This window comes from Ailuropoda melanoleuca, chromosome 4, assembly GCF_002007445.2.
Source record: "Ailuropoda melanoleuca isolate Jingjing chromosome 4, ASM200744v2, whole genome shotgun sequence".
NCBI classification, from domain to species: Eukaryota; Metazoa; Chordata; class Mammalia; order Carnivora; family Ursidae; genus Ailuropoda; species Ailuropoda melanoleuca.
Window position 1 is genome coordinate 119,022,876 of NC_048221.1, and position 246,837 is coordinate 119,269,712.

The 246,837-nt window shown below is 37.9% G+C and overlaps 7 protein-coding genes and 1 long non-coding RNA gene across 25 annotated transcripts in view; 4 read left to right on the plus strand and 4 right to left on the minus strand.

The window, feature by feature from the left end:
* The window catches only part of BIRC6 (baculoviral IAP repeat containing 6), a 235,638-nt gene extending 226,855 nt beyond the window's left edge, over positions 1-8,783 (minus strand). For 13 of the 15 annotated variants that reach the window (XM_034659673.1, XM_019803711.2, XM_019803710.2 and 10 more), the window contains exon 1: positions 8,411-8,776. In XM_034659673.1, coding sequence (XP_034515564.1) covers positions 8,411-8,735 — 325 coding nt within the window. In that variant the 5' untranslated portion in view covers positions 8,736-8,776. Of the gene's footprint in view, positions 1-8,410 lie in introns of all 15 variants that reach the window. The other 2 variants (XR_004625038.1, XM_034659676.1) reach the window with 2 other exon arrangements.
* An 86-nt stretch (positions 8,784-8,869) lies between these two features.
* On the plus strand, positions 8,870-52,148 carry LOC117802031. The gene is made up of 3 exons (XR_004625041.1): positions 8,870-9,235; positions 50,461-50,635; positions 52,094-52,148. It is a non-coding gene; the product is annotated as an uncharacterized LOC117802031 (long non-coding RNA).
* On the minus strand, positions 44,491-75,332 carry YIPF4 (Yip1 domain family member 4). Its single transcript, XM_002929109.4, has 6 exons — positions 75,024-75,332; positions 57,370-57,523; positions 55,960-56,131; positions 53,086-53,163; positions 48,512-48,625; positions 44,491-45,560 (listed from the first exon to the last, which is right to left on the minus strand). Exons 1-6 carry the CDS (start codon positions 75,100-75,102, stop codon positions 45,423-45,425), a joined length of 735 nt encoding a protein of 244 aa, XP_002929155.1. The 5' UTR covers positions 75,103-75,332; the 3' UTR covers positions 44,491-45,422.
* Positions 75,333-86,285: 10,953 nt separating this feature from the next.
* Positions 86,286-100,048, plus strand: NLRC4 (NLR family CARD domain containing 4). The gene is given in 13 exon segments (XM_034657294.1): positions 86,286-86,574; positions 93,383-93,450; positions 93,684-93,900; positions 94,574-94,841; positions 94,843-94,935; positions 94,937-95,260; positions 95,262-95,380; positions 95,383-96,036; positions 96,039-96,208; positions 96,210-96,395; positions 96,397-96,469; positions 96,472-96,528; positions 100,008-100,048. Coding segments are annotated over 13 exon segments (2,559 nt in total).
* A 17,376-nt stretch (positions 100,049-117,424) lies between these two features.
* On the minus strand, positions 117,425-151,588 carry SLC30A6 (solute carrier family 30 member 6). Of its 2 annotated transcripts, XM_011237111.3 has the most exons (14): positions 151,502-151,588; positions 146,877-146,963; positions 141,487-141,571; positions 139,332-139,374; positions 138,263-138,328; positions 133,220-133,300; positions 132,593-132,628; positions 131,775-131,869; positions 129,825-129,873; positions 129,390-129,509; positions 126,144-126,246; positions 125,398-125,445; positions 124,340-124,408; positions 117,425-118,991 (listed from the first exon to the last, which is right to left on the minus strand). In XM_011237111.3, the coding sequence occupies exons 1-14, from the start codon at positions 151,502-151,504 to the stop codon at positions 118,491-118,493; spliced, it is 1,386 nt and encodes a 461-aa protein (XP_011235413.1). In that variant the 5' UTR covers positions 151,505-151,588; the 3' UTR covers positions 117,425-118,490. The 2 variants fall into 2 exon arrangements, with proteins under 2 accessions (XP_011235413.1, XP_034515572.1); XM_034659681.1 differs by lacking the exons at positions 141,487-141,571; positions 151,502-151,588 and having other exon boundaries at positions 118,491-118,991.
* Positions 151,589-159,698: 8,110 nt separating this feature from the next.
* SPAST (spastin) lies at positions 159,699-213,846 on the minus strand. Its single transcript, XM_034659679.1, is given in 18 exon segments — positions 159,699-161,116; positions 169,202-169,242; positions 170,828-170,898; positions 172,459-172,538; positions 173,896-173,938; positions 176,606-176,685; positions 176,836-176,927; positions 177,168-177,243; positions 178,595-178,666; positions 179,688-179,762; positions 183,109-183,202; positions 183,479-183,612; positions 184,223-184,410; positions 188,766-188,864; positions 195,567-195,650; positions 197,749-197,835; positions 213,411-213,726; positions 213,728-213,846. Coding segments are annotated over 18 exon segments (1,854 nt in total). The 5' UTR covers positions 213,827-213,846; the 3' UTR covers positions 159,699-160,993.
* Positions 213,847-227,845: 13,999 nt separating this feature from the next.
* DPY30 (dpy-30 histone methyltransferase complex regulatory subunit) lies at positions 227,846-238,751 on the plus strand. 3 transcript variants are annotated; one of them, XM_034659682.1, is made up of 6 exons: positions 227,846-227,963; positions 228,167-228,266; positions 228,367-228,438; positions 228,524-228,571; positions 235,021-235,163; positions 238,403-238,751. In XM_034659682.1, exons 3-6 carry the CDS (start codon positions 228,403-228,405, stop codon positions 238,473-238,475), a joined length of 300 nt encoding a protein of 99 aa, XP_034515573.1. In that variant the 5' UTR covers positions 227,846-227,963; positions 228,167-228,266; positions 228,367-228,402; the 3' UTR covers positions 238,476-238,751. The 3 variants fall into 3 exon arrangements, with proteins under 3 accessions (XP_034515573.1, XP_002929156.1, XP_002929157.1); XM_002929110.4 differs by lacking the exons at positions 227,846-227,963; positions 228,167-228,266 and adding an exon at positions 228,035-228,128; XM_002929111.4 differs by lacking the exon at positions 227,846-227,963 and having other exon boundaries at positions 228,063-228,266.
* A 7,831-nt stretch (positions 238,752-246,582) lies between these two features.
* Positions 246,583-246,837, plus strand: part of MEMO1 (mediator of cell motility 1) — a 111,630-nt gene continuing 111,375 nt past the window's right edge. Inside the window, exon 1 of the mRNA XM_011237112.3 lies at positions 246,583-246,605. The gene's annotated coding sequence lies outside the window, so the exon portion shown is untranslated. The remainder of the gene's footprint in view (positions 246,606-246,837) is intronic.

Consider the following 246,837-nt stretch of genomic DNA (forward strand, 5'->3'; position numbering starts at 1 on the left):
CATCCCCTCACACATTCTAAACTCCAACTGGTTTCCTTCATAAACTTCTTGAATTCACCATGTTCTGAAAGACCAAAATGTCTCCATATAAGCAAGTACCCTAGCTTAAGATGATGATCCCTATAACATTCCCTCTCACTATCTCATCTTCCAAAATGAATCATAAAAGCAACCTCCTTTGAGAATCTTTTGTTTCCTCAGGTTGAAGAAACTACCTCCTCTGTACTCACACAGCATTCTGCATGTCTATATTATAGTACTTATAATAACATTACACTAAAACGATTTACCTAAACACACCAGCAAACTTCCATTCAAAGGCCAAAATGTTGCCTTAATTATTTTGTGCCCCCAGGTCATCTAGCATGTGTTCAACAAATGTATAAATAAATATGAATCAACTAGCTCTTCATACTACCTTCCTCTTTTAACAATTTCAAGTCCAAAATCAATTAACTTACATAGTTTATATTTCTCCTATAATACAAAAGTTATTATGATTATGTCCATTAGATTTCACCCAGTCACATTACCACATACATGGAAAACTGGAAGAATACTGCCATTTCAACAAAATGTCTATGGCAAAAATGTTTACTATATTTAAATAGCCACTGCTACCAAAAGAATAAAAACGCAATAAAAAACACTTATAGAGTACATATATATACAACCACCTTATGGGGTAGACACTACTTTTATCCTCTTTTTATGAAATGAACTTTGAGATCAAATAGAACCAAGATTTAAGCCCAAACTGGCTCCAGAAGCTGATCTCTTATAGTGACTCTCAGTAAGTTTAAAACTACTACGGGGCGCCTGGGTGGCACAGCGGTTAAGTGTCTGCCTTCGACTCAGGGCATGATCCCGGCGTTATGGGATCGAGCCCCAACATCAGGTTCTTCCACTATGAGCCTGCTTCTCCCTCTCCCACTCCCCCTGCTTGTGTTCCCTCTCTCGCTGGCTGTCTCTATGTCTGTCGAATAAATAAATAAAATCTTTAAAAAAAAAAAAAGCTACTAAAAGACTATGACAAATTCTTGCTAGAGCAAAAACATCTTTGAACACGTAATAAGTAGGAAAACTTCGAACGTAAATGTAAATAAAGTTGGATAAATTTGGAGGCTCTTAAAAACGGAGCAAAATATTTTTTTAAATTTTAATATAAATTCACTCTAATTGTGGGAAAATGTTTTGCTAATAGAACAGCAAATTGGGGCACCTGGCTGGCTCGGTTGGTACAGCATGCGCTCTTGATCTGAGGTTTGTGAGTTCAAGCCCCAAGCTGGGTAGAGATTACTTAAAAATAAAATCTTATGGGCACCTGGGTTTTTAAGCATTCGACTCTTGATTTCAGCTCAGGTCGTGATCTCAGGGTCATGAGACTGAGCCAGGTTCCATGCTCCGTGCACAGTCTGTTTAAGACTCTCTCTCCCTTTCCCTCTGCCCCTTCGCACCCACTTCAAGTAAATAAATAAATCTTAAAATATAATTAAAAAAATAAAATCTTAAAAAATAAATAAAACAGCAAATCTTTGACATAAGGCAGGTCATCACATAGCATTACTAAAGTGAGTCAACTGCAACATAAAGTTTGTACTCAGCCCACAAAGAGATCTGCCCAATTAAGTTTTTTATAAAGAACTCATATGCAGGGGCGCCTGGGTGGCTCAGCTGGTTAAACATCTGCCTTTGGCTCAGGTCATAATCCCAGAGTCCTGGGATGGAGCCCCACATCCGGCTCCCCAGCAGGGAGCCTGCTTCTACCTCTCCCTCTGCCTGCCATTCCCCCCACTTGTGCACGTGCCCTCTCCCTCTCTGTCAAATAAGTAAATAAAATCTTATTAAAAAAAAAAAGAACTCAGATGCATTCAGAAGACAACTATCTTCTAGGGCTACTGAAATCTCCACTGTGTTTATTATCTTCATAAAAGAATAACTTAGACTAGGAAGGGTGCCTGAACCAAGGTAAGTCAGGAAATAGGAAGTGGTCTGAATCATTTACAATTTCCAAAACTGAGACCTACAGGAAGATCTTACATTTTATCCAAATTAATGCAAGCCTAATTCGGAAGTAGTAAAAAAAATATCTTCCACCTTTAACAAAGTGATAATAACTATGAGTTTTATCCCAAAAATATATTTCTTGAGAAACACACAGGCTAACCTAACTAGTTTCCTATGCTCCAAGACTTCTTGGAGAAGGTAGCTCTGGGCTTTAAGTCTGAACAATAAGCTCATATCAAACAAAAAATAAAGAAGTGAAAATTCACTCAATCTGAACTCCATTGCAACTGGAGTAGAGCACAGCGATCTTTTTCTCACTTACGACCACCGTCCAAATTTCTCAAATCAAATCAAAGTCAAAGGGAAATATTCACAAAGAAATGTGAAATTAGGGGGGCGCCTGGGTGGCACAGCGGTTAAGCGTCTGCCTTCGGCTCAGGGCGTGATCCCGGTGTTACGGGATCGAGCCCCACATCAGGCTCCTCCACTATGAGCCTGCTTCTTCCTCTCCCACTCCCCCTGCTTGTGTTCCCTCTCTCGCTGGCTGTCTCTATCTCTGTNTCTCTATCTCTGTCAAATAAATAAATAAAATCTTTAAAAAAAAAAAAAAAGAAAAGAAATGTGAAATTAGGGGCACCTGGGTGGCACAGCGGTTAAGCGTCTGCCTTCGGCTCAGGGCATGATCCCGGCGATATGGGATCGAGCCCCACATCAGGCTCCTCTGCTATGAGCCTGCTTCTTCCTCTCCCACTCCCCCTGCTTGTGTTCCCTCTCGCTGGCTGTCTCTATCTCTGTCAAATAAATAAATAAAATCTTTAAAAAAAAAAAAAAAGAAATGTGAAATTAGATTATTTGTCTAAAAACACTGAGCAGCTTTGCCGTTTCCTCAAGGTGACAGAAATCTGCAACCCACTTCAAAACTGAAGAGACATGATTTCCTTTTACACATATGCTACAACATTAATGATTAATACCCACACACATACATCTTCAGTTACTTATGTACATATACTACATGAACAATCTGTGTGTACACAGAACTAGTAATACAAGTCTTAACTTCATTCTGACATTCAGCCACACCAATACACTGAAAGACATTTATCCAAACAGATAATATTTGTCACCAACATTCACATTTCCACGTACATTTCAATGATATCTATCTGTCCTCTGTATATAAACACTAAATCAGTGAATATTTAAAGTAATAGTGAGGAGCATGGCAATAGCAAGCACCCCTGAGGCTTAAGAGAATTAACATTCACTGTGTACATATGCTGACCAGTGTTAGGCACTTTAAACATGCTTACCACTTAATCTACACAACCATCCTATTAAATGTTAATCTTAATTTCCTGAAGCTGAAGTTCAAGAACTTTAGAGACTGAGTTAGTGAGATAAAATTCAATATTCAGGAATACCTAAAATATAAACACCCATTCTCTTTCCACATGCCCTCAAAAAAGTTTCTTAAAAAAGCAAACAATATAAAATGTACTCATTTAAGGGAGGAGGGCACTATTTCAGAAATCAAGAGAAAACACCACCAGTAGTTAAATAAGAAAATACTGAATAGGTGCACATGGCTGGCTCAGTCAATAGAGCATCCTGGGATCGAGCCCCGAATCGGGCTCCCTGCTCTGCTGGGAGCCTGCCTCTTCCTCTCCCACTCCCCCTGCTTGTGTTCCCTCTTTCGCTGGCTGTCTCTCTGTCAAATAAATAAATAAATAAATAATCTTAAAAAAAAAATGTTGAGTAATGTAGTCAAGGTTAGTTAAATTGGGAGGTGAGGGAATGCAGAAATTGGAATCTTAACCTAAGCCAACTGTCTCCAAAACCGGGCTCCTTCCTATTATGCTAAATTGCAGGAACAAACTATAGCTAACGAAAGGAACATTCTCAGTAATATAAACAATATGGTCAAGTGGTATATGTACAGCTTTTTTGGTTTTTAAAATCCAAACTGCACAAATTATGCTATGAAAAGATGTTCAGTATCATAGGTCATTGGGGAATTGCAAATTAAAACAATGAGATACCACTACACACCTATTAGAATGGCCACAATCCAAAACCAAAAAACATCAAATGCTGAGAAGGATGTGGAGCAACAGGAACTCTCAATCACTACCACTGGGAAAACAAGATAGCACAGCTGCTTTGGAAAATAGCTTGGCAGTTTTGTACAAAACTAAACATAACCCTAACACACAATCTGACGTTTGTGCTCCTTGCTACTTATCCAAATGATCTAAAAACTTAAGTCCACACAAAAACCTGCACACAAATATTTATAGCAGCTTTATTCCCAACTGCTGAAACCTGGAGGCAACCAAGATGTCCTTCAGTAGGTGAATGGGTAAATGAACTGTGGTCCATCCAGACAATGGAATATTATTCAGTGCTAAAAAGCAAATGAGCTACCAAGCCATGAAAAGACATGGAAAACTTAAATGCATATTTCTTTTTTTTTTTTTTCAAGGAGGAGCCTAATGTGGGGCCCACCCCAGAACGCTGGGATCACGCCCTGAGCCGAAGGCAGACGCTTAAGGACTGTGCCACCCAGGCACCCCTAAATGCATATTTCTAACTGAAAGAAGCCAAACTGAAAAGACTGTGTAATTCCAACTGTATGACATTCCAGAAAAGGCAAAACTATAGAGACAGTCAAAAGATCAGGGAGTGGCAGGGGATAGGAGAGAGGGACAGGTGAACAGGCAGAACAGAGAGGATTTTTATGAAAGTGAAACTATTCTGTATGATATACCCATTTTTCAGAACCCACAGAAGATACAACACCAAAAGTGAACACTAATGTCCACTATGGACTTGGGTGATGATGATGTGTTAATGCAGGACCGTTGATTGTAACAAACACATTGATAGTGAAGAGAGGTTTTGTGTGCACAGGAGTAGAAGGTATCTAGGAACTCTGGACTTTCTGCTCAATTTTACTATGAACCTGAAACTACTCTAAAAAATAAAATTTTAGAAAAGAAAGGAGAAAAAAATGGTGTTTATTACCAGTTAACATGTAAGGAAGCATCCATTTAATATACTCATTAACCTACACACACAATTCAAAAATATTTATTAATATTTTGTACTGGGCATCCTAAGGAGGAGATAAAAACAAGAGAACAGGTTCCTTCCCACAAGGAGTTTTAATATAATTAAATAGACATCATATATTCACAAAAAGCTAAATAAAATGGAATTTAAATAGTTCAAAACAGAAAACATACCGCAAACAGTAAGTTGCCAAATTACTAAAATAGACATTAAGAGGACAACATGTGCATAAGGGTTCAGTGAATCACTTCAGATTAAAAGTATCAGGAAGTTAAGATCTGCTCTAGGTCCTGAAAAATGGCTAAGATATGTCTGGAGGGAACTGGTGTGTTCCAAGAAAAAGCAAAACTACCGAGTTAGGAAAGGAAATCAAATGAACCAGTTCACAAAACTAAATAGGGAGATAAGACTACAGAGACTGGTAGAAACCAAATCACAGAAGTCAAAGAATGCCAGGCCAAGGAATCAGCCTAGATACTCCGAATTCTTAACTCTTAAACGCTAAAAGGGAGCAAATACTTGCCTAACCTATGTTATTCTAATAGCTCTTAACCTGGTGAAAGTTTATTTATAAACATTTTATGTCAGATACAGATATATACTAGCAGACATAGTCAAAAATTCACCACCTTTGCTACCCAACTGAATATATATACACCCAAGTCCTGCTCCCACCCTTCAATTTCCAATCTACTCTAATAACCTTATAACCTGAACCTATTCAGAATACACACAACTCTACCACCCAATAAAACTGTATATGGTTACACCACTCTTTCCCTTCACACAAAAATGTCTTTCCTCTGGGATATAAAAGAAAGTGCTCCTTGCCCCTTAACTGCAAAGAGGGGTCATCTTAGGACCATGGTCACTACTGGCACCTTCTCCTCGTTCTATTTATAGGACTGTCACCCTCTATTAATCATTAAAAGCAAACCTCCTAAATAAATATGTAAAACACATACATATTCCAGGCAAGACAAAAAATGCAGCATTCCCTCCTCAATCACCTGAAAAGATGACACACATAAGACTCTATACAACCTCTGGTAATTATCATCAATAACTGCAATTCTCATTAAATGAAAACATTTCAGATTTTGCCCATTGCTACTTTCAAACCTTTTCTGTAATCCTTCTGTTTACCATAAACTTTTCCACAGATTTTAAATCATATACTCAAACTTCAATGCATGGGCATCTGCAACTGTATCCAATCCCACACTTTCCTAATTAACAAATTTCCCAACACATCCCAGCTAAGTTATCCCACATCAGTGATGTTATAGGCATGTACCCTTAATCTTCTGTTAAAATCCTAAAACCCTCCCCTTTAAAAATCTACCACTATAGTGACTAGTTTCTTCCCTTTCATAACAGACACATTCATACACGTCCAATTTCCTCAACCATTTATAACAAACTCTAATACACATTTTTTCAAACATAGGCTCCAAGCATAAAAACACCCCAGTAGACTCCTTTCTATCAAAACCATTTTAAAACTTCCATTAATATGGCTTTTTATAAAAAATTCAAATACATATACTATGATACCAATTGGTCAAAGTTTAAAATCACGAAAGACAGTATTAGATATTGTTTAAAGATACAAGCATATACTGAAAAACACAAAAATGTGCGAAAACAATAAAACCAAATTAAAGAGAATGTTCATGGGGGGAGGACTGGAGGAACACAATCCAAGAGACAGGAGGCTTCAACTTTCCAATGTTTTATTTCATGAACAGAATCAGACATACGTGGTTGTTCATCTTATTCTTTATACCTTTCTGTATTTGAAATATTTTAAGTGAGTTTAAGAGGAAAGATATCCAATTACTAATTAGTATCTCCCTCTCATACATAGTGACAAGTTGATACGGCAAAATCGCAGTTCCTACTCATTGTTACATCTGGGACACCCCTCCTGTCCTTTACCTAAACCAAGAAAAGAAAAATTACAAGCCTACAGTCCAAAACTTACTCTTAGACATACCTTAGATATAATCCAGGTTTATATTCCATAGCTATATACAATCCATTTCTTTCACAGCTCTCACATCGATAAAAGTTAAATCTCTCATCCTTCTATCCATACATTGCTATTAACTCTTACTGCCTTGTTACACAGTAAACTAAAATAACGACCTTTCCTTATTTGTTTGTTAAAATATAAGTGAATTGTTAAGCCACATAACTAATTTACTTGGCTGAATGCAGTCATATACACCTCTGAGCACGAATCTAACTCACTCATATACTAACTTTTCAATCTCAATTTATAACATCTATATTAAACCACACATCATTTAACCCCAAATGAAATGTCATCTCAGCCAAACACAACTTAGCCAGGGCAATTCCAAAACACTCCACTCCAGTACACAGAGAGTTCACCTAATGCATAAAGTCCCGTCCCTGGAACAACGTTTACACCACCCAGAAGTGTTCTCCTCCACTGGCGAGACTCAGACATACCTCTGAATGCTAACTTTCGGCCCGTTGTGGTAAAACAAGGAGAGAGGGCCTGAAGTTTCACCTCATCACGAACCCAAAGGAATCTGTATTTCATACACCGCAGGTCCTGAGTTTCTCATCACTAGGGGGTAGAAGTTGGAAGCCCCGAGCTAGGGGACAAGGTCTAGTCTTCCATGGCGTCCGCCAGAGTCCTAAAGTCGTCGACGGAACAGTTCAGGCAGCCGGCCCGCCTACTTCCCTCCCCACCCCCACTCCAGGCGCACCCCCCCCCACCCCCGGCGCGAAGCCCGCTGTACATCCCCGCACCTGCGGGTCCTACGAACAGCCGAGTATCCGCTTCTCTCCACCAGAGGGAAGGGCTTAGATGCCGGCTCCGACACTCGCCTCCGGCCACCAGGCTCTCACGTCGGGACCAACCGGGCGACCCGTTCGCTCTCTGATCTAGCAGAAGGCAGCAGCGACACCTTCTCCAGAACCGACCCGGGGGCCTGGCCTTCTCAGGTACCGAGCTCCGAGGCCTCCTCACCTCTCCCAGAGGACCACCTACACCGGACGCTCAAGGCCCAAAAGGCAACTCCCACCACTCCCCGACCCGGCAGTCTTTTCTTTCCAGCTGCCGCCGCTGAAAAAGCGAAGCCCCACGGTCCTCCTCCACCAGCTTCCGGGCCTCGGTTCACAGTCAGGCCTGAGCCCCCAGCCCTGCCCTCGGCCACCCCATTCCCGTCACGCCGCTTCCCCTCCGCCGAAGACCGAGCCCCGGGGCTGGGCGGCTTCCTTCCCCGGCATCCAGCGGGCCCTGCTCCTCCCGCGGCGGGCCCGGCCCCCGCCCGGCGTGCCGCACACTCACCGCTGAGCGCTGAGGCCTGCAGGGTGGCCCCCGAGGTGCCGTCGATGACTTTGATGGTCCCGCGACTGGTGACGGCTAGGATGGCGTTGAGCGCCGGGTGGTAGGAGAGGCTGTGCAGCCCGTCGGCGTCGCAGCGCATGCAGCCGTCTCGCAGCACCAGCCACTCCGAGACCCCGGCCGCTCCCGCCCCCGCCGCCGAGGAGCAGCCCGGGCCCGAGGCCGCCGCAGCCGCAGCCGCCATCTTCCGGCCTGCGCTCAGCACAATCACACTGGGAAGCGGCTCAGTGACAGTCCCGGGAGGTGCAGCACCACCGCCAGTCACCATCCGGGGCCAGGGGGCAAGCGGAGCGCGTTAGCCGGAAGTGAAGTCAGGCGCCGGCACGCACGCGGGACGTCGGCCGCGCGCCCGGAGGGGCCAAGCTCGAAGGGAGGTTGGCGGGGGAGGGGGAGAGGGAGCGAAAGAGGCGGGACCCAGGGAGGGGGCGGGCAGCGGGCGGCTGGAGCATGCGCGGAAGGGCTCGTGCGTGCCACGCGCCCCTTGTCTGGCCAGCACCGCGTCCGCACCGTCCCGGTTTTTTTTTTTTTCTCCCGAGCCTGGGGAGTGGCCGCTGCCTGGGCCCCGCCCCGCTCCCTAGCTCGGGCCGTGGGGGTTTGGTTCCGTGTGTTTCCGCTAGGCGGGGACCCTGGCCGGCGAGACCTGAGTCGCGCTGAGGCCCTTTGCGGCGGTTCCATCTTCGCCTGGACGGTTCCTTGCAGGCGGTGCGCAGCTGTTGGGTTGTGGCCGGAAGAAGACCCCAGGATTTGGGCCGTGGCTCTAGTCTACAAGTAAGCAGTCTGAAAAATCTCTGGTCTGGATTGGGAGAAACCAAACGACCTCAGTACCCCGTGCCTGCTGCACGCCACCATTCCCAGATCTTTTTGTTGAACAGAAGTGCCAGATAGGTGCTGGAAGTATATTATTTAGTTTGGTGTCTTTAACCACATCCCAGACAACTCAAGTTATGTGAATTGTTAATAGATGTGTGGGGGTGTTGTGGGGCCAGAAAGAACTGTAGTCGAGTAAACTTCCTAATCATATTTTTAAAAATAATTATTAGGGGCGCCTGGGTGGCTCAGTCCGTTAAGCGTCTGCCTTCCACTCAGGTCATGCTCCCAGGATGGGGATCACCCACATGGGGCACCTTGCTCAGTTGGGAGCTTCTTCTTTACCCTCTGCCTGCCACTCCCGCTATTTGTGCTCTCTCCCTGTCAAGAGAATAAAATCTTTAAAAATAGTTTTTAAAAATTAAAAATAAAAATAATTATTAGATTCACACTTGCAAATACAGTACAGACCTCTGTGGTCTGCCTCCCCAAAAACCATAATCCCTATCTAACTCTCAAACACAGGACTGGGACACCTGTGGGGCACAGGGGGTTAAGCCTCTGCCTTCAGCTCAGGTCATTATCCCGAGGTCCTGGAATCAAGTCCCCCATGGGGAAATCCTTGCTCAGCGGGGAGCCTGCTCCTCCCTCTGCCTGCCACTCCCCCTGCTTGTGCTCTCTCTCTCTGACAAATAAATAAATAAAATATTATTTAAAAAATTAATTCTCTTAAAAAAAAACAATAAAATACTGGACTTGGGGCACCTGGGTGGCTCAGGTCATGATACCCGGGTCCTGGGATGGAGTCCCACATCAGGCTCCCTGCTCCGTGGGGAGCCTAATTCTCCCTCTCCCTCTGCCTGCCACACACCCTGCTTGTGCTCTCTCTGTCAAATAAATAAATAAAATCTTAAAAAAAAAAAAAAAAACCACTGGACAAACTCAAATTTAGGGAATTCTATAAAATACCTGACCAGTACTCCTCAAGGTAGAACAGAGGGGTCCAATTTACCCAGTTTCCCCAACAGTTATGTTACGTAAGTTTAGTACAATATCAAAAGCAGGGATTTGACATTTAAATGTTGTGTGTATAATTCTGTCATTTTATCATGTGTAGATTGCCACACCACAATCAGCATACAGAACTGTATGTTCTTGGGATCATTCCATTATCTTGGAAAGCCTAAATTCTTCCTTAAAACCTAAAGTGCTATTGAGAGGATTAAGAGTCATGTAAAATGTGTAGAATAGCATCTGACATGAAGTAGGTGCTCAAGAAAAGTTATGAAAGTTAATTGTCTTCCCACCTTCCTGCATACTTCCTTTAGGAATCCTCATAGATTATCCCAACTACATCTTAAGCCTGTTTATTTGTATGCAAAGTTGTATTTATATAATCTATCCATTCCATTTTGGAATGGCAAATACGCCATTTTTATCAGATGTTGGGCAGCAACATATAATAAAGTGGAAAAATACCCAAGTATTAAAGTCTAAATGAATATCTGATTTTGAGTCACTGCAGCTTCCTTTACCAGCTCTATCTGTGAACCTGGACAAGTCACTTAAACATTCTGTCAATTGGAAATGATAAAATTATTTGCCCTATTTAGGTTTGTTACAAGACGTGTAAATTGTAAAACTTACCAAAGTACTCATCAACTGTACAAATGGAAACATAGAGGTTAAGTCTTGTCCAGGGTCTCCCAGCTTATGAGGAGGGATGAACAGCAAGCTAGAGTTTGAGCTCAGGCAGCTTGACTCCAGAACCCAGACTCCTAACTTAACCTCCTGTTCAAAACTTCAATGCCTTGAGGGGCGTCTGGGTGGTTTAGTCGTTAAGCGTCTGCCTTCGGCTCAGGGGGCTCAGGGGGCTCAGGGCGTGATCCTGGCGTTCTGGGATCGAGCCCCACTGGGAGCCTGCTTCTCTTCCTCTCCCACTCCCCCCTGCTTGTGTTCCTCTCTCTCTGGCTGTCTCTCTCTGTGAAATAAATAAATGAAATCCTAAAAAAAAAAAAAAAAAAAAAAACTTCAGTGCCTTGAGGTAAGTAAAGTATGCAAATAATCAAATCTAAATGTAACTGGGGGTGTCATTTGCAAAGTGTTTTATATCTCAGGAGACAAGCAGAAACTAAAAACTGCCATTTCAAAGTTGTTTTCTGTCAAGACTCATTTGAGCCAAATTTTTTCATTCATCTGAAAGGGTAGCTGAATAGGCCTTGAATGCAAATCGAGCCCCCCATCTTATTGATAGGGAAAACGAACTAATAACCTGAACACTAAATTTAAACTTAGTGTACTTCAATGTTATACTGTATCGAAAAGAATTGAGGCAGAGTTTTATCTGCTAGCCTGTGTTACATTTTTTTGATTAGGAAAAAAATACTTCTTTTCTATGAATTTAGACTGCTTTCACCTGTAAACCAGCATTTTCCAAAGCTACCCAGAAGATGTTCCGAAATAAAACACTACCATAATCAAAGAAATTTAGGAAACAACTCCCCCTGTATTTCTCCTCTTGGGAGATTTGTAATACACATTAGCATACCAAAAGCGCCGAGACCTCCTATGATAAAGACTCCTATTTAACCAACATTTCACGAACTCTTATGACCACAGATTCCTGCAAAACAAGGGTTTCAAAGAGCACTCTGTAGTTTAACTTTTTGCTTATTTTTGTGAATATGTATTTTTGTTTGAGCACTTACTGAGACCTCAAATACTGCAGTTAAGTGCTTCAGGACCCAGGTTAAGATTCCTTAAATTGAAGTTATCATTAAAATGAAATTGGAATTGGACAAGGCTTAGTGATGTTCAGTATCAACTGCATTGATTTCTTTCTGCATGTGGAATTGAGAACAAATACTTCTAACTTTGAAAATACCCTGATTTTCATGTCTAGTCTATTTTGAAGTGATGGACTTTTGAGGGTCTCCACCCAGACCATTTTGGGCATAGGCAGTGATTGCCTAAAGAAAGTAGAAATTCCCAATGACAATCATTTTGAAAGAGGAATTTGTTGGAATCAGAAATGTGGACTTAGAAAGGGGGCCAGACACAGAAAAAGCATTTGACAAAACCCCACATCTATTCAAAGGAAAAAACAAAACAAAACTCTCAGCCACCTAAAAATAAAGGGAAGTTTCCTCAACTTGGTAAAATGCAGCTACCAAAACAAAGCAAAACAAAAACAAAAACCTACAGGTAACAGCATACTTAACAGTGAATGCTTTCCCTCTAAAATCAGGGACAAGTCAAGGACATCTACTCTCACTACTCCTTTTCAAAGCAATGCTAGAAGTTCCGGAACTTAATGGAAGTCACTGCAACAAGGCAAGAAAAAGAAATAAGCACAGAGAGAGAGCAGTTTCTCAGACCCAGCCCTCTTTCCCTTACACAGCCATTGGTGGTTGGGGCCAGTCTTAAGCAAGAAGAGTAGAAGCTGAGGCCTGGAAGGGGCCGCCTAGCCCACAACTGCAGGTGGTGACGGGCTGAGCAGAAGCCTGAGTCTGCAGCTGCACAGGAGCAGAGGGAGAGGCAAAACGAGTCTAGAGCTTACAGAATAAACACTCCCTTAAAGATTCCCTGCTAAATATTAAGGGACCTCTGGGTGGCTGAGGTCATGCCATGCGAGCTAGAATTTAGGCACATTTATAACACATTCCAGTAAAACAACACACACACACACACACACACACACACAACTGAACCATATACAAATGCATAAAACAAATGCCTGGGGCACCTGGGTGGCTCAGTCGATGAAGCATCTGCCTTTGGCCCAGGATCCTAGGATGAGCCCCACATCAGGCTCCCTGCTCAGTGGGGAATCTGCTTCTCCCTCTCCCTCTCCCTCTACCTGCTGCTCCCCCTGCTTGTGCTATCTCTATCATGCTTTCTCTCTCTGTCTCTGTCACATAGATCAATAAAAATCTTAAAAAAAAAAAACAGAAATGCCTAATGTAATAAAGGGATCTAAATTTAGAGGAAAAAAAAGTTTGATGACAATAAAGGAATCTCTAAGCTAAAAAAAAAACAAAAAACAAAAAATAGGAATTATCACCCTAATGCCCAGAAGTTTATATGCAGATTTGCTTTATCCCAGTGCAGGAAATGATGAAGTTCTAATGATTTCTAATGGAAAGGCTGATCTCCTATAAATTACTTCTATCTGGCCTGATATTGACAGCTAGTATGTGTATCATTAGAATTCACTCTTGGGGAGGGGTCCCTAGGTGGCTCAGTAGGTTAAGCATCTGCCTTCAGCTCAGGTCATAATCCCTGAGTCTCCTCCTCCTTCCTCTGCCCTTCCCCCCAACTCGTGCTTACTCTCTCTCAAATAAATAAATAAAATCTTTAAAAAAAAAAAAAAAGGAGATCATAGTGCCTTTTTGGTGTGAGCAGCCATTATTTATGGAGAAAAGCTCAATACAGCATTAATTGAAAGAATACCTGATCTGCTTACCTTTGACACTTACAGGCAATCATAAAAAAATTCACCAGGCTGTTCAAGAGTAAGGATAGACACCTTGGAAGCTATAGATATGAAAAGAGTAAGCGTAGGATTGCAGCCTCAGATCAAAAAAGTCAGACTGAAAAAAAATTTTTTTAATTAAAAAAAAAACAGCGGGAACGAATTGGAAGTTCATTAAAGTGCCTAGAAAGTTCACTTGCTTTCCTTCTTGCTTTCATACACTATCTGAGTTACCTTTCTAATAATAATTTTGAAACATTGATTAGGAATTTGTTATGGCCCAGTCACTGAGTTAGGTGTTTATTAAGCACATACTACCGATGAGGCATGTAATAAAAACAGCAGAACAAAGAGACAGTCATTATCTCTGCTCCTTGGGATTTGCAATGGAGTGAGCAGACAGATATTAATCAAATCATCATCAAACTAAACACATGATTGCAAATGTGATATGTGTATGAAGGAGAAACCCTAGTGCTATGAAAAAGTAACAGGGGAAGCTGCTTTGGACTGGCGTCGAGCCAGGCTTTTCCACGGAGGTAAAAATCCAGCTGGCACCTGAAACCTGGAAAGGAAATACCAGTATTTGGGAGTATCTTGGAAAAAAATATTCTGGGCAGAGAATATTCTGTATGAAGGTGGTGGGACATTTGGCTTGTTCCAGCAAGTACCCCTGGAGTTTGGTAGGCAATGGGACTGAGGTTCAAGAGCAAGGCAGGGGCCAGCATGTGTAGGGACAGGTAGGTGTAGGCCACACTAAGAATTTTGGACTTTTTATTAAGTGCAAAGGAAAGCCATTAGCAATGGAGTGATATGATCTGATTTGCCTGCGAAGAGACCACTCTGGCTGTTGTGTGAAGAGAAAATTTAAAAGCCACAAGCAGGGTCCAACTAGGGAGAAACAGTAAGGCGCTCACCTAGGATGCAAAATATAAAGAGCTGCCAAAACACTCAGCCAGATAAATCATATTTTAAAGCAAGACTTGAAAAAAAGCAAAACTACAAACAATGGCCTATATACCCCCTCCTTGTTTTTATAAACAAAATTTTATTGGAACCAGGACAGGGATTAGCTTGAGAAAAATACAACAGGACTGTGGGAGTGCAGATGCTGTCCTTAGTTAAAATGTTGTTTTTTCACCATTTTTTGCATTTATTCTGATTGTTAAAAATTATTTCATTAAATTGTGATTTATCCTGAATACTAAGGTTTTGGGCACCCTCTTAAAATTTTTCACCCAAGGCAAGTGCCTCACTTTCCCCACCCTACAAGGGCAGAAATAGGAAGACCAATTAGGAGATTATTCATCTATTTATTCATTCACCAATGCCAGACACTATTCTACACTGTAGGGGTGCAGAGTGAAAAAGACAATTATAGTCTCTATACTCTCATGGAATTATACTCTAGTGTAATATAAACAACCAAAAAACCAAGATGATTTTAGATTTTGTCAAGTAGAATTAAGGAAGTAAAAGAGAGAACCTGATCTTGTGACCAGGAGGGGGCTACTTAAGAGAAGGTGGCCAATGAGGGCCAGTAGGATGAAAATCTGAATGGTGAGAACCAAAGGAAGAGGGTCCCAGGAAGAGAAAATGTGGGAGTTGGATTCAGGAGAGTGAATAGTGACCTGAACTGGCATGGTGGCAAAGAAACGGATACCATGGCTGATGTGAGATGTTTTAAAAGTATAATCAGTAATTGGTTCAACAATGCTGGAGTGAGAAAGAGATGTCAAAAGACTCCCCATTTCCTGACCTCACAGTTGGCTGAATGAAGGAAAACTGTAACAGTAAAGGCTTTGACGGTCATGATGTTTTAGTCCAGCAATATTTATGGGTCAGAGGAATGAGTACATCTACATAGCTACTGACCACTTCCCTCGGAATTAATCCTTTGACCCCGCACAAGCCCTAGCCCAAATGCCCACAGCCTCGCTGGTTTAAAACAGATCCATGTCTCTAAGAGAGCAACACCAGTTTTCCTGAATAAAAGATAATATGGGGAGAGTCTAGCCATCTGACATGTAAGGAAGAGATTTGTGGTTCACCTCAGGATCCTTCTCTAGGCTAGCATGCTCTGTCCTGGATGCCTAACATTTTTCTGTGGCTGTGATCTCCTCTGAGTGGAGGGTCCCCTTTACATCACACTCACCCCTTATCTCTTTGGATATCTCTCCTCTCATTTCTAACCTGCCCCACTGTGTCAGAATAGTCAATATTCTGGTTGTTCCTTGATCTTGATAATGAACCACCCTTCTGAAGAGCAGTCTTTCCCATAAGGTAGCAACTGCGGTAAACTTCAATACATAAGTCAACATTTGGGCAGTATACAGTTTGAGAAGACTAAGGGAGGAACATTAGTTTAACTATACCTTACAACAATCCTAAGGTGCAAAATGTTGTCACTACTGTTTTATGGATGATACCACTGAAGTCCTAAGGAAGATCATATGCAAGTTAAGAAGGGGAGTCAGGGTTTGAACTTTGAACAGTAACTGGACTTCATAACCTGTATTTTCAGCCACTATTCATACTAAACTTCCCCCAAGAGGGTGTAACTTTTTACATTTGATATTAGTGCTCAGAGGGAATGTGGTGTAGTGAGAGGAATGCTCAGGTCAGTGGACCTGGGTTGTAATCCTGCCTTTTCCTGGTGTCCCTCACTCTGACCCCAAGCACTCTTTCTCAATTGCAGGAGTCCCTAACATCCTCTAAGGAAACCTCTTTGTCCCACAACAGACTTATGAGTTGGAACTGTTGCCATATGGGAAGGCAGAATCAGTGTAGATAGATCTGATTCTTTTAAACAAAGCTGTCAGTTTGGACTTTTTATGTGAAGTTTCCAACTTTTCAATGGTGGCAAGGAATTCACGATTGTTAAAACAAAACAACAACAACAACAAAAAACCCTCTGTGTGGACAGGTTACATCCTTGGACCTAACCTGGCTTGGTCTCTGCTGTAAGAGAGCTGTCTATAGAATCTTTCTCCTGAAGAGAATATACTTCATTTAAAACACATCTTAATGTAAATTTTTAAAAAATTTCAACCAGACTGTGAAGGAAACCCAAAATGGAATATAAATTATAAAAAATGAACCTAAGTGTATTATGAATCAATAAATTAAGCAGGCTGCAAGGAGTGCAGCAGGAAAGAACTAACCCAGGTAACTTTGGAAACCAGAATTTTGACTGTACACTGTAAAGTTAGAGAAAAAAAGAACTGCACTAGGTACTATATATCCTGGTTAGTTAGTAAACTTGTTTCTCACAAGTGTATGGGTTAGTAATTCTGAAAACACTTTGTACATTGACATTATGTACCCTCCAAAGGAAGTACATCACTTGAACTTTTTTGCTAAAAATGCATAGCCTCAATCTGATCATGAAAAAAATTTCAGATCTGAACTAAAGGCCATGCTACAAAAGGACTATACACTTCACAAGTTTCAGTACTCTTCAAAGGTTTCCAGCTCTTTTTTTTTTAAGGTTGTATTCATTTATTTGATAGAGAGAGAGAAAGCACAAAGAGGGGGGAGTGGCAGGCAGAGGAAGAAGCAGGCTCCCTGCCAAGCAAGGAGGCAGAGCTCAATCCCAGGACCCTGGAATCATGACCTGAGCTGAAGGCAGACACTTAATGGACTGAGCCATCCAGGCGCACCAAAAATTTTAAGGTCTTGAGGACAAGGAAAGACTGAGAAAGTGCCAGAGAGACTTAAGGAGACATGATACCTAAATGTAACGTAGGATCTGGGATTGGATTCTGGAACAGAAAAAGGACGTCAATAGAAAATCTGATGAAATCCAAATAAACTCTCATTATAGTGTTATACTCATGTTAATTCCTGTTTTTGATAAATGTACTATAGTTATTCAAGATATTAACACTAGGGAAAACTGGGTGATAGGTATTCAGGAACTTTCTGTATTATTTTTGTAACGTCGGTGTTAAGTCTAAAGTTATTTCAAAATGATAATCTCTCTCTCACACACATACACGCCCCACACACACACCACCTACGCTACACACCAACATGCTTTTGGTTGGCTGGTAGAGAGGCCTTCTAGTTTGGATGAGAGGCAAAGAGAGAGCCAAATTTCTTTGCCTTAAGAAATTCACAGAAATTTTTGAAAGGACACTAGGGAACAGGGAAGATCAGAGAGGAGACAAGTACCCAGCTACAGGGCTCTGTGGAGAGGCAGTCATGCAGAGGGAGTGACTGAGGGAGTTTTAAGAACAAGATCCAAGTTGAGGTTGTTTGTGGACCATAATGTGCTACAAGCAGCCTTGTGTGGTGTTTTGGAGATTGAATGAATCAGGATGACAGCACAGCTGTGACACAGGATGGCAAAGGGACAACACTGCATGGGAGGTAAAATAGACAAAAAAGAGAAGTCAGCAGAACTTGAAGACAAAGGCAACTAGAAAATATGTGGGTACCATAGGAATTTCCAGAGTTTTCAAAGGAACATGGGATTTCCCAGTATATTATGCTTCTGGACTATATTACTTAAAGTTTATTTTATTTTATACTTTGTCTTTTAAAAAAATTGTTCCTTCTTCTCCCCTTCTCACCACCCCCATCCCCATTCCCCTATCCTTTTGTCTTCCATTTGCCTGGCTTTTCCTTCCTTCCCACTAACAGGTAATCACCATTGTTAGTTTTGTAAGTATCATTCTAGAAATTGTAAATATTCATTTACAATCAAATATGAGTATATATATTGTCCTGATTTTTATTATTACACAATTAGCATATTCTACATAGTTATCTGCACCTTGCTTCTTTTGCTTAATGATGGCTCTAGATTTTTCCATATCAGTTTATGAACAGCTTCCTTGTTTTTTTATATAACTAAGAGTATGCCATTGACTCTATGTACCATAATGTTTTTGTTTTTTAAACAGACCCTATTGCTAGATATTATGGTGATTACAGTGGAATTGCTGGGTGAAGTGTACGTGCATTATTTTTTTTTAAAGATTTTATTTATTTATTTATTTGATGGGGGGAGGGACAGAGGGGGAGGGAGAAGGAGAAGGAAAGAATCTCAAGCAGACTCCACACTGAGCATGGAGCCTGACGTGTGGTTCAATGTCACGACCCCAAGATTATGACCTGAGCTGAAACCAAGAGTCAGATGCACAACCGACTGAGCCACCCAGACACCCCAAGGTATTATTTATTTTTATAAATATTGGTAAATTGTCCTGCGAAGGGGAATTTTATTAAGTTTACTTAATTTTATTTTACTTTTATTTTAATTTTAGTTAGTGAACATACAATGCAATAATGGTTTCTGGAGTTGAATTCAGTGACTCATCACATACGTACAACACCCAGAGCTCATCACAACAAGTGCCCTCTTTAATACCCATCACCCATGTAGCCCATCCCCCACCCACATCCCCCCATCAACCCTCAGTTTGTTCTCCATCATTAAGAGTCTCTTATGGCTTGTTTCCCTCTCTCCTTTTCTTTTCTCTGTTCCCATATGTTCATCTGTTTTCTTTCTTAAATTCCACATATGAGTGAGATCATATGGTATTTGTCTTTCTCTGACTGACTTATTTCACTTAGCAGAATACACTGTAGCTCCATCCATGTCATTGCAAATGGCAAGATTTCATTTTTTGATGGCTAATATTCCATGGTATATATACCACATCTTCTTTATCCATTCATCAGTCAATGGATATTTGGGCTTTCTCCATAGTTTGGGTATTGTTGATAACACTGCTATAAACATCAGGGTGCATGTACCCCTTTGAATTGCATTTTTTAAGGATTTTTTATTTCTTTCTTTGAGAGAGAGTGAGAAAGAGCGAGGCCATGAGTGAGGAGAGGGGCAGAGGGACAAGCAGACTCCCCACTGAGCACAGAGCCTAATGGGGGTCTTGATCCCAGGACCCTGAGATCATGACCCAAGCCGAAGTCATATGCTTAACCCACCGAGCCAGCCACCCAGGTGCCCTTCAAATTGGTGTATTTGTATCCTTTGGGTAAATACCTAGTAGTGCAATTGCTGCATCATAGGGTATATCTATTTTTAAATTTTTGAGGAACCTCCAAACTGTTCTCCAGAGTGGCTGCAGCAGTTTGCATTCCCACCAACAGTGCAAGAGGGTTCCCCTATCTGCACATCCTCACCAACACCTGTTGTTTCCTGTGTTGTTAATTTTAGCCATTCTGACAGGTGTGAGGTGGTACCTCATCATGGTTTTGATTTGTATTTCCCTCTTAATAAGTGAGGTTGAGCATCATTTCATGTGTCTGTAAGCCACCTGAGGTCTTTGGAAAATTGTCTATTCATGTCTTCTGCCCATTTCTTAACTGGATTATTTATTTTTGGGTGTTGCGTTTGATAAGTTCTTTATAGATTTGGATACTAACCCTTGTCAGATATGTCATTTGCAAATGTCTTCTCCCATTCTGTAATCTGGCTTTTAGTTTTATGGTTTCCTTTGCTGTGCAGAACCTTTTTATCTTGATGAAGTACCAATAGTTAAGTTTACTTAATTTTTAAAAAATATTTATTTGACAGAGAGAGAGAGAGCATAAGCACAAGCAGGAGTGGCAGGCAAAGGGAGAGGGAGAAGTAGGCTCCCCACTGAGGAAGGAGCCTGATGGGGGCCCAATCCCAGGACCCTGGTATCATGACCTGAGCCAATGACAGATGCTTAACCAACTGAGTCACCCAGGCCCCAAGTTTACTTAATTTTAAAGGACAAGTTGATCATAGTAAATTGGAGGATTAAGGGGAAAGCATCAAGTGAAATCACAAGGTCCTAAATAAAGTCCTAGAGGGGGCAGCTGGGTGGCTCATTTGGTTAAGCATGTGCCTTTGGCTCAGGTCATGATCCTGGGGTCCTGGGATTGGGCCCATCATCAGATCCCTGCCTGGGGGGAGCCTGCTTCTCTCTCCCCCCCACTTGTGCTCTCTCTCTCTCAAATAAATAAATACAATCTTTAAAGTCCTAGAGGATTCAGCACCTAACGAATAAGAGGACTCATTAGGGTGACCCCAATCTAAGCACATTAGAATACCTTCCTCTGAAGAACTACCTTAATTCCTCCGGTCTTCCTCATCATTTCTAGTCCATATTCTTTTTTTAAATACTGAAAATTCCAGCAGTTCTACATCTAGGAATACCCCATGACTATGCCAGCAGGCTTACGAAATGGCATGTGTACAAGATTATTTCTCACAGCGCTATTTGTAATAGCAAAAGAAGCAATCTAAGCATCTACCAATAGGGGGCTGGTTAAATAAATTATGGTATTTAATCATACAGTGGAAGACTAGGCATCTATAAATAAGAATGGAGAGGTTCTTTTTGTGGTGATATGGCATAATGTCCAAGGTCTACTGAGAAATGATTTTAAAAATACAGGGGATAGCAATGCACATAAAGGTCGTCATTGTATAAAAGGGGAAGGGAGACTATGACACACACACATATGTATATATGAATAAAATAGCTCTGGAAAAATACACACAAAAATGATATGATTGTTGGGGGTTGCCTAGCTGGCTCAGTCAGTAGAGTATGTGACTCTTGATCCCAGATTTGTGAGTTTAAGTCCCACATTGGGCATGGAGCCTACTTAAAAAAATTAAAATAAAAAATATAAAAAATGAATTTTAAAAATCCAGAGCAGATTGTACTAGAATAAAAACAAAAAGATATGGTTGTTTACTTCTAAGGAGAATAACTGAGTAGCTGAGGGGCAGTGACTACAAAGCTTTGTGAAACTTTCAAATTTTGAAGCATATGCATGCATTACCCATATGCAAAATAAAATTGTCAAGTAAGTTTCCTGAAAGGAGAAGATTGACCAATTAGGTACTAACCGTTAAAAGCAAATCAAGGCCATAGTGATTGTAAACACCCCAGAAAAATGTTTGATCTTGAATTTGGTGCCCCTGCACAGCATCTTGTCTTTAGCTGATACCTTGAGCTGATACCTTTAGCTGTTCCCACTCAGCATATTTCTTTGTACTTTAAAATGGGTGTGTCGCGTTAGTGGCTAATGGGCACTGGCTCACTCAGCCTGTATTCTACCCTTCTCTAGGGTGCCTTCCTGTACAGGAGAGGCTAGAACAGTAAAATCTGCAATCCTGGCTCCTTCGCAGGTACAACTCTGGATGTGAGTTGGCTTCTGTCATTTAGACACATTCAAATGAGATTTGGAAGGGCAGAAATCAGGTGAGAGCTCTTGTTCCTCTTGCCTACTTTTCTGTGCAGGTGAGGTCATGGAAATGTGAGATTTTATTGTTTTATAGCAGCACCTTCAGTGTTCCTTCTACAGCTTTCTGGGGGTTGGAGTGCAGTCACTGTGGCAACAGGAGCCATGTTGGATTCCTGAACCCTAAATCCACGAATCCTGCTTCCATGGTATTGTGGTCTTGAACTCCGTCATTCCAAGCAGTGGCCTCAGAAGGCAGTCCCCCGGTGAGTCCATTCTATATTGCTCTAGAAGTCATTCCTGACGTCTCAGCCTCGAACCTGCTCCTTCAGCCCTTTCGAAGATATTTTCTTTTAAGATTTTATTTATTCATTTGAGACAGATAGAGAGAAAGAGAGAGCACAAGCAGAGGGAGAGGAAGAAGGAGAGGGAGAAGCAGACTCTCTGCGGAGCAGGGACCCCCGACACAGGACTCGACCCCAGGACCCTGAGATCATGACCTGCACCGAAGGCAGATGCCCAACCATCTGAGCCACCCGGGCGCCCCTTTCAAAGATTTCCTAAGCACATAAATCTGTATGATATATCCCTTCATGCTTAAGATACCTCCAATGGTTTCTGTTTCGTGCACTAAACCCTAGCTGGTAATCAGTAAGATTTTCGAATACATGGAAATGTTGTGTCTGGGCCCTCACGTTCTAATCCAGGTTATTCTCATTACGAGCTCCCTCCCCATCCATGATCCTGGCCTGCCCTTCACTGTGATTCCAACCTGACCCCAGCCTAATAAGATATGCAAAGCCCAAATTCAGTAGCCCTCTGGCTTTGCTGCTTATTCTAACCTAAGTTTTGTTCCAAGTGTTTCAGCTTCGGGCATAAGCTCCCCTCTAGAGCTGAGTTTCTACAGTTGTCACTCAGTTTCTGAAGAACTGGATTTTTGCTTAATACCTTGGAAGCTGAGTTCCTGCATAGATGATTAGAAAATTATCTGGATTTCTGCTCACTGCTAGTACTCCAGACTGGAAACCACCTTAGGGAGCCAGGACTACCAGCATGGCTATACTGGTGGTTAAAATACTGAAAGGGCTACTATCCGGGACACGCCAGTGTTTCCTCACACTTCCGCTCCCACCTGGAGACCACCTGGGCCCTCCCTCCAATGTATCTACTCAAGAGTTAATGCTTTGTCCAGCAGGGTCCTCTGGGCACTGGTTCCATAGCCATGGTCAGCCTCAATTCTGATTAGTCTTTGTCCCCAGTTGGTTGTCAAATATTTTGAAGAGCATCTCTGTATACAAGCCTGTAGTGTCTTTGCTGATTGGGTAATCCTTTTTACCTCTATTATTTCTTTGCAGCTGGGATACTTGCCTTCCATTTATTCCATGAATCTTGACTGTTCAGCTCTGGGGACTATATAATCTAGCTCTTGGTTTTAGATTCCAGTTTCTATTGCTGTCCAGGATTTTTATATTATCTATCCTTCTGACAGATCTCTTAACTTTGATCAACCTCACTAACTCATTATTGCAGAAAAGACACTGGGATTATGGACACCTTTTAAAAGCCTCAATTTTTACCTGCCTTTAGTCCCAGGCTTCTGAATCAATCCTATTCTAAGCTATATTTATAAGAAATAATTAATATTTAAAAACATCTCTGGTTATAATTTAGCTCTTCTCTTTAAATAGGTACCATAAACTGTACACCCTTAAATTGAGTTAATCTTTGTTATTGGGAAATACTATTAAAGACAATTTGACAAAATTGGTCAAATTCGCACTCAACCTTTATAAAAGCTGTCAACTTTTCTGCTGCAAAACATGTAGTAGGTTTTTCCTTATTATCTGGATCATTATTCCACCATATAGAGAACCAACGGTTGCTCAAAGTTACAGAATTCATAATACACCTACCTTTTAAAGAATACTGGTGCTTTTCTTGTAAGGAATCTAGGAAGGGGGTTGCAAGATAAGTTCACAAGGGGAGAACACTTAAAGTAGAAGAAATTCAAATGGGTGCATATTAAGTTTTTTTGGAAAGGAAAATCAAAGACATGTTCTAAATTAGAAGACAAGAAATCCTGGTGAAAATGTATTAATCTGTGCCAGCAAAACAAGGGCAAAAATCAAAAAAGAAGACATGGGATACAAGAACACAGTAACTAACCAAGAGTCCAGTGAAGAAGAATGCCAAGAAGTGGCCGATCTGGAAGCCATCTATCTCCCAAGGACATAAGTCAGCGGGCTCCATGTATTCAAAGAATGGGAGTATTTCATGCTATGGATGGATAAAAGAGGCACATATGTCTTCTCTTCAACAGGCAAAAAGAAAGGCAATTGGGATTTGTAGGAAAAACAAATAAACAAAATCTCAAGAAAGCCACAGTCCAGATAGGAAGCAAACTAAACTGTGGCTTGATTTTGAACATGATGGAATTTAAGGAAAGGGGCATTTTCTCTTAAGTGGCAGTGGGAGGGGTCGAAAAGTGGACTCATGAAAGAGGAAATGTTGTCCTGGTGTAGCACCTGTTTTTGCACTGAGTAATGTTTACATTGTGATAACAGAGCAAATGTGGCTTACTGCCAAAGTTTAGAATTGGTTATGGACAAAACACTGAATATTTGTTTATAGCTACAGAACAGAATGTGGCTGTCATTAACCTTGATGTCATAAAACTAAAAGATAGAAAGCAAAAGTGAAGCTGACAGAGTTTGGTTGGAAGGAGAGAAGGAAAGGAGGGTGTGGTAACGGCTTCATCTTACCTACAGGGGAGACAAGAGCTATTGTAAAAAAAAAAAAAAAAAAAGCTGATGAACCAGTAACAGCACCTTATCTTAAGTTAAAAAGACTTTCAATATAATAACAAAGATAATATACTAAAACTGAAGAGGAGAGAGAATAGCTTAAGTAGTTAAATTTTTACCCTTTTCAAAGGTAGGAGTAGATGTCTACAATTGATACATCAAGAAATATTAACATAGGAGGGGCGCCTGGGTGGCTCAGTTGGTTAAGCATCTACTTTCAGCTCAGGTCATGATCCTGGGGTCTTGGGTGCAGCCCCATGTGTTGGGCTCCCTGCTAAGTGGGGAGCCTGCTTCTCTCTCCCCTCCCAGCATGTGCTCTCTCTCGCTATCTCTCTCTTCTCTCAAATAAGTTATTTTTTAAAAAAGAATATTAATATTTGTATTCCTTGAGTAATTATCACTTATTTCTTACTTCAAAGATTTCTAGACATGTGGTCATTGAATACAAGACATTAAACACAATTTTTTCAAAAATATCAGATGACCTGAGGTATTGCTACAGATTGATGGTTTTGTGGACATTTCCTTTCCTAGTGAGAAATAAAACCGAATGATGGTGTAAAGGAACTCTCAGCACTTTGTAGCTTCTCCATTTAAATGGGGGCACCTTCAAGCTTACACTCCTAAGGAGTAGAGCAGTGATAAGTAACTTCCTCCTACATCATTTCGCCCAAGCACAAAATAAGCAAAAGAGGATGGGGAGAGATTTATCCTCTCCCGTTTGTTGGGACAAGTAGTTGTGGCCTGAACAGCTTTAAAAATTTGCACAGGGGCGCCTGGGTGGCACAGCGGTTAAGCGTCTGCCTTCGGCTCAGGGCGTGATCCCGGCGTTATGGGATCCAGCACCACATCAGGCTCCTCCGCTATGAGCCTGCTTCTTCCTCTCCCACTCCCCTGCTTGTGTTCCCTCTCTCGCTGGCTGTCTCTATCTCTGTCGAATAAATAAATTTAAAAAATCTTTAAAAAAAAATCTGCACAGCATGTGAACAGTTACAGGGCTGGATTCTTATCCACGTATTGAATATTGTTTGAACTTTTTGTTTTTAATGAGATTTCCTAAAAAACATCTAAAATGTCATTGAAAATCCTTTCATTATACTAGAAGCCACACAAATTTTCTTTCATACTCAATCTCCAATGGATATTGGCTGTTCTCCACTTTCCTGTAACCTAGTTTATCTATAACCTTGTATAAAAATCTCTCCCTTGGGGCGCCTGGGTGGCACAGCAGTTAAGCGTCTGCCTTCAGCTCAGGGTGTGATGTCGGTGTTATGGGATCGAGCTCCACATCAGGCTCCTCCGCTATGAGCCTGCTTCTTCCTCTCCCACTCCCCCTGCTTGTGTTCCGTCTCTCGCTGGCTGTCTCTATCTCTGTGGAATAAATAAAATCTTAAAAAAAAAAAATCTCTCCCTTGCTATATTTTGAGATAAGGGTGGGATACTTACAAGGCAGCTAGTAATGAAGTTCTGGTCCAGTTTTAGTGCACACATAAATGAGGGGAAAAACATAAGAAGTACTGCTAGAATAAGAGCAGCACAAATTTTTGATTGATTAAACAAATATATATTGAATATTTATTATGTACTAAGCACAAACTAGCTGATAAAATTCTATATCAAGATAGGACTAGAAGCACTATTCTATCCCTGGTAACACTTTAACTGTTTGAAATTTTAGAAAATGTATTCGTTGTGTAGGACTTCTCATCTTTGGCACTACTGACATTTTGGACTAGGTAAGTCTTTGTTGTAGGAGGCTGTCCTGTGCATTGTAGGATATTTGATAGCATCCCTGATTTCTCACACTAGATGCCAGTAATGTTCCTTCTGCTCCTCACCCTCCTTCCACCCAGTAGTGACAACCAAAAATGTCTCCAGACTTTGCAAAATATCCGCTGAAGGCAAAAATGTACCTGGTTGAGGATCATTGAGTGTGATTGCATTTAAAAACTAAAATTTATTTAACTTTAGACACTACTGTGCCTACTTTGCCTGCTTCTTACATGATGAATTTGTCTTGCACAGAGTTGAACATCTTGAGAAATACAAACCTTGATGGACTCTGATTCTTAGGATCAATGAAATCATTAGTACTGCAATTGATGGCATTTTCAGTTAATTTATGAATAGCAAGACAAATATGACTAGATATTTTTAGGTTACAGAGGTCTATCTTAAACCATACACGGCTGATAAAAAATGCGGAATCTAAGTTCTAGGATTTCTCTTGAGTTAACCAGATGGTGTGCTTATGATCTGCCTACAAAATCTTTCCATTCTTTTCAAATAAAAAGCTATTTTTTACTTTCTACTTTAAGATCGTATGCTTTTCAATTCTTTCCAAGTGAAAAAAAATACAGGCTATGTTAGACACTAAAATAAACTATCACAAGTCCTGGGATTCCTGGGACTTGTGATAATCTAAGGAAAATGTCACCTACGTTCATGATCTTTACCCTCACATTCTTGATGATGGCAAACACACATATACTTATTATGTGCCAGACACCATTCTAAGCTCTTTTACATACATTTACATTTTTCCACTTTATTGATATAGAATTGATACACAAAAACTGCACATATTTAATGTATACAGTTTGATGAGTTTGCGCATATGCATATGCCCATGAAACATTTACCATAATCAAGGCAATCAGAATTTCAGACAGAAAAGTTGCAAAAGTAAGACAAAGAGCTCTTTAATACCTTTCACCCAGATTCACCAATTGTTAACATTTTACATTTGCTTCTCCCTATCCCCTTCACATATGTCTATCATATGTAATTTTTTTCTTGAGCCATTTAAAAGTAAGTTGCATTATGTCATTTTATCTCTAAATACCTCAGTAGTTTTTCCTAAAATCATGGAAACTGTAATTAATGCAATACTATCACCTAATCTACATTCAGGTTTCACCATTTGTCCTAAAAATATCTTCTAAATCAGAAGAAAATCCAAGACTATGTGTGCATTCACTTGTCATACCTACTGAGCATCTTTTAACCTGGCGCAGTTTCTCGGTCTTTGTAGTAAATGACATTATTTTTGAAGAGCACAGGTCAGTTGTGCTGTAGACAGTCCCTCGGTTTGGATTTGTCTAAAAGCTCCTCATGATTAGATTCAGACTCAGTGATTTGGCTAGAATACCACAGAAGTGATGCTGAGTTGTTTTTTGTTGCTGTTGTTTTTTTCCTATGCTGAGTTCTCGTCAGTGCTTCAGAAGGCATATAATATTGGTTTGTCCCACTATTAGTGATACTGTCTTTAGTATTGGTTGAGGTGGTATCAACCAGATTTCTCCACTGTCAAGTTATTAGTTTACTCTTTGTACTTAATAGGTATCTTGTGGAAAGATATTCTGAGATGATGTAAATATTCTGTTATTCCTCAAACTTTCATTTACTAGTTTTACCATCCATAATTATTACTATTATGATTGTCAAAAGATGCTTTTCTAATTCCCTCATTTCTTCCACATGACTTTCTACTTTAAGAATAAACTTTCTCCTTATCTATCTTTACCATTGTGGCCCTTTTTCTTTCTTTTTTTTTTTAAGAGAGCGAGCGAGAATGGGGGGGGGCAAAGGGAGAATATTTTTTTTAAATTTATTTACCTATTTTAGAGGGAGAAAGAGAGAGCAGGAACAAGTGGGGAGAGGGGCAGAGGGAAAAAGGGAGAAGCAGACTTCCACTGAGTATGGAGCCCAACACGATGGGACTCGCTCAATCTCACAACCCTGAGATCATGACCTGAGCTGAAATCAAGAGTAGGATGCTTAACCAACTAAGCCACCCAGGTGCCCCATGGCCCTGTTCTTTACTCAATAGGTTATATACCTTTCCTTTTTTTTTTTTATGTTCAAATTGTTACAGATTTTGTCCATGAGAGGTCCTTCAAACAGGTTCCTGTGACTTTGACATACCACAAAAGATGTTCCAAGTTCATCTTGTATTTTCCCTGCCTCAGACCTGGAATAAACCATTTCTTCAAGGAGTCTTGGTTCTTTTTAATGGAGAAAGAATTTAGATGCCGACATCCAGATACTTTATGTGCCCAATGCTACTGGGCTGTATGAGCAGACAAATGGGAAACAGGCATATTTATATACACACATGCATACATACACATACATTAACATTTAATCATCATTTTAATCCTATGAAGTAGCTACTACTTTTATTATTTTCATTTTACAGTTCAAGAAACTGAGGCACAGAAATTAAATAACTTGCTGAACATCTTCCAGATAAGTGATAAGGCTGAGATTGGAACCTGGGTGGTCTGGCAGTCAAATATTTTAGCATAAATATTTGAGGATAAAAGTATTCTCAGTTGAGAAGAAAGTTTATACTATATAATCTAAAATTCTTATTGAGTTGACTTTAATGTCATACCTGTTTTCCATCAGGGGAAGAAGGGAGTAGGGGACGTACTGTTGACCTGTGAATCAAATCTAAGTTTCAGACTTGATACAGAATTTCCTCTTCCCTCAGAAAAGTAAAGGCTTGCAACTGCACCAAATTTACTATGCCTGGTTTTCTCTTCCCCAAGAATGAGTTCAGTCCTTCAAGGATTTTCAGGCCTTTATGGAAATAGGCTTCTGGTGAGCCTGCCCGGCAATCCTGTAGATGTGCTCAGACTTCATTTCAGGCTAAGCTGAGGCTCCATCTCCTGCTGCTTATTCCCACTTCAAAGTACTCAGGAAAAGCAAGAAAATTAGTGTATTTTTTAAAGTGGAGGACAAAGAGGATCACAGATTTGTAGATAAGGTCGAAAGAAATTTATTACTTTAAAATTAAACAGGAAGTACTTCATGGTGGGATATGGGAAGGTTTTTAATACCTATCCAGAGAACATTTGCCTTCCTCATGATTACGTTGCTCTAAAGGGAGCAAAAATATTAAGAATCGGGGCAACCTGGGTGGCTCAGTGGGGCGCCTGCATGGCTCAGTCATTAAGCGTCTGCCTTCAGCTCAGGGCGTGATCCTGGCGTTCTGGGATCGAGCCCCACATCAGGCTCCTCCGCTGGGAGCCTGCTTCTTCCTCTCCCACTCCCCCTGCTTGTGTTCCCTCTCTCGCTGGCTGTCTCTCTCTGTCAAATAAATAAATAAAATCTTTAAAAAAAATATTAAGAATCACTTGTAAGCCAAGTTGAATTCTGACCAGAAAGATAGACTTATATCATGACACCAGTGTGAATTTATCCTTGGACGATACTGTAATAGCAAAAAGAAGAATGTTGAACATACATTAGACGTATACCCTTAACTTTGGGAGTGATATCATGAAAATTTTTATTTATTTTTTTAAGATTTTATTTACTTGACAGAGACAGAGAGAGAGCACAAGCAGGGAGGAGGGTCACTGAGAGAGGGAGAAGCCGACTCTATGCTGAACAGGGAGCCCGATGTGGGCCTTGATCCCAGGACCCTGAGATCATGACCCAAGCAGATGCCCAACCAACTGAGCCACCCAGGTGCCCCCAAAAGAGTTGTTTTTTAAAACAAAATTAAGGCACACATGAAAGAAAACTGCCATTTGACTATATTAAAGTTTTAAAATTCTGTACATCCAAAAATACCATAAACAAAATAAAGACAAGCTGCAGGCTGGAAGAATATATTTGCAAATGCAAATCAATGACAAGGAATTAGTTTCTTGAGCACATAAAGTACTCCTATAAATCAGTACAAAAAAGACAACCCAATATTGTAATAATGATGATGATGACAGAGGGTATGAACAAGCACAAGAGCCCTTTACAGAAAAGGAAAATGAATAGCTAACAAACATATGAATAATGCTCCACTTCACTGGTAATCAGGGACGTTAAAACCACGATGAAATACCATTACATTGGCAAAAGTTAAGAATTCTGAGCATGTTAAGCATTGGTAAAGATGTGAAGCAAAAGGTTACAAGGGTATGTTGGTGTCTCAACTTTGGAGACCAGCTGCTATTAAGTAGAAGATGTTCATGCCCTAGGACCCAGCAATTCTACTCCTAGGTGAAGTTTCCTTTAGAGAAATGATACTTGAGTCAACAAGGCACTATGAAAAAGAATGCTCATAGCTACATTGTATGTAATACTTGGTAATACATACTTAGTAACAACCCAACCCATCTACAGGAGAAAGGTAAGTAGGATGTGGTATATTCATTCAAGGAAATTCTCTACAGCAGTGAAAATGTAAATCTGCAGCTATCTCCCCACAGATGAAGCTGGATGCAGAGGAATACACACCGGAAGATAATATTGGAATACAAACTTAAAACATACAAAACAACCATACATATATTGCTTAAGGATATATACATATGTAGTAAAATTGTAACAAATTGATGCATGGAAATGAGAACCACAAAATTTAGAAGAGTCTTCATTTTTGTTGGGAGGAAAAATAAGGAAAATATGATTATGGAATACGAACTGATAGTAATGCTGTATTTCTTAAATTGTTTTTAAATTTTTTTTATTTATTAATTTAAAGAGCAGTGGGGAGAGTGAGAGAGCACAAGCAGGGGGAGCAGCAGAGGGAGAGGGAGAAGCAGGCTCCCCACAAAGCAGGGAGCCAGATGCAGGGCTCAATCCCAAGACCCCAGGATCATGACCTGAGCCGAAGGCAGATGCTTAACCATCTGAACCACCCAGGCACCCCTATTTTTTAACACAAGTGCTGATTACATTAATGTGCACATCTTTTTGTAAGTCTGAAATGTCTCATAGTATATTTAAAAGAAATATCACCTTTGTCTTATTTTCCTGACTATAGACTCATCATGATGGAAATGTATTTCCTCATTTTGATAGAGAGGAATCACCCATTTTCCAATCAAGACTTTATGTTCTAGAATTTGGGTTCATCTCCACTGATTGTGTGTAAGGAGGGTGAGGGGTGTGCTGCAGTTCCTTTGTATTTCAGGGGCTGTCATGGAAAAAAATTCTTCCAGTATTTCGTTGAAAAGGAATTAACCTGGTGTTGAGGATGGAACAGGGATGTGGAAGATACTGGTGCTTGGGATGGAAAAAGGAGAACGTAGCCTGGTTAGAGAAAAAGGAGTCCCAAGGACTGGGAAGGGGATTAGGTTTGGGGAAGTTTTCTTAAGAAGTCTGAATGTGTTGGAGCACTTGGGTGACTCAGTCTGTTAAGTATCTGACTCTTGATTTTGGCTCAGGTCATGATTTCAAGGTTGTGAGATCAAGCCTCACATAGAGCTTCACCCTGTGTGTGGAACCTGCTTAAGATTCTCTCTCCTTCGGGGCGCCTGGGTGGCACAGCGGTTAAGCTTCTGCCTTCGGCTCAGGGCGTGATCCCGGTGTTATGGGATTGAGCCCCACATCAGGCTCCTCTGTTATGAGCCTGCCTCTTCCTCTCCCACTCCCCCTGCTTGTGTTCCCTCTCTAGCTGGATGTCTCTATCTCTGTCGAATAAATAAATAAAAATAAAATCTTAAAAAAAAAAGATTCTCTCTCCTTCTCCCTCTGCCCCTTCCCACCTCAAAAAAAAGAAAGATGTGTGTGTGTCCAGAGTGGTCAACGCTGGCGTAAGTGCAGAGGCCTAAGAACAAAACAGATGTCTCTGTGCTCTGCCAGCCTGTGGTCAGTGGGGAGATGGCAGTGAGGGAATTTTGATGACATTTACAGAGCAACAGGGCCTGATGAAGGACCATCACCCAGCAATAGTATTCTCTAAAAGAAGCAATGGGAATAATGGAAAACTCAATGAACTACACCCGATCCTTGGCATCTCATAAGATCCAGTGAAGGGGTTAGAAAAATCCCATATTTCACCTATATTGAAAGTCCTTTAGTCAGTCCTGAGGAAGGTCAGGGTTAGATTTAAGTTAATTTAGAAAAACAGAGAAATACAACGTTTCTTACACCTGAATGATTAAACATTAAATTACTATCAGAAAGCTACCACACTGAATAAACAAAGGGCTAGAGACTATTAGGAAAAGGTCCAAATACAGAGAAGATGGTGCAGACTTAGTAGGTAACAGGAAGGAAACAGCTACGAGTCTCTTTTTCTTATCTTCTCGGGGAGTTGGGGGGAGAAATAACCTCCAAAGCACCAGTCCATACCAACAGTAAAACATGAAAACAGGTTCATAATAAGAGACCTCATATAACCGAGGTGTTAGATGAAACTATCAGCTAGGCATCGCTGTGATTCAGCTTCCAAGAAAATAAACCCTATAGCCAACTGCACTGCCAGACTTATAGGGTCAGATGACCAGAGAGAGAGAAATCCCACTGGGTGCCAGTTAGACCACATCCAGTTTGAGGAAGACTGACTAGCCAAAAAGTACTCAGGAATGAGTGGAGCTTTCAAGTAACCATGTTCTGTGACATGCTGTTCACAAGTATGACAACCCACATTCCTTATCCTTTCAAAAGGTAAATGTTATATAGAACTACTTTCTCAATGAACACTAAATAATACTTAGAATAAGATTGTACAAAAGTTACTTACATAAAACGTCCATGTTTTAAGACTATGCATAGGAAAAAGTGTATTATTAGGGTTCTCCAGGGAAACAGAACCAATCATAAATATATAAACATATAAATATATGTATATATAAATATATATGCAATGAGTTTTATTATAAGGAATTAGCTCACACAATTACAGAGGCTGACAAGTCCAAAGATATGCAGGGTAAGTAAGCAAGCTGGACACCCAGGAGAGCCAATGGTGTAGTTCCAGTCCAAAGGCTGGCAGGCTTGAAACCCAGGAAGAGTTGAGTCCGAAGGCAGGAAAAAAACAAGATTTCCCAACTTGAAGGCAGTCCACCAAGAGGAATTCTCTCTTGGGGGTGGGATTTGGGGGGGTGGGAAGGAAGGTCAGCCTTTTTGTTCTATTCAGGCCTTCAGGTTGACGTCCACCCCACTTATGGAGGGCAATCTGTTTTACTCAGTCTACTTATTTAAATATTAATCTCATCCAAAACACTCTCATAGAAAAACTCCAAATAATGTTTGATCAAATATCTTTTATAAGGCCAAATTTCTAAAAATATTTTCATATGCTAAATGTTTGCTCTGATTTCCAATTTTTTTTTCTTTTTTTAAAAAAGATTTTATTTATTTATTTGACACAGAGAGAGAGACAGCCAGTGAGAGAGGGAACACAAGAGGGGGGAGCGGGAGAGGAAGAAGCGGGCTCCCAGCGGAGAGGAGCCTGATGCTAGGCTGACCTGGGATCACGCCCTGAGCCGAAGGCAGATGCTGCCACCCAGGCACCCCTGATTTCCAAATTTCTAATGAAGAAACCAAGCAAGGCTTGATACGATTTTCAAATTACCTTTGTAGTTCTGAAACTATAGCCTGCCACTGAAGCCAAAATATAATTCCAATTACCATTCTTACCACAATTCTGAGCTCTTCAGATACTTTCTCAGAAAATTTTACCTTTGTGATCATAAATTTATGATAGTAAATATACAGTTTATTGGGAAAATACTTTAGTGATTCATTTATTTATATCTTTATTGCATCATTTAGAGATACTCAAGTGTAGTGACCTTGTGCCAAATAAAAACATCTGGAAATCTTTCTAAACTTTGGCTATAATTCCAGATTTCTTCCCTAGCATTTCATAGTACTGTCTGTTCAAAATGCAATAAAGTTTACATATAGTTCTTATTGGAATCCTTTTCCTTGGAACGCGTACAATTAAGTTTGATATTTTCCCCCAGATGTTACCTCCAGCTCCACAGCAACAATGAAAGCCATTAAACTATTTTAAAAATTGTGATTTTTCCCTTTAAGTAAATTATTAAGACACTTTTATGTGTAACAGTTGAAGCTTTGTGGTAATGATTGAAATTTACTTTCTTTTTTTTGTCAGGTATGTTTTATAAGTGAGACCATAAATCTAAATTGCAAAGTCTGTATTAATAAGTTCTACTAAACATTTCATGCCTAAAAATCCTTCTTTGTACTTAACATTAACACAACAGTAGTTGGTGTTAACAATGTGAATGATACTTTCAAAACATTTTTTTCTTTGATCAATTGAAACTCTCAGGTGAAACTTATAGAAGACACTTTTAAATTCTTTATTGTTGAAAATGATATATGATCCTTTTAATCTTCTCACTGATGACTGCATATATTGGAAGTATGAGTTTTAAGTGAACATGACTGCTTTTTGGATGAAATATGAGTTTAGCACTTCCAATCTTCAACACTACATTTTTGATCACTGTTTGCATTCATCATTCACATTACCTGCAATAAGTCATGTTTTCATTTCAGAAATGAAAATCGCTTGTTTTATTTTATAATAATTCTTACACAGTATCAAAAGACATTTCAGGATGTTTCAAGAAATGTTCCAAGCTAGAGTTCATTATCATATTTTCCCACGGTTTTAGAACATGAACATTTATGACATTTAAAAGGAACGTTAAGAAGCTAACCAACATTTTGCTGACCTTTCTGGGTGGTTTTTATTTTTTTTCCTCTCTAATTTACAAGGTTTAATTCAAACACAATATCCTTATAGAAAGTATACATGTTACAAGTGTACAGCCTGATAAATATTCACATACTGAACACACCTACATAATTAGCACCCAGATTGAGAAATAGAACATAACAGCATCCTAGACACCCCAATCCCGAAGCCTCTTTCAGTTACTTCCTTCACACTGAAAAGTAACCAACATCCTGTTTTTGTACTTTACATAAATAGAACCATAAAGTATGTATTATTTTGTGTCTGGCTTCTTTTGCTAAGCATTCGGTTTTTGAGATCATCCATAATTTTAAATGTATAGAACTTTCAATCTAATCTATTGTGTGAGAGTGCCATAACTTGTCTGTTTGGGTTGTTTCCAGTTTTGTGTATTATTAATGGTGCTGTTAAGAATCCTCACTGACCAACACGGTACCTAATAACTATAGGTGACTCCTTAAGTTTAAATAAAATTAAATGGAAAATCACGGCTTCTGGCTGGTTCAGTCGGTAGAGCATGGGACTCTTGATCTAAGGGTTGTGAGTTCAAGGCCCACATTGGGCACAGAGCTTACTTAAAAAAGAAAAATCACTGGGGCGCCTGGGTGGCGCAGTCGTTAAGCATCTGCCTTCGGCTCAGGGCACGATCCTGGCGTTCTGGGATCGAGCCCCATATCAGGCTCCTCCGCTAGGAGCCTGTTTCTTCCTCTCCCACTCCCCCTGCTTGTGTTCCCTCTCTCGCTGGCTGTCTCTGTCAAATAAATAAATAAAATCTTAAAAAAAAAAATCACTTTTTCAGTTGCATTAATCACATTCTAAGTACTCAAAAGCTACATAGCTGCTGTATAGACAACGCCGGATACAGACTACTTCCATCACTGCACAAAGTTCCATCGCACAGTGCTGAATTTATATGTTGGTGTGCGTATGGAATTGCTGGGTCACAGGGTATGCACATGTTCTGCACTGATAGTGTCAAACAGTTTTGGGATATCCATTATTAATATTTTGTTATAAATTCTCCTATTTAAAAATACTAAAATAATGTATCTACTTTTCACCTAAGAATTACAATGCTCTAAAAGTAAAACCAAATAAAAAGGAAACTATTTAGAAGTAGCAACTGTTAGGGCATGTTAACATTTCACAGGTAAAGCACAATGTAGCAACATTATTTACCATGACAAAGGACATGCTAACACATGTTGCAGATGTTTCTCCTATGCCATTACAACAAAAGGTCCATTACCAATGTCACAACAGAACTAACAAGTCTCTATCAGATTTTAACTTCAGTGCTCCGGCAGTAACATAATACTATTTACCAATGGTAGGATGCATTTCAATATTTTAACAATTGAGACAACCATGCTCATATTTATCAGTTAAGTCAGACCTGCTCATAATCTGAACTAACACTGGGTATTACCAATCTTTTTAAGGTTTGGCAATCTGAGGGGCCAATGTTGTTGCTGTTTAAATTGCATTTAATCACAAATGAATTTGTGCATCTGTACATACTCACTGATCTTTTTAAAAAATCATTTCTCGCCTCTTGATTGCTCATTTATATCCCTTGCCCATTTTAATTATATTCTTTTACTATTACATATTACATAATACATGATTGCCCATGTAAATCCTTTGACCATTTTAAATTACTAATTAATATTCTTTTTTATTAAGGAAATTAGTCATTTGTCTATGTAAGACTTACAAATATTTCTAAACTTGTAGTTTATCCTTTGTTTTTATTTTAAAGATTTTATTTATTTACTTGAGAGAGCCCACAAGCAGGGGGAGTGGCAGAGGGAGTGGGAGAAGCAGGCTTCCCACTGAGCAGGAAGCTTGATCCCAGGACCCCAGAATCATGACCTGAGCCGGGATCATGACCCGAGCCAAAGGCAGACGCTTAACTGACTGAGCCACCCAGGCGCCCCTCTCCTTTCTTATCATTTTAAATGACATGTAGTCAACTTTCTTAATCTCTTCCTTTTTGGTTTTTGTGTTTTATGACATATTTTGAAAGCCCTAATTTCTCAAGGAAGATATATAAGATTAGTTATTGTTTTTTTCTGGCTTTTGTTTTTAAAATATTTGATATATCTGTAATTTACTTTGGTATAAAAAGTGAGGAACAGATCCAGCTTTATATTTTTCCAAGTCGCCTTCCATGTCTAAGACACTGCTAGTTACCTACCTGGCATCCATTCTCCCTTACTAATGGAACTGTGACTTTGTGTAGGGCAGTAATGTGCCCAGCTTAAAATACTTTCCCAGGTTCTTGCAGCAAGGTGGCCAAGTGATGCAGTTCTATCCCAAGATACAGGGGGAAGTCACAGAGTGCAATTTCTAAATAAGGGCAACTTTGACTGACATGATCATTTTGGCCTCTTTCACCTTTCTTTCTGCTAATCTATATACTTAATACCTAGAGGTGAAGCAACTACTTTGATACAATGAAAATGAAAGCCACCCACCCAAAATAGCAGAGTAAAAAGATAAAACAAGGGGCGCCTGGGTAGCTCAGATGGTTAAGTGTCTGCCTTCGGCTCAGGTCATGATCCCAGGGACCTGAGATCGAGCCCGACATCAGGCTCCCTGCTCAGTGGGGAGCCTGCTTCTCCCTCTCCCTCTACTGTTCCCCCTACTGTGTTCTCTTGCTTTGTCAAATAAATAAATAAAATCTTAAGAAAAAATATATATAAAATGAGCCTGAGTCCTTGATGACATTAAATTGCCATATTATTCCTGGATTATATATCCTTGGATTTCTTATTATGTGAGAAATAGGAACTCCTATTTAGTGAAGCCATTGATCACAGGGTTGCTTCTTGTAACCATGTATGTTCTTATCTGATGCAATACTGCCACTTATTTAATAACTCATCTCTATTTTTTTTTTAAGTAATCTCTACACCCCACATGGGGCTCAAACTCAAAACCCCAAAGGTGCCTGGGTAGCTCGGTTGGTTAAGCATCTGACTCTTGGTTTTGGCTCAGGTCATGATCTCGAGGTCCTGGGATCAAGCTCCAAGTCAGGCTCTGTGCTCATCAGAGTCTGCTTGTCCCTCTCCCTCTGCTCCTCCCCCGGCTTGCATTCTCTCTCTCACTCTTTGTCTCTAAGTAAATAAATAAAAATCTTTAAAAAAAAATAAAAACAAAAACAAATGAAATCAAATTCACAACTCTGAGATCAAGAGTTGCATGCTCTTCTGACTGGGCCAGCAAGGTACCCTGATAATTCATCTTTTTTATTAATTTGACATGCTACCATTATCATGTACTAACTTCCCATATATAATTGGGTATATTTCTGGAAACTCTCCTGTTTCATTGATCTAAATGACTTCAGTATTATTAATAGCTAACATATTAGCTAATGTTTACTGAATACTAGGACAATTCAAAGGACGACAACCCCTTGAGTCTTAATTATTCAGTATTAATGTGTAGTACTTGAAAGCCTAAAACTAACAAGTGGAATAAGTGGAATAGAAAGGATTAAAAAGGAAAGCAAAGATGTTTCCATTATTTATATGATGGACTATGGTAAAAGGCAACTATACCTATGTTACTAAGTGGCAACACTGCTATTCCATGTTGTAATGAAAAGAACACTAGATTTGGGGTTTGGAGACAAACTCTTAACTGGTAGGTCAACAACGTTATTTTAGACAATCCTCTCTTAGGCCTACTTTTTTCATCTGTATAATGAGAAATGATTATACTTATTAGATGATCTTGAAGGCTTTGCCTAACTTTAACACTCTGAAAGACTAATGATTAAGGTTTTGAAATTCACTGGATATAGATCTGAATTCAGGATTCAATGATCAGGTTTATGTATTCATTCAAGAAGTACTAGGGATAAACTGATGAAAATGTCAGCAAATGTCTCTATCCCAGTGGAGCTTGCATTATAGTGGAGAATCATAATAATAAAAAAGATGGGAAGTGATAATTTACCTATGTTAAATGTGGAACCTGTCTAAAACAATTAAAAAAAATTTAAGACTGCATTATAACACACATATAGAAAAGGCAGAAAACATACAGCTTAATGATATTAAAAGCCAAACACCCATGAAAGAAGTCCTTCTCATCACTCTTTCCAAATACAAACCTTCTCCTTCCCCATTAAGGGTAACCACTAACCTTTTATGATGGTCACTTTCTTACTTTTTATAGAAATGACTTTGCCAATTGGATTGTGGTAGTGGTTGTACAACTATACAAACTTATTAAAAATTATCAAACTATATACTTATGATGGATGAACTTTGTGGTGTGCAATACACCTCACTAAAGCTGTTTTAAAAAGACTTTGCACCTAAATATGTATCTCTAAACACTGTCACTTAATTTTGCCTGTGTTTGAACTTCAGATAAATGGGATAATACAGTATAAGTTCTTTGGCTTCTGCTTTGTTCACTCATAATGCTTGTGAAATTCTCCATGTTCCTACATGTGGTTTTAGTCATTCATTTTCACTGCATTACATTCCACTGTGTTATCATACCTATTTATTCACTCTATGTTGACGGACATATGCTGTTTCCAATTTTTGGCTATTATGAATCATGTTACTATGCACATGTCTCTTGTGCCATATGTACATGCATTTCTGTTGGGTATATATCAAGAATAGAATTGTATATCTTAGCTTTTAATATTAAAAGCACGTTTCTGATACTGTACTTCTAAACAAAAGCCTTAACAAAGAAAACACGGCTTAAAATGTCAGGTATGGACTGCTGCCAATCTAACCTGTTCAATTTCATGAACTACTAAACTTCAGCCAAATGGGTTTTCATTTCCTTCTACATACCCCTATTCCCTCTGTCTAGATAGTCTTCCCTCCCATTTCTGCCTAGTTAACTTTTACTTATCTCTAAGATGTTCTTAAGCATCATTGCCGGGGAAGGCTTTTATTTATTTATTTATTTATTTATTTATTTATGATGTAAAGTTCGATGATTCATTAGTTGCGTATAACACGGAAGGCTTTTCTCATCTAATTCTTCAATTATACATTCTCTTGCTACCTCAAACCTATACTTATTTCTCCATTTGTTGCAATTGTTTTACAATTTGTGAAACTAACTGGCTATCTCTCCAACAATACTGGCCCATTAAAGTTAGCGTGTGCATGTGTGGTTTCTGCACATCACCGTATCTTTGCACCTAGCACAGTACCCAGCACATACAAAGAGGTCAATAAATACTTGATGAACATCTATCATCTCTTCACCTTCAGGGTACCCAATTCAAATGCTGTTTCTTCTGAATGTTTTTGTTCTTGGGGCCACCAACACAATTCTTTGAAAATAAATTTTTATTATGCAAAAGATTGCCCTAAGTCCCATGGGGCTAAGAAGAGTGAATATGAGGGACTTAGCACCTAGGCCCATCATCATAGAGAATAATTCTGCATTAGGACTAAAAAACATGCAGTGTTTCATTATCAAATGGTGCATACTATTTAAGTGATACTTCACATAGCAACTGATTAATTCCACAAAAGTGAGCAGGTCATTATAAAATCAAGCAAAAATATGGAATTTCAATCATTTACCTTCAACAATGACTGCTTATTAATGGGAACAGCAGCAATCCACTTTTATATTATCTTTTTTTTTCTTTATCACCAGATGACAAATTTCTCCCATAACCAGTCATTCTGTGTAATTGATCCTGTATAAATACTTTCCAGGAAGCTTTTTTTGCTTGCTCGTTTTTTTTGTTGTTGTTGTTGTTTTTTAAGATTTTATTTATTTATTTGATAGAGACAGCCAGCTAGAGAGGGAACACAAGCAGGGGGAGTGGGAGAGGAAGAAGCAGGCTCATAGCGGAGGAACCTGATGTGAGGCTCGATCCCACAACACCGGGATCACGCCCTGAGCCGAAGGCAGACGCTTAACCGCTGTGCCACCCAGGAGCCCCTGCTTGCTCAGTTTTTAATAAAAATTGCTCAGTGGCAACTATTGTAGAAAAACCAAGGTTTCTGTTCTCAAAACACTGAATTTACTTATATTCCAAGTGTTAGTTAAACAAAATGATTACAGGTAGCAAAGTTTACTTCCCCGCTATATTAATAACTTTCACATCCTCTAATTACAAGTTAAATGCAAAAATTTTATTTAAAAATTTTTCCTATTAATATCTAACTTAAAAAAAAAATCTCAGTGACAGCATTAGTATACCACTGAACTATCCAGAAGGGATGTTTAAGAAATTTTTTTCAAGGACACTTGCAAACAAACTATAAATATCTTCAAAGTAAAAACTTGTGGATATTCAAACTGAAAATAAGTTGAAAATAACTGAAACTGAAACTAAGAAAAGTTAAAACCAGGGTTACTACCAACACACAATGTAAAATTGGGAATTATTTTACTAATGCCATTTTTTTAAAAAAGATTTTATTTGGGAGAGAGAGTGTGCATGCGCATGGGGAAAAGAGGTAGAGGGAGAGAGAGAGAATCTCGAGCAGACTCACAGCTGAGCTTGGAGCCTGATACGGGCTCGAGATCATGACGTGAGCTGAAATTAAGAGTCAGACACTTAACCCACTGAACCACCCAGGCGCCCCTTACTAATGCCATTTTAATCATCCTGACACTCTTTCCTTTAATTAACCTTCAACTATGCTGCAACCTCAGCATATCAAAAGAATTTCAAATGAGAAACCCAACCTTAAATTTCATGTTTAATAATATACCTTGTACAGGAAATTTTTTCAGATCACTACACTCCATAGAGACACGATAGTGTCTAAAATTTATACCAGTTTGTTACAAAGAAAATATATTCATAAGTGGAACTTTCTTCAGAAAATATCATGATCTAAAGTTCAAAGATGTAAGAGTGCCTACCCTTTACTGATGTCAAAATCTTATTGTGGGATTTATTTAAAAAGTGGCAACAGATTCTCAAACATACAAACTACTTCCAGGAAATCATACAAATGAGAAATAAAACAGAAACTGTAATTCAGTTCCCCCTAAAGGGAAATTAAAAACTAGTATAAGGTAAGATGTAACACAAGGGTTCCATTAAAGAAACCATTTATGAAAGAGGATGATAAAACACTATTATTTTATGTTATCAGAGCAGAGAATTGCTAAGGGTGACTTTTAGCTCTATTAAGGCTTATTTCAGATTGCCATGCCATGCAACCAGAAAGAACTGTATTAACACAAGCCTCTGATGTGTGTTGTTCTCCTTTGGTGCAAAGAACAACACAACAAACCCAACTTGTTCAACTACAAAGAAAAATAAAAAAGAATTGTATGAAGGGAGCCTAGCTGGCTCAGTAGGTAGAGCATGCAACTCCTGATCTCGGGGTTGTGAGTTTGAACCCCATGTTGGGTACAGAGATTACTTAAAAATAAAAATCTTAAAAAAAAAAAAAAAAGAATTGTATGGAAGATATTATTACAAAACTTAAAATGTGTCACAATTCCCTAAAGCCTAAAACTGGCTAAGATATGCATAAAAATGTAAAAGATAAGTAAATAACAGTCGCCTTAAAATATTCAACTAGTTTTGCTGAATATGAAAAATATTGTTTTTATTCGTTTGTAGAAGCATTATTTTATTCAATGTTTAATTACAACGGAATTTTAAAAAATAAATTTGACTAAATTTTAAACAATAAAAATATCTACCTCATTATTTTAAGTCAATGCAAATTTTCACTAATTTAAAACTCTATATTAGCATTTTAATATTTGGGGAATTTTTGGAAACATACATTATTATATATAAAACTGTCTTATAATAGACCTTAGAAATAAGCAGGTTTAATAATGGTTCATAAAACTTTATAAATCTTCCTAACCTGTTAATTAATACAATGGAAATTATATAGCAATTTTGATTTTTAATCAAAATTTCAATTATTTTACAATCAATTTGAAACAGAAGTAAATATTTCTCATAATTCTCCTTTTGAGGATTAACATTCATCATGATTACTACAACTGATAACACTTAAAACACACACACAACTAGAAGAGACTGACTAGTTCTGTCTTAAAAATACTATTGAACTAATAATTAGGTTGGAATCATGATTTAAAATCAATATGACTTAGAAAATATTGTTATATAAAAATTCAAGGAAAGAACATTGTCACGGTCAGCTTATCACTGTTACTGTTAGCAGTACTGTATCTTGTACAAATTTACAAATTATTTCCAAACTGACAATCTGTTTTAAACTACTTTGCTCATTAGCACATGAAGATGTTGGCTGAGCTTGAAACATTATAAATTGTATCTATACAGACCCTAAATAAGGTAGTTCTCACGATTAAATGCTAATATTTTTAAATACCTTTTTAGAACACAAATACCTTATCTTACATCATTAGGGAATAAACATGATCCACATACGTAAACTTTTCACTCACATCTTAAAGAAATGATAGCTTATAAAAAATAAACCATTTTTTGATAGAATGGGTCCCAAAATGCCTTGACTTATTGCTTAGTAAAATACTACCCCCTGGTACCAAACCCCCAGCTTCTTAGGGAAGATTCCAGGGTCAAGACCATGAACATCAAATATAATAATCCACTGTAAAAAAGTACTGACCTCAGAAATTCCTTATCTGAGACAAATGTTTATTTTACAGTTGCTGCTTCTGTAGTTATTGATCCTCCCTCACAACTTCATATTTTAGGTTATAGAAATTCTATCCCTCTGGTGCTTCTATCTGTTGCCCTAAGCTTGTTTTTAAAAATTAGTATAGGTAATTTTCACATTATTCAGCCTCAAAGATAGTTTGATACTTTTCCTGCAGCTTAAAGTAAGATTTTTCTTTTTTTTAGTGGGATAGAGGGGGGAAAGGAGGAGAGATGGAATTGGTACCTTGCTGATTTGAAGACTTGGTTCAGAGTTGCTGGATACTTCCTGACACATGCTGCTAAAGGAATACCTACTAAGAGATGGCCATGGCCATGTTAGCACATTGAGGACAGCAATTAACTCTTCCAGCTAAGACCAGAAAGGATAATATAATAATTTGCTAATAGTTATCAGGGAATTTGCTATTTTATGGACATAAATAAAATATTTTATCTACTTTACAAAGTAATATTAACTAAAGCACACCTAGAGTCTATGAAATAATTTGCAATAAAAATATTACTAATTAAAATTTCTTAGGGCTTAGCAAATACTGCACATTTGTTAAAGAGTACCTGATACTTTTAATACAGGACAAGGTATTATAAAACAAAACACACAACTGGGAAGCATTTTATTTTTTTCTACTTCATTTAACATTGTTCAAGACCACAAGATTTTAAAGGTCTTTTCCAGGAACTTTTATGACTTAGGAGTACCACTTAAAAATATCTACTGATGCTATAAATATGACTATTTTTCTACATATTAACAATTATAATAACACCACATCCATTATACCTCTGTTCCTTTGGTCAGAAGGATAAACAGAAACTGAAATCAGATATTTAGGCATTCAAAAAAGGTTTTTCAAAGCACACCCAAGCAAACCTACATCAGCAACTGTTAAAATTAGTTTTAGTTGGACTACTTAATAAGGACATACTGAAGCACGTATGAGACTTTTTAAATTATATACAATTTAAAAAACAAATTTGAATTTATAAATAAAAAGATTAATGGCCAAATTAAAGAATGGTTAAGCATCAGATTTAAAATACCTTAACTTTTAGGCTATTCAGAAATATATTTTATGAATAATAAGAATTATTTCATAAATATATATGTATAAATATAAATATATATCTACAGGATCTATGATGCAGGAGAAAACCCTTTAAAGAAAAAAAATTGCACTTTTAGATTATCGGGATGCTGCCATATTTACCCTTTGAATGAAATATAATTACCACTCCAGGTGCTTTTGGCACAAGTTTATAGGTGGATATTGACACAATCTTAAAAACACAATGCTTTTATATTTTATTCACTGGAATATGAAGAATCAAACAGAATTTGGAATTCTGACCAAAAAAAAATCCAGATGACTGCAAATGCTTAATTAAATACAAAAAATATGGTTTTAAAAAGACCGCAAACCTGCCTTTACATGTAGAACATGTAAAATTTTACCAGCAACAGGTTTTCTTCAATCACCTCAGCAAGAATTCCCAGACTACACACAAACGTAACATTGTCTTTTTCTACTCATAAATGACTTAGATCACACCCCAGTATATAAGGACAAAAAATAAATGTATAGTAAAAAGATTGGATAAATCAGGAGAGGCTTTTTGGTCTTGAATTCTTCACCCACTAACAATGAAGCAGCACTGTAGGCAGCCCAAAACACACCAAACAGCTTTAAAAAAACAAACAAAAAAGACAAAAGGCAACATATTAGCAAGTCAATCAACATTCTGGGTATCAGAGAGTAAAATAACATTTACAGTATTTTCTTAAAACAATTCTGACAACCAACTGTGATAAACAGTAAAACTTATTAAGAATGTTTAAAATTATTAAGAATGTTTGTCCTTGCTCCGTTCCTTGTCTTATGCAAATGAAATCTTTTGTTATCAAACTTGTCTCATCATAGGAATCACTTGGGGTGCCTATTAAAAAGAGAATCCTAAGGGGCGCCTGGCTGGCTCAGTTGGTGGAGCATGAGATCTCGGGGTTGTGAGTTAGAGCCCCAACGTTGGGTTTGGAGATCACTTAAAATCTTAAAAAAAAAAAAAAAAAAGAATCCTGGGATTCACTCTAGCTCTGCTGAACCAAAATCACTAAGGGAAGGGTCTTGTTACTGGTCTTTTTACCAGTGTCCCTAGTGATTTAAAATAAGGCAACTTCTGGCCAACTGCTTCAACAAATTTGGTTGCTGAAAGAAAACGAACTAATCATTACAAAGTTAACATTTTCCTGTTTCTTCTTCTAAGAAGTAGGAAAACAGACTAAGTGAAAATTTTACAGTGTTTATTAAGTATAACAGCATTTTCCCAGGAATAGGTAAAAGTATAGGGTTAAATAAAAAGGAGGAAAAAAAATAACATTTTGGTCAAGAGTTTAACTAAATAAAATGTACCATGGTTTTCTGATTATACACATACCTAATCTTAAATTATTTCCACTAAAAATTTATATAGTACTTATTGAAGTAGTAAGGCATTTTATAGAGTAAAATGAAAGGAAGAACTTCAAGGGTAGAAATCAGGGAAACTATGACAGAAAAAGACTTGGCACAGGGCAGGATTTCTCAACCTCACACTACGGACATTTTGGGGCTGGATAATTGCTGTTGGAAGCTGTCCTGTGCACTGTAGGATTTTTGGCAGTATCCCTGGCCTCTAGCCACTACATATTACTAGTAAGATTCCAATCCTAACCCATTTGTGACACCCAAAAATGTCTCCAGATATGGCCAAATGTCTTTGGGAGGCAAAACTGCCCTTGAGAACCACTGGTAGAGAGGTCAAAAATAAATATTGGCAGACTGAAAATGTATTTGAGATGGTCCAATTTTCTATTGTGTTTTTTAAATTAAAACAAAAAAACTACAAAATATTTTAAACTTTCAGAAAAGTATAAGGAAATATATAAGATTATGATCAAATTGCCTTTGTATGTCAAGGTATGTTATAAATAAATGGTTAAAGATTGGTAAGAATTATAGAGGTTTAATGTTAAAAAATAGTGCTGGTAGATTAATCTGTATTCTGATGTTAGATTTAAATGACAAGAGTTTTGCAACATATTTCTCAACACATCTTGGACTGAAACAAACATATAATAGCTCACTATACAAAGAAGATTAAACAACTAGGAAAAAATTTTGGCAAAGAAAAATCTGAAGTCTAAAACAACTGTATCCTTAATTTTTAACGATATAAAAAACTTTTGTCTTTTATTAATAATACATTCATAAGTTGCATAAAGAATATTAAAGACTAACTTTCAGCTGAACTCTATTATTAAAAGTGACCAGAGGACACACAGTTTTATCAATTTTGGGAGTTGTCTCAGAAGTATTCAAACAGTCAAGTTTTTTAACCCAAGTTAAAACAACACATAAACAGGAAGGATCCTGAATGATTCAGTAAAGTGGTATGTTCGCTAAAGCTAGATAATTAAATGTCAGCAATGGGGCTAGCTTCTGCACTGCAAGACTTGTACTAAGCCAAGTGCTAATAATGCCAATTGGATTAGAATAGAGAGAAAAGAATGATATTCCACTTGGTCTCTAAAGTGTTCATGCAGTTCTAACACACAAAGATGTTCTCAAAATATCCTTTTATATTATTTGTAATCACAACAGCTACCACTTGAGTGCCTACTCTATATCAAGCATATATCCTTTATCATCTGGATAAATAGTTGTTAAGATTCCCAATCTGCAGAGGAGGATAAGAAAAGATATCCCTCCAAGGGAGGCAGCAAGTAAGTGGAAGAACCAGAATCTGAATTTAGAACTGACTGGTTTCAAAACCCACACTTTCTAATGCCCAATGCTTCTATGGCAGGATTAGCCTGTAGTTACTCAAATCTAAAAGGAATCATTTCTTTTACATTTGAATTAGTAATCAACTGTAAATAAAACCAAATGTCATAAAAATTAAGTGGCTCTAGTTAAAAACAAATACTTTAATGTGAAGGCTACATAATGGCAGTTCTGAAAGTGGTAGTCTTAAGAAGTTCTATGTTTTTTCATAAAGAAAAAAATTACATTCATTGTGTCATATACGTACACGTGCTAAAGCGGTCATTTATTTTCCAAAGTTGTTCAAAACTAATAAATACCAAATTTAAGTTATTTTACTACTTATTAATACTTAATATTATCATTAAATATTTAATATGGGTCTATATGTTAATGTAAATTTAATACAGCATAAAGAAACCCTGATCTCTGTAATACAGAAAAGCCAATTTATTAAAACCATGTCTATTATATTTGATTTATATTTAAATATTCCTATTATATTTAAATAGGAGTAACAGTTATTAAATAATGTCCAGTAAAATTTTAAATAAATATCTCCCACAAAATCTAAGTCATATGAAGTTCTCAGTGTAGTACCTTATAGCCTTATTTGCTCTTTGTTCTTTACTCCCCTCCAGACATACATTATAATTTCTGGTGATTAAAATGGGAAAATAAAAGAAACACAATCGGTAAAACCAGTGAGTGAGATCACTGTTCCAAAACACTTAAAAATGTTTGATAGTTACAGATTACAATCTTCGTGGCAGATAACTAGTATACTTTTGTTCCTGGAAAACAGTTAAGTACTTTTTATAATATACACTACTTACTTTTATAAGTGTAGATACCACTTCAAATGATCCAACCACCAAAAGTATAGGGGCTATTACAATGAGAGGAAGTAGTGAATATCCTATAACTCCAAGAACTTGGCCATATGCAACCTGTGAATTTTAAAGTTTTAAATAAATATCATAGAAATCAAGATAATTATTTTAATCACTACTGAACATCACATATTCATGGTTGTATTTACATAAATATGACAAGAAGAAATTATGAAATATCATATGCTTTATATTTCAAATTATCATATTATCAGCTATGTTCCTGGACAGTCTCATCAACCCACCATAGTTTCCATTATCATCAACTTTCTGATGATACCCAAATCCACATTTCCAGCCCTCTCTCCCTTTTGAAACTTATATATCTGATTACCTTCACTATATCTACTTACAGTTGTAGAAGGATTATTTAAAGGGACCACAACCATCTTATTCAAACAAAAATTCAAGGTCTAAAGAAGCTACGTGTGACAAACGCAGGCTAAAAGGGAAGGGAGGGCAGGCAGGAGAGACTGAAGGAAAAAATATTTAGTGGCTACTGTGTGCCAAGCTCTGTGACAGATCAAGACAGATCAAACGCAGCAACAATCCTATGAAGTAGGTATTACTGCCTCCATTATTAAGAAACTGAATTTTAGAGAGACAAAATGCTTTGTTCAGGAAAGCAAAATGGGTAAGAGAAAGAGTTCAAATTAAGATCTAGATCTCTCTCTCTTTCTTTAAAAGATTTTATTTATTTGAGAAAGAGAGTGTGTATGCATACACAATTGAGGGGAGGCAGGTGGAAGGTGAGTGGGGAGGAAGGGCAGAGGAAGGGGGAGAGGGAGAGGCAGACTCCATGCTGAGTGTGGAGCCTGCTAGGGGGCTCAATCCCTCCTGAGATCATGACCTGAGCCAAAGTCAGACGCTTTTAACTGACTGAGCCACCCAGGCGCCCCTAAGATCTAAGTCTCTTAACTCTTACATCAACAGTCCTAAATTACCAAAACATTTAGTGATACCTATTTTCATATAAATATTACATGTGGTTGTGTCAAAGATATAACAAATAATATGTGAACAAACGTAATTTGTACCAGGGGGGCAGTAGCGGGGCAGAGGGAGAGAGTCTCAAGCAGACTCCATGCTGAGCCGGGAGCCTGATGTGGGGCTCGATCTCAACTGGAGTGAAATCAAGAGTTGGACGCTCAAGAGGCTGCACCATTCAGGCGACTCCAAAAATCTTTTTTTTTTTTTTAAAGAGGCATAAACAATGGAAACTAAACCATAAAATAATCATGGGATTTGAAAACATCGTACACATCTGGGAGAAACTAAAAGAAAAATTCACACAGGCCATATAGGTTGGTAACTGTATAAAGAACTGGTTCCTAACTGATACATTAAAAATGTATAAACCTAAAGGCACACCCTAGCACTCACCACAAGAAGTAATAACTAAAGGCTCACCGGGCTGTGGATGAAACCCCCGAGCACTCTCAGAATACAGATAATGCAGATCAAGTTCATTCTCATTGCTCGTATACCTCAGACTATTCACAATAATGTAAGCCCCGAAGTATATACAAAATCATGAATAAAATGAAAAAAAAGTAACACCATCAAAAGCACCAGGAACAAAAGTCTAATCCTAAACTCTTAAGTTTAGATCAGATACATGAAATAAAGAGAATGAGTATAATGAAAGAAAAGCCATTCACAGGAATCAAAGCGTTATTCTGTATAAGATAACTGCATTACTTTGGAGAAAATAAAGTTTGAGGAAACCTATTTCCTCATCTCTATAGTAATTTCCATTTGTGACACTGTGAATGATCGTATTTTCATATCATTCCTTGAATTCTGCCCATTGTATAATTATATATTCTATATCACAAAATAATGTGTTGTTTTACTATATTAATAAATGACATAATTTTCTTTTAAAAAAGAGTTGCTTAAACAGAAGAACAGAAGATGGGACAACAGCAACATAATTTTGGACGCTGGAAAACAGATGAACAAGAGCTTAGTAACAGACCTGGCAAATCTTTCTACCAAACATGAAAAAAGGGCTCAAGGTCTCTGCATTTAGCAATCAATGTTCATAGACTCAGCACCCACAAGGTAACTCTGTCTGCAATTCTCTCTGCTCTACTCCCTCCACAGAATAAACTGAGAGGAGAAAAAAATTAAACTGCTAGAACTCCTAGGTTTATAGTAATTCACAAAGCCTTTTTAATGGGGCAGTTCTGAAGGTGTGGTTCATGGGCCACTGAGGGTCCCAGAGACTCTTCCAGAAGAATGGAAGGTCAAAACTATTTTCTATAAAAATAATAAAACATTATTTGCCTTTTCTCTTTGGGTTCATATTGGTACTAACAGAGAAAAACAACAGTGGATAAAATGTGCTGCTTCACTGTGCACAAACTACTAGTAGTCACTGTACTCTTCACTACTACACAATCACAAAGAAGAAGAGAAAAAGCTAGTTTTACTTAAGAATGTCCTTAATGAAGAAGTTAAAATGATTAATTTCATTAAATCTCAACTTTTGAGTATGTCTTTTTAATATTCTGTACAACAAATGGGAAGTACATAGAAAGCATTTCTTTTCTAAGATTTTATTTATTTGTCAGAGAGAGAGCACGAGAACAAGCAGGGAGAGCAGTAGACAGAGGGAGAAGTTCCTTCGCAAGCGACTTGAAGCCAGGACCCCAGGATCATGAACTAAGCTAAAGGCAGACACTCAACTGACTGAGCCACCCAGGTGTTCCCAGAGAAAGCATTTCTGTTGTATCCCGGTTCAACAGTTATCCCAATGAAAAGCACTTACAACTGTTTAAGAGCTGAATTAGATGTGTTTACCATGGGACACCATTTTTCCTTGAAAGAACAAATGAAAGACAAACTATGGTTATTCAGAGTTGGGTGTAAACATGTTCTTTTTTTTTTTTAAGATTTTATTTATCTGAGAGAGAGAGAGAGAGAGTGAAAGAGAGCACAAGTAGTGGAGAGAGAGAAGCAGGCTGCCCATTGAGCAGGGAGCTGATCTAACCTTTAGTCTGGGGACGCCTGGGTGGCTCAGTCGGTTGGGCTTCTCCCTTCGGCTCAGGTCATCATCCCAGGGTCCTGGGATCGAGTCCTGCATTGGGCTCCATGCTCTGCGGGGAGCCTGCTTCTCCCTCTGCCTCTGCCTGCTGCTACCCCCGCTCGTTCTCTCGCTCTCAAATAAATAAAATCTTTTAAAAAATAAATAAATAAACTTTAGTCTGATCTAAACTTAAAGATGGGTGGTGGTATTAATGAATGTGATTTTCTGATATTGTACAGTAAGATGTGTCAACATTTGGAAGATTTGCAAAACTCAGTGAACCAGTGTTTTCCAAATGACCATGAATGGGTAAAAAGATCCACCCAAAGTAAATTTCAATGAAACGGAATATCAAAAGTTCATTAAGATCATTTGAGATCCCTTACTGCAATAAACCTTTAAGAAACTATTACTTGTTGAATGTAGGTGTAGTTTCAGAGAAGAATATCCACAATCATCTGAAAAAGCTATTAAAATATTCTTCCTTCCAGGCGCCTGGGTGGCTCAGTCAGTTAAACATCTACCTTCGGCTTAGGTCATGATCCCAGGGTGCTGAGATCGAGCCCCACATGGGCTCCCTGCTCAATGGAGAGCCTGCTTCTTCCTCTATTCCTCCCCCCTGCTTGTATGCTCTCTCTCAAATAAATAAAATCTTTTAAAAAAATACTCTTCCTTTTCCAATTATATATGTTTAAGGCCTTCTTTTTGTCATATTCTTTAACCAAAACAATGTATCATAACAGATTGAATACAGAAAGCAGATATTAGAAACCAGCTTCCACTAAGCCGGACATGAAAGCTACTCGCAAAAATGTAAAACAATGCCACTCTTACCACTTTTTTGTTTAGAAAAAGTTGTTTTTCTTTAAAATGTATTATTTATGGGCACCTGGGTGGCACAGTTGGTTGAGCGGCTGACTCCTGGTTTTGGATCAGGTCGTAAGATCAAGCCCGTATCGGGCTCTGCACTGGGCACAGAGTCTGCTTAAGATTCTCGATTTCCCTCTCCCTCTGCCACTCCCCGATGCACTCTCTCTCTCTCAAATAAATAAGTAAATAAATCTTAAAAAAAGAAAAGTATTATTTATGTTAAAATGTATTTGGTTTTATATTTAAATGAGTAAATATATATTTAAAATTTTTAAGTATTGATAAATAAAACCCACACAAAGAGATCTCCTTGGGGACCTGAGATCAAAAGTTTGAGAACTCTTGTACTAGAAAATAAATTATATGCTTCCCTAAAAACCTGTAAATTACTTATGAGTGGTATGGGATCTTTTCTTTCTTCTTCCTTTCCTGTAACATTTATTGAGTATGCACAATACTAGTATGTTGATCATCTTAGGGGAAGCAGTATAACTTAAAAGCAATTCTGGGACAAGAAACAGTTATGATGAATATAGCTACTGATAATATCTACAATACCAAAAATAAAGTTTATGATAAGAAACAAAGGCTATTTTCAAAATTAACTACTTACTTCTCCACCAAGAACTCTGGCCAGTAAGAAAATTGTTAGGGAACCAAATATCCAAATGGTTATAATCCATGAGACCACCTTAAGGGAAAAAAAAAATTCATGCAATTAATGTCTTTGTACCAAATCAGATGATAATTTCTCTGGAAGTCAATTCTCTGCTAATATAAGATAGTTTCGTATATCCAATTTCAGGTCATAGAGAGTTTGAGTTCCCAGGTATCTTTTCAAAACCTAGTAAGAATGCAATGTGTTAATACAATTTTTTTTTAAGATTTTATTTATTTATGTGACAGAGAGATAGCCAGCGAGAGAGGGCACACAAGCAGGGGGTGTGGGAGAGGGAGAAGCAGGCTCCCAGCGGGGGAGCCCAATGTGGGACTCGATCCCGGAACGCCGGGATCACGCCCTGAGCCCAAGGCAGACGCTTAACAACTGCGCTACCCAGGCGCCCCGTGTTAATACAATTTTACATGCAAACTGAGAATTTAGCAATGATCAATTGCCTAAGGAAATCTCAGTATTTCAAGATCTATGATCAAATATTATTGTAAAAAAAGAACCAAGTATTTACTTCCAAACCTCTGGTTTACAACATCTCGCAAGGAAAATTCATCCCTGAAAGAAGTTATAGGTCTTCTCCCAAGGTCTTTAAAATTTATGTTAATTACATATGTATCTAAGTGATAGAATATGGGAGATGTTTCAGACAATTTTAACTCTTGAGACTTAGTATTATAACGATATACACCTCTATTTCCAAGTTTTGTCTGCTTGGAGGGTCTAGAAATAATGAAGCCCCAATAGCAAAATAAGCATACTTATTGCCCAGATCCTGGTTTCTAAATATCATTCCCTGATAAAAGGAACTAGGATTCTTTTGATAAATAATTGATTTCCGGGTTGGGGCAGGGAAGATAAAAGATGAGCCCAGAATACTCTGGAATTAGAAGGAAAGGAAATGCTCAAAAACCTAACGGGAAGATGTTGAAAGGACATAGAAGCTAACCTGAAGGAGTTCCCAGTGGCTAAAGCTGGAATAATCTTAGCCATAAAATAAATGATGATAGCATTGGGTTATAATCCATAAAATAAAATAAATATTCATGATTCCATACTGACATAAATAAATAAAACAATAAAACAATAATTGAGCAATGGCAAAGAATGGATAGCTGTTTCATAGAGGATACCAATCAATACCTGTGGAAGGAATCAGGAAAACAGAAAACTACCATTCAGTAAATACTACAGTAATAATTGCTGAACTCAAGATCCACCAATAGATGCTAAAATTACTGAGCTAAAGTTTGATGAGAAACACTGCATAGTCTCTGCATAGTCGTAAAGTATCTCTATAAGATATTTCTTTATTAATTAAAAAGGGAAAAATAGCAACTTTACAGTGGAGAAACTGGGCAGATACCACCCCATCACCTAATCAAGCAGCAATGTTAACAGCACCAGTAAAAGATATATCATATCACATACTCCCTGATAGTACACAGAGGTGTACACAAAGTAGTATCCTTGCCAAAAATTCATGACCCCAATCTAGTCATAGAAAACATCAAGTAAAACCAAACTGAGCGACGTTCTATAGAGGTAGTAATCTATTTTTAGCCTTACAACCCTTCGTTCAAATGAAAGATTATACAAAATAGGTAAAATCAGAGATGGTCTAGATGAAGGATTAGTGGTGAGTAGTAGAGCAGAATCCCCATTCAACTTCCTCAATTTATCTCATACTTCCAACTGAATACCTGATAAAAACTACTGATCTAAGGTAAGTATTAATAAGACTAGTGTTATATTACATTAAGGATCTTGCTATTGAGAGACTATTTTAGATCAACCAAATGAACACTAAATGTAATAACAACTGTCCTTAAAAAAAGGAGACAGAGGGAGTTTTGACTACAACAGAAAAGAAGAAGGTAATGTGACCATGGTAACAGAGGTTGTAGTCATGCTGCCAGAAACCAAGGAATCCTGACAGCCTCTAGATGTGGGAAGAGGCAATCAACAGAATCTGCCCTGGAGCCTACAGAGGAACCAGTCCTACTGACATTTTGATCTTAGCTCTTTGAAGCTCATTTGAATTTCTGACTTCCATAACTGTAAAATCCCTGTTTTAAGCCACAACGCTTGTGGAAATTTGTTACAGAAGCAACGAGAAATGAATTCATTTCCAAATCATTCAGTGATAAAGAGTTGTTTTTTATTTCCCTAAAACCTTAAACTTTAAGGCTTACTTTAAGGAGTAATGTGTGTATGTTGTGTTTTGATAATAAAGATAAAGCCCCTGAGAATAGAACAAAGTATTATATAAAACCAAATTCTGATGGAATCCTTGTCATTATTTATTAAAATTTTTATTTATTATTATTTTTTAAAGTAAGCTCTAGGCCCAATGTGGGGCTTGAACTCACAATGCTGAGATCAAGAGTCACATGCTCCATTGACCGAGCCAGCCAGGAGCCCCTAAAATATTTACTTTAAAAACGAATAAAAGAACATGTTATGAGTATTGTGTTTCAAACTGTTCATCCCTTGAGGGAAATCACAAAGGGCAAGGGCAGCCCTTCTGGTCACTTCCACTCAGCTTCTGGTCACTTCCACTCAGCTGATCTGTTTACCCCAGTTGCAATACAATTATTGATACTTTCTACGTAAATGATGATGTAAAAGTTTGGATAGCATTTAAGTACTCCCCACTTATTTAATTAAAAAGAGTTCTAGAGATGAACAAGTTAGAAATAATGAGTAAAAGTAAAGCATTTCTTAAACATAATGTAGCATTACAGTTAATGTTTGGCTATTTTTAATTTTAAAACTTAAAATATTTCAAATTTCTATAAAGTAACATATACTTACCCTAAATTGTCCATATAATGATATCATGGAAAAGAAAAGAACAACAGCCAGAGGACCCCAAAAGTCAGGATTGTCCCTCACCACTTGTCTATTAAAACCAAGTGATGGCATTGGCATCAAAACACACCGGATTTTGTAGTAAATATCCTTTAGATCGATATCCAATTCCTCCCTATAATATAAAATAAAAATTCTTAAAAAGCATATATTTCTGAGTACTGAGACAGCCACAATAAAATTTAAGAAAAGTTTAAATATGACAGTGTTATCTCCATTGGTCAACAAAGCATTGCATTTGAAGTACAGTATTTCACTGATTTCATGGTGTACATTTTCAACTTTTAACCTCTCTAAAATCAGGATGCTTGTCACAATTGTGTGGTGTCTTATCTTGTCAGCCTGGAGTAAAGCCAACTGCTTCCAAGATCTGCTTTTCCATTTTCCAGTCTTCTGGAGGCACTTTGGGACAACTTTAAATAAAATCTTCTGCTTGAGCCCTCCTTCTTGACCATACTGATAATTCAGACTGCAATCCTATATGAGAACTGGTGTGGGGTTTCCATTCTTGGGAAATTTTTCTTCCAACACCCCACCCACTGCCAAACTGAGACAAGAAAATGTCCTTGCTGTCTTTTTTTGTATGGTGGGTTATTTCTCATTTATCCTTACACTAAGGAGACAGCCCTTTGATGTCTTAGCTTTACACTGCCTTACATATTGTTTCCTCCTTATTGATAAACATAAAATAACTGCATCTTATACTTTACTATTTTAAATTTGATGAAATAAGTTATATTAAGAAACAGAACACTTTAGCACTTAATCTACCTATAATTACCACAGAAACTAACCTGATAATGCCTTGATTTTATAGAGTTATAGGTTCTTTCCCAAGTTGTTAAATTCTTTACTTTTTTCCCCCAAATGATAATGCTTAAAAAATTTCAAGTACTATGAAGACAGTGAAAGACTCCCTATAGTCCTGCCAGTGGTAGCTCTAGAATTTCTCTATGGGAGAGATTCTGGAGTGCTAATCTTTTTGGAAGTTAATTTGCCTTAATTTCCACAGCAAGCACCCTGCTTTTTCACTTAGACTGAATGCTTACTTGAGATAGTTATAGGCCCAAGTAAGCCTTACCAGTTTGGAATATCTGTAAGTGTGTAAGTGTGTTGTATGAGCGAGTGAGAGAGATATACAGAATCATAATTCTTTCAATTTTTACCATTCGACAGGCTAAAAATATTCTCTCATTATTTTTTCTAATTACTAGTAAAACTGAAAAACACCTAGAAGTTTAACCAAAAAGGTTAAGATCTGCCATACTTGTCTTTAAATAACATGAAAGAATATAATCATCCCATAGACTAGTTTGAAAAAAACAAAAAATACATATTACTATTTTTACATACAAGAGTGGCTTGTTATCTTCAGGATCATCATCTTCAACTTCCAAAAGCCAGCCATATCCTCTTTGTCTCAGAAATGTAGTAGCTGTAGATTCTTTAATAAAATCTCCACCAAGGTTTAATTTGACATCTGGGGATGCTATTGAACCACTGAGATCTTAGGAGAAGAGAGGACAAAACTATAAACCAAGGTAAAAATGTCTGAATCTTAATCAACATGAGCATAATATTCAAGTAATGAATCATCTGAAGATCTCTAACTATGAGTATTTGCTATTGCATACAATCCTCATATTTTATAGCTGATAAATACGTAAAAAACATTTTTTATTTTACAACAAGAAAATGAAAGATGAAGGAAGTGAAGACATTTAAAAGATTTCAGATAATTAACTAGACTGATAAAAGAATCTAGACTTATAACACAACTTTATATAGAAGATATATACAAAATATATTACATGATATCATTTTGGATTCCCTTCATTATATGTACACTATATGCTTCAGAACAAAGTGACTGTATAAATTCTTTCTAAAGGCATTATACATGTTTATATATAAACCCCTAGATAGAATTTGCTAAAGAAAAACTGCAGATGATTTTCCCCTACATTTTCATGTATTTATTTACACATTTTTTCATTTAAATCACCAAGTATCTATGCTAAGTGCTCTGTATATTAATGCTTGGTTCTGGATAAATTTGACTAGTAAGAGTTCCCCGCTAATTAAGCTCTGCTCTTTTATGTAATTACATCATTCATCTTTAGTTTGGACAAAAATAAAGGTGTTTTGGGGTTTTTGTTTTGTTTTGTTTTTAGAGCAGCTCTAAAAAGGAGTAAAGAGATTCAGTTATCCACATTATAAAGTAAATTTCATTCATAGTCTCAACAGTGCATTAGAGGTTACAGATAATTACAATAGTACCAATGCCACATTTTCTGGTTGAAAAAAAAAAGGGAATAGTAAGGGAACTGAGGTCATACAGGAATTGAGAAAAAAAAACATCTGTAGGACAGACAATGCGTACTATTAAAACAACCATCGTTGCTGTTAACTAGAAGCCATATGACTGGGGTGATAGTTTAGAAAATTATCTTGGCAAGGACAAACCACAACACTCTTAACACGGACTCTCCTTCCCTGGAAATCATATACAATATAAAGAAGAGCTTAATTTGCACATTACTCAAAAATCTGGGTGAGTTTTTGAGAATTGCTATTAAAATTTTGGCTTAGGGGCGCCTGGGTGGCACAGCGGTTAAGCGTCTGCCTTCGGCTCAGGGCGTGATCCCGGCGTTATGGAATCGAGCCCCACATCAGGCTCTTCTGCTATGAGCCTGCTTCTTCCTCTCCCGTCCCTGCTTGTGTTCCCTCTCTCGCTGGCTGTCTCTCTCTCTGTTGAATAAATAAATAAAATCTTTTAAAAAAAAATTTTGGCTTAAACTTCAATTAATGCATGGCTAAATTATGAATCACATCTTGTTCTGGTTGTTGACAACTCTTGCAATTAACTGTAATAAAGTTTGCATTCTGAGGAAAAGAACTAGTTTAGTTACTAAAACAGCAAATCATTAATGTCTTCTGTCTCCAGTTTCCTATTCAAAATTCTTTCCAGGTTTAACAGTGTATGATTCTAAAAAGTTTTTATAAGGGAGTTAACTCAGCTAGAAATAAAATATAAGTACTTTCGAATTCGCTGTCCTTCCCTATTTAGTTTAAAAATAGTCCTTGTAAATGCTATCATTGAATCTTGGGACTAAAATATTCTCCGAAATTACTTTCTGTTTTAATATAAGTTGAAAAATAAATAAAAGATGTGAAATGTAACTAAAATTCCATTTCCAATAGGTACAAAGAGTGCTTTTTTTGATTTAAGAAGAGGAAGATTTAGATCAGGAAGTCATTAGTATGGGAATAACATTAAAGGTTTTAGAATTATGAGGCAGGAAAGGACCTTAACGACTGTTTCCTGGCCTCTAGAAAGGACGGCCCTTAACTGTGCTTAATCTAAACCAAAAAAGGATATGTAAATTATAGTGCTAAGAAATGCTGTGATAAAGAATTATATGTTTAGCAGTTTGTCATAGCATGGATGCCAGAAACTCAAAAGGCACCTTTAGCTTGATTTTGTAGTTTTTTTCATTCCATTTACTATAAAGTAGGAAAATATCACGGACATATGCAGGAATGCCAGTAACAGCAGTTTGACACAACACTTAGTGTCCCCAAGATATAATTAGGTGTGGGTATGAAAAAGCAACAGAAAAGTCCAAAAAACTGGTAGTTAGCTTAACATGTTAACAAGAATGTCAGAAAACAAGAACATTCCAAACTACTCCAGGAGGACAGGTGTTTTAAGTTAAACCAGAGTTAAGAACCAGCTACCTTGGTTGTCAGCTCTAAGACAGGTACTATAAAACATTAATTTTAAATTAATTCTTTCTTGCTATACTATTTATAATATTCTTGTCATTTGCTAAGTAAAAACAATGTAAAGATAATAAACGTAAGTATTTATTTTTTAAATATATATTTGTGGGTGTTTTTTTTTAAAGATTTTATTGATTTATTTGAGAGAGTGAAAGCGAGAAATATCACAGAGGGAGAGGGAGAAGCGGACTTGCTGCTGAGCCGAGAGCCCAATGCGGGACTCAATCCCAGGACCCTGAGATCATGACCTGAGCTGAAGGCAGACACTTAACTGAATGAGCCACCCAGGTGCCCCAGTATAAGTGGATTTAAAAGAAAATAATCTTTGAAAAAATCTACTGCAAAAAGAAATCTTAAAAATGTTTTCACTTGTTTGCCTCAGAGCGAAAAAGAGTATCAGTAAAGTTTCAAGTTTTACTGAAAGCCACCTGGAAAAACTGCAGGATAAGATTTAATAGTAATTTTCCCTCCCTTTAAACTCAAGCGTATTACTAGATAAGGGATCTTTTCTGTGAATCTTCTCAGTCTGGAAACTTCACCTGGAAAGATGAGGAAGAACTCAGTCAGTGCTATAGGATACTATACTCAGGATGAGATTTACTGATCTGCTCCTAGACGAGTTCTAGATTTCTGAGAAAGAATAGTGTCCTGCAATGAACAATTAACATTTTGGTGATATTTGTTAACTTCTTATAAATGTGAAGAAGCTTTTTCTTATATAACAAGGGCAAGGATAAAAAAATTCTCATTTCATGTGAAAATGAAATCCATGTGTGCTTAAATCTAAAACAGAATTGAGTACTTATGCAGCAAAACAAAACAAGCACGTTTCACACTGAAAGGATAAATTCTATTGTTCCATTTTAGAGATAAAAACATTTTAATGCTTGCATAGGGCAGTGAAAAGAGATCAAGAAACTAATGGAAGTAAATAATGATCTTATAACTGCTAGACTTACATTAGAGTTTGATGTTATTCCATAAGAAAAAAAAATTTAAAGATTTTATTTATTTATTTGAGAGAGAGAGAGCATGAGCAGGAGAGAGCAGTAGCAGGCGGAGGGGGAGGGGCAGAGGGAGAAGGAGAAGCAGACCCAAGACCCTGGGATCATGACCCATGCTGAAAGCACACACTTCACTGACTGAGCCACCCAGGAAGAATAATTTTTATTATTCACCCCATAAGAAAAATTTTTAAAGCCTCATATAAAATTGTATCTTAGGTTATATTTTTATTCATACTACTTTGACTTATGGTTTTAGTACCTTTACTATTCAATATTGTCAGTAAATTTTTATATTGTATATAATACTAATTAAGATCAACTAAATCAGGGTGCCTGGCTGGCTCAGTTGGAGAGCATGTGACTCCTGATCTCAGGGTCATGAGTTCTAGCCCCACGTTGGGTGTAGAAATGACTTGGGGTGGGGGTAAGGAACTTAAAAAAAGTCAATTAAATCTCTGGAGCCTACTTTTGGAAAAATTAAATCTCATTTTGGCATAAATGTTATTTAACAGAAATTTCTTTTGTCTATGAATCTTTTTTTTTTTTTAAGATTTTTAAAATTTATTTATTCGACAGAGGTAGAGACAGCCAGCGAGAGAGGGAACACAAGCAGGGGAAGTGGGAGAGGAAGAAGCAGGCTCACAGCGGAGGAGACTGATGTGGGGCTCGATCCCATAACGCCGGGATCACGCCCTGAGCCGAAGGCAGACGCTTAACCACTGTGCCACCCAGGCGCCCCTGTCTTATGAATCTTTTAACTAAACTTTTAATTTTGAAATAATTATAGATTCACAGGAAGTTGCAAAATAGTACAGAAAGGTTACATGTACCCTTCACCCAGCTTCCTCCAATGATACCATGTTATATAACCACCCAAACCAGGACACTAACACTGATACAGTTCGCAGACCTTACCAGATTTTACCACTTTCACATGCACTTATTTGTGTGTGTATATGTATACAGTTCCGTGCAACTTTATCACTTTTATAGATTTATATAATGCCTTATGAATTTAAGATTTATGAAAATAAATAGCTTAACTTTTTAAAATAGTAAACCTTGCTTAACTGCCTTTCTTCTCTCCAAGAAAGGCTGCCTAAAAAGTCATTTTCAACTTTCAAACGGAAGAAAAGCTACTCTCACACCCATTATACACCACATATCATACTTCATTAGCCTATCGTATAGAAGATATTTGTGATAATATCTACATGGACACATATATTTTTTTAAAGTAGGCTCTATACCCAGCACAGAGCCCAGTGCAGAGCTTGAACTCACGACCCTGATATCAAGACCTGAGCTGAGATCAAGAGTCGAACACTTAACCGACTGAGCCACACAGGCACCCCTACCTGGATATAAGTTTTTAAAAATCAAGTAGGAAATTTTTATAAAAGAAAAACTAACAATTCCTTTGTCTACACTACTAACTTGTATTAGCAATAATATCCTTTCTGGGGAGAGGGAAATTCACACTAAGAGTAGGCTAAATGTTTGGCCACCTTAACAAAAAATTATCACTTACTCAAAAGAGCACTGATAATAACTATTGGATTATGATGTCTACAACTCAATAATGTACTATGAGATGTAGATACTATCACTTCTATATAGGAGTGTCTTGGTCTGTTCAGGCGTTCAGGCTGCTATAACAGAAGACCATGGATAGGGTGCCTTGTAATAACAGAAATTTATTTCTCACAGTTCTAGAGGCTGGAAATCTAAGATCAGGGTGCCAGTAGGGTCAGGTAAGGGCCCTCTTCTGGCTTATAGATTTTTCCTTATATCCTAACACAGGAATAGCAGATGGGAAGCTCTGTAGAGTCTTTCTTAAAAGAACATTATTCCCATTTATGAGGGCTCCACCCTTACAAGCGAAGTACCTCCCCAAAGCTCCAAAAAACGCTCCTAACACCATCACACTGGCCACTAGGACTTCAAAATAATGAATTTCAGAGGGGACCTGAACATTCAGACTGTAACAGGGGGTAAGAAGACTAAAGAACGCTTAGCTCAAAAAGCGATATACTGAGCCCAGTCCACTTTTATAGACTTATATAATCAATTATCAGCTTAACATTTCCTTTTAGCTATGTCAAGAGCACCTAAAATTCAATATTCCAAAACCGAATTCTTGATATCTAAGGTCTTCCTCCAGTTTCTTCTTTCAGTGAATGGTACCATTATTCATTCAGCATTACAGACTGGAAGCTTGATTATCCTTGATAATTTCCTTCATTCACATGCTCCCTGCTTCATCCAATCCACCACTAAATTCTGTCATTTTCACCTCTAAATATTTGTGAACTTGTCCACTTTTCTCCATTTTTACACCCAGCACAAGCTAGAGCAAACTATACCTCCTGCCTGCATGACTAGAATAGTATACTAATTATTTCTCCCAGATCATTCTTGTCTCCCTCCAATCCATTCTCTGATTTGTAGCCAGAAGAATCTTTCTAAAACGCAATTCCTTCACTCTCCTATTTAAAATCCTTCAGTGGCCTTCCACAGCTTTTTCAGCTCAGGTCCAATAATCTCTATGCACACTACCTACTTCTCCAGAACAATTTTCTGCATCCCCCTCCCATCTGTGCTCTAGCCACACTAGGCCTCTCAAGTTCTTTAAATGAACCAGGATCCCTTTACCTGATATGAATACCAGGCTGTTTTCTCCAACTTCAGATAATCAAAGGCCATCCATTCTTCAGTTCTTGTGTACTTGCTTAAGGAAATTTTCCTTGATCTCCCAGACTAGATTAGATTCCTTTCATAGTCCCCCTGAACTTTTCCTTCAGAGCATTTATCACTGTTTACAATAACATATTTGTGTGATTATTTGGTTAATGTCTGTAAGCTCTATGAGGGAAGAATAAGTGTTTTTGTTGTAGTTTTATTTTGAACACATCTCCTCACTACTTATAACAGTGCCTGGCCCATAGGAGGCAACCAACAAATGTGTACTGGTTGAATTAAAGAATGAATGGAAGGGCAAATAGATCCATATAGCTTAAATCAATAAGTGACATTAAAGGCTTTTAATAAATCAAATATACAAAATTACATTTGTATTTTGGAAACATAATCTTAGCTGCACGATGGAAGACTGATTTAAGAGGGGAGAGATCTGAACACGGAGTATGGTCAGATGGTTACAGTATACATGAGAAACGGTAAAGACTTAAGGCAGTGTCAGTAGAGAAGAGGAATAGATTCATCATACAGTTATTCTGGAGGTAGTATGAAATGATTTGATGACCAACTAAATATGAGAAAGTGAGAGAGGGACTAGAGACAAGTTTCTGGCCCTTGGCAAGAGGAACTATTACTACAAATATTAAGCCATGTTCACATTAGTACCTTCCTTGTTTTCAATATTGGCTCAATAATCTAACAGTTAGTATTTATGAATTACTTAGCTTATTTCTTTGATGCCCTGAGAGAGATATAAAGAAGTGAGACACTCTGAGGAGTTTAAAATCTAATTGTTAGTACTGTATATCCAAACAATGGAACATTGTTCAACCAGAAAAAGGAATAGTTACTAATCTAGGCTGCAATGGATGAAACTTGAAAACATGATGCTGAGTAAAAGACACCTAACACAAAAAGTCACATATTACCCCACTTACATGAAATGTCCAGAACAAGCAAACCTATAGAGACAGAAAGTAAATTAGTGGTTGCCAGTGGCTGGGAGGCAGTGAAGAACGACTAAAAATCGGTATAGGGTTGCTTTTTTTGGAGCGATGAAATGTTCTAGGGTTAGACAGTGGTGGTGGTTGTACAACACTGTGAACTAAAAACCACTGAATTGTATGCTTTCAAGGGGTGATGTTTAGGGTATGTAAATTATATCTTAATTTAAAAATCTAATTGAGGTAACACGTAACACAAAACCCTATTAACACGGTAAAATACACTCTTCTGTAGGTAAACGATAATGCAAATTGCCAAGTGATCATAGGTGCCAAGGGAGTAAATAAGCCTAAGCTACCAGAGAAGTGGGCAGGAAGGCTATGTGGAAATAGAACCTGAATTTGGCTATGTGAGATAACCGGATGAACAGTGAAGGAATGATAAGAGAAATCACTCCAAGGAAAAGAAATGGCAAGGACAAAGGCATAGAAGCTGAAGGCTTCTGACAGGCATAGTTCACCTCCAAAAGCTGCAGAAGATAGTGTGGGGACAAATCGTTAAGAGCATAAATATCAAGCAAGAAACAAATGAATTTGTCTTTTAGGTGTTTCTTTATACACATTCTGTGGAATCTGGATCCTATGACGTATCTTCACAGAAGGCTTCTGATGTTCACTAAGCTTGGAAAATCCTGCATACTACAACCGCACTTGGTGTTTCAGAACTAATACTGAATATTAAAGGCTCTGGGAATTCGAGGAGGAGTTAAGATGGCGGAGGAGTATGGGTCCCCTTTCTTAGCTGGTCCCCTGAGTCGAGCTGGATATCTACCAGACCATTCTGAAAACCCACAGAATCAGCCTGAGATGCAGGAAGATACATCTGGATTTCTACAAACGAACATCTCCAGCGCTGAGTATTGAGGTACGAAGCAGGGAGCTGTGAATCTGCGCACAGATATTGGAAGATAAACGGAAGGAGGAGGGAGCCTCCGCACTCGGGCGGCGGGAACCGGTAGCCACCTGCACTGGGGAGTGGGCGGACTCACGGACCAGCACCCGCAGAGAGCAGACTGAGACCGTGAGCCTGGGAACATGCACGACCAGACTGAAATCTGGAGCCCTGGTGTGCTCACTGGAACTAGACTGAAACCGGGAGCTCGGGAGTGCACATGCGACCAGACTGAAAACCGGCGCTCCGGAGTGCAACCGAAACACACTGAAACAGAGAGCTCGGGAGCGCTCGCAAGAACCAGGGCCGGCTGGTGGTGTGAGAAAAACAAAGGACAGAGACCAGCTGGCCCAGGAAGTGAGGCCTGGGACACCAGCTGTGGGGCACACAACCCGGGATGCTGCAGGGTTTTTAGCAGCGCCAACAGAAACAGAGTTAAAGACGCCAATCTCTGTTCTGAGACAGAGACTAGCATTCGGCCACTGCTGATCTGACTCTCAGAAGAGCCACAGAAAACCACCAGGGAAAGCCACCAGAGAACAAAAGCCTGGAAATACCAGCTCACATTGTGCCAATCCCCATCCCCCCTCGCAGGGGACAGGGCAACTCTACCCAAACAGGGTTGCCTGAGTATTGGCGCGGCAGGCCCCTCCCCCAGACGGCAGGCTGAAAAAGCAAGAAGCCCTCATCCCTAAGATCCCTATAAAACAAGTGCACACTGCCTGGGTCCTGGTTAATAATTTGGGCTCTGGGCAACCCCGCAACCTCTCCTCATCAGAATGACGAGAAGGAGAAATCCCTATAAAACAAGTGCACACTGCCTGGGTCCTGGTTAATAATTTGGGCTCTGGGCAACCCCGCAACCTCTCCTCATCAGAATGACGAGAAGGAGAAATCCCCCCCCAGCAAAAAAAAGATAATGAGTTTGTGGCCTCTGCCACAGAACTGATGGATATGGATATAACTAAGGGTGGAAATGAGAGCGAATCTGGCAGAAATTAAAAATGCTATGAATCAAATGCAGTCAAAACTAGATGCTCTGATGGCCAGGATGAATGAGGCAGAAGAACGAATTACTGAATTGGAGGATGGGATGGTAGAAGAGAAAGTTAAAACAGAAACTTGGCTCAAAAAAATCCACGCTCAAGAATGTAGGTTACAGGGGATTACTGACTCAATGAAATGTTCCACTGTCAGAATCATCGGCATCCCCAAGGGGGTGGAAAAAGAGAGAGGTCTAGAAGAAATATTTGAACAAATTGTAGCTGTAGCTTCTAGCAAAGGAAACAAGCATTCGTGTCCAAGAGGCAGAGAGGATCCCCCCAAGTTCAACCACGACAAACCTACGCCACGTCACGTCATAGTGCAATTCGCAAATATTAGATCCAAGGATACAGTATTGAAAGGCGGCCAGGGCGAAGAAATTTCTCACGTACAGAGGCAAAAATATCAGAATTACGTCAGACCTGTCTACACAGACCTGGAATGAGAGAAAGGGTTGACAGGGTATTTTTAAAGCTCTATCCAAGAAAAACATGCAGCCAAGGATCCTTTATCCAACAAGGCTGTCATTCAGAATTGATGGAGAGATAAGGACCTTCCAGGATCGCCAGACACTAATTTCGTGACCACGAAACCAGCCCTACAGGAGACATTAAGGGGGGTTTCTAGAAAAGTAAAGTCCCCAAGAGTGATACAGAACAGAAATTTACAATCTATAGAAACAAAGACTTCACAGGCAACATGACATCATTAAAATCATATCTCTAAATAATCACTCTCAATGTGAATGCCCTAAATGCTCCCATAAAATGCCACAGGGCTGCAGATTGGATAAAAAAAACGACCATCCATTTGCTGTCCACAAGAGACTCATCTTGAACCTAAAGATACATCCAGACTGAAAATGAAGGGATGGAAATCTGTTTTTCATGCCAATGGACCACAAAAGAAAGCTGGGGTAGCAATTCTCATATCAGACAGATTAGATTTTAAACTAAGGACTGTAGCCAGAGATACAGAAGGACACTATTATTCTTAAAGGATGTATACAACAAGTGGATATGACAATTATAAATACCTATGCCCCCAACAGGGGAGCAGTTAGATACACAAGCCAACTCCTAGCCAGAATAAAGAGACATATAAATACGTTAATAGTAGGGGACCTCAACATTCCACACTCAGCAAGAGACAGATCACGTAAGCAGAAATCAACAAAGAAACAAGAGCTTTGAATGACATACTAGACCAGATGGACCTCATAGATATATACAGAACACTACACGCCAGAACAACAGAATACACATTCTTTTCGAATGCACATGGAACTTTCTCCAGAACAGACCATATACTGGATCACAAAACAGGTCTCAACCGATACCAAAGGACTGAAATTATTCCCTGCATTTTCTAAGTCCACAGTGCTTTGCAATTGGAACTTAATCACAAGGAAAAATTTGGAAGAAACTCAAAACACTTGGAAACTTAGAACCATCCTGCTCAAGAATGATTGGGTAAACCAGGAAATTAAAAATCAAACTACTACAAGTTATAGAGGAATTCAGTAATGTGGCAGGATACAAAATCAATGCTCAGAAATCAGTTGCATTTCCATACACGAACAATGAGACTGAAGAAAGAGAAATTAGGGAATCCATTCCATTTACAATAGCACCAAAAATCATACGTTATCTCGGAATTAACTTAACCAGAGACATAAAGGATCTATATTCTAGAAACCACAAATCACTCTTGAAAGACATTGAAGAAGACACAAAAAGATGGAAAAATATTCCATGATCATGGATCAGAAGAATAAACATAGTTAAAAAGTCTATGCTACCCAGAGCAATCTACACATTCAATGCCATCCCGATCAAAATACCAATGACAATTTTCGAAGAACTGAAACAAACAGCCCTTAAATTTGTGTGGAACCAGAAAAGGCTCCGAATCGCCAAGGAAGTATTGAAAAGGAAAGACAAAGCTGGGGGCATCACAATGCCGGATTTCAAGTTGTACTACAAAGCTGTGATCACAAAGACAGCATGGTACTGGCACAAAAACAGACAGATAGACCAATGGAACAGAATAGAGAACCCAGAAATGGACCCTCGGCTCTTTGGGCAACTAATCTTTGACAAAACAGGAAAAAACATCCAGTGGAACAAAGACAGTCTCTTCAATAAATGATGCTGGGAAAACTGGAAAGCTACTTGCAAAAGAAAGAAACTTGACCACTGTCTCACATCATACACAAAGATAAACTCCAAATGGATGAAAGACCTCAATGTGAGACAGGAATCCATCAAAATCAGCAACCTCTCTGACAGTGGCCACATCAACTTTTTTCATGACACATCTCCGAAGGCAAGAGAAACAAAAGAAAATATGAACTTGTGGGACTTCATCAAGATAAAAAGCTTCTGCACAGCCAAGGAAACAGCCCAAAAAACTAAGAGGCAGCCCACAGAATGGGAGAAGATATTTGCAAATGATACTACAGATAAAAGACTCGTATCCAAGATCTACAAAGAACTTCTCAAACTCAATACACGAGAAACAAATAAATCATAAAATGGGCAGAAGATATGAACAGACACTTTTCTAATGAAGACATACAAATGGCTAACAGACACATGAAAAAATGTTCAAAATCATTAGCCATCAGGGAAATTCAAATTAAAACCACACTGAAATACCACCTTACGCCAGTTAGAATGGCAAAAATTGACAAGGAGGAAACAACAAATGTTGGAGACGATGTGGAGAAAGGGGATCCCTCCTACATCGTTGGTGGGAATGCAAGCTGGTACAGCCACTTTGGAAAACAGTGTGGAGGCCCCTTTAAAAGTTAAAAATTGAGCTCCCCTAGGATCCAGCAATTGCACTACTGGGTGTTTACCCCAAAGATACAGACGTAGTGAAGAGAAGGGCCATATGCACCCCAATGTTCATAGCAGCATTGTCCACAATAGCTAAATCATGGAAGGAGCCGAGATGCCCTTCAACAGATGACTGGATTAAGAAGATGTGGTTCATATATACAATGGAATATTATTCAGCCATCAGAAAGAACGATTACCCAACATTTGCAGCAACATGGACGGGACTAGAGGAGATAATGCTAAACGAAATAAGCAGGGAAAGACAATTATCATATGGTTTCACTCATTTATGGAACATAAGAAGTAGGAAGATCGGTAGGAGAAGAAAGGGAAGAAAGGGGGGCGGTAAACAGAAGGGGGAATGAACCATGAGAGACTATGGACTCTGGGAAACAAACTGAGGGCTTCAGAGGGGAGGGGAGTGGGGGAATGGGACAGGCTGGTGATGGGTATTAAGGAGGGCACAAATTGCATGGTGCACTGGGTGTTATACACAAGTAATGAATCATGGAACTTTACATCAAAAACTAGGGATGTACTATATGGTGACTAACATAATATAATAAAAAATATTATTGAAAAAAAAGAATACACACACACACACAAAGGCTCTGGGAATTCTGCATTAAGGAAACTGGGTGAATTTAGCTTAACACATTACTTGTCTTATGTCAAATTTATGTTGTCATAGAACCTTTCCCCGCTGGGAAACACTGCTGAAGATACTTCTGCAGATGAAAGGAAGCAAGTAAAGTGCCAACAGAGTGGTAGGGATTGATGGATGCTGATGTAACAGGAAAAAACAGACAGTCTGGCTATGAAAATAAGGAAAAAGGGAAGTAGCTTTAATTTACAATTCTGTCAATTAGGAGTGGACCTGTGAGTAATGTTAGAGATGGAAAAAACAGGAGAAATAGAAAATGCTAGAGAGAAAAACAATGAAGAGAAAGAAAGGTTCCACAAAAGGCAGGAAAATATGAGCATAAAAGCAGTAGTAGAGGCTCATCCCAGGAAAGAAACCCTTCCTTTAGGATCTGCAGGAAAGATGAATGTTTCAATATAGATACAAAGATATTTAGAGGTAGAAAAATATGAAAACAGGAAAATGGCTATCAGGTGGCTTAGATCATCTTTCTTGCTTCGTTGTTTCTGTTACCTTTCCAACTACTTGCTGAATTTCTCTTGAATTAGTATTATCTTCACTTCTAGAATCACAACACCTTTATCTTAATCAAAAAGTATCATGGAGTCATTCATTCATCACCAAGTTCCTGCTATGTGCTAGGCTCCGTGCTAGGCAGTGCGTATAAGCAAAGCACAGCTTCTAACGGTGAGGAGCTCATGGTCTAAATGAGCATTGTTTTAGGTCTGTGAAGATTAAAAAGTATAAGACCAAGGGACAGCTCCACCAAGTATTGTACTTGCACAGTTCTTAAGTGAATATTCTTCCCCCTTTTCAACTGGAAAAACTCCTACTTTTCCTTCACAATACACCTCATCTGTCCCTGAAGACTTCCTTCATCCTTCCTGCAGTTAACCACTTCCTCCTTTGAACCATACCTTTTATACCATTTATTATGTACAATGAAATGTATCTCTCTTATTAGACCATTTCTTGGTGTCAGTCTTGCACATGGGGTACTCAGCCCATCCTATATATAAAACATGATCTATCCTTCAAAGTTTGGCAAAATATCTCCATTAAACTGTCCCTGATCTTACAGCTACAAAAAATTTCCTCCTCTTCTAATCGTTCATAACATTCTAAATCAGTGCTTCTCAAGCTCAATATGCATGTGAACCACAGCGGGATCTTGTTAAAATACAAATTATGATTAAGGCGATTCTGTGTTACTGAGTGCCCAGACATAAACCAGGCAAAGAATTACTTATTTATCTGATACAAAATAAAGTCAAAGGATCCTTGAAGGTTTCTATACTACACTTCACATATATATGTCATTACATTCTTCCATTTACATACATGCATTTCATTACTGCTTTTGGATATAGTTTTATACTATCGACTTGAATATTCAGCCTGGATTTCATTATTCATCTATTTATTCATTTATTGGTTTATTCACACATAGCTCATGTTCTTTTAACTTGTACTTATGGAACTTGCTTTTATACATATTATCTTAAATACCTCACAGTATTATGTATGCTTTTCATTTAAAAAATTTTTTTTTCATTTTTGGGGCGCCTGGGTGGCTCAGGTGGTTGAACGTCTACCTTCAGCTCAGGTCATGATCTCAGGGTACTGGGATCAACCCCAACATCGGGCTCCCTGCTCAGCGGGGAGCCTGCTCTCCCTCTGCTGCTCCTCTTGCTTGTGCTTTGTCAAATAAATAAAGAAAATCTTTAATTTTTTTTTCATTTTTAAAAAGGATTTATTAATTTGAGAGCAAGTGAGCACATGACAGCATGTGCACGCAGGGGGAAGGGCAGAGGGAGAGGAATCTCAAGCACTCCAGACTAAGCACAGAGCCCAACAATCCCAGGACCCTGCGATTAAAATCTGAGCCGAAATCAAAAGTCAGACACAACCAAATGAGCCACCCAGGTGCCCCATTTAAAAACATTTTTTAAAAAATAATCTCTACACCCAACATGGAACTCAAACTCACAACCCCAAGATCAAGAGTTGCATGCTCTATGAACTAACCCAGCCAGGTGCCCCTGCTTTTCATTTATAGGCGACAAAATAGAAGCTACAGAAGTTATGTAACCTGCCTGATATCACATAACTACTCTAAGACTTAGGACTTTAACTGAAGTCTGCTGGCTCTGCATCCAGAAATTTTTTAGTGATACCATCCAAAATGTGCTGTTTTATAGTCTCAAATATCAATGTCATATGAGATAAAAACAGAAATATTCATTCTTTCAACAATTATTTTGTGATGTTTATATTCTGGGTACTGTGGTACAAGTGCTGGAGTTATAGAAAAGATTAGGGAATTCTCTAAGGGACAGTTAAGCAAGGTTTCACCAAGGAAGGAGCATTCCAGTCCAGTCTTAAGTCTCAACTCCAGGTAAGGAGAAGAAAGGCATTCTAAGCATGAGGACCAGGATATGCACAGGTGTGGAGACAAGACACCAAGGCACATTTTAGAACAAAGGATAAGTATGTACAAACAGTACAGACTGGTATCATTAAGAGAGACCTGGACAGAATCTAGAAGGAAAATATACACTGAAAACACTCATGGTTAGGGTAAAAGCAGCAAAAGGGAGAAGAAAGAATTTACATGACATGCTTAGGAACCAGAGAAAAGAGAGTTGCAGAGTCAAATTTTCATGTTAGAGAACAATAAAAAATAAGTGCAGAGCCAGTTAATAGTGAAAACTGAGCAGCATCATTGCTAACATGTACCAAGCTCTTAACTCTACCGGATATAGTACTAAGTACTCTGAGTTTGCAAAATATTTAAGCACTTGTGTATTAATTCCCATTTTGTATATGAGAAAACTGAAGCTGAGAGGCTAAGTAACTTGGGCAATATCACAGAGACAGTAACTGGCAAAGCCAGGATGCAAACCCAGGACTCTTAACACTATACTTCAGATACACTAGTCAATTTACAAAAATGTAAGAATCATCACAATTTCATGGAAAGGATTCTGATTAGTTCTTAATTCAGATCCTTCACGTGGAGGTTACTGAACTTCTCTAAGCCTCATGTGCATTATAAAATACAAGAAAAATGATGCTCAGCATTCTTATAAAGACCAAACAAGCCATTTGCTTAAAATACTCTGTAAATTTAAAATGTACAATGTCATACACTTAAGGGTATTATTATACATATATCTATCTTTGTGTATACATCTTCGGATATACAGGGAGTCTGTATCTTTAGAAGCTACATGGAGAAGTTCAAATAAACCTTATATCCATTAGGTTAGGTTTACTTAGTCCAGGTTTCTTGGTTTAGTATATAGAGTCGATGGGTTAGCTTGTTGTATCATTGTTAGTTTTTTTTTAGGTGTATTTAAGAAAAGTTATTTCAGGGGGTGAGGCGGTGGATAAGAAATTTATACACACAGTTACATGACTTTGAACAATGATAAGACAATTTTTTTTAAAGATTTTATTTATTTATTTGACAGAGATAGAGATAGCCAGCGAGAGAGGGAACACAGGGGGAGTGGGAGAGGAAGAAGCAGGCTCATAGCGGAGGAGCCTGATGTGGGGCGATCCCATAACGCCAGGATCACGCCCTGAGCCGAAGGCAGACGCTTAACCGCTGTGCCACCCAGGCGCCCCATGATAAGACAATTTTTTAAAAAGTCTGGTAAATTAAAGTTGATATTCCTCCAGAAGCACTAGGCTATCAAATTTAAACAAACTGAAATACTTTGGGTTGCTATATTTCACCAAATATTCATATTAAGTTTAAAATAAGCATATCAGAGGAGCCTGGGTGGCTCAGTGGGTTAAGCACCTGTCTACCACCCAGGTCATGATTCTGGGGTTCTGAGATCCAGTCCCACATTGGGGTCCCTGCTCAGGGGGAAGTCTGCTTCTCCCTCTTCCCCTGCTCACGCTTTCTCTCTCAAATAAATAAAATCTTTGTAAAAATTTTAGGAAAAAAGTAAAATAAAAGTATCAGCTATGTTCTCTATGATAAATAAAAACTTTTCCATTTTAAATTATAACCAAAACTACAATACTTTTCGTTTTTTTCTTTTTCTTTAATTTAAATTTTAGGTAGTTAAAAACAGTGCAATACTGGTTTTTTTAAACAATGCCACTCAGAAATCAAAACAAGGAAAACAAAACATTAAGAAAAGAAAAACAAGCTGTACTAACTGATGCATCCTGAAACCAGATTTCTGAGCAAACGCTACGTTCTTCTTCTCTAGATGGAAATTTCTACAGCTTTATGCATAATTTATTTTTTTATTATTGGGCAGTAAGTCCGGTGTACATAGCCTAATAAAAGTAAAATTTGAAACTGACTAGCAGAGAAAGATTCGGGTTACAAAGAGTCTGGTAAGGAACAGAGAAAAGGAGGAAAACAAACTTTCCTGTGATGTAAAAAAGGAAAAATCTCTCCGGCACAATTGCTTCCTCACGACAGGACAAGGACAAGAAAATAAGTAGAAGCCTTTGGGAACAACCCAATTGTATCACAAGAAGTTTCAAACATGCTTGGGCCCACTTCTCTGAATATTGAGGTCAAACACTATGAAACAGGAGGAAAACCGGGACGTCGGCAAGATACCACTGTCCATTAAAAAAAAAAAAAGAAGAAGAAGAAGAAGAAAAGAAAAACAAAAAAACCCACGAACTCCCGGAGGGAAGTTTGTATTCGCAGTATCGAGTCTAATTCCAGCATAAAGTTATCTATCCATAAATAATGGAGGAACACAGCTCCCCTACCTTGTTTTCATTCTCTGACACCTGGCCAATCTAACCACCCCTTTTTTGAGTAACATCAAATCACTGTGGACATAAAATCTTACTGTTGCGTGGGCCCAGCTGAGGTGCGGGGCGAGCCAGAAGCCCAACGAGTCATTCGGGACACCTCCCCCACAGCCCTCCGTCGGCCACTAAGGCCCTCTCGGAAGACCGGGCAGGCGCAGAGGGCTCCGGTCCCCAGTCAGCTTCCTGCCCGTCCCCACCCAGCCGCAACCGCCTCAGAACGAGAAAGAGCCCCCCGCGTCGGACCCCGAGTCCACCGGGGGGACGGGCCTTCCTGGGGCTCAGCCTCACCTTCCGCGTCTGCCGAAGAGACAAAGGTGAAGTCCCCGTTCGTGGGGGAATACGCCGGGGGCGGGCCCGGCGGCTGCATCTCGCGGCCCCTCTGCGGCTCGGCCCAGGCCCCAAGGCGGCCGCGGCACCGGCCCGCACGCACGCCCTACGGTGAGGCCCGTGAGCCGGAAGGAGCAGGCTGGGAGGGAGGCCGGAGACAAGCTACCCCGAGACTGCCCCACCGTAGTCCTTTAGGTGGAGGCCGCCCAAGCACCACGACGCCGGCGCCCTGACAGGACCATAACAGTGACAGCGGCCCTTGGATTGGCTCTTTGTAATGTGCTCTGCCATTGGCTCCCGGGAGAAAGGTTCTGACTGGGTCTCCCTGTTGTTGATTCCGGAAGTTGACCCAAGGACGGGAAGTTCACTTCCAATTCGTGGAACCTCCAAGCTTCCCTTGCCTTCTGGGCTGGTCTTGTTTACTTTACGTCTCTTCGCTTGTGGTTTTTCTTTACTTGTTTTCCAACGTTTTTGTTAACTGGATGGGCTTACAGAATTTTTGAACTAGGAACACTCCTAGAGGTCACTCCGGTCTAACATACCAAGATTGCTTTGCTTTTAGTCCTTGATTAATTGTAAGGAGATTTTAAGTAAATTATATAGCGGCTCCGAGAGTCACGTGTGAAAGGAAGAGTGCTGGATAAAAAAGCAGATAAGTTGTAAATTGCCACCCAGAAACTGGGGCTGTAGTCTAGCCACATTATGAGGGAGACAACTGAGGCCAGAAAAGGTGAGGAAGGAACAGAATTAGGATGGTACGCAAATCTTCTGTCTAGCCATATTATGAGGGAGACAACTCAGGCCAGAAAAGGTAAGGAAGGAACAGAATTAGGACGGTACTCAAATCTTCTGTCTTCTAGTCTAGTGCTCTTTTCACTAAAAGGTAAGGAAAGAACAGAATTAGGATGGTACTCAAATCTTCTGTCTTCTAGTCTAGAGCTCTTTTCACTGCAAGGCCCTATCTATTGATAAACTTAACCACGTTTACGGACCCATCTACGTTTTTAAATGTTTGAGTAAATATACTTAAATTTAATATCCAAGCCACATAACTGTGGCTTCCAATTTGGAGGGATAGGGTTTGAGGGTAAAACATGAGACAGACTTGCAGAGATGCATGGTGCATCAGCAGTAAAGCAATGGGAAAGCCCGGCATGGCCATCAATGAGTACAAGGAAATATTGAAATTTTTTGCATAGGAGTTAACAATTAAGTTGGTACCTAAAGGATGAGTAAAAACTTCTGGGCAAAGAGGTGGGGGGGGGTGTCAGCTTGGGTCATAACATTCCAGAGATCATGTAATGGACTTGGGATACTGAAAGTCACTTAGTTTTCTTGGAGCTTTAAGTCTCATGGGAGAAAATAGCTACAGACGAGATTGCATGAATAGGTAAAGAAGAGATCATTAGGGATACCAGGGTGGCTCAGTCGGTTAAGGGTCTGCCTTCTGCTCATGTCATGATCCCAGGGTCCTGGAATCAAGTTCGACATTGGGCTCTTTGCTCAGCAAGGAGCCTGCTTCTCCCTCTGACTGCCGCTCCCCCTGCTTGTGCTCTCTCTCTCTGGCAAATAAATAAAATCTTTTTTTAAAAAAAGAAGAGGTCATTAATAATTTTGCATGCTATTCAAAGGATTAGCTTTTTCCCCCCCGAAAGTGTTGAAGGAACCATTAAAGGAATTAGAGCAAAGGAAGGACATATCAGATATCCCTGTTAATTTTATTACTTAAAATATCCACAGTAGTGGGTATTTTGACTTGGCCAGCAGAGACTTGTATGAGACTTTTGCAGAAATATAAGTAATTCGTGGACTAGGGGTGCAGCATTGGAGATGGAAAAGAGGAAACATGTATGAGATATATTAAGTTTAAGAATCCACAGGACTTAGTGATCAATGGGAAGAGATTGGGAGTAAAGAAGAGGAAAGCCTAGTGTGACTTCATGTTTCTTGCTTAGGTGGTTGGAAGTGTTATCCGTCAAGTCGGGAAACAGAAGAAGAGGAAGAAGAGGACCTCGTGTGGGGAGAGGAAGTTTTGAACACCATGAGTTTAAGAATATGCAGGTTGAGCTGTCTAGTTATTCTTTGGTAATAAGGACCCAGTGCACAGAGTACTGAACTGGAGATAAAGGGTTGTAATTACCAGCGTATGGTTGGTAATTGCATCTATGAGTACAGATGAAATTTCCCAGGAAGAGTGTGGTGAGTGAAAGAAGAGTGTCAGGAATGATACTCTCTGGAACACCACCATTTAAAGGCAATCTAGGAACTCTTGGCCTGCAAAGGAAGTGAGATGAGTTGCAGTTTGAAATAGGATTGTCAAAATAGGCAAAATTGGGAAAGTGACAGTTGAGCAAAGATTTGAAGGATGTGATCATTTGTATTGGATCCACTTGGTTAAGTTGGAACTATGATTTGTAGAATTCATATTCCTATATGCCTTCAGGTTAGAGCTTCTCAAAAGAATAGTTTGCACGATATTTGTAAGGTAGAAGTGAAGCAGTAGCCATTGCACTGTGAGCCTCTTCTTAGATGTGGTGATGGACAAAAGCGGTGGGTTCCAGCTTCTCTTGATAGTCCTATGGTTTGCATTCAACTGTTCTTACTGTTTGCAAACCCTGTCAACCAACAGAGGCCACTAGACAATTAACTGTGACCCCACAGAGGTGGTAGCTACCCAGATCAACTGATTTTGTCAGGCCTACCTCAGGAGCTGGAACCTCTCTGGTTCTTCAACTCCGTCTTCTAAACCTGCACATTCCCAGCCCTTATATCTTCAGATAATTTCTCTATCCCTTTCTCTCTCTCTCCTCATTTTGGAATTTCCATAATATGTATTTCGGTCAGCTTGATGGTGTCCCACAAGTCCCTGATACTCTGATCACCTTTCTTCATTCTTTTTTCCTTTGTTTGGGAGAAGGACTCTCTCTCTCTCTCTCTCTCTCTCTCTCTCTCAAATAAATAAATCTTAAAAAATATTTTCAGCACATTGAAGACATTCCACCGTCTTGTTTTCTAGTTGCTGTTGAGAAATGAGCTTCATTTCATTGAAGATGATTTTTTTCTGGTGGTTTTTTTTTTTTGGTTGCTTTTAATATGTTTGCCTTTCTGTATGCAGAGAATGGAAACGGAAATGAGTAAGTGGTATGGATTTCTTGTTGGGTATACTGTTTGGAATTCATTGGATAACCTGAACCTCAAGGTTATTATCTTCAGTTACTGAAAATTTTAGTTATCTCTTCCAATATTGCCACTACTCTTCTCTCCTCTCCTTCTGAAACTCCAGTTAGATATATAACAGTAATATAACACCTCCAGGATACTTTTAGCTAACAGTTTCATGGCACTTACTATGTGCCAGGTACTACTCTGTGATTTTTTTAAGGTTTCTTTATTTATTCCAGAAAGAGAGAGCGGGTGGGGGAGGGGAGAGGGAGAGAGAATCTCAAGCAGACTCTGCACTGAGCGTGGAGCCCAATGCAGGGCTCAATCCCACAACCCCAAGACCACTACCTGAGCTGAAACCAAGAGTCAGATACCCAACCAACTGTGCCACCTCCACCCCACTACCGTAAATGTTTTACATTAAGTCATTTAATCCTCATTACAACCTAATGAAGTAGGTATTCTTACTTTCCCCATCTTACAAATAAGGAATATGAGGCATATAAAAGTTAATCACTTGCCAACGATCAGAGAAATACTAATTGGCAAAATCAGGATGTGGACCCTGGTAATCTGACTCCAGAGTTCTGACCACAATGCTCTGAAACCTCATTGTGTTTTGCTACTCTTCAGAGTTCATTATTTCCCCTTTGATGCTTTTTTTTGGTGGTGTTGTTTAGTTTTGTTTTCTTTTTGGCTCCCTTCAAGCTAATGGGTCACTTCACACAGCTCTGGTTGTTTATTGAATGTGACACCTTGCATTCAACTTGCAGCAGCCACAACAGAATTTAAAAGAGTAGTTTTGATGTCACTGCACAAGGGTTGCTATACTCTCAGTCACCGTGTTGTTATATAATCGTAGTAAATTGTAGACATCCGTTCCTCCCATCCAGACTTTGGGCAGCTGAGGTCAGGATATTTCCAGACTGTGATTCTTGTTTCTGGAATCTTGTTTCGGGAATTCATGTCCTGTTTTGGTTTTGTTGACCTTCTAGGAGTGGTACAAATGCTATGTTTAATTTGCTAACTTGACTTTCATGTTTTAAATATTGTTTAAGAGGGCTAGTTTACTCACACTAAGAAACTTTAACTATGATATTCATTGAGACTACCTCAAACTCAAGTGGGAACCCCATGGCTTGTCTTTTGATTGGTTTTATATTTATAACTTTTTTTCTTATCTTAAAATTAATGCATAATTATTAGAGAAAACAGAAAGGAAAAATCACCCTATTATATTACCTAGAGGTAAACACCATTAATATCTTGATGTAAATCTTTTAAATCCTTTTTCTAAGCATTTTGTATATAAAATATATTATTTCATACACAGTGTTTTATAACATTAACATTTTCAATGTCACCATATATTTTTCTACATTTTTGATGCTGCCTTTTATTTCATTTAATGAAGATGTTATAGTTATTAAAGCCAATTCTCTGTCTTTGGACATTGGATTTCTTTCCAAATCTTCATAATTATAAACAGTACCATGATAAACCTTTGTACATATTCATGAATGCTTCCTTAGGATAAGATTTTCAAAGAGAAATAACTGAGGTCAAAGAGGGTGCCAATGTCTAAAGTATTTAAATGCATATTGCTAACTTGTCCTGTTAGAGGTAGCAACAAGTTGTACCTCCATTGGCCAAGTGTAAGAGTTCTTTTTTCTCTGCTCCATCTCCATTATCAACACTGGCTATAGTCATTTTTTTAAACATGCTCATTGGATGAGTGATGCATATTTTGTTGTTTCAATTTTCATTTCATTGATTTCAATTAACTTATGATACTTCAAAGTACTTGAAAAGTGGAGAGAATCTAAATAGTGGGTGGAAGAGACATCTGAATGGGAATGAAAGGAAATGTTTTCAATTTTTAATTAATACTAGTGAGAGAAGAATATAATGTAAAAATTGTAGTGTAAAGGTAAATAAATCCCAGACCCCAGGCAACTGTCATTAAATATATAGCCAAGGAAATAGATGTGTACACTTAAAGGACTGGATCTATCAATGTTGCTTCTACTTATATACCTAAGGGAAATAAAGTATATGTCCACACAAAAGCTTCTACACTATTGTTCATAACAGCATTATTAATAATAGCTAAAAAAAGAAGAAATTCTAATCCATAGTAACAAGTAATATTTGGTACATCCATATAATGGAATATTATTTGTCAATAAAAAGTCATGAAGGGCAGATACATGCTACAACATGGACAAATCTTCAAAATATTAATGTAAGTGAAAGAAGCCAGTTACAAACAACCACATGTTATAATTCCATTTATACGAAAGATTCATAATAGGCAAGTCTGTGGAGACAGTAGATTAGTAGTTGCCTATGGGTGAGGGGCATTGGGGTTAGGGTTGATAGCTAAGGAGTACAGATTCTCTTTTGGGGGTAATGAAATGTTCTAAAATTGTAATGATGGATACACAACCCTGAGAATATACTAAAAGCTATTGAATTATACACTTTAGTGAATTGTAAGGTATGTGATTTATGTCTCAATAAAGTTGTTTAAAAAGATAAGTGAATGGGGCACCTGGATGGCTCAGTAGGTGAAGCGTCTGCCTTTGGCTCAAGTCATGATCCTGGAGTGTCAGATCAAGTCCAAGCATATCTCTCTCTCTCTCTCTGTCACATAGATAAATAAAATCTTAAAATAAAAATAAAATAATAAGTGGATGACCTAATGCAGAAAATGAAGAATATTCAAACTCAAGTTTATTTTGGTAGTTGCTGAAACATTGGGTTTTAGTTTTAACATATTTCTGTTCAAATTTTACTTCTGCCTGAAGTTAAACATATACTTACTGTATGGCCCATAAATTCTAATCGTAAGTATTAGTTATATTGCTCTGGGGAAGTTATTTAATTTTCTAAGCCTCAGTTACTCCTCTGTAAATTGAGGATGATAATCATGTCATAGGTAAGGGTTAAAAGACATTAAGTATAAAACACTTCACAGAGTGGATACCAAACAGTAAATAGCATGTGTCTTGATAAAATACACTGAGCAAATGGGTGAAGGGGAGGGGGAGATATAGTCTCTCCCAGTCGTGGAATAAATAAATCACGGGAATAAAAGGCACAGCATAGAGAATATAATCCATGATATTGTAATAGTGTTATATGGCAACAGATGGTAACCACACTTGTGGTGAGCACAGCATAACATATAGAGATCTTGAATCACTATGTTGTACACCTGAAACTAATGTAACATTGTGTGTCAACTATAATCAAGAAAAAAAAATTAATAAAATAAATAAAAATGTCTACAAAAAAAAAGAGCACTCAACAAAGTTGGAACAGAAGAGCAGTTCCTCATTCTGATAATGGACATATGCGGTAGGCAGAAGAATGGCCCCCCAAAGATGTCCACTCCTAATACCCAGAACCTCTGACTATATAATGTTCTGTGGCAAAGGAGGATTAAAATTGCAGATGGAATCTTTGCTATCTTGGGTTAACAAAGGTCTTAAATATGATACAAAATCACAACTCATAAAAGAAATAAATGGTGAATTGAGCTTCACAAAATTTTAAAACTACTGAAGACATTAAGTCAATGAAAAGACAAACCACAGACTGGGAGAAAATATTCACAGTCCATTTATCTGACAAATGATTTGTCTCTAGAGTACTTAGAGAATTTTTATAACTCATTGTCATTAAAACATGGACAAAAGATTCAGATAGATTTTCTGAAAGAAGATATTCATTTGGCCAATAAGCACATTAAGGGTGCCCAACATCATTAGTCATAATGGAAATGTAAATTTATAACCAGAAGATATTGCTGCAGATTCATTAGAATAATGACATTTAAGAGGACTGATAATACTAGCATTGGAGAGGATGTGGACCAACTTGAACTCTAACATGTAAAGACAACTGTTTGGTAGTTTTTTAGAAAGTTAAACATATATTTACCATGTGACCCATCAGTTCCAATCCTAACTATTTATCTAATGGAAACATATATCTACATAAAGACTTGTACAGAAATGTTCATAGTAGCTTTATTAATAACAGCCATTAAAAAAAAAATCTTGAGAGCCTAGGTAGCTCAGTCAGTTAAGCGTCCGACTCTGATTTTGGCTGAGGTCATGATCTCAGGGTCCTGGAATCAAGCCCTACGTGGGGCTCTGCAATCAGTGGGGAGTCCTTTCTCCCTCTCCCTCTGCCCCTCTGCCCTGCTCATGCTCTCTGTCTCTCTCAAATAAAATCTTTAAAAATTGATAAATAAAATCTTTTTAAAAAATTGAAAACGGGCACCTGGCTGTCAGTAAACATGCAACCCTTGATCTCAGGGTCATGAGTTCGAGCCCAATGTTGGGTATAGCGATTACTTATAAGCAAAATCCTAAAAACAAAGAACAAAAAACCCCCCCAAAATTAGAAACAATCCAAATGTCTACCAGGAGATGAATGAATAAATGGATAAGTAAACTGTGATATATCCATACAATGGAATAGTACTAGGAATAAAAAGGGATGATCTACTGATATGTGCAAGAGCAAGAATGAATATCAAAAACCTCAACCTGAGTGATAGAAGACAGACACCAAAGCATATATACTTTATGATTCCATTCATATGAAATCCTAAACAGAAGAAAATCAAATCTATAGTAACAAAGAGGAGATTAGCGGTTGGATGCACAAGAGCTGGTAGGCGGGGAACCTGCATACAAAAAGGCCCGAGGGAACTTTTTAGGGTGATGGAAATGCTCTGTATTATGTTTACGGTGGTCGTTATCAAAGCTCATCCAACTGTACTACTTTAGATGAGTACATTTTCATGTATGTAAACTATTATTCAATAAAGTTGATTTATAAAAAAAGAAGCAGCAAAGGACTTGAATAGGCAATTCATATAATAAAGACTGAGAATTGTCAGCAAAGATCAAAGGAGCTCAACTTGACTAATAATCCTTAAAAAACCATATTCAAGTAGCGGTGAGATACCATTTTATATTTATCAGAAGAGCAAATTTAAGAGAAGAACACAGTGCCCACCGTTGCAAAGGTACAAGTGGTTCTTTGCTTAGGACCCTGTGAATAGTTCACATAGATATATCCTTACTCAAAAACAACTGGACAACCTGGATAAAAAATCTTTAAAATGTGAATTTTCTTCGACACCGGACTTCCATTTTTTGGAATTTATTCTAAGGAACTATTCCGACAAGTGTGCACATATGTATGCATGAAGCTATTTATCAGAGTAAAAACTGGATACAACTTAAATGTCTAGCCACAGGGAAATGGGTAAACAAACTGTGTTACAGCCACGTAATGAAATGATTCACAACCGTTCATTAGGAATCATCTTTTAGCGGTGCCTGGCTGGTTCAGTGGGTAGAGCATGCTACTTACTCTTGATCTCAGGATTGTGAGTTCAAGCCCCATGTTCGGTATAGAGATTACTTAAAAAAAGAAAAGAATGTAAAAAAAAATCTCTTTGGGTATTTCATGACATGAAAAAAATCTCAAAATTCTTTATGAAGTGAAAAAACTCTGTTTACAAAATAATATATTATGATCCCATTTGCATATGATTCCAATACACGATATATATTATATATAATATATAAATGAAAGGGTAACATCTCACAGTATCAATAAAGATTATTTTTAGGTGGTAGGATCATGGGTGAAATTTGTGTCTTTTATATTAAGCTTTTCTATATTTTCCAAATTTTCTGAAATTAATATGGATTACTTTTTTGAAATTAAAAATATTTTTAAAAGATAAGTGCAATTTAATTAGCTTCAAATGGCATAGAAGTACATTCCTTCCAGAGCTTGCTCTCATTCATTGAGCAAGAAGGTAACTACCTCATTAGTTGCGTACAAAAGTGCCTTTGCAGAATCGGCTTTCTAAAAACTAGAAAAACAGAATGCTCTCATTTCAAACATATGTAGGCAAATCCAGATCCATCCTCAATCATGTGGTGGATGAATTATTTTAGATACCAATTAGCAAGTCCTGTTCAGTTTTCCATTCTCAATAGTCCTGAGTTCAATGACCCAGAAATCTAGGGCCTTCCACCGTTGGGAGGTGGAAGACCCAACTCCCTAGCTTCCAAAAGCCTCCCTGTAGCGTGGAGGAAGTCTGAAATTCCCAGCCCTCTGTGTGGAGATGGGAGGAGCAGAGAGAGCGTCAGTGTGTCATCCAGGGGTGGAAAATCCACCTCTGAAGTCTGACATGTAGACTGCTGACTTTGAACAGGAGGAAAGAGTGACATCTTAGCAGGCTGGGAGCATCAGGCAGCCAGATGGGATCTACAGCAGGAAAAGGAACTTACACATCACCTGGGCCCAGAGAACACTCTAGAGGGGGACGTACAATAGCAACAGATTCCATACAAGAACTGAGCTGAGAAGAGTATCCTGAGCTTCCTCATTGCTGATAGAGGCAGCCCCCACAAATTCAGGGTACATCCTATCCAAGGAAGGAAAGAAGAAAGAAAAATGATCACAGGAGTTTTAGGTTGGAATGTGACTAAATTATAGACCTGGCTAGACTGAGGGCTCACTGAACTGGACAAGGTGACCTCAAAATATGGAGATGAGTTTTCCACCATCCACTGAAAGGGAGGTTGTATCAGAGAGGAATGTACAGAGAAATGAAGAAAGTTTGCATTTTTCCACCTTTTTGTTACTGTCAAACTCATACACCTAATCAAACTCTAGCCTACTACAGGTAAGTTACTCTTTCCAAAATATTTGCACTGTGATACAAGAACTGAGTTCTGGGTGTCTGAGTGGCTCAGTCGGTTATGTGGCTACCTTTGACTTGGATCGTGATCTCAGGGTCCTGGGATCGAGGCCCACATTGGGCTCCCTGCTCAGTGGGGAGTCTGCTTCTCCCTTTCCCCCCATCCCGCTCATGCTGTCTCTCCCTCAAATACATAAACCTTAAAAGAAAAAAAAAACTGAGTGGGTAGGTCTGTGATTTACCTATAGGATTTATTATATAACTAATAATGGAATATTATTAACCCTTGGCCTCACCATCTCCCCTACACTCTTCCTTAAACTTTTATTTATTTTTATTAAACTTTTTTTTTTCTTTAGGATGCTGGGTGGCTCAGTTGGTTAAGCATCTGACCTCAGCCCAGGTCATGATCCTAGGATTCTGGGATCTAGTCCTGCCCTGGGCTTCTTGCTCAGCAGGGAGCCTGTTTCTCCTTCTGCCTGCTGCTCCCCCCGCTTGTGCTCTCTCTCTCTCTCTCTGACAAATAAATAAGTAAAATCTTTTAAAATTTTTATTATTTATTCATTTATTTTTTAATTAGGCTCCACATCTAGTGTGGTGCCCAATGCAGGGCTTGAACTCATAACCCTGAAATCAAGACCAGAGATCAAGATTGGAGGCTTAACCAACTGAACCACCCAGGCACCCCTTAAAGGCTACAAACTCACAACTCCGAGATCGAGAGTTGCATGGCTCTACCAACTGAGCCAGCCAGGAACTCCTCTCTCCTCTAAGCTTTTATTTTTTTATTTTTTTTAAAGATTTTATTTATTTATGTGACAGAGAGACAGCCAGCGAGAGAGGGAACAGAGCAGGGGAGTGGGAGAAGAAGAAGCAGGCCCCCAGCGGAGGAGCCCGATGTGGGACTCCATCCCTGAACGCCGGGATCACGCCCGGAGCCGAAGGCAGACGCTTAACGTCTGCGCTACCCAGGCGTCCCATCCTCTAAGCTTTTAAATTACCTATAGTGGAAAATTAATTGCACGTTGTTTGTAGGACACCAGTCAAATTTACTCATCCAGTTTCCTACATTCCATCCCTTTACCCCTCTTATTCACAGAATCATAAATTTGAGAAAGACATCAGAGCTAATTCAATTTTCCACATAAAGCAAACATTAACTTCCTGGAGAATCCATGCCAATTAGCTGCTAAGGCAGTACTTAATGTGGCAACGTACAGCAACATATTCCAGAGGGTTTGAGCAGAAAAGAAATTTAGCAAGTGTATCAACAACTCACTGAATCTTCAGGAAGGTCCAGGGAGCCTGAAAGGGAGGCTATGCAAGGAAGCACAGTAATTTTAGCGCTGGATTGCTCACTTGGAAACCCTACTGTTGCTGCCATTGGACACAGGTTCCTCAGGACACTGAAGCAGGAGCAGATGTGCTGCTGCTTCCCAAAGCTGACTGCTTCTTTGGAGTTTCTCCGGGATGACTTTCTTGTTGGCACCATCTTGGCTCCAAATTGCAGTCTCGTGTTGGCTTCCAATCGGCAGGACCCAAGGGATACATGGACACTAACTTCAAGGGAAGCTGTGAAAAAGGGTTTCTGGCTTCTACTTTGGGGATGTAAGTTTCACAATTTAGGAAACCCCCCGAATGTTGGAAGGTGTTCAAGAATTCAAGGAGAGCCAAAGCATGACTATTTTATCCTAAAGAAGTGTTTTATCATTAAGCTTCTTTAGCATTTTGAATAAACTATTGACTCCTTGTAAATAACATTTTTCATAAACATCAGAGATGTTTATGCTCCCTCTTCCCTATGCCGAGCCTCTGCAATATCTGAACACAGCTATCAAATGTTCTTGAATTTTTTTCTTCTTGCCAAATATCTCCAGTTCTTTCAAATGTTCATTCTAGGACAGGATTTCAGTCCCCTTGAAATAAAAAATCTTTTCCCCAGCATTTAGTCTCTTCTGCCGAAGCCTCTTATGTATAGTGTATCTGAATTGACAGTGAGGAGTAAGGGTGGGGAATTATAGATATATTTATGTATATAACATATATATAAAACTGTGGATAATATGTACAATGTACCACGACTTCCTAAAGGAATTCAAGAAGGTTTGACCTTCCTTTAGTAAGGCATATTAGGAAGTTGCCAAACATGACTTGGCCCAATAACTTCCCGTCTCGGACTGCATTGGCAGCAGACTAGCAAAATTCTAGAATGATTGTTAGAGTTATAAGTTACAGGCCACCAGGGAGAAAAGAATTGTGACATTTTCCCCCTCTTCTCTATTAAACTGGGAGTGAAAAGGATGAGTATCTATAAATGCTTAACGTCACAGAATATTTGCCCTGGTATGGCACTTTCTGATACAGTATCTTAGCTGATGTTTATGAACAGTCCCAGGGCAAGCTAAGAAGCTTGTGACTTGTTTTAGTCACAAGATGGAACCCACACTTGAACTCACGTCTTTTGGCTTCAGAGTCCTGGGCATTTCCACTATTTTACATGCCCGGGACAATCAGGGTGGGAGAGACTGGGAGGAAGAGAAAAAGGGCAAGGGATATAGCTCTTGGAACTTACTCAGCGTGCTGACATTTCTAGTAAATTATCTATTCTAAATGCATTGAAAACACCTGACTGCAAATCCATTTGCAATGGGAACTTGTGAAGCCACATGGAGGATTTGCTTGAATCAAAGTGGATATAATTGTGTTTATGTTACCATAATATAATATGGCATTAGTTTCTTGAGCTGTAACAAAATACCACAAACTGAATAGCCTAAAATAAGAGAAATTTATTTTCTCACATTCTGGAGGCCAGAAGTCCAAAGTAGGTATCACTGGGCTGAAATCAAGGTATCAGCAGGACCGCACTCCCTCTTGAGGCTCCAGAGGAGAATCCCCCTAGCTCCAGGCGGTTGCTGGCCTAGCCTGACTCATGGCCAAATGACTCCAGTCTCTGCCTCCATGGTCACACTGCCGCCTCCTCTTCAATCTCCTGCCTCTCTTTCATTAGGACACTTGTGATCCCATTTAGAACTCAACCAGATAATCCAGGATTATCTCCCCATCTCAAGATCCTTAATTTAACCACAGCTACAAAAATACAACATTTGCAAGCTCCAGGTGTTAAGACCTGATATATTCGCGTGGCCCACTACAACCACATTTCTACATCTCCCCTTTTTATCCTGTATTATGAATTTGTTATTATAAAAGCAATGGGTGTTCACTATAGAAAATTAGACTGTACAGATAAACAAAGAAAAATTAAAATTACCATAATCCTACCCCCCCTACCCTGGACTTAACACTGTTAATATTTTGGTATCTATCTTTACAGTTCTATGAACATATATTTACATGTAGGTTTCATTACAATTTTTAAAACCCAGCTGATAGCACAGACCTTGATCTCACTTCAGAGAAGCCCACCTCACAAGTTGGAGAAGACTATTGTTACTCCCATAGAAAACCCAGAATGCAGAAATTTATTTAGGGGACAACTTAGATATCCCCATATGTCAGACAGGTTAATGTCAGAGTGCTTTTTTTGAAATAGGTAGTTAAATAACATAGAAAGTTCATGGTAGTTTGTGCAACAATAGAGGAAAGAATAGGCAAGACTATCATCCTCAAGAGAACTGTCAGGAGGTTTCTCATTTCCAGAGCTGAATGTCAACTGGCTTCCTGGAGCCTGTGACCACAAGCTTCAAATGTGGGGGTGTCCATGGAGCCTGACACCAGAACAGGCCTTGCTTACGGTCACATGTTGTCCCCATTCTTGTTCCCAGGCTGTTTCCCCCATGGCTCCTTCTGTATGCTGCTCCTCGGCCTAGAAATACCCTTTTGCCTTTACTGCCTCGTGAAGTTTGGTATCCTTCAAGAACAACTCAAAAGTCACCTCTTCCAGGCAGAGTTGAATATCCCTCTGCAGGGCTTCTCCAAGAATACGGACCTTCAAAATTGCATTGACCTCAACTCACAATTAGAAATACATGTTGGGATGCCTGGGAGGCTCAGTCGGTTAAGCATCTGCCTTTGGCTCAGGTCATGATCTCAGGGTCCTGGGATTGAGCTCCACGTGGGCTCCCTGCTCAGTGGGGAGCCTGCTTCTCCCTCGGCCTGCTGCTCCCCCTGCTTGTGCTCTCTAACAAATAAATAAAATCTTAAAAAAAAGAAAGAAATACATCTTATATCACTACCCAGTGCTAGGATACACAAATAATTGAAATAAAACTTCCATGAAAAAATACAGCGCAGTCTGATAGTTTTAATCCTATTTCATCAAAAATATATAAACTGGGGCAGATGGTTGACTCAGCCAGAAGAACATGCAACTCTTGATCTCTGAGTCATGAGTTTGAGCCCCACATTGGGTGTAGAGATTACTTAAAATAAATAAATAAATAAACTTTAAATATATAAATATATATATATTATACACACACACATATACTGTATATATGTATATGTATATATACACACACAAATATATACTAATTATAACCCACTTAAGTTGCAATCATGACCTGCTAATGAGTTGGCCAATTTGAAACACTGCCCTAGAAGATACTCTTTCTAGTTTGGACTGCTTTTCTTGCTTCTCTCATCTCTGGAAACCTCAGACCCTCTGGCTCCTCAAATAAATGCGCTGAGGGCCAGTTATTTTCTGATACTGGTTCCTTAGAGGTTTCTGCTCATGAGTTGCTGCTCCTTGTGGGTTTCTGCTTCAGTAAGTGTGATTCTCTCTATCTGCCTGTCTCCAGTTTGGGGGCACCTGTTTGCTCCAATTCTCTGACAGATCTAAAAAGAGTTGTAGATTTTCAGTTTATTCAGTTTACTTTTTATCTGATGTTAGGATAGAGTAACAATTTCTTTACATGCCAGACAAGAAAGTAGAAGTCAAAAAGGCTTCTTTTAAAAATATCGATCAATAAACTAATTTTTAAATTTATATGGACATGCAAATAATTCTTGAAAAAAAAAAACCAAAATGGAAGGATTTATACTACCTGATTTCAAGACTTATTATAAGGATGCAATAATGCAGACAGTGTGATATTGGCATAAGAACAGACATATAAATCAATGGAACAGAATAGAATCCAGAAGCAGAATCATAAATTCAATGGGTAATGGATATTCTTTTCAACCAATCATGCTGGAAAAATTGGATATCTCTATAGGGGAAAAAAATGAACTTCAACTCCTCGTCACACTTCATGAACAAAAACTATCCCCCAAAGGACCAATGACCTAAAAGTAAAAGCTAAAATTATAAAACTTCTAGTAGAAAACTTAGGAGAAAATCTTTGTGGCTTGAGATAACAATGATTTTGTGGATAGGACACAAATAGTGAATCAAAGAAGAAAAATTAATAAGGTGGAATTCATAAAAAAGAAAATGTTTTGTTTTTCAAAAGATGTAAGAGAATAAAAGGCAAACCATTGTATTAATCATGTTTTCAATTTTTTATATTTTATGGTGCTTTGCTTTCTTGGAGGTTTTGCTAGGTGGGAGAGGCTGTCCCTATAAGGGCCAGCTAATTTCTAGGAATAGCAAAGAACTTGTCTGTGAGTGTGCCTTTCTTATGCAAAACAACCAATTGAAAAACAGTAACCCCAACCACCAACTTTACTAACTCATGCACCAAGCCAGTATTTCCCTTGCCTTGAATCACTGAGTCACCCTTATGGCCCAGAGTCTGCCAAAATTATTCCAACTATCCAATCCTAAACTTGCTCAAACTTACCTACCCTGCCTCACTCATTTCTTCCTGTGAAAACTATAATGCAGGCTCTGGGCTAAGCTTTCTCCTTTTCTCCTTTTCTCCTCTGCCTTCTGATCCAGCCCTGTATGATGTGGCGTACACTCCTACTGGGGATTTTGAGTAATAAAATTTCTTTTATTGGCATTGACCTCTCCATGTTGTAACTCGGTTATCCTTATAAATTAACTCCTGGATACAACCAAAACAACCACAGGTTAGGAGAAAACACTCATAGTATGTATACCTGGCAAACAACTTACATCCAGAATCTATGAAGAACTTTTTTTTTTAAAGATTTTATTTATTCATTTGACAGAGAGAGAGAGAACACTAGCAAGGGGAGTGGCATACAGAAGGAGAGGGAGAAGCAAGCTTCCCGCTGAGCAGGGAGCCTGACACAGGGCTCAATCCTAGGACCCTGGGATCATGACCCAAGCCAAAGGCAGATGCCCAACAGACTGAGCCACCCAGGAGCCCCTTTGAAGAACTCTTGAAAGTCAGTAATAAGAAGACAACCCAATTTATAAAATGGGCAAAAGATCTGTACAGATACTTCACAGAAGGTTTATGAATGAACAATAAAATACATGAAAAGATACTCAACATCATTAAATAAAAATTAAGACTGCATAATGAGAGGGTGTCTGGGTGACTCAGTTGGCTAAGTGTCTAACTCAGTTTTGGCTCAGATTGGGATCTTGAGGTCATGGGATCAAGCCCAGCATTGGGTTCCTTGTTGAGCATGGTGCCCACTTCAGATTCTCTCTCCCTCTGCCCCTCCCCTGTGCTTTCTCTCTCTAATAAATAAATAAAATACTTAAAAAAACAAAACAAACATGCTACATAATGAGATAGCACTACCCATTCATAGGACGGCTAAAATTAAAAAGATGAGTAATGCCAAGTGGTGAGAATTTGGAACCATTGGAACTGTTGGTTTTACATGTTCGTAGGCATGTAAAATGGTACAACCGCTTTGAAAAATAGTTTGGCACCTTCTATAAAATTAACATACACTTAGCATATATATGACCCAGAAATACTACTTCTAGGTATTTACCCAAGAGAAATGAAAACATATGTCCACAAAGATACTTGTACATGAATGTTCATAGCAGCTTCATTCATTATAGCCACAAACTGGAAACAAACCAAATTTCAGTCAATAGAAGTGATAGTCAACTGATTTGCTCATACAATGGAATATTGCTTAGTCAAAAAAGGACTTAACTACCAATACCGGGAAACAACAAGGCAAATCTAAAAAACATGATGGCAAGTGGAAGGAGCCAGATACAAGAGTACATACTACCTTTTCCAATCATATGACTCTAATATAATATAATAATACATAAACACAAATATACCACATATATGCATGTATTGTATGTAATTATATCTTAATGAGGTTGATTTTTAAAATGAAGTCGTTTAAGGGGTGTCTGTCTGGCTCAGTTAGACGAGCATACAACCCTTGAGCTCAGGGTTGTGAGTCAGAGCCCCACGTTGGGTGTAGAGATTACTAAAATAAATAAGTAAACAAAAATACATTTTAAAAAATGAACTAGTTGACTGCCAGATGGTGCATTTCAAAAGAGGTCATGGGGCTGTCAGGAGGAGCACATCCATTTGCATGAGTCAGGCTTGAGATTTGAAAACCAAGAGCAGCCTAGCCCAGCAAGAAAAGCAGTACAGATGAATGTCCAAGAGTGAAAAACCAGGGAGATATTTCTCCAAGTGAGGAAGGGCTGCCTAGGTACGGTGTGGTCTGTGTTTGCAAGTTAGATCTTGGAGAGCCTGAAACAGAAGTGACAGCTTCTCCAGGGATGTGGCGCGGTGCCAGAGCTTACCCCTGGTACACATAACTGTTTTGAGGTGATACTCTACAGAAAAGACCAAATTCTATGGGAGGTGAAATGCGCTACTGCTTTGAGTGGTGACAACAGAATAACGGCTAAAAATAGTAGCTAACATGTATGGAGCTATTACTTTGTCTGAGATGTTATACAGGAATTCTCATAACTTCATAAGTTAAATACTATTCTCAACCCGATGGTACAGATGAGCAACCAGTAGGGTACTGATGCTGGTTCTTACTGTTCAGTCATACCTGATTGTTGAAGTCTCATGATTTTTGTTAGCCAGTTGGCAAATGTTGTTAGCTTGAGACCAGCCATGGTGAAAATATTTCTAACGTGGAGATTGGCAAATGCTACAAATTAGGGCCTTTATCCCCAGAGAACAAGTGCATTCAATACTTAGCAGCACAGCACTGAAATAGGCTCAGAGAGGTTTAGCAGCTTGCCAAGGTTACACAGATGGTAGCAACTGGCAGATCCTAGGCCAGTTTCATTACCCTAAAGCCCACAGTCTTATCACTAGAGACCCTTTTATACTGGGGGTGCTAGATGCTCCCTTGACTTCATTACCAAAGAAAAACCATGTGGCTCAACAAAGACTCTTGGATTAAGGATGTGGGGCTTTGCAGAGCTTTTCTTGAGGGCCTGGAATTCAAGGATTTGGCATTTCCATAACTCAAGATGGGTTGGGGATAGGGAAAACATGACCCTACTGCTCTGGCAACAGGATGCTGAGATGCACATTTTATATAAATAAATAAATGTGTATATTTTCCCCCATCTCCTCAGTGAATTTCATAAAAGAAAATAGTCAAGTCCTCACTCAAAGGCTGGGAATGACTGTTATAAAGCAAATTGTGGGGGCGCCTGTGTGACTCAGTCGTTAAGCATCTGCCTTCAGCTCAGGTCATGATCCCAGAGTTCTGGGATCGAGCCCCACATTGGGCTCCCTGCTCAGCAGGAAGCCTTCTTCTCCCTCTCCCACTCCCTCTGCTTGTGTTCCCTCTCTCGCTGTCTCTCTCTGTCAAATAAATAAATAAAATCTTTAAAGAAAGAAAGAAGAAAGAAAGAAAGAAAGCAAGCAAGCAAGCAAATTGTAGATGAGCTGTTTGTGTGGAATGTTCTGAATCACAAAGAAGTAAACATCATTTGCTGCAAGGAGGTCAAGCAGGAGTCTTTGAGAGGGATCATTCACCTGACTTTGAAGAAGGGTTCCGAATCCTATAACCTCTTTCCCAAATCCCTTTAAAAGTGCAACTATTCTCTGTTTCAGGATTTGAAGGGACGAAGCAAGTATCAATTTTCTTGTAATCTGTTCTACAAATAGAATAAGCCATGAAGAAGAGCCACACTCCCCATGAGACAGCCTCTGCTCTCCTCCTCTTTATATCACTGGGTACTGTGTTCTGGTTCTGCAGAGGAAAAGTGCAGGCACTCTGAAAAACTCCCATTTGATTACTGTCATTGAAGCCAAATAAGTCACTCCAGGGTCAGGGATTAATGATTTAGTATAGTCTCACTTCAAAATCAAACTGGGTAATGAAGGCACTCAAGAAGTTAATGCAGTCATGGTTCTTGACATTTCTTAGTCCAATAAGGAATTACTATTTTTAATACTATTATCATTAAATAATAACTTTTATTTTGTTTCATGATAATTTCAATCAAGGTTAAGGCTTGATCTGGGGAAAGTTACACCTAACCATCCCTCTCAGCCATATCCCTACTATTCTCACGTGCTCTCCTTAGCCCAAACCCAGGCTCTGAAGGATAAAGGTCCTGTGGTGGAAAGGAGGAAACAGAAGGCAAAAGGGGAAGAGCAAGTATATGGAATCCTTTCTGCCAGCTCATACCTGGGAAGGAAATTCAAGTCAGCAATGGAAGATCCTCAGCATAACTCCCTCTTCATCCTCCCGAACTTAGAGTTCTGGGGAGACACAGAATTGGGTCCTCTAAACTCACCTTTTCTCTTACAGATAGCAGAAGAAGACTTAGATGATTTGGCTCAGGATCCAAAGAATTTATACTATTTCTCATCTTTTCTGAACTTCAGTCCCCTGGGTGAAGATACTGACATTATTTTTAATTAGAAAAGCACCTTCACAGAACCTGTTCTTTGGAGGAAGGACCATTACCATCACCGATTGGAGCAGCTGACCCTGAAAGTTCCGCTAGACACTCTTCAGAGCCCCTGCATCAGCAGATGGGAATCAGGCAAAGGGAAGTCTGCTCTGCTACAGCAAATAGCCATGGGCCTCTGAAAAGTGTGGGGCTCTGACCGAGTTCAAACTAGTCTTCTTTCTCTGTCCGAGCAGGGCCCAGGGTGGGCTCTTTGAAACTGTGCGAGCAAATCGTGGATATACCTGACATGATCAGGAAGCAGACTTGGATGAGCATGCTGCTGCAGCTACAGCAGAGAGTTCTTTTTCTCCTTGATGGCTACAGGGAATTCAAGGCCCAGAATTGCCCGGGGATTGAAGCCCTCATAAAGGAAAACCACCGCCTCGAGAATATGGTGGCTGTCACCACCACCACTGAGTGCCTGAGGCACATCGGGCAGTTTGGTGCCCTGACTGCTGAGGTGAGGGATCTGACAGAGGACAGTGCCCAGACTCTCATCTGGGAAGTGCTGATGAAGGAGCCTGCTGAAGACTTGTTGCTCCAAATTCAGGAATCTGCTGAAGACCCCTCTCTTTGTGGTCATCACTTGTGTCATCCAGATGGGGGCAAGTGAGTTCCACTCTAACACACAAACCACACTGTTCCGTACCTTCTATGATTTACTCGTACAGAAAACAAGCACAAACTTAGAGGGGTGGCTGCAGGTGACCTCACTCAGAGCCTAGACCACTGTGGAGACCTCGTTCTGGGGGGCGTGTTCTCCCACAGGTTTGATTTCCAACCAGAAGACGTGTCCAGTGTGAATGAGGATACCCTACTGACAACTGGACTCCTCTGTAAATACATAGCTCAATGGTTCAAGCCAAAGTATAAATTCTTTCATAACTCATCCCGGGAGTACATAGCAGGACGCAGGCTTAGCAATTTACTAAAGTCTCAAGAGTCAGAGGAGATGACCAAGGGGAAAGGTCACTTGCAGAAAATGGTTTTCGTTTCAGGCATTACAACCAAGTACAGCAACCTGCTCCCATACACAGGTGGGTCATCTACTAAAGCCACCAGGAGTGTTTTGAAACACCTCGCAGGAGTGTATCAACATGGCAGCCTCCTTGGGCTCTCCAACACCAAGAAGCATCTCTGGAGGCAAGAATCTATGCAACATGTGAAAAACACCACTGTGCAAGAAACTCTGAAAGCCATAAACATCAATTCCTTTACAGAGTGTGGCATTAATTTATTCCATGGGAGTATATCCGAATCAGATCTGACTGAAGAATTTGAAGCTTTCTTTTGTGGTAAAAGCTTATTTATCAACTCAGAGAACAACCTGATTATTTATTTCACTTCTTTGAACACTTGCCTAATTGTGCCAGTGCTCTGGGCTTCATAAAACCCGACTTCCATGGAGAAGCTACGGCCTCACGGGACAAGACCACAGAAGACACGGGCAGGCATCAAGAAGACTCCTCAGAGACCTACATTCCCAGGAGGGAATGTGTCTTTGTTCTTCAACTGGAAGCAGGAATTCAAGACTCTGGAGGTCACACTCCGGGACTTCAGCAAGCTGAACAAACAAGATATCAAATATCTGGGAAAGATATTCAGGTCTGCTACAAGCCTCAGGTTGTGCAGGAGGAGGCGCGCTGGCATGGCCTGAAGCTTTAGTTTGGTCCTCAGCACCCGTGAGACGTGAGAACATTCGTTTTCTCACCGTGGAAGCCAGTCCCCTCACCATAGAAGATGAGCAGCACATCACACCGCGACAAACCTGAAAACCTTGAGTATTCGGGACCTCCAGACTCCACGGCTGCCGGGTATTGTAAACATCAGGAGTTTAAGCTATAATCAAGCCTGTGGAAATATTAGCTATCACACAGTTTGGCTTTAAATGTTCTAACAGTTTCAACCAGGTGTCAGGACTTGGAAGGGAGGCAGGAGGACTGAGAGAGAGAGGTCCATGAGGGGGGTAGGCTGTCATACTGAGAGGCACCAGAGAGGATTCCCAGAGCTGCAGCTATACTGTCTGACTGAATGGCAATACAGTTTGTATAGTTGTGTGTGTGTGTGTGTGTGTGTGTGTGGTGTGGTAAGTTCAGCTTGTCTGCACTGACCTCCCCCTTCTCAGCATCTCCACCTCTACCCAACACCCACTGCTTCCCTGCCAAATGACACCCCTCCCCACTTCAAGTCTGGGAGGAAATCCAGCCTGTAAACTAATCACCTGTGGGAGCTGGTACCTAATTGTGTTACTGGATTCTCGTCCAGGAAACTATAGAACATACCCAGCCCCACCCCACTCCACCCCACATATCATTCATTTTGAAAGAAGATTTTGGGAACAGACTTTGTCTAACGTGAAGAAATTTCAGATCTCAGACATATACATGTGGGGCCAATCTTTCTGAGGAAAGGGGAGTTTTCCCTAAATTCAAAATGGTATTAAAGGTGAATGTCTGCCTTACCTGTGTAGACCAGCTTTACCTAGTTAGGTCAGCTCTGTCGCCTGGAACAGGGGCTGCTTGTGGTGTGAAGCTATGGGCTGGCAGGAGCCTTGTTCTTCCTGACTGTAATCCAAGATCATTTTTCATTCACAATATATTTCCCATCAGGCTCTGCCTCACTTGTCACCCTGCAGAAAAAATTTCATATCATTTTAAAAATCTAGGATCTTTTGTACAGATAATTTTTACAACATTCTTAATTCAGGAATCCCTTCCATAAGATTCTGCACAGTCAGCAGGACTTCATTAGACTACCTTCTGTGTCAGGAAGCTCACCATCTCCTCTTGATGGCTAGTCCTTTGATCTTGTGAACTGGCCGCCCATGTGCTGAATTTGGCCTACATATCATATAGAACTGTCTTTTCAATGTTTGCCAATATTTTGTTCTTAAATTTTAAAATTTATTTTTTGAGTAATATATTCACATGATTCAAACTATAAAACAATCTACAATGAAGTTTCCTTCCCTTTCCCATCCCCTAGTCATGATTCTTCTCCCGGGAGTTGGCAGCATTTTGCAACTGGGAAACTGCAGTGTGAAACTGCAGGTTACTCATTTCTCTTGATAATTGTAGGTCTGGCAACTGCATGGCCACATCTTCACTTGGTAACAACCAGCTAGAGCTTCATGAGATGTTCCTATGCTCTTGGACAAGATACATAACCTCCGTGTGGGACAGCACCGACCTGTTCTACTTCTTGTAATAACATTATCTCCCTGGCTCTTGTCAACATTTGAGTTTGTAATCAGTGCTCATTTCTTCTTAAAGCTAAAATCCAGTGCCCTGTCATTTCTTCCCAAGGTTGGTTTCTATTTCTGCCCTCCATGTTTCTTCAGAATCTTCCTCGTTCCTCCCTTTCTTTGCTGAATAGTGTTCTATTGTATGGATGTGCCACAGTTTATCTCATCACCTCTGAAAGACATGTAGGTTATTTCCAGCTTGGGCAATTATAAATAGAGCTTCTATAAGCAGTTGTATGCAAAATAAGTTTTCCTGTTTTTTTTACAGAGGGAGTGCGCAAACTGGGGTGGGAAGGAGGAAGAGGGAGGGAGAGGGCGACAGAGAATCTTAGGCAGGCTTCATACCCAGCATGGAGCCCCACGCAGGGCTCAATCTCACCACCCGAGATCATGACCTGATTTTATGACCTGAGATCCTAACCTGAGCCGAAATCAGAAGTCAAACGCTTAACCGACTGAGCCACCCAGGCGCCCCTGAAAATAAGCCTTCAATTCACTTAGGTAAATACCTAGGAGTGGGATTGCTATGCCATAGGACAAGTGCTTGTTTAACTTTTTAAGAAACTTCCAAGCTATTTTCCAGTTTGTACCATTTTACATTTCCAAAAGCTATATATATGAGAGATTTAGCTGCCCTGCATTCTCACTAGTGCTTAATATCCTTTGTGTTTTTTAATTTTTGCCATTCTACAATTGCCCTACAATAAGAAAAAAAAAACAACCAGACAACAGCAAGTGCTGATCAGGATATGGAACAACTAGAACTCTGGGTGTAGTGTTAGTTCATCATACTTAGCTGATAAAAGTTGAAAACTTTTCATGGGCTTGTTTGCCAACTATGTAACTCTTTGGCAAAGTGTCTAAGTTTTCACCCATTTTTTAATTGGGTAATTTATCTTCTTAGTGTTGAGTTTGAGTGTTCTTTATATATTTTGGATACAGGTCCTTTGTCAGATAAGTGATTTGAAAGTGTTCTCTCCTAATCTGTAACTAGTCTTTTCATTCTCTTGATGATATCTTTCATTGAACAAAAAATTTTAGATTTAGTTGCAGTCTGTTTTTGCTTGTATGAATCACATTTCCGGTGTGATATCCAAGAACTTTTTGCCTAACCCCAGGTCATGAAGATTTTTTCCTATCTTTTCTTCCTTATGTTTTACGTTTTACATTTAGATTTATGATCCATTAAGTTAACATCAGGGTCCATTTTTCTTGCATATGGATATCCAGTTACTCTATTTATTGAAAGGACTATTCTTTCACGTTTGAATTGCCTTTGTACTTTTGTCCAAAACTATTTGGCTGTAATTATGTGGGTGTATTTCTGGACTCTATACTCTTATTAATTGATCATTTGCCAACACCCTTGTCTATCCTTTGCTAATAGCACATTGTCTTAGTAACTGTAGTTTTATAGTAAGTCATAAAATTGAGTACTGTTGTTTCTCCAACTTTGTTCTTTTTCAAAATTGTTTTTTATATTTTAGTTCCTTCATCTTTCACATTGTTTATATTATCCAAACCTCTTCCTGGGATCTTGGTTAGAATTACATTAAATCTATAGACCAATTTAGGGAGAATCGACATCTTTATTTTGTTGAATCTTTCAATCCATGAGCATGGATTGCCCTTCATTTAGATTTTCTTTTATTTCTTTTATCATCATTTTGTATATGTTTTATCAGATTTATCTAACTTATTCTTTCTTTTGGAGCTATTATAAATGGAATTTTAAAAAATTGGTTGCCAATCATTTATTGCTACTATATAGAAATGCAATTGATTTTTGTCTGTTGATCTTATACTCTATACCTTTGTTATACTCACTTCATGTCACTCCAAAAAGAACAGGTTTATTTCTTCTTTTCCAATTTGTATTTACTTTATTTTCTCGCCTTATTGCACTGATTATGACTTGCGGTACAATGTTGAATAGGAGGGGTGAGAATGAATATCCTCCCTTGTTCCTGATATTAAAAACAAAGCATTCAGACTTTCACCACTAAGTATGATGTCAACTGTAGTGTTTTTTGTTTTTTGTTTTTGTAGATGACTTTTATGAGGTTGAGGAAGATCCCTTCTATTCCTAGGTTGCTGAGAATTATTATGGATGGATGTCAGATGATGTCTAATGTTTTTTCTGCCCCAAAATATCTGATCATGCAGTTTTTCTTCCTTAGACTGTTAATATAGTGAATTATATGGATTGATAGGCAAATATTGAAACAGCTCTGCATTCCCTGTAGGAAGCCCACTTGGTGGTAGTATAACATTCTTTTCATATATGGCTGGAGTCCTTAGTAGTATTTTGTTGAGGGTTTTTGCTTTTTTGTTCATGAGTGATATATTGGTCTGAAGTTTTGTTTTGTTTTATTCTCTTGCTCTGAGCTTTGTATCATTTAATAACAACAGCATGAAAGAGCTGGGAAGTGCTTCCTCCACTTGAATTTTCTGGAAGTGATTTTGTGGAATTGGTGCTAATTCTTCTTTGAATGTTTGGTAGGATTTGCAAGTTACATTACCTGTGCCTGAAGAGTTCTTTTTTGGAAAATTTTAAGCCATAAATACAATTTCCTCTAAGCACTGTGTTAGCTGCAGATTTTGATATATTTTATTTTTTATTTCTATATTTTTCAAAATATTGTCTAGTTTTCCTTAATCCATGCTTATTTAGAACCCTATTGCTGGGGCACCTGGGTGGCTCAGTCGTTAAGCGTCTGCCTTCGGCTCAAGGGCGTGATCCCGGTGTTATGGGATTGAGCCCCACATCAGGCTCCTCCGCTAGGAGCCTGCTTCTTCCTCTCCCACTCCCCCTGCTGGTGTTCCCTCTCTCGCTGGCTGTCTCTGTCAAATAAATAAATAAAATCTTAAAAAAAAAAAAAAAAGAACCCTATTGTTAAATTTCAAAGTGTTTGGAGATTTCCCTGTTATCTTTCTGTTATTATTTTCTAGTCCAAGTACATTATATTTGGAGAACACGCTTTTAGCTAAAGAAGACACCCATCTCTGACAAAATATATATATATATCTATAGATATCTAGATATGGATATATATCTGATATAGATATAGATATCGATCTATATATATATTCTTGTGTCCCTATGCTGCCCCTGTGACTTCAGCTTCCACTCTTCCTAAGATTTTTGAGGAGATGAAAAGGAGAGTGCTCATTCAGAAGACTTCATCCTACGAAAAATGTTATGGTAAAGGTGCACGTTGATACCCATTAAAATACTACACATTTATTATAGTTTTTCTCATGCTGCTGAAAGAATGTCCTTCACATTGGTGACCTTTGTATGGTCCAGGAGATGGGAAAGTGGATTGAAAGAAGAACAACTCTCTCTGGCTTTTTATAACTCAAAGTCTTTATAGAAAGAGCATGGTGATATCTCTGTGCAATTGTTCTTTGCCTTTTTTTTTTGAGTCCATTAATCTACGTTTAAATCAAATTCACTTGATGTCCTAATGTATTTCCTTTCCAACTTCTTGCAGCTGAAGGTCTAACAAACCTGAAGAAGAAGAGTTTACTTCATATGATGCACTTGTCTGACATGGGGAAGGGAATGGATTACATAGTAAATTCTCTGTCAGCTGAACCCTGTGACCTTGAAGAAATCCAATTAGTCTCCTGCTGCCTGTTGGCAAATGCTGTGAAAACCCTAGGTAACTGTTGCCTGCATTAACTGAATGAGAACAGTGTAAGAGAACATGTGATGCTTTCATGCTAATGCATTCTAAGTCTCTCAAATGGAAATTTAATTTTTAGGGAAACTGGAAAAGATAATAAAGACTTCCAGGTAGTATCTAGCCTGTCTTTAATGATCTTCTCCATGACTGAAATGAAAATTTATTATAAAATGGAGAATTAGGAGAAAATTTCAGAGTAACTGAAGATGTAAGAGATGGTGAAGAGAAAGAAAGCAAGAAATAGGTGCTTGAAACGTGGCACATGTTCTGTTATATAATAACTGCCTAATAACTATTTGGATGACTCAATAAATAAATGATTGAGAAGCAGAGAAAGAAGAATTTCCTTAAATGTTCTCAGGCCATCCAGTTCTTACCCACTGCCCTGTTAAGATGGAGTTAGTGTACGTTAACATAAGAGTTGAGTCTTTTGAGTTCCCAGAGGGTGTGCATACCAAGTACGGAGAAACCTGCATATATCTAAAGATATGTTCAATTCATATTTTTTAAATTTAGATTTTTGAGGAAAAGATGGGCTAGCCCTCTTAAAAACAGGATATAAAACTTCTGGGAATCTATAAAGATTACTAAGGAAATCATTTGTATGCTAATATAAACAAAAAGCTAGAGAAACCAGTGATTAGGAGAGGCTGTCTAGCTTCCACTAGGAACACAAGGATAAGTACACTCCTTCTCTACCTGACCCTGGGGAGAGACAGATTTAGAACACAGGCAGCAACCTCTTTGACCTTGGCTGCAGCAACTTCTTGCCAGACACATCTCCAAAGGCAAGGGAAACAAAGGCAAAAATGAACTATTGGGACTTCAAGATAAAAACCTTTTGCACAGCAAAGGAAACAGTAGACAAAACCAAAAGACAACCGACAGAATGGGAGAAGATATTTGCAAATGACATATCAAATAAAGGGCTAATATCAAAAATCTATAAAGAACTTATCAAACTCAATACCCAGAGAACAAATAATCCAATCAAGAAATGGGCAGAAGACATGAACAGACACTTCTGCAAAGAAGACATCCAAATGGCCAACAGACATATGAAAAAATGTTCAACATCACTCAGCATCAGGGAAATACAAATCAAAACCACAATAAGATACGACCTCACACCAGTCAGAATGGCCAAAATTAACAAGTCAGGGCATGACAGATGTTGATGAGGATGCGGAGAAAGGGGAACCCTCCTACACTGTTGGTGGGAATGCAAGCTGGGAGAGCCACTCTGGAAAACAGTATGGAAGTTCCTCAAAAAGTTGAAAATAGGAGCTACCTGATGACCCAGCATTTGCACTACTGGGTATTTACCCCAAAGATACAAATGTAGTGATCTGAAGGGGCACCTGTACCCCAATGTTTATAGCAGCAATGTCCACAATAGGCAAACTATGTAAAGAGCCCAGATGTCCATCAACAGATGAATGGATAAAGGAGATGTGGCATACACACACACACACACACACACACACACATACACAATGGAATATTATGCAGTTATCAAAAAATGAAATCTTGCCATTTGCAAGGACGTGGATGGAACTAGAGGGTATTATGCTAAGTGAAATAAGTCAATCAGAGAAAGACAATTATCATTTTATCTCACTGGTATGGGTGCCTTGGTGGCTCAGTCAGTTAAGTCTCTGCCTTCAGCTCAGGTCATGATCCCAGGGTGCTGGGATTGGGCCCCACATCGGGCTCCCTGCTCAGTGGGAGCCTGCTGCTCTCCCTGCTTGTGCACTCTCTCTGTCAAATAAATAAAATTTTTAAAAAAATGATCACCTGATATGTGGAATTTAAGAAACAAGGCTGAGGATCATAGGGGAAGAGAGGGAAAAATGAAATATAGATGAAACCAGAGAGGGAGACAAATGTTAAGAGATTCTTAATCATAGGAAACAAACTGAGGGTTGCTGGAGGGGAAGAGGGTGGGGGCATGGGGTAACTGGGTGATGGACACTGGGGAGGGTATGTGTTGTAATAAGCACTGCGTATTATATAAGACTAATGAATCACAGACCTGTACCCCTGAAACCAATAACACATTGTATGTTAATTAATTGAATTTAAATTACAAAATAAAATAAAATACTGGCCTGCCTTCAGGTTTTTAAGCATTGCATCTATAGTATTAAGGGAAAAACACTCCCATTACCTGACAAGGTATATTATGTTAGGATTTGCTGCTCTTGCTAGCCTTAACTGTCTGAAATTCAGCAATGCCTCTCCAATTTTAGGAAATATTTTTAAGTAATACCTGTTGGGTATTCAAAACATGTAAAGGTAAATGCAACTTTATTTAAATGGGATCACTGAATATCTTTAAGCAACTGTGAAATAGTCCTGGAACAAATAGAGATATATAAATGACCGAAGATTCCACCAGCCTCAGGCAGAGTTGTTGGGAGGGGGGTCTTCATGCTATTTGTATTAGTCATCAATTTCTATAGAACAGATTACCCCCCCCAAATAGCGGCTTAAAACAACTATAAATATCTCACAATTTCTGTGGGTGAGGGATGTGGGAGCTGGGTGGTTCTGGCTTAGGTTCTGTCATGAGGTTGCAGGCCAGATGTTGGATGGGGCTGCTGGAGGATCTGCTTTCAAGGTAGCTCCTCAGTGGGTTAGCAGGTTAATGCTGGCTGTTGGCTGAAGGCCTCAGTTTCTCATCCCTGGACTTCTCCATAGGCTGCTTGAGTGTCATCACAATATGGCAGCTAACTTCCCTCAGAGATCTAAGAGACAACCAGTTGGAAGCTGCAATGTCTTTTAGAACCTAGCCTTGGATGGTCATTTCTGCTTTCTCCTATTAGTTACCCAGGTAAGTGCTATCCACTGTGGGAGGTGGGTACAATACAGGGGAGTATATACTAGGAGGTGAGGATCATTGGCGCCATCTTGAAGGGCGACTAACATACTATCTAAGGCAAAGGATTGGTCAAAACAGCCTAGACTTCATTTCCCTCACAGATTATCTAGAATGTATTTTGTAGTACATGAAACTTAAAATTTTAACCAATTTTAAGTGTACAGTTCTGTGGTATTAAGTACATTCACATTCTTAAGCAACCACCATCACCATCCATCTCCAGAACTTTTTCATCTCCCTTGACTGAAACTCTGTACCCATTAAAACTAACTCCCCACCTACTTCTCTTTTTAATACCTTTTCTCTTAGAGATGCTTATGTCTCTAAGTGCTTAGGCTGCTGAAGGGTTTTTGCCTTCCCCAATAGTGCTTCAAGTTCTGGATCTTTTCTCCCTTTAATTCCTAACTCTACCTCTATCTCCTTTACCCACTCCCTTAACTCATCAAATCATATAATTCTGGGTGTCATTCTTACAGGTCCCTCCTCTATTCTGGGTGATATTGGAAGTAGGTGGATTCTGTGACAGGCTAATTAGTTAGAATAAATAATCCCTATCAGGTAACTTCATACCTTAAACAAGTTGGAAAGGGTGTGTCTTTTCAAGGAGGCCACTGGAGAGTGTGTAGAATTAGAATCAGATGTTGGGTAGACATTTTTTGGGTAGAGGCCTTTTAGCATCTTTCAAAATTTTTAAGTAGGTAGCTGCCTGATTTGCCCACTTCTCAGGCTGGTCAGTGAGAGCAGAGAAGGAGACGAGCTATTTAATGAATTAAGAACTGAGCTAGGCAGTAATTTGCCATTTGACTTGAGTTGCCTAGTGCCTAATAGCCTCTACATGTAAATGAGAAAAATAAGCATAACAGAAGGCAGCTGACTCCTGGAAACTTAGCTGTAACAATGTACCTTCCAACGCAAGTACAAAAGATATTACAAAACGAACAATTCAATAGGAGTAACTACTTTATTCTCAATGTGTTTTTAAGAAGAATTTGTGGAATTATCATTACATTCCTAATAAAAGATAACATTATCCCCCTTTTATAAAGCAGCAGATATATAAGGCTGTCATACTAAAACAGGGGAAGTGTTGGAGATAGAAGAGGAGGAACTGGTGATGTGGGGAGAGAGTGCAGATGCTGGCACTGCTCCCCTCCAGCTGTTTCCTCCACCTCGCAGAGGTATAAAAAGCAGTCTGCTTGTGCTTGAGCCGTAAGTTGAAGAGCGAGAGCCAAACGTTCTCTGCCTTTGGTCTCTATCAGGTTATCAGACTGCTATCTAGAGGCTCCATTTATATAAAGTGGTCTAGGGCACTGGTTTTGGAGTCAGACCTGCCCACCCTTTCCACTTGATAGATGGATGACCTGAAGCAACTTAAAGTCTCTGAGCCTCAGTCCGCTCATCTGTCAAATGAGAGTCACTGTAATACCAACCATATGAGCAGTTACTGTGCTAATCAACAATTACACTAATGCATATAAAGTAAGAAGTTCAACACTGACCTGTTGTATATGCTCAATGAATGGTACTGGTATTTTCCTCTGTGGGTTTCAAAGGGCACCAGATACTAGGTTTATCTTCCTTTAAAAAAAAAAAAAGTCCTCAGCTTGCAAAATAAGTAAAACCTATAAAAATAAAACCTGCTCACTTCATGTATAAGACCCTTCACAACGGAGCCTCAACTTACCTTATTCTCCACCTTCATCTTCTGCCACGCCTACCTCCCTATATGAGGTTTCACCCTCACGGACTTCTTGCTGTTTCCCAAAAATGCCTTTGTACGTGCACTTCCTCTAGAATGTCCTTTACCTGCTCTTACAATCCCTCTAAGACCTAACTTAAATATCTCCTCCTAGGCCACATATTCTCCATATGCTCTCTCCTCTATATTTCCACATGTAACTTAGATGTCTGCTTTAAACCTCTCGTCTGGAGTGTTTTAAACTTTTTTTGACTATGACCCTCAGTTAAAAATACATTTTATCTCATGATCTAATATACACATCCATACACATTAAAAAATTTCACAGAAAGTAATGATCTTATGCTATGTGTGACACAATCTGTTATTTTCTATTCTTTTTGCCCTATTTCACTTAAAACAGATGCTGATTGCAACCCATTAAATTTATTTCATGTTCTAAAGGAGGTGACACCCTGCAGCTTAGGAAGAACACTACCCTAATCCACATCCTGCCCAGGATGTCAGCCTAGATCCAGGGCTCGTTTCCATGGTCACTTCTGGCTCTGACTCTCTGCTCCCATGTGTCTCTGGATTTGGGTCTCTTCGCCTCCTGCAGTGGTTCCTTTCTCTCTTCTCCAAGTGACTTGGATGGGAAGAACATTCATTCACTTGTCAATTTCTACAAGAAGGCCCCCATATATTTGTGGATATAGCAAGTATACTGAGTGCTTGTGGGAAATTGTGAAGGATAATTGTGATAGTTCTGAGCAGCAGATTAGTTAAAGGTAAGATTGACATTTCCATGCTCTCAAAGAGATGCTGAACTGTTTCTGCCAGGTGAGGCTCCAGCTGCCTGTCAGTCACCTTGCCCTCTCCATCTCCATCTCTTACAGCCCCCTATGACACTCTCACAGTCCCGAGTACCACGAGCCAATTTAGGCACTGATATTTAATGATAGACATATGTGACAGATGCCACAGTGAAATGAAAGTGTAATGAGAGACAGATTCTCTAATTAAAGAAAGGCTACCTAATGAGATGCAGGGAGAAAATGAGATGTGGAGGTGAGGTGTGAAATTAGAGACAGTAGTTGGGATGTACTTTCCAGGCAAAATTCTAAGCCTGGGTTGTCCTTAAATATCCACGTTTTCTGTGCCCATACTCAGGATACTGGGGAACACAACACAATTTGGCAGATAGGTATGCTACAAATTCATAGTGACAAACTTCAACAAGAATATTTAGAACCGAATGGTAAGAAAATGCTATGTACCAAAACGTGTGGCATGCAGCAAAAGCAGGGCTTGAAAAAAATTCTCATAGCCTTAAATATTTATATTAGAGAAAAGAGTCTTATGAAGATTAATAAGTTTCTAGTTTAAGAAGCCAGAAAAACATCAGAGTACACCCCAGGATAGTAAACATAAGAAAATAAGTCAATGACACAGAAAATATAAATACACTCAAAATGAGTAATAAAGCTTGAAGTTGGTTCTTTAAAAAGAGTAACAAAATAGATAAAAGCCAAGCAAGACTGGGACATTTGGCTTTCTCAGTTGGTAGAGCATGTGACTCTTGACTTTGGGGTAGTGAGTTGAAGTCCCACTAGAGGTTTCTTAAAAAAAAAAAAAAAAGTCAAGCAAGACTGCTCAAGAAAAGATAGAGTGACATAATTTTGTTAGCCAAAATGGAGACAGGCATGTGAATGTTTGCAGTAGCTTTATTCATGATCACCAAAACCTGGAAGCAATGGAGATGTCCTTCAATAGGTGAATGGGTAAACAACTGTGGTATAGCCATAAATAGTGTATTATTCAGTGGTAAAAAGAAATGAGCTATGAAGCCATGAAAAGCCATAGAAGAAACTTAAATACCACTAAATGAAAGAAGCCAAGTCTGAAAAGGCTACATAATATATGAATCCAATTTTATGACATTTTAGGAACGGCAAACTGTTGAGAGAGTAAAAAAGCTCCGTGACAGTGGGTATTTACCCAAAGAAAATGAAAACACTAATTTGGGGAGATATATGCACCTCTATGTCTATTGCAGCATTATTTACACTACCCAAGATATGGAAGCAACCTAGGTGTCCACTGATAGATGAATGAATACAGATGTGGTAGATATACCCAGTGGAATATTACTCAGCCATAAAAAAGGATGAAATCTTGCCATTTGCAATATGGATAGACCCACACGGTATTACGCTAACTGAAGTAAGTCTGAGAAAGACAAATACTGTGTGATCTAAAATCTGAAAAATGAAACAAATGAACAAACAATAACAAAAATAGAAACACAGTCATAAATAGAACTGGTGGTTATTGAGAGAGGGGAGGAGGGTGGGAGGATAGGTGAAATAGCCGAAGGGGATTTAGAGGAACAAACTTCCAGTTATAAGTAAGTCATGGGGATGAAAAGTACAGCATACAGAATATAGTCAATAATAGGTAACAAACGATAACTACTCTCATCACGGTGAGCATTGCATAATGTATATAGTTGTCATATCACTATATTGTACACCTGAAACTAATATAATATTATATGTCAGTTATACTTCAATTTTTAAAAAAGTTCAATGGTTGTCAGGAGCTCCGGAAGAGGGGAGGAAGGGTTGAACAGGTATAGCACAGGGTATTTTTTTTAGGACAGTTCAAATATTCTGCATGATACTGTAACTGTGCAAACATGACACTATGCATTTGTTGAACCTCTCAGAACTTTATAATGCAAAGAGTGAACCTTAATGTATGCAAAGTAAACAATCATTTAGGGGTGCCTGGCTGGCTCAGTCGGAAGATCACGTAACTCTTGATCGCAAGGTCGTGAGTTTGAGGCCCACATTGGGTGTAGAGATTACTAAAAAAAATAAATCAACTTAAAAAAATCATTTACGGGTGTCTGGGTGGCTCAGTGGGTTAAGTGCCTGCCTTCAGCTCAGGTCATGATCCCAGGGTCCTGGGATCGAGCGCTGCATTGGGCTCCTTGCTCTGCGGGGAGCCTGCTTCTCCCTCTCCCTCTGCCTGCAGCTCCCCCTGCTAGTGCTCTCTCTGTCAAATAAATAAATAAATAAATAAATAAATAAATAAATAAAATCTTTAAAAAAAATCATTTAGGTGGTCTGGGAAACCCAAAGATGGAATGAAGAATGTAGAACATTCTAACTATATTACAAATTGTGAAACAAGCTCACTAGGGGATGAGGGGAAAAGATGCTGCCCTAAATAACTTTGGAAATCAGTGGTCTGTAAAACTAAAGCAAAAGAAACTGTACATTAGTGCTATACTCTAACTGATAAAGTTATCTTCAGTTGGGGTCTAGGTTAAGAATTTTGATACTGCTATATACATTCAAACGGGAATAATTAAGTAAATGGACAGCAGATGGTAGGAACCAGGTTTCTCATTGCTGGAGTAGGAATTTACAGCAAGAGGAGGAAGCTGGAAAACCCATGTGGTTACACATTAGAATTGGAGACATCTGTAAGGACTCATTTCACGTTTACCTTAATATATATGGTTACATCTAGAAATATATATATACATATACAAATACACACACACTGTGAGATAATAGAAAATAAATATTGGTCTCTTTCCCCAGTTCCTGACACAATGCCTGCAACCTTTGTAAGTTCCTAAGTGATAAGAGCACGAGGAGCATCTTTTGTTCAGGGCAGTGACTCTGTGTGGGCTCCTGATGGCTCCTGCATGGGGGTTGGTCACCAGAGAGACCAAGCCATGATTAGAAGCTTGGAATTTTCTTTCTTTCTTTCTTTTTCTTTTTCTTTCTTTTTTCTTTCTTTTTTCTTATTTTAAGATTTTATTTATTTTTGGGAGGGAGGGCAGGAGGGAGAGAGAGAGAGAAAGAGAGGCGGCGAGCACGAGTAGGGCAGAGGGAGAAGCAGACTCCCTGCCAAGCAGGGAGCCCAATGTGGGATGCGATCCCAGGGCCCTGGGATCATGACCTGAACCAAAGGCCGACACTTACCTGACTGAGCCACCCAGGGGCCCAGAAGCTTAGAATTTTCATTCCCACCCCTCATCCTCCACAGACTAGAGAGGGGCTAGAAACTGAGTTAACAATTGATCATGCCTATGTGAGGAAGCCTCCACAAAATCCCAACAGCGCAGGGTTCAGGGAGCGCCGAGGTTGGCAGACAAATCCACGCCAGGAGAGTGGCACAGCCCAAACTCCAGGGGGCCAGAAGCTCCTGTGCTCGGAATCCTCCCAGACGTCACCCCAGGTAACTCATCTGGCGGTTCATCTGTATCCTTTGATAAACCGGCAAATGTGTTTCCTGGAGTTCTGTAGCTGCTCTAGCAAATTAATCAGACCTGAGGAGGGACACATGGGAACCTCCAATTCGTAGCTTAATCAGACAGAAGTTGTGCATAACCCGGGGACCTAACACTTGTGATTGGCCTCTGAAGTGGGATGGAAGCAGTCTTGCGGGTCTGAGCCCTTAGTTGGTGGGACTGGACACGATTTCCAGGTAGACAGTGTTAGAATTGAGTTAATTTGTAGGACTCGCACCTGGTGTCACACAGAATTGTGTGGTGTGGGGAAAAGCCACCACGCATTTGACGACCAGAAGTGTCTGAAGTGTTCTGTATGCACAGTAAAGGAGACACACGGGTGAGGAAGAGGAGCTAGACGGAATGGAGTTTTTCCTACACGCGTACATACACATATTCGTTGCTCTGTCAGCTGAGAGGGCCTAGAAGCAATGACACTTCGGAAGCAATAAGCCCTCACCAGACCCAGATCTTGGATTCTAATACCATTCTCTAATAAAGGGAACCAGGGCACTTTGACAAAACGCCTAATTCTAGGACTAGGGCAGGAAATGTATAAGCCTGGAGCATCGTGTAGTGCCAGAAAAGTAAGGAAGTGCTCAAAACGAAGAAACAAACCAAAGACACCCACAGTAATAGGAGGAAGTCAAAGTGACACGGAAACCAACTAAAAGAGCTCACAGTAAAGCTGAGCAACTGGAACAATAAAATAAAGTAGCATTGGGTTATATACCAAAGCATAAAATAAATATTCATGAACCCATACTGATATAAATTATTGAATAAATGAATAAATGGTGGTGGAGATAAATCTCCCATGCAATGCTGCAAATAACTACGTAGATAACTTTGCCCACAAGAAAGTGGAGCCTAACTCCCACTATGTAAGTGTAGACTGCACATAGTGACTTCCTCAGTGGTGTAGTACAGAAAGGGGAGAAAAGTAGCTTCACAGAGATAGACGGAACACCACCTTAGCCAGGTGATCAAGGTCAACATTAGCAACAACAGATCGTGTTGATAGTATGTACCCTGGACATATAAGGAAAATGATACTTTACACTTCTGTGATCTCCTCTCCCAATGGCCATATCCCAATCTAATCAGGAGAAAAACATCAGACAAGTCCTACAAAATACCTGACCAATACTCCTCAAAACTGTCAAGGTAATCAAAAACAAGGAGAATCCGAGAAATTGTCACAAGGCAAGAGGTTCTATGAGGAATGTAAGGAGACATGATGATTAAATGTAATGTGATATCTTGGATGGGATCCTGGAACAGAAAAGGGACACTGGTAAAAACTAAAGAAATCTCAAAGCACTACAGACTTAATAAGGTATCAATACTGGTGTATCAATTGCAATGAATATGCCACGCTAATGTAAGATGTTAATAATAGAAGAAGCTAAGTGTGGAGTGTATGGCAACTCTGAGTACTATGTTTGCAATTTTTCCTATAAATCTAAAACCATTCTAAAAAAATAAAGTTTGTTTAAAACACCAAAGGCAAGGGTGCCTGGGTCATGCAACTGGGTTAAGCATCTATCTGACTCTTGATTTCGGCTCAGGTCATGATCTTAAAGTCCTTAGGGATCTTAGTGATGGAGCCCTACGTCAGGCTCTGAGCTCAGCACAGAGTCTGCTTGAGACTCTCTCCCCTCTGTCCCCTCCCACCTTCTCTCTAAATAAATACATCTTTTTACAAAAATCAAAGCCAAAACAGGAGTCATATCATAGATTAATCAGAAGTATAAAGATATGGAAAGCTATCAACTGTGATACCAACAAATTTGAAATAGACAAAGAAGACATGTTTTTAGAAAATTTCCCAAACTGATTCAAGAATTAGGAGAAAATTGGGGCACCTGTGTGGCTCAGTCAGTTATGCGTCTGTCTTCAGCTCAGGTCATGATCTCAGGGTCCTGGGATGGAGCCCTGCATCAGGTTCCCTGCTCAGTGAGGAGTCTGCTTCTCTCCCTCTCTCTGCCCTCCCCCTGTTCGTGCTCTCTCTCTCTCTAAAAATAAAAAATAAATAAATAAATCCATCAAAGATATAAACGTAAGAGCTGAAACTATAAAAATTTTTGAAGAAAATCTAGGAGTAAATCTTCATGACTTCAGGTCAGGCAAAGTCTTAAGATATGACAAACACACACAAATAAGAACTAAGTTGGACTTCATCAACATTACAAACTGTTGTGCTTTAAAGGGCATCACCAAGAAAGTGAAAAAAGAACCCAGAGAATGGCAGAACAACTTTACATGATAGCAAGTCATGTATCTGATAAAAGACTACTGTCTAGAATAAAGAACTCTTACAATTCACCAATATAAAGATAAATAATTCAATTTTTTAAACAGGCAGAGGATCTGAACAGACATTTCTCCAAAGAATATATATAAACCATAAAAGCTCTCAATCATAGGAAACAAATTGAGGGTTGCTGGCAGGGGGATGGTGATGGACATTAAGGAGGACATGTGATGTAATGAGCACTGGGTATTATATAAGACTGATGAATCACTGAACTCTACCTCTGAAACTAGTAATATATGTTGATTAATTGAATTTAAATAAAAAAATCACCTGCAAATTATATATTTATATATAATATAAATATATATAAACCATCAGTAAGCCAGAAAGGATGCTCAAAATCATTAGCCGTCAGGGAAATGCAAATCAAAGCCATGAAGAAACCACTAGGGATGTTTATAATAAAAAGGACAATAATAACAAGTGTTAACAAGGGCTTGGACAAATTAGAACCCTCACATCCTGGTGAAGTATAAAATAATGTAGTGCTTAAAAAAACATTCCGGCTTTAAATTCTTTGTTAAATTCCTTTGAGGTGGTAAAACCTGCTGCTAATAGAGGAGAAAAGCTGCCCTTTAGGGAAGGAGCCTTATACAGAGACAGAAGTGGTTGAGTGCATGCCTTCCTAGGAAGCACATGGAAAAGAGGCAGAGGCTGAAAGGATGTGAACATGAGGTCCAAGAGAGCAGGGAGAAAGCGGCTTACAAGGAATAAAGACAGGTGCCTTATGGGAAGGAGGAAGAGAGGAGAAAAGTGAGGCCCTAGGTATGAGTTAGGCTGGGTAGAGGCTTAAGCTGGTATAACAAGACCCCCGCCCCCCGACACCATGGCTTACAGAAAACAAAACTTTATTTTCCTCTTAACAGTCCAGAAGTGAGCAGTCCAAGCAGGTGGGTATTGTTCTGTGCAAGCTTTCACACCCAGAAACCTACTTTTTGGACCCCTCTATTCCTTAGGCTATTGTCTTGTACTTCATGGCTAGGATATCCACCTTCCCTTTGCAGGAGTGCCTTATTCTGTAAAGAATGTTGGAAGTTCCATTAGGGAGACAACCCCCAAAACCCAAGTCTTGAGATACTGAAAGAGTCTCACTTACTCAAGTTTGCAGTTAGGAACATTCCACACCCAAGAAACAATAGTTAGATAGTGTTTGCTTCTCAAGAAGAAATGACCTAAGGTTGACGAAGTCTGACCCCAGTTTTGAAAAATCGTGACAAATATTTAATAGCATCTCTTACACCTCAATTGTAAAGCAATCTTCCATTTCCTGGAAGAATCAGGAAAAGTGAAAAATATGTAATTCGTTTATATTGGTCAGCTATACTGCTACTAATTACTATCTATCAGATTTTCTTACACTTTAGGAAAGATACAACTTGTAAATATAATGGAGCAGATTCACAATCATTGCCCTACCTATAGAGAATTCTTATTTCTTTCTGAAGCAAAACACTGGTCCAAACATAGCCATTTCTCTTAAAATAAAAAAACTGTTTCACTTCCAACTAACATACTTACTTTTTCACCCAGGTGCATTTTTTGAAAAGAAACCTCTGAAAAACTTTCAGCAGTTGGATTTGGCAGGAAATTATGTGAGCAGTGATGGATGGCTTGCCTTCATGAGTGTATTTCAGAATCTGACGCAATTAGTATTTTTTTTTACTTCAGTACTTCAAGATTTTTGCCTGGTGCAGCACTAGTCAGGAAACTTAGGGGCGCCTGGGTGGCTCAGTCATTAAGCATCTGCCTTCAGCTCAGGGCAGTGATCCTGGCTTTCTGGGATGGAGCCCCACATGGGGCTCCTCCGCTGGAAGCCTGCTTCTTCCTCTCCCACTCCCCCTGCTTGTGTTGGCTGTCTCTTGCTGGCTGTCTCTATCTCTGTCAAATAAGTAAAATCTTTAAAAAAAAAAAAAAAGGAAACTTAGCCACGTGTTACCAAAGTTAACTTTTGTGCAAGAAGCTAGCTTGTTGGGTGGCAGTTTGATGGTGATGGTATCAGTGTTACTAAAGGTGCTTTTAAACCAGTAACTTAAATAAAGGCTACCCTGAGCCCATGAATGCTCTGGGGACCCCATTACTTTCAGCCTGGTGACTTAATAATCTTTGCTCATCCAGTGCAAGAGTCTGAAAGTATGTGGCAATCCATTATATAACCTAAAAATCACCCTTTCTCAACAGTGTCTCCCTAAATTGCCCTTTCCAAACTTTCTCTTCGTTTCCTGGTATCAGGATGATGTGTGACATCATGAACTCTAGCTGGCCTCTTCCATGGAAATTTACTTCCTTAATTTCATCATTAAAAAAAAAAAAAGGAGGATGCCAGGAAAATGAGACCAAAGAAGAGGAGGAAGCACGAGGGAGTTTCATTTGACAACATGTGCAATAGTTCTGTGTCTTATCACAAGTATGATTACCAGGTATTTGAAGGGATCTTTTGTTTACCCTTGAGTTCCCTTTGGTCTCAAGAATAGGTCACAAAAATTGATATACTGTGTGCACATTTCCTTAATACAGTGCCTGGCATGCACTGAATGCTCAACAAGTATTTGCTGAATTAAATGAAATGACCAATGAATAGTTATTGAATAAAGAAACAAGCCAAAATTATTTAAGATCAGAGAGAAAACTCCATGTATGTTCTTTATTCAAACAGTGTGGTTCAAACAATTTGGAATGTAAAAAGCATTTCCTTATATAAGAAGCAGATTAGACTTCCAAAAAGATCAGCATACTTTAGTCAAGCAAAAAATTGGCAGTTTACGAGCAGCTGAATCAGAGGCTTGAAATTCAGGACCTCTCCATTTGCTGATACATGTATATAATTCCAACTGTACCTTTAGAGACTAAAGAAGAAAGAAAAATGTAGCCCATTCTTTTGCACCCTAGGAAGCTAAGGGTACCCTGTCCTAAACTTTTCTCCAGCACCCCCCAAAATAATCCTTCCCCGCAAAGAAAGAAGTCTAAGAAAAATGTTTGATCTTAACAGATTTAAGTCAAGGCAAGTCTGAAATAAACAAAAACCTAAATGGTGTTAGCCTGTAGTTTACCTTCTATTCTCATGGCACCTCAAATTAATGGCTTGGGTGTTGGTGTAGGTTAACACTTGGCCTGTATGCTGAGGTAGTCACTGGAAGGACATACTGGGCACAATATTGTTTAGCAAATGGGCATCATCTCTACATTTAGTCATAAAATTTTAGAACTGATAGTTTATAGATCGACTAATTCATTCCTCACCCTACCTTTACAGATGATAAAGCTTAGAGAAATTAAATGACTTGCTCATGGTAACCAAACTACTTACATAGTTGCAGCATCACACTCAGAATCTAAATCTCTTGACTTCTAGCCAGTGTTTTTTCCATTACAGTATGGTCTTTTCTCAGACAGGGTTAATTACACTCCATGGAACTTACTCTTAATCACAAGCCATGGGCCAAGTAGTTAATTCAAACTTATTTCTTTGTTTAGCTTCACAAGACTCTGTGGTAAGATTTACTAGTAAGACTACTGCTTTTAGGCCTATGTTGGCCAAGTTTCTTGTTTTCATATCCACATGCTGGTTGGAGCTCGGCAAATAAAACTTCATTATATAATAACGCATGGACCAATGTCACCTGCAGCAGTTGGCAACAGTGAATTTCAGCAAGTAGAGCCAATTCCTTTAGAACCCACAGGAAATTTCTTAAATAGTGTAGGTGGGTATCAAAGCACCTTTGGTGGGACAACTACACAGGAGTTGCCTCTGAATAGGTGTTGAGGAAATAAGCATTTAACATCATGCAGAATTGTGTTCAGTACCTGCGCGCTTTAAAAATCCCATGAGGATGGAAAAGACACGCAAAGGGTGGCAGTGCAGACCTCTTGATCATCACTCAGTACACGGCAGTTCAGATTTCATGTATGACCCACTTGGATGAGGTCGATGGAGGGAAAATCATCCTTTAACAGCAGACCAATAATAGGTAAACTAATAGTTGGAGAACATAAGACAAAGGACAAGGAACTGGTTGCCTTAGTACATTTTACGAAGTTTCATTTTCCCCAGTAGTCAAGATAGTGTGCATTCTATCTCTTCAGCAGGTCCCATGCCTGAACAGGGTTACAGATGTTAAAGACAAAGACCAATTCCTCACCATGCAAAAGCTGGGACATGGTCACTTATTACAGGATGACGACGATTCTGCTTGACAGAGGTGGCTTCTTGGGTGTTTGTGATTCCACTATGAAATCGGATTTGGAAGTGTTGCTCATATTTTAAAAAGGATGAGTTGATTGAAGAAACTTACAAATTCTTCAAAAACAAAAGTCTTCTCTACATAGCTGGCTTATGGCCAGAAAAGTCATAAATCTCCAGGAGTACTAGATTCCAGAAAAGTTGAATCCACTGTCAAAAATACCTTTTTAAAACTCTAATTATAAAATTTGTGATAAGAACAAAAACCACCTCAGGTAATTTTTGTAATTTGCTGCTTGTGATACTTTTTATAAGTAATATTGGCCATGTCGGCAAGTCCTTAACATTTGCATTTGGAAAATAATAAAAGAATAAAATAATCCATATGATTCTCACACTTCATCACAGTTAACAATTTATGATTTTGACAAAGCAAAACAAAATTAGTTAGAAATTGCCTGTTAGACATCTAACAATACCGTATTTTATAATCTAGGGTCTATTATGTTTTGGTAAAATTATATAATATAAACTCAAAATTGTTAATGCAACTTTGAAAAGATATCAAATCCCATATTATGCAAGGAATTCCATATATTTTGTAATATATTTGATATATTTTGTTAATAAAATGAGAGATTAAAAAGTCAACCAATGAAAAGTTGACAAAAAAAGATAAATTCCATCATTACGTCAGTATTTGGATTTTTGGTGTTTGTTTGTTTTACTATATCAGCATTTGATTAAATGTAAGACAGAAAACTGGGAATCCTTCATTTCATATTACCAAAGGATTTGGTATTCATTTAAGCAAAATAAACACTTTGAGAACCACGGACTATTTATAAATGTACTGAAATATTTTAATGAGAAAAACTATGAAAAACGGATAATTAAAAATTTCAAATTATGCTAGACAGAATATGTTCTAAAATTTCTCATAAAAAATTTTGCTTTTCTTTTGCAAGACATAAATCAAGAGGACCTCAAAGAAAAATGTAGCAGTTAAGTTTGGAAAAGCTATAAAAGAGACTTTTACTTTTGGAATGGACATTTTTTTTCCTTTCCTAAAATGTATACCATTATTCAAGAAGCATGTTTATAAATTTCACTGAAGAAAAAATTATACTTTTAATAATGTGACAGATCTGCTCCGAGTGGTTCTCTTATTGTAAAGATAATGTTATCACACTGCAGTGAACTACAAAACCAAAAATAGCAAAATTCAAATTTAAAGAAACACACTTTCTATAGGAAGCCTACTTAAACCCTATGACATTTAGAAGGTTCTCACAGCCCCAAATACATTTTACAAAAATATAGTTTCATCAGTTTCATGTAATGTGAATAAACCCATTATTCTCTAACATTTAGAGTAAATGATTGAACAGTCAATGCACAGTTGGATTACTGAATAAATTGGAAGTCAAGGAGTCAATATTCCTCATAAAAATAAATTAAATTACAGTACATCATGGTCTTGGTTGTCCAATTCTATTGTTAGTTCCATACCGACTTGGCATATTTGTAAAACCAGTCCTGAATCCTTGGGTTGCTCCAATTCCTGGAACTCCAAGTCCTTGATTAAGCATGCTAGTATAAGGTGTGTGTCCATGATTAAGACCCAAACCATAAGGTCTTGTTTGGGTGTTTAGCAGAATAACTGGGTTCACGTTTTTTCCAGGGGTGTTAAATGAAAATTCTGGAGGTGGACTACTAGGTTTAGCTGGAGTTGATGTGACAGGGTTTGAATCATCAGTACCCTTTAAAGGAGGCATTGGAATTATGTGATGATCTGAAAAGTTTAGGACATTGGCTGCAACGGGCCCAGATAGTACGGCAGGTCTAATCCAATCATCCTTGAAAATCTGAACAGTCAAAGTAGACACTAGAGTGTACAGCCTGTTGGTCACATGAGCAAGAACCATTTGTTCGTTTGCATCTCGTCGAATTCTTACATGAACTGATCCAGCCTAAAAGGGGAAAAAATCATAGGAAAGAGATTCTTAAAATTATACCACTGAAAATTTCATTAGAAATAAACATTTATGATTTGGTTGTAACTGTTACTTGGTATTTTCTTTATTTGAAATTTTAAAAAAGATTTTATTTATTTGAGAGAGAGAGAGCAAGCGCACAGGCGGGGTGAGGGGCAGAGGAAGAAGCAGACTCCCTGCTAAGTAGGGAGCCCCATGCGGGGCTCGATCCAGGTACCTGGGATCATGACCTGAGTTAAAGGCAGATGGCTAACTGACTGAGCCACCTAGGCCCCCCATATATTATGTTTTTAAAATAGATAATAGAACAGTAGGTACAACAATGATTCTATTTTGTTTAAAACACACAGAGACAGAAAAATAGCCAAGAGTAACAGCACTTATCTCTAGAGGGTAGAATTATTAAAGGTTTTTATTCTCTTTTTTTTGACTTAGTTGTAAGTTTTAATTTTTCTAAGAATCAGGTACTATTTGCATAATAAAACAAGTAAAAATATATAGTAAATAAAATTAAAAGTCCAGTAGACAGCTACCTGGGTGGCTCAGTCAGTTAAGTGTCCAACTCTTGGTTTCAGCTCAGGTCATGAACTCAGGGCCATGAGATCGAGCCCTCCGAACTCAGGGCCATGAGATCGAGCCCTCCATCAGGCTCTGCGCTGAACCTGCTTAGGATTCTCTCCTTCTCCCTCTGCCCTTCCCTTCTCCCCACTTTCTCTTTCTCTAAAAAAAAAAAAATGTCTAGCAGACATTCAATGTTGATTTCTAGATAAACTCAGATTTTCAAAAGAAAAAAAATTATGACAAAGAATAAACTGCACATAAATTAGCCAAGTAGTTGGTTTAGTTACAATGTGTCTGAATCTATGACTTTAGCAGTAGTGAGAGAGTTACTGTCAATCATAAGACGGAGAAAATACAATGCTGGAATCTGACTTCTAGTTTATTATTTTTATGTAAGACAAGTCATGTCTAGAAATGAAGTCATCTTTGATTTCTCCCTTTTCTTGGCCACTACCATCTCACAGTCATCATTAGACAAAACTACAAAAGACACCATAACCTCTTTCAGTTGGCTATGGAAATTAAAGCAATTAAAAGAAGTGAAAAACGTTTCTGTGCAGGAGCCTGAACAAAGTCTGCTGTGACTATGGTGTTTGCATTAATTTATGGCTTCTATGACAACTATTCTTGGCAGTTCAAAAGCTTGTTTTATTTTGTTCTTGGTCTTAATTAGGCACTACACGGGTGCAGGGTTAGATGGCCATGTTCTAAACAGCTGGGTGACTGCATTCTTTGTGTTTATAAGCCACCCAGCTAAATAAACACTTATCTACTGTTTTATTAAGACTGGTAAAATTAAAACAATGATTGAAAATGAACTACATTTGGGGGTCCCTGGGTGGTGCAGTCAGTTGAGCATCTGACTCTTGGTTTTGGATCAGGTTGTGATCTCAGAATCTTGAGATCAAGCCCTGTGTCAGGCTCCGTGCTCAGCACAGAGTCTGCTAGGGACTTTCCCTCTGCTCCTGTCCCCACTACCTCTCTCTCTCTCTCTCTAAAATAAAAAAATAAATCTTTAAAAAAATGAACTACATTCCTCAAGGAATGTAAATTGGTATAGCCATTTTTGGAAAGTGACTGGCTGTATTAAAAGTTATAAAAATGTGAAAATCCCTTTTAAAAAAAGATTTTATCTTTAAGTAAGCTCTACACTCAACCTGGGGCTCGAACCCACAACCCTGAGATCAAAAGTTGCATGCTCCACCAACTGAGCCAGCCAGGCACCCCAATACGAGTATCCTTTGACTCACAAAAACGACTTCTAAAAATTAATCTTAAGGAATAATCACAATTCTGTGCAAAGATTATTCCACAAAAGTGTTCATCCCAGCTCTTTTTATATGGGAAAAATGGAATACCACTTTGTCCATTGGGGACTGATTAAATAAATGATGGCATATTCATATAATGTAAAACTGCAGCCATTAAAAGTTATGTTGGGATTCCTAAAACATAGCAGAAGTGGCACTTTTTGGAAATGCCCCAAATATCTCCAGAAAAAACAGAGAAACTAACATATTAAGTCCAAAAACCTATGGACAACATCTATTAAAAAAACTAGATAACATGGTTCCCCTGAGACCTGCAAGGTATCAGCATCTGTGCAGGAGGAAGTGACAGGATATCTGACTGACCTAAAAACCTCAAAGCAGCTAACCTGTACTTAATGGAAATCTAGGACAGCAAATTTGAGAAAGGCAGCTGGGAAACGGGGGGGGGGGGTTCTACACATTTCAATAATGGGTGAGTACACTGAGTGTGCAGTAAGAAGAGCTGGAGCAGCCTAAGCTCTGTGAGCTCTCCAAAGTAACCAAGCAAAGCTCCCTTCCGTTATAAAGCCCCACATTAAGAACAAGCGATTGTGTCCGAATGTCTGAATCCAAATTGAGCAACAGAGTAGAAACAAAAGATAAAGAAGTTCAGATATAAATGGGAGGAAAAGAACCAGAAGAAAAAATTTTCACTTCACAGACTCATCAGAAGAGGGAGCTTCAGAACCATAAATTCAAACAAAGTACCCTACACCACTCCTTATTTTAAAGTTCAGGCATCAAAAAGGATGAATACCTACCATTTACATTGACGTGGATGGAACTGGAGGGTACTATACTAAGTGAAATAAGTCAATCAGAGAAAGACAATTATCATATGGTTTCACTTGTATGTGGAACATAAGAAATAGCGCACAGGATCATAGGGGAAGGGAGGGAAAACTGAATGGGAAGAAATCAAAGAGGGAGACAAACCATGAGAGACTCTTGACTGTGAAACAAACAGGGCTGCAGACAGGGGAGGTGGGTGGGTGGATGGGGTAACTGGGTGATGAGCATTAAGGAGGGCACATGTGGTGAAGAGCACTGGGTGTTATAGACAACTGATGAATCACTGAACACTACATCTGAAACAAATGATGTAGTATATGTTGGCTAACTGAATTTAAATAAAAAAATAAAGTTCAGGAATACAATTTTGCATAAAAATCAGCAACAGAAAAGGACTGAATCCAAATTGCGCAGTTATTATAAGAAAATAAGAGAAGAACAGATTATAAAAGATTGCCAGAAAGATTTACCTACAAAATAAGAACCATAACCTACTTTTTCAAAACAAGCTGAAAGACATGAAACAAGAATATAAACATAAATCAGCATTAGAAAACCTCAGAAATGAGGGGTGCCTGGGTGGCTCAGTCAGTTAAGCATACAACTCTTGATTTCAGCTCAGGTCTTGATCTCAGGGTCATGAGTTCAAGCCCTGCATTGGGCTCCACTCTGAGTATGCAGCCTACTTAAAAAACACACAAGCAGGGGCGCCTGGTTGGCTCAATAGTTAAGCGTCTGCCTTTGGCTCAGGGCGTGATCCCGGGGTCCTGGGATTGAGCCCGACATCAGGCTCCTCGGCTGGGAGCTGCTTCTTCCTCTCCCACTCCCCCTGCCTGTGTTCCCTCTCTCGCTGGGTGTCTCTCTCTGTCAAATAAATAAATAAAATCTTTAAAAAAAAAAAACACATACAAAAAACCTCAGAAATGAGATGACAGTGACTAACATAACATAATAAAAAGTTTTTAAAAAAGAAATGAAATGACAGTGAGAAATACAAGAAAAAACAATCACTTCAGAAATGAAGACCAAGCTAGAAGGAATACAAAAACAAATAAACGTACAGGTCTACTATAAGAGAAATTAAAGGTGAAGAGAAAGTTTTAAAAATCAAAGGAAATGAAGAGACAATAAGAAACTGAAAGAAAGTAACAAATATGAAAGAAAGGCAAAGATGCAACATGCTTATAATAGGAGTTCCCAAAGAAGACAAAAAGAGCAAGAGAACAAAATACTAATAATTAAAGAAAACTTCTCTGAAAGTTAAAAATTTTTTTAAATAAAATTATTGAAAGAATATACTGCATACCTGGAGTAACTAACCCAGAAAGATCAACACCAAGACATAGTCTAGTGAAATTACTGGACTTAAAACAACAACAACAACAACAACAACAAACAAACAAAACCTGTGGGCATTTAGGCAAAGATCAAGTCATAATTAAGAGAAAAAAAAAATTTGACCAGCACAGTAATACTTAGTGACATAGAAAAACTGTTCATGATATATTATGTGAAAAGAGCAAATTATAAACAGCATGGTCTCATTTTCTAAGGAGAGTAAATATAAGAGTATAAATAAGAAAACTGTCATGGCAGGTTTCTCTACATGGAAGGATTATGGTGATTAAAAAAAGTTTTTTGTGAGTACTTTTCTGTGTTTTCCTCATCATTCCTGAGACAGGAATGAAACCATGCCATAATAGTCTCTCTGGTAATAGGTCCAAAGTGGATTTGTGAAAATTAATAAAAGGAAACCTTACTAAAATGGGAGTTGGGAGGCCAGAAGGGAGGGCCTTTGAGGCCCTACTGCCCCTAGTCAACTGCAGATTCAAGAGACAGAGAGGTCAAGTCCATACTACTTTAACTACTAATTTATTACATCAGCAGGAAAAAGGAGGCTTTCGTTCTTCCCCCACAACAGCCCAGTCAATAAGAGACTGTCACAACTCAGCAGTGAAAGCCGCTACACTTGAACTCCCAGTTTCCTCCACTGGATTTTTCAGTTATAACAGTCCTTTCTACTTTACCCTTTCCTCTATAAAAGAGCATTCCTCTCTTCTGTTCTTCAGACTTGCCTATGGTTTTGCTGTAGCTTGCTTGTCTCAAATTGCAATTCTCTGCTATTCCCAAATAAACCCTTTTTGCTAGTAAAATAACTGGTTTTATTTTTAAGGTTAATATAAAAAATATGGAATTTTATGATGAAGCAAGTTGTGTTATTGTAACTCTTTAATATGCTCAGCAAAATCTTCAAAAGCAAAACTGCAATTAAAAAATTGTACTTTTTACTTTTCAGATATTTTCATATTCAGAAATGTGTGACTACAGATTTGTCTTATCTGGACAACCCCATATTAAGAGATTATTAACAGTAGTTTGAAAAAAAAATTGTACTTTTTACTTTTCAGATATTTTCATATTCCGAAATGTGTGACTACAGATTTGTCTTATCTGGACAACCCCATATTAAGAGATTATTAACAGTAGTTTGAAAAAAAAAATAAAGAATTCAGTTAGGTTACTGAATCCATCTACATTTTAGACTCTATTGAACAGAAATGGTAATCGAAGATTCTATAAAAAATTTAAAGAAATGCTCTTTTTAGTTTTAAAAATTATAAACTATGTTGTAAATTATCTAAGTTAATATGGAAAACATACCAATGAGCCAAAACCTAGGGTCCAAAAATGCTCATTTCGAACTTCTAAAACTCCATCCAGGGTGGATACCTAATCAAAAACAAAGAAATAGGATTGTTTGTATTTGCCATATCCAACACAGTCAGTCACATTATGGACTTAATCTAAGTCTAGAAATGACATGCATGAGGACACTCATTAGCCAAGAGTCCCAGACCACTCAAGACATCATTTCTACTTACTTGGTAGTGAGCCAAGACCTTGTATTCTGTTTCTTGTCTGGCCCAATCCCTTCAGAATCAGGTCTTTACCACCTACACCCAGCACCACCTTGTTCAGCAGTGTATGGTTCTTTTCGTGTTGTCAATATGTCATATATTTACATCCAGCACTTGTGGTATTAGATTTTTCTCCCTTTTGGGGGTCTTCTCTATCATTTCTTTCTCTGCATTCCCTTTTAACAAGTTTTTGCACAACACAGGCTGTTATTTGAATGTGGGTCACAGGACATTCCAAGACCAGGTATATTGTGTATGGCCCACTGGTACAACACTGGCTTCACTAGCTGAGACAAGCAGCCAGCTACATTGGTGAAAGTGGCCTTTGTGATACCAATAACCAATAGTTTGAAATACTCTCAAAATCTAAATAATTTAATTATCTATTCCTTCATTAGTAAAGAGGTAGGTATTTATAAAATAAAAAATCTAAACTCTCAGATCAATATGTTACATGGTGAAGTAATCAATCAACATGTAAAAGTGGCCTTTGACTTAATAAAAATCCAGGATTTGAATATAGACTCATAAAAACCATAGCATTTACATAGCTAGAAGTATGGTCTCTCGACCATTACCTTCCCTTCCACATTTCTTTCAAGCTTCCAGACTGAGCAATTCCTCAAATTTTTGTACTTTTGTCACTGTGTTGTATCTCTTACTGTGTTATGATAAAAAACACAAACTCCCCTAAAATAAAATCTAGGTAGGGGTGAATAAAGTATTATTTGTACCCACTCTTTCCATCCTCTAATTATAAATCAGATTTTATTTACTATTTTACTTACTATTCCACCTTACCTCTCTGATAAGTTTGTCCAACTGACCAATAACATGGGGTGGTGTTGTCTGGAGAAAAAATAAAATAAAATATGAATAACCCAGGGAGATTTAAAAAAATTGCATAGTGGTCCTAAAACTAACAGATTGTGTTATACCAGACTTTGCTTTGTTTGACATGTGTCCTATCATGATTCAGTGAAGAGAGGTTTCTGATGGCTAAGTTTTAGAAAAGGCATGAGGATAAGACAGAAAGAAAAGCAATGCTTACAAATATGTTCATCCCCGGGAAGCTACCTTTGTATTCAGGTGCTTGTCTACAGGTGTTCCTATTGCTTAAATACATAATAATTTGTCATTTTTAATTTTAAGTTTGAAGTTTAAAAGTCTCACTAATTCAAGGACAGGAAATAAGAAAACAATCACAACCAGGTTACAAAATAGACAAAGCACATTTATCGGGGGAAAATCAATAGGTAAAAAAAATTCATAAGTAACACTGTTTTCACTTGAAACATTAGAAGCAAAATATTTTTAGCTTACGATTTTGTCTTATATTATAAATATGGGAAGATTTGTGCCTATTTTACAGGCCAATAGAATTTCATTTACCATACAGACTTCAAAGATTATTGTCTGACTTTATTTCTGATGGGAACTTCCAATAGCTAAAAATTTCACAATCTGTTAGAAGAGCACATATAATTTTATAATCTGGTAGAAATCATGGCTAATATTAAGCACATGCATTGGAAGAAGACCCTTACCTGCAGTAATACTTTGCCACTGTACACGCTCATGGGATACATAGTGCCAAACGTCATCAGAGCAATGGCTATGGCAGAAGCAGTGTCTACAGCAAAATAATTACTAAAAGGAAAAAACAATTCTAAATCTTAAATGAATGCCTCATTGGGCTACTTACAATTCAATCTTCCAAAACATTAATTATCTAAAGCAACAGATTGTTCTATCAATACTGGCCACTACTGGCAATGGGAGTGTCTCCAAAACAACAACAACAACAAACCCCAACAATAACAACAGAACGTTTTCAGAATCCTTTCTTGCCAAAGTTTAGTGGAAAATAATAATTATGTTAAGCAGTGTGAAGAGATGGTGAGAAAAAGTGAACACTTCCCCACTATGTATTCTCAATCTACTTGCCAAGTAGAAAGAGTTCACATATATCCACTTGTGGCAACAAATAAAAACCTTCAACTAGTAATTTCTGATACAGAGAAGACTGATGTACTTCATCAGTGATTCTGGCAATTTTCCCGTAAACAACACCTTTCCAATTATTACTACCAAGAATTTCTGAAATTCCCTAGGACTTACACAATGTGAGATTCTACAGGAGTTCGTTATAGGGACATGGCAACACCCATCAGCAGTTCAGACTGTTCTTTAAGGAGACAGACCAAAATGCCCATGCTTACAAGCTGATCATGGACTCTTTTTAAAAAATTTTCCCCACATGCTGGGAACAGAAGCATGAGGTAAGACATAGTCCCTACCTTTGAAATAGCAGGAGATAACCAGGCAAAGAAAATAAAGCAATTTGGGAACAAAGGAGAAGTCCTACAGGGTATCATGGAGGCACAGAGGAGTAAGCAACAAGCCTCCTGAGGAAGGGATAATCCAGAAGGGCTCAGTATAAAAAGAGGTGATATCTGAGCTGACTCTTCCAAGATGAGTGAGCCAATGGGAAGAAGATACCACAGACAGAGAAACCAGCAGGTGCAAGTGCATGAAAGTCCTGATACAGCAGGTAAGTATACACGGCTGGATGGCCAGTAAGGGTGGCAGGGGCTTTACAATGCTAACAACTTTTATTTTCTTAAATATACAAAGAGGAGGATTTTGAAACAGGAAAATACTATGGTCAGACTTGCAATTTTGAATGATGACGCTAGTAAATGGAAGATAACTAGAGATGTATGAGAATGACAGAAGACCAGAAGACTATTCTAATTAGACCAAGGAAATGATACGGCCTCAATATGGGCAGAAACAAGGAGAATGGGAAGGAAGAGACAAATTAAAAAGAAAGATCCAATCAGACTAGCTAACAAGACTGTTATTTACAATAGCCAAGATATGGAAACAACCAAAGTATCCACTGACAGATGAAGGGATAAAAAATGTGAGATACACACACCCACAGACACACACACACTGGAAGATTATTCAGCCAAAACAGGAAGTAAATTATGCCATTTACAATAACGTTATAGAGAAAGATGAATACTGTTATGATCTCCCTTATATGTGCAATCTAAAAATAAAAACTCATAAGAAACAGAACAGTTTTGGTGGCTGTCAGAAGGAGGTGGAAGAAATGGGTGAAGGAGGTCAAAAGATATAAACCTGCAGTTATGAGACACATAAGTTCTGAGGATGTAATGTACAGCATGGTGACTATAGAAACTTAAAAAAAAAAAACAGGGGCGCCTGGGTGGCACAGCGGTTAAGCGTCTGCCTTCGGCTCAGGGCGTGATCTCGGCGTTATGAGATCGAGCCCCACATCAGGCTCTTGGACTGTGAGCCTGCTTCTTCCTCTCCCACTCCCCCTGCTCGTGTTCCCTCTCTCGCTGGCTGTCTCTATCTCTGTCGAATAAATAAATAAATCTTTAAAAAAAAAAAAAAACAAACAAACACAAGACTAGGTGACCAATTAGAACTGGCTTTGGGAGGGATGAGAGGGGAGGAGGGAGAAAGGAGTAGGTTATTCAAGAATGCACTGGAGTTCCTAAAAAAATCAAACACTGAATTATCATAGAATCCAGCAATTCTACTTCTGGGTATATGCCACAAGAATTGAAAGCAGGGACTCAAACAGGTATTTGTACACCCGTGTTCACAGCAGCACTTGTCACAATAGTCAAAAGGTGGGAACAATCCAAATATCCACCAACGGATAAGTCGGCAAAATGTGTTATATATGTCAATGGAATATTACTCAACCTTAAAAAGGAAGAAAATTCTGACACGTATTACAACATGGATGAATCTTGAAAACACTACGCTTAGTGAAATAAGCCAGACACAAAAGGACAAATATTGTCTGATTTCATTCATAGGAAGTACTCCGTCAAATTCACAGAGACAGAAAGTAGAAGAGTGGTTGCCAGGGGCTGGGGCAAGGAAGCGGGGGGAGTTACTGTTTAATGAGAACTGAGCCTCGGGTAGGGAAGATAAAAAAGTTCTGTAGATAGGTGATGGTGATAGTTATACAATGATGTGAAGGTACTTAATGCCACTGAAGTGTATGCTTTAAAATTGGTTAAAATTTTAGTTTAATGTTATGTATGTTTTAACACAATTTAAAAAAACAGTGCACTGGAATAGATGGTAGTGGTATTCCCTGAGATGGGAAATACAAGAACAAACAGCTATGGGGATGGGGAAAATAGGTTCAGCTGTTGTAGACATGAATAGAAGTCAGTAAGATAGGCCTTTTGGAATTCAACAGACATCTGGACTAGAAATAAAAGTTTGGGGAAACCCAGAGGTGGTAAATAAAAACAAGTAATTGAATGTAATCTCCCAGGAGAGTATGCAAAAGAGGAAAAAGAATAAGGACAGATCTTAGTAAATACTAGTATTTAAAGGGTAGTAGTGAAAGAATCATATGTCATAAAACGCTAAGGTTAAAGCAGCTATAAAATATATTTCCTAAAAGGCTTGCCTTTTAAAAAGTTGTTTCACACCTACTTCCTCTTCCTTCTCTTAGCAACAGAAGCAATGGCTTATCTCTTTTTTACTGATTTCTCTGTTTCACTCACCAGGTCAGTTTTCCATTCTGAATTACAGGCTATGATGAAAAATACATATTGAATCCAACCCCCTTAATTTTTCAGATGAAGACATTTAAGGACAAGACTTAAAAAAGTTACACAGGCCACAGGCAAACATGCTCTATGCTTAATCCTTATCCATCCCACAGATGCCTTTAAAAGTCAGGCCCCCAAAATGGAAACCATTTGACAGCAATAAAAAATACTTACTTAATTTCAATTAGCATATACGTAATACAAAGAGCAAATGCTCCAGCAAGATCAATCAAAACAAATGGATTCATTCGGGGAAGGAAGATACTGCTAAGTCCTGGAATAATTCCACACAAGCTATGAAGAAACAAAGAGCATTCATTAGCAGAACCCAATGTAATATTGATGAAAATCTTGTAAAAGATAACTTGTATTTTAGTATATGTCTTTTATAGAAAGCAAAGAGGATTTGGGAACAAAGCTCTCTCATTCATAAAGCTCTCATATCACCAATTAAAAAGTAAGAAAAAGTGAAAGAAGAGTAGGAGTCTGATCTGTAAGATTCATGTAGTAACTTCAGCAATGAATAATGTAAGTTCCCATGACAGATGAATTTCTTGTGCACCCCTCTGAAATTATGTACATCATGAAACCCCATACATAACATCTTACCTTCGACTAAGATCTGCAACATGCTCTTGAAGCCAACTCGTACTAGCAGCTTTAAGAAGAAAACACTTAAATTACCTATATAGAAAAATCAAGCACTACCAGAAATTCTTGATTTCCTTAATTAAAAAAAACAAGTTTGGCAATGACTGTATCACATTTTACAAAAGGACGTGCTACTCAAATCTAGACCTTTTTCCTCTTTTATGCAGTTTCAACTATTTATATCACCAACCTGAAGGAATTGGTGAGCTACACATGCCACTGTTACAATTAATTTTAAGTTTTAAAGGCTCTTTAAATGTAAAGCGGAACTTCCTAACCAGTGTGCTGAGAATGGGTTATAGGTAAACCAATTAACTTCCTCAGCTCTCAGAAAGGACAAGTGGGGATCTGGCTACATGCAGACACCTGCCAGTTACTGTCCCTGAACAAGCAGCCTCCAGGCTCAAGCATCCTCTTACACTGATCTCAGAGTTACAGAAATATTCAACTTTTAATGTGTAACATGATGTAAAAAAGATTGGCAAGCTTTATACAAAAGCCATATAGTAGAGCAGTTAAGAGCAGACTCTGATGCCAGAATACCTGGCTTAAAACCCAGCTCTGCCTTAGCTAGATGTGTCACCTGGGGCAAGGGATTTAATTTCTTAGTGCCTCGGTATAAAATAGGAATAATAAAATTATTTACCTCAAACAGTTTACGAAGAATTAAATGGGTTAATCTACATAATGAATTTAGCACAGTGCCTGGCAGATAGAAAGTGCTCAGTATTATTTTCCACTCAAATTTCAACTGTCACAAATATTAATGTTTCTATTAACTTTAAAATCCAGCTAATGAAAATACGAAATAGATAACCTTTCTGGAAATAAGTCTGGTACAATACACATCAATGACTTAAAAAATATTGTATTTCCAATCCATTTACAATTTCTTCTCTGGGGATATATCCTAAAGAAGACTCAGAGATGCATACAAGATATTTGATATAAAAAAGCAGATTGTAGCATTACTTGTAAAAGGAAAACTTGTATCTTTCTGATCTTTACAGAGAGGTATCATTTCTAAAACGTTGTACCTTCTTAAAATTTCTAGAGTAACCATTATACTATTTTAATAATTTATAATTTTTTCAAAATAATTCTGGACATTGCAAATATCACTTTAATTTTCTAGTTCATGCAGTAATTTTTAAACTCTAATTCATACAGATACAACTCATGCTTCATAATATTCATGAAGTTTTTAAATTTGAATGGGCAATTCAGAGAGCTTTCTTCTCTTGACTGTCCTAGTGTTCAAGTCAGCGAGTCAAAGTGTGGGTCTGTGCACACAGCCCACTTTTGTTTTTACCTCACTTCTCCAACAATCAGTGATTAAGCTTTTGTGGGTTAGTGGGATTCCAGAACATGGAAATGACTGAAAAATGACAATAATTTTGACTACTGAAGTGAAATATCTGTCTGAATTTTTAAAAACTTGAAAATAAATATTTCAAAACACATATGCTACTTTACAATATATGCCCATCCACCACTGACAGAGAGAAGTTCCTGGGAACTTATTTAATAGAATACAATTATTTGCAAAGAGCACATCAACTATTTGAAGTATACCGATGCTTCTAAAATGCTTGCAATATGCTTTTCGTAGGTAGGTTATACATCTAAAATCCCATTCATGTTCTTTGGCAAATGTAATTTTTCATCATATATAATTTAATATATGTCAGTTCTGCCTGTTTTTAAGTAATGTTATTTTAAAGCTTGAAATAATGAGATTTTTTTTTATAATTCTCTACTTAGAGAAGACCTGAGAACCTCTAGGATAGTTCCCTCTTCTCTTTAGGATAAGCTTTCTTGCTGATTTATAAGTTAATGAAATAAACACAAGACTTGTTTTTATGGCAATTAATTGGATTATTTATTAATGGTAAATAAAAATCATACCTTCAGAGACATAAGCAAAAGGTTTATTCCGAATAGAAAGCATCGTGAACAAGTTGAAGGAAAGAGCCACAAAAGTACCAACTAATAATCTTCCCCTAGAAAGAATAATAACATTCACCATTATTTTTTTCTTGGTAATACCAATATGCAATTTCAGCACGCAGACAAAGGGATGGGAAGGCAGAATGGCCTGTTCCAGTGGTTTGGGATTTGCAGAGCCACACTCTGCAACTTGCTTTCAAGCTCCATAATCCACGTCCTGTCTATTGCTCCATCTTACACAGGACCAAAATTGACTCTTAGCATTAACAGTATCTTCTTACAGGTATCTGCTGTTATAAATCCATATAAATGCAACAGTGTTTGGTTTACAGTATACTAGACAGGTCAGAATATCCTGAATTAAACTGATCAAAATAGGTGAAGTCCATATATTTCGCACCTATGTGTAGTAGATAATAACAATTCTATCTTTTCTAAAGGTGCTACTAAAAGATGTTGGGCATCAAATTTTAAATTACAGGAGATCAATGGGGCTAATTTGGTGTGTTGACCTAGGACTGGAAATAATGAGGGACCTAAAGCCAGAGTACAAAGACTTTCTCATGTAATATAAGAACATAAGGGCTTGGGAATCGTCAAGGGTGAGAAGTTGTCTTGGGATTTGGGAATTTTGTTTGTGAAATATCAGTGAAATGTATATTGCCACTTTCTGAACTCTGACATTGGCCAAAGTAATCATTATTCCTAAAATACCACTTAATAACTGGGAATCAAACATAATAGTAAATTATGTTATGTCAAAAGCAAAATCTCACGTGTGTATCTCGGGCTGCTCCAAAAAGCGTTCTGCACTAAAAGAAAAAAATAATGTATTAAATTAGTTCTACAAATTATGAAATTAAAAAGCCTTATTAAATATAGAATTAATCCAGTAAGTGAACAAAATCTTTTTTTTAAATTTATTTAAGTAATTTCTATATCCAACATAGGGCTCAAACTCAAGACCCCAATATCCAGATTTGCACGTTCTTCCAACTGAGCAAGCCAGGTGTCCTGAACAAAATCTTTTAATATGATACCCAACTGTTGATTAATAGCAGTGATCATGCAAGGAGACCTACAAATTATCCTCAGTATGTAATATCAATCTTCTCTAAAAAACCTGTTTCAATGGGTTTGTAACTCAGCATTAAAACATGTCTGACTGAAGCCTTTTCTTTCATACCTGCCCAAGATTTAGTAGCATCAAAATAGAGTAATAAAAGAAGGGTGAAAAGAAGGGAGAAAAGTCTGAAACATGAGAAAGCCATACTATCAAAACTCTAGCACTGTTCATCTTAATTTCATCTTCAAACCAATCCAGCGTCTCATGGATTCTTTCATGTTCCCAAAGGTGACACAGGTGGAATTTACAATGACAGTAACATTGTATAGAAATGTACCTTTCTTTTAATATAAACAGAGCTCCCAACTGTGCCAAGACTGTAGAGGCAAATACAGCTAAGACTTCTAATCTTTCAAATCTGAAATCAGAAAATTAATTAGATCAGCACAATTCATAAACTAGTATCTCCAGAACATATTTTCATTCATTTATTTACTCACTCAATTTTCGTATATGCCTACTATAAGCCAAACATTGTTCAAACAGACTACAGATTTTCTCAAATGAAGATAAACAAAGGACATCACAGATTAAGAAAATGAGTGCCTATCTGTACATCACCTATTCCCAGGACCCACTTATGGCTCTTATTTTTCTAGAAATAATTATTATCATAATAACAGCTAACATTTGATTGACCCATCTTGTGTGAGACATTGGTCTAAGTGCTTAACATTATCTCTTTTTTAAAAAGACTTTCTTTATTTGAGAGAGAGCGAGCATGAGTGGAGGGAGGGGTGGAGGGAGAGAGCAGGGAGCCTGAGGTGGGGCTTGATCCCGGGACCCTGAGATCATGACCTGAGCCTAAGTCAGATGCTTAACCAACTGAGCCATCCAGGCGCCCCCATATTATCTCTTCTAAACTTCCCAACACCTTAGGAAGATTACTTTATACACTTTTTAAAAAAAGAGATAAGGATGGTAACACACAAAAAGGAAAAGTAACTGTTTAGAGTCATATAGCTAGCAAGTGGAGGAGTCAGGTTTCCAAACTTAGGCACTCTAGCTCCAGAGTTCATGATTTTAACCACTGATTATACTGTCTCTCACTGTTACACATAATTGCAGTTAATTATGGCTATGTCTTATAACCCCTAAACTGTCAGCTGGAGGCCAGGGACTGTGGTCCTATTCATCTTAGTTTTTCCCACAACACATAACTTAATGGCATTCAATATTTGTGGCATGTATAAATCCTTGAAATTTCTCAAGGAATTACATATCTTCAGAAAAGATAATAAAATAATTAAGGATGCTCCTCACATTGCTGTTCGTGATGGGAAAAAATGTTGGAATCAACAATAGAACATACTATTAAAAATATAACAGAAATTGGGGTGCCTGGGTGGTACAGTTAGTTAAGCCTCCAACTATTGGTTTCAGCTCAGGTCATGATCTCATGGTTTGTGAAACTGAGCTCTGCACTGGGCTCCATGCTCAGTGTAGAGTCAGCTTGGAGATTCTCTCCCTCTGCCCCTTCCCCCACTTGCGTGCATGCTCTTTTTCTCTCTTTCAAATGACTAAATAAATCTTTAAAAAATATGTAACAGAAATGTATTTATTGACATGGAAAGATATAAGTGAAAGGGTGACTTATAAAAGAGTATAAACACAGTATGTAAATGAAGCAAAGTTATTTGTGGAAATTGATAAATTGATATTAAAGTGCACATAGAAATGAAAGAGTGAAGGAAAGCAAAGATAATCTAAAGAAGAACAAAGCTGGAAGATTTACACCACCAGATGTCAAGATTTATTTCAAAACTATCATAGTTAATACAGCATAGTACTAATGCAAGAATAAACAAATGTACCAAATTGAACAGAAAAGAAAATCCAGAAATAGAATTACATGTTCATAATCACTTAATTTATGTTATGTCTTAAACATAAAAAAGCAGTAGAAAAAGGATTAATTTTTTACCAACATGTCTTATCAATTGAACAACTAGATAGAAACAAATGTGCCTTGACCTCTACCTCAACCCATACACAAAAATGAATTCCAGTTTGACTGTAGGTCTTAAGTGTGAAAAGTCAAACAACAAGACTCCTAGCTAATAGCAGAATATCCTTATGACCTAGGAGCAGCCAAGATTTCTTGACAAGTACACAAAAAGGACTAACCATAAAAGACTGATAAATTGAATTTATCATTAAAATTAAAAACTTTTCATTTGTGGGAAAAGATATTTATACATAAGAACTTTTACAGATCAATAACAAAAGAAAAACGGTAACCCAATTTAAAAATGAGTAAAAAGCATTTCACAAAAGAGGTAATCTGAACAATTAAGAAACATGAAAAAGTCAATAAAAAATAGGAAAAAGTGATCAACTGGTCACCAGGGAAATAATTTAAAACCACAAGACACAACTACATACCTTAGAATGGCTTAAAAAAAAAAAAAAGGCAATACTAACTGATGGTACAGGCATGAAACAACCAGAACTCTCATACACTGTCAGTGGATTCTGGATGTGTTTGTAGGTTAACCTGATGCAACCTGCTTATGGATAATGTGGGGAATGAGAGACTAATATAGTATTTTGCTTGAAAAACTGAGTGGTGATACATTTACTGAGATGGGAAAAACTGCAAAGGAATAGGTTTTCGGGGAAGAAGACAAGAATTCTAGCCAATATTTAAGACACCAATTAGATATCCATGTGACACTGTAAAGAAGGCAGTCTGAAACAAGATAGATCTCAGGGCTAAAGAACTGGGATCTGGAATTACTAAATATAGATGATATTTCAAGCTACGTGATTGACTGCAATTATACTCAGATGTTAATTTTATTGTTTAATTGCTCCCTCCTTTCTTGTTCACTCTAAGTAAGCGGGCCAAAATGGGAGCTATCATGTCCTTGCTTAACCTTGTCTTCTGACCACAGTATCTGATCTAAAGACTAATATCTGTTCTAAGCTGGACCAATCAATAGCTCTTTCTCATGATTTTTTCTTTTTTTAAAAAAATATTTTTTTTATTTATTTGGGAGAGAGAATGAGAGAGCACAAGCAGAGGGAGGGGCAGAGGAAGAGGGAGAGGAGCAGGGAGCCTGATGTGGGGGTTGATACCAGGATCCTGGGATCATGACCCCAGCAGAAGGCAGATGCTTAACAGACTGAAACGCCCAGGCGCCCCTCTTTCTCATGATTTTCTTAACTAGAGTTAGATGGCAAGGGACACATGAAATGCTCAACATCATTTATCATCAGGGCAATGCAAATCAAAACCGTAGATGAGATATCACCTAACACCGGTCAGAATGGCTAAAATAAAAAACACAAGAAACAACCAGTATCGGTGAGGATGTGGAGAAAAAAGAACCCTCATGCACTGTTGATGGGAACGCAAACTGGTGCAGCCACTACGGAAAACAGTACGGAGGTTCCTCAAAGAATTAAAAATAGAATTACCATATCAGCTAGTAACCCTACTACTGGGTATTTACTCAAAGAATACAAAAACACTAATTTGAGAAGATATGTGCACCCCTATGATTACTGCAGCATTATTTACAATAGTCAAAATATGGAAGCAGCCCATATGCCCATCAATAAATGAATGGATAAAGACGATGTGGTGTATGTATATACATATATATAAATACACACACGACACACAGGCACACACATGCAATGGAATATTGCTCAGCCAAAAAAAAGAATGAAATCTTGCCATTTCCAACAACACGGATGGATCTAGAGGTTATAATGCTAAATGAAATAAGTCAAAGGAAGGCAAATACCATGTGATCTTCAACCACATGTGGAATTTAAGAAACAAACAAACAAAAAAAAGACAAACCAAAAAACAGACTCTTTACTACAGAGAATAAACTGGTAGTTACCAGAGGGGAGGTGGGAGGGGGGATGCGTGAAACAGGTGAAGTGGATTAAGAGTACACTTATTGCGATAAGCACTTAGTAATGTATAGAATTATGCATCACTATTGTACAGCTGAAACTAATATAACGCTATATGTTAACTATATTGGGATTTTTAAAAATCAAAAAGAGAGAGAAGAGAAGAGAAGAGAAGAGAGAAGAAAGAAAGAACGAACGAACAAGTGTTGGAGAGCTAGCTAGCGGAAATGGAAAATGGTCCTGCTGCTGTATATGGTGGTTCCTCAAAAAGTTAAACTGGAATCACAGAATATGATCCAGGGATCAGTATACACCCAAAAGAGCTGAAAGCAGGGATTCAGATACTTGTACTCCAATGATTATTAAAGGATTACTCACAATAGCCCAAAGGTGGATACAAACCAAATGTCCATCAACAGAAAAATAAACAAAATGTCATATATACATACAATAGAAAATTATTCAACTTTAGGAAGTAATGAAATTCTAATGGGTTATAACACAGATGAAACTTGTAAACATTAAATGAAATAAGCCATACTCTAAACGACAAATATTGTGTTATTCCATTTATATGAGGTACCCAGAACAGGCAAATTCATAAACACAGAAAGTAGAATGGTGCTTGCCAAGGGCTGAGAGATAAGGGAATAGGGAGTTATTGCTTAATGGGTACAGAGTTTCTGTTTGGGAAGGGAAAATATTTCTGGAAATAGATAGTGGCAATGTTCACACAACACTGTGAAGGTACTTAATGCCACTGAGTTGAACACTTGAAAATGGCTAAAATGTTAACTTTTATGTTACATACATTTTACTACAATAAAACCCCCCACAAACTTAAAAAAGAAATTTTCTTTCAAGTTGTCTCCTGGAAACCGAAGGGAACTCCTTTTTTCTAATACATTAACAAAAACCTCTAATACAAAAGATTATTTTCCGACTTTCAACTTTTAGTAATTTCTAAAACTATAGAAACAGAATCTCAAATTTTTTGTTAGCCCATTGCTATCACAAATCCAGTCTTAAGATAAAAATATCTCTACCACTACATTAATGTTAAAATATATCACATTCACTCTAACATTTACAGGACACACGTATAGGAAAACACTTTGTACTTTATCTAACTAAAATATAAGGGATTACCAAAATATTAAAGAACTTAATGTGAACATTTTATGTTAATATTTGTTTTGTAAAATAGAAAAAAAACTTAATGTGAACATTTTATTTTAATAAGATTTAAATTTATATATTCATGTTTCTTATCTAGAATCCTGTTGGAAGATGTCTTTTTAAATCTACTCTCAATATTTGATCCCCATCCCACTACGCAGATAGCATTTTATTCTCTACACACACTCTAGCTAACTCTTTACTGCCTGATAACAACTACCATTTTAATAGCAGTAAGTTAGCAGAAAATAAAATGACTTGAACTTACCCAAATGAATAGACAGGGCTAGGTTTCCTCATCATTACCCAGTAACTTATCAAACATGTCATTAAACTAAGTAAAAAGGAAAATAAATTTAGCTTTAGAACTAGAGCAAGAGAAGAACACACAGAAAGAAAGTAAGTTTTCAGAATTCCTAAGTTTGCTGAAAGTTATCAGTGTTTGCAGACTAAATTAGTATATTATTTTAATAGGCTATAATCTAACCACCATGAGCATCCTAATACGTGAGGTTTAACACGTAGAGAAACTGAAAAAAGTCATGATGCATCAAGTCAGTAAATACAACCTACAGCCATACTATCTCTACTAAGTTCTCTACCTTAAATGGTTTCCATAACTTAGCATGCAAAAATGACACAGTAATAAAAAAGGTGATACATTTTATTTTAGCCACAAACAACAAATTTTAACTCTGATAAGCTTTTAATCTTTGTTAAAAGTTAAACTAAATATTAATAACAACACCACTCTGGATGGGATAAAATTACGTTCATTTTCCAAGTACAGTGGAGATTTGCTCTAAAACAACTTACTACAATGTGAAATCCAGGGGGTAACTATATGTTTTAGATGACATCAAGAAAAGTTACGGACTGAGGAAAAGTCATCCTTATACTCCTATGGCATGGGTCTTGAAGACATCAAATATTTTGCAACACTTACACAGCCATATGAAAGGTCCCACAAAGCAGGGAGCCAAAAGGGTGTCTCCCTAGCTCACAATTACTCACTTCTTAGTTATAAATTCCCATCTACACAGTTACAGAAGGAACTGGTATGTTCTTACTTAACGCTGCTCCCTGGCCACAGCTGACTCAACTATAGGTAGGCACCTGAGGCATATGATCTAATGCCTGGATATTATTTTTTCTGTTCCTCTACAAATGGGATATTTTCTTCCAGTATATCTCCTAATCGCTATTGTTAATATATATATGTTCTATGTTGATAATTTTACTTATTTCACAGATTCCTTTAAGCAGAGAAAATATAAATTCAGAGCAACAAATTCCTTATTAGTTTCAAAACGCTAAAGAGACTTTTTAAAACTTACCTAAAAAGATCAAAAATGGTCAGGTAAGTATAGGCAGTTAAAGCTGCAAAACAACAAAACAACTGATTAAAATGTTGCAGAATCCACTGTTTGGAAATATAGCTAATTACCAAGATTGTTCATACCAAGAGTATCCATTACCAAAAAAAACCTGAGTCACTAATTAACCTTATATGTTGGCAATTATCTAGATTAATATATGTAGACAAATTTGGTAAATACAGAGATGTCTGACTAGCTCAGTTGGTAGAACATGGGACTCTTGATCTCAGGGTTATGAGTTGAAGCCTACTAAATTAAAAAAAAAAAAAAAAAAAGCTGGTAAGTACAAAAGCTTACCCTAAAACCTGATCCTGCCATCAGGACAAAGGAAGCAGCATATTAGGGTTTTTTTGCCTTCTTCTGTCATCTGAGCATTTTTTTTTTTGGTAGATTTTATTTATTTGACACAGAGAGAGAGAGCACAAGAAGGGGGAGTGGTAGGCAAAAGGAGAGGGTGAGGGAGAAGCAGGCTCTCTCCACTGAGCAGGGAGCCCAATGTGGGGCTCGATCCCAGGACCCTGGGATCATGACCTGAGCCAAAGGCAGACGTTCAATCGACTAAACCACCCAGGCACCCCTGTTATCTGAGTACTATTTTAAATATATTCTTTAAATAGCAGGATGAAAATAATGGTACATAAAAACAAGTGGTCAAGAAACGGGGCACCTGGGTGGCTCAGGTGGTTAGGTCCAGCTCTTGATTTCAGCTCAGGTCATGATCTCAGGGTCAAGGGATAGAGCTTTCATCAGGGTCTGCACTGAGTACAGGCCTGCTTGGGATTCTCTCTCTCCCTCTCCTTCTGCCCCTCCCCCCGCTCGCACTCTCTCCAAAAATACAAATAAATAAACAACATAAAAAATTTAAAAATTAAAAAAAAAGAGGTCAAGAAACAAGAAAAATATTATAGATTTCCCTTTTCAAGGAAAATCCAAGAAATATATATATTCTTTTAAAGGAAGGTGTTTTTTTTTTTTTTTAAGATATTTATTTATTTGACAGAGAGAGAGTACAAGTAGGCAGAGTGGTAGGCAGAGGGAGAGGGAGATGCGGGCTCCCCATCGAGCAGGACCCTGGGATCATGACCTGAGGTGAAGGCAGATGCTTAATCGAATGAGCCACCCAGGCGCCCCTGAAAATCCAGGAAATATAAATCTCAAAATCTTACTCAGACACTGCGTAAACTGAAGGGCTAATCTATCACGTTAAAAAGGAATCACAGTCTTTCAAACAGTTTAAAAGCTATTTTAAAAAAATAATGGCTCATTTAAAATAATGCCTAACAATTGAACCAAACTTTACAGTTTACAAGGTATTTTTCTTTTTTCTTTTTTTTTAAAGATTTTATTTATTTATTCGACAGAAATAGAGACAGCCAGCGAGAGAGGGAACACAAGCAGGGGGAGTGGGAGAGGAAGAAGCAGGCTCATAGAGGAGGAGCCTGACGTGGGGCTCGATCCCATAACGCCGGGATCACGCCCTGAGCCGAAGGCAGACGCTTAATCGCTGTGCCACCCAGGAGCCCCTACAAGGTATTTTTCACAGAGATTCTCTCACTTGAATCCTTTTTTTTTTTTTTAAGATTTTATTTATTTATTTGACAGAGAGAGACAGCCAGCGAGAGAGGGAACACAAGCAGGGGGAGTGGGAGAGGAAGATGCAGACTCCCAGCAGAGGAGCCTGATGTGGGGCTCGATCCCAGAACGCCAGGATCACGCCCTGAGCCCAAGGCAGATGCCTAACGACTGCACCACCCAGGTGCCCCTCTCACTTAAATCTTTTGAGTTATATTTCAGAATAATATATTCCATGTAAAGAAAGACATATCTTGGCCACCTGGATGGCTCAGTTGGTTCAGCAACTGCCTTCAGCTCAGGTCATGATCCTGGGATCCTGGGATTGAGTCCCACATCGGGCTCCCCCTGCTCTGCGGGGAAACTGCTTCTCCCTCTCCCTCTGCCTGCTGCTCTCCCTGCTTGGCTTTCTCTCTCTCTCTGTCAAATAAATAAAATCTTAAAAAGAAAAAAAAAAAAGGAAGACATATCTTTATTTAAAATCAGAAAAATAAATGTGAAACTAATGATTAACTCCGCAAAAGTAAGAATGGTGACATACCTATACTGTTAGTGGAACTGCACCACATAAGCAGGAAGCCAGTACATGTTAAGTTTATTGCACCAAAGAGCAGTATCTTCCAGGACTGTGAAAAAGAAAATCATTCTTATTTGCATAGTGCTGATAAACTTCACTGGGTCTGTTCAAGTTGCTGCAATTCAAACTCTACAAAGGAATAAGCACAATTTCCTTCAAAAAGTCAGTGTCACATTTTCTGTATCTATGAAAATTACCATCAACCAAGTTATTATTACAGTAATCTAAAAAAATAGTTTAGAGGGGGAATTCTTCAAGAGAAAAAAATTCTGCCATATAAACTTTCAAGCAGTTGAGAAAAATAGGCATATATTTTAATATCATTGTGCCTCTATAAATATGTACATAGAGACAATGATAGCTGATGGGGCAAAACATAAAGCAACTGGTGAATCTGAGTAAAGGGCTTAAGGGAGTTCCTTACATTAATCTTGTTACTTCATGAGCTTGAAATTATATAAAAATAAAGTTATTCTTCCCCTCCCACCCCAAAAAGGGCTACACTTACTTATTTACCAAATAAGTCATATGAAACAGGACTCCAAAAGAGGGGACGACTACTATGGTTAGAAGTTCATAGACCTGAGATACGCCTTGAAAGTAGATAGGATTTTGTCAGAGGAAGCAGAAAGGGCACTCTAAGAATAAAAGAAGAGATCAAGTGAAGTGTTTTTTAATTTTGTTCAACTCCACTACCTACAAAGAAAGGAGACCTATAATTGTGTGAAAGTAGAAGTGAAAGAAATTAGTGAAAAGGGAGTTATCTGGAGGTGTTAAAATTAAACAGATACCATTGAGAAGGTCAAGTGTGGGACAGGATGGCTTTAGAACACAGATGCAAAGTGTAGCTTTAGGATGAAGAACACCTTCTCTGAGAAAGGTGAGAAGGGTAAGAAGGTGACTAAAGGGACAGAGAACTATGAGCTAGAAAGAAGTGACAGTGAAGCAGTACAGAGCTAACAGCCTATGCATCTCTAGAAAAGAAGAAACAAAGCCATTTTCTAAAATTAAGGGATGTGGTGGAATAGGACTGGAAACTTACATCCAGAGGAGAATTTGCAGAACATCAGTTCTAGTGGATATACTACTGAATCATCAGAGAAGAACAAGAATGACCACCATGAATGTAGGGTAGACAGCATTCTGCATTTTCCTCTACCCCCAGGAGCAAAACCAGAGAAGCAGACAAGGTAGGGATGTCACAGACTGAAAGCTGTTATGATAGGTTAATGGGACAAGGGACTCTAATAGTGAGAACATTAATGAAATGACTGGACATGGGCTCTAGTCAGGACAGGGATTTAAGAACAGTCAGCAAAGGAGGATAAGGCATGTAATTTGAAAATGACATTCTATGCAGCTCTACTGATGAATCAAGCTATTCATCAACAAATACTTGAGTACCTATTTTGTAAGAGACACTTTCCTAGGCACTGAAGATATAGCACTGAACAAAATATGGACTTTATATTCCAGCAAATATATAAGGTCAGGTGATGGTAAGTACTACGAAGGAAAAACAAAGTATGGTAAGAACACTATTGATGGGAGACATGGAAAGGGTGTTCTGCTAAACAAGGTGGTCAGAAAAGACCCCTTTGGTAAGGTAACATGTGAACAGAAATCTTACAGAGGCAAAGGTGCTAAGCATGCAGATATCTGAGAAAGAAAATGGGAAGCACAGTGCAAATTCACTGAGATAGAAGAGGACCTGGCTGAGGACGGATAGAGGTGAGAGGAAGTCTGGGGCTCCATCAAGTATTGTCTTGTATGCCAGCAAAAGAATTGAGATTTATTTCAAATGAGATGGAAAGCAGCTTAGCTTTCATTTTTATAAGATCATTCTGGCTTCTTTATGTAGAAAACACTGCATAGGGGCAAGGATAGAAGTAGGAAGACCATTTAGAATGGTGACTTTGAAGTTGGTAAAGTGTTAGAAAAGTCAGATTCTGAGTATTACACTGAAGACAAGATTTACTTATAAAATGGATGAGGAATGAGAGGAAGAGAGGGAGAAAAATGACTCCAAGGTTTCTGGCCCATGCACTGTAAGAACAGAGTGGCCATTTAGTGAGGAAGGGACAGAAAATCAAACTTCAGGTTTGACCATATTAAATTTGATATGCCTAATAGATATCCAAGTGGATATGTTGAGAGGGCCAGGATATATAGGAATTTAGAAGGAGGGGAAAAGTTATGGATTAAGATATAAATATGAGGTCATCAGCATATGGTAGTCGAAGTGTCACCTAGATGTAATGAACATATACAACAGAGGATGGAGCTCTAAGTGCTGGGACACCCTAAAATTTAAGAGATCAGCAAGATGAGGGGAAAGTGATGAACAATGCCTAAGTAGGAAGAAAACCAAGAGTGATGTTTCAGAGTCCAAATGAAAAAAGTGCTTTACGGAGGAAGTGACCAATTTTTGTCAAATGCTATTGAAGGTTAAGTAAGATGGGAAATGATGATGACCATTGATCTTGGCAACACGGAGTTTACCAGTTACTTTGTTAAAGCTGTTCCAGTGGATTGGTGGGGACTACAGCCAGACTGATATGTGTTTAATGGAGACAGGGAGAAGAGAAAGTGAACAGAGAGTGAAGACAATTAGCTTAAGTAGTTTTGCTATAAAAGGAAGCACAGAAATGAGGCAGTAGCTGAAAAGTGGAAGATGGGGCATGCACTCATGATGCAGGAAGGAACAACTGTAGGAAGCTTGTCTTTGAGTAGCAACAAGGGGAAGCACACAGAGCTTATTCATAGAAACAGGAGGAAAGGCAGAGCGTTGGGAGATGACAGGATGTGGAAGTATTTTCTGATTACTTCTTTTCCTTTAGTGAAACAGGAAGCAAGATTAACAGGTCAGAGTGAGGATGAAATACGTTTTGGAAGTTTGAGGATAGAAGTCAAAGACAATGGCATGAAACAGCCATCTAGAAAAATGGAAAACTGAATGAACTAAACAATAAAGCATGAGCAGCACTAATGGCACACTTGATCATGAATTTAAAGTGAGACCAGTCACCATGGTTTTGTTTTCTCTCAGGCTACATTCAGTTGCTTGGGTGCAGGTATAGAATAGCAGGAATGTAGACTTAATGATGTTAAGGATTTTCCAGGGAAATGTCAGAGGAAGAGTGATACATGGAAGGGAGGGCACAAAGGAGTTGAAGACACATGCGAGAAGTTAGTAATGACGGACCAAAGAAACTAAGTTGGAAAGTAAATAAATGAGGATAAGAGAGGTGAAAAATAGTGAAAATATGTCAAAGTCAATGGATTGGAAATCCTAGTAAGACTGAAGAATTACTGAAATTGGGATAATACAAGGACTGAACTGGAATAACGAGATGGTGACTATGAGTGAAATGCTTGAAACTGAGACAATCGAAGACATAGTTATTATAAATGATAATGTCTGTGGTATGATCATAGGAGAAGATAGATGGAAGGGATGTAGGACAAGTTATCTGTGGTAAGGAAGTAAGGAACTGAGAAATAAGGATCTTCCTGATGATGTAAAAAATCACCAAGAACAAAAATAGGAGTAGTAGTAAAGAGAGACGAGGGAGGCACATCTTGTAAGATTTAAATTATGATGGAGAGTATCTGCACAACGCCGGTGTTCTTATATCAGTTTTGTTCCTACTACCTGTTTTGTGGTATACTGTGCTTCAGTAAAGCATATGGTTCAAGAATTTCCTGTTTACTTCTGTAATGTAGTTGCTTTCCATCAACATTATGAAGTTCTATCTATCTGTTCTCAGGAGATCATCTTATATGGACGAGATAGATAACAATAGTAGCAAATGAATTTCTTGGCTCTTCAACATCCAGGATATGATACTATATTCAAATACTAGAATTACTGAGTTCTGACTATAATCCAAGGTTTTAGCAACAGGAAATACAGTGACAAGAATCAAAAAACAGAAGCCTCTAGTCTAGTATCATAATACATGGTCAATATCATTGGTGCACTTACTATGTTCCACTGAAGCTAGGTTTATTTAAAATTCATCACATATTTATTGAGTGCTTATCTTGTACTTTTTTATTAAAAAGTAAACAAAAAAGACACAGTCACTGTCCTCAGGGAGCTTATAGTATAATTCAGACAATAATGAGAACAATAAAAACAGAACAATAAATAGAAGGTCTATACTAGTGACCAAAATGGGTACCAATTATCTTTTTTTTTGCTTTTAATGTAAGCTCTATGCCCAACATGGGTGGGACTTGAATTCATGACCTCAAAGCATAACTTATTTTTCCTTCCTTACACTAAAAATGAGAAAACATGGCTTTAAGGGCACCTGAGTGTCTCAGTCATTAAGCGTCTGCCTTAGGCTCAGATCATGATCCCTGCATTCTGGGATGGAGCCCCACATTGGGCTTCCTGCTCGGCGGGAAGCCTGCTTCTCCCTCTCCCACTCCCCGTTTGTGTTCCTTCTCTCGCAGCCTCTCTCTCTCTGTCAAATAAATAAATAAAATCTTAAAAAAAAAACCCCAAAAACCATGGCTTTAAACTGCATCTATCAAATTTGTAAAAAAAAATAACAAAAGGCAATCACAAAATAATTTTTCTTTAAAACTTGTTAGAATTAGAATAAAAACCTTAACCGAAGCCTAGCTTCCTCCCAAGCAAAACAACTGTGTATCAAAGTACTGTAATTCTACATTAAAATTTTGCTTAGCCAGGGGTGCCTGGCTCAGTCAGTAGATCATGTAGCTCTTGATGTTGGTATAGTGAGTTTGAGCCCCATATTGGGCATAGAGATTACTTTTTTTTTTTAAAGATTTTATTTATTTATTTGATAGAGATAGAGACAGCCAGCGAGAGAGGGAACACAANGTTGGGCATAGAGATTACTTTTTTTTTAAAAGATTTTATTTATTTATTTGATAGAGATAGAGACAGCCAGCGAGAGAGGGAACACAAGCAGGGGGAGTGGGAGAGGAAGAAGCAGGCTCATAGCGGAGGAGCCTGATGTGGGGCTCGATCCCATAACGCCGGGATCACGCCCTGAGCCGAAGGCAGACGCTTAACCGCTGTGCCACCCAGGCGCCCCAGAGATTACTTTAAAAAAAATTTTTTTTTTTTTCTTATCCAACATAAAAATGAAAACAGTGTGGTGGGGTGGGCACCTATCTGGCTCAGTTGGTGGATCATACGATTCTTGATCTCGGGGTTCTGTGTTCAAGACCCACGTTGGGCGTAGAGTTTACTAAAAACAAAAAGTGTATGGTGGGCTCATGAGTAATTTCTATATGCCTTAAAAATTACCATTTTCAATGTCATACTGTTGTTTCTGCAATGATTAAAATTAGAGTTAATAAAGATAACTTACCCTTCGGTCAGCTGCTACAAGTCTAAATTCCTGTAATAACTTGCCAAAAAAAGATCTTTGTGGTTTTCTAAAGAGATGAATTGTCCCCTTCAAAATAAACAAAAAATAAACAAATCAACATTGAAGCATCTAATCTTTTCCTATCCTGTGATGTGATATAATTGTAACAACTAACACTTACTGAACGTTCAATATGTGGCAAACAATTATTCTAGACACTTAACAAGTATTTATCTATTTAATTCTCACAATCATCTATGAGATGGAGATAATTTTTAATACATTTTCCAAGGGCACAACACTAACAAATGGCTGAGCAGAAATTCAAACCCAGGCATTTTATTTTTTTAAAGATTTTATTTATTTATTTGTTTGAGAGAGAGCGAGCAGGGGGAGTGGCAGAGGGAGAGGGAGCCCCACAAGGGGCTCGATCCCAGAACCCTGGAATCATGACCCCGCTGAAGACAGTCACCCAACCAACTGGGCCACCCAGGCACCCCCAAACCCAGGCATTTTAGCTCCAGACTACACACTTTTATTTTTAAATGGATTTTAGGCCATTTTGAGCCAAAAAAGCAAATCATCTGCCAGATAGCTCTACTGGGAAATAAAGTATTACAATTTACTTAATCAAAGCTTTATATATGAAAAGTTTGTAAACTATTATTATAGTAAAATCTCTGAGGTTCTCTCTTAGGCATTCAAAGTATCCAACATCCTGCCAGTCTCTGTAGTCCTTGCTGGTGCACCGTATGGGTCCAGCAAAGGACATGACAGTGGGGTTACCAACAAGAAACGAAACATAAGTGGAGACCAGAGAGGAATTTGCCACTCAAGTATAGGAAACCTTAGTATAAAAGAGAGTTTAAGCACATATGGGAAATTAGCTTATGATTAAGGCAGTATCCAACATAAGCAGGAGAAAATATAAGTTACCCAATAAATGGTTTTTGGAAAAGGTAACACTGGATCCTTATATTTCTTACTCTAATTTTTTACTATGTTGAAATTAAAATATAGAACTATAAAGTATTTGAAGAAATTTATAGATGAACAATTTTATAATCTTGGAGTTGAAGACTTCTCATAGTAGGACATAAAACCAAGAAGTTGTAAAGGGAAAAATTGATCAATATTACTATCTTGGGAATAAAATACCCAAGAACAAACAAAAACAAAGACAATCCTAGAGAGGAAAGATAAACTGGGGAAAAAAGAATTTTAATTGTTCTTCCAAAAGCAAAGTATTATTTCTAGGGGAAAAAAAAATCTTTCACAATTTTCAGTGGGCCATATATAATAATTTGATTGCTAAGTGATATGCATTTAAATATTTATTTGGATTTTAATTTTAGCAAATGCTTTCCTAGACAGTAAAGCCACAATCACCATTAACAACCACACTACATTTCTACCTCACTACCATTGACCAATTTGACTTTAACACTTACATTCCACAGAAGGTGGTGGAACTGGGTATTAACAGATATAAAATGAGGAAAACTTTCAGATCCAACTCCAGCACAAGTATGATTTTCCTAGTTAATTAGTAGGAACATCTCAGTAGGTAGAAAAAAGGCGTATCTCATTTCTTCAAAGCTCAGCTATGTCATTAGTTTCATTAGGTTGAGACTCAGAAGAGGTAGAAGATAAAGTTGAGCGCTAGAAATCTGGCATTAAAAACCAGGATGTTGATCATTGTTGAGGCCAAGTGATGGCTACATGGGGGTTTATTATATTATATTCTACTTTCCTGTGTTTGAAAATTTCCATAATAAAAAATTTTAAGTAAAACATAGTTTAAAATATAAAAACAAAGCATTAGGAAAAAAGCATGACTGATTTTGCTATCCAAATAAAGACCAGTGTGTGTGTAACTCTACGGCTTTGCTAAGCTAATTGAAAAGGTACAATGTGCTCTTTTCATCTGAGATGCTAATGAATGGTCATGTTAATGAATATACCCCATTCTTAATGAATTATGCATGAGATATTTGGTCCCAAAGATAAATTCTGGATATCTTCTAACTTCAACTCAATTTAAATTATTTAAGGTACTTTAAGTTTCAGTTTGAGACAATAAGGTTTCTAAAGGGAAAGGGCTATTATCTGATGCCATTCTGATAGTGGTTAAAAAAAGTAAAAACCCACTAAAATCCACATGTTCATGTGACATGTCATGTCACTCCTTCCAAAATTATATTGGCCCTCCATTACTATCACGATAAACTCCTAATTTTACAGCCTGAAATAACTTAGCCTGTTTCTTTCCAGTTTTACCTCTTGCTCCAGATAGGGAATCAACTCCAACTAAACTGGTGTAACCCTCGTCTCATGATCATACCACTCTAGAGTGAAAAGGCCAGACTCGTCTAACCAAGCTCTAACAGCCCTGTAATACTTAGCAAATTATTTGACCTCTGTTTCCTTATCTGAATGAGAGGAATGAATAGTAGATTAAGAGTAATGGAATAAGGCACAAAGTACTGTTTCATGGCTGACCTTCTACATGAAGCCTTCTTAGATTATTCCAAACTACACTGTTCTTTATGCCACTTGCTTTGTAATTAACAGAGGATAGCCTTCACCTTGTCATCCTGCATAATTAATTTTTTAGTAACTTCACTAATGACAAGGACTATATTTCCTTTACATTTTTTAAGATAGCATTGTGCTTTGCATATAACGCCTCAATAAACAAGAGTGATTGATAAACCCTTTCTTCCCCAAGACTTTTAAAATACACCTTAAATGCTACTATTTTTCTGTATTACTAATGTTTCAAGCATAAAAATTTAGTGTCATAGTTATTTATTTGGTGTTTTATAAAACAGGTATTTATTGAAAACCTCCTCTGGGCCAGGAACTGTCACAAGGCTCTGGGATACAGAGGTCCTGCTCTCAAAGAGCTTACAGTCTAGGAAGTGAGAAAGACAAGTAAATACACAATTTTAACATAGTCTGATAACAGCTACAGATGTTATTGGTAGATAGCACCAAGATATCACAGGAGCACAAAGGAGGCACCTAAGAGGATCTTGAGACATGGTAGAAAGGCTCATGAAAGAGACTAAAGGATATGTAAGGGTTATACTTACAAGGATAAGGGGTAGGAGGTGATTGATTCGAGCAGACAGAACAGCAAATACAAATTAGGTGCAAAGCCCTAATCCTTAGGGCATCATCTGCAAGCTGTTCACTGTGACTGGAATATGAATGTATGTATGTGAAAAAAGAGGCTATAAAGAAGCTTGACCAAAAAAAAAAAAAAAAAGCAGCAGCTTGACAACAGATAGCTTTGTATGCAATGCCAAACAGGACTTTATCTTGACAATTATTGGGGGGCGGGGATTTTAAACAAGGGAGCAAGGGAGTGGCAGAGTCCAATTCTAGAGATTTATTTATTTATTTATTTAAAGATTTTATTTATTTGACAGAGAGAGAGACAGCCAGCGAGAGAGGCAACACAAGCAGGCCGAGTGGGAGAGGAAGAAGCAGTCTCCCAGCGGATGAGCCTGATGTGGGGCTCAATCCCAGGTCCCTGGGATCACGACCGGAGCCGAAGGCAGACACTAAAAGACTGAGCCACCCAGGCGCCCCCCAATTTTAGAGATTTAATTCTGGCTACACAGTGATGAATATTTTGAAGAAAGTAGTTCAAAGGCTATGTGGTCAGCCTCCAAAAGTAAACTTTTACCCACTTCTGTGTGCAAAAGAGGGGTTACAGAAAATTTACAAAAGAAAAAGAAAGTATAAATAAGACATTTTCCTGACCATATCCACTCAAGGAAAAAACTTTCTACAGTGACAATGGCTTACGTACTGAAACGTGGTCCTTTTCTTATATGTAGGCTATCAATAAGAAATCCATTAATTTCTCTGATAAAATGGTACCTCTTTTGACGCTGAAATTACAATCAACTTATCTTTTGATAAAATTCAGAGAGCTATACATTTGATTTCTAAAAGCACAAAAAGGCCAATATCTCTAAGAAAAAAAAATATGTTAAACATCGCATCCCCAGAACTGTATGGTATACTGGGCTCTACAAAAGCAGGAAAAAACGTGCAATAAAGATGCTCTACCAACACCTGGACTTTCTCCAGTCACTGGAAAGTTGCTGCTGTGTCAGGTTATCTGTCACTCCATAAAGCCAAGTTGCAGAGTGGGGCGTTCACCTCAGTATCCTGCTCATAAGCCTCTTTATTAACGCCAACGGTATTGTCACTGGTGTAAGCATCACTAGTTACGGTCGCTGTTGCTGTGGACTTGTTTTCAGAGCTTTCGCTGGTGTAGACGCTGACGCCGACAAAGAGTTTTATTTCTCTATCAAATAAATCTCAGCAGGGGCAAGTCAAAAGCTCGCTAAGAACTGAAAGCTCGGCCTCGAGCAGGGCCGGGACCCGGAGCATCTAACCACCGGGGTGAGGGAGCGTGAGGGGATCACAGCTCTGGGGGGGAATGCTTTGCACGTCAGCCGCCTCTCCTGCGGGGTGGGGGGAGCCGCGCACGACTCCGAGGACCCCTTCTCTGGGCAGCTGAGGCATTTCAAGGCCGCTTTGGGATGAAAGAAGATAAGAGGAAGCATCTACGACAGAAACCCTCATAACCCCAGCCAACTCACCATGATAAGGAGCAGCACAGCTCCCGCCGCAAAGACGCTCTGGGAGCTGCTTTTTCCCTAAGCGGAAGGGGTGGGGCAACAGAGGCCGATTGGCGGAGGGAGACGCGGGGGCGGAAGTGCGTGCAAAATCTCTTGTTCCCGCCCCCTCCCCCGGCCTTTCCTGGGTTCTATAGAGGCAAAGGCAGAAGCTAGAGTGACCCCAGCGAGGTTTTTAAGGGGTAGGTGGCGTAGAGAGCTAGAGACCTTGTCAAGGAGCGCTTAGGGTTTGCTTTTTTTGTGTTGTATTATTTTCTTTTTTTAATGTTTAACGTATTTTAAAAATTCAATTAATATATAATGTATTATGGTTTCAAAGGTCAGTGACTCATCAGTTGTATCTAACACCTAATGCTCATTAATTACGTCACATGCCCCACTTAATGTCTATCACCCAGTTACCCCATTCCCCCCTCCCCTCCAGCAACCCTCAGTTTGTTTCCTATGATTAAGAGTCTCTTATGGTTTGTCTCCCTCTCTGATTTCATCTTGTTTTTTGCCCCCTCCCTTCCCCTAGGATCTTTTGTTTCTTAGAATTCTGCATATGAGACTATATGATAATTGTCTTTCTCTGATCATTTCGCTTAGCATAATACCCACTAGTTCCATCCACGTCATTCCAAATGGCAAGATTTCATTTTTTTTGATGGCCGAGTAGTATCCCATCGTATATATATACCACATCTTCTTTATCCAGTCATCTGTCAGTGGATATTTGGGCTCTTTCCATAGTTTGGCTATTGTGGACATTGTTTCTATAAACATTGGGGTGTAGATGCCCCTTTGGATTACTACATTTGCATCTTTGGGGTAAATACCCAGTAGTGCAATTGCTGGGTCATAGGGTAGCTCTATTTTCAACTTTTTAAAGAAAGATTTTATTTATTAGAGAGAGACAGCATGGGGAGAGATGGGCAGAAGGAGAGGGAGAAGCAGACTCCCTGGGGAGCCTGATGCGGGGTGGGGGGGGCTCAATCCTGCAACTCTGGGATCATGACTTGAACTGAGGCAGACGCTTAACCAACTGAGCCACACAGGCACCCCTATTTTCAACTTCCTGAGGAAACTTCATACTGTTTTCCAGAGTGGGTGCATCAACTTGCATTCCCACCAACAGTGTAAGAGGGTTCCCCTTTCTCTGCATCCTTGCCAACATCTGTGGTTTCCTGACTTGTTAATTTTAGCCATTTGCACCAGTGTAAGTGGTATCTCATTGTGGTTTTGGTTTGTATTTGATTAGGGTTTATTTGTAATGTTAGGAAATTTTCATTTAGTGCTGAAGCGCTTTTGCCTATGTTGTGTGATTTAATTTTTTGCAATACTTTGTGAAATAAATAGTATTCCCATTTGTGGAAGCAGGAAGAATAAGAAACTTGCCCAGAGGCATACAGCTAGTTCTCCACAGTAGCTGAGTTTGAATTCAGACCAATTACAGAATATCGTGTTTTTTCCTAAAACACTAAATTCTCATGAAATTAATTTTATTATGGAAGTAATATTAATTATAGAATACAGTAAATAAAATAATTCAATATAGAATATGCAACACATGTATGTATCAGGTACTGGTCTCATGAAACTTATGTTCTAGTAAGAAGAGAAAGAAAACAAGTAGGAAGGGGAAGATGTTTAATATATTGATAATGTCACGTAGAAAATAGAGTTATGCTACAGAGAGCGACTGGGTCACTAATTTATAGTAGTCTGAGAAAGCTTCTCTAAGAAAATGAAATTTGACTTCTGAATGACAAAGTCTTTCTGTGAAGATTATTCCAGGCAGGATAAACAATCCAAATACCTAAGTCAAAAACAAGCAGAAGTGCTTCAAGGTCTGAAAGAAGGCAGTGTGTCTGGAGCTTTGTGCTTGAGGGGAAGAAATGAAGAGATGGGTCAGATCAAGCAGGAATTTCTAATGTAGGGATAAGGAGACCGGTTTTGTTTTGTTTTCTGAGACAGGAAGTCTATGGAGAGGTTTAACAAGGGAGTGACCTTTACACTGTGGTATGGAGAATGGATTGTAGGTCGATAGTAATAGTGAACATTTACTAAGCACTTATATGGTAGGCACTGTTTTATGAGTTTAACATGTATTAGCTCATTTAATCCTCCTAACAGGTACTTGGTATAGGTACTGTTATTAGCCTTTGTTTGGCAAATTGTATACCAAGGTCACATACTTACCTAATGGCAGAACTGGAATTCTGTGCTACAGAACCTAATTCTAAAGCCTTACCTGCTACTCTGTGCTTACTATTCCTGGACAAGATTAGAAGCAGGAAGACAGGTTAGGACATTATTGCCTTATTTACCCAGAGCAAATCATTCCTGATTTTTGAAGTTTCTTTACAATCTTTTTTTTTTAAGATTTTAAAAAATGTATTTATTTGACAGAGAGACAGCCAGCGAGAGAGGGAACACAAGCAGGGGGAGTGGGAGAGGAAGAAGCAGGCTCCCAGTGGAGGAGCCTGATGTGGGGCTCGATCCCAGAATGCTGGGATCACGCCCTGAGCCGAAGGCAGATGCTTAACGACTGAGCCACCCAGGCGCCCCATCTTTACAGTCCTTTTTTTAAACAAAATTGGAATCAAGCAGTACATATTGTAGTCTGACTACTTCTTGTAAGGATGTATTCTTTTTCCCTATATCTTAATTTTTCCAGAATGTTGTTTTAATGACTTTAAACAATTCAGTCATGGCCATGTGACTTAACATACATAATTCCTTACTGATGAGTGTAACAGGGTTTAGACATAGCAAAAAGAAATCTCTCAACCCATTTTAAGAAAAAAATATACTACAGGCCATTGGGTATAAAATCGTAGGAAACAACTATACAGGAGATCAACAATTAAACAGAAGACTTGAACAATACTATATATATTAGACCTAACATATCACTAGAATATACCATCCAACAACAGCCCCAGAATACACATTCTTCTCAGATGCATATGAAGCATTTTCTAGGATAGTCCTGTATGTTAGGCCATAAAACAATCTTCAATAAATTTGAAAGGATTAAAATCATAGACAGTATGTTCTCCAAACATACTGAAATGAAATTAGAAATCCATAACTAAGAGAAATTCGGGATTTTCACATCTTGTGAAAATTAAAAAACATGTCTTTAATAGTCAGTGGGTCAAAGAAAAAAATCACAAGAGAACTTTGAAAATACATTAGGATGAATAAAAATGAAAACTCAATATACCAAAACTTATTGGATACAGCAAAAGCTATAGGTGGAAATTTATAGCTATAAATATCTATATTTTATTTTAGTATTTTATTTTTAAAGATTTTATTTATTTGTCAGAGAGCGCACAAGCTGGGGAAGTGGCATGCAGAGAGAGAAGCAGGCTCCTCACTAAGCAGGGAGCCTGATGCAGGGCTTGATCCCAGGCTCCCTGAAGCATGACCTGAGGCAAAAGCAGACTTTTAACCAACTGAGCTGCCCAGGCGTCCATAAATGCCTTTATTTTGAAAAGAAGAAAGATCTCAAGTCAATAATCTAACCTTCCAGCATAATAGAAGAAGAGCAAACTAAAGCAAGCAAAGTAAGTAATAAAGCTTGGAGAGGAAATAAATGAAGTAGAGAACAGAAAAACAATGGAGAAGAAGTCACAAACCCAAAAATTGGCTCTTTGAAGTTACTAAAATCAGGAAAGGAAGAAAGGGACAAGTTACAGGTCTTACAGATATAGGGAGGATAATTAGGGAATATTATAAACAATTGCATGCCAACAAATTAGATAACCTAGATGAAATGGACTAATTTCTGTGAAGACACAAACTACTGAAACTGACTCAAGAATAAATAGAAAATCTGACTAAATGTTTAACAAAAGATTGAATTTATAATTTAAAAACTTTCCACAAAGAAAAGCTCAGGCAAAGAAGGCTTTCCTGGTGAATTCTACCAAACATTTAAAAAAGAATTAGCATGAACCATTCACAAACTCTTCCCCCAAAACAGGAGGGGACACTTTCTGATTCATTCCACAAAAAATTACCGATACCAAAACTAGAGAAAGACAAGAAAACCACAGACCAACATCCCGTATGAATATAAATGCAAAACCTCAACAAAATAGGGGCGCCTGGGTGGCACAGCGGTTAAGCGTCTGCCTTCGGCTCAGGGCGTGATCCCGGCGTTGTGGGATCGAGCCCCACATCAGGCTCTTCCGCTGTGAGCCTGCTTCTTCCTCTCCCACTCCCCTGCTGTGTTCCCTCTCTCACTGGCTGTCTCTATCTCTGTCGAATGAATAAATAAATAAAATCTTTAAAAAAAACCTCAACAAAATAGCAAAATGAACTGACGAACATATAAAAAAAAATCATACACCATGAATGAGTGAGAACTACCACAGGAATGAAAAATTGGCTTACCATGTGAAGATCAAAAAATGCAATACACCATATTAATAAAGGTAAAAAAATCACATGATCATCTCAATAGATGCAGAAAAAGCATTTGACAAATCCAACACCCCTATTTAAAAAAAACAAAACACACTCAACAAAGTAGGAATAAAACCAAGGAAATGGGTTGTTAAATAATTAACCCTTTTAGTTTGGAGATACACTATTTCGTAATTAGATCTAGATCTTTGTGTAAAATCATTAGACTTTTTGTTTTAAAAAATATTTTTGGGGCACCTGGGTGGCTCAGTCGGTTAAGCATCTGCCTTTGGCTCAGGTCATGATCTTGGGGTCCTGGGATTCAGCCCCACGTCAGGCTCCCTGCCCAGGAGGGAATCTGCTTCTCCCTCTTCCCCCTGCTCGTGCTTTAATAAAATCTTTAAAAAAATTTTTTTTTTAAAGAAAATATTTTTGCCATTAACCTGTTTATTCTCCTTCCAGGTGCTTTTGCTATTCTTCATCTGTATTAGAAAGTCTTCTTCTGTTTTGTTTTTATTGTACTATTTCTATTTAATGTTTAAGGGAACATTCCAAAGAAAACAGATATAAGTATAAACCTGATAAACTTTCAATTCAATCCAAGCCAGCTCTAAGGCCTAACAATTCGAAGTTCCATTAGACTGGCAATCAATTGTTGAAAAGTGATTGGTCAAATTTTACTTTGGTTATCCTGGGCCTCCGTGAGGACATTCCCTGTCTTGTCCATTTACCATTTTGATTAGTCCATATTCTGGGGTTAATGATTGTTTGTTTGAATGTAATGGCATTTCACCTCCCTGACAGCTTATAAATTTTTTTTTTTTTATTTTTTAGCAATCCGATGTATCCAGACATGGTCTTTGTTGTATTTATTCTGCTTGGGGTCCACAGAACTTTTTAGATCTTTAAGTTGATGTTTTTCAACAATTTGAGGCAAACTTTAGGCATCACTGCATCAAATGTTTCTCTCTTCCTTTCCTCTCCTTTCAGACTTCAAACCAGAGGTAAATTACATTGATACTGTCCCACAGACATCAAACCTTTGCTATTTTTTTTCTTTCTCTTTGTGCTTGAGTTTGATAATTGTATCAGCTTGTCTTAACAGCTGTCTTTCCTCTGAGGTGTCCAGTTCACTGTGAAGCCTATCCAGTGAAATTATTTCAGATACTGTGTTTCATTTCAGATTTTTTTTATTACCAGACTTTCCATTTGGTTTTTAGTATCTATTTCTCCACCAAAAATCCTTATCTGTTCATTCATCTTTTTTTCCTATTAATTCTTTAACACGTTTTAAAGCTGATTTAAAATAATTTTGTTAATTCCAACCTGTGAGTCATCTCTGCATTTGCTTCTACATATTTTCTATTGATTATGGATATAAATTTTCATTGTATGCTTAGTACTTTTTTTTATTGTGTACTGGACTTCGTGGATGTGTTATGAAAACTCTGGATTCTATTTTCTTCTAAAAAGTGTGTTTTCTTCTGGCCAGCTGTTAATTACAATGGATAATCTCGATGCTGTGAAAATTTGATTCTAAGCTTTGTTACAGTGAGTTTATCCTTTAGCCCATAGTCCTAACTAAATAAAGTATGGCCCTTAGGTCTAGGATGTTGTCCTTCCTCCTTATTATGGTCCTTTTCGGGTTTCAATGGAAAACCCAAAGTATTTACTAAACCCCTTTTAGTGGAATTTAAATTTCAAACTCTGTATTCCCCTGGCAGCTACTACCTCTCTACAGTTCGTTAGATTTCAACTACTGCTTTCTGGTAGGTTCTTTTGAATATTACACTGTACAGGTACAATTTTGGAGTCCACCAAGGATTTGAAAGAAATTTGTAGGCATATCCTGGGGCTTATATCTCTGAAACTCTTAAGATTTCCCTCCTAATTTCCAGCTGTTCTACAAGCCCCAAATGACTGCTCAGCCCAGAAAGACTGTTACATTCTGCTTGAAGTCTATTTCTAAGCACATTGCACCAAATGGAAATTTCCCTTGGGATAAAAGCTAGTTAATGTGGATCTCTTCTAGTACATGATTTTGTGCACTTTCTGCCTGTTTTTGGTTCTTGAGTCTAATCTTTGCTTTTTATAATTTGTTCAGTTTATAATTATTGGCAAGAGTTAGTCCAATACAAGCTACTCCTTCACTGCTAGACTGCAACCTCTGAAACGTCAAAAAGTTTCAAATAAAAAAATTAAAGGCAAATAAAATTTATCATTTATTTCCAATCCATTAGGATAAAAACCCACTTTATGCAGCTGAACCTTTTAATTCATTTTTTTTCTGAAGAAAAATACAAAAGACCAGATTAAAATTTGAGACAAGCATTTCAAGGAAAATCCTTTGACTCAAGAGTCCAAAACCAAACTCTAAATGGTTCATTCTACCAAAAGAATTAGTTTTTGTACAAAATATAAAGAATTTCCTCCTATAATTAAAGACTGCTGTATATTTACTTAAATTGTAATTCTAGTATCTGCTTTTCCTCCACTTCTTCCTAAGCACAAAGCATAGTCAGAAATCTAATAACCTCAATGGGCAGACTGTCTTAGAATAACTTTTACTGTTAAGATACTTGGGAAAGATAGTACTGCCTTTCCTTGGCTCAAAGTCTGGTACATCAGTAAGTTTTAATATAGTTTACAAAACACTGCCATATTAACATGAGCACACTAACCTTTCATGTTTAAACATTACCACTAAAGAAGTTAATGACAGAGAGCTTGACGCAGAATCCAAAAGGTCACAGCCTAAATCTAATATTAATTCAGAAAGCCTCAGCAACTTCTATCATTATTGAAAAAGACCAGACCAATCCCTTTCACCTCCTATTGTCCTATTTTCACAGTCATTCTATGAGAAGAAAACCCCAGCTTACTAAAAATAAAATAAATTAAAATAAAAAGTAAGTCATAGAAAATAGTTCTCTAGCACTAAGCTCAACTTCAGACTTTGATCAGGGAAGTTAAATAACTTTTATACTGTATGGAAGATTATTCATACAGTAATATAATTCTGACTCAGTGTTAATGACAACATTAGCTTGATGTTTCTCTTTTAACACCTGAAATCTTTGTTATCTAAAAACTACTCCAATAAAAGGTGAGCTACATTACTGCAGACAGAATCATGATAAATTTAAAGATTATATTTTAAAAGTTGAGCATGAAGCATAGACCTTTAATACGACTGACCAGTTATTCAAGTATCAACAGTGTTAATCCTTTTCTAAATGAAAATACAAAGTGAAATTTTATGAGCTTTATTGAAAATGTTTTAACTTTGGATATTCCCAATTCTTGTCATCATGTATACTGCATCCTCTTTCATTATCAATAATTTATAATTGATGCTTTAATGTTTGAGACCTTAAAAAGATACAACATATGACTGAAAATGGGCATGATTCTGGCTTAAAAAATTTTTTTTTCAATTTATCTCAACCCTCATTTCTGTTATCCAAGGAGTTCTAAGGTCATGATTAGAGGAGACATTTAAGTTACAGCTACAAATAGCACATTATCTTAGGAAACCATACATCTTCTATATGTAGGTAAATTTTTAACAGGAACAAGAGCAAAATTAAGAAGAATGTATGTCTTCATTATAAAATTCTTATCTAGATGGGGCAAGCTTTGAATTTTAATGTTTTCTCTCAAAACCAAAGACATTTTTCCTAAATGAAAAAAATCTTTGTTACTACTATAAAATTATTCTTTCCACCCATGACATTTTACATAAAAGCACCAAAGAAAATTTCTGTAAACAAACTTTTAACCAGTAAACTAAGGGCAAATATCCATTTGCCTTTATTACAATATTTAAAAAGCCATGATATGAGTCTCTATTCCTACAATGACAGTTTTATAATAAAATCCAGGCATACTTATACAAACGAGAAACGGAATTACTGTACATTTTTGGGGAACAAAAGACAGATTAACAGACTAACTTTTTAGTTAACAAAGTGAGCACAAGAAACCTATAAAATGTATGCAATGTATAAAAATTCAGTAGTTTTTTAAAGTTTCATTGAAGGGATTAATAATTATTAAGAATAAAAGATGGTAGATCCACTGGCTTTTAATTATCCTGTAAACAGTAAGAAAGCAATAAGCAATAAATCAGAAATGTCTTAGCTCTCAGTTCTTCCCTTCTCTCACACAGGAACCACTTTTACAGCAGTTAAAATTGGCCTTCTTAAATATTAGAATAATTCTAGCAGAAAATAAATTCCATTAGGAATAAATTAACAGTCTACAATAGATTTCTGACAAATATATTAGGAAAAAATACTGCAGATCACATGAGGATTGATCTAGATGTTGTAATGACAGAGTGACTCAAACCTTCTAACCGTCTCTTTTTCTATTTTACTACATTTGCTTTGTTGCTGTCAACAAATTGCTTTCTAAATTGGTAACAAGGTAACAGAAGAATGAGAAGTGAAATGCAATGTTTAATGTGTAGATTTATGAAAAAGGAAAAACTTTCAAAATACTTTTTCCTATTACTGTTACATAGGAAAAAGTTTCATTTGGCACACTGGACTTGTAAAAGAAAAGAAAAAAAAAAGAAACTTAGAGTGTTTGGCATTCTAATCATCTGTAGTAAAGACAACAGTAGGAAAGGAAAATAGAAAAAGTTACTACTTTAAGAAAAGACATCAGAAGACAAAAAACCAAAGGCGCTTGTGTCTTCTACCATTCACTGTCTCTGGAATACTTTCATCTGCAACACAATATACAAATTATTATTTACATTATGATTATATTGGTAAAGAAGACCAGAATCAGTTTTTGTTGTGCTCTAACTTACAGTGCCCATTGGGATAACCATGAGCAGGCCTTCAACAAAATACTCCATTTGCATTGTATATTTTATTTAAATTTTGTTTTATGGTGCATCTGCTGGGGTGCACAAATAATTGTAAGACTCTGAAAAGTCCTGTAAACTTAGGCTCATTTTCTGTAGCTGATAACTATTCAATGAAGATGGTGTGTTTCTCTCTTTGAAAGCAAAATGTTCTGCAGGCTTACAAAGGTCTTTCCTTAAACAGTGGTATCGCCAAAGTCCTTGTTCCAACGTATGTATGCTTCTAAGGTTTGAGGGCTCACGCTGCGTTTTATCTTTTTCAAGGATTCAGTGAAGTCAGATAATCGAATATTTCTCATCTAGATTTAAAAAAAAACAATACAAATGATGAACACATATATAGTAGTTAACCCAAAAATGGATTAAAGTAATGATGCTGTTGCTTATTATTGTTACAAATATATATACATGTATTCTTAGAAAATCATGCCAATGTTAGGCAAATTTGCTATATAAGAAATCTTACCAAAATGCTTTACTAATATACTTTTATTGTATGTGCTTAATTTCATAAGTATTAAAATTTTAAATCATAATATTTTCCCATTTTAAAAACAGAAAACACTCATTATAGAAAATTTGATAAAATACAGACAAGCAGAAAAAAGAATCACGATTCCATCATTCAGAATTCTCAAGTCTCACTCACCACAAGCATACTCTAGCTAAATTCATGCTGGATTTATTAGAAAGGAAGATAGTTTACAAGAAGCACATGAGACTTTTAAGGAAATAATGCTTTTTACAACATGTAGGATGCTTGTATCTGAAATTTTCTAATATTACTTATAATGTATTTTATATTAATTTGGTCTCATTTTCTGACCTTTTAAAAAGATTTTGGGAGACAGAGAGAGAGCACAAGCTGGGGGAGGTACAGAGGGAGAGGGAGAATCAGGCTCCCTGCTGAGCAGGGAGCTGCCTGTGGGGCTCAATCCCAAGAGCCTGAGATCATGACCAGAGCTGAAGGAGATGCTTAACCGACTGAGCCAACCAGCTCCCCCTCACTTTCTGATCTTTTTAATTGGCTATAAGAAATGTAGAATAAAACAATGCTGAGTCCACATTTATCTATAATCACCTGAAGATTTTTAAAACTCAAAAGGAACTTGGCACAAAATGAACAGTTTAAAAATTGCCACTAATATATACATGTTCATTTTGCCCAAAAATAAGTTAAAGGAGAAATGAGACAAAACATCAACTGATATTCATATATATTCTTCTTTTCATTACTCTTATAAAACCCAATCTAACTATTTCACACTCTCTGATATCTTGATGAGCACAGATTGAAAAAACCACCCACACTTGTATCTTGTAGCCTAATCTTAGTCAAAAAGGAAAAGGATATATTGTTACCACATAATCAGCATATGAACCTTACATGTTTTTTTATTTAACTTGTAAAACACATACTGGCTCTTCCTAAAGCCCAAAGAATAGAAGGATGATGAATGTAATGTATTACCTATGATATTTTTGAATAAATTTTATTATAGAAATTAAGGTCTTAAAAGCTTTTGATGAAATTCCAATTGAACTGTATAGAATGGTATACATAAATATATGAATTTATATGATACTTTGAAGTTAGTAAGAGATGAATGTATACAACAGGAAAAAGCAACTGGTAGCTAATTTGAGAAAGAGAAAAGTGGCAAAGATCTTATCAAAACAAACTAATGAAATAACAAAGTTAAGTTGGATACAAACTGCGTGCTTTATTTATTTATTAAAGATTTTATTTATTTATTTGACAGAGATAGAGACAGCCAGCGAGAGAGGGAACACAAGCAGGGGGGAGTGGAAGAGGAAGAAGCAGGCTCCCAGTGGAGGAGCCTGATGTGGGGCTTGATCCCAGAACGCAGGGATCATGCCCTGAGTCGAAGGCAGACACTTTAACGACTGAGCCACCCAGGCACCCCTATTTTTTATTTATTTTTAAATAGGCTCCATGACCAACGTGGGGTTTGAAATCACGACCCCGAGATTAAGAGTCACATGTTCTACTGACTGAGCCAGCCAGGCACCCCAAACTTTGTGCTTTAAAAACAAAGTACAGTATACCTGGAATTTATAGCAACAATTTTTAGCACTACCTTTTAAAAACATGGAGTTCCAATACAATTATTTGAGTTTCTATTCTCATATAATATTCTTTATATTCCTTTATATTCTATAGAAGTCAAATTGGGTTTATCTCACCTAAATGTGTGTATATACCAATGCCTGACAATACACTTAGTTATTAAACTTGTACTGAATAATGACTAAAAAAAAATTCTAGTATACAATTTTAGAAACCAAACTACTTGTGTTTTCCTCTCCTCTTATAAATGCGACTGATAAAATAGATTTCCTTAATCTCTATAATAAAATGCCATTATTATTTATGTATTTTAAAATTTTCTATGGACACATAGTATCCACTATTGCCAGACTGGTTTAAGCATTTTATAAATATTAATGCATAAGTCCAGGACTAACAGCTAAAAGTACTACCATTTGTTAATACTAAAACCATTAGATTAAAAATAAATAAACTGGATAAAAGTATATAGTAGAACCAAAACTTGTAACAATGTAACCTAATACATAATTAGTAGGATGGTCACAAACGGTACCAGTAATGTTATTTCTTGTAATTCATTCAATAGTTTTATTAAATTTTAATTTTAGTGTTCCTCTCTAAAATTCAGTCTAAAATAAGGTTCTAGCTATATGCAAAAGAATGAAACTTGACCACTCTCTCACACCATACACAAAGATAAACTCTAAATGGATGAAAGACCTTGATGTGAGACAGGAATCCATCAAAATCCTAAAGGAGAACATAGGCAGCAACCTCTACGACATCAGCCACAGCAACCTTTTTCATGACACATCTCCAAAGGCGAGAGAAACAAAAGATAAAATAAGCTTGTGGGACCTCATCAAGATAAAAAGCTTCTGCACAGCCAAGGAAACAGTAAAAAAAACTAAGAGGCAGCCCACGGAATGGGAGAATATATTTAGATATACAAATGGCTAACAGACACATGAAAAAATGTTCAAAATCATTAGCCATCAGGGAAATTCAAATTAAAACCACACTGAAATACCACCTTACGCCAGTTAGAATGGCAAAAATTGACAAGGAGGAAACAACAAATGTTGGAGACGATGTGGAGAAAGGGGATCCCTCCTACATCACTGGTGGGAATGCAAGCTGGTACAGCCACTTACCACCTTACGCCAGTTAGAATGGCAAAAATTGACAAGGAGGAAACAACAAATGTTGGAGACGATGTGGAGAAAGGGGATCCCTCCTACATCACTGGTGGGAATGCAAGCTGGTACAGCCACTTTGGAAAACAGTGTGGAGGCCCCTTTGAAAGTTAAAAATTGAGCTCCCCTAGGATCCAGCAATTGCACTACTGGGTATTTACCCCAAAGATACAGACGTAGTGAAGAGAAGGGCCATATGCACCCCAAATGTTCATAGCNTTCAAAGAACTGGAACAAATAGTCCTTAAATTTGTATGGAACCAGAAAAGGCCCCGAATCTCCAAGGAACTGTTGAAAAGGAAAAACAAAGCTGGGGGCATCACAATGCCGGATTTCGAGCTGTACTACAAAGCTGTGATCACAAAGACAGCATGGTACTGGCACAAAAACAGACACATCGACCAATGGAACAGAATAGAGAACCCAGAAATGGACCCTCGGCTCTTTGGGCAACTAATCTTTGATAAAGCAGGAAAAAACATCCGGTGGAAAAAAGACAGTCTCTTCAATAAATGGTGCTGGGAAAATTGGACAGCTACATGCAAAAGAATGAAACTTGACCACTCTCTCACACCATACACAAAAATAAACTCCAAATGGATGAAAGACCTCAATGTGAGACAGGAATCCATCAAAATTCTAGAGGAGAACATAGGCAACAACTTCTATGACATCGGCCAGAGCAACCTTTTTCACGACACATCTCCAAAGGCAAGAGAAATAAAAGATAAAATGAACTTATGGGACTTTATCAGGATAAAGAGCTTCTGCACAGCCAAGGAAACAGTCAAAAAAACTAAGAGACAGCCCACGGAATGGGAGAATATATTTGCAAAGGACACCACAGATAAAGGACTGGTATCCAAGATCTACAAAGAACTTCTCAAACTCAATACACGAGAAACAAATAAACAAATCATAAAATGGGCAGAAGATATGAACAGACACTTTTCCAATGAAGACATACAAATGGCTAACAGACACATGAAAAAATGTTCAAAATCATTAGCCATCAGGGAAATTCAAATCAAAACCACACTGAGATACCACCTTACGCCAGTTAGAATGGCAAAGATAGACAAGGCAAGAAACAACAATTGTTGGAGAGGATGTGGAGAAAGGGGATCCCTCCTACATTGTTGGTGGGAATGCAAGTTGGTACAGCCACTCTGGAAAACAGTGTGGAGGTCCCTTAAAAAGTTAAAAATTGAACTACCCTATGACCCAGCCATTGCACTACTGGGTGTTTACCCCAAAGAGACAGACGTAGTGAACAGAAGAGCCATACGCACCCCAATGTTCATAGCAGCTCTGTCCACAATAGCTAAATCGTGGAAGGAACCAAGATGCCCTTCAACAGATGACTGGATTAAGAAGTTGTGGTCTANACCCAGCCATTGCACTACTGGGTGTTTACCCCAAAGATACAGACGTAGTAAAGAGAAGGGCCATATGCACCCCAATGTTCATAGCTGCATTGTCCACAATAGCCAAATCATGGAAGGAGCCGAGATGCCCTTCAACAGATGACTGGATTAAGAAGCTGTGGTCCATATATACAATGGAATATTACTCAGCTATCAGAAAGAACGAATTCTCAACATTTGCTGCAACATGGACGGCACTGGAGGAGATAATGCTAAGTGAAATAAGTCAAGCAGAGAAAGACAAATTATCATATGATTTCTCTCATCTATGGAACATAAGAACTAGGAAGATTGGTAGGAGAAGAAAGGGATAAAGAAAGGGGGAGTAATCAGAAGGGGGAATGAAGTGAGAGACTATGGACTCTGAGAAACAAACTGAGGGCTTCGGAGGGGAGAGGGGTGGGGGAATGGGATAGGCTGGTGATGGGTAGTAAGGAGGGCACATATTGCACGGTGCACTGGGAGGTATATGCAACTAATGAATCATGGAACTTTACATCAAAAACCAGGGATGTACTGTATGGTGACTAAAATAATATAATAAAAAAATATTTAAAAAAATAAATAAAATAACATTCTTATATATTTTAAAAATAGTGGATAAAATTATATTTTAGGTGTGGGATTAAAATTCAAGTAGATATTATACTGAACTATTGAAATAAATGTACTCTATCAGAATGAATTAATGATATTTTAAAAATATGTATATTTTTCAGGCTCCTGTCATTGGAGTAGGCTAATTTAACACCAGTACTAATAAAAAAGTAGTATAAGTTTCTAATTCCAAACATTATTCCCCATTAAAATGAACCAGTGTTCCTGGGGTGCCTTGCTGGCTCAGTTGGTAGAGTGTGCAACTCTTAAACTCAGGGTTGTGAGGTGGACCTCCATGATGGGTGTAGAGATCACTTAAAAATAAAATCTTAAAAAAAATGAAGCAGGGTTCCTGTAGAGTTGCTGATTCCAGGTGTTGGGATTAACTGTCTTGTTCCCAGAATGCAAGAATGCTTCTCCAAGTTCTAAAGTAATGTTGAAAGGGCACACCTTAATGTAAAAAAAACAGATTTCAGTGGCCAAATGTAACCCTTGAAACATTAAAAAAGTTATAATTGATTTACAGATGTGTTGGGCATCTTCTGACATGTCATGTAATGATTCCTACCTCTTGTTATATATGCCCTCTATAATTCCTTCCCTTTGAATGTGGACTGGACGTTAAGAACAGAATACTCCAAAAGTGATGGGATGTCACTTTCAGGATTAAGTGATAAAGACTTTGACTTCCATCTTGTTGGTACTTTCTCTTCTTCCTGGCTTGCTTGCTTTGATGAAGTAAGTACTATGTTGGAGAGGCCGATGTGGAAAAGAACTGAAGGAGGCCTTCAGCCAATGGTTCAAGAAAACTGAGGCTCTCACCTCAATAACCCATGAGAAAGTGAATCTGGCAAAAACCCATGAGAAAGTGAATCTGGCAAAAAACCACGTGAGTGAGTGAGGAAGCAGATCTGCTGCAGTTGAGCCTTGTAATGACTACAGCCCCGACCAACATCTTGATTACAGCTCCATAAAAGACCTCAGCCAACACCCTGATTGCAGCCCTCTAAGAGAGGTCGAAGCAGATGACTCAGCTAAGCTATGCCCATATTCCCAACTCCATGAAAACGTGAGATAATAAATGTGGTCATTTTAAGCTAAGTTTTTGAGCAATTTGTTATATGGCAATACATACCTATTGCAACAGAACTATCTTGTTTTGAAGTCATGAGTTACTAAAAAAAGGAAATAGACTCAAAATTTCTTTATTCTTCGAATAAAACAGGAACTATATTTAGGTTAACTTTGTCCAGTGAAGAAAAATGTTGCTCAGAGCTCCTGGGTTGCTCATTCAGTTAAGTGTCAGACTCAGTTTCAGCTCAGGTCATGATCTCATGGGTCATGAAACCAAGCCCCATGTCAGGCTCCCCAAGTCAGCTTGAAGATTCTCTCCCTCCACTCCTCCCCCCACTCACGTGCTCTCTTTCTCTAATAAATAAATAAGTCTTTTAAAAAAATGTTGCTCAAATTTGATTGTATGTATATTCTCAGGATGGGCAAAATATACACAAAGGTTAACAGAGCCACTATCAGTAGAAAACTGGTCTCTTTTCTCATGCAATAATGGACAGATTTGTAAGACTTTCTATGCCCTAAGCAGCCACCTACTTGCTTTCATAAAATCATAAGATATTAATCAAAGTGTATCAAACTATTCCATTTATAGGTACAAGTGGATTTCCCAATGGGCTTTCATAGGAAATGCTATGGCCTTAGAGCCTAAGACAGAGAGAATACTTGCAGATGAGGAGGTGAGTGGATTTTGCCTGTTAAGTCATTTGAGAATTTGTAGACTGCTTCTTACTGAAATTTATTTGCCAGTTGGTGGTTTTAGCTCGTTACTGCCTTAATTGCTCCCTTTATTCCACATGGTCTTTCCACGGGACAAACTACAGAGCCCTAAATTGTCACAGAGTCAGCCTCTTCTCAGTCTGAATCTAGGGGACCAAAGTATAGGCGGTATCCAGTTTACCTGTCCTGGGTCCAAGGCAGGGACTGGTGTGTGGAGAAGAAATAATTCATGCATGATGCTTACTTTTTAGGTAGAAAGGTACTATCAGGTTTATGCTTTAAGAAAATTTAAAAAATGTATTTATGGGATATTGTTAAGAAATTAAACTTCTAAAAACCCAGAAGACACTTTGGGAACACAAACTGTACAGTAATACTTCTATTTAAAAAAAGAATTTTAAAAATGTGGAATTAAAATTATGAATCAGATAAAAGGGACTTGAAACTTATACTTTAAATGTGCATTTTTAGGGTAATAGCAGCTAAATGCCAAAGAAGCTATGTGGAATTCTCTATTCCCAAGCTTCATTCATATCAAACACACTCTAGGTAAACTAGACTTTTAAAATGGAAGGGTGTTTGCAGTAAGTGTGAGGGTATTCTTAGTAATGCAGCTGATTAACTACCACACACAAAACACCCGAAAACAACTAAGTTTACTTAGAAGCTTGAAGAAAAAAGACTGTCAAAATGTATTCAGATACATTCATTCTATATGTAAAGAGTTCACTGTCTCCTTAATAGCTGTTGAAACCTGGGCAGTAAAAAATATCTCTGACATATAAGTTATAAATAAGACTGATTTTAAATGTTTGCTTACATAGTTATTACAATCATTCTGCATGTCCAGCTTTATATTCTGCAGGCAATCTTTTTCAAAAGAAATGCCTTAGCATCTCATAAGAGGGCCCACCATATTAAGAAAATGTAATGAATTACATTACAATGGTATTGCTTTTACAAGGACAAAGACAAATGCTGAAAATCTTATAAAATAGAATATCAAGGGATTAACTTGTTACAAAGAGTAAAATTCTCAGGGTTTCTATAATTTTCTTCTCTTTAATATTTATATAATGATTTGATACAAAATGACTTAATGACTATGTATGATATTTTTGTCAATTACCAAAGAACACCATTAACAGATTGTAATTTGATATGTCCCTATATTTTGAAATGAAGCAAAGTTAACTTTTTCTAGCTTCTCATCACATCAGCTACAAAAATCCACCCAAGAGATATGTCTTACAATATAGAGAACCAGAGCAAAGAAAAGATAATTATAAAATAATATACCTCACTGGCAGACATATTCTTTACTTGTTCTGGTTTCAGTTCTGTAAAACATAAGACAGCCACTTAAAAAAAGATTTCTAAGTTTAAATTGCTGAAGAGCAAAACTAAGTACAATGATCAAAAAGTACACGTTCAATATAAATTATTTCTATTAAAAGGAAGATACACATTAAGAGCAAAATTTGTAAATGCTTAGAATAACAGTCCTTCTTAGGAGTAACTGGGAGTCAATTTCTTTGCATATTGCTCAAGAACAATAAATTTTACAAATTTGAGAGTGAACTTAAAAGAACGTAGCTTGTTCTTCACAAAGGCGGTATTTTTTTTTAAACCCAGTAACTTTTATCTGCTTCAGAATAATAGCCAAAATATTCTGAAAAAATACAAATGGTTTATATATTACATACTGGTGGAGTATACTATCTAAGATTTCATGCCTCTGGCAGCAAGAGTTTGACTAGAATGTTTGCCCAGAATTTCAAAAATATATTCTCAAGGTTACACTTATTGTTCTCCAAATCAGCAACAGTCAGTACACTGTTTCCTTGCAGGGGATGTGTTCTAGAAGTTGCACATTCCATGTTCTATTTTATCGTCACAGCCAGCAATCTGAGTGCATACCTGAGAGCATTACCCAGCCACTGCTCATGCTGGCTGTGGAAAAGCAGTTGAGAATATCTAATCTCAACTGATATCATAGTGGTATTTTAGAATCAGCAAATAACCTTGAATCAAAACAAAGCAATTCCTCAAAAGATAACATATAATAATACAAATAAAATCTTCTCTTAGACACTTGATATCAGAATATTGAAAAGAGCCAAAACGGGTAAGAACATTTCCCCTTTATTTTTCTTTTTTGCTTGCTTAAAAATGTTTTCTTGGGGCGCCTGGGTGGCATAGCGGTTAAGCGTCTGCCTTCAGCTCAGGGCGTGATCCCGGTGTTATGGGATCGAGCCCCACGTCAGGCTCCTCCGCTATGAGCCTGCTTCTTCCTCTCCCACTCCCCCTGCTTGTGTCCCCTCTCTCACTGGCTGTCTCTATCAATGTCAAATAAATAAATAAAATCTTTAAAAAAAAAAAAATGTTTTCTTTTCTTTTGTGTTTTCTGCTGGTTACCTCCTATGAAGAAGTGAAACATATGGCAGATGGTGATTTATCATGCTGAGCACTGTTTAATGTACAGAGTTATCTAATCACTATGTTGTACACCTGAAATGAATATAACATTGTATGTTAACTATATTTCGACAATAAAAATTTTTTAATTAAAAAAAAAAAGAACTGAAACCTGTTGTTTATAATGGGTCATGGTCTACTCACCCATGGCTGTCTTTGTATGGTCTGTGAGCTAAGGATGGTTTCACATTTTTGTTTGTGAAAACAAACAAAAACCAAAATAACACGCAATGGATATGTGGCCTCACAAGCCTAAAATATTTATCAGGTCTTTTACTGAAAAGTTTGCTGACTCTAAGTCTAGAAACTACTTTGTACAAAGTTTTCTAGCAGCTTAAATGCTTTCTTACTAAAACTAAAACAAAAACAAAACTTCTCAATAGGAACTTCTTAAACTTCTAAAGCAGTCTAACAAATATGTCTAAATGTTTCAAGCTCTACACATACCTCGGATAGGACCCAATGCTGCATCTTTTGCCAAAGCTGTTAGATCACTTCCTGAATATCCATCAGTCATTCTAAGAATAGGAAGAAAGAGCAAATTATTTTCATCTTTGCAGATTTAAAATCTCCATGTGAAAAGAGGGTAAAATCTAGTTTTCCTCTGTCATCAAGCAGACAGCTATGCAATTTGATTTTCAAAAAACAGAAAGGCCCACTTGCTGAAAACAAAAACAGTCTATGGCAGGATCCTCCTTAGATAATACCTGACATTTTCATCATGAGAACCATTCCTTTAGATTAAAGCATACTGTATCTCCAGGAGGCTCCATTAAATTGTACACACATCCCTTGGAAAGGTAAGACCTATAAGCCATTGCTGGCCAAGTGACACATAACCATAATTTTGCTCTGTAAGTTAATGTTTCTTTATCTTGACAAAAAAAACACTGCCAGTCAAGGTAGATTTTTTTTTTAATTTTTAATTTTTAAAATTTTTTCAGGTCACTCTATGCCTTAACATGGGGCCCAAACACACGACCCTGAGATCAAGAGTCACATGCTCTACCCCGAGCCAGATAGGTGCCAATGTACATTTCTTTAAATGTAGGACAAACAGAGTGAAGGAAGGGTCTGGGGTAGAAGATATTGGCAAAAACAGGCACACCTGAATGGGATGCCACAGTGGGGAGTCCTGGGCAGCCAAGAGAGTATGAAAGGGAACTAAAAACTAGGGGGGCAAGGGGGAAGAAAATAAAACAGGAAAAGAAAGCATTTACTTATCACGTACTATGTTATATAACTACAGAGATCAAACATTAGCTGAATTCTTTATTGGAATGACAAGAATCTCACTTTTCTAAGTGTTGAATTTATTCTTTTTTCATAGGTATCTGAGGACTGAGAGTTTTTACTAAAATTACTAGTTATTCACATACTTCTTGAGTATTTAAATTACCTTATGAAATTTTTAATGACTAAAATTCAACAAGTGCCCCTTTTATATTCAGTTTCTACTTAAGTACACCACTCATAAAAAAAGCTGAAGATGCAAAAGTTAAAAAAATTATGTGTAATACAAGAGAACAAGGTCATATGACAATATTTGTGTTGGTGTGGGCAGAGATATAAGACATTTTAAATTTTTAAAATTATTTTAATACTACTTAGAAGTATTTTTTTTTTTAAAGATTTTATTTATTTATTTGTCAGAGAGAGAGTGAGCACAAGCAGGGGGAGCAGCAGGCAGAGGAAGAAATAGGCTCTCTGCTGAGCAAGGAGCCCGATGTGGGACTCGATCCCAAAACGCTGGGATCATGACCTGAGCCGAAGGCAGACGATTGACTGAGCCACCCAGGCGTCTCTTTAAGTTTTAGTAAATTTATAAAAAGAATGTAGTTCCATCATCAGATATGTAGGTCAGGTCTCATAGAGGATCTAGAAATTTAAATTTAGATATCATATATATAAGAATAAGAAATAAGAAAAAGGGTGAAACAAAGGATGAGATGAAGTTCTCTGAAAAATAAATTAATTCATTCTTGAGTTTACCTTAAACAAAAAAGGAAAAGAATTCTTAAGGAAAAAAAAAAGATGAAAGAAAAAAGCTTTAAGATAGACCAAATCAAATTACTCACCTAGCTAGTTGTGCTAGTTCTTTTTGGGTCAGTGGGCTTCCTTGTTTACATAACAGATTTTTAAGTAAAAGTAGTCGTGTCTGAAAACAAATAAAGAATTATCATTCCCGAGAATTAGCTTCATGAAATATCCAAAAATTAGGTTCAAATTCAGACCCTCATTTATGAACTGAATGATCACAAACAAATCACTCTCTTAGAGCCTCGCTCATGTCTGTTAACTGGAGTTAAAACTACCATTTTTGGGGGTGCCTCAGTGGCTCAGTGGGTTAAACATCTGACTTTGGCTCAGGTCATGATCTCAGGGATGGAGAACGTCAGGCTCTCTGCTCAGTGGGGAGTCTGCTTCTCTCTCTCCATGTGCCCCTCCCCCTCACTTGTGCTCACTCTCTCTCAAATAAATAAAATCTTTAAAGAAAAATACACTACCATTTTGGAGACTTAAAGATAATCCAAATAAAACACAAAAGAAGTAGCTGCTGCTACTATCAAGGATATTAAGGGTCTGAGCTAGACAACCACAATTTTAAATTTTTTAATACTTTTATTTTTTTTCTAAAGATGCATTTATTTATTGTAAAGTGAGAGAGAGAGAGAGAGAGAGAGAGAGAGCAAGAGTGCAGTGGGGAGGGGCAGAGGGAGAGACAGAGAGAGTCTTAAGCAGACTCTGTGGCTGAGTGTGGGGTTTGATCTCACAACCTACGTGGAAATCAAGAGTCGGATGCTTAACCCACTGAGCCACCCAGGTGCCTCAACAATCACAATTTTTTAAGAACACTTTTATAGAACATTAATCTCCCCATTGTAAGTATATAATTCAATGACTTTTAATAAATATACAGTTGTGCAACCACCACCATAATCCACTTTTAGAACATTTCTATCACCCCAAACAGTTCACTTATGCCTGTTTGCAGTTAATCCCCACTCCCACCCCTAGCCTTTGCAAACCACAATTTCCTTTGGTTTCTAGAAATATGCCTTTTCTGGATATTTCGTACAAGTGGAATCATATGATAGGTTCTTTTATATCTGGTGTCTTTCACTTAGTATGTTTTCGAGGTTTTTCCATATTACAGCACGTATAAATACCTCAATCCTTTCATTGCTAAACAGTATTCCATTAAATGCACATGCCAAATTTGTTTATCCATTCTCTAATTGATGAACATCTTAGATTCCTTACAGTTCTTGGCTATTATTTATAAATATAAAAATTCTTGTACACCTATTTGTGTAGACATGTTTTCATCTGTCGTGGGCAGATTCTAAGGAAAGGAATTATTGGGTCTTATGGTAAGTTTACATTTGTCTTTTTAAGAAATTGCCAAACTGTTTTCCAATGTGGCTGTACTAAAGACTGGAAGATCAATATTGTCAAGATGGTAGGTCTTGATTCCGTTTAAAAAAAAAAAAAATTCTAACACAGATACGTACCTCCTCATTTGGCAAAGACACATAAACCCGTTTGATGAAACGCCTAAAGAAAGGATTCAAACAATTTCAGAAACAGTTTTGAATGTAAAGGTAACCCAGTTCACGTAGCAAATGACAAGAAAAAAAGCTTTAAGTATAACATTTTAATGCATTTTAGTAGTTATCAGTGTGAAGTTATTTTGACTTACTTATTTGTTTGAAGATTTTAAGTAATCTCTACACCCAACATGGAGCTCGAACTCACGACCCCAAGATCAGGAGTCTCACCCTCTACTGACTGAGCCAGCCAGGCGCCCCTTGAGTTACTCTTTTAAAACTCTCTAGGGGCGCCTGGATGGCACAGTCGTTAAGCGTCTGCCTTCGGCTCAGGGCGTGATCCTGGCGTTATGGGATCGAGTCCCACATCAGGCTCCTCTGCTGGGAGCCTGCTTCTTCCTCTCCCACTCCCTCTGCTTGTGTTCCCTCTCTCGCTGGCTGTCTCTATCTCTGTCAAATAAATAAAATCTTTAAAAAAAAAAAAAAACTCTCTAGATAATGTTTAAAAAATCTTTAATTCAATATAGTCAGAATTAAAGTAACCATTTACATATGTGTGTGTATGTATATATATGTATATATGTGTATATAGGTATATATATATATTTTTTTTTTTGAGAGAGAGAGAACGAGCATGAATGAGCACGAGCAGGGGAGGGGCAGAGGGACAGAGAGGGAGAGAGAGAGAATCCCAAGCAGGCTCCACACTGAGCGCAGAGCCCGACATGGGGCTTGAACTCATGACCCTGAGACCATGATCTGAGCTGAAATCAAGACTCCAACACTCAACCTACTGAGCCACCCAGGGGCCCCTGTATATGCATGTTCTCAATAGCAATAATGTTTTAAAGCAAACAAAATATCTAATATAAGCAAAATAAAGAAATCTCTGCTACCTTCTTGAATCTGAAAACAACTAAAACCAAGGACTACAGAAACAGAAAAGTAAACTTCACCATCAACAAACTCAGGTAACACTTAGACAACTAAAGTGTATGAAGAAGAGCTGCCCAGGGCAGTGAAAATTATACTGATGAATACACAGGATACACACAGGATACACACAGGATCTGTTGCTGAAGATGCCAGACATGGCTATCAGAGCACAGAGCATTCCAAAGGAAATAGAGCATACTCTAAGGAGTAATAGAGCCAACCTCCCATATTTAAGCAACCATGTGAAGAATGGCTCTGCAAATCATGTGACACCTAGTCAGGAGCAGGGGAATAGCAAGGAAGGTGATGCCAAAAAAAGAAATTCAAAGACACATCACCTTTGTTAGAAGACATCAGTCAGTCTGGGAAGATCACAAGCTGTCTTGTGCTGACTAATCTTTATCAGGTAGGGGTTGATTGTGACTCAGGGATACTACCTGTTAGTCCAGGCTATTCATAGGACAATGCAAGATACTTGCTCAGTATGTTATTTTTCTAGCTCTTCTCCTATGTTACTCCAAAACTAGGCTTTCCAAGAAAACTCCCCTTTATTCAAATAAAAATAGTAAGCAAAACAGGCAAAAGCACATGGCTAATTTCTTTAAAATGCCAAAGAAAAGGGAAAAGATTACATTAAATATAGGGAATATACACAAGAAGGTTTTGCCATAGAACAAATTAAATTTATGATCAAATATCTTTCCATGAAATAAAATAATGTAATGAAAAAAAAGTCTCCTAATAAAACAAGAACTCAATGAGATGTAAGGACTCAAGGCAATGACTTACAAAAGTTCAAGGAAATAAGACAAAAGAAGATGAAAAAACAGGATTGCAGAGATCAGAAAAGCAATGAAAATGAAGAAGAAAACCACCACAGACATAGAGGTTACAAAAGTAATAGCACGAAAATTAGATACAAACCCAGTAAGCAATAAGGACAACAAACAAGAAAAAAAACAAAACAAAAAAAGACCTAAGAGTTAAAAAGGATTAGAAAGGAAGTTAAAGATATGGAAGACAAAAAGATGCAACATAATGCATAAACTGTGTGTGAAAGAAAAAAACCAGAAGAATTAGGGAAAAAAAAATTAAAGATGGTATTCAAAATAACTTTCCTAAAACAGAAGAGGTTTCAAACTATCAATTTAAACTAACACCAAATCCCAGAAAAAATAAAGACAGATCAACAATTATATCCAGTAAAAAGAAAAAATATCAAGTTAATCCACAAATGTGAATAAAAGCAGGCTGGCTTCAGACTTTTACACTGCAACATTTAATCCTAGAAACAATGGGACAATGTAATCAATTCCTCAGGAAAATAAAGGGAGGCCCAAGAATTTTATGCTGAGTCAAACTGTCCTCCTAGTAGGAAGGGAATAAATTTGTTCAATCACACAAGAACACAGAACACAGTTCCTATGAATCCTGCTTTTACTGGCTTCTCATGAAGCCCAGTAAAAGGGACTAAGAATCAATTCTGGAGTTTTAAAATAATTTAATCCTAATCAGAATAAGCAAGTTGGCTGTAACTACAGAGTGTAAACTAGTTTTTGTGGGATCATGGTGGTTCTGTCTTCAAAATCTGTAGTAATTAATAAGAGGCCGAAGGATGAATACAAGGAGGAAAAAAATTAGTCTGCAAATTAAGAGTGAAGGAAATAAGAGATATGTGAGATGAACACAGGAATAAATACATCTGTAACTGATGTGTGTTTCCACATAATCTCCCTACCTGAGAACAGCCTCATCAAGCTCTTGTGGCCTGTTAGTTGCACCCATTACAAGCACTCTGTCATCTCCAGCAGATTGTACCTATAAGCCAAAAAAATTTTTCAGTACTTTTAGATAGAGTAATAACAAAAACATGATAAAAGTATCTGTATTTCTAAATTTGGGTCATTTAATAGGAAAATATATACACTAAAATACTATCACCTTAAAAATACCATAATCAGTACTTACACCATCAAATTCTATTAGAAATTCAGTTTTTAGACGTCTACTAGCATCATGTTCTCCTTCTCTTCTTTCACACAGAAGGCTATCAACTTCATCTAAAGGAAATACAAGGATAAGACTTTAATTAAAAGCCAAGCTATATAAGTCATCTGAGATTAATCTAGTTTATTACTTAAGTTATTAATATCCTGGGTCCTACTCAATTCATTAGTGTTTAACTTTGCACTTCTTTAAAACTTTTTCCTTCTGAGTACTCTTTCCAATCATACCTCTCAAATTTGGAAAGGGGAAATTCATAAATACTCAACTAACTTAGTTATAAAACATGTTCTTACCTATAAAAATTATAGAAGGCTGAAGTTCTCGAGCCACAGCAAAAAGAGCTCTCACCAATTTCTCTCCTTCTCCCACCTGAAATGAGGCATTATACATTATAATACACAGAAAATGCACCATTATTCCAGCTGCTTAAATTTCATGATTGAAAACCTAGAACCTAGGAATTCACTTTCCTTTCTTTGCAACAGTCAAAGATTTGGTTTAGGGAATTGGTGGGGAGGAGGGCTACTGAATTGTCTCTTATAATAAAAAAAATAGACTATTATTTAATACAGTCTGATAAGTACTTTATTATTATTATTATTATTTATTTTTTGGGTGGGTGCTGAAACCTGGATCTGGCCTGGTAAATACTTTTAAAAAATGAAATATATCTCTGTTCTGCTTGACCTTGCATTCCTAAGACTTGAGAATGAAGTAGCTATTAAGGGTATAACTAGTGGGAAAATGGGATATTAGGGGAAAGAAAGAGATACTGTACATATTTCTTAAGCCCTCAGTTGTAGGGTATATTCATAAAACCAGATATGCTGGAAAGTGCTCTCCTAAACTAAACTTACTTAAATTCATTCTCACCACTATCACTGTTGATAAGTATAAAAATATTTCTAGGTAGCCGAAGAGGTCTATGAACACCCCTTGAAATATTCCAGGTGCTGAGACACTACTAAAACCATTCTATGCACTAAAAGCATCTAATGAAAGGGGCATGAGGTTTGGAGTAATCTACTGTAAAATCCTCCACCCTCTAGGTGGCATCTATTTTTTTAATTGAAAATTTCATTAAAGAAAAAAAAGAATAGCCTCAGATTTAGAATCATCAAAACAAATATTCACAGAGCTAGAAGGAACTACAGGAGATCACCTCTTACAACATCAACACTTCATAAATGAAGTGAGGCCTAAAAGTGGTATTGTCTTAAGGCCAGCTCTATACCCAAAAGTTAGGCTGGAATTCCTCTCCCCAAACTTCCAAGACAGTGTTTTCCAGTGTATAATGTTGGGTACACCTATTTTAATAAGAATTTTACTTATAAAACTTCACATAGAAAGTAAAATTTAACCAAGAAAAGAGGTATCATTTTACAGTTACTTTTAATTATTTACAAAAATGAGAACCCTGCCAATACCTGATCTTGGACTTCTAGTCTTCAAAACTGTAAGACAATAAATTTCTGTTGTGTAAGCCAGCCAGCTTATGGTTTTTCCCATACAGCCCCAGCAAACTAAAACAGCATTTGACAGCACAATTCTAACTTTAAAAGAGCTCAACTTTCTATTTTGAAGAATGATTGATTTTCGTCATATCTGAATACAGATATAAAATTCAAAAATATTCTTTGTGTAATGTTATTAGCATTTACACTTCGTAAAATTTAGACAATAACATAAAACATGACAATATTAGAAAAGGAACACTCACATATTTTGAAGTTAAACTTGCAGCACTTATATTAAAGAAGGTTGCATTAGATTCGGCAGCTACCGCTTTGGCCTTAAAAATCACAAGGGCAAATATTACATTAGTTCAATATCTTCCTTTAAAAAGATAATATTTGATCAATTTAAACACTAGCAAAGATTTTCCAAAAATATAAAGTATGACACAATTCCTGACATATAGCAGGCAATCAGTGTGTTTCCTTCTCAGCAAAGAGGAAAAGGTCTAGGAAGAGCTTTGCTTCTTTCCATCTCTTTATCTTTTCTAAGGGGGAATACATAAGGAGAGGTTAAAAAAGGGTGTTACTTTCTTCTTAATTATGAAAAGGTAACTGTTTGGAGAGAGATAAACAGCTAAACTCTTCTCCTCTTTACTTTTCCCCTCTAGAAGAGCTATGCAGGAGAAAGAGGTATCCAGATCCCAGTATAAACTTGGGCAAAAGGATACTGAAAAAAAATCTGTTATATGTCAATTATACTTCAATAAAAAAGAAGGAAAGAAAAAAGTATATTATGTGATTATTTAAATAAAGCTGTTAAGATAGTAAAAATAAAAACAAAACAAAAAACTAACAGGGTTAGAAAGATACCCAATATAGTAAGGTAAGCTCTTCTGAAGTAAAAATATTATTTAACTTGGGTAAATAATGAAAAATACACTGTTAAATTTAACCAGCCCAAAACATCCTACTGAAGATAACATATTTGGTTTTCCATTTATTTCATCATCGAAAATATGTTTAAAAACTTAAGTGTATTCTAGCAAAAAGCAAATCATAAAAATAATCAACTCGGGGACAGTGTAAAGTTTCTTTTTTTCATATTACTATTTCTAACTATCTAAATAGAACATTCAAGGGGCACCTGGGTGGCTCAGTTGGTTAAGCGTCTGCCTTGGGCTTGGGTCATGATACCAGGGTCCTGGGATAGAGCCCCTCGTTCGGTTCCCTGCTCAGTGGGGAGTTTGCTTCTTCCTCTCCTGCCTCTCTCCCTCACTTGTGCTTGCTCTCTCTCTCAAATAAATAAAATTTCAAAAAAAAAATAAAAGAACTTTCAAATTTTAAAAGAATTCTTACCAGCATTGTTTTCCCATTTCCAGGTGGACCAAAGAGTAACAATCCTCTGGCAGGAGCTCTAAGCCCTGTGAACAACTAACAACATATAGTTTAGTTTACAACTATGATTTTGGAGACATTTTTTCCCAGACATTTTAAGTAGTGTCATCTAAAAAGCACCATTTTTCTGTAGCATCTTCCCAAACAGAAATTGTCAGAGCTCTAAAGAGAACACATAATCAATAAATTGGTATAATTATTAAAAACAGAAAAAAAATAATTTAAAAATTCTCACTGAAAATGAAAGCAAATTGGTTAAACAAGACATACTGAACATAGGTATGCTTCTCTACTTCCTTGGAAATCTCACCAAAATAACAGTAAATGAATAAAGAAAATATAAATCTTCATAATAAAAAGAATAAGAAAGGAGACAATAGAAGACACAGTAAATTTTTGTAGAAGGAGAAATGACAAAGTGTGGTAAATTCTTGAGCACATCTGAGGGAGCTAAAACCCAAGCACTGCTTATGAAGGGAAACGTAGGATAAAAACAGCAAGTGGGTATGAACAAAAATCCTGCGAAAGCTCAGGAAGTGGAGACATGATGTATCAGAGAAAGCAGCAGGAAGGCAGACAGCCAAAAACTGAGGAACTGGCTGAAAGTTTATATGAGGAATAACTGAACTCATGTGCCTGTCCCCTACACCAAAATCATTCAGGCAAGTAATCCTCTTCCACAAACAAAGGAAGAAGTTTTGTTCTTTAGAGATATTAAACCAGACTCTCCAGACACAGAGACATGAGGCATGGCAGGCAATCAAGAGTGAAGCACGAGATTCATACCACTTTGCTTAATAGTGAAGGTGCACATATTTTTAAGTTGAACCATATGAAATGGCTGATATTCAACTTTTTAAAAAATATTTTTTTTTCAGATTTACGATAACTGAATGGAAAGTACAGAGTTCCCACATAACTCCTTACCTCCTCAATTTCCTCTAATATTAACATCTTACCTTAGTGTGGTACATTTATTACAACTGATTAATCAATATTATTAACTGAAGTCCATAGTTTTCATTAGAGTTAACAATTTGTGTCATGTATCCATCATTACAGAATCATACAGAATAGTGTCACTGCCCTAAAGAATCCCCTGTGCTCCATCTATTCATCCCTCCTTCTTCCCCACAAGGGAACCACTATTCTTTTTAACTTTCTCCAGTTTTGCCATTCCAGAATGTCATACAGTTGGGATCATACAGTATTAGTTCTTGCAGACTGGCTTCTTTAACAACACGCATTTAAGGTTCCTCTGCATATTTCTAAGGCTTGATAGCTCATTTCTTTTTAGTGCTGAATAGTATTTCATTATATAGATATACCAAGTTTATCCATTTATCTATTGAAGAGTATCTCAGTGGCACCCAAGTTTGGGAAATTACAAATAAAGTTGCTATAAACATCTGTGTGTAGGTTTTTTTAAATGGGGATACATTTTTTTACTCATTTTGGTAAATATTAAGGAACATAACTGCTGGGTAGCATGGTAAGAGTATGTTTAGTTTTTTAAGAAAGTGTCAAACTGTCTTCTAAGGCAGCTGTAGCATTTTGCCTTTTCCTCAGTGATGAGTGAGAGTCCCCGCTGCTCCACATCTTTACCAGCATTTGGTGCTGTGAGTGTTCGGGATTTTAGCCATCTTAGCAAGTATGTGGTGGAATCTTACTGTTGTTTAACTTGCAATTCCCTAATGATGAATGATGTTGAGCATCATTTTTTCAAATGCTTGTTTGTCATCTGTGTATCTTCTTTAGTAAGGTGTCTATTCAGATCTTTGGCCCACATTTTAATTGGGTCATTTGTTTTCTTACTGTTCAGTTTTTAAAAGTTCTTTGTATATTTTTGGATACCAGTCCTTTATCAAATAATGTTTTACAAAGATTTTCTCCTTGTCTGTGGCTTGTCTTCTCATTCTCTTAACAATGTCTTTCACAGAAAAGTTTTTAATTTTCATGAAGTTCAACCTAACAAGTTTTCCTTTCAATGGTCACGTTTTTGGTATTGTATCTAATGAGCCATCCTCGCACCAAAGACCACCTAGATTTTCTCCTATGTTATCTTGCAGGAGTTTTATAGTTAACCTTTTACACTTAGGTCTGTGACCAATTTTGAATTATTTTTTGTGAAAGGTGTAAAGTACATGTCTAGAATTTTTTTGCACATGGATGTCTAGCTGTTCCAGCACCGTTTGTGGAAAATATTATCTTTTCTCCATCAAATTGCTTTTGTGCCTTTGTCGAATGATAGTACTCACGTCTCTGTATTTCTGGGCTCTCTATTCTAGTCTATTGATCTATTTGTCTATTCTTTCACAAAAGACACATTTTCTTGATTACTGTCACATTTTTTGGTTTTTAAAATTTTCCAGCTTTACTGAGATATAACTGACACAACATTGTGTAATTTTAACATGTACAGTATGATTTGGTACACATAAATTGCAAAAAATATTCACCACAATAAGGTTAACACATCCTTCACCTCACATAATTACCATTTTGTTTTTCTTGTTGTTATGATGAGAACAAACAAACAAAACAGAAACATAATCATAAAAACAGAGCAAACTGGTGGTTGCCAGAGGGGAAGGGGTTAAGGGGGTGAGAAAAATAGGTGAAGGGAATTAAGAGGTACAAGCTTCCAGTTACAAAATAAATAAGTCATGGGGATGAAAAGTACAGCATGGGAACTACAGTCAATAATATTGCAATAACATTGTATGGTGACAGATGGTAACTATACTTATAGTGAGCATAGCTTAATGTTGAGAATTGTCAAATCACTATGTTGTACACCTGAAACTCATATAACACTGTATTTCAACTATACTTTGATAAAGAAAAAAAGGTCTTCAAACTTAAGCTTAATAATTTTATCTTAACTTCCCTTTTCTCCAGTATGATTTCAGTCTCTTAATTTTAAATCCCTCTTACCTTGAGGTAAAAATTATTTTCTGTTAACCTACTTCCTCTCTAAATGTTAAAAATGGATTGGTTATTAGGAACCTTTATACTCATTTTCCTCTCTTATAATAACCAGTCAACATCAATTGCGAGTGCCTGGGTGGCTCAGTTGGTTAAGCAACTGCCTTTGGCTCAGGTCGTGAGTCTAGAGTCCCAGGATCAAGTCCCACATTGGGCTCCCTGCTCAGCAGGAAGTCTGCTTCTCCCTTTGACCTTCCCTCCTCTCATACTCTCTCTCTCTCTCAAATAAATAAATAAAAGTAAAAACAAAACATCAATTGCTAATTTTTTTTCTTTTTAAAAACATCAAATTATATGAATTAATCATTCTAGCATAGCTCACACATTTCTTTACTGCTAATATGGATTCAGTAATGAATGATGTTATAGGAAAATGATAATATAAAGTGCATACCTCAGGCCTCAGAGAAGGAAGAATAACAATTTCTTGCAAGGCTTGTTTTGCCAACTCTTGCCCAGCTATATCATCAAATTTAACAGCTGTTCCACTGAGAAATAGAATTTCAGTTAGCTCCACAACAAAATATGCTTCAGTTATTATAATATGAAGTCTAAACTCTACGAAATAAAATTTTTATGTTAACTGTGAAATTATAATTAAATCAGGAAACCAATGGTTTGCTACATTTGCAGTAACTGAAAACCATCATAAAAATTAAATATGTATATTAAACAAGGTATGATCTATTTTATTCATGATATATTGTATAAATAAATGCAAAACTAAAACCTATTAATAAAACACTTTAGATGGCAAAACTTACTTGTCCACAATTTCATTCATTATAAGGTTAGCAAGGTTGCTGTCCACATTCCTAAAATTCTTCAAGTCTTTCTTTTTACGAGCAGCAGTTGTAGGGGTAGAAGGTTTATTCGTTCTATTTGTTTTTGGTGTACTCTTAAAGGACACAAAATTGTAATGTAAAAATACAACCTAACATTAACACTTTTCTTAAGTGAGTTAACCTTAAAGTTCACAGAATTAAAAGTTTAAAAATAGGAAAAGGATACAAAAAACCAAAAACTGTATATTTACTCCACGGTAAAATGGTATTCACTACAAAACTATATTTGGCATGAAGCGGGTTTACAGAGGATTCCATCCAGAGAGATTTAGGTACCATAAAATAAAAAGGCCCTATGACAATTCAGTCATATAATGTTGATTGTTAGAATTATAACAAAACTATGTTTAATGTTATAAAACATTTATATAAATTTAAACAAAAGAATAACAAATTTAAAATTATAAGCATTATATAAAATAGACTACACAAGCAACTTACTACAAAATACCTAATTAGGTCTAAAGGAAGTTAAAATGAGATTTGCTTTTAAATAGCAAGTTATCCTTGTAGATTTAAAAAAAAGACTACATTCAACTTTGTAGAAACTTATCGGTTCTCCAAGATATTATAAAGTGCTTGTAATAATCTTCAGCAAGCATATCATGTTCGAAATCTTCTATTTGAAAAAGCACAGCAATTAAAGTTACCGTCTTCAAATACCTTATGAGTTCCAGCTGTGGGAGCAGGTCCCTGTCTCACTCCAGAAACCATGGATAACCCACTACAACTAGGTGCTCTGTGGTGGCCTGACAGACCTGTGGATCCAGTCTTCATAACTGTTTTTGAACGAGGCAGTGAATTACTAGTGTGTGTTAAGGGATCTTTTCTTTTTGGAACAGCTCCACTTTCTATCAAGGAAAAAGTAAAATCATCATGGTTAGAAAACTGTGGCTAAACATTATAAAATAAAGACGGATACAAATTTGTAAAACTAAGCTAATACTTTTTTTTTTACATTAGCATATTTCAAAGTAAGATTTCATTTAGAATATCAAGTAGGATGTTCACTGGGATTATCACTTGGTGGACAAGATTATGGTTATTTAGTTTTACCTTTTCCTGATGTATATTCTAATTTTCTTATAAGGAATATGTATTTGTAATAAGAAGAAACACGTTCATTTGCGGGGACAGGGGAGAATATAAAAAGATTCCCAAATGAAGTTGCCAAATATTCAAGCAACAAAATGCAGTAAAGGCATTAGCTTTCTCTTGTTACAGAGCTGGGGCAGGGGAAAGCACTGCATTACCTTGGTTTCAAACTTTTAAGACTGTAAAATAGTATGAAATTCCACAGTCTGTGTCCACCAAAACAGTTTCTAGAAATCATCAATTTTTAATTTAAAGGATATAAAGATGTGGGTTTTAATATGCCAAGTATTCTCTGTGCTATATATACGTAAATAAACACATATGAAACATCATCAAACAAGCCTAAAAGGTTACCTGACCTAACTATACTGCACTTCTGCATAAATTATAGGCTTTCAAATGTTCAAATCTCACTGCTTCCAATATTTTTATATTCCATAACAGACATCAGTTTACTAATAACAATGTTTACAGTAAAAACAAATGTTAAATGGTAAGCAAATAATAGCCTACAGAAAAGACAAAAATCTTATGTGTCATCAAGTTCTTTAAGGTGTTTTAAGGAAACTCAAAGGAAGAGAACTTCAGAGTAGAGCAAGGTGATTAAGAATTTTTTCCCATAAACAAATTAAAAGTTCTGAACCATATGTTCAAGGAACTAATGGATAGCAACCCTAAAGGAAAAAGCAGGAAAGCAATCTAGAAAAGGGAATAACAATAAGCAAAAGCAAAGACATGAAAAAGAGCAAAATCTGTCTAGGCTGAAGATAAAGATCATTCACCTCAGAGGAAAAAAAGGAAAGTGGAAAAGAATTTCTTCAGACGGTAAACATACAGTCCTGAGTCTATAAGTGAATAGGAATTTCCAGGTAGAACTATGAGAATGATAGGAGACTTTTCATTAAAAATAACAGAAGTCAGCAGGCAATGGAGTATGTTCAAAATGCTGTAGGAAGAAAAAGAGGGTTAACCTTTATCAATGTTATATCCTGGTAACCTGTCACGTAAGAATGAGCGTATTCTGGACATTAGAAAGACTAAGAAAGTTTACTATCTACAAACTTGCATTGAAAGAATTACTAAAGAAGGTCTTTTGGTTAAAAAGCAAACAAAGAAATAAGGAATCTGTGAGAAGGAAAATCTCAAAAAAGAAAGCATAATAAGAATATACTATTTGGTTTTGGGTAAATAGTACTAAGTCATAATAATGTTAAATTTGATTTTTCAATATAGCTAAAAATAGTGATATTTATGTATCAGGAGATGAAGGGTAATTTGGCATAGGAATTAAACCTTTCACCTGAATAAGAAGTCAATACATATCTAAAACTGTTCAATCAGTAATACCAATTTAAGTATAATATCTGGAAATATAGTAGGAAACAAAAGAAAAAATAGCAAGAGTTAGACATTGTATGAGGAGCCAGCCTGGGGGTGAAGGCTGGAAGAGAGAAGACATGGGAAGAGGAATACTGTTTTTCTTTACAAGCCTTTCAGTATTTGTTTTTTCATCAACACTTTAAGGTATGATCTATGAATAATAAATTGCATCCATTTAAAATGTACAATTTGATGAGTTTATAAAGATATATTTAAAGATGAAACAGCCACTAAAATCAAGATATGAAATATTTCCACCATAGCCAAAAGTTTTCTTGTATTCATTTGCACTCCGTCCCTTATTGCCCCTGGCCCTAGGCAATCACTAATCTGCTTTCTGACAATGTAGGAGTCACCTGATTTAGTAATTTCTATTGACCTAGGTTCAAGATCACTGAAGTTTCCATTGACATCTCCAATCTCCTGCTGAGGTTATCTAGTAAATTTTTTTATTTCACCAATTGTACTTTTCAACTTTAGAACTTCCCATTCTTTTTATTGTGTAGTTTATGTTATGTGCTAAGATTGCAGGTTTGTTAACTGATGCCCTATTTTCTTTTAATTCTTTGAACATATTTATAATAGCTGTTTTGAAGTCTTTGCTACATCAACATCTGGGCCCAGTCAAGAGTCAGCTTCTAATGACTAATTCTGTTCTTGAATAATGGTCACACTTTCTCATTTCTTTGCATGTCCAGTAATTTGGAGTTGAAAACTGGACGTTGTAGATGACACACTGAAGTAGTAAGTGGACTTTGGCGTAACTATTTCCTAAGAGAGATGAAGTAACTCATCCAAGTGAAATATCACACAATATTCCAGATGTGGGTGACACTAGTAAAACAGGCCTGGAGTGAGCCAGCTCACTGACTAGGGCTCAATGGGTATCAATTACCAGTACTGCAAAAATTAGCTGTGCAGTCAGTATGTTCCCCGCAACAAGAAAACAGAATAGGACAGATAACAGGGATTTAAAATAAGATAGGTTGTTTTTTTTTAACATAGGTCCCAGGAGGAGAACGTTCTGCATGTCAAAACAAAACCACAGGATCTCATATGTGGAATGACGTGGAAGAGAAGCAAGATAACAAAGGAAAGGCATACTAGCTCTGCACGGCTAGGAAATTTTTGCTATTTACCTTGATAGGATTATTAGGATCTCAAATTTATATCTTGGAAACTTAATTATTTACACGTGGTGCATTATTACACTTTTTTTAAGTTCCTTATGGAAATGTCAGCTCTTCACATCTGTGCTGACAGAATCAGGCAAAATATTTATTTCTATACTAAAGATGGTGTTTTAAATCACGTACAGGAAGGAATAGGAAAAGGAATATAATCAATGATATGGGGCTCTGTACTGGCAGATGAAACCAAAGTAAGAACTTCTTAAGAGGTAAAGCCAGAAGGGAAAGATTTGATGACCTATTGTCTCCAGTCCATAGAAATCCACTTACCATAATTCTTCTCTATTGAAGTCTTGAAAGTTTTGGATTACATATGAATAAAGAAGGCAGTTGTTTTATAGTCTAAACTAAGGATTTTCTGTTACAAATTGAACAAAGAAATATTTACTTTAATAAAATTTAAGCCCTGAACATGAAACTAAGGCTGAAAAAATCATCAATAAAACTAGCCAGGATGTCAGAGAACTTAAGAAATGAAGATTCCTCTCCCTGCCAAGCAAAACAAAAAACCACGTTATCTTCTGTAAGAGTTGATACCCAAAAGTTCATGGAAAACAAATTTTAACCCACAGTAAATTAACAGTATTCTAATGTGCGCTCGCTTCAGCAGCACATATACTAAAATAGTATTCTAATGTTTCTCCTCACTAGCTAAACTCAAGCTTCAAATTTTTCCTAACGGGTACTATGATAAAACAATCATGTGTAGTATATATGAAAACTGCTGTGCAATTAAAATTGATATATAACAAAGAGAAATTAAAATTTTTGTCTTGGGGCACCTGGGTGGCTAAGTCAGTTAAGTGCCTGCCTTTGGCTCAGGTCATGTTCTCAGGGTCCTGGGATCAAGCCCCACATGGACCTCCCTGCTGAGCAGGGAGCCTGCTTTTCCCTCTCCATCTACCTGCTACTCCCCCTGCTTGTTTTCTCCCTCTCTCTCTCAGTCTTTTTTTTTTTTTTAAAGATTTTATTTATTTATTTGACAGAGAGAGAGAGAGAACCAGTGAGAGAAGGAACACAAGCAGGGGGAGTGGGAGAGGAAGATGCAGGCTCCCAAAGGAGGAGCCCAATGTGGAGCTCGATCCCATAACGCCAGGATCACGCCCTGAGCCGAAGGCAGATGCTTAACGACTGAGCCACCCAGGCATCCCAAATAAATAGTCTTTAAAAAAAAAATTTCTGCCTTAAAAAACACTACTTCATAAAAACTTGGTACAGGTATGCATGAAAAAAACCACAAATGCTGAAAATACAATAGAAACAAAAGAATATTTTAATAATTTAGAAAAATGAACCTTTATATTTTATAATCCCAAAAATGGGAGGTTGCAAAATAAGCAAATAAAGCATGTTGAGAATGGTTATATCTGTTACATATTTATACACCATGAATGATAGGGACACTGTATTTTCCACACAGCGCTGTGAAAACAAAAGCCAACCAAATCTACCATTACAGAATCAAATCAATATCAGGTTACGCAGGACTCTACTCTGCATGCAAGCTTTATTATTTTACATGTTAGTTAACCTAAACCCACCTGACTGGAGATGTCCGTTGCGGCATGTCAAGTTAGTACTGTCATTATTATAGACATCCGTTTGTGACTTGGAAAATTGCAAAACTGGTTGCAGCTTCTCTATGCAACAGAGGGGGGTAGAAAAGAACAAAATAAACAAAAAGAAAAAAATACATAATGAAAAAATAAGATGTCCATGTGAAAATAAAAAATAATTCAAAGTGTTAGAAGATGAAGGGTTTGGTATTTATATAAAATTTTCTTATAAATACAGTTAGTAAAAACTCAGATGTTAAAATAGCAACAGAAATTCACAACTGATTGGCTATGTTCAAAATATGCTTTATTTAGGTTTGGTAGCTTGAGGCAGTTTCATATCACTATTATCACCAGCAAATATATTCTGAGTATCTAACATATCCACGTCATTATGTAGAGAGAACGGCATGGAGACAAAAAAAATGAATATGATTTTTATCATCCAGATCTTATTAAATATGGTTGGTCACTTACAACACAAATACATTTTTAAAAAAAGACTGTATAGAACAAAAGAAAGAAAGTTGAAAAGGCTTTACAGAAAAAGTGGCTGTGAGTTGGCTAGGATTTGAAAAGATAAAAAGAAAGGACATTCCAGGAAAGAAAAACAGCACTTAAAAAATGACATAGAGGGGGGGCGCCTGGGTGGCACAGCGGTTAAGCGTCTGCCTTCGGCTCAGGGCGTGGTTCCAGCGTTATGGGATCGAGCCCCACATCAGGCTCCTCCGCTATGAGCCTGCTTCTTCCTCTCCCACTCCCCCTGCTTGTGTTCCCCCTCTCGCTGGCTGTCTCTATCTCTGTCAAATAAATAAATAAAATCTTTAAAAAAAAAAAAAATGACATAGAGGGAAATTATAAGGAATGTCTAAGAAATGCCATATTTAGCTACATGTTAATATGTCAGGCAAAAAATAAAGGCAATAGAGAAAATGGGAATTAGTATGCTACAGAACAGTACCATTTGTTTAAATACACACATTTGCATGCCTGTATACATGAAGGTTATCCCTAAAAAGGACCCAGAGAAATGTAATAGCAGCTGCCTCTGGGGAGGGGAAATGAGTGGCTGGGACATAGTATGGGACGGATACTCTTCATAATACTGTAGCATGTCCTTTTATTACCTATTTCTGTAATTAATCAGAGATTTAAGAGGATTACTTCAACTCTACCCTCACTTTAAAAAACAAATCCTCTCTCAAGATCCAGGTCTGTATGTCCAGCACCTGAAGCCCAAGAGCACAGCAGTTTGAGCTATCTTGTCCCTCTACATTACTGCTGCACTCTTTCCCTGTTCAAGTCACCCATACTGCTATTTGACAAATACCCTGCTCCACCACTTACTAGTATGAACTTACTTGAGCCTCAGTCTTCTGAGGGGCTCAAGAATTAAATAAAATAATAATATAGAGTACCTGTTCTGTGCCCCTATTCAAAATAGGGGCCCAATGTTTATCACATTTATTTTGTTGCAGTACTCCAAGCTGTCATACTGATTCTTTTCTTTGGTTCTGGGAAGTCAATGAACACGTGCAAAAATGTAGCACATATATACGAACTCTCCTGAACTTTCATTTCTAAGGTCAGACAAACAGACGCCATGCTCGGTTTATGGTACAACCGCACATGCCTTTGGGACAGGTTAAATAGCAGCTACCCTTTCTGCACAAAGCACAGAGTACTGAACAGCTTTTGTATCCTAGAACTGGCTGATACAATATACCTTGGAGCTTTTGTTGTTGTTGTTAGTTAACAGATAGGTCATCTGATTTTTCTCAACGATAATACTCTTCACCATACTGAGAAAGAAACCATTTATATCGGTAATAGACATAAATTAGAAAAAAAAAACCCCTGATTTGTAAATGTCTTCTTTATCAATTAACATTCTCTCCAACGAAATGTAAGAAAAAGATCACAAACATTCATTACATAGTAAAAGTAAACAAACTAAATCCTTCATTTTGATAACTAATAACTAGGAATACAAAGGCACAGAAGTTGTTTTGGTGTGTAAGGTTTACATTTACATGTGTGGAAACACCCATATAACACAATAGTAGTTATACTGCTAATATGAACCTGCTCCAACTTACTTTTGTTAAAGAAAGTAAACTTAGTTTAATGCTTCCTTTGCAATCACTAAAGGTTGTGCAGATTCATTAATGATTTAAAATAAAACTACCACCTTGCTTCTTGATCCCCCCACATGTAATCCCCACAGAACCATCTGAGTCATCTACTTGAAAGGAAAATCTTACCACATAACTCTTCCGTTGAAAACCCTTTAGCAGCTTCCCATTGCCCAGAGATCAATGTTCAAGCCTCTTTATATACCATCAAGGCCCTCCATGATCGGCCTACATGTCTTATACATACTGAGCAATCCCAAATTCGGCTCTGCACTAGCACCCTTCCCTACCTGCCATCCTATTTCTTACCCTGAGTCTTTGTTCATGCTGTAACTTCTTCCTGAAGGATCTTTTCTCCCAAACATTCTTTAAAGTTTTATCTTTTTAAATCTCCCTTTTAGGTTTTACTTCTTCCAGGAATATTTCTCAGACACCTAATTTTAACATCCTACAAAATATTTTTTTTTAAAAGATTTTATTTATTTATGTGACAGAGCTGGAGACAGCCAGCAAGAGAGGGAACACAGGCAGGGGGAATGGGAGAGGAAGAAGCAGGCTCACAGTGGAGGAACCTGATGTGGGGCTCGATCCCATAATGCCAGGATCACGCCCTTAGCCAAAGGCAGATGCTTAACGACTACACCACCCAGGCGCCCCCATCCTACAAAATATTTGCATATCTCCATCCTGCACGGATGAAGATTTATCTATTCATGTGTCTGCCTCCCCCAATATATCATGAGCGCCTTAAGAAAGAAACATTATATCCAATCTATTGGTAAATCTGTTTGGTCAACCTTCACATATAGTCATAATCCAACCACTTGTTACAATTTCTCTTCATATCACCCTGGTCCAAGCCTCTCATCATTTTCCTCCTAGCAACAGTGGTCCTACTTGCTCTCCCTGGCTCTACTCCTGGAATATATCAGCAGTGATCTTTTTAAAATTTAAGTCAGGGGTGCCTTGGTGGCTCAGTCAGTTTTGTGGCCAATTCTTGATTTCGGCTCAGGTTATGATTTTGGGGGTCATGGGACTGAGCCCCATGGGGGGCTCTGTTATCAGTAGGGAGTCTGCTTCTCTCCGTTTCCCTCTGCCCCTCCCCTCGCTTGTGCTCTCTAAAATAAATAAATCTGTAAAAAAATAAAAATTTAAGTCAGACTATGTCATTCCTTTCCCCCAAATCCTTATAACTGCTCCCCATTTCACAGATGGTAAAAGCTCAAATCTTCATGGTGGCCGATAAGGCCCTGTGTGTTGTAATGAACCCTCCCTGTCCCATTAGTTCTCTGACCTCATCTCTACCATACGCTCTTTGCTGGGGCACACAGGCCTCTTCACTTCTTCTCAAACACACCAGTTATGTTTTCTTAAGGGATTACATCGGCTCTTACTTCTCTCTGGACCGTTCTTCTACCAGATACCTGCATGGCTAACTCATGTCATCTTTTCAAAGATGCATATCTGACCACCCTACTGGGTGGCTCAGTTGGTTAAGCATCTGCCTTCGGCTCGGGTCATGATCCAGGGGTCCTAGGATTGAGCCCCGTATCCAGCTCCTTGCTCGGTGGGGAGCCTGCTTCTCCCTCTCCTCCCCAATTGTGCTCTCTCCCTCTCTCTCTGTCAAATAAATAAATAAAATCTTAAAAAAACAAAAATAAAAACAAAAAAACTAAGAGCCCAAACCACCTCCCATCCACCCCTAATCCCCACTACCACATTTTACTTTTTCTTTTCTTCATGTTTATCACCTTCTAACATACTGTATAACTTATTCATTTTTTTATGTTTATTCCTTACTGTCAGTCTTCCCCATGCTGGAATAAAAACTATGAAGGAGGGATCCTTGTCTATATCCTAAGTGCCTAGAACATGATAATCCTAATACATGATATCCTAATACATCCTAAGTGCCTAATACATGATAATGTATTGGGGAATACATTATTTGCTGAATTACTAAATAAATTTAGTTAATATCCTTGGCACCGTACCTGGTCCAGAGTACGGACCTAATAAATGGATGTTGGATGAAGCTATTCTTTTATAAAACGGTAACCTCCAGGTATGCCAGAATTATCTTTTTATCTATAACAGGTCTTACAGTTAAGCTTTGCTCGAAGGCTTACGATTACTAACTTGAAGATATATAACATATAGGAACTCTTTCCATTTTATCAGTCTGCATCCTCTCAAACCAGTCTGTACAGGGAACACCCAATATGATTCTCCATACAAATTAGATAACTATTGGGCATGCCATCTCTGAAAAACTCCATTTCTTAACCAACGCACAATACACAAATATGTTCTACTATGTACTTGTACACAGCTTTTTTTTACTGTCTTTGGTATATATACTTCTAGACTCTCTGAGTTCTCAGAAGACGGAATATGTTGATGCCTTCTTTTTTTTTTATAATTTTTATTTTGTTATATTAGTCACTATACAGTACATCCCCAGTGATGCCTTCTATTCCACTTCTTTTTTGAAGTAACATCTTTCAATAGGCACATGCACCTTTGAGGATGACAACAAATGATGACATCCAAAATATCAATTCTTTTAATGCCTAGCTTCATGTCATATATCCTTTTTGTCCTCTCCTTTAATAACACAAAAAATTACAAAGTTGCATTTAAAGACAAGTCTATAATTAATGAGATGCTTCCAACAATTTATCATATCACATCTTTAAAAGATAACAACCAGCTCTGAATTATTCAATTTGAAACATGCTACAAAATGTTCCATAATTAAACTTAACCTGCAGCATATATATGTACATATAGTGAAAGGCATTATAACTAAAATACAAGGAAGTACCAAGCAGAATAATTATTTTACTACAATAACCTCTGATATAATATTTAATTTTATGTGATACAGTAATAATCTTCATGTGGGAGTAAGAGGGCAAACTCTCAGCCACAGAAGCCAGGGGAACACTGCCTTGTCAGCCAGCTAAAAACATTAAAGGATTTCTTTTCACCAGTGTGGGGCAAAAAACTTAATAAACACAATGGACCATATAAGAATGAATAAATGAAGAAATGAATAAATGAATGCATGTGCATGTAAATACATGAATGAATATTTATGTATGCGTGTGTAAATACATTTTTCCACAAAAGCAAGGTGGTGATTACAGACAGGAAGGAGGAGAATAAAAACGAGCATTTCTGAGTACTTACTATAATTAGGTTTCTTCAATAATTCAATGGTCACATATGGTGAGATAGATATTATCTATTAGCATATTATGAATAAGATGAAAAAGGCTCAAACATGCTAAATAACTTACCACAAATCACAGAGCAATAAATATATACGGTCGGCCTGATTACCAAATATCTATTTCTATCACATCAAGTTATAGTAGAGAACCACCCAAGAAGGGTGGGTTTTAGTTCCACTTTGTTTTAGGGGTAGTTTTACCTTAAAAAAATATTTTTAAAATCTATACCTTCAAATAGAAGATGAAAAGGTTCTCTTTACAGACCTACTCCTGCTGATAAATAAAGACAAAATGATGGAATTATGTCACTAGGCATCAGTCATCAACTGCTACTAACATCACAAGATGTCAGAACTACTGACAAACATACAACCACCTATCAAGTAGTCTTATTATTAAAAAATAAAAATCAACTTTCAATCCAATCAAGGCTCTGTATCCAACTATCAATTTACAGGGAGGACAAAAGAACATATTAAAAGATATCATGGAGATGCATAGAGGAAAGACAGACTGCAGGAAACCACTATGTGTCAAAGATCTGGTTTATCAACAAATAAATTACAAAAAAAACCAGATTAACTTATATTTTAAAAGAAACACATATGAATATTCTTGAGATTCTGATGCAAAAAATTATTAGAAAAATAGTAAGAATTATTAAATTTTGAGATACTGACTAGACATTATATTATTATATATTGCATTATATATTATATGTAAATTATATTTGGACACTGAACATTTCTTTGGCCATAATTTTTTGTTAGTATTAAAAGAAACTATTCATTATTTTTTAGATGTGATAATGGCATTTTGGTCATTTTATTTTTAAAGCATCTTTATCTTTTAGAGATACAATATGAAATACTTATAAATGAAATAAAAAGATGTCAAGAATTTGTTTCAACACAATATGGAGTGGGGGTGAGTGGGTAGGGATTTATTGGGGTTGGCAAATTCTTTCTGTAAACAGCCAGACAGTAAATATTAAAATATTTTTTAAAGTTATATATTAAAAGGCTCTGAGGGCTGTATGATCTCTGGATCAACTACTTAACTCTGCTGTCACTGTAGCATGAAAGCATCCAAACAATAGAGGAATGAGTAGCTGTGTGCCATCTTATAAAAATAGGTAGTGAACTGGGTTTAGTCCATGGACTGTAATTCGCCAGCCCTTGAGTACAGATAAATCAAGACTGACTATGAGTTGATAATGATTAGAGCTGAGTGATGGATAATTTAATCCATTATATTCTGTTTTGTATATATTAGAAATTTTCTATAAGTTAGGAAAAAAGCCTAGAACACATTTTCAAGATTACTGATCTATTTCCATCTACATTTAAAGTTTCACTGAACACACATTTCAAATACATCTCATTCCAGTTATACAATTCATTAATTGATACCTAGAAGTTGTAAACGGTCCTTGGCCATAACCAAATTAGTCATCATTTTAGCTTGAAGGCGTCTAGCTCTTTCACACTGTTCACCTGAAAGAGCAAAGTGGAAAAAAAATTAAAACATCTATGTTTCCTACAAATATTACTTCAAGATAAAATATTATCCCAACTAATCTCATGGGGAGTCATAGTCTTTTTTTTTTTTTTTAAGATATATTTATTTATTTGAGAGAGACAGAGTATGGAGGGACAGCGGGAGAGGGAGAGAAGCAGACTCCCTGCTGAGTGCAGAACCTGACATGGGGCTTGATCTCACAACCCTGAGATCATGACCTGAGCTGAAATCAAGAGTCGGGTGCTTAAGTAACTGAGCCACCCCGGTGCCCTGGGAGTCATAGTCTTTATAAAATATCTTTTAAAAAAATCAGTTACAGTTCCTTATGATGGTTTCAGATCTACTGTGGTATTTCATGGATTCTGAGGCATATTTTTTTTTCTCTACATTAAAACTCTGAAATCGAGGTGTGTGTGTGTGTGTGTGTGTTTAAGTGAGGGAGAGGTGTGGGAGGTAAGGGAGAGAGAGGATCTTAAGTAGCCCCCACACCCAGGGCACAGCCTGATGCAGAGCTCTATCTCACAAGCCTGAGATCATGACCTGAGCCAAAATCAATAGTTGGACACTTAACTGACTGAGCCACCTAGGTGCCCCAAGAGATGTGTTTTAAACCAGTACCAACATACTAAAGCTATCAGCCAGACTGCACTCATACTACAGTTTGTCATTGCCTGTGCAGAAACAAATTTGGTCCTTGATATTAATACTGCTGTTGTAGCTATGTCTAAATAGGATGAAGACAGTACATGTAATAAAGTAAAAGTCAAATTCCAAGAGATAAGAAGAGAATGTGTCATAGTTCAACTGACACTGTTTTTTCTCTTAGTGGTACAATCAAAGGCATGCTTGATTCAATGAGATACTATTTTTCTTATTAACTCATTTTCTTGTAGCTCTTTCTCCATGCAATTGACAAAGAACAACAAATACATTGTGTACATAATTCATAAAGTAATGTTCATAAACTTTTGAAAAGTTTCAAAGGCTTAACCTCCCATATTATTCTATTCTGCTCTCTTTTGTGCAGGACATCAGTAGCTAAAGAAGTACTCAAAATAAAAAAGGGGAGAGAAAAAAACCTAGCTATTATTAGACACATTGTTAATTATTAGAGATTAGCTGATACAAGTAGTAGAGCCAGCCAACCAGACAACAAACATCCACTGGGTGGACTGATCATAAAGCTAAGATTCTTAGCCTATATAATTTTTCCTTCTGAATTTATTTTAGCTATGATAAACTGAAATAATTTAATAGTGGTACCCACATACTACACAATATTCACAGCATATTTAAAAAATCAGGCTCTGAAGTCAGGCTGCCTGGGTTCAAATTCTGACTCTACCTACCACTTGCTAGCTATGAGACCTTCGGCAAGTTACTGAACTTCTTTGTACTTAAGGTTCTTTATGTGAAAAGTAAGGATAACAGCAGCAGCCTCAGAGTGTGGGGTTGTGGTGAAAATTAAAAAAGATAACACACATGAAGCATACACAGTGATGCTTGAGGACACAGCACAGTGTGCAATAAATGTTACCCATATATTTAAATATATTATTAGACTCTAATTTTTAATTTTAGGTGATAAGAAAGTAAAGATGAGAAATAACCTCTTTGGTTTTAAAAAGCCAAGTGTGAATCAATAAAAAGCCAAGTGTGAATCAAAGTAAGACATTTATAGCTCACATACTAACATGCAGACAAGTATTACCTACAAACACAAAAGGGAGTCTGATTAACCACTCCTTCTCTGCCTCAACGATGAGGGAAGGACCAGGTTTTTAAAAAGAGCTAAAAATAAGGCTAAAACATCACCAAAAATGGGTTCAAGGACAATACAAGTAATATACTGGTTTTTGCCTGACTGCTATAGGTAATCAGGTTTAAACATAGCTGGTTATAACTTCAATTTTAGCATAGGTAATAAAGCATTAACTGTAAATCTAGAAATGTTAATAATAACATTTGAAAATCTGTCAAATACTTTTAGTAAGATATAGCTGTATCTGAATTAGGGTAATCATGTGAATATAATTTGGGATGGCTATGAAACAAATGTAAATATAATCTTACCTTGCCCTGTAACTATGACAGCTATTCCTTTTTCTAGTTCTTCAATACCTTTCTTATACCATTCCACAGCTTGCTCCTTTTGTCCTGCTTTAAAATAGAAATAATTATTTGTATATATACTAGACATTATATACTAGAATATACGAAACATTTCCCAAATCATGCCGTTATTAAGTGATGCATGAAAAAGTGGGTTGTGATCAAGAAAGTATGAGAAACATTACTATATGACTTCTTAGTACCTTTAGCATCCTAATGCACATGTGAATTTCTAAAAGGGGGTATAGACTTCAATGTTTCTCAAAATTTTAGGGCTGTGAATCCTTTGTTTGCTATCTCATGGTATTGATGCTTATAACCACTGAAATACTGTACTATGGAAAGAGATTTTAATTAGGGAGAATTTATTTTAAATAAATGACTTTTAAAATACATACTATTAGAATATATAAACATGATTTCAATAATGGGAAAAAACACTGTTTAACCCAACTGTATTGAAATCTGATGTAATTTGTTCATTGTTGGGTGCCTCCTTTCTGGAGTGAGTTTTTATTTAACAAAGGATTGCATCATGAGAACTGATACATGAGATTACAAGTGTGGCATTTAGTAACATCCATTTTCTTTGAAACAAATGACTGGTTTATAACTTAAAAAGGATCTAAAAATTCAGCAAATCAAAATTTGCGTAAGATATTTCTCTTTTTTGAGGGACTTTTTTTGGGTGGCTCAGTCGGTCAAGCATCTGCCTTCGGCTCAGGTCATGATCCTGGGTCCTGGGATCAAGTTCCACATTGGGCTCCTTGCTTAGCAGGGCGCCTGCTTCTCCCCCTGCTTGTGTGCACCCACTCTCTCTCTCTGACAAATAAATTCTTTAAAAAAATATATATTTTTCTTTTTTCTTTTAAAGAAGATTTTATTTTCAATTGGTAAACATTTATCTCCAAGGAATTAAACATTCTTTTTTTCCCCTTTCTTTTTGAAAGAGCTCGCACACGTGTGGGGGGAGGGATGGCAGAGCAAGTGGGAAAAAGAGAGGGAGAGGGAAACACAGAGGAAGAGAATCTTAAGCAGGTTCCACACCCAGAGAGGAGCCCAATGTGAACCTGAGATCATGAACTGAGCCAAAATCAAGAGTTGGACACATAACTGACTGAGCCACCCAGGCACCACCCTGTATAGGATAGTTCTGTAAAGTGGTAACAATTATATGCAAATCTCATTGTTTTTGAAAATTTCTTAGTCCTTAGAATCTGCAAAGCCTAAGTGGCACAGAGATACAGTAAAGATGGAAATCATCTAATAGAACTAGGTTTTCGGGGCACCTGGGTGGCTCAGTTGGTTAAGCATCTGCCTTTAGCTCAGGTCATGATCCCGGGGTCCTGGGATTGGGCCCCCAAGGCTGTGTCGGGTTCCCTGCTCAACGGGGAGTCTGCTTCTTCCTCTCCCTTTGCGGCTCCCCTTGCTTGTGCACCCTCTCTCTCAAATAAAAACTTTAAAAGAAAATTTAAGTAAATTACAATCTAACAGAAACAAAAGTTCCTTTTTCGTACTTCTTCCCATTCCAATGGTCCTTTCCCTTCTAGAAAACACTATAATATATTCAGTGTGTATCTTTCTAGTACATGTTTTTCTATTGTTCCTATTTTATCTGTATTGTTTTATTTTAAATATTTATATTGCTTTTGAGATCTATGTTGCTATACAGAAATCTAGTTCATTCACTTTGACTTTTACAGAATATCCTTTATCATCCTATAATTTATTCAACTATTTTTTTTCTTTTTTTTTTTTTTTTTTAAGATTTTTTTATTTATTGGACAGAGATAGAGACAGCCAGCGGGAGAGGGAACACAAGCAGGGGTAGTGGGAGAGGAAGAAGCAGGCTCATAGCAGAGGAGCCTGATGTGGGGCTCGATCCCGGAACGCCAGGATCATGCCCTGAGCTGAAGGCAGACACTTAACCGCTGTGCCACCCAGGCGCCCCATATTCAACTATTTTTCTATTAAAATATATTTGTTTCCAGTTTCTCAGTTTTCAAATAATGGGGCAATAAACATGCTTATACCTGTCCTCTTATGTATGTGTGTCCATTTCTCTAGGGTATATGTTTAAGAGGTAGAGTTAATGAGCCATAGTTCATTTCCATTCACTAGAAATGAACAAACTACTTTTTGAGAGTGCTTGTACCAATTTCCACTCCTAATTGCAGCGTATGACAGTTCTCACTAGCAACATCCAAACAAATGTTTTAAGGAGTTTTAGTACATTACTGTAGGCAAATTAAATGACTGATTATATGGGGCACCTGGGTGGCTCAGTTGTTGAGTGTCTGCCTTCGTTTGGCTCGGGTCATGATCCCAGGGGCCTGGGATGGAGGCCCGCATCAGTTCCTTCCTCCACCAGGAGTCTGCTTCTCCCTCTCCCTGTGACTCTCCACCCAGCTCGTGCTCTATCTCTTTGTCTTTCAAATAAATAAATGTTTTTAAAAAATGACTGGTTAGAAATAAATCCACTTGCTCGGGGCGCCTGGGTGGCTCAGTGGGTTAAGCATCTAACTCTTAGTTTTGGCTTAGGTCATGATCTTGGGGTCATGAGATTGAGCCCCACACTGGGTTCCGCACTGAGCACAGAGCCTACTTAAAATTCTCTCTCTCCCTTTCCCTCTCCCCCCGTTCATGCGTGTGTGTGCGTACACACGTGTACGCACACTCTCTAAAAATAAATTCACATGCTTAATAACTACTCAATTACCTAACATTCTTTGATAAGAGTTACTTGATCTGCTGCATTATTTGAATCTCACAAGTCAGTATGGTAGTAGAAAATGCATAAATAATTCTTATAAGTCTTATAAGTACAAGACTGCTGGAGAAAAGACAGACATATAGGTCAGTAGAACAGAAGAGGAAGTCCAGAAATAGACCCATACATATAACACTGATTGACTTTGACAAAGATAATAAGGTAATTCCATGAAGAAAGAACGGTCTCTTTAAAAAACAATGCTAAAATCATTGCCAAGGGGCTCCTCTGTGGCTCAGTCAGTTAAACATCCGCCTTCAGCTCAGGTTATAAACCCAGTGACCTGGGATCAAGCCTCAAGTCGGGCTCCCTGCTCAGCAAGGAGTCTCCTTCTCCCTCCCCCTGCTCCTGCACTTTCTCTCTCCCCCTCTCAAATAAATAAATAAAATCTTAAAAAAAAAACAAAACTGATGCTATAATGGCCATCCATATACAAAACAAAACCCAAACCAAAATACAACATAGAAAAAATTAAAATGGATCACAGACGTAAACGTAAAACCTAAAACTATATAACTTATAGAAGAAAACAGATAAAATTCTTCATGATCTTGGCTTAGGCAGAAATCTAGAACATAAAAAAATCACAAACCTTAAGAGGATATAACTGATAGACTAGACTTCATTAAATTAAAATCTCCTGTTCTTCAGAAGACAGAGTTAGACAATGAAAACACAAGCCACAGACTGGGAGAAAATATCTGCAAAACAACATGTCTAATAAAGGACATGTAAGCAGAATATATAAAGAACTCTTACAATACAATGATTTAAAAAAAGCAAATAATTCATTAAAAAACAGTGGGCAAAAGATTGGATCAAAGAAAAACAAATGGCGGGGCCTGAGTGGCTCAGTCAGTTAAGCGTCTGTCTTAGGCTCAGGTCATGATCCCAGGGTCCTAGGATCGAGTCCTACATCGGGCTCCTTGCTCAGGGGTGAGTCTGCTTCTCCCTCTATCCCTCCCCCTGCTTGTGCTCTGGCTCTCTTTCACGCGTGCTCCCTCTCTCTCAGGTAAATAAATAAAATCTTTAAAAAAAAAGTGAGAGACAAATGGCAAATAAGCACAAGAAAAAATGTTCAACATCATTAGCTGTTAGGGAACTATAAATTATAATCACAAGATACCACTAAGTACTTAATTTAAAATTGAAAAAAATTACAAGATGTCAACTATACTCAAAAAATTTGTATTTATTTATTTATTATGATATGTTAGTCACCATACAGTACATCATTAGTTTTTGATGTAGTGTTCCATGATTCATTGTTTGTATATAACACCCACTGCTCCATGCAATACATGCCCTTTTTTTTTTTTTTAAGATTTTATTTATTTATGTGACAGAGAGACAGCCAGCGAGAGAGGGAACACAGCAGGGGAGTGGGAAAGGAAGAAGCAGGCTCCCAGGAGAGGAGCCCGATGTGGGACTCGATCCTGGAACGCCGGGATCACGCCCTGAGCCGAAGGCAGACGCTTAACGACTGCGCTACCCAGGCGCCCATACATGCCCTCCTTAATACCCATCGCCGGGTTAACCCATCCCCCTACTGCCCTACCCCCTAAAACCCTCAGTTTGTTTCCCGGAGTCCAGAGTCTCTCGTTGTTCGTCTCCCCCTCTGATTTCCCCCCTTCATTTTTCCCTTCCTTCTCCTAATGTCCTCCATGCTATTCTTTTATGTTCCACAAATAAGTGAAACGATTTAATTGTCTTTCTCTGCTTGACTTATTTCACTTAGCATAATCGCCACCAGTTATCCATGTTGATGCAAATGTTGTGTAATCATCCTTTCTGATGGCTGAGTAATATTCCATTGTATATATGGACCACATCTTCTCTACCATTCGTCTGTTGAAGGGCATCTCAGCTCCTTCTATAGTTTGGCTATCGAGGACACTACTGCTATGAACGTTGGGGGTGCATATGGCCCTTCTTTTCACTACATCTGAATCTTTGGGATAAATACCCAGTAGTGCACATTGAGATATCACCTTACACAGTTAGAATGGCAAAAATTGATAAGGCAAGAAACAACAAATGTTGGATAGGTTGTGGAGAAAGGGGAACCCTCTTATACTGTTGATGGGAATGCAAGTTGGTACAGCCACTTTGGAAAACAGTTTGGAGGTTCCTCAAAAAGTTAAAAACAGAGCTACCTTATAACCCAGCAATTGCACTACTGGGTATTTACCTCAAAAAATTTTTAAAGCACTTAAAATTATAAGACAAAATATAAATGGACCCCACATATGTTTCCAAGCGTGAATACAAAATGGTAGAGCCACAATGGAAAAGAGTTTGGTAGTTTCTTATGATATTAACATATATTTACCGTATGACCCAGCAATCCCTTCTTCTATGTATTTACCCAAAGAAATGAAAACATCAAAGACCAGTACCTGAATGTTTATGGTGCTTTATTCATAAAAGCTAAAAACTGGAAACAACCCAGATGTCCATCATTTAGTGAATGGATTAACAAACTGTGGTACATCCACACATAGAATATTAAAATAAAAGGAACAAACTACTGGTAAATGTAGGAACATGGATGAATCTCAAAAACATGCTAAATGAAAGAACCCAGACACAAAAGGCTACAAGCTGTATGATTACATTTATATGACACTCAGTGAAGACAAAAACTACAGGGACAGATCAGATCAGTGACTGCCAGAGGCTAATAGAAAGGCAAGGGAACTGATTACAAGGGGGCACAAAGGAGATTTTGGGGTGATAAAACATTCAGTATATCAGCTGTTGTCATGGTTACCCAACTGTCAAACTCGCTGAACTACACACTTCTAAGAAGGTTAAATTTTACTATATGTAAACTATACCTCAATAAATCTGACTCTTAAAAAGTGCAATACTCCAACATTTATGTATAAGGATATTCACTGTGGCTTGGAATATAACACCAGAACTACAATTTTCATTACAAGAGTAAAATTAGATTAGAAGACAAAAGGCAGAAAATGCTTTTAAAAACATCTGTTTGAAGGGATCAAGGAGTTTTCAAAATAGTGAAAATAACCCAAATTTGGAAAGGAACTATGTCACATTCATTAGGATGCTATTTTTAAAAATTACCAAAATATGGAAAGGAAAAAAAAAGCCAACAGAGGTGGGCCTGGCATTTGGGGCACTTTTCTACTTGAAGCAACTGCCAATTCTGAAGGCAAAAGTGGCCAAGAAACTAAACAGAGCTTTCAGCAGACTCCTAGAACTAAGTTGACAAAATGTGAATTCCAGGGTATGCCCAGGAGAAGTAGTGGCAAAGATTCCAGGATTTGGGTTGGGACCCTGAATTACTAAAGAGTTAAGAACTAGGCCAGCTTGCACAAAGGCTGGAAACCATACTCAAATCACTTCAATCCCTCATGGTAAGGGAAACTACAGCCCCTACTGTCCACTGATCACCCTTTTGACTAAATTATGGCAGAAAAACCAACTTTCCAATGGTCTCCAAGACACAAAAGGCCCTCAAAATACTTTACAGTTCTTAGTTTCCCTTACACATTTCTTTTACCACTATAGCCCCAACTAACACTCAAACTCAAGCAACCAGACTATATAAAATCAAAAGACTGGGTGGCAGAAACTTACATTCACTGTTATACTTGAAATTATTAGCTAATAATTTAGTGAACTACATAATCTAAGGCGAACAATGGCCCAAAGGTCAAATACTGTCAGCTACCTGTTTTTGTACATAAAACCTTCCTGGGGGCGAACCTTCTGGCTCAATCAGTTAAGCATCTGCCTCCTGATTTCAGCTTAGGTCAGGATCCCAGGGTCCTGAGACTGAGCCCTGCGTCAGGCTCTGCACTCAGCACTGAGTCAGCCTGGGATACTTTCCCTCTTCGTTCCTTCCCCCTTTGCCCCTCCCCCTGCTCATGCATGTGCTCTCTCTCTCTAAAATAAATACACAAAATCTTAAAACAAAACAACACTTTACCAGATTACACCTACTATATGAGAGTTCTGAGTGTTCAGAAAGCTTAAAGTATTGTGACAGCTTGAAATATTTACTAAATGTCTCAATAAAAAATCAAACCCAACACAAAAACTGACAAGGGACTTAGGCATTTTTCAAAGAAGATGTGGAAATGGCCAATAAGTAAGTGACAAATATGTTCAACATCATAATTCATTAGGGAAACGAAAATCAGATCCATGATGAGGTATTGCTTCACATTCATGAGGAAGACTATTATTTAAAAAACCTTGAAACTAACAAATGTGGAAAACTGGGAATCCTTGTGCACTGATGGTGGGAATGTACAAATAAATGGTACAACTGATGTGGAAATGTTTGGCAGTCCCTCAAAAAATTAAACATGGAATTACCATATGATCCAGCAATTCTACTCCTAAGTAGATACTCAAAAAAGTACTGAAAGTAGGGAAGTAGAAATACCTGTATATTAGTGTTCATAAGTAGCATTATTCACAATAGATGGAAACAACCCACATGTCCATCAACAGACAAATAGTTAAACAAAATGTGGTATATACATATAATGGAATATTATTCAGCCTTAAAAAGGAATGAAATCTGATACATGCTACAAGGATGACAAACCTTGAAAATATTATGCCAAGTGAGACAAGGCAGATACAAAAGAGCATTATATGATTCCATTTACATAAGGTACCTGAAATAGGCAAATTCACAGATACAGAAAGTAGAACAGAAATTACCAGAGACTGAGGGAAGGGAGAATGGAGAAAGGGAGATGGATGGGGAGTTACTGTTTAATGGGTACAGAATTTCTGTTTGGAATGATAAAAAGTTCTAGAAATGGATAGTGGTGATGGTTGCATGACACTGGAATGCATTTAATGCCCCTGAATTGTATACTTAAAATGATTAAAATAGCAAATTTTAGGTTATCTATGCTTTACCACAATAAAAAAATTACTAACTGGCCCGTTATAAGCAATGTGCTGACACTTGGTATACGGCACTGAAAATGAACAAACTACTGCACATGCAACATCACAGAATAATCTAACAAGCATATATTGAGCAAAAGAAGCCAAACACAAAAGAACACATAATGTGTGATTTCATTTGTAAAGCTCAGGGTCAGGCAAAACCGATCTACAGTGTTAGAGTTAGGATTTGCAGATCTCTTTGCACAGGATGAGAAAAGGTAGTAAGTGAAAGAACATCACAAGGGCAGGCTTCTGGAATAATATTCTATTTCTTGACCTCGTAGGGTTTTAAACTGCTATATTCACTTTGAAAATTCATTAAGCACTACAGTAATTGTGCATTTCATGTATAATTTAATCAAAGTTTACTAAAAAAACAGAAGGGGAAGATAAAGTATATTGAAATGGAAAGAGTACCAATACAGTAAAGAAAAAGGTTACAGATCAGTTTGTATGTAACATTTTTCCCCTCAAATAATAAATATTCATGTTTATATGAATACACAAAGTCAGGTAACTTATTAGTAATCATCTCCCTAAGGGTAAGATTACAGAGGATTTTCACTTTCTATATTTATATTTGTTCATTAATTTTTTTTTAAAGATTTATTCTTTAAATCTTTAAATTAGGGGGAGGGAGTGCACACACACACAAGCAGGAGAAGGGGCAGAGGGAGAAGGAAAGAGAATCTCAAGCAGACTCTGCACAGAGCTACAGAGCCCAATGCAGGGCTCAGTCCTACCACCCCAAAATCATGACCCGAGCCAAAACCAAGAGTCAGATGCTTAACCAACTGAGTCACCAGGGACCCCCATATTTTAATTTTTGAGTACATGCTAGTGTACAAGCAACAGAAATACTAACGATACCCACCTTTAGATAGAGGTAAGTATAGCAGACTAAGTTATGAATTATCGACTGCATCTTTCATTCAGATAGTAGTACCCACACTGCCACGAGAAGGGTCAAAACAAGAGTAGTTTGGGGTGGAGAGAGAGGATGTGTGTTTGTGATTAGTTACAATATGGGGACTTAAGCCCTTGCTCATCATTTAATAGCCGTATGACTTTGGGAAAGTCAGTTAATCTCTCCGAGCTTCAGTCTCCTGACCTAAAAACAAGATGACATTTCTTTTAACTAACCCTGAGTTGTGGCAAAAATCAAATGAAATAGGGTATGTGACAATACTTTAAATAATAAAGAAACGTAAACATTACTTTTACTATCTTTATTATACTTGGTACATTTGTTGGCTAATTTAAATCCTTCTACTCCTGAACTGCATCCACAGTGTATGTTTGTGATTTTTTCTCATTTAAGTTATATAAACCCACTGCTTTTACTTATTTAGTCCTTCCTAAGTATCCGCCTACAAAAAATTCATTTTCCTACACAATTTTCTGCTAGCAACTTACAAGTGTCACAATTAGCAGAATATCACAATTAACAGGTATCTTTAAAAATCCTACAATAGGGGCGCCTGGGTGGCTCAGTCGGTTAAGTGTCTGTCTTCAGCTCAGGTCATGATCCCAAGGTCCTGGGATCACACCCTGCATCAGACTCCCTGCTCAGTGGGGAATCTGCTTCTCCTTCTCCCTCTGCCCCTCCTCCTGCTCGTGCTGGTTCTCTCTCTCTCAAATAAATAAATAAAATCTTAAAAAAAAAATCCTACAATAGATTTCATTGTGTGCTAACCCTAATAAACCACAGGATCATGAAGCATCAGCGATTAGCCCCCAGATTACTTCTTTCATAGTTCACTATTACAGAAAGGATACTTTCTATTATGCTTTGTATCAGCAAAAAGGTCATACTTGCATACACTTTCCAACTTCAAGGTTTATCTCTGAAGTAAAGACTTACTTTCCCATTTAATTGGGAAGGTTTTGAATCCCATGTAAAGAAATCATTTCAGTTTGGGACATTTTCTTTAAACCTTAGGAATGTCAATTTTTCTTCTTTGAAGTCTATTGTATTTACTATGGGTAGTGGGTAATTTTACTTTTTTTCTATGCATTTTGTTTACTTCTCAAATCCTCTACTGAGAGGCTTGCATTACATTCACATGAGTACAAAACGACTGATTTTATCTCTTTCACAACAAAAGGATATTAAGTGAGCTTAGGGGGAGATGTCCATCTGTTTTTTTTCTGAACTAAGGGTCACAATCAGCAAAAATATTTTTCTATCACTCTTTAGATAATTCTCCTTCTTCTTCAAATGTCATTTATGCGGCTGCTGTATCCTAAAAAGGGTAATAGAAACCAGGTATCAAGGTTTAACAATGTTCTAACATAACTTGCAGGGGCTATAATCTTAAAAGGATTGTTGAGTAACAGTAGTCCCATTTTCTGAGGACCTACTATGTGCAAGTGCTAAGTATTTTACAAACATTGACTCAGCGTAGTAACTTGCCCAAGATCTTGAATAGTCAGAATTCAAATGTCATTTTGGATACTAGGCACTACAACTGAAAAAGGATAAAATTAGACCCTCAAAGCTGAGAAAGAGAAAAGCAGTCCCTGACATCCAGGAGCTGGTCTAGTACTATCAGCTAGGCCTTGGTGTAACTAAGAGCTGACCTGGCATTACTGCTAGGCCTGGTGTTGTGTTGAACATAAAGAATTTCATAGAACATCAACATCAGATAAGGTCACTTTGTGATTTTTGATGGATGAAGACAAAAACAAGACCACTCCATAATCATGTCTAAACACAGACAAAACATGAATATCATGCAAGCCATGAAATACTAAGCATTCCCCTCTTCAGGCTAATGAGTGCTTCTCAACCAGTTACAGCTTTAGCCTCATTCTGGTCTTCCTTCTTTCTAGATCACATTTAAGATTCTTAATCATAGAATACCCATCTTCCCGAAAGCATCCAATGCAGAGCAAAATCCTGCTTCCTTAAATCCTGCTCAGAATCACCTGCTACAAGCCCAAATTCTTAAGTTATTTCCATCACCCTTTTCTTGAGATGCCATGGTTCCCATCGTGTGTGTTCTCTCTGCTTCAATAATAAATCCCACTTGTTCAATCACAGGTATTCTAATGATGGTTGACTGAAAGACACTGACAAAGCCCACTTAAGAACAATTAATTCTCTCCTTTTCTATTACAGCATAAAATATTTGCAAAGAGCTGAAAAGAGACATGAAGAAGTTTAACATGTCTATGCTATACTTTCACTGCTGTAAAATACAGTCTCTAGGATAATCATAGATTTTGATATTTTTCTTTCCTCATTTACCAGAATGAACGATCGCTGAGATGTGAGTGTGCTCAAAGTTTCATTCTATAGGATGTCTACTGTGAGTAGTCAATTCACAAAGAGAAAAAAAAGGCTACATTAGCACACTAATACCTCCACTGGTATTATGTAGGTCAAGGAGTATTATAGGTCAAAAAAGACAAAAACTAGTAGAGAAATAGAGAATCTATACTTTGCCAAATGTCAAAAAGCCAACTACTATTGGGTGGAACATGGGGAATTATTTTTCAATAATTTACTATCCATTTACTAACGGCTTATCCCTTATCCTGTTATCAGGATGACTAACAATAATCTTAGGAATCTAGTTATCAGGTGAGTTTTACAGGATTTAACTGTATTCTACATTAGGCACAATACAAACTGCAATTAAAAAAAAAAAAAACACAGCTAAAAAGAGAGCAAGGGATAAAGTTCCTAACAGTGGCTGCCTTTTTGTCTCTTCAGTGCAAATGCCACTAAATATTCTTGAAGAGAAATGGGAAATGTTCATTGTGTATTTAATAAAAGGTAATGTGACTCCTTTGGAAAAGAGTGATATGATGTGAATATCCATTCATCAGAATAATTCTTTCCTTGTTGTAATCATGGAAACTTTAAAGCAGAATCATTAGGCTCAAGAAAATTGTCTGAAATCAATCCTTTCAAAATGGTGACTAGCAGTTTTTAGGGGTAAAAGAAAGTATACCAAATCTGACATTTCTGATCTCTATTCTCTATCTCCACCTTCTGAAAATATAGTTAGGCAAGGTATTTTGTGTGTGTTTTAAATAGTGCAAGGTTGAGTTACATGGGAATACAAAATTATATCACAATATTTTAAAAGCCTAATGTTTTAAGTATGAGCTGACTAGGAATAAATATAAAAGATTCTACTTTGACAATTTCTGTCCTTGATGCCAGGTTCTTCAGCCCTACAATATCCTGAGAAACCGGCTCTCTCTCTTTCATACAACATACTGAGCCCTTACTGTCAAGTTCTACATACTCCAGGTAATCAAACCACACCTAGAAAACCTGCACCACTGTATTACCCAGGCGATCTCAGGCTTGCCTACTTGCAGGAGCCATGCCAAACACGTTAAGTCATGTTCTGGTTAATCCAAAGACCCACTATGACAACCTCCTCTTTTCCCCCAAGTATTCCAAGGGGCCCAGTACTAGCATCACAAAACAGAGAATCTGCTTAAAGCAAAAAGTATAAAATTATGAGTGGCATAATTTTCTGTTCACCTAAACTCCGTTCCTGGTTCTGCTAATGTGAGTTCACTCTTAAATTTCAGTTTCTCTATACACATAATTGATATAAAAGGTTATCAGTTTTCCAAGGATGTTCAACAACTAAATATCAAAAAAATTATTTAACTCCTTGAAAAAAATGAGACATAAAATATGCACGAAAACATAAACACATTTTATTGATCACATAGTAAATGCTGTCTTACATCTCACTGGAGAGGAAGTGAGTTTTTCTTAAGTAGCATCTAGAATGCATAGAGCTATGCAAATAAACATTAAAACAACCAATAAATGCTTGTTTTAATGAACAGAATTCAACCATCCTTATATTAGGTAATTAGAATTTGCTGTGTTAGTCTTCTCTATTTAAAATAGTTTGGGTTCAGACAAATTTAAGCCTTTACGAAAATTCAATGTCAAAGCTGAGTATGCCATAAGAATAAAATACAAAATAAACAGTCACCATATAAACCACATTTATACACTACTTTATTGAAATAAGATTTAATATGGCCTTTATTATTTCAAGGCATCAGGTATTTCAATTAAGTAACACCACAACAGTCTGAAACAACCCACTTCACCTGATGAAATAAAGTGGCTTTCAGTATAGTTAGAAGCTAAGTCAAGTTGCTAAGGGAATGGCAGCGCATGACATTACTGGCCCCTTGATGGTTTACCACAAAGTTAGGAAACCACTGAAGACTGCTTTAAAGACAATTCATTTCTATTCGTTCATATATATACATATATATATATATATTTTAAAGATTTATTTATTTTACAGAGAGAGACAGCCAGCGAGAGAGGGAACACAAGCAGGGGGAGTGGGAGAGGAAGAAGCAGGCTCATAGTGGAGGAGCCTGATATGGGGCTCGATCCCAGAACGCTGGGATCACACCCTGAGCCAAAGGCAGACGCTTAACGACTGCGCCACCCAGGCGCCCCCGTTCATATATACTTTGACGCAGTGGGAAAGGAGGAGAATAAAATTCTCTTATTCTTCTCCATTGTCAAGGATGGCTGAGAGATAGACTCTAAATGTGAACTCTTGCAAATACTGAATTAAGATGAAGTACAAAGAGTTTGAATATTCTAAAGAAAAATATGAGAAGAGAACTGTGACAATATAAACTTAGCTTTAATTCATTTTTAAAGGAAAATGAATATTTAATTTGTTTCAGTTTGAACTAATTAGTTTCAGCATATAACACATCAGTTGTAGAACTCAAACTAAAAAGTTATCATAGTCCTTTCTGATGTCTACTTTAGAAACTGAAGTATAAATAAAGCAAAAAACTTTGAATACAAACATTATCAGCAGAAAGAGGGTCAAGTATGTGGTCCATGGATTGATGAAAATATTTATACTTAAAAAATATTTTAGAGGATTTAAATATAATAGATGTAGGCATATATGTAATACTCTAAGATAAATCATAAGTATGAAACCCAAGGTCTGATTTCTACATCTGTCACTTATCCCTCCTTTTGGAACTGGTTAAATCTAAGAGCCTCGGGTCTTTTTTTAATACCTCGGTTATCCTTGTCCTCTCCTTTTATCCTACCTCCCAACTCCCATCACCCAGTGTTAAATAAAATTTCTTTGTGTTTTCTGGCATTCTCTTCCTAAATACAATGAATCTACCCTTAAAATATTCCCTCTATTCTAAAACATCTTTTGACGTAGATTATAGTAAACTTCTGAGGACCCTACTGTAATTGGATAGTGCAAACAGTGCTTCCCTAGGAAGGGATGACTGTACTCTTCTTCATCCTCACCAAGGATCCTTGGATGTTCCAAGAGGTGGTATAGAATGAAGCAGTTAACAAAAACCTTTCTTCCACAAACACACAGTATTTTTTTTCTTAAATAGAACCCTTTCCTAGAACTCTCTTTTCACATAGATTTTTTTAAAAAGTAATCTCCACACCCAACATTGGGCTTGAACTCACAACTCCAAGATCAAGAGCTGCATGTTCCACTGACTGAGCCAGCCAGGTGCTCCCTTCCTAGAACTCTCTTAAACTCCACTGTCCTTATAATCAAAACCACGAATACCTGCCTCTTTCGTTGTGTCATACTTCTCACTCCTAGGCTCCACAAAGGAAATAGGTTTCAACAAAACTAAATTCTAGAACAGCTTCCGCAGCTGACAGTGGTAAGAGATACTAGAAATGACCTGCAGACTGTTTTGTTCAGGTTTTTTTGTTTTGTTTTTTGTTTTTTTTTGGCTAATTGACAATGCAAGTGAGTACCTAACTAATTAAAGTGTGATACAAAAATGTTCTTTGGTAGTTACAGGAAAAAAAAGATCTCTGCAATTTGGAGGCAGGGATGAAAGGAGGGATTTTCAAAATGTTGTAAGACTCCTTCTAACTTCAGTCCTCATATTCCATAAAAAAGATGTTCATTAGCAATTAGGATAGGTTTGGAATGACCTGTTTTAATCTTTTGAGCCTCAGTTTGTTCATCTGTAAAATGCTGATACTAACAGTACCTTCACCTCACAGAGTAATTGTGAGGATTAAATAGAGAACACATACAAAGCTAACAGTAGAGCACCTCATGCATTGAACGACTTAAAATCGTTAGTTTAAAAAAAAAAATCTGAAGGATACAGTATTCTTGCCTTCATTCAGAAACACAAATCTTTAAAAATAAAAGAAACATAAATCTTTGTTTCAAGTTTTACTGTACGATGATGTTAAGTTTTTCCTGTTCATTTATTTAACACTTCAATTCAGAAACTTAGAGGCTACCTTGGAATACTGATTTAGATTAAATCAGATCTAACAGGGACAAAAGTTCCATGTTAAAATAGAACTTTATAAAAAAATACTTAGCCATTATATTGATTAAATGACTTTAACAAAACTTTAAATAATGCCAATTAAGTTGTAATCATATGCAGCTGTTCTTTTCAAAATTAAGTCACCATTTGTTCTTTTTTTCTGACACCACAGTACTCTGCTTTCATTAAAAGCCTATAACAAGACACAGCCTCTCCGATACCAAAACCTTTTGGAAACCTGGCTTAGAGGAAGCCACACACTGTTTACAGTGCTAGAAAGGATCCGTGTGGTCACTCTAGGACAACTGTCACTGTCAGTAGCACGACTGGCTGTCTCATAGGGACTTGGGTCATGCAGAAGTGTAGGGGAAGGCTGGTGCCTGAAAAAGTCGACAGCTAGGGTGCCTCAAAGGGCATACGTTTAACTGAGAATCGTAGAGGATGAAGGTCTGACTGCGGTGAAGCCGCCTCGGGGGGAGGACCAATTCTGGGGCTGCACTGCCCGCTCCCGAAGGAAAGGGACGCAGGTGTCGCCCTCCCTCGGCGACCCCACCGCTTTCTTCCCGGCGCCGCCGCCCCCTCCCTCCAGTCCCCCACTTACCTTTCTCGTCCTCATCGATGCGCAGGGCAATGGAGATGTACTCGAAGGCCTGTTTGTGGAAGGCTCGGACGCGCTCGGCCTCCCCGCCCGGCACTGGCGCCGGGGGCGAGGCCGAGGCTGACGCCGGCGCGGCCCGGGAGCTCCTCTTGGCAGCCATGAGGGCGCGGGAGAAGCGCTGGCAGAGCCACACGAAGAGGAGCCCCAGGTGGAAGGCGACCAAACGCAGCAGCGCGAAGCCTACGAAGAGCGGGTAGGAGAAGTAGTACAGGTTCCGCTTATGCGGGGACTCGGGAGGGGGGGCCGGTCTGGGGGCGGGACGGGGCGGGGGCCAGGCAGGGGGGCGAAGGCCTGGGAGGCACCGGGCTGCTGCCGCCGCCGGAGCCTTTCTTCTTCCCTCGTCCACCCGGAGAATTCATTCACAGCTCCCACTGCCGCCGCCGCCATAACCCGCCTCCCGCAGACCGACGGCGACCAAGCGACGGCGGCGGCCACTGGGACGGCGAGGGCCACAGACGCCCGCGCGCCCGCCGGTCCCGGGAGCTCGGCACCTCCACGCGCTGCTCGCTGGCCCCGCCCCTTTCTCCTCGCTCGGCCAAGAGCACAACCCCTTTTCTCCTCCTGCGGTCGGTGGCTCCTGCCCCTCCCGCTCTGCGTCCTCTCAGCCTCCTGGTAGCTCCGAGAGGTGGCCGCGCACGCGCACGCTTGCCCATGTCTTTCTCCTGCGCGCGCGCGCACGCCGCCGTCTTTGTTGCCCAGAGCTCCTAGTGCGCGTGTGCAACTCCCGCCCCTCGGGCTCTTCCCTGAGGAACTACAGTTCCCAATGTGCAGTTCGGCTACGTCGTCCTCGGGTGTCCGTCGCTCTACAGACTACGCTGTCCTCGGAAGCTGCTTAAGCTGGGGACCTCGGTCATCAACTCATGGTGGCGACAGCTGCGGCTTGGGGTAGCTCGACTAATTCGCAGGGCTCCTATCTCGCAGTGTCATCGCTCTTACATTTCTTTCAGCATTTTCTGCCAGCCCCCCGCAAAGGATGATTCATCTGACTTCCATCTCAAAAGTAATGGGTACCATGAAAACAATCTCAATGTCCATCAATAGCAAAAGGATTAAATGAATTTTGGAATACCCATATGTAATTCTGTGGAGCATTTAAAAAGAATGAGGTGGATCTATATGTACTGATAAAAAAGGGTGTCCATGATATATTGTTACGTGAAAATAGAATATTGCAGATCAGTGTGATATGATCCTATTTTATACTAAAAAGGATAAATGGAAAGAAAAAAGTAATGGGGACCAATCTGGGAATTATTATCTGAGAGGGAAGCAATTGTAGAGACATACAAACTTAAGGTCACCGAAAACAAAAATGTTAGCTCAGTGGAACGAAGTGAACGATTCTAGAGGTTTCGTTAGTACGTGTTTAGATGTCTATTTTGAAGAATTAATTAGTTTGAATAGGGGCATTCCTAGGTTTTGCACAGTAATCATCCCACAGTTTACCGAAAATCCAAACTGGGTCTTTTTTTTTTTTTTTTTTTTAAACCTACCGGATGTCCCTTCCTTTGGGGAACTACCCGCTCACCTCTGTTGCCTGTGTACAGATGAGCTGCAAGCCCTGAACCCAGCCTGGCAGATCACAGAGATGGAAACACGAGGTTAATAGACTCTCCTAGAAACTGGAATTTGGATGGATACACTGGGATAGAAGGTACTAGGAATTGAGTGCTCTAAAGAGCTGGTCTATCAGTTCATCTCACTGAGATCCCCAGAGCTTCCAGGTTCCTGGACTGGTCACTTGATAGTGTAACCTATCCAGTAAACTAGTCAGTCTGTTTCTCTATTTCTCTGATTCTCCCTTTCTCCATCTATCTCCCTTTTTTCCTCTCTTCTCTTTTTCTTTATACTTGAGTTAGCCATAGTTGTTTCTTCTTGCCTAAAAATAAGGAATCCTAGCTGATATAAAGTTCCCATTGTTTACAGAGTGAGATTTGCAAATGCTTCATTTCAGCTTCTAAAAATATCCATATTCTGGGCATAACTTTATCTAACTTTTCCCCACCACTACTTCCCTACAAACATAAATTATTGCAAAAATGAACTGCCCCCGTTCCCCTCCAACTGCTCCCCACCCTTTTTCCTCCCTCTGTGCGTCTGCCAATTTCTCATTCTGAAATGTCCTCTCTTTCACATCTGATTAATTTCATTTCCTGACTTCTCCTTCGGAATCCCACATTACTTTTTGTTGTTGTTATGTGAAATCTAAACTTATAACTATATCATGTAAACAAGATGTATATAACTTACATATGTAAAGAAAAATAATGAAACAAACAGCATCCGGTTTAAGAAAAACTAATGTAACCAATTCCTTGAAGCACTTTGTGAGCCCCTCTCTAATCTCATTTCTCCCTCTCTAGAGAAAGCCACTGTCCTGTTTTGTACTTGTTCCTTTGTCTTTCATTTTAGTTTTGCAATGTACGTATGTATTTCTAAACAATATATTGTGTGGTTTTGCCTGGTTTTACCTTATACAAATGCAACCATACCACATTTATTCTTAATTAGCTTTCTCCTGCCCAATTGTTAAGTGTTTGCAGTAACTCTTGTTGATTTGTATAACTATGGTACATTTGTTTTCACTGCTATGTAGTGTTCCACTATATGAATTTACAACAATTTATTTTACCATTCAACTGTTGATGGATATTTAGTTTGGTGCCAGTTTTGTTTTTGTTTTTCCTCAAATAACTTTTTAACTTCGTGAAGACACAGCTCAAAGTAGAGTGGCGTTGGAGTCAGACTGGTTGCATTTAAATCCCTGCTCTACCACTTTCTGTGGTCTTGGACTACTGAGTGACTCAGCTTTCACATCAATTACATAATAGAATGGTAGACAGTGCCTGGAATGAAGTTGCTATTTGTTGATTGAAGAATGGTTCTCTCACATCTACACATATACTGTAATCCACTAAAATGAATTACTATCAAGTTTCCAAACATTCTTTGCTGTTTCCTAAGACCACAGTTATCCTCAGGTCATTTTTCTTTCCTTAGAATTGCTTCTCTTCCTACTTCCACTATCCAAATCCTTCATGGCTTAACTGTAATGTTAACTTCTTGATAAATCCTTTTCTCATCACCTCTTGCAGAAATGATCCTATCTTTTAATTCTTATGACAATTTGGTTGTGTTACTCTCTGGCTCTTTTAATATATTGCCTGTGTGATAGTTATTTAAATACTTTATTTCTTCCTGATATAGATTATAAACTTATTTCAAGACAGTAGGCAAACTTTACATATTTTGGCTTACTTTCAGCCCCTAGCCTGATGCCTTGCTTATGGTACCCAATAAATTTTAATAATTTGTAAAACAACTCAAATAGGTAATTATTGTGGATATCTGTTGCCATGTAATAAACCACTCCAAAAATTTACTGGCTTAAGATTATAGCCATTTATTTACTCATGATTCTGTGGGTGAGCAATTTGGCCTGGGTTTACCAGGCAATTCTTGGCCTTGCCTGGGGTCATTCACGTAGATTTAGTCATCTGATGGCTTGATTGGGCCTGGGTGGCCTAGCTGTTCTCCTTCACATATCCAGATGGTGGTGGTGGCTGTTGGCTGGGGCACGTGTCTCCAGCAGGATATTCCAGACTTTACATAGCATCTGGCTTCCAAGAGAGCAGGAGTGGGAGCTGCCAGGTCTCTTGAAGCCTAAACTCCACAGTTGCACATTGTCATTTCTGTTGCATTCTTTCGTCAAAGAAAATCACAAGGCCAACTCCAAAGTAAGAGATGGGAAAATAAATTCTACACTTGATGCAAGAGTGGCAAAGTAACATTACAAAGGGAGTATATGGAAGGAATTATTGTGCCATCTCTACAAGTAATCTACCATAGTGATTATATGTAGAATTTCCTTTTACCTCGAGTTCAGATTTCAGCTTAAATCTTAGATGGATTGCTTATCTAAGAAAGCATTTCCCAACCATTTTGCTAAATCATAAAAACCTTCTTAGTTTTAATCATGAGGTAAATTAATACACTTTTTTTTAATGCTATTTATTTATTCAAGAGAGAGAGAAAGAGAGAGAAAAAGCATGAGCAGGGGGAGGGGCAGAGGAAGAAGCAGGGTCCCTGATGCAGGGCTCCATTCCAGGACCCTGGGATCATGACCTGAGCCACCCAGGCACCCCAACACACTTAATTTTAGGGAGACAGCAACAGTGATAATGATGACTAGTATACCAGCTAATATTTATTGCATCCATGTTCTGGGGTAAGCAGGTTAACTTATACTGTCTTATTCAACCATCACTATTTGAGTTAAGCATTCTTATCTCATTTTTATTCATTTATTGTTTTTTTTCTTTAAAAATAAGGAACTGGAAGCTCTAACGGTCTGTTACTTGCCCAAACATTAACATTAATGACACATACTACTTCAGGAAGTTAAGGTAAAAATGTAGGCTTCTAAAGAAAAACATTTTTACATAGTCTGTTTATATATTATTAATTATAAAGTAAATGTATCTTCGGCCTCTAGAGCAGGAGTGATCTTTTATTCCTTGGCATCCTGGTGTTGAGTCTCTGGCCTCTGGCGTCCCACTTGCTAAGTCTCTGCTATTCCCTTGTGCTTAATATTGACTGTGCCAATATACCTTTACCAATTTTTTGGTATGGTAAAAATATGGGATTGAGAGTCAGAAAGAAAGGTTTGGTATTCTGATTCTGCCACTTATTAGCCGTGTAATATGGAACAAGTTTTCTAACCAGTTAATTCCCTGTAAAACGGGTGGAATAAGAATTAAATTTCAAAATGAAAGAATTCACTTAAAACCTCCAGCATAATACCTGAGATAGACAAGGCCTCAATAGGGGCGCCTGGGTGGCTCAGATGGTTAAGCCTCTGCTTTTGGCTCAGGTCATGATGTCCAGGTCCTGGATGGAGCCCCATGTTGAGCCCCATGTCAGGCTCCCAGCTCAGCAGGGCGTCTGCTTCTCCCTCTCCCTCTGCCTCTCCCCCTGCTTGTGCTCTCTCTGCCTCTCTCTCTCTCTCAAATGAATAAATAAAATTTTTAAAAAAGAGGCTTCAAAAAATTTTCTTTCTATCTTTTATACATAGAGTGTTGTTCCAGAAATCAGACTTTGCTGGGAATTCAATTTTGAGTCATCTGAATTCACATCTCCTGCCTCTTGGAATTACATCCCAGGCAAACCCATTTTCTGAAGTGACCTCTTCCTAAATCTGCTTCAAGAGAAATAGTGCCTGGCTGTGATCCTGGCCTTACAGTCCACCTGGACCGAAGATCCTAACCTGTCATTTAACCTACAGTGTGACGGCCTCCCAGTTTTCAGATGGTAAGAACTTGCAGGACACTTAATCTCAAAGGGAATCTGGGCCAGTTTTACCAGGACAAAAAGGAGGAGCTGAGTACTGTGCTAACTAATCCAGGACATTTGGTCACCTTATAACTTTAACCCATTAATTTATTTACCAAGTGACTATCACCAGGGCTATTTTAGCCCTACTTTTCTTCTAAGGAACTCCTCAAACCTTCAGCTTGAGAGATGCTGGATTATTTGAAGTAGAGACCAATGACAGATATTAAGGACCTCTTTTCAATTAAAAGCAAAATAAAATGGCACACTTAGAACCAAGAGATTACTGATTTTGAAAAAGGCAGAAAACGAGAGAAATGGAAGACATGGTTGGAGGTAAGGGAGGAGTAGAGTAACAGTTGGGGGATTATTATCCTATAGTTGTGTTACTAAGCAAAAACATAATTGTGGGCAATTAATCATTTTTCTTTTTTGAGTTCACACTGTGGTACATATTATTCATTTATTTGTTCAGCAAATAGGTATAAAGCACAGACAGCATGTCAGGCAATGAGTAAGGTGCCAAGATTATAGTAAGGAATAAAATCAGATCTATTGTCTGATATAGTAGCTGAAAAATTCAAGTAGCAACTAGCAACAGTGGTGAGACATATACAGGAGTTCCAGGTGTGGCTGTGGAATTCAAAAATATATGTATGATATGAATGATAAAGATTATGAAAAATTGGAGAGTAGCATCCCTTTATTAAATGGGACAGTTGTTACTTAGCTCTAGCTGATTTTTGCTTTTCAAGAATGTGTGGTGTACTGGTATCAAGAGAAACCAGAATTCTGAATTTTTATGTGAAATTCATGGCTGAGGAGATACTGGCTCAAAATTTAAAAACAAACAAACCAAAACAAAACTGAGACACCAGTTTGAGATTCTCTCGTTTCCAGAGGATTTGTTCCTAGTGGAAGTGTGAATGAGCTCATGGTTTTGAAATAGTAGTAGGTGTAAGAGTATAAATTGTTACCTAACCTGCTCAACTTGATTTTTAAAGCTATGATGCTGAGGAGGCATAGGAAGAGGCAGTTAATACAGAATTTGAAATGAATGCCCTAGAATAGCAGTCTAGATTCTCAGAGGGTATATTCAATCATCACTCTAAGTACTTGGTTATAGAAATATAGTATTACATTTCTGTATTTATGGTGGGCAGGGCATGCTTACTCTAGCATACATGAAAAGCAGGGTAATGAGAACTGGTAGCACCAGGTGAATGTTGGGGCACATAAACGGAGCTATCTGTTTTCAAGAGTGGTTTCTACCAACTGCAGTGGTTTCAGAAAGCCTTCTTTATCCTTGAGATCTTCCTCTCCACCTCGTCAGGTAAGCTCAAATCCTAAATTCTGGTAGGGATGCCTAAGTTTCTCCATTTACTCTCCTTGTTAGTGTTTCAGTCTGTATTATGGCCTCCTGCTCCTCCCAGCATTGCTTAAATACTTATTCTTTGTTAATACTGCTCCAAAGACCCCTACTTAACAATATTTCTCAACCTCATCTGAGCTTCTTCAGAATTTATGTTCTATATCATTCAACTGAATCTTTAATCAGCTATTATCTTACATTGTCATTTAAATGTATCACATATATGTATGTATATCTAATATAAATGAACAAGGATAAAAATTTATATTTATCTTAAATTCCCCGAGAGTCCCTAAGAACACCTTCTTGGTGATTTGCCAGGACTCATAGGACTCAGAATATAGTCATACTTAGAGCTATGATTTATTACAGCAAAAGGATACAAAGCAAAATTAGCAAAGGGAAAAGGCACATGGGGCAAACTCTGGAGAAAACTAAGCGCCAGCTTCCAAGAGTCTTCTCTCAGTAGAGTCACACAGGACACACTTAATTCCTCCAGTAACGAATTCTGACAACATGTCTGTAATACTGTCTACCATGACTCTCATCAGAAACTCAGTGCTTGGTTTTTACTGGGATTGACCATGTAGGCACCCTCTGATTAAGATATACCAAAATTCCAGACTCCTAGAAGGAAAGCAGGTGTTTAAAAGAAACCATAGTGTTTGCACAGTTTAAGCCGCTCTCATCATTTAGGGAAAGTTTTATATTTGTGTAGGGAACTGTTTATCATTCAAATTCCCAGATACCAACCAACATTGCAAGCAGGCCTTTCTAAGGACAGCAGTCTCAGCCTGCTCTGTTAACTCTCTTCTGCACACTGCCCATGAATACTTGGGTGAAGGGAAGGATGAACTGGAAGATTTTTCTTTTACTACTATCAAAGAACCGATTAGACTCATTACTCACATAAATATTCTTCCCCAATACTTCATGCGTTATGTGTAATAAACTACATATTTTCCAATTACAGAAAACTTATCTGAATGTTTTTACCCTTTTTATTTTATTTTATTATTTATTTATTTATTTAGAGGGGTTGAGAGCACGTAAATGGGATTGGGGGAGGGGAGAGGGAAAGGGAGAGGGAGAGAATCCCAAGCAGGCTCCAGGCCTAGTGCGAGCCCAACAGGGGACTTGATCCTACTACCCTGAGATCATGACCTGAGCTGAAATCAAGAGTTGGATGCTCAACTGACTGAGCCACCCAGGTGCCCCTACCCTTTTTATTTTAAAGCAAATTCATACTTTTGGGGGGGGAAAAAGTTTGAGCAATGTGCAAGTTTGGAAAAAGCAAAGACTTTACGTCAGCATTTTCCCTCTTAATATTTTGCTTTATATCTCTCCAGGCTTTTTGCTATGCACATACAAATATATACATGCAAAAACAGATTCTTACTAAAGAGATTTTCCTGCAACATGCATGTTTTCACATAAAATTATGTAGCAGATCTTTTTCATACCAGTATCTATAGACCTATTACAATTTTTCCAGTTGTTACACACTAGCCCATTGTATTGAGATACCATAATTTAACCTATTCCCAATCTTTTCCTGTTAAAAACTATGATAAGTATCCTTCTATTCATACATTTTTGTATTTCTATAGGATATAGGATAAAGTCCTAGAAGTAGAAATGCTGTGTCAAAGGGAAAATGCTGTTTTAGTTTATCCCTTTTATGGTAAGCTATATTAAACTCTTTATGTAACATTCAGTAGTGATTTTTTTTTTTTTTTTGAGAGAGGGAGAGTGGGGAGGGGCCGAGGGAGAGGGATAGAGAATCCTAAGTAGGCTCCACACGTGGAGCCAGTCATGGGGCTCAATCTCAAACCATGAGATCATGACCTGAGCCAAAATCAAGAGTTGGGCACTTAACCGACTGAGCCACCCAGGCACCCCAACAGTGATATTTTTTGGCTGACTATTCAGCATCCATTCCCTTTCTTTCCCTTTCCAACCCATTCTAAGGTTTTCTCTTGTAAAACCAATCCTCTCCCATTACATAGTGTTCACACAGTTTGGGTGGGGTCAACTACTACCAGGTCACATCCTTGTCATTGTTGAATGGGCAGTAGTAATTCAGGTCTGTGCTAGTCAGCACATGACATCCACCTTATAAAAATAACTGATTCAAGATGGACATATCAAAGCAAAGTTCAGACTTTTGGCACATGGTCAGACCTAAGAGAAGTGACGCTTTCTGTCTTTGAATATGAAAAAGAAAGCGTGTTGTCCTGAGTACTTTTAGCAATGATCTCTTCACCATGAGAAAGCCACCTGAGAATGAAGCTGATATATAAAAGAGATGAAGGTAAGAACATTGTAGAGAAACAGTATAAAAGCCACAACTAAACCTTGTTGGATAAGGTTTACCCACTTTACTACTGGGATTTTCAGTTGTTATTCAAAAAGTCCTGCTTGTTTAACAAACTGGAGTTGGGATTTGTTACTGGAATCCCAAAGCACACCAACTGATACATTTGTTCTCCATTTATGCATAGCCAGGAGCACAATCTTTGGGATTAAGTGCATCTCGGTTGAAATTTCAACTAGCCATGGGGCATCTGGGTGGCTCAGTTGGTTAAGCGTCTGCCTTTGGTTCAGGTCATGATCCCAGGGTCCTGGGATTAAGCCCCATGTCAGGCTCCCTGTGGGGGAGCCTGCTTCTCCCTCTGCGTCTCCCCCTGGCTTGTGCTCTCTCACTCTCTCTTTCAAATAAATAAAATCTTTTTTTTCTAAAAGATTTTACTTATTTATTGGACAGGGAGAGACACAGCAAGAGAGGGAACACAAGCAAACGGAGTGGGAGAAGGAGAAGCAGGCTTCCCTGCTGAGCAGGGAGCCTGATGTGGGGCTTAATCCCAGGACCCTGGGATCATGACCTGAACCAAAGGCAGATGTTTAACGACTGAGCCACCCAGGCGCTCCTCAAAGAAATAAAATCTTTAAGGGTGCCTGGGTGGCATAGCGGTTAAGCGTCTGCCTTCCACTCAGGGCGTGATCCCGGAGTTCTGGGATCGAGCCCCACATCAGGCTCCTCCACTATGAGCCTGCTTCTTCCTCTCCCACTCCCCCTGCTTGTGTTCCCTCTCTCACTAGCTGTCTCTATCTCTGTCGAATAAATAAATAAAATCTTTAATAAAATAAAATAAAATAAAATCTTTAGAAAAAGGGGTGCCTGGGTGGTTCAGTTGGGTGAGCATCTGCCTTTGGCTCAGGGTCCTGGGATCAAGCCCCATGTCAGGCTCTCTGCTCAGTGGGCAGTATGTTTCTCCCTTTCACTCTCCTTCTGTGCTCTCTCAAATAAATGAAAGAAAGAAAGAAAGAAAGAAAGAAAAGAAAGAAAGAAAGAAAGAAAGAAAGAAAAGAAAAGAAAAGAAAATTAAGAAATTTCAGCAAGCCATATAAATATGTGACACTATGTTACAATTTTCTTTTCTTTTTTCATTAAGTAGGCTCCATGCCCGGTGTGGAGCCCAGCCTGGGGCTTGAACTCATGACCCTGAGATCAAGACCTGAGCTGAAATCAAGAGTTGGACGCTTAACTGACAGAGCCACCCAGATGCCCTGACAATTTTCTGAATCAATTTTTATCATCTTATTTTATCATCTTATTTTATGGGGATAATTGTATCTACCTTACAAGGGGATTACAGTATTATGTGGTAGAATATGTAAATCACTTCACAGGGTACCTGGACCTAGTTGGACTTCTAATTCAATTTTTTTTTCTGTACTGTCATATATATGAATACATCAGCAATGCATTCTGAGAGTGATAACTACAAAGAAAAACACTTTACACAATAATCTGGTATTGAAAATGGGTGGCATAAGTACCAATTTTTACTTTGGTGCCCATGTTTGTCTTTAAGAAGAAAAAGGTTTCGGGGTGTCTGGCTGGCTCGTTCAGTAGAGTATATGACTCTTGATCTTGGGGTCATGAGTTCTAGCCCCTTGTTGGGGGTAGAGATTACCAAAAGAGAGAGAGAGAAATGGTTTCAACATAGATTAACATGGAATGGCTCTGGGTATCTTAAAATTAAAAGATATCAGGGGTGTCTGGGTGGCTCAGTCAGTTAAGTGTCCGATGATCCAGGGGTCATGGGATTGAGCCTCACATCTGGCTTCCCACTCAGCTGGGAGTCTGCTCAGCTCCTTCTTCCTCTGCCCCTCCTCTGGCTCATGCATGCACTCTCTCTCTCTGTCTCTCTGGAATAAATAAATAAATCTTAAAAATAGTTATATTTTGTAAACCTATTTATAAACATACAGCTCCTTCTTCCTCTGCCCCTCCTCTGGCTCATGCATGCACTCTCTCTGTCTCTCTGGAATAAATAAATAAATCTTAAAAATAGTTATATTTTGTAAACCTATTTATAAACATACATTTAAGTTATTTGGATTCTAAAAAGAAAACATAAAGCATGAAATCAACACTTTTTTCTTTAAAGATTTTAAGTAATCTCTACATCCAATGTGGGGCTCGAATTCATGACCCTGAGTCAAGAGTCACACGCTCTTCCAACTGAGCCAGCCAGGTGCCCCTAAAATCAACACTTTTAAAAATTGAAAATCATTTAGGAAAATTTGAAAAAAAATCTGAATATAACCAACCTCTTATGAGAAATGTAAGAAATGGACAATTTAGGGATTGGAATCGTAGTTAAGTGTAGCTTTTTCATTACTCTCATTGCTAAGATCATGTCTGTATCATAAAAATCCAAACACACTCTAGTCATGTCTTTAAAAAGCCCGTTTGGCATGCTCTTTGGTATACTAACATTTCTGAGCTGATGATGGTGGTAAGGGTGCTTGGGCATGGGGTTTGGTAGACGAGACAAGGGAGCTATGTATGGGTAAAGTAGTTGTTTTCTTATATCAGCCACCAAATGATACTACCTTGGAAAATGATTAACCAAATCTGGAATATATATTTCTAGGTCTTCTTCAGAGGTGGTTGGTGTCCCTCCCCATAGACTGTTCTCAGAGGGCCCATTTACACTCAATAAATTCTATGTCTTTGTGAGTATGTTTGTGTTTGTGTATGAGTGTGTGCTGAATCATGTTCTTTCTTTGAGCACTTTCTCACAAATTAATTTAAAAAGAATAGGAAGAAAAAAGATAGAATACATTGTTATGATAACGAAGCAGTAGTTAGGTATTGATAAAATAGAATGTCTCACTACATAGCTTCACACAAAGCAGTTTCATCTATTTTACCTCATTTGATCCTCTTCATTGAATGTTATCCTAATCTATATGTGAAAAAACATGAAGCCCGGAAGAGTTAAATTATTTGCTTACTTCCACATGGCAAACAGTGAAGGAACTAGGTTCTATTACTCATCTAATCCCAAATCATGTGTTTCTTTACTATACATATTGTATTATTCCTAAATAGGTATTGTCTAATAGATTAATGTTTTATAAATGGAATTTGCACCAAGTCTATAAAAAGGGGTCAAGCACAGTAATTTAAGTTATTCTAGATTCTAGAATTCTAGTTCTAGAATATAAACTACTATCTCCCTAAAACCCCAAGAAAGACAGAAGTCTAGAGTAGTGCTTTGGTGCAAGTGCTTGCCTTCCCTATAAATTCGCTTCTTTTTGAAAAAATATTTATTGAATATAAGAAACAAATATGAAGATGAATATAATAAGATTTTTATCTTTGAAGAAAAATCTAATTGCATTTAACTACAAACAATATATAAGGCAGAATGAGGTAAGTATTGTAATAAAAAGACATAATAGAAGCAGGTGAGAGGGGTCATAATAGAAGCAGATGAGAGGGGTCCTGAACGAAGTCCAAATGAGAGTTCTTCTCATGCTTTTAATTTATCCCTCTCTACAGAGTACACATTATTGCAAATTTCTTTTTTTTTTTTTTTAAAGATTTTATTTATTTATTTGACAGAGATAGAGACAGCCAGAGAGAGAGGGAACACAAGCAGGGGGAGTGGGAGAGGAAGAAGCAGGCTCACAGCAGAAGAGCCTGATGTGGGGCTCGATCCCATAATGCCGGGATCACGCCCTGAGCCGAAGGCAGACGCTTAACCGCTGTGCCACCCAGGCGCCCCACATTATTGCAAATTTCTGTCATAATCATCATTCCCTGGGCCCATCCTCTTTAGAACCTTTAATTTCATATAAGAACTCAGCATTCTACCGTGTCTTCAATTAACTTTATACTTCTATCATTTTCTTGCTAATTCATTTACATCATTTCTAGTTATCATTTTTCCCCTCCCATCTGTCTTCTGTGATGGCTTGTTCCCTGAATTTTTCAATAAGTTGTAAATGTAAAAAATTTGGTGAAGCTTTTTTGTAAACTACACTTATAAGTCTTTTCTAGATGAGAGAAAGCTGGTTGATAGTTAATTGTTCTGTGCTGCTCCCTTTGGTAATCATATATGTATGTATCTTATACACACATACATACATATATATATATAGTCTTTAGTAGTGTCAGCGTATCTATCTATATTCAGTTTTAACCATGAATCAAATCCAAATATGTTGTGAACCTTATGATGTACTAGGCACTGTGTAAAGTACTAAGTTATACAAGACAAGGTTCCTGTCTTGAAGAAGCTCAGTCTAGGTTCCCATTTTACTAAAACTGTCAGTACTTAGAAAATATAAATTAGCAGCTCTCAGTTATTTTCTGGAATTTGGAAATATTTGAGTGTCTACTATGTATTGGGAAATGTATGAATATATGATAATATAGCAATGCACATAACTATTCTCTTAAGCTTCCCCAATTATTCTCTAAACTTATTTGCTGTTATTTCCCACTCCTGAAAAGCATTTAATCTTAATTTGAGTTAATATACGTACTGGTCAATTTCTATATCTTGTGCATATGCATCCACATCTTTGCATCAGTCCTACATGAAAAATACTCAAAGTGCCCTATGGTAACTGTCACCAATTACAATACTAATCAAGTATCCACTACAAAATTAAACTTTATAAAAACGTACCCACAAGTTCAGTTCCTAAACAATTTTATTTTAGATCTTTATCTGCTCAGTTTTTGCAGAGTAGCAAAATGAAGTTGTACTCTACCATTCTCAAAACTTACAATCACGTTTCTGTATTTCTAGAGTCATGACTTTTAATAGCTTTCATTCCCTTATATTGATATGACATATTTAGTCTCCAAATATTTAATACGAAGTTTTCAAATTTTCATATTACAAAGTGCGACTAAAAATGGGCTTGTTGAATTAAAGGTAGGAACTTTAATGAGTGTATCGCTTGTATTTACATTAAAATAAATAGAATTTATTGTAATTAAAACAATCCTGTTTGCTATTTACGAATACTATGTAGGAGGCAAATTGTCCTTTGTGTTTTTTACAAATACAATAGTATCAACAGTATCACACTTTGGAAAACTAGTTACTTTTTGCAACCTTTGATACAAATGTATGGTATCATTAACATCTCATATTCACAGATTTAAGCTTACCATGAAATCCCCAAACACTGCTTCTTCCCCCACCTTTTTAGAGTCAAAACATTGACATTCTTTCATAGACTGCTCAGCGTAGGTCGATTTTTTTTTTTGTAAGAACCACCCAGCGAATGGGTGATTTCGCTTCCGCAGAAGCTTTCAGGCAGCACTGAGAGCTGCGCGGGCCGAACCCTTGCCAACTGCGGTGGTCACTGGCTCTGCAGCTGGGGTGGCGCTTGCCTTGGGTAGGCAGGTTGAAGAACTAGTCTCCGGCAACCTCCAGGGCCAGGTTTTGGCCAGGACACTCTGTTAACCGTACAAGGTAATGGAGACAAACCAGGTCCCAATCCCTCCCGCCCCAAAGCCGCTGGGGAGTTCTGCGCAGGCGCGGCGGTTGTGCGACATCCGTCACTTACGGCTGAAGCGGTTTGTGCTGGGAGTTGGTGGCGCGGTGCAGGGCTCTTAAGAACGAGCGGCTTGGGCGCGGGTAATCAGCTCCCTTTCCCCCTTTCTCACTTCTTCTAGGTTCTTGGGACAAGTGCGGAGCTTCTGGACCTGATGCGGGCGCCCTGTCTTGGACTGTCCCACCTTGCTCCTGTACTGCTTCGGGTGCTCCCGCGCCCAGGTGGGGGTGAGGGGCGGGGTCGGGGGCTGGGCTGGACTCCATCCTGGCATCTTCGTGTTGAAATCTCCCGGGTAACTCACGGTTCTTCTTGTTTTCCAAGACTGGTTTCCGGGGATTGTGACTTGCAGGGTCCGCCATGGAGCCAGAGCAGATGCTGGAGGGCCAGACGCAGGTACCAGGAGGCCCTGGCTTCAGGGTGGCGGTGTGCAGCAAGAAGGGGTGGCTCACGTCTCAGTGACCTGTGTTTTGTGTTGTAGGTTGCAGAAAACCCTCATTCTGAGTACGGTCTCACAGACAATGTTGAGGTAATTCGCTCAGTTCTTATGCCGTATCTGAACGTCTTTCATAAGCTGGAGAAAACTTGGGATCCATTTTTACTAGGTTACTTTGCACAAGGGAAAACTTTATCAGCATGAACTAAATAGTATCAAATTATGGGTAGCCTGTTTTATTAGCGGTACTAATACTTCGTGGTATACAGACGTTCAAATTAGTTTTGAGTCAAGAGGTTGAACTTCTGAAAGGGATATAAAGAAAACAAACATGCGTTACTAATGGAGACAGAATCGTTTTGCTTGGTGGGTATTAATGAATCTGTTGGGATATGTTTTGGAAAAACTGCACATTAAAATTGGCACCCGTTGTCTTTGTAGCAGAATAGTGTTTCTGGTGGAGTCAACATTTAATAAATGTTGATTTCTTTGCGTTTAGTAGTAGATGCCATTGGAAGCTTTAACACACGTAATAGACATTGTTTTTGCCTTACACAGTTAAGTCTGAGTTCAAAGAATACATGTAAAAAACATACAAAAGAAGATCTATTTTCTTAGCGATTTTTCATATAAGTGCGAGGAGGTGGTTATTTAAAAGTAGAAGTTGTTTTGTAAGTGAATGAGTGAATGCTAGGACAAATGCATTAGCCAAAGCTGGGTGGGATTGGTTAGGAAAATAGAGGTCTCCGGGAGATGTGTGTGTTTTATCGGGGTAGGAGGTGGAAGACATTGCCAGTGATTAAGTTTGGGTAAATGCAGACGGGAGTATTTCCAAGCAGAGTAATAATAGGAACAGCTGCTAGTATCTCTTTACTTTTACTGTGTGCCAGGCACACTGCTAAGTAATTTGCATGTATCTTCAGTCCTATAAAGCTCAGAGAAGTTGAGGAACTTGTGTAAAGTCACCAGGAAGTAAGTGGAAGGCTGTGTGTTAAACCCAGGCAGGTTGACATTTTTGAGGTAGAGTTAAATTGTGTTGATGATCTTGAGTTCCCTGGCATGTGGAATGACCACTCTGTGCCTTATGAAATTGCTAGAAACGCTTCTGGGTTTGATATCAGTGTTAAGAGAACTTCTTTTCATAATGTAGTCTTTAATTGAAACTGGTGAAGACCCTCTACACCACTTCGTGTTCTATTCATTCAAGAAACTTCTTTATAGACATCAGCAGTCATATATATATATGAATGTATTTATATTTTTTAAAGATTTTTTTATTTGACAGAGGGAGACAGCGAGAGAGGAAACACGAGCAGGGGGAATGTGAGAGGCAGAGGCAGGCTTCCCGCTGAGCAGAGAGCCTGACATGGGGCTTGATCCCAGGACCTTGAGATCATGCCCTGAGTGGAAGGCAGACGCTTAACGACTGAGCCACGCAGGCACCCCATTAGCAGTCTTTTCCTGATGGCGCTTGTATATGAAGGCACAGTCATGATACAGTAGAGAAGTGATTCCCAAAGGCTTTCTCTCAAGTCCTCAGACCAATTTCCATGGTAAAGTGAGAAAAAAAATGAGAGCGGAGGGAGTGTTTGATAATGATACATTGTTTGGTGATTGGTCCTCCTGCTTCTATAATTTTAAAATGCCCATTCTTTATGAATTAATGGTGGTAGTAAAATAATAGTTTATTTGTAAGTTTTTACTTAGCAGAATAGAGTTAACATTCCTGTGTTAGTCCCTTTGTTCATTTTGTAATTTTTAATTTGTTGTGATATTTGAAAGTCTGGAAACCACTACTCTATAGCTGCTGCTACTTTTTCTCTTATTCCGTTTTATTTCCTTTTATTGGCTTAAAAGTTCTAATTTCTTTTTAGGTGCTTGCTTTATAGTTTTTAGCATGTGAGTCTAACTTCACAATTTACCTTAAAGTGGTATTATTTCTTTTTGTGTATAGTATAAGAACCTTACAACAAGGACGCCTGGGTGGCTCAGTCAGTTGAGCGTCAGACTCTTGGTTTCAGCTTAAGTCATGACCTCATGGGTTGTGGGATCCAGCCCTCAGTCAGGTTTCTTGCTCAGCAGGGACTCTGCTTGAAAGATTCTCTTCCTCTGCCCTTCCCTCTGTTTGTTCTCTCTCACAAAATAAATAAATAAATCTTAAAAACAAACAACCTTGTAACAGTATTCTCCCATTTTCTCTCAACTGGCCTTTGTACTGTTATTACATATTTTACTTACGTTATAAATCCTGTAATTCATTATTTTTATTTTTTCTTTAAAGGGTTAATTATCTTTAAAGAGATTTAAGCAATAGCGGAAAGGAATATTTCACATTTACAACCACATATGTACTATTTACCATATTTGCCATCTTGACTTTTCATTCTTTTTTTTAAATTAAGATTTTATTCATTTATTTGACAGAGAGAGAGAGAGCTAGAGTGAGAGCATGCATGCACAAACGGGGAGCAGCAGAGGGAGAGGGAGAAGCAGGCTGTCCACTGAGCAAGGAGCTCAATGTGGGACTTGATCCTGGGACCCCGGGATCATGACCTGAGCCAAAGGCAGATGCTTAACTTACTGAGGCACCCAAGCACCCCTTAACTCTTCATTCTTTTGTCTAGATCCAGATTTCCTTCGCCTTAAGGGCTTCTTTGAACATTTCTTGTAGTGTAGGTCTGCTGGTAAGGAATTCTTCAAGCTTCTGAATGTTTAAAAAGTCATTATTTTGGGGACGCCTGGGTGGCACAGTGGTTACGCGTCTGCCTTCGGCTCAGGGCGTGATCCTGGCATTATGGGATCGAGCCCCACATCAGGCTCCTCTGCTATGAGCCTGCTTCTTCTTCTCCCACTCCCCCTGCTTGTGTTCCCTCTCTCGCTGGCTGTCTGTGTCAAATAAATAAATAAAATCTTAAAAAAAAAAAAGTCATTATTTTGTTCTTTCTTTCTTTCTTTTCTTTCTTTCTTTCTTTTTCTTTCTTTCTTTCTTTCTTCTTGTCTTTATTCCTGGGATATTTTTGCTGGGTATAGATTTGCTTCACTGTCTTGTTGGCTGACATTGTTTCTGACAAGAAATCTGTAGTCACTTCTTTCTTTGCTTCTTCATACTTAATGTGTTTTCTTTTGGTGCTTTTACAATTTTATTACAGTTTTTAAATGATTCGATTATGATAAGTCTTTGTGTAGTTTTTTAAAAAAATATGTGTGTTGTGCTTAGGATTCATCGAGTTTCTTGGGTCTGTGGGTTTAGAGTTTTTATGAAATTTGGGAAAATTTCAGCCATTATTTCTTTAAATATTTTTAAGTACTCTGTAAGCTTGATTTACTTATATTTTCCTCTCCCTTCTTGAAGATGTGGAAGATGTTATAATAACTGGTTAATGGCATTGCCTATTCTATCATCTGTATCATTTCTGAGTCTATTTCTGTGGTTTGAATTTTTTCCTCAATATGGGTAGTATATCCTGCTTCTTTGCCTATGTGGTGATTTCTTATTGGAGGCTGGGCATTGTGCATTTTACCTTGTTGGGTACTGGTTATTTTTGTATTCTTTCAGACATTCTTGTGCTTTGTTCTAGGCCACACTAAAGTTACTGAGAAACAATTTGATTCTTTTGAGGTTTGCTTTAAGCTTTGTTAGGTAGGACAAGACCAGCCTTTAATTTAGGCCTAGTATCTGCCCCTTTCATCTCCCCCAGTGCTCCGCGTATTACAGTTTTCCAATTTTGGGTCACAGGAACATAAACTATTCCTGGCCTTGTATGAGCTGCAGGGATTATGTCTCCTGCTCATTCCAGGTGTTTTTGTCCTTGGCTTTGGGTAGTTTACTGTTATGCACGCACTGTTTTCATCTGAAGACTGCTAGGCAGTCTCTTTAGTCTCTTTCTGTGTATCTCTCTCCTCTCCATGCACTCTGCAGTACTCTGTCCTGCAAATTCTAGTTGTCTTGACCTCCCTGAAGTTTCAAGTCTGTCTTCTCAGCTCAGGGAGACTGCTGGGCTCTGCTTTGGTTCTACATTAAATCCTATAAGTTTTCTAGGCAGGAAGCAGTAAGCTGGGACAATCCTAGGGCTCACCTTATTTTTTCCCCCATTTTTGTGATTATTGTACACCATTAACACCTTCTGCCTTTTAGGGGGAGTAATTTTGAGATATGGATTAATTCAGGATATGGGCTTAACTAAAATTAAGCCTGGCAGTTGGCACATAGTGGATATTCATTAAATATTTGAATGAAAAAAAAAATAAGAGGATTTGGCCAAGGGGTTTATTATAAGATCTAGAGGAGTTGTTCAAGTGTTGCTGCTTCTTATTGAAGGCATTAGAATGTCATGTAACTGACTCGTTTTTGTCATATATGGGTATTACCTGTTGAAATTTACCAGGGAACAATAAATTTCTTAATCCATGAACAAATAACTATTTTACCATTAGTTAATACAGAACATTATTGTCTTGTAAGTCTCAAAATAAGATGGAAAAATGAGCAAAGTTAGAATAGTTGACAGACATAGTTGTGGAAACTCTCTTTGGAAACCATGGTATATATAAATTGTAGGTATATGATTGAAGTTTTTTTTTTTTTTTACCACTTTTTACAAAATAAAATTGTCTAAAAAATTAAGTCTAGAAAATTTTTTTTTGTTGTTGACTCATATCCAGTTTGAGTTTGATTGAAGTTAAAGCTCATTTTTTAAAAAATGATTTCATGGGGCGCCTGGGTGGCATAGCGGTTAAGCGTCTGCCTTCGGCTCAGGGCGTGATCCTGGCGTTATGGGATCGAGCCCCACATCAGGCTCTTCTGCTATGAGCCTGCTTCTTCCTCTCCCACTCCCCCTGCTTGTGTTCCCTCTCTCTGGCTGTCTCTATCTCTGTCGAATAAATAAAAAATAAAATCTTTAAAAAAAAATAAATAAAATAAAAAATGATTTCATTTTTAAGTAATCTCTACGTCCAATGTGGGGCTTGAACCCACAACCCCGAGGTCAAGAGTTGCATGCTCCAGGGGTGGCTCAGCCATTAAGCGTCTGCCTTAGGCTCAGGTCATGATCCCAGGGTCCTGGGATTGAGCCCCACATCCACCTCCCTGCTCAGCGGGAAGCCGGCTTCTCGCTTTCACACTCCACTTGCTTGTGTTCCATCTCTCACCTTCACACTCCCCTTGCTTGTGTTCCCTTTCTCACCGTCTCTCTCTGTCAAATAAATAAATAAAATCTTAAAAAAAAAAGAGTTGCATGCTCCACCAACTGAGCCAGCCAGGTGCCCTAAAGTTCATTTTTATTTTATTTTATTTTTAAAAATTTATTCATTAGAGAAAGAGAGAGAGAGTGCACGAGCATAAGCAGGGAGGAGGGTCAGAGAGAGGAGAAGCTGACCCCCTGCTGAGTAGGGAGCCTGATGCAGGGCTCCATCTCAGGACCCATGGCCTGAGGTGAAGGCAGCTGCTTAGCCAATTAGCTGACTGAGCCACCCAGGCTCCCCCCAAAATTCATTGAAATGAAAATGTTCTTAGTAGTGTTTTGCCTTATAGATAGCCACTTATTTCTAAATTTCTAAAATGGTTGATTTGTAAAAGAATGCAAAGTTTTTCAATAAAGCAGTTTTTGGTGCTCTGGATGTCAGATAAATCTATGTCAAAGACCTAAAATTTGGGGTTTCTATGGGTAGAAAGTATAAGTTGTTTCTTAAACATCATTTAAATATCACGTTAATGATCTTTTCCATATTAGTAATTTCCCCCATTTTTTGGCTATCATTTACTTAGTATTTTTTCTTGATTCTGTTCACTTTTAAAAGTCACAAATGCATTTCTTTAAAAAACAAATGGAAAAGCATTCTCATTTTTGATAGAGGATAACCATAAAAATGAAAACAGTGAATACAAAATGGTGGTAATAAATTTTAGCTACATTCTTTTGCCATTGGAAAGCTCTGAGCCTGCAGCCTGCTCTCTCTGTTAAGAAAAGAGTGTAGCAAATGTTACAGAAGTGTTACAGACCTGTTAGTACCAAAGTGAGTCTTTGTCCTTGATACTGTCTGTGATGAAAGAATTGAAACAGGTCTAACTTTCTCTGTGATTCAGTGTTACTTAGTGTCATGTCCAGATTTTTTGAAGCATAGTGTAAGAAGGTATTCTTATGAAAAAAAGAGAAAGCACTTGTATTTACCCCTAAACAGGCAGAAGGAAAGGGAGAAGGAGTAGGATGGAGATACTGGAGTGTGTGGCTGACTCAAGTCCGTAGAGTGTGCTGTGCTTGATTTCAGGCTCATGGGTTCAAGCCCCACATTGGGGGTGGAGCCTACTTAATTAAAACAAGTAAATAAAAGAATGAGATACTATGTTGCCTTCAGAGAGAAAAGGTTTAAATGGATTTTAGAGATCGGTCTGATTTTTTTTTTTGGCAGAGATTTGCTATTCAATATCAGCTTTCTAGTCATCGATTTGTCTTTCCTTTTAGTGTTGTATTTCCATTAATTTTTGTTTAGCACTCAAGATAATCTAGTCATTTGTAATATACATGCATGTTTTTTGAATCCACTAGAGGATAGTAGACAATGAGAAGATAAATGCAGAAAAGTCATCAAAACAGAAAGTGGATCTCCAGTCTTTGCCAACTCGTGCCTACCTGGATCAGACAGTTGTGCCTATTTTATTACAGGGACTTGCTGTGCTTGCAAAAGAAAGGTAAGATAATAGTGTCTTGCGAATGGAGTTACCAGAGAAAGCTAAATAAAGACTTCCCTAATTGAAATATCATTAGTTGTTTTTTTTTTTAAAAGAGAAGGAATATCATTAGTTGTGTTATTTTTAAAATATAAGGAATTTATGGGTGTTAGAGTTTAAAAAAAATGCCATAATCTCAACAATTCAGACACTTTCATTTATCTACTAGTTTTAGATCATATACATATTTGTAAAGCTGTGTAATATACATGTAATTTTAGATGTCCCTTTTACTTAATATTATAACATAAAACTCTTTCCATATCTCTGCATAGTCTTTGTGATTATAATTTAATTATAACAGTACCGCATTTAACTTAGCCATTTTCTCATTGTTGAACACTTATGTCCAATTTCCTTTGTTGATGTAGGTTAGCCGGCAATTTATATGTTTTTATGCCTCTTTTGCCTTTGTTTAATTACTTTTTTTTTAAAAGATTTTATTAATTTATTTGAGAGAGAGTGCGAGCCAGCGGGTACAAGGTGGGGGGAGGGGCAGAAGTAGAGGTAGAAACAGGCACCCCACTGAGTAGGTCCCTGGGATCATGACCTGGACTGACGTCAGATGCATAACTGACTATGAGCCACTCAGGTGCCCTTGCTTAATTACTTTTTTTTTTTTTAAAGATTTTATTTATTTATTTGACAGAGATAGAGACAGCCAGTGAGAGAGGGAACACAAGCAGGGGGAGTGGGAGAGGAAGAAGCAGGCTCATAGCGGAGGAGCCTGATGTGGGGCTCGATCCCATAACGCTGGGATCACTCCCTGAGCTGAAGGCAGACGCTTAACCGCTGTGCCACCCAGGCGCCCCTCCTGCTTAATTACTTTCTTATGATAAATTTCCAAGAGTTGATTTGCTAGTTTGAGGAACATGACTATTACAGTGTTTGACACATAAAATCACTTTTCTCTCCAAAAGTTTATCCTTCAATTTCTTCCACTATCATAACCTCATCAGCATGAGTGTTATTATGAACTTTTCTTGCCAACTTGTTTTGATTTATACTTCTTTGTTGGCAATATTACAGTTTTTTTCTGTACATGTTTTTTCCTCATAATTCTACCCAAGTTCTTTTGTATAAGCAAATCCAATAAGAAAAACGTTTTTGTAGGTTGGTTATATGTATAGAATAGGATTTGTTTATGACTGCAGGATATGTCTTTGCTCTAAGTGTCAATTAAATGTCAATGGGCATCTTTTGTATATTTTGTTGTTCTTTACAGAAAGTCGATATAGGGGAATTATGAATATTGCTTTAAATGCTAGAAGGAAAAATTTGAAGTTTTTAAGTAACATGCTGTTAGTAGATACACTTTTTAAGTAAGGAATTATGGCAAAATTATTCATGAAATTAATCATAAATATGTGAAAAATTGTTTATGTCTAGGCAGTTCAAAAGACTGTTTAAAATGCTAAGGGAATGTTTTGAGATCATTGTAAATTAATTGTAAATATGCCTTTCCATAGTAGGATTTTAAATAGCTGATTCCCCCAACTTTTTGTCTCTCGACTTTTTTTTTTTTTTTTTTTAATATTTTATTTATTTATTTGACAGAGATAGAGACAGCCAGCGAGAGAGGGAACACAAGCAGGGGGAGTGGGAGAGGAAGAAGCAGGCTCATAGCAGAGGAGCCTGACGTGGGGCTCGATCCCATAACGCCAGGATCACGTCCTGAGCCGAAGGCAGACGCTTAACCGCTGTGCCACCCAGGCGCCCCTGTCTCTCGACTTTTGACTTGTTTTCTTACCAAGAATAATTTATGGAAAAGTGATAAATATGAAATATATCTTTTGTTAACATTTTTTCCTAGTTTTATAGAGAAATAATTGACATACATCACTGTATAAGCCTAAGGCATACAGCATAGTGGCTTGATTTACATATATCGTGAAATGATGCTGCAATGGGTTTAGTTAACATCCATCATCTCAAATAGATGCAATAAAAAGAAAAAAAAAAGACATTCTCCTTGTGATGAGAACTCTTAGGTCCTCCCCTCAACAGCTTTGCTGTCTATCACACAGCAGTGTTAGCTGTGGTCATTGTGTTGTACATTATAACCCTGGTGCTTATTCATTTTGTAACTGGAAGTGTGTGCCTTTTGACCACTTTCCTCCAATTCCCCATTCTCCCACCACTTAATTTTTTTTTTTAAGATTTTATTTATTTATTTATTTAGAGAGAGAGAGCACGAGTAGGCAGAGCAGTAGGCAGAAGGAGAGGGAGATGCAGTCTTCTGTTGACCAGAGACCCAGGACCCTGGGATCATGACCTGAGCCAAAGGCAGATGCTTAACCGACTGAGCCACCCAGATGCCCTTACCACCTCTTAATTTTAAAATATGTTTAACTTCTCAGTTGCACTGAGTGGTAGCAGTATTAGAACTATTATTGATGTAAGTATTTGAAGTAAAATAGAGGTGCTTTTTTTTTTTTTAAGATTTTATTTACTTATTTGTCAGAGAGAGAGACAGGGCACAAGCAGGGGGAGTGGCAGGCAGAGGGAGAAGCAGGCTCCCTGCTGAGCAAGGAGCATGATGTGGGACCCTATACCAGTACCCCGGGATCATGACCTGAGCCAAAGGCAGACGTTTAACTGACCAAGCCACCCAGGTGTCCCTAGAGGTGCCTTTTTAAAAAGAAAAATACCAGAACTTATTTGTCCAAATGAATATTGAATCCTTTGATTAGTTTTTCGGGAGTTCATCCACTTGTCTCAGTGATGCTACAACCATTTTTCTATATTGTTTTTATACTCTTATTGAAGGGTAATACCTGTGGAAAAAATTGTGCATATCGTAGATGTATGGTTTGATGAATTTTCAGAATCCAAACATTATCCACATAACTTGCACTCAGATCAAGAAACTGAATACTGTCAGGACCCCAGAATTCTCCCTGGTGACCCCTTTAAGTCATTATCCCACCTGGGTAATTGTCATCCCATTGTCAAAAATTATATTTTTGAAACTTGTGTTTTAGAATTGTGTTTATAACCAGATTGAAGCCATACAAAACTTTCAGTCTCTTTTAACTATGTGACTTGACTGTTTCATTTACCGTATTTACCACAAATGGCCTTTGAGTTTAAAATGAAAATTAAAGTGAAAATCATGTGTTTTTGTTGTGGAATAATACATTTAAATTAATACACTCAGAATATAAATTTCTAAATTTTGGATTTCTTTTCCCTTACAGACCACCAAATCCCATTGAATTTCTAGCATCATATCTTTTAAAAAACAAGGCACAGTTTGAAGATCGAAACTGATTTATTGGGAAGAACAGAAAAATTTGGTTTCTACTGTAGATTTACATGATTAAGAGGCAGCTTTAATTGCCATGATTCCCCCCCCCCCCCTTTTGGAAGTATAAGAACCTTCAGGACAACAGAACTTATTTCCGGAATTGCAGAAGAAAACATATATCCCTTATTTTGATTTAATCACCATACTTATTTAATGAGTGTATTCTGTGCAATTTTTTTCTCAGATTGTCTTTAACTTTGTTTTTAAAATGATCTTCAAAATAAACTCTTAAAACATCATTATTTGAAAGTAGTTTTTTTTTTTTCCTATATGACACATATTTTATATGGTTCAGTTATTTTCATGAATTGCTTCTTTCTTGGGTCTTAGAATGCTGCAATACGCCAGAGTCAAGTTCAACTTAAAAAAAATCTCACCTAGTTTTTCTCAGCATTGTCTTTGGATCTCTTGGAGGGTGGGATCTGGGCATCTTGTTTTTAACATCACAGGTGCCTCTAATGCACAATGAAGTTGGAGTATTGATATAAGCATTGTGGAGGGTGTACAATATCCTTCAGTGCTATAAAGCTTTATGGTAGTAATATAATAATAGCTGTCTTTTATTGCAATTCTGTCAGGCATAAGTACTATTTTACTTAAATTATCTTTAATATAGCAACTCTACAAAGTAGATATTGTTATTCCCATTTTGCAGATGAGGAAACATTTGGAGAGGTTAAGTGACTTGCTCAAGACCACACTGCTGGTAAGTGCTTGAATGGCATTCACACCCAGTTCTACCAATATGTTGCTGATAGCTGCGTGAGAAGTATTTGTGCGAGTTCACATCATTGCTTCTTTTGGCAATAAAAAACACCAGGGAATCCTTTTTGGGGGGTCTGCTTACTTTGTCCTGTATGAAAAAATTAAGATAACTCATTAGCTCAGAAAAAAGAAAACTGAAGAAAGCCAGGCAGGAAGAATATTAAGAGAAGCTGTTCTCAGTGAGGAATGACTTTGCCCTCTCACCCCAGAGGACATTTGGCAGTGTCTAGAAACATTTTGGGTGTCACAACTGAAGTAAGGTGGAGTTCTACTGGCATCTAGTGGGTAATGGCCAGGAATGCTGCTAAATACTTCACAATACACAGGACAACCTGCATGCCCCACGCATCCCCAAGAATTATCCAGTTCAAAGTATCAATTAGTGCTAAGGTTGAGAAACCCTGCTTTCAGGGCACCTGGGTGGCTCAGTTGGTAGCAGGCAACTCTTGATCTCAGGATCATGAGTTTGAGGTCTGCACTGGGCATAGAGTTTACTTGAGAAAAGAAACCCTGCTTTGGAAGCACATTAAAGATGTGTGTCCAAGCTAAAATGTGAAGGCAAAGTTGGAGTATGACCTGATGCTGATGAGGTATGTGTTATAGTTCACATTAATACAGGAAAAGCTTATTTCAGTAGGAGTGACACTTGTGGGGAGGTGACATGCTTTCGATTTAAAATTGCAGATCTATATAATTTGCATAGGAAAAACCTGCAAAGATTGGAATCTCTTGCTTATATAGTAGTTTCCACAGATATTAATTCCATCAGATGCATTTTGGGTATTTGGCTAACTCCTACATTAATCTGCCCAAGTCTTTTTCATGGTATTTTAACATTTGATTAAGCACTAATTGGGTAATTTTTTTTTTTTTTTTTACTAAAGCATCAATAGTTTTATCATCTTACAGCAGTTCTTCATCCATGATTCACATCAGAGCCACTTGGGGAACTTTTCATATGTTTTTCATATACAAATAGCCCTGGAGAGCCTGCTTAAGTTATGATAGAGCCTGGCTTCTGAATTTGACAAAAACTCTTTTAAGGGGGCGCCTGGGTGGCTCAGTCGTTAAGCCTCTGCCTTCAGCTCAGGGCGTGATCCCGGTGTTATGGGATCGAGCCCCACATCAGGCTCCTCCGCTGGGAGCCTGCTTCTTCCTCTCCCACTCCCCCTGCTTGTGTTCCCTCTCTCGCTGGCTGTCTCTCTCTCTGTCAAATAAATAAATAAAATCTTTAAAAAAAAAACAACTCTTTTAAGGCATTCTGATAGACACCTCTGGTTAAGACCACTTAGAAGTAATGTAGTACTCTGCCTAGTGCTACATTACTTCTAGTGTTCTATTGAATTATCTTTGGGTTGGGGCTTAAATTACTGAATCTTGAAATTGATACTTTTTAAAGTAACAGCTGAGAATAGGCATATCTTTTGCTGGCAGTGCACATGCTACTTAACCAAGCACTTATCATGTGCCAGGCACCATGCTAAATACATGAATTGTTAATATAATCCTCAAAAACTTGTGAGTTAGGTTTAATTTTAATACTTCATTTTTAGGTGAGGAAAGTGAGATTTTGTTAACTTGGTCAAGGTTATAGGGGAAATAAGTTTGGGGCAGGGATTCAAACCCAGCTTAATGCTCTATTACTTTCCCTTAATGCTATATTACCCTCTGCTCTAATGTTCTCAGGTGTGCTTAAAATTTTTCTTTGGGGGAAAATCAGTCTGCCCTCGTGTGTGTATAGTAGAAGCCCTTTTATCTAGTTGGTAGGTGAAAAAGTGAGTCACGGTAGAGAATCATAAATGATACTAAACAGTTTTTTTTTTTTTAAACTTAAGCATGTTACTCTGTATTAACTTGTTAATATTTCTTTTCCAGTCTTTTCTCTGGGATTGGGTTCTCTGATTGGAATTCTGTATCATTTTTCTTCCTCAGACCACTCTTGTATTGTATGGTCTGCACATTTCAGTCTCAGGTTTTTTGAGAGTAGAGTATGCTTTTGGACATTTAAGCAGTAATTTGTAGAATCCTATGCTTTTTTCATGATTTTTTTTTCTCCAGCCTTCAGTCATCTTACCTGCCTCTAATTTGATAGTTTTTACTTAGTCTTTCCAAAGCATTCCACCAAATTTTTGTATGCCTTTTGCATTATGTGTTTGTATTTCATTGGTTTATGTAATATTTAATTATATAATGGTAATACCTAGTACAACTGGCATAAGTAAGCTGGAGAACACTATTGACCTTTGTTAGTTATGCACACAAACCTGGGAAGGAGCCTGCAATCATGTGAGCATTTCCTACAAAGTGTAGTCTACAAGCTTCAAGCGTTCCACTTTATTTTACCATGGGAATGGAGAGCATCACTCACTCCAATACGCTGGCTAAAGAGAAACCAGTTAAGCAAATTTCTCTATACTTTGATGAGGTATTTTACATGTAGCTGGCAATTGTGTTATAGAAACCTATTCCTACCCTTCGAATGCTTAAAGGATAAGTTACTGTTTAGTGAACAAATACAGAATTAGAGTAGAAAGTCCTATGTGTTATAGAGTGAAGTCTTGAATTACGTTGGTAGATAGGTTAGTGGGAGGACCAGTAGAGCAAATCAGGCATAGATTCATAGAGGAAATAGAGACCTTGAATTGAAAAAAACAAAAATTGTTTGGATAGAATGACAACATTGTCTACTTAATTCTGGTGATACTATGGGAAGAATATCAAACCTTTGCTTAAATTTCATTTAGGAGAAGGTATAGTGGGATTTTAAGATTGATAACTTCCTGTTAGAAACATGATAGAATGGTTGTAGGGATAGCATAAAATATTATAGCCAGATATTTTTCTGGACTGGATTCCAAAAAGGCATTAACAAATTGGAGGCCTGATACATATCATCAAACTGTAGAAATGAGGGGAAAAGTTGAAAGCTGTAAATGGTTACCACTGAGAATCCATTTATTTAAAAATCTCTACATTTAAAGTAGGAAAGTAGGAAAGTAATATAATAGTGGAAAATAGGTCACCAGATATAAAAGGGCCGGGCAGTAATAAGAATTTATTTAAAAAAAACAAAACAACAAACCTTTTATCAGCCTTTAAAAAAAACTTGAAATCTTTTAACTGTTATTTCATTTTTGGGAATTCTAAATAATATTAACAATATGAAAAAAGTTCAACAAAATTTATTAAAAAAATTGGAAGTGAACAAATTTTTTTCTTAAGAATCACTAAATATGTACTTAGCTCAGTGTCAGGTACATAGTTAAGTGTTTAATAAATACAACTTACTAAGTTTGGCTTCTAACGGAAGGGTAAACTTGACACTAGATTAGAGCACTAGTTTAAAAAATTCTTTTTAAATTGAAATATAGTTGACACACAATGTTACATTAGTTTCAGGTTTACAATGTAGTGATTCAATGACTCTGTATGTTATGCTGTGCTCACAATTGTAGCTACTATCTGTCACCACACAGTGCTATTACAATACCATTGACTGTATTCCCTATGCTGTACCTCTCATCCCTGTGACTTATTCATTCTATAACTGGAAGTTGCACCTCGCACTCTCCACCAATTTTTTTTTAATGATTTTTTATTATATTATGTTAGTTAGCATACAGTACATCCCCGGTTTCTGATGTAAAGCTCGATGATTCATTAGTTGCGTATAACACCCAGTGCACCATGCAATACGTGCCCTCCTTACTACCCATCACCGGTCTATCCCATTCCCCCACCCCCCTCCCCTCTGAGGCCTTCAGTTTGTTTCTCATAGTCCATAGTCTCTCATGTTTCATTCCCCCTTCTGATTACCCCCCCTTTCTTTATCCCTTTCTTCCCTTACTGATCATCCTAGTCCTTATGTTCCATAGATGAGAGAAATCATATGATAATTGTCTTTCTCTGCTTGACTTATTTCACTTAGCATTATCTCCTCCAGTGCCGTCCATGTTGCAGCAAATGTTGAGAATTCGTTCTTTCTGATAACTGAGTAATATTCCATTTTATATATGGACCACAACTTCTTAATCCAGTCATCTGTTGAAGGGCATCTCGGCTCCTTCCACGATTTAGCTATTGTCTCCACCAATTTTTAGTCATTTCCACCCCACCTCCACTCCCCTCTCGCAATTACCAGTTCTCTGTGTTTATGGGTCTGTTTCTGCTTTTTTGTTTATTCATTTTGTTTTTTAGATTCTACATGTAAGTGAAATCATAATGGCATTTGTCTGTCTTGGAGTACCAGTTTTAATTGAAATCAAAAGAGCGTCTTTATTCTAAACTCTTCTCTCAACCTTGATTGTTTCAAAACTGGTTTTATTCTAGAATATTTTTTGGATATGGGGCTTTTAGCAATAAGTGGACTTCTCAAGCTGTCCACCGTGGATAAGGAAATTGTAAAAATGGTCAGTTTAATATTGCCATGTAGATTCCAAAAATCAAGCCTAAAGATGTATTTTGTGTGTGTGTGTGTGTGTGTGTGTGTGTGTGTAGAGACTATAGGTACATGGCACAAAATTCCAAAGATACACAAAATTTTATTTATTTTTATTTATTTATTTTTTAAAAAGATTTTATTTATTTATTCAACAGAGATAGAGACAGCCAGCAAGAGAGGGAACACAAGCAGGGGGAGTGGGAGAGGAAGAAGCAGGCTCGCAGCGGAGGAGCCTGATGTGGGGCTCGATCCCACAGTGCCAGGATCACTCCCTGTGCTGAAGGCAGACGCTTAACTGCTATGCCATCCAGGCGCCCCCAAAGATACACAAAATTTTAAATCCTTTGTCCATCCTTGAACCTCGGCCATCTAAACAAGTACTGTTACCAATTTACTGTGTTTCCTTCTAAAAGTATTCTGTGTATATGCAAGTTTATGAGAATGCATTTTTAAAGTATTCATTTTTACACGAATGGTAGCATATTTTACACATTTTTCTGCAATTTGCCTTTTCCTTGTTTTTTAGCTCTCTATACCAGTATACAGCACCACCGTATTCTTTTTAATGTATGCATGTGTAACAAGTCTCATATTGATGGATATTGTGTTTGTGCTAGTTGTTTGCTAATACAGACTGATGCAGTGAATATAGAACATGCTTTTTCAGAACATATGTTGGGTTCTGGGACTAGTGGTGCCTTATTTATTAAAGTCCACTTTATGAAGATTCTCTTATTAGTGAGGAATTTCTCCTTACCTTTCGCTATGACTGATGTTTATGGAGTGTCAAACCCAAGTCACTGGTGGATATAATAGAAATTGTTAATAATATGGGAATTGTGCAGTATTGCCAAACAGGCTTCTCCTGGGATATGACATGAATATTTGCATTATATGGGTCTCCATTAATTTAGGGGAGGTAAGTGAATAGTTTCACCATACTTCTATCAAGAGTCTATCCTTGAATAACGTAGCTAACAAAAGATGGGACAGAAGTAATAATCATGGGATATATTGAGAGCATTCTAGAGATAATAGAAGATCTTTTAACCGTTCACCTCTCTTGGCATTGTGGTCTTTGCTAAGTTTGACCAGTAAGAAAAATCCTTTGGGGAAAGAAGCCTCCAATAGAGCATTTTCATAGGAAGGAAGCTTAAATTTAAATTAGGTTACTAGTTTGGAATGAGTCCTAGGATTGTTGCTAGGAGCAGAGGATAATGATAAGAAGAAACAAAGAACAGCTTATAAATTGTTTTCAGACTATTTTCACTTAATGATTCTCACAGCAAGCCTGTGAGTTAGATATTATTCCTGTTTGCATTTGACAGATGAGAAGACTGAGGCTTGAAAAGGTACATTACTAGATGCCCATGATCACAGCTGGTGAGAGACAGAGCCATGACTCAAATCTGATTTTCCAATTTGACCAGACTGAAATATGAAGCTTTCTTAGTTCATTGTATCCAGTATCCTTTCCCCTCCTTTTTTTGGGCCATGGAAACAGAATCAGGAATCATTAACTTCAAGAGTTGTCACTGCTTATCAATGCCACATCAACCATATCAACAGTTTTCCTTTTCTTGAAATTAATGATGAAAAGTTTACCTGTTTACCATGCCATCATTTACCACTGATTTTTGGTACTCCAGGAAGAGTATTGTGGAATTAGAGCTGCAGCCTGCCTTTTTGTTATCTTTAAATCAACTCTGTGGCACATCTTTTTTTTTTTTTTCCCTGCATAATATGTTAATATTTTGGCAGGTTAGTGGTGAAATGAGAGGGTTAAAAATTGAATAAAGAAATATGTATCAGTGGAGATTTAATCTAATAACTGTGTAGAAAAAGGTGTGAAAGTCAGAAATATTCCGGTAATTGACTAGGCTTTTAGGCCTGGGATCTCACAGGAAATCCTTGGGTCTTAAAGTTGAAAAAGTGAGAGGAGAGGTTGGAACAGGACAGTAAATTTAAAAAATACATATTATGACACTAGGGACACTTGAATATTAGGCAGCCAGATATCTGCTTTGAACTCCAAATCCAGATATAACAGTTTTATGGTTTTAACCTCAAAGCTTTCTTTGAAGACATCCAAGTTTTCTTACTCTCTTCCCCGTTTTGGAATGTTCTACTTCATACCAACACTTCTCTGAGGTCCAAGATACCCTACTTTCCTGTGATTCTTCTCTAATTTTAAATGAATTCTTTGTTCCTGACACTTATGTGAAATACTGGGATTTATAAGAGAAGGAAAGGTTGGAAATGTTTGTTGTATGCATACTCTGTCAGACTCTGCATTAACTCTTGTAATCCTAGGGACACTCCTTGAATATATTATCCCCTCTTTATAGATGAGAATAACAGGCTAGCTATATCACACTTGACTCTAATTAGGGAGTTAAGACATGCACCTACATCCGTATAAAATGAAACAAGATAAATGTTTACAGTGTCAAAGCCAAGATGAGGTGGTGAGGGTGGCCCAGTGAAGCAAAAACTAGCATTTGCGGGGACCACAGGCGCACTACCATGTGCCTGTTTCCACAAATGAACTTCCCAACGTGGTCACAGGCTTGCATCCCTAGGAGTGAAACCTTGGGGGTGTGAATCCACTAAAGACTCGTGTGTATGATGAGGTAGGGGAGGACAAGCCGGGCTGTCCTCGTGGAAATCCGCATCGGCGAGCGCTTGGTGCTCTTCATTTAAGGAAGTTGGCTGGGGGAGGGGGCTTGCCCTGCGGCTGCGTCCTGCTCCCCCCCCCCGCCGCCTCCCCCCACAGCCTCTGCTGCCGCTAAACCCCGGAGAGCGGAGCGTGCACGTTGAGATTCCTCGGCGGGCCTGGCAGCGGCTGCTGGGCATGCTCAGTGGGCAGGACCCGTTAGAGTGGCGAGTAAGGAAGCGTTGGCTCTTCTCTGGGTCTGCCTTCCCCGGTTCAGGCCCCGGCCCTGGGCTTTTGTGTGCGCGGAGCCGTAGCCGCCGCTGCCTCCTCGCGGGGCCGCCGACCCCAGATGCCTTCTGGCCTGTCCGGTTTCCGCCGTTAACCTCGCCGCGCGGCTGGAGGAGGAGCGGGGCTGGGCGGGGCCCGGGGGCCGGCGGCCGGGCGGGCAGGAGGGCCCTGCCGG

Coding starts and splice junctions, on each gene's coding strand:
- YIPF4 (XM_002929109.4), bottom strand. CDS start 75,102: ATGCAGCCGCCGGGCCCGCCCCCGGCGTATTCCCCCACGAACGGGGAC. Junction 57,524..75,023: donor CTCTTCGGCAGACGCGGAAG/GTGAGGCTGAGC, acceptor TCTTCTCCTAAG/ATCTCAGTGGTTCAATAGCA. Junction 56,132..57,369: donor GAAGATAACAAGCCACTCTT/GTATGTAAAAAT, acceptor TTTATATTATAG/GGAGGAATTGGATATCGATC.
- SLC30A6 (XM_011237111.3), bottom strand. Junction 132,629..133,219: donor CTGTTTATATTAAAAGAAAG/GTACATTTCTAT, acceptor TTTTTCTTTTAG/TGCAGAACGCTTTTTGGAGC. Junction 131,870..132,592: donor GAGCAGCCCGAGATACACAC/GTGAGATTTTGC, acceptor TATTCTTTCTAG/GGGAAGATTATTAGTTGGTA.
- DPY30 (XM_034659682.1), top strand. CDS start 228,403: ATGGAGCCAGAGCAGATGCTGGAGGGCCAGACGCAG. Junction 228,572..235,020: donor GTCTCACAGACAATGTTGAG/GTAATTCGCTCA, acceptor TGAATCCACTAG/AGGATAGTAGACAATGAGAA. Junction 235,164..238,402: donor GCTGTGCTTGCAAAAGAAAG/GTAAGATAATAG, acceptor TTTCCCTTACAG/ACCACCAAATCCCATTGAAT.